The 288,358-nt window shown below is 42.8% G+C and overlaps 2 protein-coding genes across 2 annotated transcripts; one reads left to right on the top strand and one right to left on the bottom strand.

Annotated features, from left to right (window-relative positions):
- The first annotated feature begins 33,158 nt into the window (after nucleotides 1–33,158).
- C4H11orf91 (chromosome 4 C11orf91 homolog) lies at nucleotides 33,159–35,281 on the top strand. The gene is made up of 2 exons (XM_065403328.1): nucleotides 33,159–33,549; nucleotides 35,193–35,281. Exons 1-2 carry the CDS (start codon nucleotides 33,159–33,161, stop codon nucleotides 35,279–35,281), a joined length of 480 nt encoding a protein of 159 aa, XP_065259400.1.
- Nucleotides 35,282–52,844: 17,563 nt separating this feature from the next.
- KIAA1549L (KIAA1549 like) lies at nucleotides 52,845–272,015 on the bottom strand. Its single transcript, XM_065404300.1, has 20 exons — nucleotides 271,799–272,015; nucleotides 150,642–154,508; nucleotides 148,334–148,446; nucleotides 145,389–145,608; nucleotides 143,585–143,718; nucleotides 140,684–140,846; nucleotides 135,873–135,932; nucleotides 134,913–135,064; nucleotides 133,171–133,342; nucleotides 130,063–130,226; nucleotides 124,058–124,248; nucleotides 114,268–114,395; nucleotides 98,553–98,731; nucleotides 96,509–96,726; nucleotides 86,378–86,507; nucleotides 74,249–74,596; nucleotides 67,295–67,392; nucleotides 65,991–66,139; nucleotides 58,636–58,787; nucleotides 52,845–53,126 (listed from the first exon to the last, which is right to left on the bottom strand). The coding sequence occupies exons 1-20, from the start codon at nucleotides 272,013–272,015 to the stop codon at nucleotides 52,845–52,847; spliced, it is 7,137 nt and encodes a 2,378-aa protein (XP_065260372.1).
- Nucleotides 272,016–288,358: the final 16,343 nt, after the last annotated feature.

The raw sequence follows: 288,358 nt of genomic DNA, 5'->3' as shown, positions 1-288,358 counted from the left end.
GAAAATATTGTGCAACACCAAGTCGTGGAGCTCCCACTCATGGTCGACTGCAAAATATCTGCAGAGTGAATCTGCAAGCACATTTTGCTTCCTGGAAAGGTAGGCTGCTGATAGGGGGATTCGATTGCTGACATGCCAGTTCCACAGGTTGACGGCTTCTGCACACAGAAAGATGGATATCACTCCTCCCTGCTTGTTGATGTAGAAGACAGTTGTGATGTTGTCTGACATTATAAGGACATGGTGAGCATGTCTGAACTGAAGAAAGGCCTTGCACGCCTTCTGAATAGCTAACAACTCCAGGACATGGATATGCACCCTGGACTCTCAAGACATGTAGGTACCTTGTGCTGTGTGGCTGTTCATGTGGGATGTGTCAGTAATAATGGCCCTGTCCGGAGAGGAAGGAAGAAAAGCAGTTCCCACGCATACCTGACTGGGATTTGTCCATCGTATCAGGGAAGACACTAGCTTGATGGTAACTATTTCCAGGAGGTTCATGGAATGGCAGTTCAGAGAGCATACTGACTTCAGCCATGTTTGAAGGCAACAAAGGTGGAGTCTTGCAAACAGGATGAACAGACAGCTGCAGCGGCACAGGAGCCAGCAAACAGCTGTAAACAGGGGAGTTTGAGTGGGAGTTTGCAAGGGGAGTTTGGGGGAAGACTAGGAGAACCAGGCAGAGGAACAGACAGGCTATTGAAGGGAGTGTGTGGTGTTCTGGCAGTGTTGTGGTGCTCGATGGGGGTTTGTTTTGCTGTGGGTGGTGGTTTGGTTTGTGTTTCCTGGACTAATAAGACTTAGGTGGGAAGGCTATGACAGATACAGAGGCAGTGGGTAGTGACCCAAGCAGTGGAAGACACAATGAAGATGACTGGATGTGGAAGCTGTGGTATGTACATGATCCTGGAGGGGGTACCTGAAAAGAGTTTCATCTGCATGAAGTGCCGCCTGATAGAGCTGATGGAAGAAAAGATCCGAGGATTGGAGATGCAGGTGGAAACTCTGGTTGAGTTTAGAAGGCAGGTCGAGCAGATGATGGAGCAAAGACATGAGGAGGCTGAAAGGAAAAGCTCAGACTTGCAGATGGAAGCAGGACCAAAGAACTCTGAGGGGAGACTGCTGGGTAAGGAAAGTGGACAGTGGAAGCATGTGACTAAGAGAACCAGGCAGAGGAAATGACGGGCTAGTGAAGGAGAAATAGAGATCAGGAACAGGTTTGCGGAGTTGGAAAATGAAGAAGGGGCACAGCAGGTGGTCACTGAAGATGGGAGGGCAAGGAAGAAGAGAAGAGTAGCTAGTCCTATAGGAAGAGGGGAAGAGTCAATGGAGATATCACCACCAAATATGAACCCCAAGAGGATACAGGATGGGTTGCAGAGGATTGCAAGGGAGAATAGGAATCTAGAGGACTTGCAGCCAGAGGGAAGAGGGGATAGACCGGAGAATCATACCATCACCAGGAAAAGGCAGGTCGGTCTACGTGATTGGGGACTCCTTACTGAGAAGAATAGACAGGCCTGTAACCAGAGCTGATCCAGTGAACAGAAGGGTGTGCTGTCTGCCGGGTGCTAAGATACGGGATGTGGACCTGAGGTTGAAGAGGATCCTAACGGGAGCAGGAAAGAATCCACTGATTGTCCTTCATGTGGGAACAAATGATACGGCTAGATTCTTGCTGGAACGTATCAAGGGAGACTATGCCAGGCTGGGGAAGACGCTTAAGGAAATTGAGGCTCGGGTGATCTTCAGTGGATTTCTGCCTGTTCCTGGAGAAGAGAAACAAAGGTGAGACAAGATTATAATGATCAACAGATGGCCCAGGCAGTGGTGCTATAAGGAGGGATTTGGGATGTATAGCCACTGGGAGGCATTCATGGACAGAGAACTGTTCTCTCAGGATGGACTTCACTTGAGTAGGGAGGGAAATAGACTTCTAGGATGGAGGCTGGCACAACTGATTAAGAGAGCTTTAAACTAGGAATTTGAGGAAGATGGTTGGGAGATGTCCAGGTAATCTCCACGCCGGATTTTTAACATTGAGAGGGAAGAAAACGAACTAAGAAAGGATATAGGTGTGGGTAGGAGAATGGACATAAGGAGGAAGGGTAGTGTAGATACCAGTCTAATAGGTGATACTGGGGGCAGAATGTCTGTGCCTAATCAGGTCAAGAATGTGAGCGAAGCCAAACAGCAAAAATTAAGATGTTTTTACACCAATGCGAGGAGCCTAGGTAACAAAATGGAGGAACTAGAGTTACTGGTGCAGGAAGTGAAACCTGATATTATAGGGATAACAGAAACATGGTGGAATAGTAGTCATGACTGGAGTACAGATATTGAAGGGTATGTGCTGTTTAGGAAAGACAGAAATAAAGGCAAAGGTGGTGGAGTAGCATCGTATATCAATGATGAGGTAGACTGTAAAGAAATAAGAAGTCTGTCTGGGCAAAAATCACACTGGGGAAGAAAGCTACTAGAGCCTCCCCTGGGATAGTGCTTGGGGTGTGCTATAGATCACCGGGATCTGATTTGGATATGGATAGAGACCTCTTTAATGTTTTTAAATGAAGTAAATACTAATGGGAATTGTGTGATCATGGGAGACTAACTTCCCAAATATAGACTGGAGGACAAATGCTAGTAATAATAATAGGGCTCAGATTTTCCTGGATGCGATAGCTGATGGATTCCTTCACCAAGTAGTTGCTGAACCAACAAGAGGGGATGCCATTTTAGATTTGGTTTTGGTGAGTAGTGAAGACCTCATAGAAGAAATGGTTGTAGGGGACAACCTTGGTTCGAGTGATCATGAGCTAATTCAGTTCAAACTAAACGGAAGAATAAACAAAAATAGATCTGTGACTAGGGTTTTTGATTTCAAAAGGGCTAACTTTAAAAAATTAAGGAAACTAGTTAGGGAAGTGGATTGGACTGAAGAACTTGTGGATCTAAAGGCAGAGAAGGCCTGGAATTATTTCAAGTCAAGGTTGCAGAAACTATCAGAAGCCTGCATTCCAAGGGGAAAAAAGTCATAGGCAGGAGTTGTAGACCAAGCTGGATGAGCAAGCATCTCAGAGAGATGATTAAGAAAAAGCAGAAAGCCTACAAGGAGTGGAAGATGGGAGGGATCAGCAAGGAAAGCTACCTTATTGAGGTCAGAATATGTAGGGATAAAGTGAGAAAGGCCAAAAGCCATGTAGAGTTGGACCTTGCAAAGGGAATTAAAACCAATAGTAAAAGGTTCTATAGCCATATAAATAAGAAGAAAACAAAGAAAGAAGAAGTGGGACCGCTAAACACTGAGAATGGAGTGGAGGTTAAGGATAATCTAGGCATGGCCCAATATCTAAACAAATACTTTGCCTCAGTCTTTAATGAGGCTAATGAGGAGCTTAGGGATAATGGTAGGATGACAAATGGGAATGAGGATATGGGAGGTAGATATTACCACATCCGAGGTAGAAGCCAAACTCAAACAGCTTAATAGGACTAAATCAGGGGGCCCAGATAATCTTCATCCAAGAATATTAAAGGAACTGGCACATGAAATTGCAAGCCCATTAGCAAGAATTTTTAGTGAATCTGTAAACTCAGGGGTTGTACCGTATGACTAGAGAATTGCTAACATAGTTCCTATTTTTAAGAAAGGGGAAAAAAGTGATGCAGGTAACTACAGGCCTGTTAGTTTGACATCAATATGCAAGGTCTTGGAAAAAAATTTGAAGGAGAAAGTAGTTAAGGACATTGAGGTCAATGGTAATTGGGACAAAATACAACATGGTTTTACAAAAGGTAGATCGTGCCAAACCAACCTGATCTCCTTCTTTGAGAAGGTAATAGATTTTTTTAGACAAAGGAAACGCAGTGGATCTAATTTACCTCAATTTCAGTAAGGCATTTGATACAGTTCTACATGGGGAATTATTAGTTAAATTGGAAAAGATGGGGATCAATATGAAAATTGAAAGGTGGATAAGGAACTGGTTAAAGGGGAGACTACAACAGGTCATACTGAAAGATGAACTGTCAGGCTGGAGGGAGGTTACTAGTGGAGTTACTCAGGGATAGGTTTTGGGACCAATCTTATTTAATCTTTTTATTACTGACCTTGGCACAAAAAGTGGGAGTGTGCTAATAAAGTTTGCGGATGACACAAAGCTGGGAGGTATTGCCAATACAGAGAAGGACCGGGATATCATACAGGAAGAGCTGGATGACCTTGTAAACTGGAGTAATAGTAATAGGATGAAATTTAATAGTGAAAAGTGCAAGGTCATGCATTTAGGGATTAATAACAAGAACTTTGGTTATAAGCTGGGGACTCATCAGTTGGAAGTAACAGGAGGAGAAGGACCTCGGAGTATTGGTTGATCACAGGAGGACTATGAGCCGCTAATGTGATATGGCCGTGAAAAAAGCTAATGCGGTCTTGGGATGCATCAGGTGAGGTATTTCTATACAAGGCACTGGTGAGACCTCATCTGGAATACTGTGTGCAGTTCTGGTCTCCCATGTTTAAGAAGGATGAATTCAAACTGGAACAGGTACAGAGAAGGGCTACTAGGATGATCCGAGGAATAGAAAACCTGTCTTATGAAAGGAGACTCCAAGAGCTTGGCTTGTTTAGCCTAACCAAAAGAAGGCTGAGGGGAGATACGATTGCTCTCTACAAATACATCAGAGGGATAAATACCAGGGAGGGAGAGGAACTATTTAAGCTCAGTACCAATGTGGACACAAGAACAAATGGATATAAACTGGCCATCAGGAAGTTTAGACTTGAAATTAGACAAAGGTTTCTAACCATCAGAGGAGTGAAGTTCTGGAACAGCCTTCCAAGGGGAGCAGTGGGGGCAAAAGACATACCTGGCTTCAAGACTAAGCTTGATAAGTTTATGGAGGGGATGGTATGATGGGATAGCCTAATTTTGGCAATTAATTGATCTTTGACTATTAGCGGTAAATATGCCCAATGGCCTGTGATGGAATGTTAGATGGGGTGGGATCTGAGTTACTACAGAGAATTCTTTCCTGGCTCTCTGGCTGGTGAGTCTTGCCCACATTTTCAGGGTTTAGCTGATTGCCATATTTGGGGTTGGGAAGGAATTTTCCTCCAGGGCAGATTGGCAGAGGCCCTGGGGGTTTTTTTGCCTTCCTCTGCAGCGTGGGGCACGGGTCACTTGCTGGAGGATTCTCTGCACCTTGAAGTCTTTAAACCATGGTTTGAACACACACACACACACACACACACACACACACACACACACACACTGCAGGATAAGCGAGCATCCAAGGCTATGTCTACTCTACAAACTTATGTTGATGCAAGTTATGGTGGCATAAAGCCACAGCTGTTAGTACATCACTTGCGTGTGTGTGCGCACATAATTGGCTTCTTGTGGCGGTAGTTCGCATACACACCAGGAGTGCTTGTATCAATGCACAGTGCAGTACACCAGAGGTAGGTATCCCAGTGTGCAGCCCACCACTTTTGGGAAGTTTGGCAATGCATGATAGGGACAAAATGAGTTTCACAAAGGTGACTGGGAGCATGGGGTCAACTTTCCAGTGTGCAACTGCCTCCATCTCAGAGTGTCATATTTTTCATGCCTTTTTTCAAAATCCCCCAAAGCCATGTGGCCCACCTCATGGACCATAATCTCCAGTAGAAGCATGGAGCCTGTGCAGAGCTGCACTATTGTCATGAGTGTTGCAACCAGAAGGCGCACAATCCTGCAATCTTTGCAGAGCTGCAAGAAGAGCCAAATCAGTGGGAATCGGACAGTTTTTTAGACAACAGATTGCTGTGGGACACAGTCAGAACCAATTCAGGGTTGTTGGTCACATTCATGGAACAGCTGTAGATGGTGGAACACCACTTCTGGGCCAGAGAAACAAGAACAGACTGATGGGATGGCATCGTAATGCAGACTTGGGATGATGAGCAGTGGCTGCAGAACTTTTGGATGTGCAAGGCAATATCAGATAACTGGACCTATACCCTGAGCTCACTCCAGCCCTCCAGTGCAGGGACACTAAAATGAGAGCTGCACTGACAGTGGAGAAGCAAGGGGCAATCGCACTGTGGAAACTTACAATTCCAGATTGCTACTGGTCAGTCGGAAGTCAATTTAGAGTTGGGAAACCCACCCCAAGCTGTTGTCATGCAAGTGTGCAGAGCTATTAATTACCTCCTGCTATACAGGACTGTGACTGGCAATGTGCAGAGTCTAGTGGATGGATCTGCAGCAATGGAATTCCAGACTGCGGTGGAGTGACAGATCGCATGCATATCCTTATTTTGGCACCAGACCACCACTGAGTACATCAACAGAAAGGGCTACTTTTCTATGGTTATCCCAGCATTGGTGCTGGGATGCTTCACTGATGTCAGCATGGGCTGGTCAGGGAAGATGCAGGACACACATCTTTAAGAACACAGAACTTTTCAGAAAGCTGCAAGCAGGGACTTTCCCCCCGCCCCCAACCAGTGGATTACCATTGGGAATGTTGAAATGCCAATAGTGATCCTGGGCAACCCAGCTTACGCATTGCTCTCCTGACTCATGAAGCCATCTTGACAACGCTGAGGAACTATTTAATTACTAGCTTAGCAGGTGCAGAATGACAGTTAAATGTGCTTTTGGTTGACTGAAGGGACACCGGCATTGTTTACTCACAAGATTGGACCTCAATGAGAAAGATATCCCAGTGGTTAGAGCTGCCTGCTGTGTACTGCATAATATATGTGAAGCAAAAGGGGGAACCTTTCTGCCAGAGTGGAGGTGGAGCAGCTGAGTTTGAACAGCCATACACAAGGGCTGTTAGAAGAGCTCAACAGCTCAGGGAGGCTTTGAAAGACCATTTTAACAGTGAGCCACTGTAACAGACTGTTATACTGTGTTCTACTTGGCTCTGCTCTTTTATGGCCTGCTAGGAATTGTCTGGCGATTGCTGTACGGGTAGGAATATAAAATTGTCAATACATCTATTAATTTTGTTTGTGGCTTATCTTAGGAGTTGTGTCATGCTATCAGTAACAAGTAATTGGCTGTTTTCAGACTCACTAAGCACTCAGTAGCATATGTTGCAAACTAATTTAGAGGAGTTATGTTTTAAATATGACATTTATTTTGTAACAGAATTAAGTGAAAAAAACCAAGAAATTGTAAAACAAATATATTTTAAAAAAATTACTAGAACTTAATAAATGTAAGAGAACAAAACATATGAAGGGGAAAGAACATTCGTGGCCATTTCAGCTACACCTACACCAACTGTGGCTTTCATAGGTCAGTGTATGTGAAGCTCTGATAGTCTTTAATGTCCAGTGGAGTGGTAAGGGTAATGCAACGGCCCCGGATGACACGTGGAAGGTTGTTGGGCGGTATAGATATTGAGTTCTCAGCATGCTGCAAAGGGAGGCAAGTCCAGTATTGTTGAACCTGCAGATCCACCAGAGTATGCAGCATCTGTGTTTGCTACCTGAGAAGTCCCATTAGGTCCTGGTACATCCCCCTCTCCTTTTCCTGCACCCTTCTCCTTTTCACTCTTTCCTTCTCCATGCTGTCCCCAGTGTTCATCCTCCACCCCCTGTGCTTACAGTCCCAGGCAGCACTGGCTTGCAGGATCTCACTGAACATGTCAGCCAGAGTCGTTCTCTTTTTCCTCCTTGTCTGGGTCAGATGTTCCACAGGTATGGAAGGGAGACCATCGAGGCCACAACAGCAGCAGTTGCAGATAAAACACAGTGGTACCATTGTTGGTATACTCACTACAGAAAGGAAGACTTAAGATGCAGAATTTGCTCCAGTTGCTCCCCTAAAATGTTAAACACAGGCTCATTCTTGCTTCTGCTTGGGATTCCTTGTGCATGGCCCCAGTCACAGCGTCAGCCATGGTGAATATGGCCCTGTGGGGGTTAGGAAAACAAGAAGGGAATTGCTCAGTTGCATGAAACTAGTAGCACAGGGCTTTGGCCTTGAATACTGGCACCATTTGCCACTGGCAGTGGTGATTTTATCTGATATCTCACTCCTGAGGGTAACAAAGGCAGAGAGCACAGCTGCTGGCATCCCGAAGCCCACTAGAGCTCTATGCTGCTGATCTGTAATGGTGCCTGCCAAAATTATCACTGAGTGGTGTGGGAAAGTGTCCTACTGTGGAGGAATTAATAAAGCTGCCATCGCTAGAAACCTTTGGCAGATGATTGCAGAGCACCTATAGGAAAATTTAATCGAGATCTCTCAGGAGGATTCCATGGACATCCCTGTGTACACCAAACAAACAGCTCCACATGCTCCCCTGCCCCCACCTAACTCTAGAGGAAACTGGAAAGCAGATAGTAACTACCTTTTCTAGCAAGAGTAAAGTAATGAAAAATCAAAAGCTGTGTCATGCTATTTTGGGAGTAGGGGGGCATCCCTATAATGGAAAACTTACGTACACGCTTACATGAGGTTCCTTCCCCTGCATCACGCTCACCCATGCTCGACTAGTGGGACTGGCTGGAGTCAAAAACAAGTCCTGGCTCATTGCCTGACTGGACCCTGCAGTCACCTGTCCACCATCCTCCTCCTCGCCCATGGCAGGGACCCATGATTCTGGTTCTTTGGAGGTATCAACAGTGTTATGCGTAGTGATGGTGGGTCTCCACCAAGTATGGCATGCAGCTCATTGTAAAAACGGCAGGTCCATGGCTGGGCACCAGATAATTGTTGGCCTCCTGGTATGCCTGCTGCAGCTCCTTGGCTTTCACACAGCACTGCTGCTGGTTTCTAACGTACCCCTTCTCCTGCATTCCCTGAGCACCCTGCTCATAGATGTCCACATTTCTATGGCTAGTTCGGAACTGTGCCTGCACAGCCTCTTCTCCCCACAGGCTCAAGAGATCCAATATCTCCTGTCTACTCCAGGCCAGAATGCACCTGGAGTGTGGAGCCGGCATGGTAATCTGGGAAGCTGCACACAACAATGGAGAACTGTTAGGTGTGTTCACCAAGCTGGGCAATCAGGAAAAGGCATTTCAAAAATTCACAGGGCTTTAAAGGGGAGTGGGGGCTTCCAGTCTACTTGACCCTGGGCGGTGGCGTTCACAGTGATGACCACAGTAGTTAGTGTGGGGCATTGTGGGACAGCTGCTGAAGGACTGTTACTGTCAACATGAGTAACAGTGTCTACACACATACTGCACTGTCCTCTGTACATGGACTTTGGCTCAATACCACTTGGGGCAGTGGTGTTACTATGTCAGCATAACTGACCACTTGCATTGGCAGGAGACAAAGTATAGACGCATGCACAACTAGGTCGACACAAGGCAGCTTACGTTGGCATAAGCCTGGTCTACACTATAAAGTTAATGAGATTTCCAGAAAGGAGGGTGACCATCAATCCTAACGGTTTCAAGACAGAAACAGTCATCCTAAAGATATACGTAGTGCCAGAAAGTCCTGTTTTACAGATGTCCTTGCTTTAAGCACAAGCAGCCATCTATAATTCAAAGACAAATCAAGGTAAACAATATACTGAACCATTGAACTATTGTGTAGATATTATTTTGATACAGCAAAGTAATCTCTTTCCTCTTCTTCCACCCTAGACATAAAACTTATAGGCAGGCTATGATAGATAAAACACAGGCAGTTTCAAAGGAGCCTTACAGGAAGCACAAAAAATAGAACAGCTTTCATGCTGCTGCTATCCTCTTTATTTATGTGCCTGGCACGACCTTTGATATCATCCAATACTGAATACCTAAATCCTTCTGAAGACATCAGGTCATTGTTCTTAGTATTCTACAGAACAATATGACATGACAGCACAAGGAAACAACAGAAGCTTTAGAACCAAACCCCAGAGCCAAAGAAACAACTTCAGCTGTGGAGTTTGAAATTGCCTAGAAGATTTTAGGTTGGTTCAAGGTCGGCTCACATTTGAAAGTTGAGATCCAGATTTCAGTCTAGTGTTTCCTGCCTCCTTCGCAATCCCTGCCACCAGAGCAGTAGTGTCCAACTCTGTAGCACGGAGTAATCAGAGGCACAGAGGGTCCAGTTTTCAAAAGTGGCCTGACAGGATCTCCAAATCCTAGGTTTGAATGCACCAACCAGCACTTCGGCATGTAAAATGAGCATGTACACACCCTGATGCGACTCTCCCCTACTACAGGAGCAGCCTATTAAGGTAACCTTATTTAAAAATCTGGCTGCGTTACCTATTTCAATATTACTTTATTTCATTTCTACCTCACAATGGAAGTAAGACACAAAGTCGGCAACTCAATCATAAAGATCAAGGTACAGCTGGGATGCAGAAGAACTCTTGAATCCAGATGCATTATAGGCACTTCCCTCTGAATGCCCATTACCTCTGGAAAAAGAAGCAAGCCACTAGCAGTCTTCTCTTAGGGCAAGACCCTATCCCTCCCCAGTAGGGTGCTAATAACCTCCCACCAGAAACCCAGCTGCTTCCCCTGCGAGGCAGAACAGATCTCTAGCAACTTCCTCTTCTCTCTATCACCCCCCCACTCCCATCTTTCTGGCTCCTGCTGCAACAGTCTGGAAGTGGCAAGTTACATCCTATGTGTATCCAGTTACTCTATTTATCTATTTCCATACTGATACGGAGATACTGACTTGATGTATACAAGATTTCCCCATGAGCTGGTGCACAATTAGATAATGCTGTACATCTCTTCCTGATCCTCAAATAGAGACTTATTTAAAGTAAAAAAACACAGTCTCAGATCTTATATATCTAGAGCTTTATTTTACTCATTTAGTCCCAATTTCCATTTGTATCTTAGACTCTCTGACTACTTTTACACTTCAATTAAAGACTCGTTTTTTTAAACTGCTTTTAATTAGCTTTGCTTTTAACTAGTATAATTTTTAATTAGTTCTTTGCTGTTGATTTTAAGTTCACTGGCACTGTGCTTTGAGAATCCAAACAGCTGCATGCACACTGGTTTGCATTGTTAGCACGCGTGCACACCCACACACACCCCTTGGTGGGGGAAGGACTAGGCCTGTTTTTAAAATCAATTTCACGTACAAATCCATGTGTCCATAAACCAAAAAGTCAGTATTTACTCAAAAGAGATGCAAAGTCTGCCTTATGCCATAGTCCTATGTAAATTGGTATATTGTGCAGGAGGCAGAAACAGCACATTGTTATTCCTACTAAGCATTCATATTATGGTACTGCCCAAAGGCCCCAGTGAGGACTAAGTCCCATAGGGCTAGGTGCTGTATATACACAGAACCTGAGAATCCCTGCCTGCGAGGGCTTACAATCTTAAAGACACAAACAAATGGAGGGTTGGAGACGAGGATATAAACACAAAGGTGCCGATGGGCACAGTTTAGTTAGTTACATGTATGGCTGGGTTTTATTTTTAATTAGAGGTAGAGACAGGATGGGAATGGCAGGAACATGGGAGTTAGTAAAATTGAGGAGTAGGAAAAGGAAGGGAGGGAAAGTCACACAGCTCTTTACCTGCCTACCCTTGGTCAGCAGGCAAAGTTTTGCAGGCACCAGCGCAGAGGTAAGGCTTACAGTGGGATCTGAGAGAGAGTAAGGCAGTGGTATAGATTTTTTTTTAGGAGCTTTTCCTATGCATAAGGGGGTGCATAGGAGGCAGCACAAGAACACTTGAAGACGACTCTGACTGATGGGCAGTGAGCACTAGGAACTTTGGCACAGCAAAGGCAGAGATTGACATGAGTGTAAATTACTAGATGAGCTGGAAGGGTTAGTGATAAGTTACTAAGTCAGATAGGTATTTTGATACAGCAAAGTAATCTCTTTCCTCTTCTTCCACCCTAGACATAAAACTTATAGGCAGGCTATGATAGATAAAACACAGGCAGTTTCAAAGGAGCCTTACAGGAAGCACAAAAAATAGAACAGCTTTCATGCTGCTGCTATCCTCTTTATTTATGTGCCTGGCACGACCTTTGATATCATCCAATACTGAATACCTAAATCCTTCTGAAGACATCAGGTCATTGTTCTTAGTATTCTACAGAACAAGGCAAGGTTAAGTTGTGAATGGCCTGAATGGAAAAAGACAAGTTTGTATTGGACGCAGAAGTGAAGGGGGAGCTGGTAGTGGTTGACGTGGTCAGCGCAGCGAGACAGAAAGATGATCTTAGCAGGAGCATTTTGAATTAATTGGAGGAAGGGCGAGGGTGCAGTAGTCAAGAGGTAAAATTAGGGCTTGGGTGAGATTTTTGGTGGTGTGGACAGAGAAGAGGCTTGACATTATGTAGGAAGCAGCAGCAAAACAAGACCCTGGCTAGATGTGCAAGTGTAGAAAGAGGACCTAGCCAATTGTACCAGTCAGGTTATGGGCATGAGTGATTTTGAGAATGGTGGTTTGTCCATGGTGATGAAGAAAAGGAAAGAAAAAGGGAGGGCCTCTGAAAGAAAGATCAAAAGCCCAGCTTTGGCCATGAATGATGAATTTAAGGTGACAACTGCAGATGTCAGAATGTCTATGAGGAGATTGATGACAGACCAGACAGAGATGCAGGGTTGAACAGAAAGAAACAGGTCTTGAGCAGAGAGAGAGATTTTTGAGTCATCAGTATATGTTTCAAATTATATGTTCCATAGAATCATTGCCTGAATTTTATTGACACATGGGTCTTCAGGCTAACATATACTTAAGAGAAGTGTGGGATTTCTGTTATAATCCTTTACACCTCCACGCTAGATTTTAGTGCAACTATCTATATGCGCATGCGCACACACACATACACACGCGCACACCTTGCCTTTTTGATTACTGATTATTTAATCGGGGGGGACTGTAATTTTCAACCTATAAAATCAGATTTTCTCCCCATCTAGCAATTAAAAATATCAGTGTTGGTGCTACTCTGTGGGAGATGCATCTCTTGTAATCTGCAATTAGCTTTATACAGTGGGTCCTTATAGAAAGGACATAATAAAAAGTCAGCGTAGATTAGATCCTGAGGCTGATAGTATTTACCAGTCCTACAAGCAATTGCTTATTTCAAATATCAGCAGTCCTACTGAGGCTGTGGGCCAGATTCTCAGCTACATCTCAAGTGTACATCGCACAAGTGAGAAGTAGGCAGGGATGTATGCATGCATGTGCAGCGATGCCTTATAGTTCACCTATACCCTCATCTGCTATTGGTACAGTTGGTCCTTCTATGCTGTATTGGGGTAGTTAGAAAGCTGCTCTCATATTGGAGTTCTAGAGCACTTTTTCTGCCAGTGATTGTGATGCTTGGTCACAATGTAATTTTTTTTTGTTCTGTGTGGATATAGCCTATAGCAGCGATTCTCAAACTGTGGGTCAGTATCCCATTTTAATGGGGTTCCCAATGCTGGTGTTAGACTTGCTGGGGTCCGGGGCTGAAGCCAAAGCCCCACCGTCCGTGGCCGAAATGTGAGACTGTCTTAACTACACAAGTCAGCTCCACAACTTGCAGATAATGGACCTGTTCCCTTTGAAATTGATGAGAGTTTTGCCATGGAGCAGAATTGGGTTCAATCAATTTATTGTGTCAATATAGTAGAACTAGATAAAAAAAATTGGCTGAAACTTTTCAGTGGAAAAAAAAAATGTAAAATTTGGCAACACAAACATTTCACAAATTCATGTAAATTTCAACAAATTGTTCATGTAAAAAATCTGAAAGTCAGAACATTTTGATTTTCAGTTTGAAATGACTTGTTTGAAAATTTCTCATTTTAGAAAATTTAAAAATTAATATGCAAAATCCAAGTGAAACATTTTACTTTGAGATGAACAAAAAAAGTTCTTCAACCTGAAACGCTTTTTAAACTTTTTGATTCGCTAAACATTTCAAACAACAAAAAAAAGTGGTTTTGCTTCAACCCAATATAAATTTTTGTGTTTCAGTTTTTTGGAATTGCCAGTGAAGCAAAACAAGTCAAGTATCAGAGGGGTAGCCATGTTAGTCTGAATCTGTAAAAAGCAACAGAGGGTCCTGTGGCACCTTTAAGACTAACAGAAGTATTGGGAGCATAAACTTTCGTGGGTGAATGCCCACTTCATCAGACGCAAGACGTCTGATGAAGTGGGCATTCACCCACGAAAGCTTATGCTGCAATACTTCTGTTAGTCTTAAAGGTGCCACAGGACCATCTGTTGCTCAAAACAAGTCATTTATTCTCATAGCTCTATATGAAGCACCCTCTAATTAAGGAGATACACCAACAAAAAACTGAAATACAGGTGGATGCTAAGAAATGCAGAGTTCTGTATGGGTTTAAAATAACATAGCTAAGTGTTGGGAATGATACTAGGTAATGGGATAACTACAGAATCAGAGAGTCAAAGTAGAAACAGAAGGAAAAGGTCTGTTAGGTCATACTGCCCATCACCCTGCCTGTGAAAGATTGTCTTTGAAGTATATTTTCTAATGATTTGTGCAGTCCAGCATTTTAGCTCTCAAGAAGCCATTGGTTGGAGTCAAACAATTTGATTGATCAATAAACCAAGCCAGATTCTTTCCCCAGAAATGTTCACAATTTATAATGTTAAGATACTTCCTTTGTTGCATTATTTCCCGCATATTATTTAAAAATATTTGTCACCTTTAGACATAAGTCTGAATCCAGACGTGGCAGGTTTCCAATGTCTTGGATGTTTGAAACCAAGTCTCGAAAGTGAAAGGCAACTATATTAAGTCACTGCATCACCCTCACCAATAGAAAATCCAATTTAATGAGGAAACTGACAATAGTCAAATGGTAGAATTTCTTGGTCATCAACAATAATCTTGAACCCCTGTGTTGCCATTTATTCGGACAATTAGAGAAGCTACATACCAAACAGGGGAAACATATTCCATATGATCACACAGCATGCAGATTGTGTAAGCAGGCACTATTTTGTTTCATAATGGCAATATATCTAACCACCTTCCTTCTAACTGCATTGATTTGGCCTTTCCACTTCAGGTTGGCAGAAATTGCCACTCCAAGGAGTGTGATTAAAGTAACATGCTAAATGTCTGTTAAAAACAGAGGCAGATGACCAGAAAAGCCATCATAAAGTCTTGATATATGATTATTACATTTATCTTGACAGCATTAAAAAAGTATGCCTAAGTATAGGCATTTCACTTTATACCAAGTAAAATTTATGAGTTCCTAAGTAAAGTCCATTTAATGGGGATATTTCATCATTAATTTCTAATTAACGGAAAAACTTTGCAGAAATCACAAGATATTTTATAGACATTGATATTGGATATAGTCCTAGAATAATGCAAGCAGCCATAAATGATTTATAGGAAGAGAAAAGTGCTGGTATCCAACACTTTGACAAGTTCCCTTTTAAAAGGAGCAATGTAGAAGAAAAAAATATAACAGGGGAACTCCAAATTAAGAAACAGGATATTTTAAAGGTCCACAAAAAAGTGGGCAACAAATCATCATATATGCTCCAATAGAAACAATTAACTTCATCAAGGAGCAAGGAAAACATTTTAAAAAGAGATAAAAGTAAAAAAGATGTATAAATCACAATCTATAAGGAGAAAAATTGCAAACATATGAATGTCCAAGTGTCATAATATTTGTTCCTGAACAAGATATGTATTTAAGGATAGATCCTCAGCTGGTGTAATCAATACAGCTCTCTTGATGCTGGTTTATACCTGCTGAGGAACTGGCTACAAATATATACAAAATATGAAGAAATAGATGACCCTGGGGACATATATTGGGATATGACATGTCTGACAAAATATGAGGGTTCTCTTTAATAGTTAAGACTGTATCTTGGCCGGCCACCGGCTATGGTGTTTTCAGAACCATAGAAAGGACTGGATATTTCACTTAGGAAAAGAGGAGCTGGCAGGAGAGGGCTCCTGCCGACAACGCACTGTCCACACTGGTGCTTGTTGCAGCAGAACTTTTGTCTTTCAGGGGGAGGGGGAGGTTAACACCTCTGAAAGACAAAAGTTGTCGTTCCATTGTCAGTGTAGACATTGTAAACAGCCAAACAGTAGCTTAACACTTAAGGGTCATTAACACACAATGCCAGAGCAAATAGCCTTAACTGCTGTAGCCTCCTCTTGTGGGGAGCACTAAAACTACTTTAAATGGCAGAAGGTCAGACTGAGGCTCTGTCTACACCGGCAAGTGAAAGACAAAAGTTTTGTCCTTCAGAGGTGTTAAAAAAGCACACACACACACACACACACACACCAAAAGTTTTGTCAACGACAACCACTGGTGAGAACAGTGCTTTGTCGGCAGGAAAGCTCTCTCCTGCCGACAAACAGCAGCTATGCTGCATGCCTTTTAGAGACACAGCTGTAACGGCACAGCCGTGTCACTAAAAGATGCGTAGTGTAGACATAGCCTGAGACGGTCTTCAAAGATTGGGGTTTTGTTTATTTGTTTTTTAAAAGCAAGGAAACAAAAAGCAATAATTATCTCACTGTGAAATCCCAAGCCACTTGTACTGTTTACCAAGAGGTAGATAGCAGAGGTCAGCACTATACCACCTACTAGTAGTTCACCTTGTAGTTTGCACTGTTGTCGCTGTGTTGGTCCCAGGGTATGAGACACAAAGGTGGGTGAGGTAATATTTTTTTATTGGACCAACTTCTATTGGTGAAAGACAAACTTTCTAGCTATATAGACCCGAAGAGCTCAGAAGTTGGTCCAATAAAAGATATCACCTCATCCACCTGCTCTCTCTAGTTTACCTTGTAGCAAAGCTGAAGTGCCTTGTCTCTATTATGTTTTTACTGGAATACACTGTGACGGTGCCCCCCACAAGGCTTTATGGAATATACTTATGAAAGTATATGCGACATAACTGGAATATGTTTTGGGCTAGATATGCCATGTAACGTATCTATGTAAAGATTATGATCTACTGAATGTATCCATCCTATTTGTATGCGTGTATCATTTTTGTATTCAAAGTTATGAATATTGGCTGTGTACTGGTTTGATTTTAACTAGCCTAGTAGAGCATTTGGTCAGCTTCTTGACAAAAGTGCAAATTAAGTGCCCAATCAAAAACCACTTAAACCAACAATGAACTTGAAGACGCCAATCCACGTCTGAGTCTTTCCAGGAATGTGGCTTGGCTGGTAAAAACTGAGTCTTGCATGGACATGTGGCTTGCCCATGTGACTCCAAAACTCCATCTTGGAGCTGGACTTTGCATAGGAGTGAGGAGAGGGTCTCGACCCACAAGAGAAAGTCTATTTAAACCCCTGGAAGACCCCTCCTTTTGTTTTCAGCTGGCTAAAGAGATAGCCTCCCCACCCCCAAAGGATACCTGAAAGAAACTGGAACAAAGGACAGTAACAAAAGGGTGTGAGTGATTGCTATACCCAGACTAGAAAGAGACTAGTCTGTAAAAGGAAACTTACTGGAACTGGTGAGGTTTTTCTGTATTCAGTTTTCTTAGACATAGACTTGTGTGTTCTATTTTGTTTTATTTGGTAATTCACTTTGTTCTGTCTGCTATTACTTGGAACCACTTAAATCCTACATTCTGTGTTTAATAAAATCACTGTTTACTTATTATTTAACTCAGAGTATGTATTAATAACCTGGGGGGCAAACAGCTGTGCATCTCTCTCTATCAGTGTTATATAGGGCAAACAATTTATGAGTTTACCCTGTAAAAGTTTAATACAGGGTAAAACGGATTTATTTGGGGTTTAGACCCCATTGGGAGTTGGGCATCTGAGTGTTAAAGACAGGAACACTTCTGTAAGCTGCTTTCAGTTAAGTCTGCAGCTTTGGGGCACATGGTTCAGACCCTGGGTCTGTGTTTGAGCAAACTGGCGTGTCTGGCTCAACAAGACAGGGGGCTGGAGTCCTAAGCTGCCAGAACAGGAAAGCAGGGTCAGAAGTAGTCTTGGCACATCAGTTGGCAGTTCCCAATGGGGTTTCTGTGATCCAACCCATCACATAAACCACACACGTTAGTTATCCCACAGTAAAAACACATTTTGTCGATGAAGACACAGCCTGAGAGAACCAGATTAAGAATCACAGACATAGAAGGAGCTGGGCTTGCTAGGAGAATATACGGTTCTCTTCTGTTCCCAAAATTTAAGAGGAAAGTCTGTCTAACTTAGCTTGTAGTGAAGCATAAGATTGGATCAGACTAAATATGCATGTAGTCTGTTTATTGTTTTAAAATCCTTTTTCTCTAGTGGTATGTTCCAATTGCTAAATAAAAAGAATATTTTAAGAAGACTGTTGATCAAGATCATTGGTCCTGAAAGGAGGAAAAACAGATTCCTGAAACCTACTCAGGCCTGCAGGGCAATAAGCAGTTGGTATTGACAGGTTAGCATACCTGGCTCCTGCTCTAAGAGTGGAAGAATTGCAAGAATTCACCCCGAGCCAGGTAAGGGTAAGAGGCCCAAGACTAGAGGTGGGTGCACTCTGAGGGTAGGTCTACACTGCAACTAGACACCCAACCCACTACTTCTGGGGGGATTCTGAGCCACTGCGCATATGCAGAATTCATGTCCCCCTGCAGATTTCTTTGCTTCCCTGCAGAAAATGATAGGAAGAAAAGGGAAGCCGCAAGAGCGGTCACGTGCCCCTCCCCAGCAGTGAGGGTGCATTGTTTCAGGTGCCCGGAGCAGCCAGCGGAGAGGTAAGTCACTACGGGGGAGGACGGGGCTGGGGATGCCCTAGCTGGTGGCTCCTACCCTGCGCTGAGCTCAGTTGCTAGTCCCAGCTGGCCTGGGGAGGACAGAACTTCCTCTTCCCCTGCAAGGAGCAGATGGGGATGGGTCAGACCCACCCCCAGATACCTCCCCCGGCTGCAGGAAGCGCCGCACCCCCACACTACTTCTTGCCTCCATCACTCCTTAGAGGGAGGGAACACCATACAGGGAGCTGCTCCCTAGTCTGCCCAGCCCCCATGTATCCAGACCCTCCCAGCCAAGCCTCCCATACCCAAACCCCCACCCTTCTGCACCACTGCGTATGCGCAGAATTAATGTCCCCCACATATTTCTTTGCTTCCCCACAGAAAAATGACTTTCTGACAGGGAAGCAAAGGGAAGTTGCAAGAGCAGTCACGCACTACTCCCTAGCTGTGCAGGTACATTGTTTCAGGAACCTGGAGCAGCCAGCAGAGAGGTAAATGACCACAGGGCTGGGGACACCCCACCCAGTGGTTCCTACCTTGAGCCAGAATCAGCAGCTAGTCTCGGCTGGGTTGGAGGTGGAAGAAGATGGGACTTCCTCTTCCCCTACAAGGAGTGGCTGGGGCTGTGTCAGACCCACCCCCAGAAACGTTCCCCAGGTGCAGGAAGCTCAGCATCCTCCCCTGCTTCCTGCCCCCATTGCTCCTCAGCTGCAGTGGGAGGGGTCACTGTACACCCCACCCCCGTGCATCTGAACCTCCCATACCCAGACACCCCCAACAAGCCTCACCCCATAAACTCAGAACCCCCCTTGCCCTCCATACCCAAACCCCATCTCATTGAACTTTTACCCCTGCATCTGGAGCTCCCTGCCCCCAGACCTCTGCCTCCATACCCCCACCCCTGCACCCAGACCACTCCCCACTGAGCTCCCTGCACTCAAACCCCCACCATGACAAGCCCCACCCCCTGCACCACCCTGAGCCCTCACATCCAGACCCCCCATGCCACTGATCCCCAATTAGCTTCACCCAGACCTCCCATCCCACTAAGCCCCACTCCCCCAGCACCCTGCCCCCCTGCTGAGACCCCCACGCCCAGACCCTTCCACTGAGCCTCAACCACTTTCACCTAGAAGCCCCTGCAGAGTCCCATTGTCCCTGCACCTGGAAACACCCCCCCTCCCCCCCCCCCACACACACACCAAGCCTCTGTGCATCCAGATCCCCCCCACACCTTTATCCCCCACTGAGCTGCCTGCACCCAGATTGTCCCACACAGAATCCTCTCACCCCACACTTGGATCCCACCCACACTGAGCCCCTCCACACTTGGATCCTGCCTGGTTGAGCCTGCCTGCCCCACACCTGGAGCGCCTGGCGCAGAGGGCAGAGCACCTGGCGCAGAGGGCAGAGTCCCAGGGTGTTTTTGGGGCAGGCCCAGGCCTTGTGCTGTGTCAGGTGCAGCCCCCACGATGAGTCTGTGTCCCCAGGGTGGGGAGGCTGCAGGGTGATCTCCCACCTTTGTGCAGCCAGTAGCCTGTGCTCCCCACTGCCATGCTGGAGCCCCTGCATTTATTTATTGACAAATAAAATGTGCAGAATTTTAAAATATTATGCACAGAATTTTTAATTGTTTGGCGCAGAATGCCCTCAGAAGTAGCATTTGTAATGTAGGCCAGGAGTTTAGGCCAGAATTGAGGCACAATAGTGGGGTGTTCTCAAGATGTTTGCACTGCTGCTGTCTGTACTGTTTCTGTTCGGTACATAATAGGAGGCTTTTCTCTCCAAAACCAACAATCCAGCATTTTCCACAAGCACTATATTTAAAAAAAAAAAAAAAAAGAATATGGATACAGATGCATTTTGATAAGCTTACATTCTGTGTAACATACTATCAAGTGTATCACTCCCTCTGCTGGATGAAAGCAGACCTCCTACAGTCAGTATGGCTATTCTACATTACCATTGCTAGCCTACAGTAGTATATAAACTTGTTTTTTGTAGCAAGAGTTATGATCCCCCAGTTTATCTACAAATTTTGGATGTCTGTATGTTTTTTGAACACAGATTTATTACCAAATCCATACATAAGCTATGCCAGTTTTAAAACAATTGTTTAACTCCAAAGGTGGTATTTGCTTGCCCATATCTACAGTCCAACCCCATTGACAAGACAACCCTTGAGGTTAATAGGGCCAATCCATCTATTATCTCCTTGAATGTTCACCATTTTTTCCTCATGACTCAGAATCTTTATAATGTCATCTCAGTCATTTTTCACCCTTGACATGGCCCGTTATTTAAGACAGGATGATTAAGGATTAGCAAGATCAACCCCCTAACTTCTGTACCTCAGTCTACTCAGCTGTCAATGAGTACCTACCCCCAATGCTGTATAATTACTTATCTATTTAATGTTTGCAAATGAATTTGAGAGGCTACTGTTAGTATATGTGAAAAGTGTAATTGTCTTCTTTTCTCTTCATTTCCAGTTTCCTTCTCACGTTGCAATATTTACTGGGTGGACCATAAGAACTCTCAAGTAGCTGGTATGTCACACGTAATGAGCTATAAAGTGCAAGACAAAAATATATTAGAAATTAAAATGTTATCAACAGTCTCTAGACTATGTGAAGTTGAATGGACACATGCTAGAAAATACTATGCTCACTGCTTGTAGACAATTGCTTACCTGCTTAAATCTATTTAAGGCTGTTTCTAAACAAAGGATTTCTAGCAACAATTCCCCTCCATTGCTAACACCAGTAATAGCCCTATCAAAGGTAGCAACAAGGGGACCCTAGTGTAGACAAGGCTCTTGCTGCTTCCATTGTTTAATACGGTGTCGTTTAGGCCTGTGCAAGGTTAGGTGAAAATGCTAAGAACATCAGGACCTCTGTCTATGCTAGGCCTCTCACTGTTGCTACCACCAGTGGAGCTACATCACTTTTAGAAAGAGTAGGAATTTTTTGCCCCTATTATGGAAAAAGTCTAACACCGCTAAAAATATAACTCAAGACATATGTAATATCACTTAAGTAGCCCTTTTAACCCAAAGATCTCCAAGTGCTTTACGAAGGTGGGAAAGTATTACTATCCCCATTTTACAAATGAGGAAACCAAAGTTTAACTGTTTTGCCTTAAGTCACACAGGGAGTCAGTGACAGGCAGAAATACAGCTTAAAGTAGTCTCCTCACTCACAGGCTTGTGCTTAGTAGTAGACCAGCTACCTTTCAAAACTGAATGCTGGAATGATCGCTGTATGGGTTCAGGTTCATTGCAGCCACCACCAAAACAGTGTTCCCAGTTCTACAATTGGTTAAGATCTGCCCACATGGTGCATGACTTGTCTTTCAGTGCACTCCACTGGATAGCCATTAATGGCTCTCAAGTTTTATTCCCACTCATACGCTTTTACAGGTGTTTACATAATAGTTTAGAGCTAGATTGTGCCTTTAGACACAGCATGGAGTACAACACAATGGACCGTGCAGCTTCAGACACATCCCTGGAGGCAGAATGCAATTAGAATTTACTGTCACAGTTTCAGAGTAACCCCACCTGTTATCCCCCTTAAGGGGGCACCCACTTAGTTTCTGGCTCCCAACTATCACATCTCTCTCTTCTTCCAGACCAGGGATTTTAAGGCTGCACGGCTCCCTGTCTTACACTGTGATACCCAAGCAAGCCAGGCTGCCTGAAGGCCAGCACCTGTGTTTTGTTTTCTCTCCAAGGGCTAGGAACAGTGTGTTGCCAGCAATTACAAGTTACCACACAGCTCTTTCTAATACAGCACATTTATTGTTAAGATAAACATTACAGAGAAAATATAACAAATGGATTTAAACACATATTAAACATTAGGGTTACCATATTTAAAAGATTAAAAAAAAGAGGACACTCCACAGGGCCCTAGCCCCGCCCCTTTCCCACCCCCGGCCCCGCCCATTCCCCAAAGTCCCCGCCCTAACTCCCCCTCCTCCCTCCCAGCCATGCAAGAAGGGCTGCCCAAGCGCTACCGGCTTCACGGTTTGCCGGGCAGCCCCCAGACCCTGCGCCCCCGGCCGGCGCTTCCCCAGCGCAGCTGGAGCCCGGGAGGGGAAGCGCCCAGCCAGGGGCGCAGGGTGTGGAGGCTGCCCGGCAAACCTGTGAAGCCGGTAGCGCTCGGGCTTCGGGGAGCCCCCGGGCTTCGGGCAGCCCCCGTGCCTCCGGACCCCAGCTGCCGGCCGGGCACTTCTCCTCCCCGGCTCCAGCTGCTCTGCTCCTCCCCTGACTCAGACTTCGGCTCTGTTTAAGAGCCAAGCTGCCCGAGCCAGCGCTATGGGCAGCCCCCGTGCCTCCGGACCCCAGCCGCCGGCCGGGCACTTCCCTTCCCTTCCCGGGCTCCAGCTGCTCTGCTCCGGTGGCGTAGGGTCCGGAGGCACGGGGGCTGCCCAAAGCCCGTAGTGCTACAGTCTCTCCAAACTGTCTGCCAGGGCTGGGCCATGTACTGTCCATTTCTTGGATCAGAAAAGAGGCCCTGTGTCAGTCCAGCCTAAAGAGGCGGTGATGCTGTGCGGCTTGCCCTGAGGAATAATGAGACTACCCCTAGGTGGTCTGGCTCAATGAAGGGGGTCCTCCCAGAGACTGATCCTAAGCTGGGGCCATAGCACCCGCTCTGTAGATCCATAACTACTCCTGAGGGCATTCTGTGCCAAATAATTAAAAATTCTGCACACAATATTTTAAAATTCTGCAAAATTCTACAAATTTTATTTGTCAAATAGATGTGGAGGCTCCAGCATGGCACTGAGGAGCACAGGCCACTGGCTGCACAGAGATGGGAGATCATTGTGCAGCCCCCCGGACACTGACTCAGTGGTGAGGCTGCACGCAACCCTGACACAGCACAAGGACTGGGCCTGCCCAAGAAACACCCCAGGGCCCTGCCCCTCCGTGCCAGGTGCACCAGGTGTGGGCAGGCAGGCTCAGCAAGGCAGGATCCAAGTGTGGGTTGAGCAGGTTCTGTGTGGGGCAATCTGGGTGAGGGCAGCTCAGAGGGGGATTCAGATGCAGGGGGGATCTGGATGCACAGGGGCTTGTTGGGGGGTTCTGGGTGTAACGGTAATGGGACTCTACAAGGGGGTTCAGATGAAGGTGGTTGGGGCTCAGCAGGGGAGTCTTGGGGTGGGGGGGATAGAGCTCGGCAGGGGGGTCAGAGTGTGTGGGGGGGGTCCAGATGCTGGGGAAGTGGAGCTCGGTGGGGTCAGGATCCGGGTGGCTTGTCAGGGTGGTCCAGGTGCAGGGGGAGTGGGGCTCGGGATGGTCCAGGTTCAGGGGGAGAGGGGCTCAGCAGCGGGGGTTCTGAGTGTGTGGGGCAAGGCTTGGCAGGAGGGTCTGGGTATGAGGGGGATCTGGATGTATGCGGGAGCAGCTTCCTGTACAGTGATCCCTCTCTCTGCAGCTGAGGAGCGATGGGTGCAGGAAGCACAGTGGGGAGGGGGGGCAGTTCGCAGAGCTTCCTGCAGCCAGGAGAGAAAGCTGGGGGTGGGTGTGACCCGACCCCAGATGCCATGCAGGGGAAGAGGACGTCTCGTCCTTCCCAGACCAGCTGAGACTAGCAGATGAGCCCAGCACAGGGTAAGAGCCACCAGCTGGGTCTTTCCCAATCCCGCCCCACAGTGATTTACCTCTCTGCCAGCTGCCCTGGGAAACTGAAACATACTCCTGGGGAGGGTCTCATGACCTCTCTTGTGGCTTCCCTTTGCTTTCCTGTCAGAAAGTCATTTTTCTGTGGGGAAGCAAAGAAATCAGCAGGGGACATAAACTCTGCACATGTGCAGTGGCGCAGAATTCTCCCCGGAATATATCATAACACAGACCTATTAGGACAAAGATATTCATTTATCCAATATAAAACTCTCTTTAGCTAGCAACTCTGGCTAACACAGATAAGATTCATGGATTTCTTGACCAGGCCTCCCAGAGAGTTTAAGAACAATAAAAGATTAATATTTTCCACCAGCATACTTTTTCTCTAGGTCTGGGTCACCACCATATATTGACTGCTCTCCATGTTTACCCCTGCCTCCTCAGGTTGGTCTTTGGAGGCACTTGTCTAATCTCCAATTTTTTCTTGCCCTTTGTCATCATCACCCCATCAGCCTGCTCTACTACAGCCAGGCCCCCTCTGTGATCCACTAACCCTTTCTTCCAGCCCTTAATCAGGACCTCACCCTTCCCCGGGCAACAGTTCTGTTCCTTGTGAGGGCAATGCCTCCTCGTATGCCCTGATTCCCCACAGGAAAAACAGGTGCCTCCCCTTCCTGCTCTCTCTTCATGTAAAACGTCACCTTCCCACCTTCAGGCTTCCTGTCTCTATCCCAGTAGTGGTGTTCTCTTTTTGTGAGTCCCTTCTGCTCACATGCATGGCACTATCGTCTTCTGGCCTCCTGATGCCAGAATTTTTTTCATTTCCCACCTCTCTGGCCCCTGCTCACTTCCCAGAGGGGTCTAAGTAAATATTACTATTCAGCTAACTTTGCCAAATAACCATGTAGGTATACCCCATTGTCTCTGCTGGTCTCCCAGGATCTGCATAAGTAGGGCATGGATCTCTTTTTGTTGTCTGTCAGCCTCCTTCAGTAGGAGTGGCAACTCTGGGGCCAGCTCAGGAGGCTATATCTGCCTTCTGCAAAGAAGGAATCTATACACAGCAGATCTATAGTCCCCTTTCCCTACTATGGGCCTTCACACTCCCCTTGTCAGGGGTGACGGTCATGCTCACATTCTCCACCAAATTGTCACAGGGTTTCACTCACCACTGGGGCACCTTCTTGAGGCTGTATCTGGGGAATGGTTCTGATTCTCTCTTCCATCATTCACACCACAATCTCTTTTGTCTCTCAGTGCTTCTTCTTTATGGCTTGGCTCTTTGCCCAGGTCACTATACAGTTTTCCCTGTTCCAGGGCACCAAAGTCTTACCAGACCTGCTATCTGCATGTCATTCCAGGCAGTCTTCTGATTCAAGCCTCTGCCATTTCCCCAGTGGCTGATAGGGGAACCCAAGGCCTGGGACCTGAAAATCAGCAGCCAAAGTCTGCACCATCTCAATCCTTAGTGCCATTTCCCTAGGCTTCTTACTACTATGCACACTTTTTTCTCCACATGCCCCCCCTTTCCCTCAGGGAAAGAATCCCAAGGCTTCTGCTCTCCACCTGGGCTTGCTCCTTTCCTTACTAGGCCCAGAGAGTGATGGCAAACCTCCACACTACAGCCCTCCACTCCTGTTCAGATGGGTTCCATCTTCAATTAGTGCTTGTCAGTCAAGCCTAAGTCTCCCCCCAGGTGCATCTTACTGGGTTAATTAGACCCCTCTGAGCCACCTTAGCCCCTTCAGGGGTGGTGTGGGGTAAACCCCTCCATAGATACTTTATGAGATTGCAATATCTGTCACACTTACCTTTTCTGCGGGGATCGAGTGTGTTACATTACCCCATTACAAGACACTGCCTATCCTCCCCGTTATGTTCAGCCAGCTCGGCTGGCCGACATGCAGGAGATGTGCCTATTCCCCACCTATCGCACTTGGTCACAGAAGGGAGGGTCCAAAGCATATCTCTGCTCAACCCACACACCAAGCCACAATCCACATACGTTGCCACATGTGAAGGTTTTACTCCCCTGTGCAGCTGCGTAGGACAAGAACACCACACAGACCTTAATGAACTTCTAGAAAGCTTACTTTTGTTCCTGTTAGTTATACCAAACAGCAGTGCTTTTTCTCTGATACAAAATATAATAAAGGACATTGGTATAAGAACGGCCACACTGGGTCAGACCAAAGATCCATCTAGCCCAGTATCCTGTCTTCCGACAGTGGCCAATGCCAGGTGCCCCAGAGGGAATGCACAGAACAGGTAATAATCAAATGATCCATCCCCTGTCGCCCATTCCCAGCTTCTGGCAAACAGAGGCTAGGGACACCATCCCTGCCCATCCTGGCTAATAGCCATAGATGGACCTATCCTCCATGTATATTTGGTTTTCTGAATGCTCTGCTCCAGAAGACATAAAAATAACAATGTATCCAACTTAATAACCTCCTATAAAAGTAATCTCAGCATTTCTGCCATTTAAATTGACCCCTAGACATGACTATTAACATACATTAATAGTCACACATTAACCCAGGATGTCTGTAACAAACTACAGAAATACCAAATTACACCGAAAGCATCTTGACTAATAGCCACAGTCCCAAGAAATGACTAGATAGCAATTTGAATGCTGTTATCCTCATTTCAGAATATCAGGACTAGCAGCTTTTACTTACCATCCAGGCAAGCTTGCTGTCAGTGATTACACATGAAATCAAGGAGAGACTCATAACTTGTGTGATTATCAGGAGAGCTTTAAAACCCATGGTATGCCATAGTGAATTATATCTGACAGCCTTTCAGCGTTACAGCTGTCCTGTGCTCAGTGTCACTCTTCTGCCCTGTATCTGATCCCTAATTCTTTTTATAGGCTTCAAAACTAAAGACATGTTATCAGCATATTGACTGTCACATGGAAATTAAGCACCCTTTAATACAATGCCGGGAAAAAAAAAAAACGCTAGATGGCACTAAAGACAGCAAAATCCATTTTACTAGCACTAGTAGCATATGCTCCCCATTTATTTTGTCATGAAGATAAAAAGTACTTTCAGTATTGTTTTTAAGGTCCTGGTTTCAGCACCCAGCATATAGAATCTTGTACCACAAGAATTTTCTTAAGTATGTAGAACCCATTTATTTTGGGAAAATGCAACTAATCACTTTTATATTGCCTATCTTTGTAGTATCTAATCATGGGAAAAGGAGACTAGCAAAGGAAAAACTGTGCTATAATTACCTGTACTATGTTCTCTTCTCTCAAACTTCCCTCTTCAATGGTTCCTCATACCTTCCTCCTACTCTTGCCTTCACATCTTCTTCCATGTTGCCTCTTATAGTTGAAATTCCCTCATGTTACAAGAGTTCCTTCTTCCCTTTTCTCTCTCCTAGGAGCACAGGATTTGCAACACTGCATCAGTGCCAACGTCCATCTCATCCAGTGTCCTGCCCCCTGACAGTGGCCAGTACCAGATGCTTTAGGGAAAGGTGTAAGAACCACACAGTATGCAGATGAGAGATATCTGCCCCCATATTATTTCTCACCCTGATCCCTAATACTTGGAGACTGGCTTAAGCCCTGAAGCACAAGATTAATATCCCTTCCAAAAAATTATCAGTAATTATGATAGCTCTGGATGTTCTTAATACCCATATAAATATCCTTAAATTATATTAAAACATATTTCTTCCATGAGGGCTTTTGATAATACTACTTCAGAGACAGAGGAATTTTTTTAAAAAAAAATCTCTATCATATGTACATGTATCCTCTCTGTCAGATTTACAGTAAATTCCTTAGAATATTTTTATGATGTACAGTGCCAAACACATGAATAATGATCAAATAAAAGGGACCTTCTTTTATTTAATTTCATCATCATCATGAAACCCGGTAAGTGTATTGAGGACCACTGCACCACCCAGAGTGACCACAGTTGATGGCTTCACCCCAGGCATTGTGAAGTTCCCAAATCTGGTACAATCCTGCAAATCCACATATCTCAGGGGCTGCCTCATGGATGGCATCAGGTAGGCTCAACGTACACCCTTCCATGCACTGACAGAGAGATTGAGAGCATGGTGTGCTGGGGTGTTTTTGTCCAACCTAGCAAGGTGGATGAAATGCACATAATGCCGCTTTTGAATATAATGAGTGAATGAAGGAAGGCCAGATGTCTGATAGATTGACATTTTGTTTAAAATCAAACCATTTTATGCTCAGGATTTGTCGCTGTGTATACGAAATGCCTCTAGCCACTCCAAGTCTGCCTGTAAGAGATTTCATGTTTCTGACCCATTTAGCAAAAGAGGTCGTATACAGATTTGATAGATCCTCAACTTTGTCTCCAATGTTCCTCCAATCTAACTGGGAATGACCCTCCCTAGAGAAAAGGGCAGTTTTCACTCTATGTCCATTCAATGCTTAGCATCTCTACTGACATTGCCAATCGGTGACAACTGATGTGGTGGTTCCCGAGATGCTCATACCTGCCCAATAGGAAATGGCCTAAAACTGATGACTCATTTCACATAAGCCACTCAAGAACCAACGTACAGAAATGATTTTTGGTCACTACTAACATGAACTGCACTGAAATCTGTAAAGACTATCTCATTACTGAAACTTCTGAACCATCCAGTACCCTTCTAAAAATCGAGTTGTGAACATGTGTTCAGTTCCTCAAGAACACGAGTGGTGTTTATTCTTCCCCAAGTGTGACTATAAAATATTAAGAGTTTTACTAGCTGAAGCATCTTTCACTTATCACCATAATAAATCTGTTCTGATTATCCATTTAAATTAAATATATTCCATAAATAATGCATAGGGAAATAAAGTATTGGATGAACCCAGCCTTTTATCTTTCAGCTTCTATCATATTCAAAGGCACGGTCAGTTGCTTTTATATTTACTGTCTGTATCTGCAAAATTTCAAAAGCAGCACCCACTCATATATTAGCCAGCAGCACAGAACATTACAACTAGAATAAGAAAGCTGCCTGTTTCTAGCAACAGATAATACCAAAATATTTATTTTTAGTGCCCTGCAAATCTGTGGATATCCACTTCATATGTGCGGATAGCCGCGCGGATGCGGATACAAATTTTGTATCCGCGCAGGGCTCTGACGGTAAGAGCCCGGCAGGCAGCTGTGAGGAACCATGGTACGGATCCTCCACCTGCCCTGGGAGGGAGGTCTAGGGGGGCAGAGACACTGGGCGGGGGGCGGCTAGGGCCCCACGCCCAGGGTAGGTAGAGGATCTGCCACGGCTCCCCACAGCTGCCCACCTGGCTCTTACCATGGCTTGGCTGTGGCCCACACACACACAGCAGAGCCGCGTCAGGGAAAGCCACACTGGCAGCTGTGGGGAGCCTGGGTCCCTCCACTTGCCCCGGGCGGAGGGGTTGCAGGCCAGGGACACTGAGCGGGGAGGCTGGGACACTGGGCGGGGGCTGCTCGGGCCCCCTGTCCAGGGCAGATAGAGGGTCCGCCGTAGCTCCACCCAGCTGCCCACCTGGTTCTTATCATTGCTGGCTGTGGCTCCAAGTCGCCCCCCCTTCCCGGCCAGAGCGGAGTCCGGGAGAGCTGTTTTGGCAGCTGCGGAGAGCCTGGGCCTCTCCACCTGTCCTGGGCGGGGGTCTGGGACACTGCTCGGGGGCTGCTCAGGCCCCTGCCCAGGGCTGGTGTAGGTTCCACCCCAGCTCCCCACAGCTGCCAGCGTGGCTCTCCCTGACCCTGCTACGGCCAGAGTGGGGGTGGGGGGGCTCGGAGCCACAGTCCAGCAATGATAAGAGCCAGGCGGGCAACTGTGGGGAGCCACATTGGACCCTCCACCTGCCCTGGGCAGGGAGCCCGAGCAACCCCCCGGGGCAGCCACCCAGGTCTTCCCTCTCCCACCGGCCAGGCCAGCATGGAGCCCAGCCGGAGAGCCGAGGCAGACCCTCCACCTGCCAGCTGTGCGTGGTGAGAGGAGGGGCTGAGAGCAGCCCCCGGCCGTGTCCCCGACCCCCAGGATTCCTGGCCAGCTGAGGGCAGGAAGAGGGTCCGCGACTCTGCGTGGGCTCCCCACAGCTGCCTCTGGCTCTCCCTGACCGGGCTCCAGTGGGGGAGATGCCTTGGCGCCTCAGCCCGGCCCCTAGTTTAGAGCCCTGCAAATCTGTGGCTATGTGCAGATATCCGCATCCGCAGATAAATTTTTGCAGATAGCGGATCGGATGCGGATACACATTTGTGTATCCATGCAGGGCTCTATTCATTTTATTCAAGAGAAGACTTTAAAAATATGATGGGTTGAATTCACCTCAATGCATGGGGTCCATGCAACACTTAAGCCTACATCAGCAGTTCAATGTGGCTTGTGCAAGCTCAATGCACTGTGGTTAACTTCACCCTATGTGAATTTACTAATTGTGAGAATATGGCCACAAGCCCTAAAGACCTTTCACCCACAGAACAGATTGTATTAAATTGCAATCATCCCTAAAAGGCCCTGTCAATGTGCTTCAAACCTGCCCTGAAGAAACTAAAGTACCAGTAAGGCTGAGAATTTTCAGGCTCCCTATCCCATGGAAAAGGTTGGCCTCTCAGTCTAGATTATCACCAAGACTGCCAATTAGTGCCACACAAAATGGGGAGTTTTGTTATGGGAACACCTGTTCACTGAGTTCAGGATTGAGATCACCAGACTGATTTCACACAGACCACCAACTAGCCATCTAATGTTAATGACATAGGGTCAGATCTTGGAGTCCCTGAACTCCCAAAATTCCCATTGAAATCAATGGGAAATTTACGTGCAGAAGAAATGCAATCTTAGGCCCACAGACGCTTTCAACCTGGGCTCAATTTGAGTAAGCAATCTAAAAGTGAAAGCCACTATGTCATTACTAACTCCCTCCTGCTCCTCCCCCACCCCCAAAAATCCACTTTCCCCTATTCATAAGTGGGCCTAGGGATAGACAGCTAAAAGACTCTTCTTTTAAGGTACTATACTGTCTAATCAGTACTTGCAAAAATGCTGCTTTCAGAGTCTAATCATGCATCCTTGACAGGCAACATCACATTTTCAATAAAGGAAGTTGTGCAGAAGATCCCTTGTCTCACTACATGCACAGTTCTCAGGAGGCATGGAAGTTGTAGCAGGATTTGCTCCATAGGCATTTGAGTGATTTTTAGTAAATTTAGGCGCTACTGGCAATGATAAAGGATACAAAAAGTTTTGACAGAAAGGTAATTTTCAAGTTCAGTGTCCCTTTAAAGTGCAGTTTGACTAGGCATCCAGATTTTCTTGGGACCCTTGGTTGGCTGCTTAAAGACAAAAATAGGTCTCTTCTACTGACTAATTTCTTTAACTTATTTCTGACACAAAGTGGTCTGTAACAGTACTGACTATCTATGGCCATTCCCTTCCAGAATTTATTTAATCAATAGATACCAGAATTGTTTCTGTGAGCATTATCCTTTCCAAGTTACTCTCCTCAGCATCAGGCTGTGGCCTTGGAGAGAGACGCATGTCTCTGTGGGGAAGTGATATTGGATGAAACACAGAATCTCATACCATTAAATCTCTGTCAATATCGTTTATACTCATTTGTTGTAGAAGGACATTTATCGCTATCTGTAACTAAGTGCCATGGGTATAGGGGCATCAGCAGGTAGGGCTGCCAACTTTCTAACAGCAGAAAACTGAACACCCTTGCCTCGCCCCATCTCCGAGGCGCCCCCCCTCGCTCACTCCATCCCCCACCCTTGCTCACTCACTCATTTTCACCAGGCTGGGACAGGGGGATTGGGGTGCGGGAGGGGGTGAGGGCACTAGCTGGTGGTGAGGGCTCTGGGGGTGGAGCCAGGGATGAGGGGTTTGGGGTGCAGGAGAGGGCTCCAGGCTGGGGCAGGGAGTTGGGGTGCAAGAGGGGGTGAGGGTTCTGGGCTGGGAGTGCAGGCACCAGGGTGGGCCCAAAATGAGGGGTTCCGGGTGCGGGAGAGAGCTCCGGACTGGGGCAGGTGTTGGGGCACGGGCTCCTGGTGGCGCTTACCTCAGGGGGCTCCCGGAAGCGGCCGGCACATCCTTCCAGCTTCTAGGCAAAGGAGCGGCTACAGGGCCCAACATGCTGCCTCCACCCTGAGCACCGGCTCCGCAGCTCAGATTGGCTGCAGTTCCTAGCCCATGGGAGTTGTGGACCCGGCGTTTGGGGCGGAGGTAGCACGCATCGCCCCCATGGCTGCCCCCGAGCCGGAGGGACATGCCAGCCACTTCCAGGAGCTGCATGGGGCAGGGAGCCTTCCAGCCCCACTATGCCACCAACCGGACTTTGAATGGTCCGGCCAGTGAGCCGCCAGGGTCCCTTTTCAACCGGGCGTTCCGGTCATAGACGGACACCTGGCAACCCTAGCAGCAGGTCACTGAGAAAGCGGCGCTCTTGGCACCTGCTCCTTGACACAGAGTTAGACTTGGGTCAACAAAAAAGGCCTGTGCCATGCTGAGCTTTGGGGTTTTGCCCAGGAACAGTGTCAATGTCCCACGTGGAATGGAATGAATCCCCCCCCCCGCACAGTCACAAAGGGGCTCCACTCCGTCCCACGCAGGTGCCGCTGGCACCGCTGTGTCCAGTGCCTTTCTCCCAGCACTTGCCTCCACCACCTGGTGCCCCTTCCCCTCCCTCCCACCAAGGGTTACCAATTTTGGTTGGACGTATGTTCCTGGAGATATCATCACATGAATTCCTGGAGACTCCAGGCCAATCCTGGAGGGTTGGGAACCCTACTCCCACCTGACACCCCCTCCCCCCCTCCCCCCCGCTCTGCCGCAGTTCCGCCGTCTCCAGGGCAGCGGCGGTTGGCTGGGGCCGGGGCCGGCGGCGACATGAGCCAGCAGCAGCGGGCGCCGCGGCCTCTGTACTTCCCGTCCCTCTACGACCGCGCGGTGCCCAGCGCCGCCCCGCTGGCAGACTGCGGCCTCTGGCAGAAGCTCTTTGTGCCCCTGCGGGGGGGCGCGGCCGGGCCCCATCGGCCCCCTCCCGGCCTGGGCCCCGCTCCTGCCGCCGCCGTCCGCAGCTGCCCGCGCCCCTGGCCGGCCGGGCTGGCCCCCATCCCCTACGAACCGCTGCGCTTCTTCTGCCCCGCGGCCGACAGCGGCACCGCCCCGCGGGGCCCCGGGCAGCAGCAACCGGACGGGGAGCTCTGCGAGCTGGGCATCCGCCTCAAGGAGCTGGAGCTGCTGGAGCTGACCGGGGACGGCTCCGACCCGCAGCAGTGTGCGTGTGCGGGCATGGCCGGCCCGGAGCGGGGCTGCTACCCCGGCCCGGCCCCGCTAACCCCCTCACCCGCCCACAAGCTTCCCACGTCTCCTGCCAGCCATGGGGGCCACTCCGGCCCAGAGTCCTGGCACACGCCAACCCTCTGCAGGCCAGGGCCCCTCGCTCACAGTGCCCTAAACAAATCCTCTGGATCAGCTTTCCTGGGCTGTAGCTCTCCCTATCCACTAACTGAGGCATGGGCACTGCCCCCCAGCAGTCAGGCCTCTGCAGGCCTGTCCCCAGCCGTAAGCACCCCTCACTCTCTTAGTCCCCACATGAGGGCCCCCAGCGCAGGGGCATGGACCTCATCCCCCATCCTCTGGGCAGGAGCATTCGTACCCCACTCCCTGGCCATGCACATCACTGCATCCAGAGCTGTCTCCCTGGGGGCTACCACTATGCCCTTAACCAGGACAGCACCTATTGAACAGACTGCATGCAACTTCACATCCTCACAGCATTAGATGTTTTGAGAAGTGCTCAGGACTGCTCCCACCTCTGAAAATGCTCACGCTGGCCAGAAAAAACAGTGTTTTTTCCCCCTCCTGTGAAAACGGCATTTCCCTTTATTGAATGTAGAGGTACAGATGGAAGGAAACTTACCTTGCTCTTACAGGTTTCAGCTCTGGCCTGGTCTACACTGGGGGTGGAAAATCAATCTAAGTTACGCAACTTCAGCTACATGAATAACATAGCTGAAGTCGACATACTTATATCTACTTACCGCGGTGTCTTCACTGCGGTAAGTCGACGGCTGACACTTCCCCGTCGACTCCGCCTGTGCCTCTCGCTCCAGTGGAGTACCAGAGTCAATGGGAGAGCGCTCAGTGGTCGATTTATCACGTCTAGACTAAATGTGATAAATCAACCCCCACTGGATCGATTGCTGCCCCTCGATCCAGCGGGTAATGTAGACAAGCCCAGAGTGGTAGCCGTGTTAGTCTGTATCAGGAGTCCTTGGGGCACCTTAGAGACTAACAAATTTGTTTGGGCATGAAGAACTGACCAGGCCCTAGCATTAGTATTGGGATATAGGAGCACTCAGGAGCAGATCACTACTGAAACCAGCATAGGTCAGTAGTGACCTGATGTTCAAAGCTAGTGGTGAAATGCTTTTGGTGTTTTCATTTCAGTTCCAAGTGAGCAAAATGTCCACAGGAAAGGAATAAAAAAGAAGCATGGCTGATAACCATTTTTGGCAGTCTCAGCAGAGAAGCCAATCATTGACTGGACATGAAGATTCTCATCTCTTCCCCCAAGCAGAATCACATTGGCAGGAAAATCTGAAATCTTTCAGGAGAGCTGAAGTCACACAAAAATTAAAAAGAAATTTTAAATCCATAACATACAAAACCTCTAAAATATCTAAAAGAAATTGATATGTAGCTTTAATTCAATTACTTTACCTAAGAATAAATTAATGGATATTCTGTGTGTCAAAATAGTGGATACCTTTTTCCACTTTAATATCTGATTATCTTCAGTGAGTTGTAGTGGTTTACTGAGTTTCACATGAAAGTGTGAGTTTTTTATGAAAACATTTTATATTTACATTTTTAAGTACTAGAGACAAATTAATGTTATGTTCCATTCCTTTCTAGATAAGCTTTTGAAGGCACTAAAAGATGAAAAAGTTCAAGGCATAAAGACAAGACAGAATCTGAAAAAACAGACACCTACATCATCATAAGGATTATTTCAGTTAGCTGTTCTATCATTATGTTACCTTACAGCATTGTAATGGACTCTTCTGTGTGATATATTATTTTACTGATTATATGCTATTCAGTTATACTGCCAAGTTAGAAATTTACAGTATATATTCTCTACTCGGTTTTTTGTACTTTATTTATCCAATACTGAATATTTCAAATACAAAAAATAATCGTTTTGGGGTATTAATCTTTATACGATAACTTGAATATTAATATGTGTTTGGTTTACCATAATAGCAGTGAGAAAAAGAGAAAGTGACATCTTATCTTGCTTATGTTTCAGGATGAGTGTTGATGTCGATCACCTGGTTACAGCTTTACAAAATTGACGAGGTATATTACTGAAGACAAAAGGCATGGATATTGCCTTCCTCAGAAATATCAGGAATTTAACACTGCTGGAGGCAGGATACTAGTCCAGTGACCCAGCATGGTAAAATCCTATGTTCTTATGACAGAAAGCACAATAATTCTAAGATACCATGCAGGTCCCCAAAATACACTAAAATACATACTAAGAACAAGAACACTTTTCCCCAGTCTCTCTCTGATGTACAATATTATGCAATACCTGAGCTTATCACCTCCTGCCATCCTAGCCTGTCTTGCTCCCCAGCATGACCCATTTCCCACTAACTGGTTCATGGGCCTAGGAACAACAGACAGCAATGTAAGGATTTCAGGGTGCAGGTAGATGGGGGTTCCCATTAGAAGGAAGACAGCACCCATTTTCCACACAGTGATCACCCTAAAGCCTAGGAATGTGGTTAATTCCTAGATAGCTTACAATAGCAGGTTTTTCTTGTCCTGAAAAGCCAGTCCTCTTGGATCTAATATCTGACAGGGCTTTTTATATTGATTTCAGTCTTGCATTCCATCTGCACTCAAAATATATCTTTCATATTATGCTCCACACTATGTTATCCATAAGGGGAGGAAGAAGAAAATAAATCTATGACTACTTTGTTCTAGCTCAGGGGTTCTCAACCTGGGGGTCGGGACCCCTCAGGGGGTCGCGAGGTTATTACATGAGGGGTCGCAAGCTGTCAACCTCCACCCCAAACCTCGCTTTGCCTCCAGCATTTATAATGGTGTTAAATATATAAAAAAGTGTTTTTAAATTTATAAGGGGGGGGGTCGCACTCAGACTTGCTATGTGAAAGGGGACACCAGTAAAAAAGTTTGAGAGCCACTGTTCTAGCTGCTTTGAATCATTAGATTTGTAGTGGTAGAGCACAGAACAGATGTAATCTATACACAATAGATCATGTGTCCAAAAATCATTTAAAAATAACATGATGTAGTGAATGGGACAATGGAAAAGAGGATATCGGGGAACTAAGAATATTACCCTGACTGCAGTTTAGATGACAATGATTCATGGGTGCCTGGCTACTCAAGCTGCTATTGCCTCAGAAAAATAGAAATGAGTTTCATCAAAAGGAAGAACGGGATTTACTATAGGCATTGTTGACCATGCAGCTGTACCACAGACCGCAGGCGTTATGACTTGAGATTTTGTTTTGGTAAAAACAAAAATATACTTCAGGAGCTGCACTTAAACTGCTTGGATAAAGAATGCACTTCTCTCTGACCCTTTCATCATGCCACATACATGACTGACTACAATGGTGGGAGACTTAAGAAAAAGCTCATCATAGATAAGGCCAGTTTGATAATTATATTGCAGCAGAGGAAGGATGGTCTTGTAATTAAAGCATAGGACCGAGTCAGGAGACCTGAATGTTATTCCTAACTCTGCCACAGACTTCCTGTTTGATCTTGGTCAAGTCACATTTTCAAAAGTGGATCTCTACTGTTGAGTGCCTGCCTTTTTGGGTGCCCAACTTCAGTCTCCTAATATCTGCACACCTGCAGTTGCATTAGAAGTCAATGGGAGTTGTGGCTGCTCAGCATCTGAAAGTCAGGCCATAGTTGTCTAAAGCCAGGCACCCAAAATTGGAGGCCATTAACTGAAGATTTTGGCGAGGATCTCTGCCTGTGTCCTCATCTGTAAAATGGGGACAATATCTACCTCAGGTAACTGCAAGGCTCAGTTAATGTAGAACATAGAGCTTCTCACATAAAAGAGTCTATATAAATACAAAGTATTATAGGGATTTTTTTCTTAATAAATTATTTGATGAAGTTCATGTTTTGACTTTTTGTGTTTGATTGGGTTTTTTGTATTGCCGGGGCCATAATAGATTTTATTGTCCTTTAGAGGCATGTAGCATTTTTGGAGGGATAATGTCCTGGTGCACCTGAGAGGATAAACAGTCAATTGAAAACAGTATTCAAAAGGAATGTCATTTCACGAGCAAAAACAGAGGCAAGAATGGTAGGAGATTGAAAGCCAATAGATTGTAGAATAGCTACAATAAGTGCATAGAACTGCTGACTGTGAATCCAAGAAGAGCATAAGAAAGGAAGCAAGAAGGAAACATGATTATCTGGAATTGTATGACTTCTTGTAGGAAATAACTGATTTTTTTTTTACCCTGGTGCATGTCCACTAGATGGCGGTATGAACCAATATTTACAGCAGCTCACAGAGGGACTTTAAGGCAATTAATACATCAAAACCAATCCCATCATCATTTCACCCTGGGACTAACAAAGTGAACAAACTATTCAACCTAGTTTTGGGATAGGAGACTATCTGAACTCTGGGATGGACGCAAACAGCATATTAACACCACCTTGTTTCCGGTCATCCCTTAGATTTAAGCTGCACCATCTGTCTGGTCAGCACCAACTGTGCCAAAACAAATTCTGCTGTATTGTCTAGTCAGGTTTCAGTGATCCATGCAATGGCAAGAGTTTCATCCTTCATAAAATATGAAGTTGAACTTTAGTAACCAGGAACTTGTATTAATCAGTATGAGCCAAAGGTTAGGATTTTTATCCCCCAAGAAATGATTACAGGTGAAACCAATGGAATCAAGATTAAGCATAATTCAGGTTTACGCTTTACACAGTCCTTCCTGTCACAACCATTACCACAAAATTCAAGGGACCTAGGTCCTAACAACCAAATCCTCCAGGTTTCCATATGCCTGGACATATGGTCCAGTAGTTGAGACACTAGCCTGCAACTTGGAAGAAAACTCCTTGCTTCACCAGTCTTCCTGTGTGACCTTGGACAATACAGTTAGGCCCACATTGTTAACGATATTTAGGCATTGTTCTGCTCAGTGTTGCAAAGCCAAAGTGATTTGGATGGCTAACTCCCATTTTCAAAAGTGACTTAAGCCCTCAGGAGTCCCACTGACTCAGTGAGGATTAGGCTACTTCTCCTTAGTGTATGTTCAACAGGCCTCAAGTGGCATGTGACCAGGATTCATCACCGAATTGGGTTCGCCTGTGGGATCATTAACTTCCCTGGTTTGGGCCGAATACTGATAAGGAGTGCAATGTAAATGCTGATCCATGCCCCCCATTAGGTTACTAAGTGCCTTGCAATGATGAGCAGAGCAATACCTAAACACGTTTACAAATCTGGACCTTAGTTTCTCTGGGCCTTAGTTCCCCATTTAAAGACTAGATATGAGTACTTTTCAGAGGTGTGCTAAGGATAAAGACATAAATTTAAAGAAGCATTATGGGCACAGGTGCCAACTTTTCAAAGGATTAGGTTACTCTGTCAACCTTCCTTCCCTCAAAGGCCTGAGCGCTCCTACGAGACTATGAAAGTTACAACTTTATTAAACATAGCAGTACACATTGCTGTAGAGCAATGACTTCTATGGAGTCTATGTTGTTCACTAAAAGGCAAACTTGGCCCAGTATATGTACACATTATCAATTACAAATATCAAGCAACTACATAAGGGAAATGGGGGATATTTAATAAAATATCTGTCACTGGGTTCAGGATGCAATCCAGCCCAGAGAGGGGTTGTGTCACCACTTGTCCTGCAACCCTGGGTACCTTACAATGCTTTGCTACTGTAGCTCCCAGCCTGGGATGCTCACAACCAGCCTGCAAGTCACATGCTGAAATGTCTGTGTACTAGATACAGCCCCTCTGGTTCAGCCACTCTAACCCCAGCAGCCTCTCTACAGCATCACAGCCTCACTCTGGCTTCCAACCAGCAAGGTGACCCCAACATATGTCCCATTCCAAGTTCCCCCAAAATGGTGTGCTCCACAGTGTCCAACCCTCTCTAGGACAGCTCAGAGAAATAATAAGGTTCATTTGTTCCTCTGAAGACACAAAAGCATATCACAGCTTATTAACTCAGCTGGGGTGAATACACCCTTCCATTTAAACTCCAGCATTGAGAGTTGGTTTATAGTCCAAATAAAACAAGTTTATTAAGAGGACATAATGATAGGTAAATGATACCAAGTAAAAGGAATAAAGTTAGAAAGGGTTACATGCAAATAAAAGTGAAAACATATCTAAAAGACTAAAACTTAATCTAGCAAAATACAGTCTTTGTTCAAGATGGTTTCTTACCTATATTCAGTTTTCAGGAACTTCAAACACCCCCACCTTGGTTGAAAGACCAATCTTTCTCAGCTAACAAGAGCTCTGTTCCCTTATGTCTGTGTAGTGAGGGCTTGTATATTCCAAAGGTCAATGACTTTGTTTCAAGAGCCAGGATGTGGGTGTCCTATCACCCTGTATGTAAATGAGGCTTCCATTGTTCTATTTCCACCATTGTTAATTTACATAGAAGACAGGTAAAGAGCTACCTTCTCTCCTATCTGGGAGCGTGAAGAGGTAAGCGCCCCACGCTAGCCCAGCAAGACCTGGATTAGGCCAGGTGGGCCCAATCTACTAATTAGGCTGCAAGCAGGGAGCTTTAGGCTGGAGGCAACTAATTAGAAACAGGATCACCTGTGCAAAGCCAAGTAGCTGGCTGTAGTAGGGGCAGCTGGGGAAGGCTTCAGGAAAACAGGCAGCAGTCACTCCCTGGGAAAAGGGAGGTGGGTTGTGGTGAGAGAGAGAGAGAGAGAGAGAGAAAGAAAGAAAGAAAGAAAGAAAACAAACCAAGCATGTTAGGAAGCAGTCCAGGGAAGAAGTAGTGAGCAGAGAGGAAAGCCCACAACTGCTGAATTGAGGGTCCCTGGACTGGAACCCAGAGTAGAGGGTGGGCCTGGGCTCCCCTACCAGCCACTGGGGAGTGGCAAGGGTGTTGTAGCTGCCAGCCAGCAGGTCTGGAAAGACTGGATTTCCCTGGAAGGGCAGGATTTTAGTGACCTGGCCAGTGGGCCAAGCCACAGAGAGGAAGCTGCAGACCCAGGAGTGAGCAGGGGAAGACAAAAGGGGCGAGACCTTCCTGGAGAGAATGCAAGCTGGCAGAGCTAATCCCCAGAACAGTCAGCAGGAGGTGCTGCTCATGGTGAGTGGACCCTGTGATAGGGAGGGAATGTGTTTCTCCCTGTTTGGCCACAGACCTTAAAGCATACCTGCACTGTGTCCATATTTCCTTATGGTGTTAATCACCAGTGTGTCATTGGCTTTCAAAAAAAGAGATCTCATTATACACACTTCTATAATGCAGTAATATTGCATACAATCAGTTGATTCAACTGCTTATCACTTGAAGTTCAGGTCCTTCAGCTGCCCCCCCGTCTTTATAGATCAGTAAACCTTTACAATGTATTCTTTGAAAAGTAAGTCAGACCAAGTTTCTCTCTCATGCTTTTGTCTCCTCCCCCACTTGTTGGGTTGAATTGTTTACCTAATATGTAAAAATGGACTTTCATTGTTGTTGCCTGAAGACTGGGTGGTCAGAGACTCAAATACACATCACCTTGTCTAAGACAGAGTGTGCTTATGCCTTGCTTACCAAATGCATTTTAAAAATATAATTCTAGCACATTCGTAAGTTGTTGGTTTTTTTGTACACCCCCGGTGCATATATCATGCAAGAATATTAATGGTTAGCAAGTTATTGATACAGATACATATTACAATGATACAGATTATAACCATAGTAAATTGAGGTACACTGAACCTCTCAGACCAGCTGAAACTCATTACCTGATAACAGTGAGCCTCTGGCATTTGGATGCTCTTGGGGTCACACCTCTGTCCCTTGCAGGAAGGTTAGCCACTGGCTGACATGAAGGCAGCGGATCAGAGCCCTCTTTCCTGCAGGGGCAGCTGCCACCATATTTTCTTTCCCCTTCATGTGGAAGAAGCCTGGTTTGTCACCTTTGTCTGTTTACAATCTTCAGGACATAATGTCAAAGTATCCATAATTTCACCTACCAAGCTGTTAGAAACATTTCTTAGTGACATGAATGACCAGTGTGGTGGTAGATTTTTAAATGATATATTACGTCACCCTTTAAATAAATATCATGACACCAATGTGTGAGGTGTAAAGAGCATGCCAGGCCTGACAAGAGTTGCTGGATATGGAGCAGTGAATCACAAATGGGCCTCTGCCACAATCTCCCACTGAAATGAAGCATGGTTAATAATCTCACTTGGAAATATATGCACGTTTGTAGAACTGTGGGCATGCGCTTGCCTGCAATGCGTGTGCGCATAAACTGCACATGCTATTCCTACAGTTTGAATACAATTGAATTAATGACCCATGGAAACGAAACAACCAACATTAATGACATCAAAATGTTTATTTATACATGCAAAATTTGTTACTATTTTTCTTTCCTGTTTTCCTTGGATTTTGTTACAAATAATTTGTTCTCAACTATGGTGGCATATAGTGCACTTTTTATACTAGTTAGTGCGTCTGCAAACCTTATATGTTTATTGATTTCCTTTATAGATATTAAAATATACAAACTAGAAAGAGAATATCAACATACTATTCACATTGTTTGCATGAGACAAAAACAATGTAGATGCTAGTTAGGAAAAGGTAACTAGACAGTTCAAGGTTTGTGCCTCTCAGACCAATTTTGTAAAGCACTCTGGTGAATCAACCAATCCATCTGCACTGCACTCAGGAAAGTAACAATTTGGACCAGGATTTTGATTCACAGGCAAAGTTTTCAAAATGTCAGCAAGGTGTCCCCTTTCATTTCCAGCTTTTTAACAAGGAAAGCTTCTCAAAGAGCAGCTTGTGACATCTCCACAGCCAACATCAGGGTTGAGCAATGATACCCATCGCTCTGAAAGCAGTGAGTGTCCATAGTGATACCCATTGTTTCCTCCATGGAATGCAGTTAATTATTTCACTTCAGAAATCTGAAGCGGCTTTGGCTGCTTTGTGGTGGGAACAGTTAGATACTAAGACTTCATAGACAAGAAAACATTTGAGCTGTATTTTAAAGTACTTTGCAACAAGCAACCAGGTCCACCCGCTTTCAAATCTCTTCCTCTTCTGAGCTCACTATGACAAAATGTTCCAAACATAGGCCTGACCTCACCATAAGGGATCATTAGAGAGTAACATAGTCTTAAACTAGAGCTATTTTAATTTACCCTGGTACAGCTGATATATGAAATCCAAAAATAATATGTTACAATACCAGTACCTCTTCTATTTTCAAAGAGGTGTGCAGAATTTTAGTCACCTGACTTTTGAAAATTTAGGGCTAAGGGCCTAGCATCCATACTTAAAAGCAAGGAAATAAGAGCTATCCCTTAACTCTAGGAAAACTGGCCATTTTGTAGGTGGTTGATAACTGGAGACTGGGCTTGATAGCAAATAGGAGTAGATCAATAGATCAAGCAGGATTTCTAGGAGATGATACATAGGACAGGTTGAGATCTTGAAGCAAGTAATTAACAAGACTAGTCAGTTGTTTAGTACCACAGATTTACATAAGGAGATATATGCTACACCACTAAGTGGGCTGAAAAAAAACCCAGCATAAAAACAGAGCAACCCCAGGGGTCATTTAATTTTTTACAGCAGCCTCCCAAAGTCTGACCTACAGTCCAGAACCACTGTAGTGGTGTCCACTACCAGGACTCCCTTAATGGCCCTATTCTGTGTCTGTCCTGAGGGGAAATTCCTTCCTGGCACAGTTCCAGCCTCTTTATGCCGCCAAGGTATGAATGGTCCCTTGAAATGTGTTAATTGCTTGTACTAAGCAGTGACACTTTGAGTTAGTTTCCCAAACCCGAAGCTCAAAAGCTTCTCTCTCTCTAATAGAAGTTGGTCCAATAAAAACAATTATCAGCCCCCCCTTGTCTCTCTAATATTCTGGGACAACATGGCTACAACACGTGCATAGAACAACGTCAAGAGTCCCAGAAAAGGAGTGGGAAGGGAATATTATCAGGCAACAGCCCCTCTTTACTACATACTCCCTTCAAGAAAAAAAATCCAGGCAAGAGTAAATGACTTTCCTCTGCAGCTTCTGCCCCTGTCTGAAAGGCGTAATGTGCACAGATATAAGGGAAGTAGCCAGTTGCAACAAAGATCCCAAGTTGAGAGGGAAACTCCAGATAGGAGACTTGGGATCTACGAGCTATCCTTAAATTCTGTGATGCTTGCTGGTCAGGGCCGCCCGGGGGTTGGGGGGGCAAGTGGGGCAATTTGCCCCGGGCCCTGCGAGCCCTGGCTGAGAATCCCTTTCCTGGCTAGAGGCGCCTTTTTAATTTTTACTCACCCAGCAGTGGTCTGGGACTTCGGCAGCGGGGCCTTCACCCGCTCCGGGACTTGCACGGCACTTCGGCGGCGGGTCCTTCAGTGCCGCCAAAGTCCCGGAGCGGGTGAAGGCCCCGCCGCCGAAGTGCTGCCAAAGACTCAGAGCGCCGCCCGGTGAGTACAAGCGCCGCAGTGGGTGGTGCCTCTTTTTATGTCCGCTCCCCCAAAATTGCTTTGCCCCAGGTCCCCTGAATCCTCTGGGTGACCCTGTTGCTGGTTGTGCTCCTGCCCCACACCTCAAGGCTGCACACACCTTCCCCTTGGAGGGAAGAGCAAATCTCCAACATGTGGCTCTTTTAGCCTTATTTTCTCCCTCGCTCAAGTTTTTACATGTGAGGGGAGCATCAGGGCCTCAGGAGGTCACTCCGCACCCTTGGAAGCTCTAGTGATTCCAAGAGAGCTGTATGATCACCATTAAACTGTAGGGCAGCATATTTCTAAAGATCATATCAAATGCTGCAAATAACTGTTTGTTACATGCTTTACTGTGGGGGTGAGACAGAAAGGAAAATAGTAATCAAAAGGAGAAAAGTGAGGCATGCTCCACTATAATGATGGTAATATACAATCTCCAGCAAGCAGCCAGAGCAGCTCGTCTATTGGAAAGGACACATCAGGAACAACCACCAGTTAGCAAAGCATGTTTTAAGATGTTTTATTTAATTTGCCAAAATTGCCAAGAAAGAACATATACAACTTCAACTAAGCAAAATCAACTAACATTAAAAACAAATTCTATGAAAGCATATGCTTCTATTCTGTAATCACGCTACAATTCAGAATGAAAACAAATCCATTTGTAATGACCCAAACATGTTAACTGGTTATTTGTCAATGATATGTATAATTGTAGCATTAGTACGTCATGTTTTTAATCAAAAAGGATACAATTCCTGGATATTTCATTGTAATTGCATAGTATAGTATTAATATTCATTATTCTCTTTCAATTTAGTCTCCAGACTTTGTCTTACAAATTGCTGCTGAAACTCTTAATTATGCAACTTTTCTTGATTTCAGAAATCTCTAATTTGCCCATTTTGAAAATGGGCAAATATGCTTGAGAAGTCATGAACAATTTTCATTTACACAACTTGTTACAGTGAAGAGGAATCATGCTGTGAACAAAGATAAAATGACTATTTTCATCCTATGCAGGGCTAGTCCTTTTGATAATTCAAAGATGCAAAAATACATTTTAATTGAAAAGGGAGCTGATTTGCATGGAACAGGAAGCAATTTATGTAGTTAATATTCTATTTTAGGAAAATCTTCTAAAATTTAGAAGCTAATACTGGAAAGACTTCTTAGCAAATATGAGAACAGCCTCAGGTGGAGTTTTTCCCTTTAAATAACTGCATTTTCCAATGTTTTTAAAACATCTGGTAATTTGGAGACTCCTGTACAGTTGAAAAAAACCACAACAATAAACATTCTGTACTAGTATAACAGCTTCCACCCAGGGATCTCAAAATACCTAACCAATATTAGTGAATTACACCTCACAACACACCTGAGAGGCAAGGCAATATTATTACCCCCCATTTCACAGATAGAGAAGCTGATGCTTAGCAAGGGTAAATGATTTATTCACTGTCACACAGGAAGGCTGTAGAAAAGACAGGAACAGACCTCGGGTCTCCCAACTCCCAAACCTGTGTTTTAACCACAGGACCATCCATTCTCTCTTTAAACAACAATATGATACTTGTGCAACTTAATAAATGGATGGAAACAAGGTTCACTCCTGCTCCCTTGAAAAATCTAGGGGAATTTTGACAATGGCTTCAATGGAAGAAGGGAAATATATTTTTGTCTTTTAATGCATTTTCTACCACATCATCAGCAAGCTTCAGCAAACAAGACACTGACCTATGGAATATCACAGCAGTTAATTAATATATACATTACCTTTGGGGCCTGATTCTCCTGTTACACCAGTTTTATACCAGTGTTCTAAATGAAGTTACTTTTGATTTACACTGGTGTGAAAGCAGAATCATAAAATATATGTATACAGCAGGTAAAGTGTTAAATCAAGCAAAACGTTGAAGAACCTTTGATGCTGTATCCATTTTGGTTTTTTAGGAGACCAATACAACCATAGCAAAAATGTTACTTGAAGTTGGGCTAACGGTGCTGCGTTGTTGAATTCTGACCTATCATTCACATCCAAAGGCTAGCTCCATCTTGTTTTTGAGTTTTTGGACACTACTGTTATTCTCAATGATGCTACTGTATTTCTGGTACTATACTAGCTAAGGGCTGAATGCACAAGTCAGAGGAAAAAAACTAAGTATTTGCAGTCTTTGTGGCATGCAAAGTTCTATGGAAACTAATTTTGGGTGGTTTCTTGCACTTTGCACAGTTCATAATGTAGACAAGGCCAAAGACAGCGTGTACACCCAGAAATTACCTACACTCAGATTTTTCCTGTTTCTGAGGGGGTTTTTGTTTTGTTTTTGTTTTTAAAAAGAAGAAAGGAACAAATTCTCCACTAAAAAAAGTACATAAAACTGATTTTAAACAGCTCCATTCAAACCAATAGTGCTGCCACTTTTCAATGTATGGTTAACCCACATTTCCTGTGAGCCCATGCACTACAGGAATCAAGAGATCCTTGCCACTCGACAGGCTTCTTAGGTCCTGGTCAATCAGCTGGCATAAGTTGCATTATTTTGCTGGTCCATGTGATCTACACTAAAATATCCATTTTTGAAAATTTAAGTCATTTAATTGAGCCTAAGAGCATATGTCAGAAGGAGCTGTTTAAAAAAAATCATGTACACAGGCACTCTTCATGTGGTCCCACTGGAGTCTGCTAAAGCCAGTGCTCCATGCCACAGGTGTGTGACTTTAAATGATGACATTGTATGCCATGGTGTTTTGAGAATAGTTTACAGGGCATAGAAATGCATTCAGCCAAAGCAAACTAAGGCATATCCTTGAATATTTGATCTGCTTTGTAAATGTGTCACTCAGTGGAGACAATTTTCTGTACCATTTACACTCCTTTGGAGCCTTTATTGTCTACTATGTAAATGCATATTTATACAGTTATTAATTATTTACAGACTATAATAGATTGAAACTGCTCCTTGGGAACTGACAGTTGAGTGTTGAAAACTATATTCAGGCACTTTTTAAAACAAGCATTATTTTGACCCAATGTAAGGTTTCATACAATATCTCTGTATTGTATTTAAACCATAGTCAAACCAGATATTATTATACTTGATAAACTAGCAGCTCTGGGCCTGATTCTTTCACCAGCTTTACCCAACTGCTTGGGGCTAAAGCCTCTGCCGGGCCTGCAGAGAGCTTGATGTAGCAAAGATGGCTCTAAGGGTCAGACTTTTAAAGGTATTTAGGGGCCTAACGCTGCAGATAGACACCTAGTGGGATTTTAAAAATAGGTGCTTCAATGGGGATTAGGCACCTACTGACTTTTGAAAATCCCACTGGGCACCTATTTTCTTCTAAATACTAAATTTAGGTGCCTAAATACTTCTAAAAATCTGGTGCTAAACTACATTTCTGCCCCATGATTATGAGGCAGGCTGGCTGGCTGGTAGCCTAAGGGTTGCTTTAATTCACATCTGCTTGTAATGGCTAATGATAAGCAGCCCTAACAGAGCACACTCTAGTCCACCTAGTCCAGGCCCCATCAATACCTGTCCCACCACCAACAAGGCATCTATGCTACACCGGCTTTATGCCGTATGAGGATTCCCTGTACAAGGGACCTCACCAGCTGCGTCTTTAGGGTAGTTTTCTAACTGCTTGGCACTGCCTCAGCAGTACAAAGCCACTATACTGGGGCAGGAGAGAAGGATCTGACCTGTTAATTTCTGTGGAGTTACTCCAGATTTTCCCTGGTGCAAGTGAGAACAAAATTAAGCCCAGAATTAGTTTCATGTCATTTCCCAGCAGAGCCATTGCAGTGGTAGCTAGGGATGATTTTCAAAAACCAATTACTTGGTCATCTTTGTTAAAATTCATTTTTTAAAATAGCAAATGAGCACCCAGTACATACGGTGAGCTAAAGATTTATAAATCTCATTTCACAAGCAAGGCTTTTGTATTTTTTGGTCAGATTAGATATGTAGTGTTCCAAAAAGCATTCAAATCAAGGAAATCTGTTGTTCTGTTTTTGCACTCCTACAATTTAAAAAAAATGGAAAAACATAATCTCGTCCTTACATAAATTGGCAAAACAAATATCTCCCTCTTGGGCTCACAGTTCAAGAATGAAGCTGCTGCCCAGAGCAAAAGTTTATTTTGACCAAGGATTAAACCCCTGAAAGAGAGTTTGGCAGATAAATTGTGATTGACCATTAGCTATATTGGCACTGTTTGGCAGTGCTATGACATTTACACACAAAATACTATCTGTAAATAACATTATGCTCCTAACACAAATGCTGATATACATTTCACCTTGAACTCTCACCCATTTGATAAAATCGCTCAACACGCCAATAATTTTCTTTGGAGCCATTGCAGAGGATTGGTTACAAAGGATCTGGTTCCAGACATACGTTGAACAATGTGTATTATTTACTCTAAAGGCTGTATTTTGGCATGAACATGTTAAAAAAAGAAAAGGCATGCGGGGTAGTGGGAATAGTATTTGATCCAACAGACTGGAGATGGGGTAGTATACTGTGTACAAATATATTTGAATGCTTAGAATACATGGTATTTCTGTGTGAGAGATTTTCCCCCCCCTTTGTATTTCGGACCCATTGCACTCTACTGCAACAGTTCTTCAGGCCCAGAAATGCAGTCCCTATCAAGGCAAAAATCCTGGTGCAGTCAATGTGCCTGATTCCTCCTACAGTTTTATCCATGCAGCCCTAGGGATTCTTTAGGGTTCCATGGTGTACATTAAGGCTGTTACCCTGCGAATACTTAGACGAGCCATCAACACTGAACTCAATGAGCCTACCCCGCCACTGCCTTGTGCTTTTGCAGGCATTTAGACCAACGCAGTGTGACTACAATGAGTGTGAAATGCCACCATCCCTATAATAAGGCTACAGTATATCAGTGCACAAGTGGGTTAAAATCCATTTGATTGCTACCGTATTATAACAAGTGCCTTGTATGACACTGCTTTTTTAATTTTACATTAGGATACATTCAAAATATATTAGAGTGACATGTAACATGCTGGTACACATTATACATGTCATGTCAAGCACACTCTTGGTAACTAGAAGCCATTCTGCCAAACAGAAGCCTGATGTAATTCCATTGCCTCACATGGAGTTGTTCCAAGAATAAATATGGCTTATTGTGGCCATAGAAAATAGCAGTAATTGGAGGCTTTAATTCGTAGGCTATTTTGGGATAGTATGGGGTATAATGGATATCATTGCCCTCTGTTAATTGGATATTCAGTGATCCTCAGCAATGAAAAGCAGTGAAGCTGCTGTAACCCCAGAATTTTCTGATCTACAGGAATCACCATGCCCGAAGGGGCCTATAGCTCTCAGACTACATAGATACTCTTATTTTTTATATTATATTGAACACATTCTCTCCCTAACCATTTTGTGGCCACGGCTACTCTGAAGCTATTTTACATGCACAAGGACACTCCGGTTCTTTAGGATCCATTCCCCATTTTTACAGAGTAGATAGGATTGCCATGCAATGCTACAGAGACATGACAAGACACCAATACTGTTCACATTTCTACTGTGTTCAGACTTCTCACAAAACCCAGATAAATTGGTTCCTTCAGAAAAAAAAAAGACTATTTAACAAATCACTCCCCCTTATCCACCTCAAGTTACTGTTCTACAGTTAATTACAAAGAACACATATTAGATTATTGAGTGTTATAGCTCACATACTGAAATGTAGTTCAGCATTATTTTTCAATTTGAAGAGATTTTTTTTTTTACTAATGATTTACACATCTGAAGACAAGACATTGATCAGGATATCATCATTTCTTAAAAACAAAATCCTAAAATGTTAACATGGAAATGCTATTTAACAGAATGTTAAAGATTCGTGGGCAGATCTGAGAAGTCACTTTCAGGCTAGGTCTTTTCCAGTAAAAATGGCTTCTGATGAGACTGCAACTCTAATTGGTAGGTACGGTCTATTTCCTTCTTTTAAATCACTGTTGAAAAACTATATTGAAACTGCTGGCATACAAAATGTTTATTATATTATAAATTATTTGTACACTGTATTTTAACTGTGTCATTGCATTGTGCTCAGAGAGCATAATTATAACACGATTTCTCTTTCCAGGAATGTCCTTACTGTCTTCATATAACCTTTTTCTGTAGTTCTTTTAAAAACTGCAAAATGATGTTATAAACAAGATAAAAAGCCATTACAAATGAAGAGATTAAAATGCATCTGTGAATAAAGTGCACCACAGTGTTTTTCTAAGTAAACCAGGGAATTTTTCAATAGATAGCACATCTTCAATATAATCCCAAACAGAATTAACTTTGGATATCTAACAGTTCTTCCCCAGGTGCGGGGGGTGGGGGGAGGAGTTGATTTAACTTTGCCATCATAGTTTTGTCTCTCTAGGAGGATGCTAAGCTAAAATTTAAATGAAAATTATACTGGTGAAACTTGGTGTAGATAAGGCCTAACAGACAAATTCAGCCCTGGTGTGAGAGGGTGCAGTTCCTACTGAAGCCAATGGGAATTAGTCCTGCTTACAGCAAACTGAATTTGGCCCAGTATCTATAAGCCTTCACTTTCAAATGCAATATTTTCAGGGAGACAGAAATTAACACAAAAAGACATTTGGATTCATTGTGTTACACTCATGAGATTACTATTAGTTGGTTGATAGGGAACTGAGACACCAGTCTGTCTTCATTAGACTCATATTTATATGAAAGGCTGAGTTTCTTTGGTGCTTTGTTCATTCAAGTTATCCAACTGCCTATTTGTGCACTCTAGGCATCAGGTATCAATCTTCACCAATAAGTTGCTCAAGATTTTTCCCTTTTTTGCAATTGGTTTATGGTAATTTTCTGTCCATAATAGATTGGTCACGTGTATAAATATACAGCATATATTTACATAAAGATTACAAAAATACATTTCATTTATATCTAATTAAGTAACAAAAATGAAATTTCACATTTGTTTAAAGATCAACTAGCATTCCAAAATCTTTGAATAGGTAAGGTCTTTAGAGCAAGAGACATCTGTTTCTTCCAGGGTAGCTATGCATCACTATCTGGAATGAGTTTTTTTTTATTTTAATTTTTTGAAAAAATAGCTCTGTTTTAAAAGTTTGTGCTTCAACAATTTCAACATCTCATTCCAATCTTTTCTTTTCTTTTCCTGTCCAGTCAGTTTTTTTTCAAATGGCCATAAAGCTAAACCAAGCTCCCATTCTCACCTCAGTAAAGACCAAAGAAACTCATTACGAAAATGGAATAACCAGATAAAATAGCATATGCATCTGAAGCTGAATAAATTAACAGGATGAACAACATTACCTTTAACTTCATTAGCCAAACATGCCCAGAACACAGCATCCCATAAGCAACTTCAGTTCCCAAAGCTAAATTATTACTGAAGGAACTGGAAGTATTTTGCATAATCTCCTAACTATTTTCTGTGAGATTGCAAAAGATGAATACTGTCAAATTCAGCTGTTTAGGTTTTTGTGGAGGTCGCATTCATATAACAGTGCAGTATAACCTTTATCTTGAGCAGTCTACAGTCATTGTAGGTTCAGCAAATACCCCTCTTTTTCACAGAACAATAATATTTTGTTAAATCCACATACTTGTTTACTTATTTACACTTTAATGTAATCAGCAGGTCCTCTACATTCAGAATTTCCTACAGAGACTGAGAATTCTAGAGTTCGTGTATTCATTGCTCCAGTGTAATCAAAGTCAATCACAGCTTCAGGTAGCATTCTCTGGCATCACTTTACTAGATGTCATTGTTCAAGAAAGAGTACAAAGCACTATGTTAAATAGAGGTCTTCTTGTCAAAGCAGGTGTATTCATTATTCCAGGTTGGATAGATTTGCTCAAGGTTCTCAAATTTACCAGCTTCACAATGCATTCAGAATGAATACCTCTTGAATGTAGGACAAAACTCAAATAACCATTTTTCATTTGTGGGTTTCTGAAAGCTTTTAGCACCCACTTCCTTTGTTAATCTTCCTTCCCATCATGCAGCACAGGCTCTCTTAATATTGCAAACACATTCTCTGTAACTCAACAGTGGCATTAGTGAACACTGAAGCCACCAATTACCCCAATACAATTAACTCTCTTCACAGTCTTCTCTTCTTTCTGGCCTTTGTACTCTTAATAGGATGAGAGCTGGAACTATTTACAGGGTACATTGTTTATATTACTTATTCACATCAAATTCTTGTGGGTTGAATGTGGTCTCTAGAAGGAAAGGACTGACATTACTTTGCTGCATTCAGCCCTGATTATATTGTAATGAACTATTAATATGATCTCTACCATAGAAGATTTATGGCCTTTAGTTTACTCAGTACTACTGTATTTTCTTCTTTAATCACAGAAATAAAATTGACATGCAGAAGTTATTTTAGACGGTTCTACTTTTGTGCCCCTGATTCTTAATAGACTGTAGTATTACACAGACATATGTTTAATAGCATCCTAGTGACAAAGGGCTCATAGGACAAGAGCTAAGTGACAAACAATTGCATATCATAAATAGAACTTATCAGTATTAAAGAGTTGCCTGGCAGCATCTCCTTATCCAGCAAACAAACAGAGTCTGTATCTTCAAGTCCTCTTGTTCTATTTCATTCCATTTCACAATAACCTAGTGTTAATCTTTCAGGAGAAAAATGCCATCACTTTGGCACAAGTTGGAGCAAGTTTTTAACTGAAAATTAAGACTTACTTCCTTGGCTACAACAAGGTATGTGATACAAACACTGTGCACAAAGGTATTAGACCTGGAACTCAAACATGTCTGTTTGTTTCTTGGCCAGTTTAGCAACCTCCTCTCTTATTGCCTTCACTAGAGCAGCTGTAGAAATGTTGGTAAGAGGTGTGTCGGAAGGGTCGTTTTCTGAGAGGCTATGCTGAGAAGCTGCAGTAGAAGGCAACGGAGCCTGTTCCAGACTAGGATGCATGTTTGCTGGCTGACTGTACTGGCGGGGAAGTCTTGAAGGAGAGTTATGTTGGTAGCGTGATCGTGGATAAGCCTCTATGTAACCAGGGAGTGGAACCTATAGAAGAGAGCAATCACACAAAATAGCTGGCCTTCAGGTCACCTATTACGTAATCTAACACTTCAGAGAACTCCATGCAGTCGGATCCAAATGAACATATGCCTCTTGGGGCCACATTAACAGAAAGCAGACTTCATACTCATAGTGCCACTTCACTGTGTACATTTTTGTATGTGCTGTTTGTAAGCAACAATCAGTGTTAAGTTCCCAACTATCCAAATTGTGTGAACAAATTCTCTTTGCAGAGGAAAAAAAACACTGTACATGCTAAACTGGTCACCACTACAAGGGCAGATAGATGCCTTGTTGAAAGAGCGTCCCTTTATTATTTTGTATGATTCTTTGCTTTCCTATAGCTGATTTCAATACGTAGATTTATCACAGTATCCTGAAAAATATCTAAGGCATAAATTATACTTAAAAAGCCAAGGGAAAAAGAAAGGAGTTTGCTGGCTTGAAGCACCACTGTCTAATCCACATGAAGCAAGCAGCCAGGTTCTGAGTCTTAACGCTCCCAATAAAAACTGACAGTGGACATAGCATTAGAGACAGGCTATCTGGGTCACTTGCAGGTTTAAACTAGTATAAATGGTGGATTCTCTGTAACTTGAAGTCTTTAAATCATAATTTGAGGACTTCAGTAACTCAACCAGAGGTTATGGGTCTATTACAGGAGTGGGTGGGTGAGATTCTGTGGCCTGCAATGTGCAGGAGGTCAGACTAGATGATCATGATGGTCCCTTCTGACCTTAAAGACTGAGAGTTTATGAGTTCAGCACTAAGGAGCTGCCTCACCATTTACTAAAGGGAAAAACGAAGTGTTCAACCTGTCTGCTAAAATTGGGAAGAAAGTCCTTTCTCTATATATCCTCTATACCAGGAGTGGCCAACCTGAGCCTGGTAAGGAGCCAGAATTTACCAATGTACACTGCCAAAGAGCCACAGAAATACGTCAGCAGCTCCCCCACCCCGCTCCCAGCGCCTCCCACCCACCAGCAGCCCTGCCGATCAGCACCTCTCTCTCCCTCCCTCCCCGCACCTCCCGATCAGCTGTTTCGTGGCGTGCAGGAGGCTTGAGGGCAGGGGGGAGGAGCAAGGGCACTGCAGGCTCAAGGGAGGGGGCGGAGTGGTGACAGGACCTGGGGCGGAGTAGGGGGTTGAGCAGCGAGCACCCCCCAGCGCATTGGAAAGTTGGCGCCTGTAGCTCCAGCCCTGGAGTCGGTGCCTATACAAGGAGCCGCATATTAACTTCTGAAGAGCCGCATGCAGCTCCGGAGCCACAGGTTGGCCACCCCTGCTCTATACCCATCATTGCACAGCTGGCTATGTGCTTTATTGGACAAGGAGCTTTGACTTCTCTGAAACATCAGGTTTTATGGCCAAATTCAACCCCGGTGCAACTCTTAACTCAAATGCAATTATACCAGAGATGAATATGGTCCATTGTGTCAATCAGAAATAAAGGTAATTGGAAGATTTTATTCCCACATTGGACCAGATATGCCACAGTTACACTTCAGTTTTACTTTGCCCTAACTCCATTGATTTCAGTGGAGTTTCAATGGCTTAAATTAGAGTATCAGTGAGGAATCAGGCCCTTCATCCCTACGGGATACTAAATGTTGCTGGTGCAACATTCTGATCCTCAATGGCAAGCTCTAAATTCTTATCAAAAACTGAATTTGAGGAAGTTTTAGAACTCAGCTTCTAACTAATTTTACTTGTTTTGCAAACTGCCTAGCAAATTGGTAAAGAAACAACAGCATTTAATTTTAAGGGATGTTTTAAGCCACTGTATTTAAAGTTGTGGTTCATTTTCTTAATTAGACAAAGTAATTTTACCCGAGAAAGAGTTTACTGATACAGAGTAACCATTTTAAATCCAATTAGAAAAAATGAAAAGAAATCTCACTGATTTACAGATTTGAAGTGATTTTCACAGAATCCTACAGTCATCATAAATCAATAGAAAAGCCATTAAAATGCATACGCATAGAAAAGATAGCCTGATAATTCTTTTAGTTTTAATTAGAAAAGGACATGGGGCCAGATTTTCAAATGAATTTAGTTCCCATTTAGGCATCTAAATGAAGTCGCCAGATTTTCCAGTGTTCAGCACTCAGCAGCTTCCACGGAGAACAATCAGAGCTGTTGGGTAAACCGTTGATAGCTGAGCACCTTTGGAAATTTGGCCGTTTTATTTAGGTGATAAATGGGAGCTCTTGGGCACTGAACTTCTGAAAATCTGCTCACTAAGGGATTGATTTTCAAAGATATTAGGTGTCTAAAGTTGCAAATAGGCGCCCAGTGGGATTTTGAAAAGCACCTAAACATGTGGGGAGGGGGGACAAACTCCTATTGAAATCAATAGGAGTTAGGCGCCTAACTGCTTAGGGCCTTTTGAAAATCCCATCAGATACCTATTTGCATCTTTAGGCACCTATCTTTGAAAATCCGTTCCTTCATATTACATATGCTCCGCAAGATTCAGGGTATTTCCGTCCACTTGATGCACAAAATATAAAATCCGCCAGGCATAGTATTTGCCTGAGTACTAGATGGAAGTGGTATTTAAATACAGCCAAGAGGCTGCACCCCTTTTTAGTACAGAATTGGACTGATCACATAGCAAACATTCATACTGAACAATATATAAAAACCACTAGAGGTCACTATTTTACTGCTTTTACTCAGCAGCAACTGAAGATTTGTTTGGACGATTATAGCCCCACGAGATACATTTCCCTTCCTCCACCAAATATAAAGCTTCAAATCTTTGCTTCTCTTTGAGAAAGTAGTGCATTAAAGTAAATGAAGCTTAAAGTAAATTCTCACAATTTCACCAATATTTGGTGTTTTTTAAAGCCCCAGCTCCAGGAGGCATGTGATTAGTGGAGAATCTGTTTTCATTTTTTAAAAAGTAAGGTTCTAGCCCTCGTGGTTTCAGAAAGAAAGCATGAAAACAAGTCCCCAAATGCATTCTAAAGGCTCACAAACCAGAAGACAGAGAAAAACCTCCAAATATTTTCTTTTTAATTTCATGATTTTGAGGACCAATTCATGATTTTTTTTAACATATTGAATTGGCAATATTGTGATTCTATTCCATAGTGACACTTTTCAGATTCAGGAGGTCCCTGGGCATGATATAAAGCATTTGGGGGCAGGATCTTGGTTAAAAAAAAAAAGGGGGGGGATATTTTTCCACATTTTTTCTTTTCTTTCCCTTGCCTAGTAAGTAACCCTACTTCCTGGCTGTGGGCTCATAAGGAGATGCCAGCCCCCTGTTTACCAGGAGGTAGGGGCTAAAAGCTCTGAAGGGTAAATGTAGCTGAAGGAAATCTGCTGCCTTCTCCTTTAGGAGAGGGATTCATACCCCCTCCTGCCAGAATGATATTTTGGGAGCCCCCCCCCCCCCAATTCTTCCTCTCTGCCTCCTCATATACAAAGATGGGAACTACTGCATGTAGCAGCTGCCCCAATACCGGTCCTGTGACCCTTCCCCTCCCACCCCCTCGCAGGCCTCTCTGGCCTTACCAGAATGTATCTCCTTCCAAAGGAAGGGCTAGCAGGCTGGAGTGTCCCTCCAGCTCCATTCACCCTCTTCAGAGCCGTCAGTCCCCATTTCTTGGCAAATATGATCTGGCCATCACTTCCTTGGGCTATAGACAGAAAGTAGGACCATATGGAGCAAAGAGGTAAAAATTAAATTAAATACTTATGTGTTTCAAAGTAGAAGTCTAAACTTATTGGTATAGTTCCAAGGGGCCTACTGAATTTGAAAGAGCCAGTAGGGTTACAAACCAGGTTTACCACAATTTAACAACTAACATTCTCCTCTGAAAAGGGACTCTAAAAATGACACCACAGGGCACCATATCCCAAGGACTCCTTTTCAGAAGATACTTTTTCGAATGGTCCGTGCTACAAATTCAAGCTGGAAATTTGTAAGCAGAGTCCAGCTGGGTTCTTTCCTTCTCATGCAGCATTAATAAAGGTCTGATAGGCCAAATGGGGTCCTAAGCAATACCTCTTTGTTTCCAGTAGAGTTGCATGGGGTAACTTATTGGCCCTGCACTGGCAATTAATTAAACAATTCTATTGATATACAAGAAGAAACTGAATCCATCTCCCTCTCTGTTATAGCTGAGTTGGTTCTGCAGTAACAGGAGTAAACTGAATTCACAAAGGGAGCAGATTTGTTGAGGAAGAAGTTACCATTTTTAAATGGTCACTTTACAGGAAAGTGGGAAAACAAAGTCTAACTGTGAGAAATGGTTTCAAATATGAAAAACTACTCAAGTTCACCTTCAGATCTTTGTATTTCTTTGGAATATAGCTGTGTCTTGTACTGTACTACAAAGCTACTTAAACTATGGACTGTCACACTAAATATTATAATAAAATTTTGCTCACATATCTAGAGCATGAGTTAACCCTATAATGACCATAGCCTACAGTACAAACAGCTAATAATAAAACAATTTATTTTACTTTTACTGAACACTATCAGTTCTGATTTTAAGTATCCTTCAGCTACTTACTCTCAGGCTCATCTGGGCTTAACTGAGCAACAGAAAGCCTAGTCTTTTTTTAGTCTTTTTTATAAAAACGTTCTACTTTTTACCAGTAAGGGAAATTAAAACTTCTCTCATGCTCCATTTTTGTATCCTCCTCCCAGTCTCATCTTCACACTCTCACCCATGCTAGTGAAACATTCCCATCTTTTCATGAGCTGACCTCTTGCTCCTCTTCAAATCTCTCCCCAAAATACAATTCTTCCACGAAGCTTTTTTAAAAATGTGAGATTCTTATACCACATCTGTCTCACGATAGTATAAATGCCTTCAATCCCAGGCAATGCCCTGGCTGTTTTGTGCCATTCCCCTTGCCTGGGGGGATACTAAGGGAGTAAGGATCCACCATAGCAGCTCCTATGCCACATCCTGTGGCTGTGACTGGGACAAAGGGCATGGGCATGGCCAAGGTTCCCTTGAACCTTTGCAATACACATCTCGTGTAAAAAGCCCTTTGGTGCAGGTTACTCCACGTAAATGGACTGGTGGCTTTTTGCTGACTTGATCCCAATACAGTTTGATGTAAGACAGTTAGCTATTTGCATGTTATATGTAAAGTTAACAGTCACAGTTCTCCACTGCCTCTGAGCTACAGACACAGTGGAGAATGGTGGCTGTAGGGAGCCAGTTGTGGCTTCCCAATCCCTCAGCTGCCCTATTCAAGCAGAAGTTAGAGCCCCCAGTGAGGGATCAGGTGCAGTGGAGCTAGGCTCCCCTTCCCACCCTGTCTCTGGCATTTCCCCAGCCTGTTCCCTCTTTCCCATTCCTATGACATCTCTACTAGCTTTACATTGCTGAAGATTCTCCTTACACAGGGAGAATTCTCCTGTCCAAATTTCCAGCCTCTTTACGCTCACTTTGTGCCACTTATGCCCTCTATGTGTAAACCATATAACATATTATTATAGAGGAAAAACAAGAACACTTACCGAGTCTGCCCATTGCCCTGGTAATTCATTATCTCCAGCATAGGGCATCCAGGCTTGGTTCCTGTATGCTGTGGGTGGTGTTGGGATGAAATAGCCTGTGAATCCAGGTCGGTTTGCTGCTGGTATGGCAAACACTGCTGGTACTGTATTTCCTATCAAGCAATAGGGCAGAGATGATTAATAGTTGATAATCTTAGCTATAAACCTAGAGGATCATTACAAAGTGTACCTGAAGCAGCCTGAGGAGACACAACGAGTCTGTGTGAGAATGTTGATAACATCAAACTAGAATATGATCGCTCCTATCAGCTGCACAGAGCCCTTTTCTAAAAAGGCAGAGCATATTAGAGAAGCTAAGGACTGTATGTTGCAGATCAGGAGTGAGGTGTATTTGTAAAGTCATCTCAGGAAGTATGCACCATAGTTGGTTCAGAAGGAGGGGAGCTCAAGGATACGTAGTGGATATGGCTAGCTTCTCCCTTCCTAGATGGGTTGGTGGTCATGCCCCTAGTACATTCATTATCTCATGACCTACCTCCAATATCTATCTACAACATTCATAGAATCATAGAATTGTAGAACAGGAAGGGACCTCGAAAGGTCATCTAGTCCAATCCCCTGCACTCATGGCAGGACTAAGTATTCATGAGGGAGCAGAGGTCTCTTTGTGCTGGATTTTTCACTACTTTTGCCCCTTCTCCCAACTGACACACATATTTTGCCTTCGTAGGCCCAAAGAAGACACCTTAGGATCAGACCCATTCTCAAATAACTGATTTCTATTAAAGCTAAAAGTCATTACAAAAGACTAGTGTAACAGGGCACACAAGCCTCCACACAAGACAGGAAATTACCAGCTAAAAATAAGACACCTGGAGCTGGAAGCAGGCTTACAGCGAGAGGTTTAAGAAGAAGAGCCCTGCTAAGCTGGAGAGGAGCAGGCAAAGGTAGCAAATGTAGAGTTCTTTCTGTGGGAGAGAAACTGGCCAAGGCCAAGATGGTGCTTAGCACATCTCCCAGAGGAAAATACACTTCACCTAGTGTATTGTTTTTTTAGAGAATAACTGGCAGCAGCTAGTCCCACCTATTTTGTTGGCATAAAAAAACCAGTCTTCCAGAGTGTCGTTCACAACGATGGCATACAATCTCTTCTAATGCCCCACCTCAGCCTCTGTTTTTAAACAGACTTGTAAAGAATGTTATGCTGCCAGGGCTGACAGATGCTTGGAGTATTGCGGAGGTGGTATGCTCAGAAATGGGAAGACTCAGCCAGTGCACTACAGCCTCTAGGGGAGTGCCCTAGGGGGCACTCAACACAACTCTTCAACCCAATTAAGGAGAGGAATTAAGCTTGGAGTGGAGCTTCATGCAGCCCTAGGCTGGAAGGATTGTGAATGCAATTCAGGGCTCATAAAGAGGTGAAAGATATGTTTTACAGCTAACTTCCCTCACTAGGACCATTATTGTTAGGAAAGATTTATAGGGAGCTGTACCTTTACCCTGCTCTTTATAGTCACAGGGCTAGATTGTGGCAGTTAGACACAAGCCCCGAGCAGAGGGTGGTGTGGAACTGCACCACCGCAGGAATAGCATTGGGGATACTGTCTTAGGCAAGTACAGTCACCTTGGTGCTGCTCCCTGAACAAGGTAGTGTGCAATTTATAGCAGTCATTGTGACTGGCACAGAATGCTACCTGCAGTTTGCCAGCCCATTTCCAGGAGCAAATAGTGAAGTGTTGGACCATTATCCCACCTCTTCCCCACTCCCTTTTCAGAGTACCTGCTCCAGGAGTTGCCAGGGTGGAGGGAGGAAGAGGGGTGAGTGCCTCTGTGCATCCCAGAGCACACAGGGACTGGTATTGTAAGACGATGTGCATGGCTGGGGGAGAAGCTTCTTGCTCAACCATGCACAGACAAGGGGCGGGGCCATCCTGCACTAAAACATGTCTTCTGCCCCAAAAGCTTACCATCTAATTAAGGCAAGGCAAACAAACATACATACTAAGTGTACAATGATATTCCCGTGTGATACTGCAATATAATCTGTAGTTTCAAATTAATTAGATTACCATATATCAATCCTGCAAAAAGAGGACACTCCACAGGGCCCCGGCCCCACCCCAACTCCGCCCCGGCCCCGCCCCTTCCCCAAAGTCCCCGCCCCAACTCCACCCCCACGGTGACCAGAGCAAAAAAAAAAAAAAAACGGCGGCAGAGGGAGGCCCGGGAGACGCAGGGGAGCACGGGGCAGGGGTGAGTGAGTCCGGCCTGGCCCCAAGCGCAGGCAGGACTCGGGCACGGTACCTGGAGGGAGAGTAGGGGGGCAGCCCGTGGGGCCAGGCAGCGGCTGTTCCTTCTCCCCACCTGGGCAGCCGGACTCGGGAGCAGCCGCTGCTGCAGCTCCCACTGCCGCGAGGGGAGGAAGCGGCCAAGCACGTGGCGCTCGGCGGCTGCGGCTCTGGCACCCGGGCCCGAGCCCGGGCCTGCTGTGGGGACCCAGCAGCGTGCACGCTGCGCCCAGCCCCTGGCCAGTCGTGTCTGGGCTGGCTGCCCAGCTGGTGCAATCCCGCGGGCGGCCCCGGGGTGGAGGCATCAGCAGCCCCGTTCGTTCCCCTGCGGGACCCGAGTGGGACGGGGGGGCTGGGGCCTGCTGCCCCCACTCCGGGGCCGTCCACAGGATTGCACCAGCTGGGTCCCCGCAGCAGGCCCGGGCTCAGAGGGTTCACGACCCGGGCGCCAGAGCCGCAGCCGCCGAGCGCCACATGCTTGGCTGCTTCCCCCCGCGGCAGTGGGAGCTGCAGCAGCGGCTGCTCCCGAGTCCAGCTGCCCAGGTGGGGAGAATGAACAGCTGCCGCCTGGCCCCGGAAAGTTGGAGCCCGGGGAGGAGGCGGTCCCCTTACCATGCCTCCCTATTTTCCCGGACATGTCCTGCTTTTTGTAAATTCCTCCCGGACGGGGATTTGAGGACCAAAAAGCTGGACATGTCTGGGAAAATCCGGACGTATGGTAACCCTAAATTAATGGGCAGGATTTTCATCTGAATTATGGCAACTTTGTGCTGCCCCAGGCAGAATCAGGATCTGGGACAATATATAGATATATTTAAAGCTGGTGCTTATCTAATCAGAGCAATAGAATCTCTTTGTCCCTAAATCATTCTGAAGTCGACTACTCTCACACTGAAAGACAAGGCTAGGACAACTCAAGCATTCTCAGCTGTTCCAACTACTTATAATACCTTAATATTTCATCCAAGGAGCCCATTTCATACAAACTTAAACCAAATATACACAGATCATTTTATCCTCTACTGAAGTGCAGCATCTCTGAGAAAAAAACCATGTCATTTTCCTTTTAATACGGCACAGCAATAAATCTCCAGAGTACAGGAAAAGAAGTGAAGAATGTTACTCAGTTGAAACTGCAGGACACATATCCTGCTGAAGGCAGAATATATAAAAGGGGCACTCTAAAGTGTGGGATATTGTATACTTCAAAATGTTTTAAAATTATTGAGCCTCAGTGCTTGCTTCCTTTTAGATCCATATGTTCCACAGAAGTTACAGGCAACACATTACAGTTTAGGGTATCCACATTTTTATACTCGGTAGTACATGGTGAATATGATGCAGATAACTAATACTTCTGAGGAGGCTGCGAGACAAACTGTTCAGAAACATTAAAGGAGCAATGTCTAATAAGCCTGTCAATTTCAAAACCCAAAGTCTCAGTCTTTAGAATTTAGAAAGCCAAATTTTCTTAGCTTTTCATTAATAGTTATATTTTGTCAATGGGAAGCCATTTTCCCAGGCAGATGTTAGCCAGCTAAATAGTGTCAAAACAATATGGCCCCTTGGTCTCTGCACTATTGTGCCTCGGTCGGGCACTATGCCCCAAAACACACAGAGGGAGCAAAGCTGTTGCATTACCCACTGACTGCATGCAATCTGGTGTGTTGGGGAGTGGGGATGGGACCACTTTTTCCTATTCCTTCTGGGAGGCTCTTGGCTCATGGGTTCAGATTTCTGAAGCCAACTAGGGGATTTAGCTCTCTCAATTAGAGTTGTGTGGTTAAATCTTAGTCAACCTTGAAAATGTCAACCATGTGCTCCGGTGTGTGCAAGGACTGTCATTGTGCCCAGATCCTTGCACCCTTCTCTTCCCCTACCTTAGAAACCTGTTCAGGGCCAAGCACCGTAAAGCCTACAATGGAGATGTTTCTGTGGTGCTACCTATGGCCTTGATCCAGCAAAACACTTAAGCACATGCTTATCTCTATGCACTTGGGTAGTGTCAATGCAACTATCCACATGCTTAAAGTCACAATGGGAGTATCCATGTGATTAAAGTTAAGTGTAGTGTAAATGTCTTGCTGGGTCAGGGCCTGGCCTGGCCTACACTAGACTGGATTTGCTGGTTTTCCCAGATCAGCAAATCCCCTATTGGAGATGCAAATTATACCTGTAAATGATCTCCCCCCCCCCCCTTTTTTTGGTATAGCTTACACCAGTTCCTTGAATGTAGTTAGCTATACTGCCAAAAGGTCTTTTGTATTGGTATAACTACATCTACACTAGGGCTTTTGCAGGCACAGCCATGTCAAATGGGGTGGAAAAAAATCAGCTCTATTGCTCACGGGTGTATGTCAGCAAAACTTTTAAGGGTAGACCTAGGGCTAAAAGAACTTAAGTGAAGTGCAGAGGAGCCCTTCTTGTTGGGCACAGTACAGCTATTTATTTGTTAGTCATTCTTTTGTGAGTAGGCTTGTTAATATCAACATACTATCCCATACCAGCATGTAATAAGGGTTGCTAGTGATTTATCAGAGAACAGACCAACAACCTACCACCCTGAAGATTGGTGATTCAAAACCTCTTGATTTCAGATCCTCACAGCTAGACTCAGGCTTAGTGCAAGCAGCAAACAAAATTAACTACTAAAGTATTTTATTTCAAAGATTGGAAGTTTTTATAGTACCAAATTCAGAGAAATCCCCACCCTAACTAAAGTCTATCTTCTGATGATGTCTTCACTCATGGTGTGGTAGAGTGTAAGTGTGTGTGTGTAGATGGGGGGGGGGGATTAGTGAGGTCAACACACAAGTGGAGAAGGTGTTCAGATTTGTTTTATTAAACACAGACAGCTAGGCTGGCTGACTGACTGACTGATGTTACAATATTATGTGGGGGGGGAATTCTCAGACTTTGCTTGAAGGCAGCAAAGAGCCGCAACTCTCAATGTGAGGGGAGTGAGCAGAGCTAGTGAGTCGACCACAGGAATTGCATTAAACTAGTGAGAACATGGGAGTAAAATAAATGCAATGAGTGCTGGAGAAGAGAGAGAAAGAAAGTCTCTCTTTGGGGCCTGATTTCCTCAAACATATTTCACCCTTTTATTCATTGTTTTCTTTTCCTCTTTTTCCAAGTGGAACAATAAGAAACTTTGTGTTTTGTTTTGCAAGCAGCGCCTTTCTGGGGTCAAAGTGCAAAAAACTCAAGCTCCCATTGACTCGTGTTTGTTTTGACCACTACAGACAAGGTAGCTTGTACTCTGCTGCACTCTATACCTACATTATGTGGCAAGGTCCCCCCAGTTTATGATGGAACAGGGCTAAATTATGCAGCAAGGTTAACTGATTACTGAGTCATTCAAGAATCTTCTCTCTTAGTGCATCACACAGCGAAACAATAATTAATCCAGGCTCTGACTTGCACTGTAGCAGAGGATACGAACAGTTTTGGTATTTCCACAATGGCTTTGGAAACAGAAACAAACAAACAAACAAAAAGACATTTTAAGCCACTTTTTCTTCCCGTCCTGCTACGTGTGAAGTTAATCAGGAATAGCTGGTGCAGACTCTGACATGAGAGTTCTGTGAGGATGTGGGGAAATGTTATCACAATAGAACCTATAGGTCCCAGCTGAGATTGGAGCCCCGTTGCAGTGGGCACTGTACAAACACATCATAAGAAACAGTCACTTCCCCAAGGAGTTCACAATCTAAATAAAAGAGCCAGATAAAGTGTAGCAGGGGAAACAGAGGCAGAGAGGGGAAGTGACTCATTCAAGATCACCCAGCAGGTTAGTAGTGGATCTAGGAACAGAACCCTGGTCTCCTAGTCCTGTGCCCTCTCTACTGGACCACACTACCTCCCTTGAACAGGACTCCAGCTGCTCTAGTCTCTACTGTCAGAAGTTAATTCATCTGACTTCATAAAGTCATAGTTCATTCCAGTGAATAGGGGGAAGGGGCAGTTGATATTTGCTGCTGCTGGGGATTTGAAACAGGACAGTGAGCTCTCACCACACAAGCCAGGGAGGAAGGGCAGCTCTTGCTATACTTTTAGCAGCACTGGACAGGGAGGCAGGCGAGCTCTGTGTTTAGGAGAGGGCTAGGAGCTGCATTTCCCCCTGCTCTCCCCTTATTTTAACCCTGGGTTGCTGCTATTGTTTGTTCAGAGACAGCATTCAATCATGCAAGGCTGGGAGAGTGGTAGGCAGATTGTAGTTCCTGCAGGTTTCAGAAGCTTTGCATGGCAACTGCCGCCTACAAACCAGGACTCAACAAGTAGTGTGGCCATACTTGCTCTTGATGAGCTCCCAGGCCCTTGACCAAGCCACACAATCTCCACTGATAAATTCCACTGGTTTCCTGGTAAATACAATTATTTGACTTGGGCTTCAATAATTCAGAGCCTTGTTTAGGATTCCCCAGAGCAGTCAGAAGATATCAGATCACAGTTACAACCTGACTTGGAAGATGAGTCACAAAGATAACATCCAGACAAAGTTTAGAGGTGTCCAGATCCAGTTTTTAAGAGAAATGGAATCTGCAGTTATTCTTGTGATACAGATATTGCAGTGGATATAAAGGGGATTCTTTGCTAAAGTTTCTGTCACTGACAAAATCCTCTCACTCTCTAGTTTCCAGTCCAATTAAACACAGTCTGTTATTTTGATGTCACCACATGGGATCTCCCTAGCCCCAACCTAATTAGTTGCAGGATGGACTGCTGAATACAGTACAGGAGCCAGAAATCTGCCATATTGGAACATAGATCATTTGGTTCACTTACTCCAGCGTCCTGCCTATAGAAGTGGCTAGTACCTGGTATGTTTAAAAAAAAAAAAAAAAAAAGCATAACTTCCATCACATTACACCTGTAATGATGCATGTGACAAGTGGGGCAAGACAGGGTATACCCTATGTTGACCCTCAAGCCACCAAGAAAAGCATTTAATAAATCCTTCTCCATAACCATAAATAACAATCTGTGCTTGCAATATCCCATACACTCATCTGTATACAACCCAGATTGTGGAGGTGATTTCTGTTTGTACCACACTGTTTTCACCTGAGTAGTTCAATGCTGACTGATCCAATGGACCCACAGATACTGGAGCTCTTGAACCTGGGGCAAAGGATGCAGGATCATGCTGTAGGGCCTGCTCAGTCCCACTGGATTCAGATATTCTTGTCTTGCTGCCAATATCTGATGTCGACCTGCACATTAAAAAAAACAGCAAGAACCTTTGGTAATTCTGACTGATAGGCAATATCCTCAACAAGGGTGCAGGAGTTGCAAACAGAAAACAGAAGGAAACTATTTGCTTTTTCTGTGGCATCCCTGGTTGCATGAACATCAATAGAAAGCAACTTCCTTTGTCCTTTGCCACTATCTTCTATAGTATATTTTTTACAGTTCTACAGCCCATTCACTCAACACTCCAAAATAGATCCCAGTGACATAGGACACAAAAAATACAGTTACATGGTATTTCAATAATAAGATACAACAGACAATGCTGGATAATTACCACCTGGTGTGGTGTTATAAAGCAGAAGGCTGAGTGATTTTAGCTATGTGTAGAGCACTCTTGTCCCTAAGAAATGCCGTGCGTCAATTGTCTCCCAACATGAAATTTAACTGACAAAAATAAGCCAAGCAATGAGAATTATGCATTTCCTGAGGTCATTATATCATTGGCAGCCAATCAGAAGAGCTCCATTAGTGTTTGGCATTCTAACGGCATTTCATAGTAACAGCCAGCAGGCATACAGTCCTTTAGGATCATAGTATGCCCCAGGTGGTGTTATACAGCACATGGCTGAAGGCCAAGTGACTTCATCCACCTGAAAAGGGCAATAATTGCTCAGAAATGCCTTATTGCTATGGTGAAGCAAAATGTATAGATTAAAAGTAAAGAAAACAGACATGCATTTATTAGGCCTGAGAAACATGAGAAAGAAATATCCGACAGTCAGTCAGCAATCCCTGACTGAGTCCAGAGTTCCAAAAAAAAGCGGAGAGGAAGTGAGTGTGAAATTTCCACTACTTTATGCAATATATGCCATTACGTCTTTTTAAAGTAGAGTCAAACCATGGCTTAAGAGATATCAGAGCATAGATTTGTTACATTTATTAGGCAACTGACTAGCTAATAGTGGAATATGGGATCCTTTGTTGTTTATTTTCTTCCACCATGTTGAAATTTAAGCACCGGAAATGAAAACAGATAGTTCTTAATTTCATTAATGTCTCTTCATTACGAGGAAGATGGCTATTAAATGCCACTAGAAGTTATAGTTATGGAGTCATTCTCATTAGAGCAATAGAGATTTACAGTTCTTGGCTATAACAAAATAACAATGAATTACCTCCTGAGAGATGCCACAGCCACAGGACCTGTTCTGGGAGGAACCGGGGGCGGGGGAGAGCCCATTACCATTTCAGGAAGCTGAGAAAACCTATACGCCTGTGAAAGAGAAAAATGAATATTTTCTAGAATATCAATTAACCGTATTTTAAAACACAACATCATGAGAACCTAAAAACTGAAGATATTTAAGTTCATTCCAACAGCCCTTAAAATTGTATGTACAGTTCTATAATCGCTGGCTGCTAGGAAGTTAACTTTTGGTGTTGCCTATAGTAGTAGGTATTTTATTTCAGATTTTACAACAGGCTGAGTGATTTCAGAATAATGCAGAAAGCATACACACAGATGGTATCACAGAGCTACAGCTGAGTAATTCAGAAAGAAGAAATAAGAAAATAATACCTCAGATACCATAACCCAACCTGAGAGGTAGATCCTTCACAATTTTGGAAGACTTATCTCTTCCTGAAAACCCCCAGAGAGAGAGATCACAGTACTTTTTGCCTCTCTGAAAGTCAAGTGTTTTTAAGTCCGTATATCTGGAAGCATCCTCGAAGCAACCTATATTGAAATGAAACTGCCTGCAAGCAATTACTTGATATTTCAACTTCTTTTTTCTGGCCTTTCAGGTGTTTCCCCTCCCCCCCCCCCCATTTTCTCCTAGGCAAGAAAACTAAGGTTCTTAGACCACAACACTCTAAAGCAATGAAAGTCCCAAATAAATCCACAAAGCAAGGTAATTCAGAGAAACCCAGGATCAGACTGTTGGGTCATGAAATCTAGCATTCTGCCTCCAGCAAGGCTGGATTTCATCTCTAGTACAGCTAGAGACTGTGCGATGCTTACTATTTGGCCATCAACTCTTGGTCCAAAGAATGGCATATCACCTTTATCCATACTGTTGCTACAAATATTAGAACTTCATCTAGTCTGCTTGGAAATACAAGTGATTGTATATAATTCTGCTTAGCAGTAGATTGAACCTCTTCTCAGACACTCCCTGATTTACTTTCCTAGACAAGTCTAGGTATTGAAGACACCTTAGAGCAATGTGTGGCGTTACAGTTAATGCAACTGAACCACAACTAAAATGATACAACATGACAAGGTATTAGAAGACTGTCTAATGTCCTCAAACCTATGAATTGTGGTAAAACCAGAGGCTGAAGTCCAAATGTCTTCAGCCAGCAGCACCCTACAGTGATTATCAATAAAAACGTAATCTTTTTGGTTCCACGCAGTTATTTTCTGTTTTAAATATCTGCAAAAATGTGGTATCACAGATACTTTGTGAAAAACTGACTTCTGATGCAGATACTAGCATTAAAAACTAGTATGTCTTGCATTCTCCCTCTAATCTACTGTTCAGGTCTCTGAGTAGAAATGTCCATGGCACTCACTTTGGTATTTAATCTAAGCTAATTCAGACTGGAAATAAGGTGGAACTTTTTAACAATGAGAATAGTTAACCACTGGAACAATTTAAAGGGTTGTGGTGGATTCTCCATCACTGGAAAGTCTTACATTACGATTGGATGTTTGTCTAAGAGATACGCTAGTTCAAGCAGGAATTTATTCAGGGAAATCCTGATTATATGTTTTTGTTTCTTAATCTTACTTTTGTGTCTTAACTGATTGCATCTATTTTCCTTTATCATGTCAATTCCAAAAATGAGTTGCAAAGATGAAAGACTCTTGCACTTGTGACAGATTTGTCTATATCTGTATTGAACTATAAAGCTCATGGTGTTCACTAGCAAAATTTTGATCGGAAACAGTAAGGTGCCTTCACTGTTGCTTTAACACCCATATTGAACTGGGATTCCTGTATGTCTTAGAGCAGTGGTTCTCAAACTAGGGCTGCCGCTTGTAGAGGGAAAGCCCCTGGCAGGCCGGGCCGGGTTGTTTACCTGCAACGTCCGCAGGTTCAGCCGATCGCGGCTCCCACTGGCCGCAGTTTGCCGCTCCAGGCCAATGGGGGCTGCAGGAAGCGGCGCGGGCCAAGGGACGTGCTGGCCGCCCTTCCTGCAGCCCCCATTGGCCTGGAGCGGCAAACTGCGGCCAGTGGGAGCCACGATCGGCCGAACCTGCGGACGCGGCAGATAAACAAACCAGCCTGGCCCGCCAGGGACTTTCCCTGAACAGGCGGCGGCCCTAGTTTAAGAACCACTGTGTTAGAAGGCAATCAAGTGTTGTTGACTGGAAGACCATTCAGGTTAAATGGAAACACCCCAGAACAATGAACTGACTGCAGGCCAGAGGAACCAGTTCTCCCAGGTGGGTTCTTAACCAAGCAATGAATCATTTGATGAGGCACTTGAAGCCACTCAGAGGAGTCACCTGACAGAGGGTACTGAAACCTTATAAAAGGACTCTGCTCTCTCCACCAAATTGGGGGGAGACCAGAATAAGAACACAGACCCGGGCAGGTGGAAAAGAGGAATCCTGACTCCCCTGGAAGGACATTAAAATCCAAAGGACCCTCAGGCAGGATGAAGAAACTGAGGCATGGATTTATATGCAGGTTTTGTTATTTTTCTATAGATATGTATATCTCTTGTGCTGTGTCTAGGAATAAAGCTGGTTCAGAAATTTCTTTGCGAAGTCTGTTACTGCTTTGACTCTCACAAAGCCCCAAAGAGGGGAAACCAGTCATTCAGAGAGTCCCCAGCTGTGGTGGGACTCTGGGGAGCGTGCAAGAATGAGTGGGGAGGCTGAGTACAGCTGGCACTAAAGAGGAAGGCTTGTAATTGGCTCTGACGTGGTTCAGACATTAGATAATTTGATTTCAGTATTAATATTTAATCAGCTCCAAGTTATCGATTTAATTGAGCTGGGGGGCCATTTTTGAGTTGAGGGTTATAACCCAGTTAGTAGCTGAAAACCTGTGTTATTGCATGGCTACAGTTCATAAGCCCGCGTGCTTTAAAGAAAAAGGCCAAAAATGGCTGAGAACTAAAAAATTGGCCAGTAACAAACTGCGCATCTCAGTAATGATCGAACCTGTGATATTCCAAACAAAACCCTCTCAACCATGCTTGTAGCTGTTTCTTTCACTTCACGCTGACCCCGACATTCTAGGCTTCAGAGTGATGTTTGGAGTTATTCTGCACGTGGGGTGAGGTGTGCTGTGCTGGGAAAGCTGGGTGGATTTGTGAAGGTGGCAAATGAGGTATGTGCTGCAGAGAGGGCTTATGAGTTTGGGGTTATTGTGTGTGCTGGTGATTGTGTTGATTTGTGACTAAGGGCATTTGTGCTGGGATATTTGTGTTGATTTGTGAGAGTGGCAGTTAGGCATATGGGTTTGGAAGTTGGGTCAAGTAATGCAGTCTCCCTCTTATAACCAATGAAATTGTTGCATGCAGATAAGCTGCAGAGTAAGGGCAGTGATTGGCTGAGTTACCTCTGATATTATCGTCATCTAGGGTTCTTGGCATGGTATACATAGATGCCTTATTATAGCATGGGTGTAATTCATAAAGTCAAAATAGCTGAAACTTAAATTGGATGGTAACAGACCGCAAAACCCAGTGATGTTTCAACCTGGTGATATTCTGAACAAAGAGAAGGTCTCAACCATGCTTATAGCTGCTTTCATCACTTTGCACTGCCTCAGATATCTTAGGCTTCAGAGTGACAATCCTAGAATCTTATATACCGGTATATATGAACAGCCACCTCTTTATATTCCTTCTTAGGGTTTACTATTGCATTAATCTGCTATTTAACTAAATTGATGTCAATCTAATATTGATACTAACTTGTTGATTTGATCTTGATTTGATTTTGGTTTAATATTCAGTTTAATATTATTATTAATGGTAGCTTAGTTTTGGGGATGTTTCCTTGATTTTAATTTTAATAGTTGTAAAAGTTTACAAAACCGATATTGAGTCACATTTGCTTCAATAAGCAGCATGGGTCTAGAATCTTTGAGACACTGGCTGAATATCAGCTAGTCAGAGCCGGACCATTTCCCCCGATTAGTCTTATTTCTCACATCAGAATCAGGCCCCCTTTATCATTATCTTCCCTCTTTGCAGAGCACTAAAGAGGAGAGAGAGATGGTAGCTTGCCCAGAGTCCTAACTAACAAGGCTCTGTTATTCTGTGGTTTTCAGTTCTGGTCTCCAGGAAAATAATTGCCATTTTTCAGACTACAGTTCTCAGTGTGGTTCAGTCAGCTCTCAGGATTTCTAAAGTAGCAACTACAATGTTAGTATCCTTAAACGAATGCTTGAAGGGGTCTTAACAAAAATAAAATAAACCACCAACTCAAACTACAGATGTTGGCCCCATAGCCAAACACTTAAAGATAGGCTCCAGCTGACCCTTGCAGCTGCCTGAAAAACCTTATAAAGCCCCTACCGTGGTTCTTATTGGAGTCATGCAGCTAAACACTACAATCTACTTTGAAAAACAAAAATGGCATTTTAATGTCATTTTCCCAGTTCTTATTTAGAGATACATTGGAGACATTTCATCATGAAAATCCTTAGTGAAAATCCTGTAGATCCCCTTTATAAAGCATTAACGTTAAGATGCAGAGAACAGTATGACTAGTCTCTCTTCAAAAATATGTAGCCATATAACTTCTTTTATTTCACTTTAGAAAGATCTGCTTAACTATAAAAGTAATTTGACTGGACACCTAATGACCAGCACAACTGCTAATCAGATTCCAACCATAAAAAATGATCAAATGCAGTATGAACTGCAGTAGAGAAATTTCAAAGTGCCAGGAGTACTTTTATTGTGATTTAAATAGCATTTCCCTGAAAGTGAGCATTTAATACCACTGGCTTCAAGTTATCCATGAAGGATAGTTCAGAAAAAGTATCCCTTATTGTACACTCTTCTTACCATGGAAGGTAAACATAGCAATGATGATTCTGAGTTGTAACAATTTCTCTCTAACAATAACAGACTACTCAAATATAGACAGAGTCAAGAATCTTCATTTCTATTATAACTCTCGAAATGCCTTCTTTCAGAAAAATATGTACTCCTGGCAAAAAACTGTCATAAGAACAACAACAACTTTATCTTTTGATTTTTCTCTTTCTGAAGCAAATTCCCAGGTGTTTTCAGTAATTTCACATTCTTACAGAGCCTAATTTTTCAGTTTCATTGCCAGTAGTGGGGCTGCTGTTTTATTTACTTCACCAGACAAAACTAATCCCAGGTTTAGCTTTGCCTATGATACTTGTGAAAGAAAATGTTTGTTTTGTGATGTTCAGATACAATACAGTAGAACCTCAGAGTTACAAACACCAGAGTTACGAACTGACCGAACAACCACACACCTCATTTGGAACTGGAAGTACACAGTCAGGCAGCAGCAGATATAAACAAAAAAAGCAAATATAGTACAGTACTGTGTTAAACTACTAAAAAATGAGAAAGCAGCATTTTTCTTCTGCATAGTAAAGTTTCAAAGCTGTACTAAGTCAATATTCAATTGTACACTTTTGAAAGAACATCCATAATGTTTTGTTTGAAGTTACAAACATTGTAGAGTTACGAACAACCTCCATTCCCAAGGTGTTCATAACTTGGAGTTTAAAACAGTGCATGGACAGCAGTTCTGATACTGCTATCTACATGCTTTTCAAAATCCATCATTGCAGTGTCTGAGCACTCCAGTCATTCATCAATTTATCCTCTCAATACTTGAGAGGCAGGAAATATCTACATGTTACAGATGAGAAAAATGAGGCATCGATTGACTTGCCCAAGGTCGCACAGGAAATCTGTGGCAGAGACCGGAAATAAACACAGCTCTTAGGTCCCAAACCAGTGGCTTAAGCACAAGCCTATCCTTTCTAACCACACTTTGCGGTCCTTGCAACTGGCACACTAGGCCCTCCTGCCAAGATAACCCTCAGTGTATCCTAAGTATAGCTACTGTCAGCTCCCTGTTCAGCTGTGTATTCTCCAACCATCTATGAACATGAGCTTCTCCAAATCTGACTTTCCTAGTCATTAACTGGTGTGCTACTGTGTGAACAATGAATAAGAAAAAGCAGGTAAATGAGGCCTTGGTCTGATAAACTGCTACAGATGCCCCCATAATGTTGAGAACCACTGTTTTAAAAAACAAGAAGCCACTTACTGTACTTGTGTTGAATGTGTGGGATGAAATTCAATGTTGATAAATGCAAAGTAATGCTCAGTGGAAAACATAATCCTAACTATACATACAAAATGTTGAGGTCTAAATTAGCTGTTACCACACAAAGAGATTGTGGAGTCATCATGGATAGTTCTCAGAAAACATGCACTCAGTGTGCAGCAGCAGTCAAAAGAAAGCTAACAGAACATTAGGAACCATTAGGAAAGGGATAGATAAGACAAAAAATGTCATAATGCCACTGTATATATTCATGGTACAACCACACCTTGAATACTGCGTGCAGTTCTGGTCACCCCCCATCTCAAAAAAAAATTATTAGAATTGGAAAAGGTACAGAGAAGAGCAACAAAAATGATTAGGGGTATGGAACGACTTCCGTACAAGGAGAGATTAAAAAGACTAGACTGTTCAGTTTATAAAAGAGACTCAGGGGGGTACAATAAAGGTCTATAAAATCACAAATGATGGGGAGAAAGTGACTAGGGAAGTGTTATTTTACCTCTTCACATAACAAAAGAACCAGGGGTCACCCAATGAAATTATTAGGCAGCAGGTTTAAAACAAACGTAAGGAAGTACTGCTTCACACTATTATGTAAACAGCCCAGATGAGGGGCCCATTATTAAAACTGGAAATTAGGAGTCTTCTTTTAAGTGTGTGTGCACACACACACCTACAAATGTGCTTATAGTTACCAGAAGTACAAGTACATATGTGTTTCATGCACATGTACATGGGGCTCTCGGTTTTAAAAACATAGCCCAGAACACAAGTATCCCCATGACAGTACAGTATAGTAAGTAATATTTTAACTTACTGGTCTTGGTAAGCTATACTGATACATTTCTGGTCTATATGTTGGCACCCACTGTACTCCCCCTCTGGGTCGGGTCATGGTACCAGGAGCACTGGTCACCACTTCAGAGTATGGTAAGTGTTGTGCTGAACTGTGAGCATCTTGTCTGTTCTGCCCTCCATGGCCTGCAGATGCCAGACTAAATGCCTCTTCCAATAGCATGTGCATCTGTTGTCTAACTTCATCAATGGAAGGCTGAGAACTTAAAGTTGATGTCTCAGAATGGCCTTTAGCCTGACGGGATCTGGTATAACTTCGAGGTTCGTTGACACGGTCAACATTTGTTTCTTCTATCATTTCAGGTTCTGTCTGTTGGATAAAATAAAAGCATTTTATATTCACACATGCTTATAAGAACAGTGGTCTGTGTTGCTTTTTAACATATTTTCTTCAACACAGATACATCAGAAGTTTCTCATGCCCAGGCACAAAATGGTATAATTCATGAGACCATATAAACTATATATTACAATTTTTACGTCAGTTGCAGCTGTGAGTGCCCAGAATTTCTGCATATCAGACCCGGGGTCTCAAGTTAGGCAACCAAAAGAATGAGGAACACATAATTAGTGACCACCTGTAAAAAGTTTGGTTTAAGTGATATGCCCAGCATGATACAGGAACGCTGGCAAAAGCAGGGATAGAATTCAGTTCTCTAGGACAGCTTTCAACTGCCTTAACCATGAGACCATCCTTTCCCTTCCTGCAATTCTCTGCCTTATTCTCTACAGCCTTCCAGCTTCTGCAACAAATGAGGCAGGGGTCCAAGAGACAGTCTCTTTCACTACACAGTTCTGATTCATCTCCAGAGCATGTCCATTCTGTGCACCAAATAAGGTGGCGGGGGGGGGGTCTTGTGGAAAAAATAGTATGACCATATAACTAAAGACTATCATAATGCACATGACAAGAGGCCCTATTTCTGGCATGTCCTAACTTTTGAGTGCTTGACTTTGCAACCATAAAAGCTTTATTTTAAAATGTGTGTGTGTGTGTGTGTGTGTGTGTGTGTGTGTGTGTGTGTGTGTGTGTGTGTGTGTGTGTGTGTGTGTGTGATTATTGTGAAAGCTTTAATTCTTCCTCTCTTTCACATTTAAAGGGACATCATTAACTTTAAAAAAAACACAGCTATTGGAATGTTTTTTTCCATCTAATGTAAGAAGGAACACCTAAGACAGAAATACTGCTATTTTCATCTTTCTCATTTCATTTACTTTGTGCATTCATGGGACATCATTTTCTCCCTTTATGGTTAGTCAGTTTCCTTTGTTTGTGTGGGTCTTCCACACACCACACATGAAGGAGAAAATCTTTTTTAAAAATAGGTAAATATAATTGTAAACCCAAGAAAACTGCCAGGGAGACTCAGAGGCAGGTGAAATTATTTAACTAATTTTTAAAAATTAGAGTTCAAGTTGACAATGTCCCTTTAATTCTTAGTATTAATGAGTCCAATGTGTATCAAAAGAGAGACTAGACCCACAAATGTTACAAAAACCATATATGATCACTTGCAACGGGCCCCTCGGCTCCATGTACTAAGTCTTCTTGTTCATTCTTGAGAACAGGTGTTGAATGCTTGACTTTGCAACCATAAAAGCTTAGGACGTGCCAGAAATATTTAAAAATGTGTGTGTGTGTGTGTGTGTGTGTGTGAATAGCTGGCCAATCGTGTGCATTCCCTGGCTCTCTCAGTCTTTAAAACTCTCTGGTTTGTGATTTGGGATAAGATCTGAATTATTTGCAATGGGTGTCAGTGGTGAGCGGAAAAAAACGATCTTCTCTAGTTCTATTCTAAATCCATAGAGTAGCCTTTGCGAAAGGATGTGTATACATTTATAGAGGCGGGTTTTTTTAATCCATCCATGGTGTTATGGACTAGGATGTAATCGGTCGGGCCTATTAGAGCAGGAGTCAGGTCTTGTGGGTGGAGCAGGTGTCCAGTTTAGAGAACAATGCCAAGGGTCAGCACCAGAGTCAATTGCCAATTGCCAGAGCCAGGGGTCAAGCCAGAGTCAGAACCAGGAGTTGAAGCTGAGGGTCAGAGCCAAGGTCAGATACCAAATGCCAGAGCCAAGGGTCAAGCCAGACTCAGGGTCAGAAGTCTGAGGCCAGGGTTGGAGCCAGGACTGGTAACTGATGATTGGAAGCAAGGTGTAACTGGCAGGAACTGGAGGAGAGGCAAGGATCAAGCACAGAACAGGAGCACAGTATAGGGGTGAAGGGAGGGGTGATGCAGAAGCCAGGAGTGGAGCAGGAATCAGGAACAGGGTTGGGTGCAGGAGACAGGCACAGAATGCAATGGTGAAAAGACAGGACCTACAGTTGTTTCTAAGAAGTTCCAAATTCCAGCCTTGCTTTGCCATAGCTTATTTTTCAGAAAAAAAGTCAATGCACTTTGGAATTAAACAAATCGCTACATAGAATCAATTCTCACAAACATTAAAAATCAAAAGTCTGATTTCTATATTAACTGCCTACAGTTAATGTGACACTGCACCAGAAATCATTTGTACAAATATATTTCCTCCATGATTTTTCTATTTATGTAGAGGATGAACAAACAAGGAAATTCCAGTACAGTAACTATAAAATATGGAGGGTTTTTGGGTATACACACACAGCTAATAAAGCTTTGGAGGTCACAGTGCTCCCTCTTTCAAGATTAATAGGTATAATCATGGCCTATTTCCACAAGCCTGTAAAAGTGTCAGTGACTAGAAACCCACAAGAGCACTATTAATACCTAATGCTGAAATAAATCAGGTGCCCAACTACAGCCCTGTAATTAAGCCATTACACTTCTAGAGTCTTTGATCCTTTCTTGAAAATGAAGAAAAGAGTGCTAAAATATACCATAAGAATAATGAACAGGAGTACTTGTGGCACCTTACAGACTAACAAATGAAACCTGTCATAAGAATAATGATTCCTTACCAGAACTTCATGCTACAACCTGACTCAATACTAATATTAGGATGACCAGGCAGATTTTGGAGGAGGCTGTTGTGAAGGATGAACATTTACTCAAGTTTTAAAATCTAGTTGCATTAATTCATCATATATGCTTGGCTTGTATTATTTACTGTTTATTTTCATTTCACACTGAAAAACATCAGAATTATAAATATTCAGGAATAAGTGTGAATGTTAAATTGTGAGGGACCTGAAGAAAAGCTCTGTTTAAGCCCAAAAACTTATCTTTCACCAACAGAAGTTGGTCCAATAAAAGATATTACCTCACCCACCTTGTCTTTTTAATATCCTGGGAATAACAACATAAGAACGGCCATACTGGGTCAGACCAAAGGTCCATCTAGCCCAGTATCCTGTCTTCCGACAGTGGTCAATGCCAGGTGCCCCAGATGGAATGAACAGAACAGGTAATCATCAAGTAATCCATAACATAGGTACAATATCATGGGACAACTACTGAAGATATTACAATGCCATTATATAAATCAATGATATGCCCTCACCTGAAAAACTGTATTCAGTTCCAGTCACCCAGTTTTAAGAAGAAGGAGATAGCAAACACAGCAGTCCAGAGAAATCCACGGAAAATGGTTATAAGGAAAGAAAGACTTCCATACAGGCCAAAGTCAAAAATTTTGGACTGTTTAGTTAAGAGAGCAAAAAGATAAGAGGGGATGTGATAGAGGAATAAAAAATGTTACTTAGGGTTACCATACGTCCGGATTTCCCCGGACATGTCCGGCTTTTTGGTGAAATTTGGTGAATTTCCAAAGAGCCGGACATGTCCGGGGAAATAGGGAGGCATAAGCCAGGGTCCGCCCAGCACGATCCGCCGGGTCCGCAGCGCAACCCAGCTGCCCCGGCTACAATGCTCGGGTGGGGAACGGGGGGGGGGTCGGGCTTCCCTCGCGGGCGGGGACCCCCCGGCCACTGGGGGACCATTCCTGTGGCCCCGTTGCCCCGCGCAACTCGGAACCCGGCACCGTGGGAGCTGTTTCTGGCGGGGACAGACAGGCCGGGGAACGTGCTCGGTGGCAGGAAGGAAGCTGTGGCCAGGGCGGCAGGGACCCACGCCGCCGAGCGTCTGAAGCCCCCAGCAGGCAGAGGCTGCCGGGGGAGCAGGGCAGGTGGGGGGCATAGAAGCTGCAGGGGCAGGGGGGTGCAGGGGCTGCAGGGCGAGGAGGAGCAGGGCAGGCAGGGGCATAGAGGCTGCAGGGGCAGGGGGTGCAGGGGCTGCAGGATGAGTGGGGAGCAGGGGCCTCAGAGGCTGCAGGGGTGGGGGGATGCAGGGGCTGCAGGGCAAGTGAGGAGTAGGGGTCACAAAGGCTGCAGGGGCGGGGGGGTGCAGGAGCTGCAGGGCGAGTGAGGAGCAGGGGTCACAGAGGCTGCAGGGGCGGGGGGGGTGCAGGAGCTGCAGGGCGAGTGAGGAGCAGGGGTCACAGAGGCTGCAGGGGCAGGGGGGTGCAGGGGCTGCAGGGCGAGTGAGGAGCAGGGGTCACAGAGGCTGCAGGGGCGGGGGGGGTGCAGGGACAGGGCAGGCGGGGGGCGCAGAGGGTGCAGGGGCTGCAGGGCGAGTGGGGAGCAGGGGTCACAGAGGTTGCAGGGGCGGGGAGGCTGCAGGGCGAGTGGGGAGCAGGGAAGCACTTAGCAACCCCCAACCAAGATCAGAGCGGGAGGGAGGAGAGGGAATGCAGGGTACTCAGAGGAGGGGGCAGAATTGGGGCAGGGACTTTTGGGGAAGGGGCGGGGTTGGGGTGGGGCGGGGCCGGGGCGGAGTTGGGGCGGGGCCGGGGGTGGGGAAGGGGCGGAGTTGGGGCAGGGCCAGGGCCCCCTTGGAGTGTCCTCTTTTTTCAGTGTTGAAATATGGTAACCCTATGTTACTGATACAGAGAAGGTAGATTGGATGATCCTATTTGCCTTTTCTCACAATACAAGAACAAGGCAAGACAATGTATTGCCAACTCATGATTTTATCACGTCTTGCAATATTTTTAATTATTTTATTAAATCTGCTGATTCATTATTTTGAATTATGGCGGTTGGTAATACTGCATACACATACCTAATAATTAATCTGTGGAATTCATTGTCACAAGAAGTGGATTCTAAAAAAGAAGGATTAGACATTTATTGCTCTGAAAACTCTGGCAGTTACATCAGAGAGGATCCACTTGAGGTCTTCAGGCAGAACTAATTTTATGCAAATTACCACTACATAGCCATAGCCAACTATAACATGAAGGGAAGAGGAACAGCAAAGGCATGCTTGATGTACATAAAACATGGAGTTTGAGATTAGGGCCTTTTGGAATATGAATGAATTAGTTACATTACTTACAGCTTTTTTAAAGACTCGCACTACCCCTCCTCCTCTTCCCCCCCCCCCCCAATAGCTTAAATTCAGCACCATAAAATCCTTATTCTTGTATTTTTGAGTTAATGACAGGAATCCATGTATGCCTACAGAAAGTTTTCAACTACTAATATTCCAGAGCCATGTTACCTACAACCCTACCCAAATCCATTAAGAAATAGCACATAATACAGATCTGCTTTTCTTGGGTCATTCAATCTTTTGATTACCTAGGGAGGCTGGACTTGAAAATTTTTGCTACCTAAATGTTTCTTTTTACAGAAGATTGCATAAGTAGAAGATACTGAAAATACTTTTTTCTTTTCACAAAACCTTTAGAGTTTGTTTAACTACAGATTTTGACAGAATAGCCTATTTAAGTGTGTGTAATCTCAAAAAGTATTCCAGTTAATTAGACTATGCTGTATCAGTCATCCTCATTACTTGACATATTGATGATTTACACAATCCAATAGGAAGTGTCACCATGCAAGAAACATTTAAGAAATCTGATGAATATAACATGTTTAGATCAGGGTGGATAAAAATTGACTTTTAAATCAAGTTCCTGCTTCTCCACGTGGGAACCAATGATACTGCCAAGAATGACCTTGAGCAGATCACTGCAGACTACGTGGCTCTGGGAAGAAGGATAAAGGAGTTTGAGGCGCAAGTGGTGTTCTCGTCCATCCTCCCTGTGCAAGGAAAAGGCCTGGGTAGAGACCGTCGAATCGTGGAAGTCAACGAATGGCTACGCAGGTGGTGTCGGAGAGAAGGCTTTGGATTCTTCGACTATGGGATGGTGTTCCAAGAAGGAGGAGTGCTAAGCAGAGACGGGCTCCACCTAACGAAGAGAGGGAAGAGCATCTTCGCAAGCAGGCTGGCTAACCTAGTGAGGAGGGCTTTAAACTAGGTTCACCGGGGGAAGGAGACCAAAGCCCTGAGGTAAGTGGGGAAATGGGATCCTGGGAGGAAGCAAGAGCAGGAGAGCGCAAGAGGGGAGGACTCCTGTCTCATACTGAGAAAGAGGGACGATCGATGAGTTATCTTAAGTGCCTATACACAAATGCAAGAAGCCTGGGAAACAAGCAGGGAGAACTGGAAGTCCTGGCACAGTCAGGGAACTATGATGCGATTGGAATAACAGAGACTTGGTGGGATAACTCAGATGACTGGAGTACTGTCATGGATGGATATAAACTGTTCAGGAAGGACAGACAGGGCAGAAAAGGTGGGGGAGTTGCATTGTATGTAAGAGAGGAGTATGACTGCTCAGAGCTCCGGTATGAAACTGCAGAAAAACCTGAGAGTCTCTGGATAAAGTTTAGAAGTGTGAGCAACAAGGGTGATGTCGTGGTCGGAGTCTGCTATAGACCACCAGACCAGGGGAATGAGGTGGACGAGGCTTTCTTCCAGCAACTAACAGAAGTTGCTAGATCGCAGGCCCTGGTTCTCATGGGAGACTTTAATCACCCTGATATCTGCTGGGAGAGCAATACAGCGGTGCACAGAAAATCCAGGAAGTTTTTGGAAAGTGTCGGGGACAATTTCCTGGTGCAAGTGCTGGACGAACCAACTAGAGGCAGAGCTTTTCTTGACCTGCTGCTCACAAACCAGGAAGAATTAGTAGGGGAAGCAAAAGTGGATGGGAACCTGGGAGGCAGTGACCATGAGATGGTCGAGTTCAGGATCCTGACACAAGGAAGAAAGGAGAGCAGCAGAATACGGACCCTGGACTTCAGAAAAGCAGACTTTGACTCCCTCAGGGAACAGATGGGCAGGATCCCCTGGGAGAATAACATGAAGGGCAATGGGGTCCAGGAGAGCTGGCTGTATTTTAAAGAATCCTTATTGAGGTTGCAGGAACAAACCATCCCGACGTGTAGAAAGAATAGTAAATATGGCAGGCGACCAGCTTGGCCTAACAGTGAAATCCTTGCTGACCTTAAACGCAAAAAAGAAGCTTACAAGAAGTGGAAGATTGGACAAATGACCAGGGAGGAGTATAAAAATATCGCTCAGGCATGCAAGAGTGAAATCAGGAAGGCCAAATCGCACTTGGAGTTGCAGCTAGCAAGAGATGTTAAGAGTAACAAGAAGGGTTTCTTCAGGTATGTTAGCAACAAGAAGAAACTCAAGGAAAGTGTGGGCCCCTTACTGAATGAGGGAGGCAACCTAGTGACAGAGGATGTGGCAAAAGTTAATGTACTCAATGCTTTTTTTGCCTCTGTCTTCACAAACAAGGTCAGCTCCCAGACTGCTGCACTGGGCAGCACAGTATGGGGAGGAGGTGACCAGCCCTCCGTGGAGAAAGAAGTGGTTCGGGACTATTTAGAAAATCTGGATGAGCACAAATCCATGGGGCCGGATGCGCTGCATCCGAGGGTGCTAAAGGAGTTGGCGGATGTGATCGCGGAGCCATTGGCCATCATCTTTGAAAACTCATGGCGATCGGGGGAGGTCCCGGATGACTGGAAAAAGGCTAATGTAGTGCCCATCTTTAAAAAAGGGAAGAAGGAGGATCCGGGGAACTACAGGCCAGTCAGCCTCACCTCAGTCCCTGGAAAAATCATGGAGCAGGTCCTCAAGGAATCAATTCTGAAGCGCTTAGAGGAGAGGAAAGTGATCAGGAACAGTCAGCATGGATTCACCAAGGGGAAGTCGTGCCTGACTAACCTAATTGCCTTCTATGATGAGATAACTGGCTCTGTGGATGAGGGAAAAGCAGTGGATGTCTTATTCCTTGACTTTAGCAAAGCTTTTGATACGGTCTCCCACAGTATTCTTGCCGCCAAGTTAAAGAAGTATGGGCTGGATGAATGGACTGTAAGGTGGATAGAAAGCTGGCTAGATCGTCGGGCTCAACGGGTAGTGATCAACGGCTCCATGTCTAGTTGGCAGCCGGTTTCGAGCGGAGTGCCCCAAGGGTCGGTCCTGGGGCCAGTTTTGTTTAATATCTTTATTAATGATCTGGAGGATGGTGTGGACTGCACTCTCAGCAAGTTTGCAGATGACACTAAACTGGGAGGCGTGGTAGATACGCTGGAGGGTAGGGATCAGATACAGAGGGACCTAGACAAATTAGAGGATTGGGCCAAAAAAAACCTGATGAGGTTCAACAAGGACAAGTACAGAGTCCTGCACTTAGGACGGAAGAATCCTATGCACTGCTACAGACTAGGGACCGAATGGCTAGGTAGCAGTTCTGCAGAAAAGGACCTAGGGGTCTCAGTGGACAAGAAGCTGGATATGAGTCAACAGTGTGCTCTTGTTGCCAAGAAGGCTAATGGCATTTTGGGCTGTATAAGTAGGGGCATTGCCAGCAGATCGAGGGACGTGATCATTCCCCTTTATTCGACATTGGTGAGGCCTCATCTGGAGTACTGTGTCCAGTTTTGGGCCCCACACTACAAGAAGGATGTGGAAATATTGGAAAGAGTCCAGCGGAGGGCAACAAAAATGATATGTGTCTGGAGCACATGACTTATGAGGAGAGGCTGAGGGAACTGGGATTGTTTAGTCTGCAGAAGAGAAGACTGAGGGGGGATTTGATAGCTGCTTTCAACTACCTGAGGGGGGGTTCCAAAGAGGATGGAGCTCGGCTATTCTCAGTGGTGGCAGATGACAGAACAAGGAGCAATGGTCTCAAGTTGCAGTGGGGGAGGTCTAGGTTGGATATTAGGAAACACTATTTCACTAGGAGGGTGGTGAAGCACTGGAATGCTTTACCTAGGGAGGTGGTGGAATCTCCTTCCTTAGAGGTTTTTAAGGCCCGGCTTGACAAAGCCCTGGCTGGGATGATTTAGTTGGGAATTGGTCCTGCTTTGAGCAGGGGGTTGGACTAGATGACCTCCTGAGGTCCCTTCCAACCCTGATATTCTATGATTCTATGATTTTGTAAATTTAAATTAAATACTTTTTTATCTATGAAACTATTTAGAATTAAATTTGAAATAATGACAACTTATGTGGAGGCCTAAACTGAGTATCATCTATTAAAATAAATGTAATTTAAATAAAAAATATTAAAACAATATGTTTGCTACCAAAGTTTTAAAGAAAGTTAGGCCACCAAACTGGTGGAAGTCACTGGCTAAGCACCTGGAGCCTGAGTTTATTGATGTGCTAAACCAGCTTTTAGCTGTATTAGTCTCTGTTGCAGAAAGTGCAGAAAGTGTATTTTCTTCATTTCAGTTTATTTATCTACCTCAATTTAAAGAATAGTTCATTCAAAATTAAGAAACAGATTAGAGTTAAAAGCAGGAAAGTTATTTTCCTCTTCCAATCTAACTAAAACTAAGCATGAGAAGATAAAGTCTACTAGTTCTAAAATCATAAAGGACACGGTGACTAGAAACAATTTGTTCAGTTCACTAACTACAGATAATGCTTTCTTTGTTTAATAAATCTGTTAGTTTTAAATGCAAAACATGTTTTGATATACTTACTTTGGCATTTAAATTAGGTTTATTTAAGTAATTGAAAACAATTTTAAAATGTTGTTTTTGTGCCTTCTTAATTCCAATATCCATCCAGCGTGACACAAATAATGAGTAAAACAATTGTATAGTAAGTAAAAAATACATCTGTCACAGTTACTGGGCTAGCTGCACCACTGTACCTTCTCAGGTCTCTCCAAGTGCACCCCACACAGGTGTCAGGACTTGGACGTTTACATCTTCTGGGGTGGAATTCCACACTTCATCCACTCCCACACCAGGACCTAGATTACAGCCGCTTGGGTATCATGCATGACTAATTCAATAGGTCCAACTCTGGACCCTCATTAGGATCCTCTGACAGCATGTTTACAATGATACACAGAAGCACTTTCTCAGAACAAAGAATGACTTATTTTGCCCCAAAGATACACAGTGCTTGGAGAAATAGATTTAAAATAGACAAAGAGGCCTATATGAGTATTCAGTTACCTAAACTTAATCTTTCTATCTGCAGCTCAGACAGGTCTGGCTCATTCAGCATCTGATCTGAACAGCCTAGATTGCTTGAAGCCTCCTCCCTGCCTCTGTGACTCAGTCTGTCAGCCTTTTCACTGCCACATCCTGGCCAGCCTCTCAGCTCACCCCAAGCCAAACACCCTCTTTCTTTTATAAGGTCATTGAGGGGTTAGGTCTCCTTTTAATCCCAAGTTTAGACTTGGGAAGAGTAAAAACATTTTAGGCCTGTATGGAGCCAGGTAGGTCAATTCTCTCACCAATTGTTGGCCCAGCCACTGTTATCTTAATGCCTTTGAAGCTGTGTACCTGAGGCTGACCTCTGTCATTTTTTGCCTTTCCATTAGGTTCCATAACAAGCCTTTTACAGCCTCCTTTGATTTAACTATAGGCATTCAGCTAATAGTACCAAACTGAACAGCAATCGGAGTCACACAATATCCATAAAAATACAGACATGTTCCCAGTTTGGCAAAGTGTCACTCACCATTTTCTAACATAATAAAAAAGTAAAATTAAGAATCTGAATAAACATATGCTAAACTGTATACATGCTTAAATAAATATATACACATATAATGTATCCTCCTGGGAAGAAAAACAAGTACCAAATTGAGTGTAAAGGCTATACTGGGTTGCAAATCCGCATGTTTTAATGGCTACCAACGAATGAGCATTAACTTTTGTTTAGGAAAATAAGTTTAAAGTATAAATACAAAACAAGATTAAAATGATTATTTAAATCAAGGTTTCTGTCTTGCTGATTTAAATTATTATTAAAATTGGTGATTTAAATTACTGATTTAAATCAGTTCACCCTGGTTTAGATTTTCCTGAACATATTCCCTCACATTGCCAAATTCCTTCACTTATCTAAAAACCAGTGCTTGACAGTTGGAGTTAATTATTTAGTCCCATGCAAAATGTCAGTCTCTCCAGAGGTTAAAGGATACCCCATACCCAGAAGCACTCCCTTATTTTGCCAAATCTTTTACTTCATCTCTAGGACCAGATCCTCTGGTATGGCTGAGCTGCAGGATTTGAGATGAGGTTGCAAATATTGCAAGATGACACTGTTTTACTCTTTTGCTTCCTTGATTCAGGAGGCCTGCAGGGTTTGTTTGGCCTCAGCATATGTGAGGACAGCATAGAGGCTATACTTAATGCAACTAATGATGGCTAAAATAGTCTTTTGGGGCCATTCACCAGTCCAGGATTAATGGAGCACAACTTGCTCTGAATATGCAGCCTCTTGCCCCTGAAACAAGAATGTAGTCAAGATCTGACTACGTTGGCTTTGTACCAGCTGGGGATTCCTTTACCCAAGTGGAATCCCTCAATGGCTTTGTAACCCAGTTTTCCACCTCTTTTGCACCACCCAGGTTGTGGAGCAGGGTTGAGGATCTGAATCCTAATTTCAGGCAAAGAAACAATGGGGAAAAAATAAAATTGCCAGTAGGTTATAAATGGTTGTATACTCAGTGCAATTATTAAAATAAAATAAGATTTAGAAATCAATGCTTTAATTTAGTACTGATTTTCAAGGAGGAAGTTTTGTTAACTATTCTTACACTGCAAAACTATTTTTACATTGCAAAACAAGCTGCAGTTAGAAAGTACATTAAATGTTCTGCATTTGCTTTCAGTAATTTGGGACATTGAGGAGATATAATGTACCTTAAGGTTAAACTCATAAATGCACTCTGGTTAGCTTACCCTATGCTTTTTCTCTTTTTTTTCCTTTTTTTAAAGACTGAATTAAGGATTTACTGAGCAAACTTCACTGAATGCATCTGATAAACTTACATCATATCCACTGTTGCGGATCCCACGCCTTGGTCTCTCCTGGGTAACTAGAAGATCCATCTCGGTTTCTCCTGGGCTAGGGCTGTTCAGAGACTGTCTGCTTCTGTACACAGAGTTCTTTGTCTGCTGCCTGGAGAAAATCCAATGAGAAAATATTAAAATGAAGGCAAAGCACAAAAATAAACGACAGACAGTATTCTGCAATTATAACCTTTATTCTAACATTATCTTAGTTATTACAAAAGAGCCACTTTAATAGGATACCCTTTCTATACACACAAGTGCTGGAAGAAGGCAAAATTACAGAAGAGATCATTATATATTTTGTTTTCTGTTATTAAAACACCAGAGCAAAGGGCTAAAGGGCACAGGAACCATAAACTGGAGCTGCCCAGAGGAGCTAAGTTCCAAGTGAATACCAGGATCCTTTGTGGTTTATAGCTGATAGGATTTAAAATAATTACTTGTAACTAACATTAGTTTGTCAGTTCAATGGGTGCTGCAGGTGCTGAGAAACTTTGAAAATCATTTTATTTAGATGCCCAAGTATGGGTTTAGGTGCTTAGCTTTAAACACCTACATCTGAAAACTGTGACTGTGGGCAAGTAATTTAGGAACAAAGAATACCATCAGCAAAACCAGGATTAGAACTCAAGAGAAGTGAATTATCATTGGGCCTGATCCTCAGCCCTTCCTCCCTTTCCAGATGCTTGCTGCACTAGCAGGACATCTTGAGGATTTCCCTGAGTAGAGGAATCTATATGTGGAGGAAAGCCCATGCACCACTTCTATGTCACCTGCTCCCAGCCCACCAGGCATAGATGGGAAGAGATGAAGTTTAAGCAGCTTTTTCTGCAATTTCTGTGGTCTAACTGGGTAGCTACATCCACTTTACACCACCCCATTCTCAACCCCTCAGGCTGGAGAGAGCAGGGGGCTCCGCACTCAAGCTGATCCCTGACTGGGTCAGTCCCTTAGGTGCTATTATGATATGAGGCTGCTCCAAATTGCACTGGGGACCAAGCCAACCCCAGGATCAGTATAGTGCAAAGCTCCCCGCCCTCAGACAATGAATAACCAAGTACACAAACTATTGTGTAATCACAGAGTTTAGGGCAGAAGTAACCCCCAGATCATCTAGTCTGACCTTCTGTATATCACAGGCCACCAACATCATCCAGCACCCACACACTTAACCCAACAACTGACACTAGACCAACAGAGGGAGTTTGTCTGGGATCTGTCCAAGAGGAGGTACGCTAAGTGCTGCATTGGGGGGCTGTGTTGGTGAGTATCTGAGTGTCTGTTGCGGGGACAGTTTGTCAGTTTGACCATGTGCTTGATTGTTTGTTTGAAAAGTGTGAATTGGGAGTGCTTTGTTCCAGGTGGGCCTTGAGTGGGCCTGACTGTTATAAAAAGGCAGTCAGCAGCGAAGCAGCTGAGCGGCGAACAACGGAGGCTAACAGAGGGAGTTTGGCTGGGAGTTCGCCTAGGGAGAGCCCACTGAGGCTTTTATCTTGCGGGCTTCTGTGAGTTGCTGCAACAGCTGAGGAAGCTCTTAGAAGGAAGAAATTATGGAAGGTGAGCATTCAGTTGTTGTAACCTGCACAGGTTGTGCCATGTTTGTCTTTCTTCCACAGGACAGAAGTGACTTTGTCTGTACAAAGTGCAAGCTGGTCTCCATATTGGAAGAGAAGGTTCGAGGTCTGGAGAAACAAGTATCGACCCTGCGTTGCATACGAGAAAATGAAGATTTCCTGGACAGACGTCAGGATATGCTTCTACGGGCACAACGTTCTGAAGAATAAGAGCAGGCTGCGCAGAGGGGACAGAGGGATGGTGCAGAAATTTGGCAGCATGTGACCTCCAGAAGAAGAAAGAGGAGCATCCATGTACCAGCAATGGAGATACAGGTGAGCAACCGTTTTCATGTTCTCTCCACAGGTACTAATGCGGACAGTGGAGTAGATGATACATCTGAGAGAAGGGAGCAGAAGGAGACTCCTCCGATTGGAAGGCATGAGATGCACTGTCCTAGGGATGGGGGTTCCACGGCCACCGCTCCCAAGAGAAGGAGGCAGGTGGTGGTGGTCGGGGACTCCCTCCTCAGGGGGACTGAGTCATCTATCTGCCGCCCCGACTGAGAAGTCTGCTGCTTGCCAGGAGCTAGGATTCACGATGTGACGGAGAGACTGCCGAGACTCATCAAGCCCTTGGATCGCTACCCCTTCCTGCTTCTCCATGTGGGCACCAATGATACTGCCAAGAATGACCTTGAGCGGATCACTGCAGACTAAGTGGCTCTGGGAAGAAGGATAAAGGAGTTTGAGGCACAAGTGGTGTTCTCATCCATCCTCCCTGTGCAGGGAAAAGGCCTGGGTAGAGACTGTCGAATTGTGGAAGTCAATGAATGGCTACGCAGGTGGTGTCAGAGAGAAGGCTTTGGATTCTTCGACCATGGGATGGTGTTCCAAGGAGGAGGAGTGCTAGGCAGAGACGGGCTCCACCTAACGAAGAGAGGGAAGAGCATCTTCGCAATCAGGCTGGCTAACCTAGTGAGGAGGGCTTTAAACTAGGTTCACCGGGGGAAGGAGACCAAAGCCCTGAGGTAAGTGGGGAAATGGGATACCGGGAAGAAGCACGAGCAGGAGAGTGCAAGAGAGGAGGACTCCTGTCTCAGACTGAGAAAGCAGGACAATCAGCGAGTTATCTTAAGTGCCTATACACAAATGCAAGAAGCCTGGGAAACAAGCAGGGAGAACTGGAAGTCCTGGCACACTCAAGGAACTATGATGTGATTGGAATAACAGAGACTTGGTGGGATAACTCAGATGACTGGAGTACTGTCATGGATGGATATAAACTGTTCAGGAAGGACAGACAGGGCAGAAAAGGTGGGGGAGTTGCACTGTATGTAAGAGAGGAGTATGACTGCTCAGAGCACCGGTATGAAACTGCAGAAAAACCTGAGAGTCTCTGGATAAAGTTTAGAAGTGTGAGCAACAAGGGGGATGTTGTGGTGGGAGTCTGCTATAGACCACCAGACCAGGGGAATGAGGTGGACGAGGCTTTCTTCCGGCAACTAGCAGAAGTTACTAGATCGCAGGCCCTGGTTCTCATGGGAGACTTTAATCACCCTTATATCCGCTGGGAGAGCAATACAGCGGAGCACAGACAATCCAGGAAGTTTTTGGAAAATGTAGGGGACAATTTCCTGGTGCTGGAGGAACCAACTAGGGGCAGATCTCTTCTTGACCTGCTGCTCACAAACCAGGAAGAATTAGTAGGGGAAGCAAAAGTGGATGGGAACCTGGGAGGAAGTGACCATGAGATGGTTGAGTTCAGGATCCTGACACAAGGAAGAAAGGAGAGCAGCAGAATACTGACCCTGGACTTCAGAAAAGCAAACTTTGACTCCCTCGGGGAACTGATGGGCAGGATCCCCTGGGAGAATAACATGAGGGGCAAAGGAGTCCAAGAGAGCTGGCTGTATTTTAAAGAATCCTTATTGAGGTTGCAGGAAAAAACCTTCCCGATGTGTAGAAAGAATAGTAAATATGGCAGGCGACCAGCTTGGCTTAACAGTGAAATCCTTGCTGACCTTAAATGCAAAAAAAAAAGCCTACAAGAAGTGGAAGATTGGACAAATGACCAGGGAGGAGTACAAAAATATTGCTCAAGCATGCAGGAGTGAAATCAGGAAGGCCAAATCACACTTGGAGTTGCAGCTAGCAAGAGATGTTAAGAGTAACAAGAAGGGTTTCTTCAGGTATGTTAACAACAAGAAGCAACTCAAGGAAAGTGTGGGCCCCTTAATGAATGAGGGAGGCAACCTAGTGACAGAGGTTGTGGAACAAGCTAATGTACTCAGTGCTTTTTTTGCCTCTGTCTTCACAAACAAGGTCAGCTCCCAGACTGCTGCACTGGGCAGCACAGTATGGGGAGGAGGTGACCAGCCCTCTGTGGAGAAAGAAGTGGTTCTGGACTATTTAGAGAAACTGGGCGAGCACAAGTCCATGGGGCCGGATGCGCTGCATCCGAGGGTGCTAAAGGAGTTGGTGGATGTGATTGCAGAGCCATTGGCCATTATCTTTGAAAACTCATGGCAATCGGGGGAGGTCCCGGATGACTGGAAAAAGGCTAATGTAGTGTCCATCTTTAAAAAGGGGAAGGAGGAGGATCTGGGGAACTACAGGCCAGTCAGCCTCACCTCAATTCCTGGAAAAATCATGGAGCAGGTCCTCAAGGAATCAATTCTGAAGCACTTAGAGGAGAGGAAAGTGATCAGGAACAGTCAGCATGGATTCACCAAGGGCAAGTCATGCCTGACTAACCTAATTGCCTTCTATGAGGAGATAACTGGGTCTGTAGATGGGGGGAAAGCAGTGGATGTGTTATTCCTTGACTTTAGCAAAGCTTTTGATACGGTCTCCCACGGTATTCTTGCCAGCAAGTTAAAGAAGTATGGGCTGGATGAATGGACTATAAGGTGGATAGAAAGCTGGCTAGATCGTCGGGCTGAACGGGTAGTGATCAACGGCTCCATGTCTAGTTGGCAGCCGGTTTCAAGCGGAGTGCCCCAAGGGTCGGTCCTGGGGCCGGTTTTGTTCAATATCTTCATTAGTGATCTGGAGGATGGCGTGGACTGCACTCTCAGCAAGTTTGCAGATGACACTAAACTGGGAGGAGTGGTAGATACGCTGGAGGGTAGGGATAGCACACAGAGGGACCTAGACATATTAGAGGATTGGGCCAAAAGAAACCTGATGAGGTTCAACAAAGACAAGTGCAGAGTCCTGCACTTAGGATGGAAGAATCCCATTCACTGTTACAGACTAGGGACCGAATGGCTAGGAAGCAGTTCTGCAGAAAAGGCCTAGGGGTTACAGTGGACGAGAAGCTGGATATGAGTCAACAGTGTGCCCTTGTTGCCAAGAAGGCTAACGGCATTTTGGGCTGTATAAGTAGGGGCATTGCCAGCAGATCGAGGGACGTGATCATTCCCCTCTATTCGACATTGGTGAGGCCTCATCTGGAGTACTGTGTCCAGTTTTGGGCCCCATACTACAAGAAGGATGTGGAAAAATTGGAAAGAGTCCAGCAGAGGGCAACAAAAATGATTAGGGGTCTGGAGCACATGTCTTATGAGGAGAGGCTGAGGGAACTGGGATTGTTTAGTCTGCAGAAGAGAAGACTGAGGGGGGATTTGATAGCTGCTTTCAACTACCGGAAAGGGGGTTCCAAAGAAGATGGATCTAGACTGTTCTCAGTGGTAGCAGATGACAGAACAAGGAGTAATGGTCTCAAGTTGCAGTGGGGGAGGTTTAGGTTGGATATTAGGAAAAACTTTTTCACTAGGAGGGTGGTGAAGCACTGGAATGGGTTACCTAGGGAGGTGGTGGAATCTCCTTCCTTAGAGGTTTTTAAGGTCAGGCTTGACAAAGCCCTGGCTGGGATGATTTAGTTGGTGTTGGTCCTGCTTTGAGCAGGGGGTTGGACTAGATGACCTCCTGAGGTCCCTTCCAACCCTGATATTCTATGATTCTATAATTCTATGATTACATCCCACAGGAGCCTAAATTATTATTTGCCACAGGGAGAGAACAGGAGGGACCAAGGTGCAACAATGCCTGAGGCCCCTGCAATGGTAGGGAACTGATTGAGATATATTCAGATAATCTCAGCAAATGACCCACTCCCACACACTGTAGAGGAAGGTGAAAAAACCCCAAGGTCACTGCCAATCAGACCTGGGGGGAAATTCTTCCTGACCCGTATGACAATCAGTTAGACTTTGAGCACATGAGCAAGAACTAGCCAGCCACGCACCTGAGAAAGAGAGAGAATGCTCAGTCCCACCTCAGAACCCTGGCCCACCCCATCCAGCGAGAGAGAGAGACAGACACAATTATAAATGTAATAAGCAGCAGTTAAAGCACTCCAGCTGCCTAGCCATTGTCAAGTGTTTCGAGGGCATCAGAGGAGACGTGAGTTTTGACAGATCTGAAGGAGGTTACTGGAATAATTGGTTACTGGGGATCTCCTCCCAGTAAATAAGGGACGGCATGGTAGAAAGTGTGAAGGTTTTTGTGGTGAGATTTGACTAAAGGGCAAAAAAGGCTGGCATCATAGATGGAGCTGAGGGCTTTATGGCAGACAACAGTTTTTAGTACGGTAAAGATAAACCATGAATGACCTTAAACGTTTTGTCTTAAAAGTAACTGTCTTGACTTGAAAATAGCCATATATGAAAAAAATCAACAAAAATTAGAGGCATGGAAAGACCTCAATATTAGAGAGATTGAAAAGATCAGAACTACAGAGCCACACAGGAGAGAGATGTGAAATAGAGAGTGGCACAGAGTCCAATCAAGTACTGCTATTTACCCTTTTATATGCTACAAGAACAAGGGGACAGTCAATGAAACTAAGAGACAACACATTTAAAGGACATACTTGATAAAAGGAAACTCTCATTTACACGATGAGGAATTAGTCCATGGAACTTACCACCACAATGTATACTTGAATCAAATAGATTAGGAGAATTCAAAAAGCACTGGGCATTTGCCTGAGTAGTAAGACTATCACCCAGTTACACTAGCTAGGATAAAATATTTAAAAGTATATTAACCATTAAGCCTAAGGCCCTGATTCAACAAAGCGCTGAAACACATGCTTCAGTGTAAGGGTGGGATTTTCAAATGCACCTATAACTTAGGAGAAGTTTCTTCCTAACCCACTGTTGCGTCCTGATTCCGCAAAGCTCTTGGAATTTTCAGAAGTGCCTAAGGGATTTAGGAGCACACGTCCCACTGAAAGTCACTTGTGCTCTTAAATTGCTCAGGCACTTCTGAAAATTCCAAGTCCCTTGCTGAATCAGGGCTCAATAGTGGATTATGAAAAAACTTTCCCAATAGAGATATTATTAGACAGTTGTTTATTATGGGGGTTTATCCACCTTCTTCTGAAGGCTCTGGTGCTGGCTGCGGCCAGAGACAGGATATGGGACCAGATGGACCATGGATCTGATCTAATATGGCAATTCTTGTGTTCCTAAATTAAAGACATTTAGAATTACATGTGTTTCTTTCAGAAGGACAACAAATATTTCCTCCTGCTTATATAGTTAGGGACACATTTTCTAAAAGATTCACACATTTAGTGCTCTAATAAATGCACACCCTTGACCAGATTACACACCACACAGGGAAAAACTGAGAACCATGCATGCGATCAGCAAGGTTTTTAAAAATTGCCCTGAGATTGCCAATTAGCTGATTTAAGGAAGATTCACTAATGAGAAGGGAGGTATCAACATTAACAACTGGCAATCACATGGTGTGTGTCTTCTGGGAACACAACTGCAGCATTTTGAAGCATGAATTAGATGCACAGAATGTTCAAAGCAACTGAAAGCATGGGGTGTTGGTTCTTGTACAAACGAAATTATTTAGTGATGGTGTTTTGTAAACAATTTTTAAAATGCTGTTTTCCACAAATCTGAATATATAAAGGTCAGCCTGAAGAATGCATTTAATTTATTTTTTCCTCCCATAACATTTTGGAAGTGACATACATACAATTAATATTAATGGTAGCTATACCAGTGGAACAAGAGGGAAACATGCCATTTTTTCCAGGAACTCTGAAATCTTTATTCTTTTACCTACTTCTACAGTATCTTATCTTTAAAAATGTGAACTATTTTAAGATATAGGTTTTTAATTGCATATCAATATCTGGACAATGATACAAAGCAAGCTGTATTAGTCTTATGCTAAACTAGACTGCTGTAAGAGTGATTGTTTTTATTATAAAAATTCTATTATATCAGTTCATCTCTCAGAGAGTTGCACTACGTTGCAATATCACGTTACTGTATTCATCCAATAATGTGTCACTTTGGCTATCTTAGGGCTAGTCTACACTTACCCGGTAGTTCGACGGCTGCGGATCGAAGTTCCGAGTTCGATTTATCGCGTCTGGTGTGGACGCGATAAATCGAACCAGGAAGTGATCCCCGTCGACTGCGGTACTCCAGCTCGGCGAGAGGAGTACCGCGAAGTCGACGGGGGAGCCTGCCTGCCGCGTGTGGACCGCGTCTGAACCGCGGTAAGTTCGAAGTAAGGTATGTCGAATTCAGCTACGTTATTCACGTAGCTGAATTTGCGTACCTTACTTCGACTTGGGGGGTAAGTGTAGACCAGGCCTTATATTCTGTTAAAAAAAATGCCTGAAGCTGGAAAATGTCCTGCAGCATATCAAGTTAGGTATCTACAGCAAATCTGTCATTCTAGATGTTGGTGTGGAGACCATAAAACTGGTTGTTTGCAAGAAACAGTACGTTTTTCTGACAGGCAACAAAAACTCCCAAATTTTGAAAATGCCTGACATCTTTACAGAAAGTGCATCAGGGAATGATCCCTTTGTTTTTAGTTCCCATAGCCCAGCTCTACTCAGCAAGTATCTCTAGTGTTTGTACAATTAACATTTAATGGCTCAGCCCCAGAAGGCAGAGAGATCATTCCTTGACAGTTCAGAGTACTTGCCTTGATGCAGTTTTTCGTAACAATGAACTTTGTCTAAAATAGCTTACCCATTGGTTTACACAATTCATTAGAAAGCATACTTAGAAAAACAAAAATATTCCAGGATCTGTCAGCAAAGAGCAGATGGTTAATATTAAAGCTTCATATATAATGTTCTAAACGTTTCCCCACACCACTTAGGGTACATCATAAATATCCAAAATATGGCTTCAGTACTGCATTGTTTGTATTGTTCACATTAATATTCATGTTTCTACAGACCTCATTTATATTCTCAGGACAGATTGTGCTAATAAAAATAGGATTACTGGAAAATGCTAATATTCACATTCAATATCTTACCTTTTCTATGCATATGTAACAATGTATTCCTCCCTCACTGAATTCCTGTTCAAGGAACTGATGCCCCAGACCCTTCAGCAAGGACACTAGATACAATTTAATCAGAATCTTTTTTCTTCATTGACCTCCCAGTAAACCCCTGGGACAAGGGTTCTCAAACTTCACTTCCCACTCTCTCAGGGCCCTCACATAAACAAGCTCATTTGTCTACAGCTATTGCTTATATTCCAAGACAAGCTCTTTTAGAATCCTTGCTACAATCTCTCTCACCTGTGCAATGTGGGAGCATGCCGACTGTGCTGCCACTCTCAACAAGGCCAGCTCTACTAGTTGGTGAGGGGTGGGCTTGGCATGACCTCCTCACTTTGTAAGGCAACTTGTGCTCCAGGGACACTAATGGAGGAACTTAGTGCAGTCCAGAGCCTGCAAGTATGGCCAGCCGCTGTGCAATGCGTATAGATGGGGCTCTTTGCACTCTCCTCCACTAGTACATCTCTGTGTCCAAGAATGAACGCTCTCCATTTATATATTGCCTCCAAGGGCCATAAAGTGCCACACAAATATTGATGATGTCTCACAATATCCTTACTCATTTTAGAGATGAGTAAATTATGTCAAAGATTAAATGACCTACCCAAGATCACAGAGCAATGAAGTGAAGATAGCACCGTAGAAAGTGGTCACCATTAACTGCTGAAGGAGATACTGAAATCAACAGACATAACGGTGACATGTTCTAGTTTGCTGGGTCTAAGTTACCTGTATCTTAGATCCAGCTCTGGAAATAATTACAGGTGTGCCTAGAACAAAATGATAGATTGGATCACTCCTGCACTTTGCAGAAGATCGGAGTCAAATGCAAATTTCTGGCTCAAGTCCATTTCTAGAATAATCAGTCTTTTGAATAATAACCTTAGCACATTTTCAGCTTGGATCACTTTAAAAATGGCTCACAAAAGACCTGGAACCATGCAGCCTTCAAGTAATTTTGTTCTCTTTCCACTTATTCTTCTGTAACCATGTTATGGTTTTACTAAATGTGAAATATTCAGAAATAATCTTGGGCAACATCAATTTTCTTCATGAAATAGGAAGCACTGAACAGATTAAACATTAGTATGTAATACACATTTTCATCATCAGTGATGGATGTTTGCACTTCAGATGAGTCTTCTGCCCTTCAGCCGTGGGGGAATACCTACTTTCTAGATGTATATAAAAAACAAAAACATCTCACCTGTTCTTAGGCTCTGCAAATGGAGAAGATACATCTGCTTCTGGTTCCAAAACATGGTCTATTTCCTTTTGTGCTTTCTCATATATCTTTTTTCTTTCTGTCAGCCCTTTGTTGTTGTCAATCTGGGGGAAATCATAGTATCCTTTTCTCTTGGCTTTCAAGCGCAGCTTGTTCCGATAGTGCTCTATATCGGACTTCTGCTTCAAGGCTTTGTTTACCTAATGGAAGGTGAATGAATTTCAGATATCTGTGCTATGCTGATGATTTCTCAATTACATTTTAAAAGTGTATTTGATGTGCAGCGCTTTGCTTTGCAGAGTGCCTCTTGCACCACACCATGCCATCTGTCAGCACCAGGGAAGTGCAAGTGACAGAGTCATTGTATTTTGTATGACTTGCAGATGATTACATACATTTTAGTCCCCTGGAACTAAGTACATCATAATAGTGACTCAATTCACAGCCACAGAAGAAGAGAGCTGATGTCAGCCAACCATCTTCTTGACCCAAACAATGTTTATTTTTAGGGAGGCCTGGGGGCAGTATTCTGTATATTTGAACAAATTTCACTTCTGCCCCAAAGTTGACTGTGTAAAAAAATGTCTACTTTATATACGGTTTGTAGCTAAAAAGTCAAATTCTATGATCTCCTTAAGAACTCCATCATATCTGTGAGTATGTAAGGAAATAGCATTTGTATGTTCCTAGGTCTTACTCTGATGATACACAGCTCACAGTTCTTGGAAGAAAAATAGGCATTGAATACTGTGCATGCCATGACTCTGGATATAAAGTGACAATTGTGACGCGTTAGGGCTTAAAATACAAGCATAAAACCAGAACATGATATAATGCCCTAATCTGGTCTCACACGGGTAGCTTGACTACGCTGTCTTTTACCGTGTTTCTAACTGGCTAGCAGTTTAAAGTGTTGATTTTGTCCAATAAAGAGTCCAGGGCAATATCCTGGTTAGCCTTTACATAAGTGTGCAGCATGGAGGAGCAAATAAGAAGCCTTCCCTCCACATTCGGTATATAAATTCCCCCATTCCCCTTATAAAGCACTTTGTTCTAGAACAAAATCTAAATAAAAAATATTTGTAAAATAATATACCGGGTAAGTCTCAGAGCCAAGATGCGGCATTTGGTCAATGGCCCCATTAGATCCCAGTGCAGACCCACATCATTCTATGGGGACCTCGGGAGCAGTTGTGCCTAATGTGCAAGCCAGCACACGAACAGCGCAAAGGCATGGACCTGCTTTCTCCCCATCCCACTGTGAGCAGGAAGGATAGTCTAGTTAGCAACAGGGCACTAAGATGGGACTTCTGAGATCTAGGTTCAACTCCCAGCTCAGACTCGAACTTCCTGTGTGAACCTGAAAAAGTATGTCTTAGGCTAGGTCCACACTACCCGCCTGATTCGGCGGGTAGAGATCGATCTTCTGGGATCGATTTATCGCGTCTCATCTGGACACGATAAATCAATCCCAGAAGCGCTCCCCCGTCAACTGCGGAACTCCTGCTCACCAAGAGGAGGAAGCGCTGTCGACAGGGGAGCTTGCCTGCGCCACGTGGACCCGCAGTAAGTAAACTTAGTTCGATCTAGGAAACGTCGACTTCAGCTATGCTATTCTCGTAGCTGAAGTTGCGTTTCCTAGATTGATCCCCCGCCCCAGTGTGGACCAAGCCTAAATCTACCCTTTGCCTCAGTTCCCTATTTTCTAAAATGTGGTGCTGGGAAGATAAAATCCCTTAATGATTGTCAGGTGTTCAAATATAACAGGGATGAGGGCTATAAAAGTACCTAGATAGGTTGCCTCCTTCAGAGCACCATGCATCTACAGGTATGTTAGGAAAGAGTGGGTCCTGAGCACAGAGATGGCATTTGTGACAGGATTTTACATAGGCCACACAAAGGGTGAAAGGCTTCTAACATTTCTCCTCTCTCTCTTCAATGCACCAACCTCAGGTCCTATCACAAATATGTGCCTCCACATATAATCAAGAAACCAGCAGGTGAAACACTGTCTGATTACTCTTACCTCTCCATTAATGATAGCAGATTCCTGGCTCCTGTCTGATGCCGGGTGAGCGGGAGGCAATGCTATAGGTTTGATAGCAATCAGCTGTACAGATCCAGAAGATGTGTCAAAGGGATCAAGGGCAGACTTGGCGATGTTCTCAAAGAGAATGCCTCCCTCCTCTTCATCACTAAGGGGCACTAAAGCATATTACGTTTATTGAGCATATGTTCTCAATAGGTTTACTACAGGTTCACGTGACAACTAAGTGAACACATGCAATAGATTAATACTGAGGTGCTCAATACACTAGAGGAGTAGACCCTGAAGACTTCCATACTGGAAGAACTCCAGTTAGATTTTAGATGGATGAGAAACTTTCTTCTAAGGGATTGTTTCTGAACATACTCTCCTAGAAGATTGATTTTCACCTATAACATGGAAGGAAAATTAGAAAAAAGATTGATGTAGAACAAATTGTAGGAAAATGATAATGGAGGACAAAAAGCACATCCTTCCATATACTTTATACAAAAGAAGATTGCGTGTGAGTTTTCAAATGCCATGACATGTGTAGAAGTATCCAGCAGAATCCCACATTAGCACTTTGTGTCAATCTGAAAATAAAACCACTGATTTTAGCAAGGACTGTAAAGTCTATTACTAAGAAAGCTGTTAAAATGAAGCACAGTGTTGAGTGTGCAAGTGTGCACAAGTAACTGCTAGTTCCCCAGCTGATGTAATCTTTTGCTTTAGAAAAGTAGCACCTCCAGTCATTTCATAAAGTTTGTCAAAATTTGTGACCAGAAAGGAAAAGACTACTAATGTAAAACAACTCTGAATGTTTACAATTAAAAGGCACAGTCAATCCTCTATTTGTAAATCTCTGCTTAAAAGGGGAGCCTTCAAAAAAACCAAATTAGCCATTCCCCCCTAATTTATGTTGGAAAGAGGGCATCCCATTATCAGTTTTTGAAGCCTACTTTATCTTTGTTTTGAAAAAGTTTCCTGTAAGGCATGAGGGCAAATTCTGCAGAGATCCCTCCTTAAATAATTGTGCTATGAAAGAAAAAAAATGTATTCCATCCATTTGTGACAGGAGTAGAAATCAGCTTCCATTAAAGAGCAGAGTGGTATGCTCTATATTACTTCCTCTGAAAATATATTCTGTTTAATCTTTAATCACTGCAAGAATTATAATGCACTGAAGGCAGCTCAGCAAGAGATAGATTAGCCCTGTTTAAACAACTAAGATAGATAGTTTGGTAAAAATGTTTGATAGAAGTTACATAAAATATGAACCCACTGTATAAGCTTATTCATCTTTCTCTGTGTATTCACAGTAGGCTGAGTTGACATGATTTGAACTGTTGAAAAATACAGGTTATATCATGCTGTCACTAAATAATGTCCCTCAGGATTTGTGAAATTGCTCAGATAAAATGGTCTTTATTTTAGTCTACTGGGAACTCCTCTCAGACTTTTACAGAGGGTAGTAAAGCACAGTGCTATGAATTCCGAAGACTCTTATTAGTAAATGGGGTAAAAACCTGGCTCAGTGATGCCAATGGTAAAATTCCCACTGGTTTCAATAGGGACAGAATTTTATGGTAGGAGTATTAGATGAACAATTTAAAGCTTCGATATCATACAGTACTACCTAATAGGAGAACATTTTAAAATGATTATTAAGTCCAGACACTTTTTCCCCCCAGGTATTTTTAATTGCTTAATGCTTGTGAAAGGCATGTGATTAAACAGCTTTGGAATATGGATTTTTTAGCTAAATAGCAATATAAACTGCTGTTTAGTCAAAGAACAGTTACAATACTACTCAAGTGCAAGCTTCCTACATGCTGCCATAACAAGGTACTTCAACTGTGGAGGGACTGCCTCTAAGGGAGAAAAATGAGTTCATTAGCTTTTTGACGGTGGTTTTTGTGAAATGGATAGCGGTACCAAATATTGTACCAAGACCAGAGTTTTATTTTACATACACAATTGAAAGGCTGTCAAGATGGTCATGACTGACCTAAACTTGGATAGTATCCCAGTAACCTACACATAAAAAGATACAAAATATGGTAGTAACTCCCTCACCTGCATCATATAGGCCTTGTCTGCACTGGGCCATGAACAGAGATTGAAAACAAGTTTGAACTTTATTTAAACACTATTCCAGCTAAACAAGTTTTAGACGTGGGTTGACTGGCCAGCATTGACTGGACCAAACTGTTTTGAAACCATTTTCAAAAGTTAGTTCCAACCACGCTCAAATATGGTTTTGTAATGGCTGCTTTTTAACAGTTTGATACAGTCTACACTGTTCAGGCCAATAACACAGGAAAATGTCTTAGCTTGAAGTGTTGTACTTGTTAATTAAGGTCTCAATCCTGCAATGAAGTCCATGCGGACAAAATCCAGCACCCACACAGACTACAACTGGCTTCAAAATGGCTCAGCATCGGCATTCATCTGGCTGCACAGAACTCATTGCAGGATCTGGACTTATTTATCCACTATTTGTTTGGGTATTGGACACATTTATTCAATGAAAAAAGAAAGGATGAGTACAGAGAATCAAAGGACAGCTACTTTTGTTGTTTTGTATTAGCACAAAGCAAAAATACCATCATCATCTCTAAGAGTAGTAAAGTCCATCTTCAGCATCTAGCATAGTGCTATTAGTATGGATAAATTAACTCTAGGGCTGTTAAGCGATACAAAAATTAATCGTGATTAATTGTGCAATTAAAAAAATTAATCGTACAATTAATTGCATTGTTAAACAATAATAGAATACCATTTATTTAAATATTTTTTGATGTTTTCTACATTTTCAAATACATTTATTTCAATTACATCACAGAACACAAAGTGTACAGTGCTCACTCTATATTTATTTTTGATTACAAATATTTGCACTGTAAAAAACAAAAGAAATAGTATTTTTCAATTCACCTAATACAAGTACCATAGTGCAATCTCTTTATCATGAAAGTTGAACGTACACATGTAGAATTATGCACAAAAAATAACTGCATTCAAAAATAAAACAATGTAAAACTTTAGAGCCTACAAAGTCCAATCAGTCCTACTTCTTTTTCAGCCAATCGCTCAGACAAACAAGTTTGTTTACATTTGCAGGAGATAATGCTGCCCACTTCTTGTTCACATCACCTAAAAGTGAGAACAGGTGTTCTTATGGCACTGTTGTAGCCGGCGTCGCAAGATATTTACATGCCAGATACACTAAAGATTCATATGTCCCTTCATGCTTCAACCACCATTCCAGAGGACATGTATCCATGCTGATGATGGGTTCTGATCGATAACAATCCAAAGCAGTGAGGATCGACGCATGTTCATTTTCATTATCTGAGCCAGATGCCACCAGCAGAAAGTAGATTTTCTTTTTTGGTGGTTCGGGTTCTATAGTTTCTGCAGCAGAGTGTTGTTCTTTTAAGACATCTGAAAGCATGCTCCACACCTCGTCCCTCTCAGATTTTGGAAGGCAGTTCAGATTCTCAAACCTTGGGTCGAGTGCTGTAGCTATTTTTAGAAATTTCACATTGGTACCTTCTTTACGGTTTGTCAAATCTGCAGTGAAAGTGTTCTTAAAATGAACAACATGTGCAAGGTCATCATCCGAGACTGCTATAACATGAAATATATGGCAGAATGCGGGTAAAACAGAGTAGGCGACATACAATTCTCCCATTGGTTTTTTTGTTTGTGTTTTTTTTTTTTGAGTGCAGCTATGTAACAAAAAAACCCTACATTGGTAAATTGCACTTTCACAATAAAGAGATTGCACTACAATACTTGTAAAAGGTTAATTGAAAAATACTGTTTCTTTTATCATTTTTACAGTGCAAATATTTGTAATAAAAAATAATAATACACAGTGAGCAGTGTACACTTTGTATTCTGTGTTGTAATTGAAATCAATATATTTGAAAATGTAGAAAAAAATCCAAAAATATTTAATAAATTTCAATTGGTATTCTATTGTTTAACAATGTGATTAAAACTGCGATTAATCATGATTACCGTAATTTTTTTGATCGTGATTAATTTTTTTCAGTTAATCACATGAGTTAAATGCGATTAATCGACAGCCCTAATTAACTCTAATCAAATTGGACCAGAAACTGAATGTTTTTTCCACCCTAACTTAACATTTGTCTATTAAGTGTCATTTGAATCATGAATGTGGCTTTTTCTGTTGCATTTCTTTTCATTGCCGGTTAAGTGATAAAATAGGGATGAGATCTATAGATTTTAGCAATCTGGTGTAATTTAGATAGGCAGTGAACTGCAAGCAAGCACTGTGGGCACTTTCACATTTCCTCTCTTTTGTCTTTCCCAGTGAATTCAAGAAGAGTGCTCAGAATCTGATTAATCACAACTCACCATGCGACTATCAGTAAACCAACCAATGGAAGATCACATGGAAAACTACAAGTCTTTGAGGGCTACTTCATCTGCATGTATACAACATGGTTCAGCACATTCATTTTGTCTCTGAACATGTGGTTGAGGGGAAAGGATGTGAGGATTACAGAACACAAAGAACATTTGGATTATATTTTAATCTTAATAGTCACTCAAAAGGGGGACTTTAATTATAATTAGTGCCTGAAAGGGGGGAAACTTGCAACAACCCACATCTAAAGCAATACTTTTAGTTTGTTGTTTTTAACCAATTGAACATGAATTTAAAAAAATGATATTGATTATTCCATCCCTCTTTCTGGATTAAAACAAATACCGACCAGTGTAAATTTGTGGGGGCAGAAAGAAAGGTTACATATACTTACCTACCTGTAATTTTTCCTTCTCTGAAGTTGGCACCTAGTGCTCCATGATCCATTACAACTGGGTTCTTCCTTCTCATCTTCCAAGCATGGAAGCTCTCTTTTTTTAAAAACCCTTTCACTCTAGTTTCAAAATGCAGCAACAGCAGGTGGAGCTAACCCATCAGCTCTGTAGTAGAGCTGAGAGAGTCTGACCCCACCCCATGAATAGTTGATTCCTCCCGCATTTTTGGTCAAACTGAATTGTTTGCAAACTTGGGTCAAATCTGGCAAATAGTTTCAGGTGAATAAAAATGAAGGAAGACAAATTCCAAAGAGTCAAAACACTTGATTTTGGTATTTTCAAAATGAAATTGCTATATTTTTAAAACCCAACATGAAAAAAGAGTAAAAGCCACCGCAAAGTGAAACAAAATGAGATTTTCATTTCACCAAGAAAAATAAAATAATTGTTGTCTTCAGCTCAACCCAAAGCTATGGGTTTTTTTTAATATTTTTCTGGCTCAGCCACCAAACCCAAAAAAATCAGTTAGTTGCCTAGTTCTACTCACTAGTTCCCCAAGCAGCTACCCAAGCTGAGAAGACAAATTGTAGATTTCTGACTAATGAACATGATGAAAGATTAGTATCCAAGCAGGATACTTTGTTTTCTCTCTTCTTAACACAAAAAGGGGAAATGAACACTTAGGCCAGCACAAGATCCCAATGTGAGGGAATCCCAAGATCTCTCTTTTCCCCTGCAAGAATGCTGCATAAACTGGGGGGAAAGGAAGGATTGAAATATTTCCCATACAATTAGAACAGAAACTTAGAACAAAAAGAAAACTGAGAGGTAAACAGTTCTTATTTGAGGACTGTTACATGTTTTGTTTGGTTGGGGTGATTTGTTTTTCTTCTTCCCACACCATGTGAAGAGTTCTAATGAAGAAAAACCCAGGGAAAGAGAGGAGAAACTTTCTTCCAAAAGTCATGTCAGTCAAAGATAACATCTGTTTTAGAGTGATGGATAAAAGAATGCACTGAAAACCAGGTAGCCATGTGGCAAATTGCTTGAATGAAGCCCTGTGCTGATCTGCCCACAAAGTGGCCACATGCCTGACTGAATGAGTTCTCAGAAAAGTAGGGGGCTCTTCTGTGACCATCTGTAGTCCTGACAAACTCCTGAATTTATCCATCTGGAAATAATGGATATGATGCTTTGAACCCTTTCATAGATCACCAGACTAATCCTAAAATTTTCTTCAAGGGTTAGTTTATGTAAACACAATTTGAATGCTTCAACCACTTCTGCAGTGTGCAACAATTCTCCTAGTTATGGAAAGCAAGTAAATAGATTATATCAAGTGAAAAACATGGTGGATAGAAAATTCTGGGGCAAGCCTGATAATTACCTCATCTGGCAACTGCACATAAGGATTCTAGATGGACAGCCCCCCAAATTTACTAATTCTCCAGACAATATAATTGCTAACAGGAAAAGAATTAACAGAAAGCACAGAGAAGACTCCTCTATATATTCAAAAGAGAAGGTTCAGAGGTCACCTGAAGCATCAAATCATTCTACCAGTTTCCTGGCAATGTCTCTGAAAAGAGACACAGCTTTAAGAAATTGGGAAATTGCCAAAAAGAGCTGGAAGTGGAAGAAATGCGCTAACAGACTTGGACCTTCAGGAAGCTAGGATTCAGACACAATCAAAAGCCCATCTAGAAAGAACTTCAGTATACTGTATTCAGTAACTCCAATATCCTCCCTGATTGAGAGGCAAAAAATTGGATCCTTGTCTTTTTCAAAAGCACCAAGAATTCCAGGATCTCCATATCCCCTGAAATGCCCAGATTATCAGACAGTTTATAGAGCTGAGCAGGAAGTCCATGAGTCCTCCTGAATATTCATGCTCTAGAAAGCAAAGCCTCTCATGGTGCATCTACACATCCCACAGCAGTAAGTCTCAGAGCCTGGGTCGAGAGACTTGCGCGCGGGCTACAGCACTAAAAATAGCTGTGTAGACGTTATGGCTCGGGCTCTGAAGCCGACCCCCTCCCTAGACTTCAGAGCCTGAGCTTCAGCCCAAGCCACAACATCTCCACAGCTATTTTTAGCACAGTATTGCAAGCTCATGTCTGTCAACCTGGGCTCTGAGACTCACTGCCATGGGCTGTCACTCACTGTGAAGACATACCCTCAGGGTCCAGGCCAAGAGCCTCAGGGGCTGTTAATCAGGGAGTCTGAAGGGGTTCAGGAATGCTGCACTGACATCTGTAGTAATCAGAGATTGTGGGTATCTGGACCACTACGTTTCTATTAATTGTTTGAGGTCTCAGTGATTTAGTTCTCATTCTGTTGTGCCATTATATATAGAAGCAGGAACTGAAAAGATGTGGGGAGGAGAGGAGAGCCAGCCACGAGCAGTCATCCTTGAAGCTTGTGAGCTTTAAACGCTTGCTGAAGTGATTTTGCAGCTGGGCAACAAAATGGTGCATTCTCCTCCCTTACTGATTTTAGTGCAGGATCACAGCCATTTGGATTACCCTTTGGCAGACCTAAACTGTGAGTAACCAGATACTCTCAGCTTTGTCACTTAGCTGAAAGCTGCAGTCATGCTCAATAAAATGGCAGATTAGGGCAATCTGGGAACAAACAGAAACTGGAAGGAGAAAAGCTTAATCACACCTCAGTCTGCAGATTTCAGCTATGTTGGTAGAATATAGGTAGGCTGGCTGTAAAGGATAGGGTCCTTCGCTGCATTGGGAAGAAAAGCAATCAGCAGGAGTAGTAAAAAATGCAGCCTGGGTCAAGCTCACACTAACCCAACAGAGTCTAAACAGAAGATCCATTGACACTGACAAGCAGGGCCGGCTCCAGGCACCAGCTTGGCAAGCAGGTGCTTGGGGCGGCCACTCCGGAGAGGGGCGGCACGTCCAGCTATTCGGCAGCAATTTGGCGGACGGTCCCTCACTCCCACTCAGAGCGAAGGACCTCCCGCCAAATTGCCGCCGCAGATCGCGATCACGGCTTTTTTTTTTTTTTTACGCCGCTTCGGGGGGCAAAAACCCTGGAGCCGGCCCTGCTGACAAGCTAGTTGAAAGAGCTAGATTGCTCTGCTGCATCCTGGGGGGAAAAAAACAGAGAAAGCAGTGGTAAAATGGAAGACTGGGTTGTCTCACCCTTGAGAGAGGAGCAAGGGGAAGAGCAGGCTGGTTGTACAGCCAGACTGCTCTGCTGACTCCTTGAGGAAAAGGCAGTGGAAGGAGTAGTAAAAGAATGGGGAAATGGCAGACTATGACATGTTTCACAAACCCACATCTACAGGAACTAAGAGGAAAACAGGATCAATGAACAGAATCTTCTGCCTGCCCAGATGTAATAGTAACTGCTACCAAATACGGGGAATTTGAGCCACCTGGATTTTTTTTTTTAAATGTGTTTTTTGTTTCAAAACTTGTGGGAGTCAGAGAACCAAAGAGCAAAAACAGCCAAGGAGATCTGGTTTGTTGCTTCCAAAAATGTCATCTCCTGCAACTAAATTTCTACCCCAAGCAGCTTAAGGCTTGCCTGACACATCTGTGCTGTTGGACTGAAACCTTGCTGCCATGTTTCACCTCTGTCTGGAGCATTCAGCCAGAGATCTGGCTTGGAGATTCTGCAAAGCCAGCTCAGGTTACTGAATTTTTGCCTCAGACAGCTTAAAACTTGGCAGCCACATTGGGAGGCAGTGAGTTTTGTGCAGCTGGGCCATGTGCAGGAGCCCCTTTGGGCCTTCTACATTTCCAGGTTTTTTCCTCCAGCACTACATCTTGCACACTCCTGTTCTCCATTGATCCTCTCCCTACCAGGGGGGCACCAAAGAGGAGTGGGAAATATTATGGAAAAATCTCCTCCCCCAAGATAGAGGAGAGATGCAGAGGAACCTCCTGATTCTTCAAGTGGAGGTGAGACACTAGGGAGTTGGGGATAGAATCGGTTCTCCCAGCTGCTCTGCCTGCTGGCAGTACACTGTGAAGCTAGAGAGAGACTAGTTCTTTTAAAAGAAAGAGGAGCCTCTGTGCTTGGAAGATGAGGCGCTCATAATGGATCATGGAACATCAAATGCCCATGAGGGAGAAAGAAAGCTTACTTACAGTAGTAAATATGGCTCTTTAAGAACGTTCCCTCTGCATATTCACACTTGTGGGATGTGGCCCTGGTACTGCTGAGCTTCAGGAATCTGCCAGAAATACAGTGCCCATTGGGACTATACAAGAACCCACAGTTTATGGTACCAAGCGTTTGGCGGTCTGTGTGGTTCCCAGCCACACCCAGTTCCTTCTGGTGAGCCCAAGAGAGGAATGCAGAAGCAAAGACGACGACAGGCTGGTAGTATGAATATTCTGAGGCAACACTTCCAGCAACTGAAAAATAACCTTTCTTTCTACATCAAGATGGCCTCCGCATATTGCCACTTGTGGGACTTTCACGTGCAATACAACACTCAGGAAAGTGGGCAGAGAAGTTTTACAAAGGATGTCCCCTCCCCACTTAGCCATTGGTCAGACAGCAGATAGTCTGTGTACAGAGCTCTCAATGCTCCCTTTGCTGGAACCCAGGCAGCATAACTCAAGCACGGAGGTAACAAGAGCTGAAATGGATGGGGGAGACAGCAGAGGGAGTAGGTTGGGGTCAGGAGCCTGGAGGCGTGCAGCAGGAGACTAACTGGGAGTAGGGTGACCAGAGAGCAAGTGTGAAAAATCGGGACAGGGGGTGGAGGGTAATCGGCACCCATAGAAGACAAAGCCTCAAATATCGGGACTGTCCCTATAAAATTGGGACATCTGATCATCCTAACTGGGAGTCAGGGAGACAGACTGGATGAGAAATTTGGGGGGAAGGAGTAGAAACCTGAACTGGCTGAGCATGGAGTTTGGGACAAGGAGCCACTGGGAAAAGGGGGAAATGGACAAGGGACACAGATCAGATGAGAAGCCTGGGGATGGGGCAAATAGCCTGTGGGTGGGAAGAAAGAAGACTGGCACGAGAGGAAGAGAAAGGAGGCTGGTAAACAGCAGGGGGAAGATTGGGACTTAGACAGGAAATCCACGGTAGGAGATTGGGACTGGCTATGCAAGGAGACTGCAACTGGGATGAGAAGCTGGGGGAGGAGAAGAGAGGGCTGGGACAGGGCAGAAAGGAAAGGATGAGGGGGTGGGAACAGGGGCAGAAGGGTCTGTGCCTAGTGTCTCATTCCACTCTAATGCTGGTCCACATGGAGAATGATAACCTACTACTTCTGTTTTGCTCCATTAGCTCAACTGGCAGGTAATCTAAAGGTTGCAACCCTGCTGGTGTTCTATGTTGGTGTAAACATTATTCCACATGATGGAATTTCTATTTTTTCAATTTGCTTTTTTTTAAAACTAGGAAGTTACACACAAGGAAACCTATATTATATGAGCACTACAATTGCAAAAATCAAGCACTTATAAGTTAGGAAAATGCCAGAATTAAGGTTCTCCATGAAACCTTAATTGGCTGGTGTATGAAGAGCCAGAGAACAGCTCAGCTGATCTGGATGTGAGTATAGGGATTCACTCCCCACCCTCCCAAACCATAGCTGGTCTCTCTGGTAGAGAAGACTGGGGAGTACTACCATTCCCATGTCTTCTCCTGCACTCCTGCCCCTCCTCCTATGAAAATATATAGGCACTTTTTCTTAAGTATCCTGATCTGTATGGAGTGTCACATTTACTAATTCAGCTGTGACAAATTAGAGCAAAGGCTATTAAATGTTATTTCCAGTCCCAATAGCTAGACTACGTCCAAGAGATTGTAAAGATGATTTGCTGGGTGAAGTCTGAAGCCTGTGCTACTTTTTTTTTTTACGTGAGAAGAACTCAAAGTAAATAAAGTTCAAAATTTCAAAAACGGTCATTTTAAAAATAATTCTTCACCAAAGAGTGACTGAAAAAAATTCAGCTTTCCTACAAAAAGTTGAGTTTGATCATTAAAGTCCAAAATAAGAGGGATTTTAGCCCAGTTTTCTGTAGAAACTGCAACACCACCTCGGCTATTGAGTCCCTGCTGAAGCCTCCGTAATATCAGTTCCTTCAATCAAGACTTTTTATATATCCTGATTTCATATTTGCTGTTTGTTCACTTGCAGTGCTGAAATACTGTGAGCATGAATTATGGGTAGGTTTTGAAAGAAGACAAATAGAGTTTATCTATTAAATAAACACCCAGTGCTGTCATTTTCCTGTATAACTGAGTTTCAGTGAGGAACAGAATCTAAAATTGGTTTGTAACTATGGCAACTAATGAGCCAATCTAACTGGAGTTCCCAAATCAACCATGTGACTAGCAAGGGATTCATTCCAATTTTAAGATGCTGATTTTCAGGGGAGAAAATATGCTGCTCCTTTTCCTAACATGGACATTAGGGGTGTCAGGCTACAATCATGCTGCATAGCTGGAGCAGTCTAAAAGAAAAACAGCCCCTTTGTTAAACTGGAAGGACAACTAGCTGACACATTATCCCTATGCTAATTTTCTTGGATAAAGATAAAGTCCTGCAATAAAAACACTACTACAGATGACAGCAATGTCTGAAATCATAGCACAGGGAAATACGACAAACATTACATGAAGAATGCGATGGCTTATTGCTTTGCTTTTTTAAATTGAAAAAATAATATGCCTGTAATATCAATAACCCAAACCTGGCATTTTAGAGCATGATCTTCCCCTTCTGAGGGGCTAAATAGGAAGGAATCTTCATGGATATCTGTCTCCAATTGTTCTATCAGAAGGTCAAGATTCCCCCCCCACACACACACACAAAAAAGCACTGTAGGGCTGGCCCCCAAACTCTGCAGGATTGCAGGTGATGAGTGGGAGGCCCAGCACCTCCCATACCTGACCTATGACCCCCAACATCTTCCCTCTGTGGAACTGTGTTATTAGGGTGGCATCAGGGAGCCCTATTAAAAGGGTATGCCCACCACAGAGCTGGTGGGGGAATGATGTGTATACCTCTGACTGCCCACTCCCCACCTCCTCCTCCCCCAATGTGTGCATCCTGGAGACCCCTGGAATACTTTCTGCAGGGTCCAGGGAAGTGGGGGAGATCATCCTTTGAAGATTGCTGAAGCCCTTTTCCATTCCAGAAGGGTGTGATGTGAGCACTGACAGAGCGGGGGATATGATCTGGTTCTTCATTAATAATTTATAATTTCTGATCAACAGAATTATTTTACTTAGGGGAAAATCATGCCCCTGCTCCCCAAATACAGACTGCCTAAGACACAGTGGAAGTAGTTCAATACCAGCATGCAAGGGCCTGCACGCCATGTGGTTTCCCTGTGCCAAGAGAGTTGTTAGGGCAGTTACAGGCAATAGATCCTCTGCTACATAGATCCACTAGCCAATGGCCTCTCAGTGGAGGGTTCAGGGGCATACAAGCAGCAATGGCTATTGCAACTTTTGCATTGCAGTAATAGTGGCTATAAATTAGCTCCATTGCTACGCTGCACCCTAATGGAAAAAGATTCAGCCCTAGACAGTTCCCTTGCATCAACTTAGCTAGCTGAGCTTGGTGTTGGAAGGACAGGAGAAAGGAGTGTCAAATACACAAGAGAATACAGCAGCTATTAGTTTTCCAGTACAGTTTGAAAAGCACAAAGTCACTGTTTGCTAATAATGGTTAAGCTAAAATTCACCCAAATGGAAATTTTAAATAAAAGGCATGTATTGTCTTATACAGTATTGTAGGTTTCCTTTAGACAGCTATTCTGCCTATTCTGCTGATAACATAATCTCTACTGATCAGAATTCTAGTGTAAGTATTAGTCAAATGTTTAAGAAAGAACTGAAAATTCTTACCGATTTTCTTTAATGATTTAAAACCTGACATTCTAAAGAAAACCAAAATATAATACCCCCACTACAATATTTTTGACTAGATAAATGAACAATAAATGAAGCTGTATTTGACTGAATGGTCTCTCATATAGAAAAAAATCATAGCCTGGAAATACAATATTTAACTCTGGAAACCACCAACATTTTTGTACTATAAAACAAGCAATATTTGAAACATTAGGAAAATGATTAGGACATTAAGAAAAATGGATAGATTGTTGTCTAACACAGCTTGTTTTATATGGGCTGTAAAATATTTTGGCACTGGTCCTGCAAGTTACTCCTGGGGGAAATCTATGTAACACTGCACATGCAGAATTCATGTCCCCTCTAGATTTTTTTTTTCTTCACAGAATATAGATTCTGCTGGAGAGGCTCTGCAATTACACCTTTTGCCCACCAGGGGCTGCCTTGGCATCAGAAGAGAGGGCAGCCAGCTGGCAGAGGGGAAGGAGGGAAGAGACTGCGTTCCTCACAGCAGGAGAAGGTGAGGAGCCATGGCACGGATAGAGCGGAGCACATGGAGCTGTTGGGTGGGGGTCACAGACTGAGGTTCAGAAAGGCTAGTGGGGGGACAGACTGCAGCACGGGCACAGGAGATAGTGAGGTAACAGCATTGAGCCAGGGTCTCAATGGGAGGGGAGAATGCAGGGCCACATGGGAAGGGGTGTGCAGGGACACATGGGGACGGGGGCTGCAGGGACACATGGGGACAAGGGGTAGGGGGCTGCAGGGACACGTGGGGACAAGGGCAGACATGCCTCACTGAATGGGAGAGGCTAGGGGTCAACCAGGGTCTGCATGGGGAGGCTCCCCAACTCTCAAACAATCCTTCCCCTGCCATCAAAAAAACTTGTTCCACACTTCTCCCACCCAACAACCATCCAGGCTCACTTCCAGGCTCCTTCCCTCTCCCTCAGCTCCTCCATTACCCCTAACTCCCATAATCCTTCGCACTGCTTCTGAGGGGTGCAGGAAATACATTTCTGTATTGTAGTTTAAATGAATTACTCAATGTTCTGTATTAATATGCCTAGTAGGGAATCTATTTGTCAAAAAAATCATTTCCTGAATCTTTTTGTTTTGTCTATATTGTTATAGACATACTTGCTAACAGATATTTTGAAATAAAATTACCAAAATTATTGAAACTGGCATGATTATATTGTTATTTTTACAAATAAAATATGCAGAATTTTAAAATATTGTGCACAGAATTTTTAATTTTTTGGCTCAGAATTGCCCTAGGAGTATGCAAGTGGAGGACCTCATTGCCTTTAATGGAGCAACATACAGGTGTAGGAGTCCATCAGAATGGGTGTGTAACTGGGTTTACAAATCCCATACTGAGCATGGACAGAAGGGAGAGGAGAGTCTTCTCTGCTTGCAGGCTAACCACACCCTCACGCAACTGCAGTCATGAAGACATGCACCCACAGCTGTGACCAATAAAGAAAACAAGCCCAGCTATAAAAGAGGGATAACAGAGAGGGAAGGGGAGGCAGAAAGGCCTTGGATAGCAGAGGGGCAACAGCCCCATTCCAGGCTGCCTCTGAGAAACTGACAGGAAGACAAAAGAAGACTGCAAGCCCTGGAGTTTAAGGGCTGATAGGCTCAGTTTAAGTTAAGAGGTTACAGAGTGGTCTAATCTTGATGAATTGAAGGGGGACCAGTTAGGAGAAAGGTGGGACCCCTAGAGAGCCTTCCCCAAGTGCAGTTGATAGGGTGTCATTGCTGGATAGGGGATCTTATTAGTAAAGTCACAGCTTTGTCAGCAGAAAATAATACAAACCGTATGAGCATGCAACACAAAGAAAAGCAATGTGTTCTATACATTGATTTCTGACATGCATAATAAAGTCATTTTAAAAGGGAACATTTCAATTGAATCAATACTATAGTCCCTGTAGAATGCACTGCTACTAAATATACAGAAACTGCAGAAGGAATAAAAAATGCAGTACAGTTTTGCCATACAGAACATAGAGTTTGTCTATTGTTCTATGTATCTGTGTATATGGTATTATGTTTTTGTTAAACAGGTGATATTTAAGCCACACCGCATTTTGTATCCCATGTAAGGATCACCACAGGGAGATGTTATAATTGTATGCCATTTGTATCATAAGCACCAAAGAGATTACACAACTGATTTACTGAAGTAGGAAGGGGTTAGAGATTTGTATTAAGATTTTCTGTTTGCTTCAGCTTCCCATTCCCTCTCTGCAATATCTTGAACAAAGCAGGAATTATCTTCTTGTGCCTGTGACAAAACCTTAGCAGGTCACGTGTATTTTAATTCTCTCCCTCTAGAAGCAATCGTTATGTCTCACCCAGAGTCTGGCTTCACAAGGCTATGAACACAGGGCTAAAACTGAAGAGGAAGAAGCACAAAAGCAAAAAGAGTAGGGAATTAAAATCCAAAACGTATTAAAATCCAACACCTGATACACTTTAAATCACAAGATCAGCATCATCACAAAGGACTGGTAAAAAGTCTAGTGCAGCATCAGACTCTTAGTACCAGGAAGAGCTGTCACTGAGCCCATTAGCAAAGAGACAGCCAAAAGGAGGGGGATAATAGAGAGCTTCGAAGCCTCATACCTTTTCACAAAAAACGGTTACCTGATGAATGTACTTTATCAGATCTGGGCCAGCTGAGAGGCAGCAGCAATTGAAATGAGTGTCCTAGAGCATACACAGAGAAACACCAAACCCAGTTTATCCTACCAAAAAGCACTACATTTCATTTCATTGGTTTGCTGCTAAAATCAGTAAAGGCTTATGAAGGCCCATAGAACTGTGCAAACATCAAATGGTTCCATGTCACATTTAGGGAAGGCACAGCATATTACAGCACAGAAGAAAAAGAGAAGCTATAAACAAGAACAGATGCATGAAGGACTAGTAAGTGTACGACAAAGGGGGAGGAGAATTTCAACATGGCATGTCTCTGTGTTGGTATCTCTGTGGAAGTAACTGCAGGCATACAGTAGGCTTTTCATCAGGAAATACTTCTCACCATTTCTCTTTCTTCCCTCATCTTTTGTCATTTTCTGCTGTACCATTACTTTCTGTGAAGAGCTTCTGCCTGAACTGGGCTTTTCTGATTCGTTGCTGATGACAGAACCATTCTGACTAGGCGACCTGCTGTAAGTAACCATAGCAACAAGGAAGACTGTAAGTTTCATCTGTATAAACCTCATTTCAAGGTTATTTCATTTGCACAGTTTGCATCATTGGCTTTTCAAGTCTGATTTTGTACACAAAAGAGAAAGGAAATAAGCCACACAACAGAAACACAATGAAAGCAGAGATGCACTTACAATTATTAAAAAATTACTTTTATGTAGGCTCAGTCCTGAACAGGATTTCAGTGAAATCAGAATTGATTATTTCTCCTGCACAAGCCCAAAAAGACACAGGAAAATAATGCAAAAGGTAAAAGAAGACATCATTTGTTTGGCATCCATTAAGCAGTTCAAATAAAGCAGATAGTTTTTAATGCCAATTATATCATGAACATGGCTAAACAGATTCATTGCAAGCACTTTTCCCCAATTTAGTCTGCATCTGGGTTCACGGGTTTTGTCAGACAAGGCTGAAATTGGTTCCTTATTCCCAGTTCCTTAATCATGGTACCAGCTCTTTAGTCGTGGCTCCCCGTTCCTTATTCAAAGGGCAAAATTATTTAAAAATAAATCAATGTAAGATTAGATGTTTAGAAAATTCATCATATTAATTTTTTTATCATATTCAATCATATTACTAATTACTTAATTCTTTATTAAAGAAATGCTCAAATAAGGAACTGGGGTTGGACTGGTTGCTGTCACATCTCCACTTCCATACAGTACACAGGGCTTGATTAAGAAGTTGGGTTTTGATTGGTTGTTTGTACCAAAGTGCATCTTGGGTCACCCCAAGTGATACAGCCCTGTGACTGTCAGCTTGTTCTGAATGATCTGAAATAAGTCTCTCCTCCAACGAAAGCTTTTGTTCCTGCATGTTGTGCTGCCAAATGGCACCCCTCTCTCCCCTCTTCCATTTTGAATATGGAGTTTGAATAAGGAGCTGGGGTTTGGTAGGCTACATGTGATAAAGTAAGTCTCAGATCATCCCAAGTGACCTGTCCCAACAACCATTAAGCTGTGATGTACCTGAGGCATGGAACTTCCTGACTTAAAACTTATTCTTTGTGAAAAATTGTGGCCCATGTCACCAGCCCTTCTCCCTCCCTCTCTCCATAGATCCCACCCACCCACCCCAGACACCCTTTAGCAGAGTAACAGGAGTGGCAAACGGGTGTTTTGGAGTGTGAAGCTATGGGTCTATGCTTGCAGATAGAAGAACTTGGTGGCAGGTGTTGTATTTGTACCATCTGTTGTTTGGTTGTTCTGCATGAGTGTTGTGTGGCTGAGTTTTGGACTCCTGAACTGGCCAGCTGAGAAAGGTCTGTTTGTCTCTCAGTGAGGGCCTTGTTGGTTGGACCCTTGCGGCTTTGAACCAAACCAGTGTTTGAAGTCTGAGTAGTAATTCCCTCCCTGTTTGTGAGGGAAGAGACTGAGCAGTGATATTAGTCAACTGCCAGGCGAACAGGATCAGCAGCAAACTGGATCAGTTTCAATGAGCCTTTAGAGAGGGAATCTGACTCCTGTTTTAAGTATGGCTCTACACTACACAAGGTAGCAGGTATGGATGGTGAAAGAACAATTGCTGTGACCTGTCTTGGATGTACTATGTTTTCCTTTCTGCAGGAAGGCCGAATAGATTTCTCATGTATGAAATGCAAGCTGGTGGTGGAGAAGCATTGACTGGAAGCACAAGCTGCAACATTGTGCAGCATCTAAGAACCGAAAGACTTCTTGGACTACCAGATTCGGAAATTATTCTCACAGATGCCACAAGGGGACAGATCATCAATAAGAGAACTGGAGAGAGTAGAAACCAAAGAAATGGACAGGCAATTTGTAACCAAGAGGGGAAAGAGAGGCAAGTTGCATTCAACTCAAATTGAAGTATCAAAACATTTTCAGATACTGAGCAAGTCAACTACATAACAGCTGTCTCTGTAGGACTGAAACAGAAAGCTATACAGGACATACCTGAGGGGGACCCTTGCAGTATGAAATAAGCAGCAATTAAGAGAGGTTCTTCAAACCTTCTAAGAATGCAAACAATCATCACTGGTGGCTCCATATTAAGAAGAGCCAATAGAGTTCAGTAAGGGACACAAAGACAATAGGATGATGTGCCATCTCCCTGGAGTGAGGATATGATTTATAACCGTGGGACTAGACAGAATTATGAAGTTGTTTGGCAAGTCTCCACTGATGATGATGATATGGCATTATAAATTGAACTGATGTGGCAAAGAATGAGCAAAGAATAAATTTGTCAACTGCTTATATACCAATGCAAGAATTCTGGATAGCAAGTAAGAAGAATTAGAAATGTTCCTTGATGAAGAAAAAAACGTACATAACTGGCCTACTGAAACCTAGTGGCACAAGTCACATAATTAGTAATAACCTGTTTAGGAAGAATAGAGGGGGTAAAAATGTGAGGGGGGGGGAAAGGAGACACTCTACAGTATAGACACCTGTTTTCCAGTTATTGATAACTCAGAACCACAAGACCTTGAATGCATCTGGATCAATGTGCTAACTAACAAAGCACAGGACAGGGTCTGGTGGGGTCAGGTATACAGTCCACTGAATCAAACCAGATAACAGGTTGAGTTATTCCTTAAGAACTGTAATATGTGTGACAGACCCAGACCAATGGGGTACAGGAGTCTGGTAGAGGGCAAATACACTGGTCACTGGATGAGTAGTTTTCTGTTCCCCGAGTGACCAGAGCAGGGGCTGCACTAGAGTAATCAGGAACCTGCTAGAACCAGTTAAGGCAGGCAGGCTAATTAGGATACCTGGAGCCAATTAAAAAGAAGCTGCTAGAATCAATTAAGGCAGGCTAATCAGGGCACCTGGGTTTTAAAAGGAGCTCACTTCAGTTTGTGGTGAGAGTGTGAGGAGCTGGGAGCAAGAGGCGCAAGGAGCTGAGAGTGAGAGGGTGTGCTGCTGGAGGACTGAGGAGCACAAGCATTATCAGACACCAGGAGGAAGGTCCTGTGGTGAGAATAAGGAAGGTGTTTGGAGGAGGCCATGGGGAAGTAGCCCAGGGAGTTGTAGCTGTCATGCAGCTGTTACAGGAGGCACTATAGACAGCTGCAGTCCACAGGGCCCTGGGCTGGAGTAGAGGGCAGGCCTGGGTTCCCCCCAAACCTCCCAACTGACCTGGACTGTGGGTTCTTCCAGAGGGGAAGGTCTCTGGGCTGTTCCCCAACCCACATGGTGAATCTCTGAGGCAAGAAAATCCGCCATTAAGTGCAGGACCCACCAAGATAGAGGAGGAACTTTTTTCACATATGTTGACAGAAACGTTGCTGTTATAAGGGAGTTCAATTTGGAAGACATACGCTTGAGGTCTATTGTAACCAGTAATAAAAGCATCATTCCACTTATTACAAGTTATAGATGATAATATTCTAACACTGAAGGCACTGCACCCAACATAACCATTTTGGTCCTCATTATGACAAAGATGAATTAATCACTGGATTGGATGTTGGTGGCTGGCCTAGGAACAAGCAATCATGACCTGATTACAAACTCTGGGCAAACAGAGGACAGGCCCAACCAGTAACTACATACTTGGTGCTTCAAGAGGGCTGATTTCTCAAAAGTGAGGAAAATTATCAATGATATTGACTGGGTGAAAAAGATTTAGATAGGAAAAAGTGAATGAAAATAAGGAGTTCTTAAAGAAGAGAATTTATGAGCTGAACAAAAAGGCACAGTTCCACAATCGAGAAAAACATCAATGTTGGGTAAGAGTCCATCCTAGTTCAGTGGGGAAACGGAAGCAGCAATTAGAAATAAACAGCTAATATATGGGAAACAAGGGGAATAGTCAGCAATCAATATAAATTACAAGTTATGAAGTGTAGAAAATTGCTATGGGTAGCTAAAGACAAAGCATGGCTGGCAAGGCTAAGGAGAATAAGGAATTTTTAAAGAATAGTAAGAACTAAAGAAATCCTAGCAACAGCACAAGGATATAGGCATGTTACTAGATGGAGATGGTAAAATTGTTAATATTGATGCAGAAATTGTTCAATAAATATTTCTGTTCTCTATTTGTATCATATGAGGCTGCCAAACTACTTTCTAGCCCATCAGCTAGCCCTAATAACATGCACCCACGTGTACTCAGAGTTGGCTAAGGATGTCAGGCATCAGGGCCTGCAGCAGAGGTAGTCTCCAGGCAACCTAACAAGCACAGCTGGCCTGTAGTAGTCAACCTAATTGGCTGCACCACTTGATTGGTTGGCATAGACCAACTCTTACAGCCAGCAGCAGCAGCAGTTCAGCCGCTGCTTAAAGCATTTGCCCATGGCTGCCATAGCTTCTGCACCTGCTTGTTCCCGTGCCTGAATTGGACTCAGCCTTGCTCCTGCCTTGCCTCACTCCTGGAAACCTGGTTTTGACCCTCAGCTCCAGTTCCTGACTTCTCCTCTGACCCTTGTCTCTGGCGTCTGGCCTCTGACTCCGCTTCTGATCCTGGACTCTGACTCTGGGCGATTGATGCCTACTCCAAACACTAGGCACAACTGCCCACACCCCAGTCACCGACAAAGGAGAGCTGTGGCCCACCACGCTTAATTTTTAATAAATTTTTGAATCCCAGGAAATTCCAAAAGACTGGAAGAGAACTGATCTTGTGCCAGTATTCAAAATGTGGAAGTGGTATGACCTAGCTATCTGAAGTCCAGTTAGCCTGACATCAATCCCAGGCAAAATAATGGAAAAGCTGTTGGATTCAGTTACTAATGAGTTAAAGATAGGAATATAATAAATTCCTGTCAAAATGGTTTGATGGAAAACAGGTCTTATCAAGCAAACTTAATTTCTCTCTTTGACACTGCAAGTTTGGTTGATAAAGATAAAGCGTTCGCATCCACTGTGCAGTCTCCTGTGTTGAAGGTACAGATCTGCAATTGGCCAATTAAGAGTCATAGCCTAAGAGTGCTCTACAGATTCCTCACTGACACTAAGCTCTCACATAGCAACAGATGCAAATAATGCTTTCTGCCATCTTTGGTTGGCTAAAAGACTCTGTCCCATCCAAGTGGAAAATGACATGGTCTTAGTTATTCATGCTTTGTCACCTCTTGTCTGGACTATAATCATGTGATATACCTAGGCATGAAGCCTTCAGCAATTAGAAAACTCCAACTAATATAGAATACCGCAGGACATCTCCTCAGCCATGCAGGCTTCCATTGACACGTCGCTCCTGTCTTCCACTCCCTACCCTGGCTTCCCATAGAATTTTGCATTGAGTTCAAGGTTTCAGTCCCTATCTGGAATGTGCTCAGTGGCCTGGGCCCAGGATATCTAAAAGATTTCCTAAGCTCCAGAACAAAGACTGTGTGTAGTTGTGAACTCTGCTCCTCAGGCACAATGGAATTCTCTACAAAAAGGATAAAGCTTGCCTGTGCAGCATAAAGAACTTTCTTGGGGCCAGTCTAGAATGAATTGCCCCATCACAAACCTCACCACCTTCTGCTCCAAGGCGCTTTTCTTTGACCTTGCCTTCTAACACATAGCAACTTGTGGTTTTTATTATTTAAATATAAATTTTAAACCCTGCAAAAACAAGACACTCCACTGCATATGCTTCTATCCCTGGGGAGAGGATGAGAGAACAAACGACATATGACAGATGTGTAGTCATGCTGTTTAATGCACTACTGGAAAGCAGTATACTGCAGATACTGTGGTGATGAGCATGATAAAAGAACCGTTACAGAATAGATATAATATACTTAGACTTGAGTACCACATGACATTTAAAAATACATCAATGCAAGGTTAGTTTTAGAAATGTCATCACATTAATGACTGAATGTGATAAAAATTTAAATTACTAATTTATCTATAAAATAATCAAATGGGGGTGAATACTGATTTTTGGTTGATTTTTACATGCATATTGTATGTTTACTTTAAAAAAAAACCACACAAAATAAGAGTTGGCTAATATATTTGTCAGACCAGAAATAAGAGTTCACCTCTGGGAATGGCATATCCTTATCTCTTCATAAATTATCAGTCACAGGCATGTGTCACTTGGGATGACCCAATATATATTTTGTCACTCACAGCCAATCACACCCCAACTCTTTATCTGGACTCCATGTACAATATGGAAGTGGGGTGGTGGGGTGATGTGGCAGAATATTGGGCAAGAACAAAGCTTTGCGCTATTTCAGCTCCTTCAGAACAGTAGGACGGTCACAGGGATGTGTCACAGGGGGTAACTTATTTTGTCATGTATAGCCAGTCAAAACCCAGCTCCTTATTTGACTATTTAATTAAAGAACTAAGTAATTAGTAATTTGTTAACACATTCAGTAATTTTAATCTGACAAAGTTTAATCTCACATTAATGCATTTTAAAATAATATTAGCCTTTCAATAAGGAACCAGGAATAAGGAACCCACTTCAGCCTTGCTTTCGACAGCCATAATTCACAAACACACAGACTCCTTTTCTCCCTCTGAACACTACACTATCAAGCCAGTGCCACTTTTTGCTGACACTCCCAGTGAAACATCATTTACATAAGCCATCTTCTTTGGCACTGTTTGCATTGCTTAATGCACTGAAGCTGCTACTGCCACAACCATGGACATGGGTGCAAGGGTGCTGGAACAATTTGTATAGGGAGGTGCTGAGAGCCACTGAATCAAACTGTTAACCCTGTATATGATGGAGACCACTTCAAGCCAGGGGTGCTGCCGTACCCCCAGCACCCCTAGTTCCAGCACCTATGCATGGGTGGGGTCAGAAGTGTTGAGAAGGGGCATTCTCAGAAAGCATTCTCCCTACAGAGGGCACAAGAAGGCAGAATTACTCTGGGGCACTCTGACAATTTGGGTATCTGCCCTCACACAGAATTAATAAATTGTGCAATTATAAACTCTCTGTATCTTTACCAAGCTGCAAACTTCATTTTGAAGGTGGGGGCTTGTTGCCTTCTCTATGGTCTCTGCCCGCAGGCTGGACCACGATTTCAAAGTGTAGAGATACAGCACTGGCAACAGCTGATTGTTCAAGACTATCAGCACCCATAGAGGCCTTACCTGCGGAGAACAAAAGAGTAACTGCATCCTAAGGAAAAACTGTTCTTTTCAACTTCCCTCAACAGGGAGCTGGTGGATTTAGAGAGTGGAAATTCCCCAAGAAGCACATAGCATGTCTACACTGCGGACCTCACAGTGACACAGCTGTGCTGCTGTAAGGTCTTCTGTGTAGCCACTCTATGCGAGTGGGAGAGAACTCTCCCACCGGCATAATTAAACCACCTCCAATGAGCAGCGGTAGCTATGTTGGCAGGAGACTGTCTCCCACTGACATAACTGCGCTGTCCACACCGGCACTTTTGCCAGTGAAACTTTTGTTGGTCAGAGGGGTGTTTTTTTCACACCCCTAAGCAACAAAAGTTTTACCGACAAAACTGCTAGTGCAGACATAGCCTAAGCAGGAGGTTTTAAAGAGGACTCATAGGGGGAAGACAGGAAGGAAACATACAGGAAGTTAGGACAGGAGAAGGGAAGGGTACAGGCCAGCCAAGGTTTGAAGGAACCATGCTGCCAGTGGGAAGGGGGTAGGATCCAGACAAACAAATAAAGGGCAACTGTCCTTGCAGGGTCACTTCTGCCACCACAGAGCTTCTAAGACTCCCCTTTAAAAAAGAAACTCATGTTTATTAAGCCGAAATTTCAAAGTTTCTTTCAAAGTTCAATTATAACAACAAAATGTCTGTTCTGACCAGATAACAGCCACTTCATGAAAATCTGATACATGACCTTTCCAGGTTGTGAACTGGCCTGGAATGAAATTGCAAGTATCTCAGATGGTCATGTAATATTTTTCATTTTCAAAAGCCACTAAACAAAGTTCCCCTGTCACCTATCAGAGATAACAAAGAGCCAAATCCTGCTCACCTTACTTATACAAGTAACCCCACTGGAGTCAATAGGCCTACCTGTGTAAGACGAGCTACATTTGCCCAGAAAGGCATTACAGCAGTACTGTACTGTATATTCAACCCACCTGACAGTGGGTTTTCCAGTGAATTCCTGAATCAGTAAAAGCTTACTGATCAGAATTGGTTTAGGAATGCAGAGATTTAGGGTGAGTGAGGGAATACCTTCTATTGGGCCACCATCTGTTGCTGATAGAGACAAGCTTTGAGCTTACACAGAGCTCTGCTTCAAGTGGATTTTGCATATACCCAAAGCAATTAATGGATTTTTTTTTTTGTATTAATGGGGAGAGTTAAACTCTGTGTGTGTGTTTACACAAGGGTGAGAGTCAGGAATCAAAGAGGCTTGAAAAACATCTTTAAAGAACAACTCCTGATGAGACTTATCTTTTAGGAGCATAGCACCAGCACCTACAGCTGGTACAGTGATAATCTCCTGTGTGGCATTGTGTCAGAGAATTGAAGACTTTAAAAAGGACAAGTACCATTGAGTTCATATGAACTGGATAACCTGACTCCTGTGCTCTGCAACAAACACAATGATCTGTACATAGCGTACCTCATACATCACTGACTCTAAAATCCAGAAGGATTTTAGATGAGAAGAGCAAACTAATCCCTAGGAACCAAGAAAGGCTTTTTAAACTAGTTTTTTCTGTTTCCTATGTATAGTATCTCTGAGTAGCCTCCTCCCAGCTAATCTATTATATAGGAGACAATTACCAAAGCGAACATGTTAACATACCTTTTTCTCTGTATGTAAAAGACAGAAACTTCTAAGTTTTCTAAGTCATGCTAAGTTTTCTAGGTGTTTTTGACTAAGCAAATCTGGTAGAGTGCATTGGCAAGTATAAAATAAGATGAATAAACTGAGATTTACTTTCCTACAAAGCTGCTCTGCACAAACCAAATAACCTCCCTTTAAGCAAAGACTAAAAAGCAAGGATTTTATAACTCCAGTGAAATTGATATTAACTCTAGCCTTTATTGTCACTGCTAAAATAACAGATCTATATTTACTCTATTTCCTTCAGTAGAAAATTTCAACATCAAAAATTCTCATATTCTTCACTTGTAACATGAATTTAAGTGACCCCACTCATTCACTGTGAAGGAATATGAGAAATATCTAATTTTACATAGTTTTTCAAGCACCCCAATCCATTGGATTGGAGCACTGGATACTCACTGTGTGGTTGTTGCATGTGCTCTGGACTCTGACATATAATATTATTTAAGCGTTGTTTGGGGTTCTGTTCAGCCTTTAATAAAGATATGGGAGCAGATCCCTATGTGGTATAAATTGTCAATGTAGCTATGCCAATTTACATCAACTGAGTATCTGTCCTATTGTCCATTTGTAAAATTCAGATCCAGGTTCAGATTGAGCTTTTCCAAACTTCAGATCCAGGGTTTTGGTTCAGACCCATCACTAGCTAATATGTTGTTCATTTTCCACTCATCTCTTTAACTAGTTACACATATGAAAATGTCTGCTAAAGCTTCACTTCATATTATCCTACTTTCTTTAGCAATCTCACATATATGGTGCAAAACATTATCATATGCCAGGCACTTTTGCAGAGGAACTAGATGCTTCGGGCACTGCATGGGTGCCAACCCCACTGTTGTTTCATCAACAGCCAGCAGCATCCAACCCATTCCAGCCTTCAGCTGAAGTTTGTTCAGTGCATACCTTTTTCTTGTTTCATTGGACTTGGCAGTTTTAATGGTGCTCCCATCCTGAGCAATTTCTCTCTCCTGGGAGGCAGGAGCATCTCTAACTGGAAGTGGTAGCACTACAGTCTCCTGAGTCACAGGTAAAACCTCATCTTCAGCTCCCTGCTGACCTAAATGCTGCTTGGCATAGTCAAAACCTTGTACTGGCTGCAGAGAAGGAAAAAACAAAATCCGTGGGATTCCAACATGCATTATATGTCAATACAATATCTTTTGCTATTACCTATTAGCATGCTGCATCACTGCCACTTATCTATATTACGGTTATGGTTGCAACTTTTAAATGTAGCACATACACTTAATTATATCCGCTACAATTAAAAGTTGCAACCATAATCGTAATTTAGATAATTGGCAGTGATGCAGCATGCTAATCAGACTTTTATTCAATGTGTTTTAAACCATTAATGGATATTAAATTGTCCTTGTTTTTAGTAAGATAATTGAGAAGTCAGAACTGAATGTAAAAAAGAAAGCGGAAAAGAGGAACAAATATAATAGAGGTTTCATATCCATTATAGATTGAGTTAAGTTACCAAAATAAAGATGTCGTTTTTTCTTGGATACATGTGGTTGACAGAATGCTATAAACATATATGAAAGCACATTGAATGATGAGATGATGGTGCTTTTTTTGTTCCCTGAGCAATTCAATTTTACCCTCACTGTACCCCTAAAACATTCCCAGTAACATTCCAGTAAATAACATGTCAAAATTATAAGCCTAGTGCTTGAAAAGGCTCCTTCAGGCTCTTCTGATGTTACTGAACATTTGAGTTATTCTGGAAAAATATCCATCCAGATTTGAACTTTACAGCTGGGCCAAAATAGTGAGTTATCCACAGTATCTTCTGCTTTGTATATACATTTGTTCCACTTCTGTCCCTTATGGCAATAAACCAGAGACATATTTTGTAGGTATCTAAGTCTGAAAATGTTGCCATCTCTAAGAAAAGATCACTTTCATTCTGTTGAAGGTGGTTCGTCACATTTTCAGTCTCCTACTTAACACTAACGCTGATTTTTTTAAGATGCATTGACGGTGATATTCATCTGATAAGCAGCTCCAGCAGAAGTCCACTAAGGAGATACTAAATGGACTAGCATTGATTTGGACCAACAAAGTCTCAGCCCATTATAGCAGTGAAGCGTACACCATATCAGCAATGCTGGCCCCATTAACAACCATTGCTGGAAAAGGACAATGCTATCTCCCCCGTTGGGAGCTTTATATCTTCCCAATACTCTGAAGGGAAAGTACCAAAAAAGATGCCATTAGATCAACTTCAAGGGGGGAGGAATGAAAAAAAGGGCAAGAAAGTCATATGAAGGACAGCTAGGGAGAAATACCATAAGCCATCCTAGACTCTAATAAACTGAATAAAATTAATGGTTTAAAGTATTCATTATATATGTTAATTGTTAGCAGAGACCATCCTATTATTCTGTAAAAGGGGTAATAAAACAGAAAAGCTGTTACCAGACTGGTTAACGGACATTACCATCCCCCCTTAAAAATGGATCAATATGTTACAAAGTATACTTTAGTCTTTAAAAAAAGGCAAGAATCAGCAAACAAATATTTTGACATAACTCAAGAGTGGCGTAACCATAATCTGATTCCAACAATGCTATATCTAATTATTTTGAGTTTTTACTTATCCCTCTCCCCCAATGACAAAGGAAGAGCTGGAGAAACCATTCTCATTAGCTGATATACTGTACTAAACAACAACATTTGATCTTGGAACTCTGCTTTGTAAAAGCTCCCATGAGCAGATGGCTTTAGCACCCCAAACTAAATTGGCAAGACTAAGACCCGTTATAATGATTTACTCTGCACTGCAAGGAAAAAGATATTTTCCTGGCAAGATTTCTGAGAAAAATCTAATGGGTGGAATTTGGGTAACGCTGTTGAAATGATATTTGAACACAACTGCTCAAGAAATTTCTTATATTGGCTGGATGAGACTAGAACGAATGGTATGGGTTGCTGCTGACATTTGTTTCTTTGGAATTAGAGCTGGCTGGAAAATGGAAATCCCTTCCTGTGAAAAAATTTCACATTTTTGAATATTTTTATACTGAATCAGTACAAAAATAATTAAGAATTTGAAATGTTTCCCACTGGAAAGGATTTTCAGAAAGATTCCATTTGGGGAGAATTGAAACCGAATTTTTCAGCTTGCCAGCTGCCCACCTGAAGGCTCTTGTAAATTTCACTTTCTCCTGCTGGAGGCTGTGTCTAAGCTCTCTGCCTTCCCCCTAGCCCAGCTGAAGCTCCCCAGATGCATATACATAAGTCATCATTTCAATTTTCCCAGTGAAAAAAACAAATTTTATAGCAAAATTGAAGTTTTCTCATAGAAAAATTTGTTTTTGTGAAAAGGACATTTTTGGTCAGAAAATCATTGTTAGAAGATTCCTGGCCAGCTCTATTTGGAATGGTGATGTAAAAGCTGATAAATACCAGAATGACCACGTATACTCTGCTTCAGCAGATTTTATTTTTTTTCTTGTATGCGCTCTACAAATGAATGGTGGCTCTCTCTGAGGGCCTGCAGTATTTGCTTTTGCTTGAGAGACTTAGACTGTGGATTTTATCTATATTTATCTACTAGCTTATTCTTCCTTTAAAAAAAAAAAGAAAAAAAAAGGTGACAGACTATACAATAAGATTATGGCTTTTAAAGGCATGCTATGAATTAGAACTGAAGAGATGCAGAAAAAGAAGTTAATATCTGCCCAAAAAAACCCTTCACTAGGGTACAATAAATGTGCTTCCTATATTACCATGCCGAAGTAAGAATCCTGCTTTTACAGCGAATACCAGTGTTAACAGGCTGGCTGCCAGACAAATGTCTCCTCATGGCCGGGGGGGCTCTGCAGGCAAACTGCCGTACTTTTCCTCTCATGGGACTCCTCAATAGCTCACACAGTCGTATTATTTTAAAGCATTCCCCTTCCAAAGGGGATCCAGTTTATTCAGTCCATACACACATGAATACTCCATGCCAACTTCGCCCAGCTGCCCATTGGTTCCACAGTTCAAACAAACAGTTTTCTCCCCTTGCACCAGTAATCCCCAAGCTCTCCTTCCTGGAGTTGGGTTATAATCCCAATGGTCTCGCTCTCTGGGAACCAAGAATCCTCAGGCCTCGTTCCCACAGCTGGGTTCAGTTCAGTCTCTCTCACTCCCTACAGGAACCAGTCTTGCTTCCGGGAGCTGCTTCCTCAAACCAGCTACAGCTTCCCAGACTTCTGTCCTGCCAGGGCCTCCCAGCACCCTAACTTGAGCGTCACCAGCTCTCACTTGAGCGCCCTCAGCCCTCTCCTTTATAAGAGGCCTGACTAAAGATCACATGACCAGTGAGTCAGGTGACTCATTCTCGCCTCCTGAAGAGGTGGGTTTAGCTTGTCATAGGTCGACAGAATACTATCTCCCCTTAAAGGGGCAACCACCCAGTAACACCAAGCCTATAGAATGATATTTAAATGCTAAAGGTTTTATTATCCTTCTACCCTTTGTTCACTAATTTAATTCCATTCACACAGGAAGGATTCTGTGAAATGACGTAATAGGCAGCTCTATCTGAAGAACTGCAGTGCCCCCATTAACAGTAGCAATAGGATTGCAGCAATGAATAGGCAGCGCCACTCTGCTAGTTTTCCTTGACATAAGGCTTCTGAAATCAGATCACATAAAACTGCACAGCTAAAAAACTAAATAAGATGAATACGAAGGAGGGCTCTCCTCACAGAATTTTAATTTCCTTTATTTTAACGCAGAACAGCCAAAAAGTACCAGAAACCCTGACTCTGATAAACAGCTTTCAAACACAAAATATACAGAAGTGAGATTTCAAAACTGTTTCTTAAACTGGAAATATCTACTGCAACTCCATTTTTTAAACAGATTTTGGCCTGGAAGGTTTGCAATAATCTAGTGGTTTCAAGCACTTTTGTAATGAATGAAATTGTACATGTTTACTTTCAAATATATTATACATGTTACCATCAATCATTTGTATTGCAAGTTTTACATTTAAGATTCTGTAGTAATTATAGCACTGGTAATTATTTTTATGCCTAATAGGCTCAAACTCCAAGTAGGTTAAGATGAAAATATATAGTTCTTCTTGAGATATTCTTATTTCATTATCTGCCAAAAATATATATATTTCTCAGCACCATTTTAAGCAGAAACATCAACATCAGAGATGGGAAAGACTATTTAACCGTCCGGTCCATCTCCCTGCCAGTGCATCTGTCCAATCTACACCTTCCAACTGGAGCTGACGGAAACGTTTCTGACAAAAGAGTTTTCCATCAGAAAATTTTGTCAAGAACGTGTCATTTAGATAAAATGTCCTTTTGAAAAAAATCAAAATGAAGCACTTTGATAAGGTTGAAACATTCATTTTTGACCTTATCAGAACGCTCAGACAGCAAGCAGGGTTTTTAATCATTTCAGTCCCCTATCTGCGAAAAGAGGGAAGCCAACAAGGAGAGTGAAGGGACAGTGATGTGCACACATGCTCATTAGCCTAAAAACACCTCACACAATCCTGGCTTTGGTGGGTTGCCGAGCCTAGAAGCTGAGATTTTAGTGATGCTGTAGCCCATCTGGGTAGGTTGGCAGCTTTTTCCACTATGGGGAGATACAGTACTTTAAAACAGAATATGTACTTTATAGAAGGAGATTCAAATGGGGGACTTATCTGTCAGTGCCCCTATAATTTACTTGGCTCATTAAGTAAAGAGGAAGTATAATTTCCTTAATTCCCTGTAAACTATATTTGCAAGTGGATTAGAAGTACGAAAAAAAATAAAAGAAAAGAGTGGGGGGGGGGGAATGGTTGCCATTTCTGCATTACTAATTGGCTGGAACAGTTCTAATTTAGGACTAGATTCTCAGCTTCTGTCAAAGCAAAGAACTTTCACTAGTCAACTCTTATTAGTGCTAATGGGAACTGCTTAGCGGAAATTCTGTGCATAGAATTGAGAACATCTCTGTCACAGGGCAGGGCTTCTCCCCACTTCTAAACACTCACTGCCAGGCCCAGTCTCCTGTAAGAAGGTTTATTCTCTTAACAGAGGCAGGTAAACAAACAGAAAACAGTCTTTTACCTCACTCCTTTCTCTGCACAGCAACTAGACACCCATGTCTGGCCCATGCCAGCCAACTCGGGCTCGAGGGACTTGGGCTGTGTCATTGCTACGTAGACTTCCCGGCTCAGGCTGGGGCCCAGGCTCTAGGACCCTATGATGTGGGAAGGTTCCAGGGCTCTGCACAGAAGTTCGCTTCACTCCACTCCACTCCACCATGGCTTGGCTTGGCTTCCCCAGAGACAGCCTGTCCCAATCACTCTATCTTCCATCTCACATTTCCTGCCCTATGGCAGCCCAAGGGTAGCCCACCCCCTTTATTGGCTAGATTGGGCTCACCTCTTCTTCCACAGGGAGCTGGGCTCAGTTCTACTCACAGGGACCAGCTACACTGTGACAATCTACCTTAGAAACAGATCAAGGTTTGATTTTCCATTTTTATCTTTTGCTCCCCAATTGATAGAAGAGACAAATGCCATGGGTGAAGCATGCTTAGTCCTGTGGGAGGGAATAACCATCTTCTGTATGGTTAGACAGAAGTTGTTATGGGGTCCAAGGAGAGTCCTATATCTAGCCCTTCTAGGGAGGAAGGGTGATTGCTTTGGCAGAAGGTCTCAAGTGGGGGGGCAGAAGCAAAAAGCCAAGGGAAACTGAGGCATAGGTCTTTCATCTCACTCCAGGAAAAAGCAAACAGGTTCTGTAACAGCTGAGAAAGTCCTAGCCTGAGTGTACTGACCACTTAAAGTCTCAAATGTCCTTTAAACATGTTTAGGAAAGGATCTGAAGAATGAACACTGGGAAAATTAATGAATGTGCTGAGACTAGACATCTCCTGCTTGAACAGACACTTACTTTAGCTCTCTGAGGCAGGTTCATCATGGTGTCTGGTTTGAAATCATTCTTGTTCTTCCTGCACAGAACTGCTGTGATGATGATGATGATAACCGTAACCACAGCAATGGGAGCCAGCACTGCTGCAATGATCCACAGGTTGTTTGGTGGGTTTTTCACCACAGCTGCATAAATTGCAAGCCAGAGAGAGTCAGTGTTCCACCATCAGTTGCTATGTAAAAGCAACAGAAGAACTAGCTGGATTCTTCCTTAAATGGTCTTCACATAACAATTAGTACAAAAGATTTATTATTTATTCATTTATTTATAATAATTTGTTGGAATTTCTACAATACAAATAGATCAATCCCTGAGCTCTCTTCTCTCAAATTCCATGTTCCTAGTGATAGACAGCTGCAGAGCACTCCTCTGATTCCTGAGATCAAGAAGTTGGATGAGGTCTCACTCAAATGGCTCTTTCAAAATTTAAGTAAAATAATGTTGAATGAAACAAGCCATAGATGTTTTCCTAAAATAAAAAGCCAGCAGAGCTTGGACTCAGATAGTTTGTGTGTTAAAAATTTGCACATTGCGCCCAGTCCGGCTCCTACAGAAGACATTGGTGCAGACTCACAGCTGCTATAAATTTGCATAGCTCCTTTGAAGCCAATGAATTTAAGACAACTCACACCAGCTAAGGATCTGGTTCATTGAGAGTTTTGCCATTGACATCGGCAGAACTGGTCCCTTTGTAGTGCTGCTGTTGTGCTATACATTTTTTGGCAGTCACAGGACGGGCATCGCAAAGAGGACAAAATTCGGCACTTGGGGGGAGTGGAATATAGGGGCTGGGGAAAATCATTTTCAGAAATATTGATAATTGCACCAGAATATGAATTATTTCCATGTATTACCATAGTGCCTAGAACAAACCCCACTATGCTAGATGCTGTACATCACAGCACTAATGCATATCTCAACTTATATTACTTGTTAGAACATGTTTACCTAGAGGGCACTCTAAAATTCTAGATTCCATTTTATTTGAGTAAATTGCCACTTAAATCTCTCAGCATATACAGTACATTTAATTAGTGTATATATTAAATATCCTGCTGTGAAATAAATGCACTTTTTCTCATTTAATTTCTTTTTGCAAATGCTTATGCTAATCACCACATTTTGTTTCTTAATTTTGTTTGACTATTAAATTATTAGGCTTAACCTGTATTCTGTATTTATCTTCCTATCTCACTGGCTCCTGGCATGGAAAAGGCGATTATGAAAATACTAGTGTGACATTTCTAACAGACTTACTCCACTTTCTATTTGACTTAACAGACTATACCAAGGACCAGATTCTGCAAAGTGATGCATGCCCTCAACTGCCACTGACTCCACTAGCTGTCAAAGGCACTTTGCACCTGGTAGCACCAAGCCCTAAATGTATAGCATCTGGCTACCAGTAATTACCATAGTATAACTAGCTAAAAGCCTGTCTGCGGCTTGATCCTGTCATCCTTGGACACTGAGACCTCCTTGGAAGTCTGTTGTAATTTTAATATGCTGGAATAACGCAATCAGGTGCTCAAAGGCATATTTTTGCACAGACTCTAAACTGGAATAGTATGTTTAATTAGATCTCAAAAAAGGCAGTGCAGACTCTGAATTTTAACCAACAGTGTCCCTCTTAATAAGCAATGTTCACTACTTAATGACCTTAGGTCATTAAATTAATATCTTACTATGGGCTATTTTTTGGTTTGGGGTGTTTAAAACAAAGTCTTCAGTCCAAATTTTACCTGACAACATCCACTTTAATAACCAACTACCCAAGCAATTGTAGAAGAGGTTTATATTATGAGCACTGGAAAATGTGCAGTTATTTCAGAAGAGTGTAGAGAGAAAGGGATGATCTTGTGGTTCATACAAAGGACTGAGACTCAAGAGATTTGGGTAAGTCACTTGCGAATCAATGCCCAATCAACAGGAGTCTTTCCACTGACTTCAATGGGCTTTGTCTCAGGCCCTTAATCTCTCTGTCTCAGTCCCTCATCTGTAAAACCAGGACAATAATATTTTTTCCCACCCTTGGTCTGTCTTGTCTACTCAGATTGTAAACTCTTTAGGACAGGGACTATCTCTCGCTATGTATCAGTGCAGCACCTATCACAATGGGGCTCCTCCAGGCACTACTATAAAACAAACAACAATGCATCAAAACGAAGAATTTGTAAAATATATTTCTTGTAATTACAAGGAAATACTTGTACTGTGTTCAAAATGAGGCAATGGGAATATTTTATTTTACTAGCAAGGTACTGGGATGCTTTGTCTCTTCCACTCAAATCGTCCAATCTGAGAGTCTTAGCTATCCAAGCTCATGATTTAATTTAATGATACTCTGTAAACTCTTGACTTCACCTGGTACAGAAATGGAATACGTACACCTACAGATGAGCAAGGCCTCCTTATAACACCATGCAAGTACAAGGTCAGGTCAGCTCAAATCTTGCAAATAACATATAGTCATTCAAACATCCATTTCAAGAGTTTAAAAGCATATACAGAAGAGAAGAGGACAGTATGTTCTTCTAATTTACAGCCATTTTAGCAGGAAAGGCACTCTGAAGCATTTTTATGGGAAACAATGTAATTTAGAATTTGAGGGAATGTAATTTATGCAAACAGGGGTCAAAAATCTCCATTGTCTGCTGAACAAAGACTGAAAATCAGTAATACAGCGTGATCAAATCTAGGACCAAACACAGGATGCATCGTACTCACTGGAATTGATATTGCACCGTTTGAGCCATTTTTCTGACTTCCTCTCATGCTTATAGCCAATATTTTAATCATTTGTTAAAATTATTTCTCCTTTTTCTATCAATGTTCTTTGTAGCTTCTCTAATGTCAGTGCTTCATCCAAACAGATGGAATGGCTATTCTCTTGTACGCAGCAAGTGCCACCTGACTGAAGATTTTACTAAAACAAGTGCATTTGAAATTAGAGTGTGTGGGTTAATGAGCACATCCCATAATTAATGTTGTATTTGAATATTCGTTGTGAGAAATAACAATAAATGTGATTAAAACTGGGGATTGAAAAATTAAGAAAAGGATTCTTACGATCAGCTTGTACTTGGATGACATAACCTAACGTCAAGGCCATCCTTTGAGAATCAACAGTACTCAACATTTTGGCAGCTGCAGTTCCCAGCAGAGGTTTCCTGTTGTATAATGTATAGTAAGTCAGTTCAGCGGGCTCCTTGGGTCCTGGAATACGCTGCATTTTTACCATCTTATAATAAAAGGAGAGAGAAAGAGACAGAAGCCATGTTTATATTGTACCATCACTTAGATCCTGATTCTGCACAGAGCCACCTCCAGGCAGACCTCTGCATCTGTCAAGAATCCCATTAACATGCCACACAAGTGCAACTCAATGCAAAACTTCTCATAGGATTTCAGGTCCTTACATAGTTTCATAGCACTGCTTTGTTTACCAAGCATACAGCAGTCCTTCCTGACAACCTTTATATGAATCTTTTAAAAATATTTCTAATTTGAAATCCCTAGACTAGAAAACAAAGGCAGTGAAAAAAGAAAGTAAAATAGCAAACAAAATGTCAACTCTTTTTGGGGTCTCTACAGTGTAGTCCTGTTGTCAACTTGCTTCTGCGCCATGAAAAAAAGCAATTAAACGGAGAGAAATTTAAATGTGCTTTTATTTAAAATTACACTTTGCTGGTATTCTGTGGGTAACAAATCCTTGCACCCACCACAGGCAAACAAAAAGACCCTTTTGGTTTTGTTCTGTCATATTGGCAGAGGTTTGAAAGTGCACCTCTTTATCTTTCCTATGTTAAGTGGAGTTTTGCTAAATGTTTATAATCACATGAAAAAGAAAGGGACTTTTCTTTTTTGCTTTTGTTATGGACTCAATGTTTTCATGTAACATTTTCCTAAGATTCACAATTTTATCAAATAAAAATGTCCCCCCCTTTTAATTGTTTCATATTGGGAACACAGAGAATTGTGGGGAAGATGTCTGCAATGCAAATACTAGAAAATAGTCATTTTAAAAAATATTTCACAGTAAATGAAGTTTGGAGAAAGGTGCAGAAAACTGACAACTTAGCTTTTGAAATTTTGCAGTCTGAAAATTTTGAATTACATGAAAGTAGGGTAGCTGGATAACTTTGGTGTAGAAACAAAATAAGCTCTCGTGGAAAATACTGACTGGGAATTTAAATCTCACCAAAGAAAAGACAAAGGTCATTTCACAATGCAGTAGGCTGTCTGATTCATTAGTAAAATGTTCAGGTTTGAGACCCTCATTTCAGAATGTGATCTGTGTCCCTGCACAGAACAAGGCCATATTAAAAAACAAATAAAATGTAATTTTAAAAAATCCCTGACTGCTTTGCACAGGATCTCATCACAATGCATAAATCAGATACAACTTTTACTTATTGTGTCAGCCATATGAAAGAAGACCTATAGAAATTCTCTTCACTTTTGAGAATATAGCAAAGCTCTTACTGAAGTTAATTTAACTACTAGACTCTTTCTACTAAAGTTTGCATGCTACATAAACATATATAGTAAGCAGAGAGCAAAATATTTCCTACTGCAGAGCAACCACTGTCTATTTCCAAAGAGAAAAGAAACATGAAAACATGCCTGACTTTGGAAACAGAAACTCCTTTGAGATGACCTGCACAACTCTCACGCTGGTTTGGTATTCATGAATAAGGATGTCCAAACTCATTCCAATTAACTATTTTGCACAACAATCCACGCAGTATCTATGCACCCAAAGCCTTTTTGAAATAGTATCTGGATACAACTTGTATCCTATTGATCACCTGCACAGTGTAGCTGCCCACAGTAGTAGCGCGTTTAAATCGCCTTCCTTGTTGATGGGACATCACGAACAGTGGGGCCAGCCGCTGCTCCATTAGTCTTGCAAAGCTTTGGTTGTTAAGTCCCAGTAATGTAATGTCGACCCCTTGTATAACTGTGGCAATGGAGAAAATCTCATATCAGCAGATTGTGCATGGATGGATTAAATAATACATGGCTGCAATGGTGTATTTGACAAAGATGTACAAGCTAGCTTAGAAGAAAAACAACTTGATAACAAATTTACACACACTAAATAATTTCCATTGTGGGTATAACATGACTTTCTGTTTCCAGCCACTATACTGTTTTTCTCAGATAATCCGTCAGCTACATTTCTACACACAGAGAATAAAATCCTTCAACAGTGTTCTCAGCTTTTCGGTTTACGAAAATGTCTTTGAGTATCTCTACATCTACACCAAGCTTCAATGCAAAATAAAAGCAAACCCTTAAATGAAAAGCATAAGAACAGACAAGCCTCAAGAAGGTTATCAAAGGACAATTATATGCATTTGTGAGGTAAAGGGACAGTTTTTCATCCAAGAGTCTGTAAATCTGAAATTGAAATTCTACAGGATTCAGTTTGACAAAACATTCTGTGTTCTAGGGCACTGAATGATTTGTGAATACAGATGGTTGATTTAATAAAGTCCAGTAAATTGTAAAGAATATACAATATACTTTACATAATTCATACATGTTCACTGTGTTTTTGAAGTCATTTCAAAACTTTAAAGGGCTTACCCTGTCAGTTGGAGTTATGTTTTCAAAAACTAGAATATCTATAGTATCCCACTGAAGTCAATGGGAATTTTGTGTCTGCAAGAACTGGAGCATCAGGCTCATTGAATCTGATCCAAAGCCCCCTAAGGTCAGTGGGAGTCTTTCCATTGATTTCAATGGGCGACAGAAAAAAGTACCTGTAATCACCCAGTAGTCTCTAGTAGTTTCTGAGACATCGAGGTTTGGATACTCCAAAGCTTAAAAAAAAATTAAAAATTACTTCATAATATTCCAACATTCAACACATTATACGTCTCAAAAAATATAAATTAACCAAGCACTAGGAAATAAGGCTAAAGTGTGGCTTTGCCACAAGCCCCACGTATGGGGCAAAACATTAGTGTGCTGCCCAGGAGAAGACCTGGGGAAACACCATGACTCCAAGGGTCACAATCTACTTCCCGATTTGTCCCTTGCTTTGTGGGAGTGGGGCAGCAGTCAAAAGTACACTGTGCCGAATCTACTCCTAGCACAACACACATGCCCCGGTGCAGCTGTGCCAGCTGGCATATTGGGAGGCGATGGAACCAAGGTACCTTCCATTCCAGAGACACCATTCTTGCTCTGAGACTTCTAGGGACATTTATGAAAAAATTAGGGAGGAATTATGGAGATTGCTTGGAGCAGCAGCAAGTGCCAAAGGTATGAGGGCAAATATACACAGGTGGCCTGGGGTAGCGGCTTGAACACTTGTGGTGCATTTTAGATGCATGGTAGAGTAATAACAGCGGTACGCTGGAGTAACATTTAGTAACATCAACTTCTGTGACCAGGAGTGACCACGATATTGGCCGTATACTCATTCCTTTGCAAGCACTTCTGACACCATTTTGCGTGGGTTTGGGTTTTTTTTGTGGCGGTTTTGGCTGATTTTGTCCCTGGGTTGGGGCACTGGCAAGCTGTGACAAGTTTGAATGGGTTGGGGCACGGGTTTCACTGCCCAAGCCACAGGCTGCATGTTGCGCTCTAACTACCCCGTGTGGACCTGCTGACATGCTCTAGATACCTATAGCGTGTTAACGTAGTCCAACAGGTCCACACGATTACGGAAAACTAGGGTGGGCTGGCACCTCTGCCATTCCCTACCTCTTCCCGCTCACAACTGCAGGGTGGAGAAATGCAGACGCTTTACATAGCCTGCTCTTCCCACATGGGGAGCCTGTGTAAGGGAATAAGGGGACATTTAGTGCCTCCTTATTCCCCTGTGCAGCTTTACAAGCCAGGGCATAATTTGGTGCTAAATAAATAATAAAATAAATAAGGGTCTGATTCTACTAGCCCTACTCAAATACACATTGAATAGAGCCCCACTCATCACATAGTCCCATTGAAACCAATGATTTCAGTAGGACTGCTCATGGAGTAAGGTACTATTTAATGTAAGGCTAGCAGAATCTGGTCATAAATAAACAATATATAAAAAGAATGTATTTAATATATGTATCAAATATATCTGTTTGTGTGTGAATTATAGATGAAACAAACAAAATGACCCTATTTCACATTGCCAAACTATATGGCATCCAACATTCAGAGTATGATGTTAATATACCACCATTCATAGTATTATGCTGAAATTTACTAGATGGCTGTGAGAAACTCATGTTTTACATTTTGACCCTCTTGTACTTTTACATCTCAAATGTGCCTTATAACGTGAAATTCATTAGCAATTAATTCACAATCTAGATCTGCAGCTTTTTCATTACAAGGGAAAATGTGGAAAGGGTTTAATCTATGGCATATAGCAGCTTTAGTTACCATAGAATTTTAGAAAACAAAATAAAGTGATTTGAAATATTAAACTTTGCAGAGCATTGTATCACCGCTTATTTTAACTGTCTTTTTCTTCTTCGTATGGCTGATGTAAACGTATAATTTTACATTCAGATGGCTGATCCAGATAATTGCATCAGGAGTAGTGGAGTGTATCGCTGTAATGCCTCCTTCGTATTTGTGAATCAGGCATTGAGTTGTTATATGTTCCATGGTCTGTTCTGGGTGACCACATTCGCACATCGGAGAGTTTTTATTTTTTCATTTGTGCAGCAAGTATCCACATCTGCCATGATTTGTGCAGATGCCGTTCAGGGTTACTTGAACTGTGCATATATATGATAACTCCTGAAGGCTCTGAAGGAACCATTACAGCCTTCTGGGAAATAATGAGTTCTCACAATGATAGGAATAGTTACCTGGTAGACTGATACCATTACGGTGTCAGGTTAATAAGCACAAACTAATTTCCTAAGTAAATATTTACACAACGGTCAGTATCAGTCTGAGGCTATATATTTTGCACGCACAGCAGGTTCATCAGTCAGCTGCATACCTGCTGTGGGGGGAATTTAACCAAAACCTGCAACTTCTCTTTGAAGCCATTACATGCTGTGCTACAGCAGCACTAGCTAAGGACTTGATCATGCCTACTAGGCACAGACCTGTGCTGGGGGCAGTGAGGAACTGCATTACCTCATGGGGAGCTCTGGCAGCAGGGCCAGCTCTACCATTTTTGCCGCCCCAAGCAAAAAAAAAAAAAGCCGCCCGAACTGCCGAAGCAGAAAAAAAAAAAAAAAGCCACCCGAACTGCCGTGCTTCCTCTGCTGGTGCCTGGAGCCGGTCCTGTCTGGCAGGGATTCTGCCTCAGTGAGAGAATGCCTTCCAGAGGTCCCTTGCACATGAGGAGCATGCCTGCTGCTATACTGCCTTTATGGAGGGCAGCATACTCCTCTCCCTTGCACACCAGTCCTGCTGTGGAGGCTGGTTTGGAGAGTGGGCCAGGGCCTTCGTCCCAACCTCTCTGGGATCTCTCTGTGCACCAGAAGTAGCCCTGAATCTGCAACAAGCACATGGAGTTGCGTCGGCCATGCAAAGAGAAAAGGCTCTTTGTGCATGACTCCCCTTTCACCTGCATAAAGTTCACAATCTGAAACTGATAAACATGGGCTTAAATGGGCTTAAACTGCAGCAAGGGAGGTCTAGGTTGGACATTAGGAAAAAGTTCCTAACTGTCAGGGTGGTTAAACACTGGAATAAATTGCCTAGGGAGGTTGTGGAATCTCCATCGCTGGAGATATTTAAAAGTAGGTTAGATAAATGTCTATCAGGGATGGTCTAGACAGTATTTGGTCCTGCCATGCGGGCAGGGGACTGGACTCGATGACCTCTCGAGGTCCCTTCCAGTCCTAGAATCTATGAATCTATGAATCTATGAAAACATGTGAGCAGGCTGATGCTGTGAAACTGTCCCAAGATGGAATTGTCTCAGGCAGTCCAAGATGCAGTACAGTTAGTGATGCAAAACTGTACAGTTTCAACCACAGTAATTCAGTTCCCTGCATTGCGATTGGTTGTGATGCGCTGATTTGTACAATCATAGTATGGTTATTTCTCAATGGCAATCCACTATGTGAATCCCTGTACTCTGAGTGACAGATGGCCATTCTACAAAGGCAGGGTTAGGCTGCGACTCCTGGCCTACTCGCATTGATGAGTGAGCAGTTACTCATGCAAATGACTTCAAGGGGACTATTTGGAAGAGTACCTCATCATCAGTGTGAGAAAGGGGGTCAAAATATGGCTCTATATGGTTATTTCTAAATAAGGAAGAAAGGACCAAAAGGGTGATTTAACATTTCCCCGACTTCTCAAGTGTGACAACACTGTTTCATTAGGCCAGGAAATGTATTACAGTTTCTAAGGATTTTCTCTTAAGATACAAACTCCAATAATTCAGAGGTAGGAGCAAAAAGCTGTGCTTAGCCCTACCCTGTTAGGACTAGTTATTGCAACACATACAGAATGGAAAATAACACACTGAGAATCCCATGAAATGGATAGGTCTGATAGGCTGGGTCGAAGACAGTGTTTGAGCCTTATCATTGAATTTCTTGGCTACTGTAGGCTTAAACCAGACCTTTATTGTTATTCCAACACATTCTTTAATATTTGAGAAGTGTATCAAGAAGACTTATGCATAGTAAGATCAATTGGAACCTGCCCTCTTTTAACTCAAGACCACTATTACATATTAATGTTCCCCCATTGTGTCTTTGTCTCCATTTACACTGATCTTTTCCTGTGAATAGCAAACTCGTAATTATACTGAGCCTAATTTCACAGGCCGAATTTAAATGATCAAGCAAAAATCCTCATAGCCACCAATATTCTTGTGTCTTCACTCATTTTATGGAAATCAGAATATTACATGGGTCAAAGAGAATACATTCTGTGCGTACTGCCCTGAGGCATGATTTTCACTGATTCACAGCATCCTTGCCTCATAACACAGGGAAATAAGAGGCTTCATAGCGTGAAATGAAAACTTCATCCTGAAATATTTAAACCTTGTTTGTGATTTAAAGAAATGTCTTGCAAAGTTAGCATAAGACACTCAGAAAAGGCAACAAAGAGTTGTTTCAAACAGGTTTTTTAACACAGTTCTTCCGCTCTTCACTTCAAGGCCTTCACCCATTCCCCACTCTAATGGTTTCAAAAGAACCTGAATCTGTTGACATTCAGAGCACTACAAAGTCCATCTATTTCAACAGGCATTTGGGCTCTAATTCTGCTCCTGCTGAAGTTAATGTCAAAACTCCCATTAATATAATGGTGCAGAATCAGGCCATTGGTGAGGGTGATGCTTGCGGGGTAGAGAGAGAGAGAGAGGGATGTTTTGTTATGTTTTTTTGATTCAGTGCTGGCTTTATAGTTGTGTGAGATCTGCCACTGTTTTGCCGCTGGGAGAGGGATGGGGGGAGGAAGAAGTTTTATGCATTCTTAAATATTTACCAGGGTTCCTAGAGGCTCGGATAGGTGTCTATTTAATATGTTAAATTGAAATAAATAAATAAAATAAAATGCATTTTAAATTTCCATTTGTTACATTTCAAAGTACTTCAAGCAGAGTCAGCAAATCTTTACAGAACACTATAATGTAAGAGCTTACATTCTGCAATGGTCAGTGGCGGATAGGTAAGATAGAATCCCACCAGCTCAGCTGAAAGCTGATTAAGAAGGTAGCTGGAGATGGTGCCATTTAGGGCTGTACTTTGATTGCTCACCACATAAAACAAAGTGACAGCTTGGGAGACATTTGATGTGTTCAAAATCTGAAACAAAACAAAAGTAAAGAAACAGTGGGAGGCTACATTTCAACTCGTTAGTTCGCACATTTTATATAATCAGTCCGAATAACAAATCAGAGAAATGTTAACTGTGATCATCATTTTCTGCAAAAAGGATGTGCTCTGTTTAGCACATGTAGCTTCATTACTGAACAGAGGCAGGTGGAACAGGAGTAGCAGGGCCGGCTCCAGGTTTTCTGCCGCCCCAAGCGGCAAAAAAAAAAAAAAAGCCGATCGGCGGCACTCCGGCGGCAGCTCAATCGCACCACTCCATGCTTCGGCAGCAGTTCAGTGTGGGGTCCTTCACTCCCTCTCTTCCTCTTCGGCGGCACTTTGGCGGCAGATCAAAGAGGAAGAGAGGGACTGAGGGACCCACCGCCGAATTTCCACCAAAGACCCGGACGTACCGCCCCGATACCGGACAGAGTGCCGCCCCTTTGTATTGGCCACCCCAAGCACCTGCTTCCTTAGCTGGTGCCTGGAGCCGGCCCTGAGGACTGTAGCCCCGAGTGAGGACCAGAAATTCTATTCCTGATTTTCAATGGAAAAATGGCAAAAATACAAGGAGGGTGAGACTGATTATTTGATAGATAAAATATTAAAAGCCTTTACTATGGGGAAGTGGCAGCCCCCTCCCCCCCCCATGTACTCCTCAAGGGGCATCAGTCCCTTCTCTATCATCCTACTGAGGTGGCATAAATCTCCTCCTCTCTCTTCCATCTTCATGGGAAAAGGTCCTCCCCTTTCTTTCTGATCTTGCTGCTGTGTTGAATGGCTGTCTGCTCTCTTCCTCACCCCCATCTTGGAGCCTGCCTGTACCCATACTGTGTCTGGCATCTGCGAGGAGTACAGGAAGGGAAGAGGGGTGCTGAGAGAAGCTCTGTTGTACCTCCCTTCTCCTCCTATATTGCCACACATACCAGCCACAGACTAGGAGATTATTGAGGTATAAAAGAAAAAAAGGTTAACTTTACTGCTTTTATGTAGGTTTTGCTTTATGCTTATTCATATAAATCATCATTTGATTTAACTGCCTCTTTTTAGGGTTACAGTCAACACACAAAATGTGTCACAGTATAGTCACTCGATAGAATTCTCTGCTCTGATTATCACTGGTTATTCTACAGGATATCAAAAACACACAGGACTGTAATCAATAAACCCAATGTTTAATGTATTTATCACTAACACAGGCTTTATAAGGATATGAGTACACTTCAACATAAACCTGGGCTTGAGCTCAGCTTAAGCCTAACTCCCCCATGCATCTACATTGCAATTGCTCAGACCTGAAGGCTGGAGGGTCGGAGCTCGAGTTAAGCCAGGACCCAAGGTCCAAACCCTATTGTTTGGCAGCATAGATGCAGCCCTGCTTGACTCGGGTCTCGGGAGTCAGTCGGAAGTATCCCACAGTTCCTTGGGACAATTTCCATAGTTCTTTCTATCCCAACAATCTGCAATCCACTCTATTGAAAACAGAAGAAAGCACACACACCTCGCCCCTTTGCGAATGGCAGTAGCTCAAGTCAGAGTTAACCCATTCTTCTCTGATTACCAATCTGCAAGCATACTATCAGAGAGCCTCCTGGGTTTGCAATGGAAAGTGAACCGATCAAGCCTTTTGTAAAGCTAACTGCTTCCTGGTCACAGGAGGACAGCCAGATTTTGGTGACTCTCTGGTGCAAGGCCAGTAAAACTGTGGACTTAAGCACCAGGAATGACCAAGCATACCAGCAGACAGCTAAAAAACTGGCAGCTCTGAAAGGTTTTCTAGACAGGTGATCATTGTAGGGAGCATATTTAGAGGCCAAAGAACAAATATGAGAAGACCAGGGACAAGAACTGAACTTCAGGCAACCTGCCAATAACATGCCCATTTTATGATTACTTTGACTAGATCCTGGGCACTGTGCCCAGTATACAGCCATCCATGTTTCATGAGGACCTAGTGAGCTGGGATGGTGCCCTGCTGGCCCTTGAAATCAGCATAGGAACAGATGGGAGCAAGCACCAGGCTCCCAGTCAGGAGCATGAAGTGACTCTTTTAACAGAACTAATCCCAGAGCAGTAACTACATGAGTAACTTTAGGCATGTGAGGCCTCTCCACTCCCATAAATCTTTGTACGATCTTTGCAGGATCAAGCCCATGGTGCACAGCACAGATTTACAAACACGGAGCATTTAGGACATAAAGAAAGGCGATTCATTCCCTTGGTTCTGATCCTGCAAACACTTGCACATCTTTAACTTTACACACATGAATAGACCCACTGGTTCTTAGTCAGAGTGCCAGAAATGACATGTTCTACACTTCAAAGTTCAGTAACAATATAGAGAAAAGTATCTTACACTTTATTGTCAGAAGGAGTTTTGTTGGAGCTGACGTGTAATAAATACAAATAGTATTAGAATGATGACTCTACGTCAACCTGAAACTCAGTAAATTTTCAATTCAGAAAAGTGACATGAATAATGGTTTTTCAAATAATAAAACAGCTTTTTATGCAACTGTGCTTCATCATCTTTTTTCACAAATGTTGCATCCATAAGATCTTAGTAAAATGTAAAACAGCATACCTAATTTAATATCAAAATATAAAAACATTTCCAAAGTGACTATCAAGTTTATTATGTTGACATTAACATAATGTCTACAAGCACTCTTAACAGCAGGGAATAATCATATGTGACTTAAAGATTGGCTAAAGAGGTTAAATTTTACCTGAACTGTTAAATTGTTGCTAGTGTTTAAGACCTTTCTTTCAGCATCCTCGAATGCTTTTCGTAACCGTTGCTCCATGGTCTGAACAAACTTGCATGACTGTATGTTGTCTGCTTGACCAACAAACTGCAGCTCTACAACAGGAATAGTATGTGTGAGTTTTAGTGAAAATATATTCCTAGTCTGCAGACACAAGGTAAGTATGGACCAATTCCCCCACATTCTCCTATTACTCTGCACTGAGTACTGCAGTAGTGTTACAGAGAGGTTAAAATGATAACCCAGGTTTAGGATGTTTGGAATCCAAGACCCCAGTTGGTCCAGCAAAACCCTATATGCATATATGGGGCTCCCAGCATCATAGGAAATACATAATATGCTTCAGAATACATTTCACACATTTAGTTCAAGGTCTGAGGATTTCAAATATTTAAATGTATTGGGTCCAATTCATCCCAGGTGTAACTCCACTGTTTTCAGTGGAGTTGCACCCAGGATAAAGATGTCCCACCATTCTCACATTTAAAGAGATAGGGCACGGACAATGGGTACTCCTGGAGGAATTCTGTGCCACTGCGCATTGCAGAATTTTGCACAAATTAACGTTGTGCATGCAGAATTTCCTTTTCCCCCATAGAAATGGGCTGCAGTGCTGCTAGCCGCCACTAGGGGCCACTGGTCCCGGCAGAGCCCAACTTGCATATAGAAGGCACTGCTGGGGGGAGGGAGCTAGAGGGTTTCTGGCAACTGCAGTTCCCAGCATGCTTTGAGAGAAGGAGAGGGCGGCACGCAGGAAACTCCATGTAAGCCTGGGACCGAGCATCAGGCTGTTTCTCCCTCTGTATCCCTGGGCTCTGGGAGGGAGGGGGATGGGTGTCTGGGCAAGGGGCCCTGCAGCTGAGCTCTGGGGAGGAGAGGGTTCGGGTGCATTGGCTGCGGGGCGGGGAGGTGGTGGCACAGGTGGTCTCTGAGGGAGAGGGGTTGTGGGTGTCTGGCCCCCTGGCTGGGCTGGGGGGGCGGGAAGAGGGCAGAGAAACAGGAACTGGATTGTCATAGGGGTTTCTTTAACTCTCTACTCCTGGGAGGAAATTTGTGTGTGTCCGTATTGTTACAGACATACTTGCTGACCGGTATTTTGAAATAAATTAACAAAATAATTGAAACTGGTGTGATTATGTAGTGTTATTTTGACAAATAAAATTTGGAGAATTTTAAAATACACCTCTACCCCGATATAACGCGACCCGATATAATACGAATTTGGATATAACGCTCACAGAATCTGGCAAGAACAGGGCTGATATTGCAGAAATACACATTCCTAAGAAGTGCTAAGTACAGAGTACTCACGCAAACACATCCCAATATCAAGGATGGTACAAAAACATTCCCCAAGGATAACAGAAACACACTGACCCCTCCTAAAAGATAAGGTCAGGATGACAGTACATAACTTTTGTATTGGTATATAAAGATGTATCTCAGAGGGAGTGTCTTTGGTCAGCCTAGGGGACAGTGGAAAGTCCCGCCACTGACTGAGCTGTGTCCACTGTTACGGGCATACATGTCTTAGTCTCCTCAGAGAGTTCCAGGTGCTATTACCATGCTTCGTCGACAATAAATCTGGCTGGGCGCCTTCGTACGTTAAAAGATCTTGTGGTCATTGGGCGGTTCGCTCGAGGTTTGCTGTGCCAACAGTCTGTGCAGAGCTGGGACAGCACACAGGGAGAACACACACACGCAGCCAACTATCTAACCACAAATTGTGCAACTGTTACACCAGATATGTGATTTTGTTACTTGCCTGTTTTCAGCTGGAAGTGGTATGCAGGTAATGGATTCCATGGTAAGGCCAGTACAGCAACAGACTGAAGATTTGGCACATGCTGCTTTATGTCCGCTGTGGTGTTGCTAATACCATAAGCAATGAGCATTTCAATAACAACAGCAGGTATAAAAACCAACCTCCCCTTCGTAACGTAGTAACCAACTGTCACATTGTTTGATTGTTCCAGAATTTCAACCTAAAACACACAGGGAAAATGTCTTTTTTTAATTTCCATTTTAATTACTACGCTATTGGATTTTTTTCATTCTGAATGGGATTTCCTAGAGGTTTTGCATGTAATCTCCTTTAGGGCAGGAGGTGCAATATACAGTAATTTTAATTTTGAATCTAAAATCTAAAGTTCCCATCCTGAAAACCCTGATACACGAGTAACTTCACACACAAGAAGTTTCACTAAGTTCTCATGGGTGTGTTGATGTTTTCAGGCTCAGGACCAAAAGAGTGTAAGGATAAAATTCTTTACTGTCTGACCCCCTAACTTCACTTGGGGCTCTGTTCTATGTACTCAGCGCTCTCTCGACAGGCAAACCTATCATTGCCATCAGCAGAAGTTCTGGGCACAGACCAACTGCAAAATGAGCACAATAGTGAGCCACAGCAAAGAACAGGAATAGAGAAAAAAAATTTGCCCCAAGAACGTACAATTTCTTGGGTTGTTAGGCTCAAAACTTGTCCCTAGCACTACATCAAGTTGGGCTCCTCCATTAAAGGGGAGAGGAACAAAACCCAGAAGGAAAGGAGTGACAGTACAGCTACTTTGCAGCCTGTATAGCCATCATTGGGTACAAGCTCTCTAAGCTCACTACTGCCATCTTCCCCTGCCTACTTAGCATGCGAAAGGGAAAGGAGAAATTTGTAGAGTTATAGCTCAACAACCAAACCGGACTTTCCACAATTTACTCAAATAGGATGATTTTTGTCCTTCCTCCATCATTTTTATCAATGTTCCCTTTTTGTGTCTTTACTTACAGCCAATATGCTGTAAGCAGAGCTGTGCAAAGAACCCCCTGTTTATAGTAATGGGAGCTCCGTCCCTCACTTTATACAGAATATGGCTCTAACAATCTATTTAATTCTGGGCTTACATTCCAGATAACCCAGAATTTCATGTCATTTAGATGGAAAGTAATGAACATGCCACTCTCATTTATTTTAGTAGAAATTGTTTTCTCCCAACTGCAGGGTTTTTTTGTCACTGTAGAAGCAAATGTATCAGGTACTAGGCTTCCAAAGTGGAGGATGGATTGACAGCAGTGACAACCCATTTACTGGCCATGCTGTTGCAGCTGATCCGTATTAATCTGTGGAAGCACTTGGCTCTCTACATGGCTGTACTCATTCCTGGCCTTCAGGAGGAAGAAGCTGCTGCTGTCAGTAGCCATCTCCCACAATGTGCAAAAGAGACAACTGCCTCTCTTCCCCCTTTTTACCTTTTAAAATAAAATGACAGCCACCATAAAAGTAACCCTAAAACTGTTAGAGCCCACGTAGTGTTTGGGCCACCCCTTCCTTTCTTCCCTGGGAAAGTTACCAAAAGCCACGCACTTTTCTCCAAAACAGATTCCCACGTCTGCAATGCACCCAATTCTGCAAATAAAATTCCCCACCTTGACTTGCCCACAAAGCAGCCCAATAAAGTTGCAGTCAATTTTTAAAAAATAAAAAAATCTGGGGCTTTTGTAGAAAAGACCATTTTATTTCTGGTTTAAAGAAGATTAATAGAAATGCTGTATCTTCAGAACAACAAAAACCTGACTGCAAATGACAAAGAAATACTGTATACGCTCGTAATTACAGTTAGCCTGCTAAACTCAGCTACAGAGAGTTATACAACAAACCATTACATCAGAACTTATAGAAAAACAAGTTAAATAAAATCTAACCATAAAAAGGAGAAACGCGAGCTAAAGTAAATCTTTGTCCCTTGAAATGCTGAATTGCCATTTGGACTTAATCATATCAGTGAAGTTCTCAGATGCATAGAGAACTGTATTATTTAAAAACCAAAGAAAACTCTCCAAAACATATCAGTTTGCCATTAATTGGACGCACAATCAAAACAGTCTGTTGTTATTAAACAGTAATGATGTTATGAAAGTTTTTTTGGGGGAAATGGTTTCTTCCTTATCTGTCACTGGCAATAAAATTTGAAAGCCTCAGAATGTGTCATTCTAAATCCTTTTTTTTTAAGCTCCAAACACCAGTTTTCTGATTTTTTGTTTTTGTTTTTGGGCGGGGGCAGGCCTTGATGAGGTGAAAGAGAAGGAAAAAAATTGGGTAAACTATGGGGTTAAATATGCTAACTATTGTATAGCCAAAAACAAGCCTGCCATGTGCCATGCATCTTGTCTCTCACACATTTGGCAGCCCTGAGATCTCTCACATCCAGCAGGGCTGCAGGAAGGGCCTGCTGGCCATCAAGGGCCATTGCAGCACCTGCTGAGCAACCAGCCAGGCAGCCTCTGCTTCTCATAACACTGCTCCCTCTGCTAGAGCCAAGTGGATAAGGAACAGTTGGGAAGAGAAGACGATGACTCCCTCAACCTCCCAGTAGTTAATACCATCCTTAGAATATCTAGCACCACTTCATGGACTGAATTGCATTCAGTACTCAATTCCATCAAAGGGTACCTGGTTCTGCATATCACAAACGCAAACTACTGAGTTTTGTGGGTCTTGGAGGCCTTATGCCTTTTTGTTTGAATTGGGTCTAAGGGATATGAGATGAGATACAGGAGTTAGAAACTAACTAGGATGCCCTTAATTCATATGATTAAAAACACACACACACACAAAAATCTTTCACAGACTACTAATATTCAGTACAAAAGTCCTTTTCTGGGGGGTGGGGTGGGGGGAAGAAACTTATTTTACCATATAAGCTAACTAAACTTGCTTACTTGAGCGTTGACATTTTGGTTGAAAGCTTGTCTCAATGCTTGGGTGAGTCCTTTTGTCACATTCTCTTTTAAGGAATTGCTGATCAGCAGCCTTCTTGTGTTCAGGAACAGAACTGTTGAACAACACCAAGTTACACATTCGTTTGAAACATCAATATGCTGTTTGCTTGAGGGTTGGTTTATTTTTTTTTTCTAATTTTGATCACAGTCATTCGGTCATAACTCAAAGAAGATCCAGTAAGAAGCCATGCTGTGCATCAGGTACACGGAAGTTAAATACTGCAAGAGCTAGCCAAGGCCCAGAGTTCTCCAGTCCTCAGTGTACAAGGCCTATTTTGGGGGATCATGGACTAACAGTTGCAGTATTTTTTTAAAAAACACTGAGTTACCAACACGCTGCTGTTTTGAGGAGAGTACACTATAACCAGACTATCTGAAGACAGACTGATGGAGCATTCTAACACAACTGCTGTGGCATTGCCTCACAGGGCTCATGGTACAGGAAGGTTCAGGGAGGACTGTGTGGAAGAATATGCACTGCACATTTTCATAAAAAGAGAGCAAATTAATATTTCTACTTCTCAAAAGTGGAAACAAACAAATAAAAATGGCATTTCATATCCACTGTTACTTTCATTATAGAAATTGTCCAAATTTTTGTTGATTAGTTGATTGCTCTGGGGCAAAGACTGGATCATTTACTCGTGGCATTTTTGTAGAATACTTTGCAGACAGACTAAGGGCTAGTCTACACTAGAAGTGCTACATCGACGCAGCTACTCCAATGCAGCTGTGCCACTCTAGCGCATCTGGTGAAGACGCTCTATGACGAGAGAGTATATGCATATCTTTAGAGAGGAGATGGCATTAAAGGCTGATAACAGGGGACGTTCATTAGCATCCCCACTCCCTCCTAGAGAAGGTACATACAATGCTGCAACAGCACATACACAATTGTATTTTAATACAATATGCCCCAAAAGTATTAAACCTATTTCAATAAGGTTTATCTTAATTCAGTAAAGTTTATCTTAATTCCATAAGGTTGTTCAAGATATTACAGGATATTGTCAGTCTGTCACAGCTGCTGCACATGTTGTGTTAGTGCTGCAGATATTTAGGATCCTCAGACATAGGAATAAGGATATAATATATCCAAGAGATGATCATTTCCAGATTTCACTCTCCCGAGCCCCTCCCATGCCTGTATAAATTGGCATACCCTTTTATCTAGACCTCCCCCTTTCTTCTGTAACTCTCAAAGCTAAGTATCTAATGTGGTGATACACTATGCCAGTGGTTCTCAATCAGCAGTACACAGAGGTCTTCTGGGGGTACATCAACTCATCTAGATATTTGTCTAGTTTTACAACAGGTTACATAAAAAGTACTAGCCAAGTCAGTACAAACTAAAATTTTATACAATGACTTTTTTATACTGCTCTATATACTATACACTGAAATGTAAGTACAATATTTATATTCCAATTGATTTATTTTATAATTATATGGAAAAAATGAGAAAGCAAGCAATTTTTCAGTAATAGACACTTTTGTATTTTTATGTCTGCGTTAATAAGCAAGTAGTTTTTAAGTGAGGTGAAACTTGGGGTATGCAAGACAAATCAGAGTCCTGAAACAGGTACAGTAGTCTGGAAAGGTTGAGAACTATTGCACTACACCACCAACTTAAGTCCCTTATACTGGCAAAAAATGATTTCTGAGGACCCATTCAATTTACTATTTTTAGGAGTGGCCTTACCTTAACTTTAAGAAACCAAGATTAGAGCCATGACAAGTGGTGCTATTATCAGAAATTTAGTACAGTATGTCAACATGTGACAATAAAATATTTTGAAAATGTATGATATGAAATGCTAAACATTGCTTTGAAATTTTTCTGTACGTAGGAGTTTACAAAATGACATACCATTCCATATCAGAACAAAAGTCTATCTAGTATATTAACCTGCCTCAATCTGTTACCTCTGCCCGTCACTGCAGAGGAAGGAACAAACTATCATAATGTGCTTCACCACCGTGCAGCTTACCTCCTTTAAGCATATATACGGTTGAATGTAAAAGTATATACATAAATCTATTATCTATATTTACTAGCCTCACCATCACCTATTTAGCTTGTTAGTGTAGTCATCACCATTGTATCTAATCCCCACATTAATCATCATAGCCCTTAAGTTATTTAGTAAACTAACCAGTATTTAAACAACTTTTCTATTTATGATGAACTATACTTCATCTAAAACTAATGTATTTCTAATCAAACAAGCTGAGTATAGAGCCATACCTGATTTAACCATAAGGTTACTGGACAGCTGGCATTCCGGAGGGGGAACTGTTGTCACATTCGCGAAAGTTGCAATTGCAGTTGTAGGAGCAGCAGAATTGTTTTCCACTGGAGCAGGGGGGAGCCTAGTTGTTTTCGCTGATGCTGTAATAGATGTCAAAGCTGCTGTAATTGTCAGTGGATATGCAGTTGATGTTTTGGTGATTTCTGAGCTTGTGAATTTCTTGGTGTCAGGTACTGTGGTTTCTATCTGTCTTTGTGTGTGTGTTGTGGATGTCAGTGTGGAAGCTGTGACTGTGCTAACTTTATTGGTTAGAAACATAACAGTGGTGTGGGGGGGTGATGTCGGTGTGTGTCTTGGTGCAAACGGAAAGTTTGTATGTGCTGGTACTGTCGATGTCATTTTTGAGGCACTGTTATTTTTTGCTAGTGTTGATATCAATGTGCTTAATGCTGTCACAGACAGCAAGGGTGCATTTTCAGTGCCTAGAGAAAAAAAGGACGAAGTTGGCGCAGATTTTCCTGTTACTGATTTTGCTTCTGAAGTTGCTACTGTAGGTATTGCACCCGCCGACACTGAAGGTAGCACTGTAATGACAGAATGGGTAAAGTTGGTTGTTGGCAAAAAAGCAGAGGTTATTTGTGTTGGTGATGCATGGACAGAAGTTATGATGACTGACTGCAAAGCATTGGTGGTATGTGTTTGCGATGGGGTGCCATTGGTAGATTCATTAGGTACAGCAACTGTAATTAGAATATCACCTGTACCATTTGCATGCCACGTCTCTGTACTAAACGTAGCTTGTTTTTGAATAACGCTAGTCAAGTGACTAGGTGGTTCTGAAACAGAGCTGTTTGTAAAGTCTGTCAAATTTCCAGAAGTCATGTATTTTTTTGTAGTTAGAATAGATATCGGTGTTGAACTTGAAGATTGTTTGGCTACTGGAAAGGAAGAAATTGTTGGTTGTGTACCACTGATAGAACTAATTTCATTATTAGCTGAGACAATCAAATTGTCAGTGAATTGAGAAGCCAATGGTATCTCAGATTGTGTTGCGTATAAGGCTTTTGTTGATGAAGAGACATTTTCACCATGGGTTGTCTGAGATTTCAGAGTGTTAGAAGCAGTACTTGTATCATCAGCTGCAAAATCCTTCACTGTCGGCAAATACAGATGGGGGGATATTTCAAAGTTTTCAGTGAAGTTAGTGTCCCTGAGAGTGAAGAATTCAGTAACATTTTGAGTTGTGTCAGTATCTTTTTTTGACTGTGCTGCAGGTAGTGCTGTAGTGGTAGCATGGGACGAATACTGAACACTAGACATTTCCAGGGCAGATGAACGTATGTTAAATTGTGTGAAATTAGGAGACTTAATTTCAATCAAAGGTGAAGTTGAAACCTTTTGATTAGATGTTGCAGATGTAGATGTTTCTAAAGTTACAGAGATAGAAGCAGTTTGTTTGTTTGTAACATCATTTATTTGCGGTTGCAGACCTGAAATTGTTGAATATGGGGTGTGATACCCAGTTTCTAATGAAGAAGTGCTTGGAGAAACTTCTATTATTGGAATGTTGGTTGTTTCTTTTACTGACAGAACACTAACACCAGCTGAAGTAAGCACGGCTGTAGTACTCCATTCAGAAGCTGAAGCAGTAATTATAGGTATCTTTGTAGTATCTAAACTGCTTTCAGAGGCAGCATTTGAAATACTAGAGAAAGCTGATGCTGGGCTGTATGGGGCTTCTGTTGCTGGAACAAATGATGGAAATGCATATAATTCTGAAGGCACAATAGTGGTCCATGGTTTTGTATCATCTGTGATTGAAACTTGATCAGTGGAAAAATCAGGTTTATTTAAAGCTGGTAGAGGGACATATTCTATATGTGGAGTGACAATGGTGAATGCTCCTGTATTTGTTTCTTCATTTTCTGTAAAGTCTACAGTTGGACTTTCTCCATTAATAGCTGAAAGCTGTGAAGTTGTAGAATTATGAATAGCAGGTGTATCTTTAATAGTGAACACAGATTTTGAAAGGCCTGTATTGGCAGTGGGTAATGATACTGCAGATGTAGTAACAGAACCGATGATTTCTGTTTTCAAAATACTTTCACGCAGCATTGTTCCTGTTGTGTGTTTCCTGGCTCGAGTTTCTGGAAAAACTCTGGAACGTTGAGATCCATAAGAAAGGACATTGTTAGCGTGTATGTTAGTGTACACTTTGGCTGTACTACCTGTTTCGAAAGACTGATGGGATGCCTCTCTAACTGAAGAGCCATCAAAAGGTTGCAAAGTATGTTCAAAATCACTTGATAATATCACTGTGTTGGCTTCATAAACTGTATCAGTTACCTCTTTTCCAAAAACTTGACTGATTGACACTGTTGAGCGAAGGGACGAAATATTTATTAGAGGGAATGTAGAAGTGTTCTCATAGGCTGGTGTTGAGTTTGTTGCATTGCTAGTATGTGCTATAATATTAAAAGTATGATTTGTCACAGTTATTAAGGAAGATTCTTTATCTGTTGAATAAGGAAGTGTGGTTTTTCTGAAAAGAAAGTCTGATATACTTGTAGGTGCTGGTGGTGGAACTACTGCATTGCTAGTGCTTATTGCATCTGGAATAAATGTTCTTGGCACAGTAAAGGAAGACCTATTTTCTGTTGAATGGGAGACTCCCATTGGGCTATTAGAAGCTGGTGATAAAAATATTGCCTTGGTAGAACCCGACATGTCATTAGTTGCTGTGGAAGACTGATGACTTGTCACTTTTGGTAATGCAGATATAGTGCCCACGGTATGAAAGAATGAAGTACTAACCATTGGAATCTCTGATTTACTATTAAAAGCTGGTGATGATGCAGCTGGGCTGATGACATTCTCTCTGTCAGTCACCACTGCCTTGAATGGCAGATTGGTGGGTATTGCTCCAGAAGAAGACACATTATCTGTTGAGTGAGACAATGAAGTTCTTTCAGTAGGAAGCCATGACGCCGTTTCAGAAGCTATTGGTAGGAAAGACTGAGAGGATATTACTGACAGAGAAGTAGGAGAGTGTGCAGATAGTAGGGACGTACTTTCTGAGGGTGACACTCTTCCCATTGTCTTTGTGGAATGTATCATTGTTGATCCAAAGCTATTAAGTGATGTGGTACCTGTGACCTCTTTGGGACCCCTTCTGGATAATGTGTGATTCACTATACTGGAATTTACAGCAGTGACTGTGCTTGGTGGATTATCTCTGCTTGCACTAAAATGAGAGTCAGTTGAATCTATGTGGAAGGAACTTTCAGTATCTGTGGATAAAGGCACTTTGGTGGGTAGTACAGTCAACTTAGAAAAGATAATGGTATGAGGTGATTGTATTACCAATGAAGAAAATGATGGTGATGGAACAGTTGCAAGAATGTCTGATCCTGATGTGCTTTCTTTTGAAATGGAGGGTGTTGCTAATGATGTTAGCTGAGATGGCACAGCAGTACTTGAATGTGTCATTGATGGTTTTGTGGACAATGTGGAAAACATACTGATTTGAGGCAAACCTGATACAATAGCTGTTTCATCTACATCTTGAGATGATGACCTCACTGGTGATTCAGCTGAAACTTCGGGAGGCTCCTGGGATGCACTATTTCCACTGCCTTGGTAAAGGGTGGGCGAAAAATTAGTTTGATCCATAGTTCTGGCACCAGTCAGTGTTGTTTTTATTATCTGAAGCAAGTTTGCATTCTCCAATGTTTGTCTCATTGACATGTCAGCCATTGAGGAAGACTTAATTTCTGTTGAAGGCCATGTTGGTGAAAATATAGATCTCCAGTTAGCAAGAGACTCTGTAGAGGGGGCAACATTTGTTTGGTGTTGTTTGGTACCTGTAAAACAATAATTAAAATGAATATTTTGCAAAAAAAAGTGTTATCTTGATACACTACACCAGTGAATCTGAACAGGAAATGTTTAATCCTAGGTAAATGACTTATTTCTCTGTGTTGGAAGGACATAATGAATAAACAATCAAAGCTAAAAAATATGAACATGAAAAGTGCAATGTGAGTAAACATAATTGTCTCATTGTTTCATTATACAGAAAAATAAAAGATAATGCCAAGCTTTACTTACAGTGATAATACAAAATAATTACTGATATTGCTCATAAACTAGGATGGCTTAACCTACTAGGAAGCTAACTTGTTGTGCTTGAGACGACTTCGGATGTTATCATCTTCATACTGTGTCAAAATATTATATGCAGTGTAGTTGTAACCATATTGGTCCCAGGATATTAGGGACAAAAGGTGGGTGAGATAATATCTTTTATTGGACCGGCTTCTGCTCGTGAGAGAGAAGCTCAAATGCTCGTCTCTCCCACCAACAAAAGCTGGTCTAATAAAAAATATTACCTCACCCACCTTGCCTCTCAAAATATTATGTAAGATGTTAGAGTTTAGAAGCAGCTATACAGAGGGAATGGATTCTGACAACCAAACATCACTGACTTAGCATAGTGTACATTATGGGAATAGAGTCAAAATTGGTTGGGTTCCTCTATGAAGCATCTGTACGTGGTCATCTTGCCAGCTCTAATAACGTGTGTAATTATAGGCAGAAAGGCAAGAAAATATAACAGGGATGAAATTGATTAGGGGGGGAATTAAAAACAAATGAGGAAATTAAACTCCTTATTTGATATGTGCAGATGTATAAAACATCTCTAGCACCAATTTATTTAGCATTCTACACCATATTGTTCCTACGCTTTGTTTTCTTAAAATGATTACACAGTAAGCTTAAAAATCACAATTTGGAAAACCTTACATTCTTTTTATTTTAATTATGACTCAATCAAGATCAAAATTAACATTTTGTTGTTGTTTTTCATGAGATAATCGATCAACTAAAGCTTATCATTGTCCTTTTCCATTTCACTGTCAGCCAGATTGTGGCCCAGCCTATGTACCCAGGCCATAAGAGGGAGCAGACCCCTCCCCTGTAATGGGCATGGGTAATGATACTACAGATGTAACAAAACTGGTCCTTTCCTCGCACATACATACACATTGCTATGTGACTTCAACCAATGTTGGAGTAGATGCTACAGACCTCCTACTCCCCCTTGAAACCACTTATAAACTTGAAGTGATAGCTTGTAATTTTAACAGTTTTCAATACATTGCACCCCTCAGTCAAGTGGATAAGAAGTAGGCAGGGCATTGGCTCAGCCCCCCAATAAGCCTGTCAGTGCAGCTGAGCCAGCCCAGGAGGAGGTAATCTACTACCAGTAGGGGCCAGTGCAGATCATGACACTGCTGGAATAAGCAAGGAACATGGAAGATATCATGCCTGTCTGAGGCCACTTACTGGGAATTGATGCTGCTGCAATCAATGCAGCAGGGGGTCGATTTAGCAGGTCTAGCGAAGACACGCTAAATCGACCTCAGAGTGCTCTCTGGTCAATTCCAATACTCCACCAGAACAAGAAGAGTAAGGTAAGTCAACAGGAGAGCATCTCCCGTCGATGCAGTGCAGTGTGAACACTGCAGTAAGTTAACCTAAGCTACAGTGACTCCAACTACGTTATTCACGTAACTGGAGTAGCGTAACTTAGGTCGACTTACCCTGGTAATGTAGACAAGGCCTTAGGCTCAATTCCTTCTCTGTGCAGCATCTGTGCTACACATTGTTCTGTACACATATAGACAGGTCAGAATAGATGATCAAAGTTGTTCCTACTGGTCTTAAATCTGTGATTCTATTACTCTAGTCCTGTATTTGGGCTCCAACCCACCATATATACAGATTTTCCATTCAAAACATTTTAACTACAGATACGCACAAGTGGCCGCCAAAGTACTGCAGAGTGAAAGGTAATTCAGATTAGTTTATTACTAACTCAATATTATTGTTTACCATATAGCAAACATCTTAATTTGAAAATTAAATGCAGAGACCAAACTATTTTGAAACAAGTATTTCCATTTAGCATTAACACACTAGTTAAGCTAAGTAATATCATGTCCAACTTAGCATTTTCACATTACAGGGATTAAAGACCTTTCCTCTTATCATATTGTTTAAGAACTGTATTGGATCATGATGAGAAATGGCTTTGTTGCAACATATGTTGAGAATAAGGCATCCAGATACAAATTATTTTAGGGAAGCAGCATACTTAATTGGAATGAGAGAAAGAAGAGAATATTATGCACCAATATGAAATCCTCAGATATTTCCTAAATATAGGCAGCAAAATATTATATAGGGGGAAATTAGTTTAAATTATTGTACTTACAAAGAGCTAGATTTTGCTCTTCAGTACAGTCCCGTGTCGGAGGTATTACATAAACCACACAATCCCAGGGGGAGCCCTGCAAGGCAATGTGACTCACACAACCCTATGTCTACAATACAGATGTTACACCTATTGTTCTTCCCTCAATTGATTGAAAAATACCTTGCATCCACACACAAAAGGGCTTCCACCAATTTTCGGGGAAGCAACAATCACAAGCCACAAGACTGAAATGCCTGTAAGCTGCATGGAAACTTTTTAAAAACACCATAATAGAGGCTCAAATTAAATGTATACCTCAAATTAAAGAGAATAATAAGAGGACCAAAAAATTGGCACCATGGCTAAACAGAGTAAAAGAAGTGGTTAGAGGCAAAAAGACATCCTTTAAAAAAAAAAGCATGAACTCTTGCAAGTCAAGTGTAGGAGTCCAATTAGGCAGGCCAAAAAAGAATTTGAAGAGCAAATACCAAAAGACTCAAAAACTAACAGAAAAAATATGTTTAAGTATATCAGAAGAAGGAAGCCTGCCAAACAATCAGTGGGACTCCTCGATGATTGAGGTGCTAAAGGAGCACTCAAGGAAGACAAGGCCATTTCAGAGAAGCTAAGGGCTTGTCTACACTGGCACTTTACAGCGCTGCAACTTTCTCGCTATGGGGTGTGAAAAAACACCCCCCTGAGCTCTGCAAGTTTCAGCGCTGTAAAGTGCCAGTATAGACAGTGCACCAGCACTGGTAGCTATGCCCCTCATGGAGCCAAAGCCTTCTGCATGATTTACATCAGGGGTGGGCAACCTTTCAGAAGTGGTGTGCCGAGTCTTCATTTATTCACTCTAATTTAAGGTTTTGCGTGCCAGTAATACATTTTAACGTTTTTAGAAGGTCTCTTTCTATAAGTCTATAATATATAACTAAACTATTGTTGTATGTAAAGTAAATAAGGTTTTTAAAATGTTTAAGAAGCTTCATTTAAAATTAAATTAAAATGCAGAGCCCCGGACTGGTGGCCAGGACCAGGGCAGTGTGAGTGCCACTGAAAATCGGCACGCGTGCCTTAGCTTGGCTCCCCTGGTTTACATTATACAAGACTCACCTACTGCTTTCTGAAGATGACTCCTAGAGGGAAACACCGAGAGATAGATTTTTTTTCTGAAAGCTTTGCTTTCTAGAACATCAGAATACATCAACATCAATCCATGTATGATCTGTAACATTCTCTCTTCCTCTGTTCCTTCACACTTGAAGGTTATCATTCTCATCAGCACCATACAAGAGATACTGTAGACTTGAGAGAGTGTCAAACTTACATTATCACAGTTTGACACGTAGAGGAAAGTATGGCATAACTTAGAGTAGCAAAAAACAAATAAGAATATCATCTGCTATGGAGTCATCTGCTGTTTCTCTTCCACAACTTACAGCTACCCAGCTCCAGTCCTTTTCTCCTCACTTTAAAGTAAAGTATTTTTCTATGCCAGCTGGTAATTTTTCTTTTACATCCTTTGGTGAATAAAATCCCCCAGGCATCCGCACTCATTCTGTTGAATGACTGGGGGTTTACAGAACTACTTACCAGGTGTTCTTTAGGCAGATTCAAAAGGCTGTCACACTGCTGGTGTGAAATTTCTTATGATTCCATCTGGCTACCAGTGCATTTCTAGAAACATCTCCAACTCTTACATAACTCGCCATCTTCCATTAGCGAGTAGTGAGAGAATCCTCCCAATGTGTGGAGTTTAATCTCAAGTGCATGTACATTAGGGCAACCCCTTTCCTAGTTGAGCATGGATGGATTAACATAAGCACCTACCATTCTGAAATCAAGTAATATGCAAACAGAGACTCAAGTAATAAAAAATATATATAAAATGTGTATGTGAGTGGTAGGCAGAACACACCAAAATGGGACAGAAAGAAACAGCTGCAAAGACAAGGAAGGAGAAACAAAGAAGCAAAAATGAGGTGAGACCAACAAATAAAAATGCATGCCAGGATCCTTCATACAATGTTGCGGCAACACTTCCTTTGGAGGCCCCTGCGGTATGTTTAGTAGCAATTGGAGAGGAGAGGACCAAATCCCATCTTTGTCTATGACATAACTACACCTATAACTTGCTTTGGGGGAACCTGGAATACTTGTTATCACGGCAGATATAAAAGGAGCATAAATGACTATACTTGTTGAAATATAGTACGACGCATATATCAAAGCTGTATGAGAAGTTTGGAAGACTTATGTGTAAGGGGTCAGAGTTATGGAAGGCTAAGAAAGCATGCAGGAAAAGCTTGAACTTAATACTCAGGAGATCAGTGCACAAATTTGAAGACAGAGCTCTGAGAAAGAAAGATAACCTTAGCTGTAGTCTTTTTTAATGGAGAAGATTTGGAAAAAATAGGAGACCAGGGGACCAATAAAAATGCAGTTCCAGGAGAGCAGACAGGAAATTACTGGAGCATGGCTAAGAGTTTGGCAGTGGGGACAAACAGGAAAGGAAGAATTGTGGAGAAACAACGTGGCAGGAGTTGGCAAGGGCCTAGATGTGAGGGAAATGGAGTGGAAAAGTGTCAGCAACGGCAGAGAAAGTGGGAGAGTAGAGGATTTGGAGGTGGAGTTGTAGCCATGTAGAATTCAATGCGGTGAGAAGACATCCAGGCAGAGATATAAGAGGTGGGTGGAGAAGTGGGACTAGACAGAGGGTGAAAGTTCAGGAAGAGGAGAGGTAAAGTAGAGAGTGTAATGCAGCTGAACCCTTAGGTGGTCTTGCTCTCTCCTAGAAGGAGACTAGAGAAAGAGTGGAGAGGGCTAAGGAATAAATTCCTGCAGCACAACAGCAGACAAAGAGAGGGGGAAAGAGATGGAGCTATTGGAACAAATGTTCAAAGATTGGCTAAAAAGCAAACAGGAGAACCAAGAAAAAATAGCACCTCAGAAGCTCAAGGAAGACATTTTGAATAGGAGTGAATATTCAACACTATCAAAGAGAAGCAGAGAAATAAAAGAATATTAATTAAGGGCAGAATGTATTTAGCTGCAAGGTGAGAGCAGGCATAATGACTATCAACATGCATTTGATATTAAAATGCAGATAAATAACAGCCAGAAAAGTATAAGTACATGGTGAGGTTTGAGAAAGATCCTAACGAGGCAAAGACATTGAGTTGTAGCATTTACACACAAGTTGTGGTGTGCTGCCTTCTGGAACATGAAATCTTTCACAGGCTGTCCCAGGAAGCAAGGAGACCAGAACCAAGACACACGAAGGAACAGAGATGGCCTGATGGGACATGCGTGCATGAGTTGCAGTGGTAGCAACTGGAGACAGCTTTAGTAAATCCACTGAAACTAAAATTCCTTCCACATTTACAACTTCTGTTTCAGATTAACAGCCTCTGAAAATGCAGATTAGCATAGTTAATTACAGCGGTAAAGTGTCTGCCCAGGAGAAAATGTGACCTTTACAATCTACCAGCAACTCTAGCACTTGGCAAAAGCAGCTAAAGAGCAAATTGAACTGACTATGAAATTAAAAACTCTGTCCCGAGAACTCTGTACTCACTTAAATTACACACCGAGCCATAATTTGTACATTTCATTAATTATTTATCCTATTTAGGATGACCTTTTGTTCTATCATACTTCAGGCTATTGACTTACTGTCTTCTTCTTAGGGCTAAAACCCACTTAGCAGTGAACTCATTAAAACAACCATTATTGATTAATAAACTTTTTCATTTTCAGTAACAGGAAATATTTCAAAATGTGCCAAGGCAGGAAAGAGAGAAACCAATCAATTCCAGAGAAAGTTATGAATTTTCACCTATACAAACAAACACAGGGCTCAATCATGAGCTCTCCTGTGACCTGCATAGAGAAGTAAGAGTGCATAAGGAGCCTCCTTACCTTAGGACCCCACCCAGACAATGAGTGGCCACTCTCTCTTCTGCACAGGGGTGGGAAGTGTGTGAAGCTTTGGCTCTGCCCCCCAGTGCACCAGCTCCTATACAACAGCTGATGCAGACAGGAAAGTAACCTGTGCCATCAAAAAGGATGTTGAGATTATGTCTCCCTGGAAAAAGGGGGAAGCCCCAGGACCATAGTCTGGTTCCTGCCCCGCTCCTGAGGCAGTGCATATAAGCACTGCTCCTTATACAGGCTGGATTCTAAGGTTTCAGCCCAACCTACAGTAAAGTTGACTATATTGAAAAAAGGTTACAATCAACAAAAATGCATGTGTCTGCCATGTCCATAAAACCTTGCATTTCTGTACAACGATTAGATCAGGCCACCGCATATGCAAATTGCACACTTATAGAGCTGAGATTTGAAAACTTGGCCCTATTTGCTGCATGGTGTTAGAAGCCAGGGAATATGAAAAAAACTAGTTGCGGTGTACATGTTCTACACTAGATCAGGTAAGGAATGGCTTAAGTCCCTGCTCCATGCTAGAGAACCTACCTATTCAGTCTGTCAATTAGAGAGAGACTCCGTCTCCCATAAACTCATCAGGGCAGGCCTTTAAGCAAGAGGAGGAAATAGCTTGGGGTCTCTCATAAAGAACATTTTCTCTTTTCTTCCAGTCTAGGACAGAACTGAGCCTGGAGACTCTCAGAACCAGCCAGACTGAGAGGTCAGGAGAAACTGGGGAATAGACTGCTTCATTCCTGCCAGAGTACTGCACCCCTCAGAAAAGACTGTTTGAATTTTCTATTGATTTACAATGACTGAAAGGATCCTGCCAGGGTCCTTGCCAGTAGATTCTACACAGTGATCCAGTTCTGAGGAAAGCCTGTGTTTTACCACTCTGGAAACCAAATGGAGCAGAGAGGCTCCAGGTTGGGAGGCTGCTGCACAAAATAGTGTTATAGTTTTTCTTTTGTGCCATTTTTTCCTTTTATTCTATGGCTCAACGCCACAGCCCCAGGATGGCCTTTTACAAGTCCCTGTAAGAAAACTACCAAATACAGTATGCAAGTTCAATATCTGACACCCCATTTTTCAAATTTAAAAAACCCCAAAACCCCAATTCTTCATTGGGTAGACACATCTATTAATAAGACAAGAAACAGTTCAATGTTTCAGTCATTTGGAGTCTGGACTTATTCAGGGGATGTGATAATCCTGGAATAAACTTAAATGACTTAAACCAGATTTCCACTTTTATTGGACTGAGTTACTTTTCAATGTATATTCAGGTCATCAAGATTTATTTATTCAGCTTTACTAACTATATCTACTTGAAGCTCTAAGTGTAATACAAAATATATTTAAAGTAGTTTTTAATAAAATATCAATAATAAATATCAAAATAAGGCACTAAAATAAAGACTTTCACCCACAGATCATAAAAGAAAAAAACCTCAGCTCTCCTACAATATCTTCCCAACCTAAGACAACTTCCCTATGCAAGCCTCTTCCATCCACTAATCAGCCCTTCTCTTCCCTTTCCCAAGAAAAGCCTAGGAGATCAAGTAGGTGTTCCAGCATGTCCTGAAGGTCACCATATCCCAGCTCTGGTTAACTATGGAAGGAAGTGAACTCCAAACCAAGGACCCCTTTCAGAGAATGCCAGTTCTGTCCTGTTTATACGAGGAGAGACCTGTTTGCTTGAATGCCTCAGATGATCTCAACTGTCATGGTAACACACAAAACCAATCAGCCTCTCAGATAGCTAAGACCCAAACCATAGAGTGCTCTAAAGGTCTACATCAACACCACACACTGTCTGGAAATCAGTTGGTAACCCGTGCAGACCATGGAGCAGATGTAATGTGGCCTCTTTAAACTGTTTTACAAGGTAAGCACTGCATTCTGCACAAGCTGTAATATCTGAATGGTTTGAAGATACAATCCCCATGCAGAGCACATTGCAATGATCTAATTTTGAATTGACAAAGGCATAGATAATGGTGTGGGGCTCTCTGCATCTGAAGGGAAGAGATACAACCTCTTTTGACACATGGCACCTATAGGAAGTGCTCTTGACAACTGCTGCTTACCTGGGAGTCCAGCAAGATGCCCAGGCAATGAATTATGGAAACAGAGGATGGACACATCCTGTTAATCATGAGTGCCGATATAATTTCAGCTATTTTCTCCATTTGCTTCAATCCTACAAGTTTATCTCAGTCATGTTTAGGTACAGCCTCTGCCAGATAGCCAATTCAATTAAATTTTATTAACTTGCATATGACATATGTCTTTTGCTAATACAAAAAAAAAAACATACACAATCTAAAACAGCAGCAACATCCATATAATACTCAGAATGTCACTCAGAACCTAATAAATTCTCTTTTCTTCGGCACAACGCAGAAAAGGGCAAAAATTGCCACCAATTTGCTTATTACCAAGGATTGAGAAAAAACTAAAAACCTTATTATTTTGTATAAAAAAAGAGGTAAAATCTAGCATGCTCTCAGAAGCTGGAAAATTCTACAATCCAAATGATAATGAGGTAGATCTTCCAATGCTCCAGATTTACATGGGCAAAGATGAAGATGTGAAGGAACTTTTCCATATCTACCTTTAAGGATAGCAGTTTCCATGATTTGGAGTCTTAACTGAGTATATGCCTGACATAAAAAAATGATTTGATAACTCATTCAAATGTGGTTCAAAAACATGAGCCCTCTTCAAAGTAGAAAACCAAAAGGCAAACGTAAAATCATGAATCATAGCTAGATGTTCTTGTTGGATAGTATCAGTCACTCTATGTTTGAGTAATTGGTTATGTTGATTAGACGATATTAACAATGAGTAATAGAAAAATCTATTCTAGCTATAACAAACAGAAAGGTCTTATACAATGGAAATAAGGAGTACATGGGTTGTTCCTCCATCTCCTGGAGGTAAAGAGGGGGCAATGTATAATCTGGAAGAGTACAGATCTTACACCAAAACTTAAGAAAAGCACTACAAGCTCTGCTACTTACAGAAGAAAGACCCACCTTTGCATGTAAAAATGAGGCTGGGGGCGAATTTGGAAGAATTAAAAGTCCCCTCAAATATTATTTTAAACAATCTCTTAGGCTAAAATTTGGCCACTAAACCAAACTTCAGCTCCATAGAGTGTCTACACTATTATTTTAGCATTAATAACTCTTAGCACTTGGGCAACTCTGTCCCCACCATAGGAGTGGGTAAAATAGGACACCCCTGGAGCAGAGCTAAGGCCCTTTCCTAGAAGCAGGAAAACCTTAGTACATTTTCCATTGTCTTTACTTCTTACCCTAGCCATATTACCCTGGTGTAGAGCCTCCAAAATGTACAAGTCTTAGATCAATACCATCCTTCTTGATTTCACCCAAAGTTTATCTCAGTTAATAGAATCAAATGCTATCTTTAGATCTACGAAAGAAGCATACAATCTAGTACCCTTAACCACAATATATTTATAAATCATATAGAATAAAATAAAACAAGTATCAGTTGTGACTCTACCAGCCTAAAGCTGGATTGTTCTTTATATAACAAATTAGCTTCTGAAGCCCGTATTTCAAGTTTAGAAACCGGGAATAAATTTTCCCTGCCACATCTAACAGACTAATAGGTCTATATGATGCAAGATTCTTTCTATCCACCTTTTTAAAAATAGGAACTATTATACTGGATTTCCAGCCAGATGGAATCCATCCAATATGATTAATTACTGTAAATAATTAAGGCCAAGATTAAGATACTTCTGCAAAACTTCAGTGGGGAGAACATCTTCCTCTGGAGGTTTTTTCCTTCATTGGGCTAAAATAAAGGACTGTACGTCATTGTCTGTTACTGAAGGTCAGAGCGGTAAATCAAAGAGAGGCTTCCTGATTGCATCAACTATGGTAGAATTCGATTTTAAAAAACTGTTTGGGGGAAATCACTAATACCTGGCCAAAATGTACTATTCCAGGCTTCATTAATATGGGGTTCCTCAACTGGAGTATATCTACCAGAGCAGAAGGCAACCATCTTCCAAAACATTGAAGAATTTTTAGCCTTAGCTGCTACTTCAAAATCCTTCCACAAGGATCTAAGATATTCTTGTGATATAATAAACCTTTATATCTTTTTCTGACAGCTACTAAATTCTGAAGAAAATTAGGAGAGGGATTGAATTTTACCCTAATAGCTATATACACTAGAGCAGACTTCTCCTTCACACTGTCCACATCAAATTGTCAGATAATTCTCACCATGTCCCAGTCGCCATCAGACACTGGAAAATTATTCTGCAACACTTTAAAGATCAGAGGAGACTGAAATATACAGCTGGGTGACATTTTTCAAACACTGCAGCTCCTACTTCCTCACCAACCCCCATTAGCAATACCAAATACAAAGTGAAGAAGACGAGGCAAGATGGAATCCTGTGGAACCCCTAGTTAGGAATACCTTCAGAACTGAGGAGTATCTGCTCACTCCCACCCTTTTCAGATTTCTGAGGAAAGGAACAGACAATCAAAAGTGATCCCTATATTCATAACTAGTTTCTGTGGTTGTGTCAAAAATATGTCTATAGTAATGGCATCAAGATGCTGACAGGTCTAAAAAGAATTAGCAGAGATACCTGATCTTCATCCATCATCAGGCTGAAATCATCAACGCCAGCGATGTAGTTTCTGTAGAACATTCAGGTCTAAAACCTAACTGGCTGGAATGAAACCATCTTCATAATCTTCACCAAATTTATTACAGGGTAAAGACTGCATATGTTGAGCAAGGTTTTAACAATTGCTTTTTTATGAGAACCTGGAACCTCGCCTTTGCTTAGGAAGGCACTGACAATCACTTCCATCAATGACCCAAATTACTTCCCATTGGCTGTTATCAGCTGCTTCATATATCCCCAGCAAATACCTTGGGCTAAAACTCAGAGAAGGCTGCATTTGTGCTCCCAGAAATGAACTCCACTTCTACTGAAGCAGTAAGTACAGTCCGGTTCTAAGTTATCTTACCCACAAAATAGTTAGAAAACTCATCACTGTGAGAATCTCAACAGCATACCAGGTTTAGACAGTCACAGTTAATCGAGTTGTCTATCACAGGAGACAGCTCCACTGATCAGAACTTTGTAGATGCTATGGTGGATGCACAGGAACACTTCTTGGCCTCCTGCAGAGCCATGGCATAAGATTCTAATATTGTTTAAGACCTAGTCAATCCAATTCAGACTTGCGCCACAAGTACTCTGGCTGTTTTCCCACTCACTTCATTAGTCACAGATTATCTGGATATACAAGTGGCACAAGTGTGAAGCCGAAAAAGAAAATATTTAGGAGCTGCTATATCAATGGCCAGGACATCTGTCCATTGAAAGAGTCTTCTAATAGATACTGCTGTCAGAGATGTACTATATGACTTCAGGAATTTTAACCCACATTCTTCAACCAAGTTTCTATTTTCAAGTGTGGTTGATTAAATCATTAACATAACTTCTAAGGAGCACCAACACATGAATGAAAAATATTAATTACGTTAATGTTAACTGCTGTGAAGGCTCAAATTTACTTCCAAATGTACTTTAACGTACAGCATACTAAATTACACACAGACATGCAGACCATATAATGGTGACATCCACATGATAAATAGCATTATCATGCATCTTTGACCACCTCATCTTGATTCTGCCCTTCTAATCATATTACTCTAGGACTACTGCTAACATTCCAAACCTGTGAAATGATCCAAAGAGCCACTAGTTAAAAATAAAAACATCCATAAAGCTGTTTCTCTCCCTCCCCCAGCCCCCATATGAAATTTTCTCCCTGATTTCCAGTAGTATAAGGTGCAGGCTGATCAATATTCACTCCTGGGCTAGTGATAATATAACATCTAATATATCATCAGCAGTCAGAATTAGAAAAAGAAAGTTCATACAAGTGGAAGGAAGAGATTCCCTGCTTTCCAAAGGAATGCACAGAACTTGCGTCTAGCTTTGAAATGTCCTGAGATATTGAACCTTAACATCGTGACATTATTATAAATGTACAAGCTATTTGAGGTCATCTTAGAGGTTGCTAAAATGCATTAGTTATAATTTTTTATCCCAGTACAGTTGTATTCATGGTATTAAGGGAACACAGACTTTGTGGATGGAGGGATATGAAAAATGCTATCAACAGAAACCATAAATATTCTCAAAGGCATTTTAAAAATAGGTTTCCTGCAAAAATATGTGGCATATCCAGAATACATAACAATGTGATACAAAGATTTTAGTGGCACTTGCTTTGGTGAGCTGCATAACTTACTTATTGGCTTCACCACTTGTGAGTAATGCTGCCATTCCAGATGCATGTTGATGACCATTACACATCTCTCTGTGGTCTGTCTGGCAGAGACTTATGCATAAGCTTGTGCATACAGCTAAACACATGCATGGGGGGGAGGGGATTTTGGGGGTTTTTTTGGGGGGGGGTGTTGCAGGATCAGGGCCTACTTATCCCAAATAAATACACAAAACGCACACCATATGCTCACATCCTCAGCTGATATAAATCCACAGTTCTGTGTTAACTTGAGCACGAACAGATAGTGGAAGGTTTGAAAAACTGACTTCATTAGAGCCAAACCAATTTACACTAGCTCAAAATCTAGCCCAGCGTGAGTGAGTGAGAGAGAGATCTAAAGGAGCTATCAAAATATATCCCATTGTGTAGTTTTCTTAATATAATTTATTTGTTGGAACGATTAATTCAAGGTACTGAATTACGTATTTTAGGGCAAGTTAAAAAACAAAATAATTAGATTTTGGTCTCCTGAAAGCAGAATTCAGGTGCAGTCTATTAAAATGTGATTACAATTGTCATTAGTTACAGAAGCTACTGGAAAATAGGGTTTCCCCCCTATGAAAAATGTTGATTTTTCATTGAAAAGATGAAAACCTGAAAACTAACAATTCTTTTGTTCTCACTAACCAAAAATCTAAAAATTATGGCCATAAATTACCAAAAATCAAAATATTTTTGACCAAAACCTACCAAAATCTGGAAAAGGTTCTGGCTGAAAAAAATCTGTTTTCTGACCCAAAAAATCAAATTACTGAGGAAAGCAGACACTTTCTGCAAAAATTTTCATTTAGTCAAAAACCCAATTTTCCATGGAAAAAATGTTTTGATGGAAAATGTTCAACCAATCTTATTAATTATGTTGCACTGTCACATTTTTCTGCATGCAATAATCAGTGCGGTGTTATAGTGTGTTATGAATATTTTTACTTTTCTTCTCTCACACAAAGTTTTCCAACCAGGAACAGCCAATGAGACTACATTTGCCGCCAAATACGCATTATCAGCAGTATTTCATTTAAATTTTCATCTGTAGCACTGGCCACCTATTAGTTGTGGATGACAGAAGCGTCAATTGAAACCAGCAAACAGTTCTCTTCAGGTTTTCCTTCACCCTGTCATCATCTCCTATCTACCTCAGACACAAGGTGGATAATATTCAGGAGAGCACAACATGCAAATCCTTCAGGGCTGTCATCAATGACACTTCGGGAACTGACAGGCTCGTGTGGGTTATACAAAATGCCATCCTTCCCTGGGGGCTAAATATGTTTATTTTGTGACACACTGAGTTCCAGTAGGATCCTACAATAGTATCCAGCAACTGGGTGTGGAGGGAAAGATAGAGGATAAACCAGAGGATAAAAGACAATACACATAGCCAGAGTGAAACTCCATACCCTTGTAGTTGAGGAAATAGTTTTGCCACTAGTAATTACAGCTGCATCATCTGCATAAATGAGTGTTATGTTCAGAGAACAGATGTTCAGTGGGATCATTAGTAAATATAGGAAGTAAATGTGGGTTGAAAGCAGAGCTTCATTCAACATAATATTTTAGGGTAATAGCAGCTAATCATATTGAATACAGAATCTTCAATAATGGCTATTATCTTTGCTCTCTCTAAATATACATGTTTATTTCTACTGCCCGATTTTCTACTTGGGTGTCAAATTATTCTGAGAAGTTAAGGGAAATGGCTGACTTCAAAAGTGTGATTGATTGATTGATTTTTGCTTCTCTAAAGTGCAGCATTTTTTAGGGGCAATGCTCCTCTGACCCAGATATTTTGCCTCAGCATTTTACTTACCCATTAACATTTGTAACCAAATATTTACATGGACTTTTTAAAAACATGTTGTACTAACCTTTGGTAAATAAACATCAGTTCAGGAATCAAAAGGATACATAAAGAGGCTTCATTTGTACAATTTTGAGTGTTGCTAATTCTCACGATTTTATCCCAAATCTTGTCTTTGGTGTTTTTCATGAAGATCCATTTCTGAATTCAGCTGATTTTATGAGAATCTCAGATTATTTTTAAGGTAAATTTCTAACTTTTGTGGTTGTGGAAAAAAGAACTCCAAATATATATATATTTAATCTCATATGCAACTCTCAAGTTTTGGAGGCCTGACTCTTGTTTTTTTGAATGTTTGGGGTTGGTAAGACTAAAAGTGGCCCCAAAATGTGAATGTACATTAAAGGATTTTTTTGTTGCTACCTACAATAAGTACTTAGACACCTTAGGAACTGAAAATGTGGCATCTACTTGATTTTTCACAAGTAGTTTCAAGTCCCACATGGTGCATCCTTTAATTTATATGCAGAGAAGAAATGGGTTTTCTTCAACAAAGGCTCCTGTAGCATCATACTGTTTGCATAAAGCAGGCACAGTTAACACACAGCAATCAAATACAAGCCCAGGCAGAAGCCACTAAAATAATCCTAAAATCACACACATTATCCTTGTACTGAACCAAAATAAAATTGTGCTCTCTTTTGAGCTTATTAAAACAACTTTCAAAAGGATGAACCAGCTGTAAAATCAGTTTTAATTTCAATCATGTTTTCCAACAAACTCCTACATAAAAATTTGACTAAAAAAAGTCACTTCCGACTATTTAAACTAAATGAGTTTTATTTAAAATTCCAAAAAAGAAGCAAAAAGGTTTAGAATTGACTAGCCCTTCCAAGTTCTGTTGAATATTTTTAAGACTATGTAACCCAAATGCATGGTTTGGTTTCTTTTACACAGCTACATTAAATAAGGTTTTGAGATAACCAAGAGAGCGGTTAATTCTCCCTTTGGAAAGGGCATGATTGCAGAGCTATCGTGTAATATACACAGTGGTGGTACGTGTATGGGGGACACCTCTCCTGTGGCCTTTAGGTGTATATGTGACACCTTTTCCAGCATATTATGCAAATGATGAAATGAGGCACAAATTTTCACACGAGGATGAGCCTGTCCCACACTCAGCAGCGGTGGCTACTGTCCCACAGGGCTGGGCCCCGTTCCCCACTCCAGGCGTTGTATGGCACTGCAACTCCATGCATCATGGTCGCAACACCACTCACTCAAATTTGGCCTGGCCACTGCTTCATGACAGAGGGGAGGCCAGGCCAAACCTGAATGGTGCTGCAACCGTGTGCACCAGGTCACAACACCTGGAGAGGGGAGCTGAGTGAGTGCAAGGTGGGCTTGCTCTCCAGCCCATCACCAATAACTCATCTCCCCACTGGTTGCAAAACCTGGCTCCACTTCTGAATGCGCATAGTGAATATTTCACCTCTGTAATAAAGTCCATCTGTCACATGTACAGTATCTATACATGGAAAATGGATTTCCCCATGCCTTATGCCATCCTGTGTTCTTTACAGAGAACTTCCACATTATGTAGATTCTATCTGCAATCAAGGACAAAAAGGTGAAGACTGAAGGAAAACATTGTTTATTCTGTACAGTGCTTCCTGCCATGTGTTCTAGTAGTGCCCTACTGGTAATGCTTTGTAAGCATAAAAGCCACACTTCTACAAAATCAAAGGCATCTTAGATTATCTCATTAATAGAAAACTTGTTCTTCTGGAGAAAATGTCAGCACACTCTACATAATTTATTTTATTTCCTATTTGGGGTAAAAGTAGCACTGCCTCTGTAAGGGTGAATTTCAAATAAAGACGACTAAGTTACAATCTGAATTGAATCTAATTCAGTCTGGAATCCTATTCTGGGGTTCAGCTTTGTGTTATGGTACTTATCTTTAACCATCTTGGACTCAGGAGTCAGAATTTACTAAATCTAAAGAAATCTGCTGCTTAACTCCAAAATACATTAAGATTAAGGTAACAGATTCATAGGTCTGCCAGCATCAAAGAGGTAACAAACATATAATAAACACAAATGTGGCACACGGTTCTTTATGATGGAACTCTTTCCACATGAATGAATGGGTCTAAATACATGAGCTCTCTTTAAAAAAAGAATCCTTGAAACTGGTGTGATTCTTAGGTTACAAAGATTCTTTTCCTGAGCTTGCTTGATAGGACAAGTGGGTAAGTAATGGTACAGTTCAAGGAGCTGCTTTTTCATTTCCTGATTTTTTTTATTATTATTATTTTAGGGCAGAAATCATAAACTGAATGGAAGAAAGGCTGATATGCTGTTTTAGCTTCTTCTCTAATTCATATGTACCAACTTGTGACAAGCTGCCATTTTAAATCACATCTTTTCCAAAAATCTTTTTGTTTATTTAATCCTACCCTTTGAATTCTGCCCCTTACACATACTGAAGCAAAGAAGTGAATCCTCAAGAGAAAAGAAATGCTACGAGGGGCAACTCCAATTTCAGAGGACAACAAAAGATATTACTGAGGTCAAACCAGTGTGACAAAGCAATGACTAAATTCTTCCTGAGCACAAATCAAACTGCAGCTTTGCTATAACCTGCAGTAGCCATTTAAGATGAAGTGGAATATATTCTACAATTAAAAATGGCATCTTAATGAACTACGCATATTAACTAGGCTAATTGCAAAGCTCATTGTCTGCATCATTGCAGCAATAACTATGGATCAAGCTAGAAAGTGGTGTGCAAATGTTTGGAAATGTTTTTCATTTCCTTTGACTTTCACTGTGCTTTGCATGGCAGTGAAATAGATTATTAACCTTCACTTTTAGGGCTTCTCTCAGCAGCACAAACGAGGTAATGGCTCGCCTTTATAGTAGTGTGTCAGCTCTTTCACCTTCTCACTTCTTGAAAACTCACTGTAAATGCTATTTGACATGACACCGTTACCATCAGAAATAAAATCAGCCATCCCTATTGACAGAGCAAGAGAGGCTAAAAGCAAACAGGGGAAATCCGGTCAATGTAAGTTAAATAACTGCCCAGTCAAATGGAAATTAACATATTAGCAGCCTCCAATTAAAACCTGCGTGGAAAAGATGAACATATGCAAATATATGACATATGTTTCTATACATGTGAAAGAAATGGTAAGCACTGGTGGACTAGGTAGCTCAGAAGGTTGGTAATGAGTTATGAAGCTTGTGACTTTATCATTAACAGTCTGAATCCAGCCTGGGTTAATAGTGACTAAAATTAATTATCTGATGAGTATTTAGAGACCTACATGGAAGGTGGACTCAGTCCATGCCCAGCAAGCTGGTGTCTAGATTGCAAAAATCACTACATAAATCACTGCATGACACCCTCATTGGCAGTCTCAGGAAATAGGTCAAGACTGAATGGACATGGGGATTAACCTACTTCACATCACTAGAGGTCTTCCATTTCACTTTTGGGGCATTTTATGATGAAAGGGAGACATGGCAGGCAAGTTAATGCTATGTTAAGGAGAGATTTTAGAGGAAAGACCTATTTCCCCAAATATTACTACAGTACAAGGACAAGACACTAGAATTCAAACAAGTGTACAAGCATTTTCTAGGAGACCAATTGGTATTGTTTAGCATCTCATTGTACAAAAATACAGTTTGTAACATATGTATGTAAGCAACTGAACAATTCCGAATATAAACACTTTCCCATGTATTTATAAACCAGGCATTTCCCTTCTTTGGTTGCATTTCTCATGCTTTGGGAATATCACCTTGACAAAGAAATTGGGCTTGAAGCTGAAGATCCATACAACATACTCCTGCAGTCATAGACTTTAAATGTTGTGTATACACCAAGGTGCACAAAGGATATAAAGTGAGAGACCAAATTTAAGCTAATATTCCCCTAACTGTTATAGACTAAAGAAAAATCATTTGTGACTGCAAAAGAAAGAATATAAACAAGTGGATCTGAACTGCTAACTGGACTTGTCAACACTTGTAAAAACTGTGGCGTAGGCCAAACCCCAGTGAAAGGAGAGGGATGGGGAATGAAGGAAGCTTACTGAGATCTGGAGATGGAGCTCAAATAATTGTTTCTGCTTTATTGTTCTTGTTCTATTTTGCGGGTTTGCCTCCGCTTTCACCTTCAAATTACTTATTGTGGTGAATGATCTGAGGGACACTAACTAAGGGGGCTTTGGATCAGGCCCGAAACTGAGAAAGTTTGCACCCATGTATTTCTAAGATCCCTGTCCAAGCAAGGAAATTAAGGCAGCATTTTTGAACTAGGTGGCCTAAAGTTTGGTACCTAAATCCATATGTGTGCTCCTAAATAAAAGTGGCACTATTTTCACATGTGCTGAGTAAGGATAAGATTTTGTCATGGTTATTTTTAGTAAAAGTCACAGACAGGTCACGGGCAATAAACAAAAATTAATGGAAGCCATGACCTGTCTGTGACTTTTGCTGCTGTAGCTCCATGGTTTCCCCCACCACCGTGGTGGCTGTGAGAGAGGTCCCCCCTCCGCCCATGGCAGCTGGAAGCTGCAGGGGGGTCCCCCCTCCGCCCACGGCAGCTGGGAGCTGCAGGGTGACCATAGTTCCAAAAGAGAAAATGGGACACCCCCAGCTACTTGCCCAAGCCCCCCTCCCCTGCCCCCGTGCGAGGCTGTCGCCCGTCACTGGAACCCTGAGGAGGGCCCCCTGCGAAGGCTGTCGACCTCCGCTGAAACCCTGACGGGGCCCTGGTGACTGCCTGCTCCAGTCCCACAGCCCCTGGGGTTGAAGCAGAAAATGTCATGGAGGTCTCTTGAAGTCACGGATTCCGGATTCTGTGACTTCCTTGGCCTCCGTGACATAAACGCAGCCCTAGTGCTGAGCATCTGCAACTCTGTCTGACTTCAATGAAGGCTGCGGGTCCTCAACACATGAAAAATCAGGCTACTTTGATTTTGGTATCTAAACAGGGTGCCTAACTATAGGTAACCAAGTTTAACTATTTTGGTGTGACACTTTTAACATTAAGGAGAGACAATAAGTGTAGACCAGTAGTGTTTCCAAATATCTATTTACTAGGTGTATCTGAGAAAAGGAGCATTCTATTTGGGAGAGGAGTGCCTCTTTTGACTATTAATAAGTTCAGGGTTGGCACCCACATAAAGACTCCTTCATAACACATTAGTAAACTAGAGAAATAGAATTTTTCTGGTGACAACAGGACATTTTCCTATGCACTGGGTGAAAGTTATGCTCTTGTTTGTGGTCAGATGTTGTCCTTTGTGCCTACCTGAAATAATGGTATATGCTAGGACATGGATGGGAGTAAAATCTGATATTTATAATGCGACCTTAAAAGAGCAATTTTATTATAGTGAATTTCACATGCATTGATAGTAGCATTTTATTTTAAACATACAGTGGGTATTAATTATGCAGAATAATATACCCGAACCAAAAATAAATAAGTGTAAGTAAATAATTAAAGAGTTACAATAATAGAGACAGGTGGAAATAAAGATTTAGATCAACATAGACGTTATTCTTGTAGTTCACTGGTCTCATCCCAGCTGTATCACTACATGAAAGAGAAGCCATAAAACAACGTATCTAGTCTCAATAACAGGACTATTATCAGTAATAAAAATAACTGTCCATTCTGAGATTTGGCTTGTATCAGGTAAAGCAATCCATAAAATCAGTCCACAAAAGTCAGAGATACAGCATATTCAATATTCATATTATGGGCAAACTCAAAACTATCTGTAACACAGAGTATTCTATTTTAGATTATTTAGATTTCATAATTTACTCTGACACCTGGGGATATAAATTGCTCCAGAAGATGAACCAGCAGGAGAGAAATATTAAACAGGTTGGACTACCAGACAACTTAACACAAGGCTTATGAAGACTTCATTGCTATCCAGTAAAAATTTACCTAGAAATCAAAGCAAGAATATAAATTAGACTTCAAATTTAGCAACCTCTAAACTCACAAAGACCTACACTCAGAGATAAAATGTAGAGATGTAATTTTAGATTGCCGTGCTATCACAACCACCAGCTTGAATATTGAAAAAAAATCTGCAAAACATCAGCTTTGAGTTGGAAGAGACAGTTCCAGTGACATACCGTAGTATGAATGAATCAGTTGATTTCCCCACCCCATTGCGAAGGTACAGACAGTCCCTGTTTTGAGAGAGGCAACAGTAGGCATGTGACACGAGCAAATGAAGAGGAGTCTTCAGTCACAGAAGATAGTTAATAATGACAACAGTCTGGCTACACGGAACCATTGCTTATGAAAGCAAGCTGAAGTCATTCTTGAATGTAAGCTCAGTAAATCGTTAATGGTTACTAAAGAGAGCAGCTGGTTTCACAAAAATCCCACAAAAATAAGATTCACTGCCAAGAGCAAGGGGCAGCATCACAACAAAAAGATGGTGCTATTTCCAGATGGTGTTGTGAACAGCACTACTCAACTTAGTGACTTTCCAAATTAAAGCTTCTGATTCCTGCAGAAATTACTAGGATCCTTGACAGAAAACCAAATCAAATACTCCCTAAAAAGGCTTTAAAAACATGCAACAGGCCAAAAAGGACACATTTTTCCTTTACAGGAACTACCTTTTTTTCAGTACAGTAATTCAATGTAGAGGATGTATTTCTGACTGCTAACATGCTCTCTCTCATATCTATAACAGAAAGATAGAAATGAATCTAATCAAAAACTAATCCAAAACGCCTCTCACCCCAAATCCCAAGCTTAAATCTGGCCTTGAGTGCAGGTCAGATCTAAAAAGCCAGAAAGAGCCTGGCTTTTTGATCCAGTTTAGATGCAGCCCATGTCAACTAATTTCACATGATTTCTGCCATTTTGGCTAAAATGTCATGAGCTTTTAGTGCTCTCTGAACAATCCTGAAGCTTACAACAGGCTGAGCATCAAACCTAAAGTCCAAACATGAGTCAAATCCTGTTCCAGTCACTGCCTTCTGATTCCATCTCTAGACACACCTATGGGCTATATATTCACATATGAAAGAAAGAGAACAGGGATAGAGAGAATTTACGCCTTGTCTAAATAGGCCTTTTCTTTGTCTATAGACTCTGTGAATGTGTTTGTGTTTTTATGGATATAACCAAGGACTTGATTGTTTCATATCTGTCCCAATTATCGGGTTAAACAGAACCCAAGGAGCACCTTTACCTCATAAGGTATTTCTACTGAGATAAGACCTCTTAGGAAATTTAGAGCTGAGGTAGGAATTACTTGGGAGAAAATTAAGGCAATATTTTTAAAACGTTAAAGAGTCTTAAAAGGAGGAAAGACATAAAAGCAAAGTGTATTAAGACTGCCAGGTCACCTGAAAATTCACAACTCATACAACTAAATAACAGTTGCCTCAAAGCACAAATGATTTGAAGTTGAAAGGAAAGATCTCCTGTGATTATATCATATTGTTAAACAGAATCCTAAGGAGGTCAGAGGTTCTTCTCCTGACGCAAGCAATATCATAAGCTGAAGGCATTTTCTCTGTGGACTGGAATTGGGTATATAGTGCACAAAAAGGTTTGTGACCATTCAGTTGAGTTTTTAAATGAATTTGCTTATGTCAGATACCTGCCTTTTCTGGATTTGTTTTTTTGTTTGTTGTGTTGTTGTTGTTTTTTACCAACATCCATGCTGTTAAGTTTTACTAGCATGAATGTTCACAGAATGTGTATCTCAGAGTCATAGGCACAAACATAATCAGAGACACCAAAGTTCACATTTGCATGCAGGAATATTTGCTCTAGGCGTGCTCCTGTGTTCCTCCATCAAACAGAAAAAGACCATTGTGACTTCTCTGACCAATCGCTATTAACCAACATAACTGGGATAGCGAGTAATACTCATAGAAAACTATTCCTGGTCAAGCCATAAAATAAAAAAAATAATGGTGCAAAAACTGCGTTGAACAATTCTGAACAAATACATATGAGGAAAACTCAATCTGCTCATAGATCTTCCACAAGCAGGAAGAGGCTGCCTATTGTCAAATAATTTATTGTTCCTATTATTCACATAGCTCGGCAGTATCTAAACCATGACCCTCAAGGCTCTAAACTGTAGCCCTGGAGCATGACTGGGTGACAATGAAAATGGTCTGTTTGTCTGTGAATTGAAACTTTGTCCCGGGGCCTGTAAGTTTTACACTAGTGTTTGAATCAGCACCACAGTTATGGGGAGGATGTGGAGTAGGGTTACCATATTTCCACAATCAAAAAAGAGGACACTGGGGGGGGAGGAGCCCTGCCCTAGCCCTGCCCCCGCCCCACCCCCATCCACTCCCTCCCACTTCCCACCCCCTGACTGCCTCCCTCAGAACCCCAACCCCCCCCTGCTTCTTGTCCCCTGACTGCCCCCTGCTGAGAACCCCCCACCCTAACTGCCCCCCCTAGGATCCTACCTGTCCTCTGACTGCCCCGACCCTTATCCACTCGCACGGGTGGCAGGGTTGTAGAAATTTTGGTGGTGCCCAGAACCCCCCCCCCCACCTGCCTAAGGCTCTGGGGGGGGGGTTGGGGGGGGAGGAGGTCTGGGGTGCAGGTCCTGGGCTGGGGATTAGGGTGCAGGAGGGGTGCAGGGTGCAGGTTCTGGGATAGAGTTTGGGTGCTGGGTGCAGGCTCTGGGCTGGGGCAGGGGGTGGGTGTGCAGGAGGGGGTGAGGGGTGCAAGCTCTGGGATGGAGTTTGGGGGTGGGAGGGGTGTGTGGAAAGGGGGGAGGGGTTTGGGAGGGAGTTTGGGGATAGGAGGGGATGCAGGGGTGAGGGCTGTGGGTCTGAGGATGAGGGGTTCATGATGCAGGAGGGGGCTCAGGGCTGGGGCAGAGGATTAGGGTGCGGGGGGATGAGGGTTGGGGCTGAGGATGAGGGGTTCATGATGCAGGAGGGGGCTCAGGGCTGGGGCAGAGGATTAGGGTGCGGGGGGATGAGGGCTGGGGCTGAGGGGTTTGGGGCGTTGGAGAGGCTCGGGGCTAGGGTGGAAGGGCAAGGTAAGGGCAGCCTGTCTTCCCATTAGTGGGTGGGGGACACTAGGACCCGGGGGCAGCAGACAGCAGTTGCTGCTGGCTCTAGCAGTACAAGCAGGCAAGGGAGAGGTGGGGAGGGTCCACGGGGGGGGAGGGACGCGCGGAGGGGGGGTGGCAGGTGGAGGCCGGGGACCCATCCAACACTCCCCCGCTCCCTGACTGCCCCCCCCCCAGACTCCCCTTACCATTCTGGCTCCACGTGTTTGCAAAACACGCTGCCTGGTGGGTCGGTTTGTGTGTTACACAGGGCTGCAGACAGAGGGAGGGGGGAGCAGGGGAGAGCTCTGGCTGCTGGAGGCCAATGGGAGCGGCTCAATCAGCCCAGCCGCCGAATCAGCAGCCGCACTCTGCATGGAAGGGAGGGAGGGAGGCGAGGGAGAAAAAAAACCCGGACATTTTAACCTTGTTACCAATTCCTCCCGGACGGCTATTTAGAGACGCAAAAGCCGGACATGTCCGGGGAAATACGGACGGATGGTAACCCTAATGTGGAGGGCACTGCCTCCCCAAATGATACCCACTGATTCCCTTGCAGCCTCAGGAGCAGCTATGGTGTGAGCTGGGAGCCCAAGTTCCTTCCCTGCTGCAGTTGATCAGCAGCTTCCCCCACTATCCAGCTGCTCTGTTGCAGGGAAGGCTGGCGAGTAGCTTTGACCGCTCCATTGCCTGCTTCCCTGCTGGGCTGAGGGAGCCCCTGGGAGGCTTATGTGGGCACCTCTCCTCCACACAGCCAACCAGCACAACTCAGAAGAGGAGGGGAAAAGAGGAGAGCTGAGAACCAGCCAGAAGTTGTGGCTCCATGATTAGGGTTACCATATTTCCACAATCAAAAAAAGAGGACACTGGGGGGGGGGGGAGGAGCCCCGCTCTAGCCCCACCCGTGCCCTGCCCCACCCCCATCCACTCCTTCCCACTTCCCAACCCCTGACTGCCCCCCTCAGAACCTCCAACCCCCCCTGCTCCTTGTCCCCTGACTGCCCCCTCCTGGGACCCCTGCCACTAACCCCACCCCCTATCTAAGCCGCCCTGCTTCTTGTCCCCTGACTGCCCCCGCCTGAGAACCCCCCACCCTAACTGCCGCCCTAGGACCCTACCTGTCCCCTGACTGCCCTGACCCTTCTCCACACCCCCGCCCCCAGACAGACCCCCGGGACTCCCATGCCTTATTCAACTGCTCCCCGCCCCCTGACAGGACCCCCAGAACTCCCGAACCATCCAACCCCCTCTGCTCCCTGACTGCCTCAACCCCTCTCCACGCCCCTGCCCCATATCCACACCCCCTCCCCCAGACAGACTCCCGGGACTCCCATGCCCTATCCAACTGCTCCCCGCCCCCTGACAGACCCCCGGGACTCCCATGCCCTATCCAACTTCTCCCCGCCCCCTGACAGGACCCCCAGAACTCCCGACCCATCCAACCCCCTCTGCTCCCTGCCTGCCTCGACCCCTCTCCACACCCCTGCCCCCCTGACAGCCCCCCCAGAACCCCCGACCCATCTAACCCCCCCTGCTCCCTGTCCCTGACTGTCCCAACCCCTCTCCACACCCCTGCCCCCCTGACAGCCTCCCCCGAACTCCCGACCCATCCAACCCCCGCTCCCTGTCCCCTGACCAGGGCCGGCTTTAGCAAGAGCCCAAGAATCGGGCTGTGCTCCGGCCGGGGTCGCGGGGCTTGGGGCCGGGCCGGAGGTGCTCGGCCGGAACCGGGGCTGGCACCCCAGGGCCCGAGCTGAGCCGGGCCGGAGCTGCTGGGGCCAGGGCCGGAGCCGCTGGGGCCAGGGCCGGGGGTGCTCGGCCAGTGCCGCTCGGCCGGGGCCGGGCCGGCGCGCTCAGCCGGAACCGGGGCCGGTGCCCCGGGGCCCGAGCCAAGCCGGGCCGGAGCCGTTGGGGCCAGGGCCGGAGCCGCTGGGGCCGGGGCCGGGGGTGCTCGGCTGAAACCGGGGCCGGGGCCCCGGGGCCCAAGCCGGGCCGGAGCCGCTGGGGCCGGAGGGAACCGCTCGGCCAGGGCCGGACTGGGCCGCGCCGCATCTCGCCTCCCCGGAGCCCTCCTCCTCGCGCCCCCACCCCAGCTTACCTGCTGCTGCCCGCCTGCCCCTGCTTGTTTTCAGACTTCCCGCGAACATCTGATTCGCGGGAAGCAGGGGAGGGGGAGGAGCAGGGGGGTGGAGCATTCAGGGGAGGGGAGGAGGGGGTAAGACAGCTGCGGGGCCGGGCAGCGTGCTAAGGCTGCAGGAGATGGGGGGAGCCGGGAAGGGGCTTTGGCTGCCACTTTTCGATCTATAAATAGCCGACCGGGGGGAAATCCTGGACATTTTTAGATTTTTAGAAATCCCTCCCGGACGGCTATTTATAGACCGAAAAGCCAGACATGTCCGGGGAAATCCGGACGTATGGTAGCCCTATCCATGATTCTCTGCCCCAGCCCTAGAGCAGATTAGAGCGCTCTAAAGTGCACCAATAGGCTATGGTCTCCAAGGGACCATGAAGTAGCTGGGATAGCCAGAGCACAGTCCACTCCAGCCACACCCCTGCCCTGCAGCTGTGGATAGAGAAAGGGAGAGATGTAGGGGCTGGTGATTCCTGTTCTTTACCCCCTAGGGATTTCTCTGCAAGGGATCTGTGGGTGATTTATGCTCCCTCTGCCCCACTCATGCAGTGCAAAGAAAGCACAACAGAGTAGAGACTCCACCCCTTAACTTTTTGAAATACTACATCTGGCCCTGACACTGCAAGTATTGGACACCACTGATCCAGTAATACTGAGGATTACATTTCTCATTCCCTGGAGGAAGGCTATACCAGCTGAAAGGCAGGTTTCATTTTCACTTGACTTGAAATGAAGACAAATGATATAAATATTTGAAGCTTTTTACTTGTAAGAATGCAGAGTGGAGATGTCTATTTAATACTGGATAAGATATACAGATTTTGCCTCACTGACTTTAACATTTATTTCATTTTCACATTTGATCAAAATTAAAACTATATAATCTAAAGAAAGATTAATTACTTTCTTCATTCCTCACTGAACAATGCTGTATTCATTGACATGTGATACTTAATACTGTCCATCGGATGTATTCAGAAATGTGATGAAAAATCTAAATGACCACAATTTTCAGTAAGAATTAAAGGATATAAAACATCTTTTAATCTCAAAAATTAAAACTTTAAAGTGAAATTTTTTCTTCGGTCATTTTTCATTTCTTATGAACCATCCAGCTTTACAATTCCCAACAGTGAGTTTCTTTTACTCGAATAAATATTTCAAACAATATATATACACATAAAAATGTTGATAATGACAAAAATCTATTTAGGTGACGGCACACAATGCACTAACAAAATCATTTAATAACATCAGCCATGGGATCTAAGCATTCTAAAGTGATATAATGAGACTGTGTTGCTATAAAGGATAATTTACAGGTAATAACACTTAGCTAGAAGCCAAATTACTTTTAATATCACATATGCATATGTGATATTAAAAGTAAGAAAGAGAATGTTACTGGAATTAAAAAGAAAGGCATTAGTACTGCCAGAACAATCCGGGCTTTATTGAAATTCTCTTCAATTGGGTGGGGGGGAGAGTTGTGTTCTTTCTTGGCAGTATAATTTTCTTGTCATCTATGTATGGTTTTGCACATCATGGGTGCAAAGACACTAGTTGACCTAAGCAGACAATTCAATTAGTTTAGTGAAAGCTGTTTCACTTGATAGATGACCTGCTTTCTTCTTGCTCAACCTTTTTTTAAAAAAATAAATGAATACATAAGCACATGCCAACCTGTTGTAAACACTGCAAACATAATTCCTTGCTTAAATGCCTTGCACCACGTGATATCATTTACACCTATATGAAGTGAATGTAACATACAACAAGCCTGGTTCTAGGTTGACCAGATGTCCCGATTTTATAGGCACAGTCCCGATTTTGGGGTCTTTTTCTTATATAGGCTCCTATTAACCCCCACCCCCGTCCCGATTTTTCACACTTGCTGTCTGGTCACCCTACCTGGTTCTCATTTACATTCAGGCCATTTTACACCAGTCTAGTCATGTGAAGGGGCTTTAAAGTGAGTGACTCCCACTTCAGAGCCCTTTTATAATGCCAGAGCCACTTAAAGTGGCCCTTGTGTAAATGAGAATTGGACTCTGCCATTCTGATCGGGTAGCCTTTTAAACTCACTTTGCACAGGTGTAAATGACTACATAAGGAGCAAGAGTGGAGAATCAAGCTCACTGTGAGTGATCAGAGTGGAGCCCAGTAGTTGCACATTTCTCTGCAATTTCACTGCAACCTAGCTAATATTAGAGGGATTTGACATTATATTTAAAAAACTCAGACACTACCACCAGCAGACACAAAACTCATTTGTTCTGCCTGCCAACCATCTAATGAAAGCAGGCAAACCCCCTCAACCCCGTTGTTGAAGTAGACAAGTGGGCAACATACATACTCCCTTTATCATGACAGAAACTAACATTCTCATGAATTTCCCCAGTCACTGACCTAGATCTTCAAAAGTGGCTAGTGATTTTGTGAGCCTCAATATTTGAGGGCACAACTCCAGGTGCCTTAAAAGGGAATGATTTTCAGGAACTCCTGAGCACTTACACTCTGGAAATCAGGCCCCTTTAAGGTATCTCAGGTTGGGCACCCAAAATCACTAGCCACTTTTGAACATTTTGGCCATCAGCTTTCCACAGTAGAATAAATCTAAATGAGAATTCTATGGAGGTTCAAAGAAACCCAGCTGGTACCATCTGCAAGAGCTATGAAAGAAAGTCTCTTGAGTACCAGCAAAGACATAACTTAGATTTCTGGATTGAGGGAGGGTAAAAGTAATTTTAAAAAATCTAATTTGGAAGTTCTGGTCCTGACTGCAAGCTTTTTCTTACTCCTGTTAGCTAGTAGGAGGGTCACCTCCACCCTCCATTTGTGACTGTCAAGTGGAAAGGGATACGCAAAAGCTATTAACGAAAAATATTACAAGCACATATTCACAGATTGCCGAGACTAGAAAAATCCATGATGGAGATTTTGTATTCATCAGATGAAAGTACTGCAGATGGACAAAGTAATGAATAGATTACGCAGGACAGTTTTCTGATGGGAAACATTGTACCAATGCCTAGCACAACACAATAAATCCAATCTCAGTAAGAAGGCAGAACTAACACTGTAGTTACAATGACTGTGACTGTCAACATCAGAATGTCTGAGATAACTCAGTGCAATTACACAAAGTGCCAAGGAACTCCTTCAGAAATGTTAATTAGTTGTACAGGCACACCATATATTCAGGCAGACTATGTTCAGTACTGCACAGCATAGGCACAAACATAGAGACATTGGTTATGATGAGCTAGAACCAGAACCAGCCTTATGGTTGCTATGAAGCTCAACGATATAGGTCCCCTGATTAGTGGGTAACTGGAACTGTAAATAAGAATCTTAGTTTGTTTGCTTTTCTTTAAAGGTAAGTTTTTAGTTCCTTCCCCTCTGAATATATTGTATCTTCGAAAGCATAAACCAATATAAACCCATTGCTACAGATTGCTACTCATTTTTCAAAATGATCTCAGGTTATTCACTCTTTCCCCAATAGTCCCTCACGCCTGCCCTTTGCAATATATGAAAAACCTGTTTTTCTGGAAGCATCTCAGATAAGTTTGCAGTATGGCCTACCTCAACTATTCAAAAACCATGCTTCCAGTCCCCAACAATCCAGAGATTGGCTTAAAAATGAGAATTAAAAAATGAGTGTTTTATTTGCCTTCTGTTTTGTAGAACTTTTAGAGTTCATGTTTTCAAGCTTTCCTTCACAACCATGAGGGCTAGAAACTTTTTTTTTAATTAATTAAATTTGCGATTTTCCCCATGATCACTCAACTCCAGGAGCTGAGTTTTAAGTAAAAATATCCAACATACTGAGACTTGCAATAATATTCTGAGAGCTGGCAACAACGAATTTGTGACTGTAGGGAGGCTATGCACTAAGGACACTTTTTCAGTGGGCTAAGGAAGGGGCAGGGAAATGTCACAGACCCATGCCTGCTCTGCCAACATGCATACACTTTTCATGTAAAATGAGTCAATATAGGTTGGGATATAGCCACAGAATCATCTTGCTCCCCTTCCCCCCCCCCACCCACTGCCCTCAAACCTAGAAAGGTGCATAGCATAGCAGTGTGATCATGGGAGACAGGAATCAATTATGTTTGGTTGTGGGGGTGAAGTGAAAAATTGTTTCACAAGCCTATGCAAAATGGCTAAGGAGAACTCTGAGACATAGCAGCTACTTCAACACCTCACATCAGTTGTGAGGCACAGGAAAGGTGGCTTTCAACCACTCTGGAACAATGGACACTCATTATAAATGTGACTGTACTCTTTGGTTCTACAGTGACCACCAACCTCTCATTGGATGAAGAACTAAATGTTCGCATTAGGAAGGCTGCCACCACCTTTAGCAGATTAACTAAAAGAGCATGGTACAACTCAAAGCTTACCATCAAGACCAAAATGCTAGTGTACCAAGCTTGCGTCCTCAGCACTCTCATGTATGGTGGGGAACTTATGCTCATCAGGCGAAAAGGTTAAATGGTTACCACCTATGCTGTTTACGCCGCATACACAACACCAAATGGCAAGATAAAGTCACCAACGCAGAGGTTCTTCAAAGGGCAAATTTACCAAGTGCGACAGCCCTGCTCAAGCAAAGATGGCTGCACTGGCTGGGCCATCTGAGTAAGTTGGAAGACGGACGCATACCCAAGGACACGCTATACGGGGAGCTATCAGCGGGAACAAGGACAACAGTACGTCCCAAGGTTCGCTATAAAGCCTTTTCCCAACCATGAGACAAATTCTAATCCCCTCACTACATGTGAGGGTCTGGAGGTCCCTCGTGGGAATGGAATTGACAGCAGGATTCCAGGATCTAATACAGGACTTCTGGCATAAGCACTTTCATAGGCAGGCTACAGGAAAAAAGGGAGAAGCCCAAAGATACATTACCACTATGATGTGAATTTTTCCACTTAGAAAGGATGTGCAACCCTGATGCCTGGCCATATGTAACATTCACCAAGCAGAAACCTATCCACTGTAAGGGTTTTCCTTGCAGGGGAGGAGGGTAGTTTACAAAAGACGGTAAGAAAGAAAGCAAAATCACCCACACAACACTGTGTTTTATGCTCAAACAAAACTCATTCTATAGTTATTGGTATTTCCGGTACAAATATGAACCAGGCTAGAAGCAGAATCAATACTGCATTATAGTATGCCAGGATAAAATTGTGCTATGCCAGAAATAATATTATTTATGTAGGCCAACATTTTGCAAACTTGGTGGCCTAACTTTAGGCTCCAAATTACACATTTAAACATCTAAACAGAAGTGTCCTGCTTTTCAGTGGTGATGAGCTGTGCTCCCTCCAAGATGTGCACCTGCGCGGCTTCACAGGAGCCCATCAAGGGCCGTGCACCTGATGAGGAGAGCCACACAGGCGCGTAGCCATGGGGCCTGCAGATGAGAGAGGTGTAAGGTGAGGTGGGGAATAGGGGGTGGGCATGCAGGGTGTGCTTGGGGCATGCAAGGCTGCAGCCAGGGGAGAAGCAGCTGCTGCGGCAGGGAGAGGGCTGGGGGAGTCCTCTCTCCCCACTGCAGTCCAGGTAGCCCAAACCCCTCATCTCCAGCCCCATCCCAGAGCCCGCACCCCCAGATGGAGCCCTCACCCCACACACACACACCCCAACCCTCTGCCCCAGCCCTGAGCCCCCTCCCACACTCCAAACCCCTCGGGCCCACCCCTGCCACACATCACCTCCATATTGGTGCACATAACAAAGTTCATTCCGCACCTGGATGAAAAAATTAGAGGGAACATTGGTGGTGTGCTCTTGCAGCTCTCACTGATTTCACTGTGAGCTGTGGCTGCTCAGTGCTTCTTAAAGGAAAGCAACTTCCATTTAAGTGGCTGACAATGAAATCTGCAGTATAAAGTTAAAGTGCCATGTTTGTAAATTTTGGTCATATTGCCCAAAAGTTTACTGGTTGCTTTAAATGTGTATACATCTAAATAACTGAAAACGTCAACAGCAGAAGCCCAGAACTTAGTATGTTGCATCCCTGTGCAAACCCCTAGAAAATATTTAGGTCAGCAGACTGTGATTTCAACTTTTTTGTATGTATGAGGTATTAAAGATTTATCAAGTACCTTGCTCTTTGACTTCTGAAACATACACATTCTCAAAGGAAAAGTTTAGTTCTGTAAGCTACTTGGAGGATAATTTTATAAACATCTAATAAATCCTTGGCATTTACAAGCTGTTAGACATGCAACCAGGAGTCTTTTCCATACAAGTATGGATTATTTGTCCTTTGTGAGCCAACCTAGAAGAAAAAAAGACAGCTCTGGATTTGATATATTATGCAGCTTTTGTCAAAGATTGACCTGTATGTTTTCCATAAAACAGCCCTGAACATTTTGCTATTTATCTTTGAGCCAAGTAAAATTAAGCATAGAAGTATCATTGATATTTGGAGGAAATACAAAAGTGAAAACCCACGCAACCCTACTGAATAAAGATAGTACCATCTTAACAGATCTGCTTTCTGTGTGTACTGAAAGTCATATCTGTCTTCCATAGTAATAAAAAGGTTTTACTACCTTTATTTTTACTCTTGTTTGGCCCTACAGATTCAACACAGCTGTGGAAGAGGGAGATGGAGTCTATTTTTGCTGGTGCAAGGTCAACCAAATTCTTAATGAAATTCTAACTAAAGGGCCAAATTCTGCCTCATGGAAAGGGATTTAAAAACAAATACTTCTTGATAAATATAGACTAAATATAACTAGTGGGGCAGGAGAACTGGTAAAAAAAAATTGTGAACTAGATCCCTATTAGAATGTCAAGATTTTGAGCAGTGCACGGTTTTGTCTATAACCCTCTTTGCACGAAGATAGAGAACGCATCAGTCTTTACATTAATGCTCTAAATGGATTTACTGCCAGCTGAAGCATTAATAAAAGCACACACATTGAAAAATGTAGCTGGTTTTCAACATACATAGTGTTAAGAGTTGTTTCTAGTACTTCTTCCTACAATGGAGTCTTACAACAAACTCACAAAAATATCTCTGCACTATTGTACTAGTCAAGTCATGATTCAGATCAAACAAGGCAACCACTGAGTTGAGAAGAGCATTAAGAAAATCAAAAGCTCCTCAATTCCCACCAAGCCCATTATTGAAAAAGTTCCTCCTCACTCCCCTGGCTGTGTGTTTATTATTTGTGAGTGTCTTCATACAGTGCCAACCACGGCCCTGACCTTCCCACAGCCACTACTGCAGAATGTCAGCATTTCTTCTTCTTACTGGTACATAGCTGCATCACTGGGAGACAGCAGAACATTACTTTTAAATTCCTTTTTTGTTCCCAAACCAAATCACTTCAAAACTCCAAACATGTGAAGATCACATCACGTCCATGGACGCATGATTCATAATAACTGTAAAACTTCTGCCTGTGATTTTCTAACTAAAACATTGACATGAACAGTTTTTAGGCAGCTTCCAATGTTCCCCCACAGAAAGCACATACCACACAGTATCATAGCTGTTAAATGCAACCTCCACAAACAAACCTATGTCTTTGTTCCCTGTCAGAGTGGCAACTTCTAGCAAACAATACACTAATGTCCTATTTTTTGTAATTGCAATTTCTAGACAGGTGGTAGACACCTCTCTTTTCAATGCTGTGGTTGCTCTATTCAGCAAATTCTTCCATTTTCCTCAGCAGAACAGAATTAAATAGGGTAATTTATCATCATACTTCAATGTAAAACATCTCCAATTTGTATGGTCATTTCAGATACAATGTAATGAAATGTTCTCTGGTAGCAGTTATAAAAACACAAGCTACCAAAATATATGTTTGCACAGTATCAAAGAAAAAGAATTATTCTCAGAAAAAGGGATGGGTAGAGGGAAGAGAAATATTGGTTCTGCCACTAATGAAACCAAGTCATTGCATTTCTAAAGAGACCAAGAGATCACCTTTCTCTGACACAGAGGCATGATTTTACAAGGCACTCACATAAAATTTATGTTATAGCACTAAATCCCAGTGGCTATATATTAAAATGTTGCACAGCATGGAAAACAAGGTATAAAATACACATTTTTAAATGCCCTAAATCCTGATAAATGAGGAAGCACTTACAGGATCCCACACAATAGACAAGAGGAAGAACTCAGGAGTAGTAAACATAAGAGAGATTCTTTATTCAAAATGCTGGACACACACAAACTCTGCATCTCTCTAGCTGTCTAGCTTGCAGCTTGTGTTGCTCATTGTTACGACATGGAGTCCTGGGCTGGATTAAATAATAATGCACTGGAATGCTGATGAAGTTTGCAAATGACATAAAGACTTCTTCGTAAATAATGAAGACAACAGGTCACTGACACAGAGCGGTCTGGATCACTTGGTAAACTGGATGCAAGAAAACAATATAAATTTCAATATGGCCAAATGTAAAGTTATATAGCTAAAAACTAAGAATGTCGGCGATACTTACGTGGTGGGGGACTGCAACCTGGAAAGCAGTGACTCTGAAAAGGACTTGGGGGTCACAGTGGATAATCAGCTGAACATGAGCTTCCAGTGTGACTCTGTGGCCAAAAGAGTTAATGTGATCCTTGGATGCATACACAGGCAATCTCGAGCAGGAGCAGAGAGGATGTTTTACCTCTGTATTTGGCACTGGTGAGACTGCTGTTGGAATACTGTGTCCCGTTCAAGAAGGATGTTGATAAACAGGAGAGGGTTCAGCAAAGAGCCATGAGAATGATTAAAGGATGGGAAAACATGCCTCATAGTGAAAGACTGATACTTTTGGTCAACTTTCTGCCCACAGGAGCCTATGCCCGGGGATATGCTGGCTGATTGGGGTCCACTACACCAGTTCTCTCTCCCTCCCTTCATCCAACTTTGTCTTATTAGGGTTTCCTTTCACATGTGAGTTGGCACCTGATAAATAATCCCCCCACCCACTTCCATGCTTACTAATAATACGAAGATAACATTTGTTGTGCTGGTTTTCTTGGCATGATTTTATTCATCTATTCTCTGCTGAAAATTTTCTGTTGGTGTTAAAATCAATAGTATGTCATCAATGAAATCAAGGTCAGGCAATTTGCATGGCTCTAGAGACAAAACATTTTAGTCTTCTTTTCATCTACACCTGCTCTCATTAATCAATCAGTTTCCACACACAGCAAGCAGCTTACTCCCTCACAACTTTCATTTCACACACATTTCTCACTCTCTCTGAACAGCTCACACTGCACAACAAATTTCTACTCTGAACCGGGTATTTCTCTAGCCTGAAATGCCATGGCAGTAACTCCAAGTGCAGGCTATCAAATGCCCTTTAAAAGTCTGGGGGCCAGATCCCCAATTGGTGTAAAACACAGCTCCACTCAAGTTGATGGGGCTACAACTATTTTTACAAGCTAAAGGTCTGGCTCTATGGTGCCAAGATCAACTACCCCTACCTGCTATCCTCCCAAACTTACTCAAATGCCTGCAGTGGCTTCAAATTTCCTTGGCACCAAGTTCAAGGTACTTATACTCATTTTCAAGACTCTATGCACCATAACCCTTGTCCTGCTCTCTAGGCTGCACAACTTCATTCCTTTTTCATGCCATCCCCACATCATTGGGGCAGCTTACCAATTATTGTCTGCTAAGGGTCTGATCTAATTTCCATTGACTCTGATGGACTTTGGGTTGGGCCCTAAGTGCCCTCCTTCAAATACTTCGCAAAATAGTTGTTCCAGGAAATAGTCCACCTCTAAAGATTGCACCCCACATTATGTGCTCTGTATTACTTCATACTATATTGGACCCCTGTAGTGCCTTTACACTGACAAGTCAAGGATAAGGCAAGGAATTTATTTCTACACGTCCCATAGGGCCGTGCACATCACTATAAGCAATACAGAGGACTAAAAATCCAGATTATCTTGAATATGTTCATGTTGCATTGCATAGCAAATGAAAAATGCATCCTCATATAACCTTTTGGAAATCAGGTTAAATGTCTGTGAGGTGGTGTTGGGGTTTTGTTTATGTTTTTATCTGCCATTTGTTCCCTTGCAACGAGCATAAAGATAAGGGATCCCTTTGTGAAAGAGTGTCACACCTTGCTGGGATTTACAGTACATTAACTCCACTGCCCCTCTTAGCAGTTCTACCCACATACACCTCTACCTCGATATAACGCTGTCCTCTGGAACCAAAAAATCTTACCACGTTATAGGTGAAACCGCGTTATATTGAACTTGCTTTGATCCACCAGAGTGCGCAGCCCCGCCCCCCCGGAGCACTGCTTTACTGCGTTATATCCGAATTCGTATTATATCGGTCGTGTTATATCGAGGTAGAGGTGTACTAATGTTTGCAAAGGGAAGGCAAAGCCCTCATCAGTGAAAACAGTGAATGCATGGCTAAAACTGCTATCCTGAGCTTTTCTTGCCAGTCAGTAGGTAGCATCCACCATTCAGTCTCTTACTGCCCTTACTTAGCAATTCAGTCACTTCAGAAAGTCAAGCAAGTCTTTCACTCTCGTGATTTCTCTATAACCAGTGGATGGAAATAACATGTGCACGTACCAGAAAGCTTGATGAACCAGACTGTTGCACAAAGCTGGATCTGGTATAATCAAACTTAGTCCAAAATGCTCAGTTTCCATATGCTTCACTTGCACTTTTATTAAGTTGCCCTCCTCATCTTTTATAAAAATGTTTGAGTTGAAACAATACTGACAACCTCAAAAAGTACAAAACTCATTAATCAGACCCATCCTACCCCCAAATCATGAACATTCCAAAACGTAAGATTTAAAACATAAAAGATTAAAACTTCTTTTTGTCTTTCTGAGTTTTTAACTCCTCATGCCTACCTGAATGTACAGTATTTGTGATAAGCAAGTGTGAGGAGAACCAGGCAGCTTCTAGCAGCTAGAGTACTAGACTGACTCCAAAGACCTGGGATCTATTTGTGGCTCGACCACTGGTCATCTGTGTGATCCTGAGCATAGGACTTCACTTCTGAATGCCTCTGTGTCCCTATTTGTAAAATGGATATAATGATACCACCCTCCTTTATAAAGTGCTCTGCGATGTATTGATGAAAGGCACTAGATGCAAGCCAGGTATTAGCTGCAATTGGAACTCAAAGTCATCTCATATAGGGGCCACCAAACTTCCCATGTGAACAATTTTAATTCTTGCTGAGTTTGGCTAAATTCATACTGGTGACCTATAGATGAAAAAATATTAGCAATATCCTGAAGCATCCAGTCTTCAGTAAGTGTTAATTTGTACACCTTTGAGAATGAGGCTTGCTTTCTGGAAGATATGCTCATTAAAAATGTTCTGACCTTTTCATAGCTTAACAGGCAGGGTCTTCCACACTCTGACCACAGGAAAAATCTCCTACACGCTGCTCTCAGCCACAAACACTATCTACAATAGAGTGCCCTGCACTGTTCTCAAAAAGGACAGCTTCTAGAGTCACACTCTGTTAGTGTGGATTACACAAACACATAATTTGGGCTACTTCTTCTGAAATGTGGCGTGGCAAAGTTCAAATACTGCAGTTTGTTGTTTTAAAGACCTGGGTCCTAGTCCCAGGTCCGTCTTAAGTGATTTTATGCAAGTTACCTTATCTGTAAATTATAGTTACTTTTCCTAAAGTCACAGTAGAAGGTATTAATAAGGGTTGTGAAAGGTACAGCAATATTAAGAGCAATCAGTGGAATTTCCCACTAATCTATTGGGTATCATGTGGTGAAGATCTTGATCTTTCTCCTTTTCCTTCACATCACATGATGGCAGAAGCTTTTCATGTTTTCACAAGAGCTCTTGCAGTAGGGGCTACAATTGCGTTGCTTGTCAGCATTAGCAAAGCTGTAAAAGAGGCAATAGATTCATTCTTTCTCATCTTTCCTTCCTTTTGTTTATATCCTTCTGTATTGACTGATGTGCACCATAATCTTTCATTGTCTAACTTCCTTCTCATTCAATAATTTATTAAACTGACTCTGATAATATCCACATTGCAGTACTGAAAGAACATACATTCAAATGCAGAGGATATTTGTGAATTTAGTGCTGATGAAAGATATTATATGGACTCACGCTAGAGAATGAAGTCTCTTATTTATGCAACAAGAGTGGCATGGGATACTACTCCAACAATGCACCTCAGCCTTTATATGGAAGGTCCACTTCAAAGGGTGAAAAGTTACTTTATTTTCTATGATTGTAGACATCTCTACCAAGGTTGTTATTTTTCAAGTCCTAACCATGTGGTTAATACTACACAAGACACAAATGGAGACTGTCCCCAAAGAGTTACAATATGGAAGACAGATAAAAGTAAGATAAGACTCAGAGAAAGCTGTTAGTTTAGACTCTAAACTTTAGAGTAAAACAGGGCAATTGACTGATTGACTAATGCCTGTGAGCCTCTTCAGAGAAATGAGTCTTGAAGAGCTAAATAAATGAATAGAAGGGGCCTGGCCCATTGGGTTTAGGAAGTCATTCCAAGTGCAAGGAGCAGCCTGGAACTACCCAAAAGTGTGTCAAATAATGTGCTTGACATTGCCAGCTGCTGGAATTATCTATCTGTTAATCTAAATGAAATAAGAATGCAAAGCAACGACAGTTCAAAGCATGTTTCTCCATCACGTCTCTTCTTATTTCAACATCCCTTTAAATTGAAAGTTTCCTATATGTTTTCCTTTTTATACTGCCTAGAATGAACCAACAACTAACACAATAAAAAATACCAGATCCTAATCAACAGTTAAAGGGGCATGACAGGAGCACTGCTGCAATCAGAATAACCTGTTGGAAGCTGCTGAAGCTACGTTCAAGTAACAGCAGTCCTGATGCTGCTCTAAGTTGCACCAAGGGCAAACCAGCCTTCACAAATAGGCGTCAGTCACCTTTCTCCTCTCTCATCAGGTTTCATCAAGCACAATTCAGTAGACCTAATGACTGGGCCCACTCTCACATGTGAATGTATGCAGGTTTGAGTCTTAAATAATCTACAGGAATCTAGGGATGGGGGGGGGGGGAGAAAGAATATTCATGACCTTAAATTCGTCTTGATATTTTCATTAAATTGATAATTGTGAGGCCCTTCTTAATACAAGGGTAGTTAATTATTCTAGACATTCTTTATGCAGTAGCTGCCTGTAGTTTTCCCACATCAGGTCTAAAATTTGGATGAGCAGAACCCAGGAAAATTAGCAGGCACATGCCCGTATCATAGGTCAACTGTAAAATCACAGATGAACATATTTCCTCATCAGATTGATTCTCTCTCCGGCGGATAGTAAAAGTGAAGCAGAAACATGTACACCCAGTCCTAAGTGAAGGGCTGTGATTGACCTTATATGATCAAGCATCAAAAGTTACTGATTGATTCTGACAGAGATGCACTGTAGAGACATCTGTGGAAGAGACCCAGCCCTTCACAAGTAGTGAGCATCATAATAGCTGCTGATGTAGTGAAGTTACCAAGACTGGGGTGGTGGGGGGGAGTGGGGAATAGGTTTTAAAAAAGAAAAAGAAAATAAGAGAAAAATCATGTAAAACTAATAAAATTAACACTTGCTCTCCAAACCCTCAGAGATCTCAAATATACAACCTACAGTCCTCAATGGAACAGAATGTAGCTATTAATAAAAACAAACCCTGCATGATGTGGGTGGTTGAAATGTAGTATCTGTTCTGACTTTGAGTAACCATACAGATCCATTTCCTTGAGCAGTCTTCAGAGACCATCACTATTACACCAATGACTGCCTGCCACCAGCGGCAGACACAGCAGGTGTTATTTACTGGACGCTAGCAGTACAGCTGTAACCTTGACATGGACATTTGCAGAATGGAGCTACTGCTTCTCCATCAGCTCTTGATTAGAAGCCATGCCCTTGTGTATTCAGTAGTGCATGTTTGCCAAAAGGAAGCTAATAGGAAAAAAAAATCAGTCCTCATGGGCCAATTGACTTTCTTGCCTTGATGAAATTTACTAGTAGATTTAGTGGGTTATTATTAAACATTTTGTGAGAGAGATTTCCCTTATAAGCCATGTTCAGTCATGTGGTACAAAAATGTACTTTTTCCAATCAGGGAATATTTATCATTTTGTTTTTTAATCTGTGTAAGTGGTTACACTACAGTAAAATACACATTAAACAATCAATTTTTATTAATGATAATATAAATACTACTATTAACTATACAGATGGCAACTATACAGATGCCATACAGAATTAAGATGCTAAAATTACATAATTGATGATTTCATGGAATTAGGAAAGATCATGGAGGCCCAATCCTGCTCTCACTGAAGTCAATACAAGTTTATGGACCGAACCTGTAAGCATTTACACAGGTGAGTTTCTTTACCCACATGAATAGTCCCATCAAAGTAAATGGGGTCACTCTCATGAGTACAGTTATTCACAGAGGGTCGGATCCAAAGACCATTCAAGTCCATGGGTGGCTCTCCATTGACTTTAGTGAGAAATGGCCCATAGTTACAAACATATAATTAACAAATCTGTTGCCAATCAGCACCTTAATCACTGACTTGTGTATTACAGTCCCCACCCAGACACTTTTTTATGTCTTTTAAATTGTACGTTCTTCAGAGCAGTGACTGTCTAAGTCTGTACAGCTCCCAGCACAACTGAGCCCCAATCTAGCACAGAACTTTCTGCACACAGTTTACCAGTCATTCTCACAGATGTCCCTAAAGGTGGATGTGATGTAGACGTTAAAGGTCACAGTGTAAGATGATAAAATGCACATTGACTATATTTTCTCTCAAATAAAAACAGTTATTTTTATAATTCAACTTTTAAAAATATATGATATTTCATGCATATACCAGTACAGGTTCATTCACAGACATTTTACAGATTGTTAGACCTTGGGACAAAGCCCTCTTAGCAAACCCCTTAGATGAACTAGGAAATATAACAGACAGGGAAAAAAAGAACTTGTTACAAGTGAAAAACTACGAGTCAAAATCCATGGATCCTTCCCCTAAACCAATCAAGCATACTAAATGGTGATGGGCTATTCTCTATACCAGGGGTTCTCAAACTGTGGGTCAGGACCCCAAAGTGGGTCGTGACTCCATTTTAATGCGGTTGCCAGGGCTGGTGTTAGACATGCTGGGTCCGGGACCAAAGCCCGAGCCTCACTGCCCGGAATCAAAGCCCAACAGCTTCAGCTCTGGGTGGCGGGGCTCAGATTACAGGCCCCCCTCCTAGGGCTGAAGCCCTGGGGCTTTGGGACCCCCTCATTTGGGTCGATGCAGCTCAGGCTTTGGCCCTCCCCACCAGGGTGGTGGGACTCGGATTTTGGCCCCCCCAGCCCGAGGCGGTGGGGCTCCGGTGGGCTCAGGCTTTGGTCCCCCTTCCTGGGGTCGTGTAGTAATTTTTGTTGTCAAAAGGGGATCAAGGTGCAACGAAGTTTGAGAACCCTTGCTCAATACCACACTAAACTGCCTGGTATTGTTTTGGTGTGTGCAAGATGACTTGGAAAAATAAAATGGACTAAAAACTACCTACAATTTATTTTGTCTCAGGAATGCCAGGAAATATTAAATATTTTGTCGATGGAAACTGTGCTTTTCTAGGGGGGAAAAAACACCATTTGGGCAATGTGATTGATTATTGTGCATCTGTGAAAGCCCAACACATTTCTCTGTGAAGCCACAAAGATGCGTTGACAATGTTTTCTCTCCTTAAAATTCTGAGAAACTCAAGGACAAACTAACCTAGATAGCACAGACTTAACTGTTCCTATCATGATGTCACTGCATTTGTCTATTGCACACTGAACTAAAAAACAGTAGCAATTACCAAGTAGAAAATCCATTAGGATAGTTAAGGAGTAGGGATGCATTTTTTTACAATGCTGTCTAGATATGGCACTCTTAATGCTAGATATCAGAACAAAGGGGAATGTGGACATTTATGTTCTTTACTTAGGCAGGGGTGGGAGTGCAGTGACTCGCAAGCTTCACTAGTCCAAACAGTCCTGAAATGGTCCACATTTCATTAATGAGATGACCAAAGCTCCCCTTCATCACTGCATCATACAGCTACCTTTCTGGAGAGATGGCATTGCAGCTACATCTCCCTTTAAAGGGGGGAGGGGTCCCTATCACAGATGGAGTTCCATGGGAAAAGCACAAAAGGGAAGGAAAAGCATCTCAGTGGGACCGATGAGGGGACAATGAGCATCTCCACCCAATATGAGGCCAATCACTCCCAATGTCCAAGCCTGCCCTATCTGCACATTGACTGTGTGGGGTGGGTGAAGGAGTGTGGGGACAATGCCATGGAGGCAACTGAGACCTTATTCCATATGGATTTTGGGAACACACTCTGGGCCATATGATAGATAATTAGACACTAATTTCAGCCAAGCTATTTTCTCAAGTGGCCAAGTCCTGGAGTCCCTACTTAATCCTTATTCAGGCCATAGTCCCACAGATGTTAAGAAAGATTTTACCTGAGTGTGACCCAGTTAATGATTTAGGGATTTGGCCCATTGTATTTAGTCCAGAATGTACTGTAGTCTATGACAGTGGTTCTCAACCTTTCCAGACTACTGTACCCCTTGTAGGAGTCTGATTTGTCTTGCATATCACCAAGTTTCACCTCAATTAAAAACTACTTACTTACCAAATCAGACATAAAAATACAAAAGTGTTACAGCACACTATTACTGAAAAATTGCTTACTTTCTCATTTTTACCATATAATTATAAACCAATTGGAATATAAATATTGTACTGACATTTCAGTGTATAGTATCCAGAGCAGTATAAACAAGTCATTGTATGAAATTTTAGTTTGTACTGACTTCGCTAGTGCTTTTTATGTAGCCTGTTGTAAAACTAGGCAAATGACTAGATGAGTTGATGCACCCCCAGAGGTATACATACGGCTGGTTGAGAACCATCTATGAGAAGGAAGGCAGCCCGTGAAAGAATCTGAATCCTAAGAAGTGTTCCACAACGTGAAAAAGATTATGAACCTGAGAAACAGGCCACAGGCATTAAAGGGTTTGTAATGACTGTGCAAAGCTTAATCAAAACAGAAACCAATGTGAGCGAACTTGAGCCAGCATTGCCACAGTTTCACTAGGCTTTAAAACATTCTGACAAAGGGAAAGGTCGTGGCATACAGGAGTAAATGTTAAAAATATACACTGCACAGGAAATCTGATTTGTATCCACTCTTGATATCCTGCCAATTGTTTTAAATACTTTCCCTTCCTACACCCATCTCGCCCCTGGTCATTAATTCCCTTCAGGAAAGATGCTTTTACTACGCACAGACCTAAGGTATATTATATTTCTATTGTACCTGTCATCTGATGATCTGGAAGTTTTTCAAATATTAGTTATCCTAACAAAAAACCCAGAAGGTAATATACTATTATTAGCCCTTTTTTAAAGATGAGGAAGGAAACTGTGACACAGAAGATAAATGACTTGCCCAAGGACACACAGCAAGACAGTAGCAGAGCTGAGAGCGGAAGTCAGAACTCTTGATTCACAGTCCTGTGCTTGAGCAACTACACAGTGCTTTCTCCCTTTCATGTGTTCATACACTTACATATACAGGTGTTTTGCTCATTATTATTTAATAGATCATATTTTTAAGAAACTATATTAAAATGCTATTGAAAAATTAACTCCTCTAAAGTTAGGAAATGGACCATTGGCATATGCATTATAATACAATCTTTAATTACATGATCATGTACTATTTTTCCCCAGATCCCGTGCCACATTCAGTGCACAGGATGGACAGTAATCAGGAAATGAGGTAGCTGTTCAATTTCTTTTTTATCATCCTCATTCAATGTGTGACCCCATTTACTGCACACTATTAGTATTTATTAATGAATTTTTGTCTTGTGCTCGTCACTAGTATCTGAGACTAACATATATTAATGAATTTGTCTTCACACACCTGTGTGAGGAAAGGAGCGTTTTCACAAACAGGCAGCTAAGGCACAACGAAATTAAGGCCAAAATTTGCAAAAGTCTCCACTAATTTTGGATACTGAACGTGAGTCTCCGCTGGCCTGATTTTTCAGAGTACATAACATTATATAGCACTTTATATGTTCTAAGCTCTGTATACATGGAGATTAACCAATTTTTACAACACCCCTGTGAAACAGATGGGTAAGTATTATGACCCCATTTTATAGATGGAAAAACTGAAACAGGAAGGGAAAATGTCTTGCCCAAAGCGACAGGATTCAAATATAGGACCAACACTGTACTCATTCCTCCTGACAGGTCTTCACGGCCAGATCAGCGGGTAGAGATCAACCTATTGGAGATCGATTTATTGCGTCTCGTCTAGACGCGGATAAATCGATCCCCGAACGCACTCCCCGTCGACTCTGGAACTCCAGCTCATGAGAGGCGGAAGTGGAGTCGACGGGGGAGCGGCAGCGGTCGACTCGCCGCCGTCCTCACGGCCAGGTAAATCGATCTAAGATACGCCGATTTCAGCTACGCTATTCGTCCCCCACTTCCCCCCAGTGTAGACCAGGGCTTAGTTGCAGAGGTATTGAGCATCCACAGAGCCCAGTGAATTAGCTGGACTCCTGCATATCAACCCCTCGGTGTCTGAAGTCGGGCACTGAGAAAATTAGGAAGACACAGTTAGTGGCTACCTATAAACATTTTGGTTTAAATGACTTGCTCATCATCACATAAGAACTCTATGGTGGAACCAGGAATGAAATCCACTTCTCCGGGGAAGCATTCTATTGCATGAAACCATGAGACCATAGTTTCTCTTCCTGCAGTCCCTGCCTCATTCACTACATGGCTTCCAAATTCTGCAACAAATGAGGCAGGGGTCCTGTGGGGAAAAAATAGTATAATCATGTAATTAAAGACTATCACAATACATATGCACAAGGGATCAATTTAAGGCTGCACAGGCAATCTTAATTATGTTATTTCCTAACTTTTCAGTGCTTGATTTTTCAAGCTAAGTAATATATTTTAATGTACATTTCTATATGCAATTTCCTAAGCTTAAAAAAAAATGCTATGATGTGCAACTGTAATACCACCTTCTGCCCCATTGTCTGCAGGGTTTGAATCCTGGACTTTCAGCATGGTAGCTCAGACCTCTACCACTTGATCTAAACAATTAATTAGAATAGCCAATTCTAGGAACAGGCTCTTGACAGCCATTAGCAGAGGATCTCTAACATACTGTCTAAAGGAGCTTCATTTTAAAGGGAGCATAGCTGAGTATTTAGATGAGGCCTGTTCTTCCCAAGAAGCAGTGTAACAAGTGGTGGAAAGCGGGATCTGCCATATTAGAGAGCTGGGTTCTATTCCCAGCTTTTGTAAATTTTCAGTGGCGCAAGAGGGCCTGCTCAGCCATAAAGGATGATGGAAAGGCATAATTATTAACAACAGTCAGCACAGCAGAAGAAGTGAGTCTCACATACATGGCCTCCTGGTTCCCAAAAGGGATACATTTGGTCTTTTCCCATCCACAGGTACCGGGGGGGGAGAGGCGGGGCGGGCGCACTAACAGAATGTCAAGGGTTTTGGCAACAATCCAATAACTAATGAGCAAGACCCACATGAGAAATAATAATTTTCAATAGCTCACAATTTAGTCAAATCTAAATGGACTTCCATGGAGCTGTGACCCTCAGACAATCTCCCTGCCAAATTTTAAATTCCTACTGAAAATCATGGAGGTGATAGAGTTCTTCCAAAAAAAGTCTGAAGAATTACTATCATGGAAAGTGTTAGGCACCCTAAATATGGGGGTTGCTGCCACTCCCCTATAATTAAAATTGCTAATACTATTTTCCCCCTGTCTTACCGTTAGAATGGGTAGAGGCAATCCTTTATTTTCTGTAACAGCAGTTATTGATTGGCCCTGAATAACTGAAACAAATCCATTTAAAAAAATCAGAATTTGTGTTTTCCTTTGTTCTTATTCAATGACATAAATCTGTTGTTGAGCAAAGATCTAAACAGCTAAGAGAGGATTTTAGTCCAGAGGAAAATCAGACAAATAGTATTTCGGGGTTTTTAACAGATTGGTAGGCTTTAACTCTCAAAAATGAGCTTTAATGCGCCTCAGATAATCTGTTTCTAGTCTGGTCCCAGTTACAGAAAAATCAGAGCTTTCTAAAGAAGCTTGGTTTGATATGCAGACTTCAGACTTTATTATATCAAATTAGGAGGTGTGGTTGTAATTCTTCACTTCCAAGACCATATTCTGTCCTTGGATGCAAGTGCAGAGTTTCCAATGCAATACTAGAGTACAAAGTAAATATTATACAACTTGTTTATAAAGCACCACTGGGACCTGAAAAACTATGATGGCTCCTATGCTGCAAATCCATTATGTAATTGGTACAGCTAAATTCTAATTTAGATCTCACACTGGTTTTACACTGCTATAACTAACACCTTCGATTTCAGTGGAGTTACTCCTGGTTTTCATGGTGAAAACAAGACCAGAGTTTATGGGAGAAGAAATTCTGCTTTCACATACATGAGCATGGTTCTCATTGTATTCAAATGAGTCAGATTCTCAGATGGAGTAAATCAGTGTGGCAATTTAAGTCAATTGAAGTCAATGCCAATTTACACCACGTGAAGGATCTCGATTTACGCATTTGATTCTATTCCAAGAAGAATTAGAAAATGATGTCTCTTTCCCAACAAACTGGGCACAAGTAACAAAATCATTAAAGTGCTAAATAGCAAGTGACCATTAAGCATTTTGGTTCTGTTATGGTACTTCATGCACTGAGGACAGCTACTACATTATGAAGTGACTGTTAAACAGTATTAATGGCTAATTTGCAAATTCTCCTTGGAATAGAATCAAATGTTTAAATCAAGGACAGTAAGCCACTAGGATTAAGTACTAATGGTAACATTTAAGTGATACAGCTTGGTGTCCAGTCATGGTCACTTACCGCTAAGAAGAATGGAAAAGAATAATTTCCACAAAAAAGGAGGCAGCTCATTTGCACAGGAGGCGGAAGCAGTTATGGGCTGGAACAGAGGGAGAGGAGGCAGAACAGAAGGAGATGGATGGAACGTAGGTGGTTTGTAACAGCAGGATTTTTTTAAAGTGATTTATTGCGATTACTAGGAGTCAGAACTATGTAGCCACACATTTCATGTAAGTTGTTTCTCGTTTTTTAAAGTAACAAGTTGAAGTATTCCCAACATGACAGATAGTTCCCTAAAACAAATCTTATTAGATAGATGACAGTAAAATATGGGGAAAGTTCTGGACTTAGATTAATAAGCTGACAAAAGGGCCATATTGTTAGCTGACATCTGATGACAGATCTAATAGCTGAAAGGCTCAAAATGAATGTCACTTGAAAAGAAGTTGACACATGATGGTTGAAAAAGACCAGAGATACCAGGAATATATTTTTAAGGGTATCTCAGAGATACTCCATAAAATCTCTAAACATATGTGAAAATATTGCTTATAAAACTATTAAAATATTTACCATAAAATTGTAAATGTAATGAGCAAAATCTAATTTTGAAGGAGCCATTAACCTGGCCTCTAAAATCAAGGTTCCAGTTTTGCATGTGCAGTTTTTTATGGCTACAAAGTGGGTTGCATTTGTGTATGCAGAGTGGGTAGATATTTACCTGATTTTTTGCCTGATAAAATTATATAAACCTGAGATCACATAAACCTGAGATTCAATCATAAAAATGCTGTCAACTTCTTGACTACAAAGGCAAGGACAGCATCACAATCATCATTGCTTGATTCCAAATAATATCAATTTAAGCATGTAATGGTTGTCTGAGGGCTTGTCTACATGGTGATGGGTTTTGGGTTTTTTTTGTTTTTTGTGGTTTTTTTGGCCCTATGCTATTTAACATCTTAATGATCTGGAAGAAAACATAAAATAATCACTAATACAGTTTGAAGATGACACAAAAATTGGGGGGGAGGGTGAATAATAAAGAGGACAAGTCATTGATATAGAACAATTTAGATCACTTATAAATTGGGCACAAGCAAATACTGTAATACGTGTTTTAATACCGCTAAACGTAAATGTATACATGTGGGGGAAAAGAATGTAGGCCATACTTACAGGATGGGGGCCTCAATCCTGGGAAGCAGTATCTCTGAAAGAGATCTGGAAATCGTGGTGGATAATTTGCTGAACATGAGCCCCCAGTGTGATGCTGTGGCCAAAAGAGCTACTGTTTTCCTGGAATGCATAAACAGGAGAATCTCAAATAGAACTACAGGGGTTATTTTACCTCTATATTTGGCACTGGTGTGACTGCTGCTGGAATATTGTATCCAGTTCTGGTGCCCATAATTCAAGAAGGATGTTGATGAATTTGAGAGGGTTCTGAGAAGAGCCATGAGAATCATTAGAAAACATGCCCTATAGTAATAGACTCAAGAAGTTCAATCTATTTGGCTTAACAAAGAGAGGGTTAAGGGGTGACCCGATTACAGTCTATAACTATTTACATGGGGAACAAATATTTAATAATGGGATCTTCAATCTAGCAGAGAAATGTATAACATGATCCAATGGCTAGAAGTTGAAGCTAGACAAATTCAGACTAGAAATAAGGTATAAATAGTTAATGGTGAGGGTAACTAATCATTGGAACAATTTACCAAGGGTTATAGTGGATTCTCCATCACTGACCATTTTAAATCAAGACTGGATGTTTTTCTAAAAGATCTGCTCTAGGAATTATTTTGGGGAAATTCTAGGGCCTGTGTTATAGAAGGCAAACAGAGTAGATTATCACAATGGTCCCTTCTGGCATTTGAATTTCTGAACCTACAAAACAGGATCAAATTGATTTAATCAGTTTTGAAAATGCTTGCATACACATGATGCTTGGGAGCTCTGGAGTCTTCCAAAGTGGACCAGGTTTGCTTCGAATTCAGTTAGTTTGGTCTTCTACTTGTGTGCACACAATTGCTGTGCACTAATTTTTGCATGCTACCAAAAGCTATCCCACAGTGCTTTGCAGGCTGACCTTTACTGACCTGTCCATTTACTTGTGTGCCCTCCCTGCCCTGTTATCAATTTTTCAGGATGACCCTTCTCCCTTTTAAAGGTGGCACAGAGCCAGATTTTTGCCCCTGTGCTCCTGGCTCCCAGTGTATCATTATTCTGGTGATATAACTGCGATAACACTTCAGAAGCCCCACAACGTGCCTCACACAGCTGCTTGGAAATGCACTGCCACCCTGGATCTCTTGCCATCTGAGGAAAAGCATCAGTTCAGGAAACTCTTGTGGCTAGTCACAGGAGTAAGGACCTTTCTGTAGACAAAGCAGGGCCAGATAAAGCACAAACAGTTCAGGAGAAAGTACATTGAAATGAGGGACAAAAGGAGACAATCTGATAGGGGACATTCATGGGTATACTGATCATAAGACCAGAGGGACCATTGTGACCATCTAGTCTGACCTCCTACTGTAACACAGTAGACGACAGAACTTTCCCAAAATAATTCCTAGAGCACATCTTTTAGAAAAACAGTCAAATCTTGTTTTTAAAATTGTCAGTGAACTGGAAAGGATTCTCCAGAACTATAGTATGACCCGTCCCAAACACCATTCAGAGCCTGCTGCCCCACACTCTCCAAACCACCAATGACCGGCGAGATCCCTGGAGGATGAGCAGGAGGATGCCTGAGAGGAGCTGTCCTCTAACAGCCAGGATCTTATTGGGACTTGGGAATGTGGCTACAGCCAACTGGAAAACCAGCCCCAGTCCTGCCTTGCTATAATGGACCCCAATTCTTACGCTGGACTGGATAAGCTTGAGTCCCAGCCAGAAACCCAATCTCGGACTGAAGAGTCAGATCATCTGGAGAGAACTCAGGAATGTAAGGACCTATCTTTACAATTTATTATTTATTATTATTGTTGGCAGATGTGAGCTCCCCACGCCACTTCATGCAGCTTCAAAAATGGTGCCCATGAGCATGGCAAAGTCACAGTCTGAACCCTGCCCACTTCTGCTCCAGATTCAAATAATGAAAGCATTCATCTGTGCTAAATTCAACAGTTTGAGACAGTGCTTACAGGATAATAAACACTAGTTTTCATAGTTTGCAAGATATAAGGGCACACTGAATGCCCAGTCAAGGCACAAACAATACTGCTCCCTGCTGAGGTACAAATGCCCTGTAACATGTATTGTAGCTGACAATCATTATAGGACACTATTTGTTTTTCTCTGTACTTTCTCCATGCCTGCCGGGGAGATATAGCAGAAAATAAGCCTAAGAAATAGCTCGATTTTGTTTTGCACCTTATAAGAATAGCTGCACGCCCGGTATTGCATCCCCTTCTGCTCCTGCAGCACTTCTTGTGGAGGAACATCCTGATGAATAACTTCACAGCCTATCTAGCTGATATGCCTTTTGCCTTTTTGAATAACACCATTCTCTTCCTCCTAGTCACTTGCCTCAACATAACGTCATTGAGAGTGAGGACAGCGTCAATGGGATGTAGCGGGGATTACTATCCAGCTGGCATCCCATACCACTCATAACCTCCAATACCATAGAAATGCCTCCAGCACACAAACAAAACTGCAAAAACAAACCTGGAACATAGGGGTGGTGTGGTTGGAGCTAACAGCATGAAAGCAGACACAGTAGACTGAAATCCAAATGCACCCAGGACTATCTCTGGGATATGAACAATAAACAACTACCTTTCTCCCTTACTCCCATAGCCACAGCACTTGCAACAGCCAAATCATCAAGGACAGGGCCTGTATCTACTGAAGACAGGCTGGTCAACCATATGGGGAGAAAAACGAAGACTCAGGACAAGATGTTTGCAGAACTCAATTTCAACCACCCCCATACAATACCTCCGTGCTCCCAATATCTGCATCCCAGTGCCTAACCTGCTCCCATGGGCTAACGTGTTCAGGCATGAGGCTCAACATTCAAACAACAGGCATCCCTGACAGCAGTCCCCTAGTATTTGCTTTCTCTATGGGGAGTCTTGCGGGCTGTTCGAACCACCAAACAAGTCTCCACATTCCAGCCTCCCACCCATCAGTAAGGTTTTACCCCCCTCGCTCTCACAAATATTGCACAAAACACAACGTGCAGTTATAACAGTTGGAACATTTTTTTCCTGCTACTTCCAACCTATTCCATAAGCAGCAGCATCTGCCTTTCAAACAGCCCAATGCACACTTGACTATCATTCTGCAACTACTCAGACGATAGCTCAAATGTTCCTTCTTTCTGTCCATGCCTTCATTAGCCAGGGCATCAGTGGATAAGCCAGATCTCCCAGAGTAACCAGACCAACCTTCACACCAATAATGTCTACAGTGCTCCTGGTGCAAACAGTCCTTTCTCCATTAACTTAAACAATACTGAGTTCAGAAAGATCCCAACATCAGGGACCCTTCCAGCGTGTATGTCCGTAAACCTGCCGCAGCAACCCGCCAGTCCTTGTAGCGCCATGGAGAAATCTTCCTTCTTGTTTATAAATTCTGCACCCTGGCCAGGTGGGGGGGAAAAAAGGGAAATCATAGGCACATGGGTTCCACCAACAGCCCCAGTACAGTTTGGGAACCCCATGCATGCAAAGCCATCAATAATCTCCTGAGCATGACCCAGTTAGACAGCACTTTATCAATGGCATAGCAGACTTGCATGAAAATGGCCTCAACCGTTGATCTCCCCACACCAAATTGGTTGGCTACAGACCAGTAACATTCTGGGGTGGCCAGCTACCAGATGGCAATGGCAACTCATTTCTCCACAGGTATGGGTTAGTTACTATTTGTTGGCACGCTGTCGCTGAAGTTCCAGGGTCAGTTCTGCACAGATCTTAAAAAAAGGTAGCCTTATCCATCCTGAAGCACTCTCACCATTGCTGGCTATCCCAGCTCTGCAGCGCGATCCTCTCCTATCAATCCATGCTGGTTTCCTGGGCCCAGAAACAGTGCTGAATGCTGCTCCGATCCAGGAACTGTTTGTCTTGTTACAACAGCTCGGCGTCCTTCACCTCATCCTGCTGCCACTGCTGCAGAGTATGCTCCTGCTACCAGAGGAGCAGCTGCTGCTGCCATAGACTATTCTCCTGTTTCCATGTCATCTGCTTGGTGGTGACAAAATCCAATGCCAAATTCATCCAGCTATGAGTGCCGTAATACATCCCAAGCAGCCTATGCATATTCGCACTTGTCACCATAGCAATGCGGAGCATTGTTGGGTTCATGCTGGCCAACAGCATTTGGAAAATGGCATGAGCCAGCCCCAAAATGGGTGAGGAAACATGGGTTTTTTTAAGAAAATTGAACCCACCTGGTTTCCCACAATTCACAGTAAAAACAATCGCAGGATGCATGCTGCTCAGCAGCAAAAGACCATGGGATACCCCTGGAGACCGCAACACCCTCAGCAAACTGCCTTCACATATTCACAGCATGTGAACTGAAAATGGAACAGGCATCTGTGTGCATGTTATTGGGCGACTCACATATTATGAGTTACCTGACACATCAAAAAACTTCAGATTAAAACCCTTTCAGACATCAATGACATTGGGTGGGATCCACAAAGGGATTTAGGCATTGCAATGGTGAGCATCTGGCCTCTAACTTTTAGGCACCTACAAAATCAAACAAACAACACAGCAAACTACAAAGGCTGAGGTGGTGGTGGTGGTGCCCACCTTATAACTTTTAGGCCAGTGGCTAGAGCACCCAGCTGGGATGTAAAAGACCCAAGTTCAATTCCGCCTCTGCTTGATGAGGAGAAAGATGGGAGACCCCTGTTCAAATTCTCTCATGACAGTACTCTAACCACTGAGCTATGGGATATTCTGATGGGGGTGAGGGGGTTTTCTCAGTCTCTCCAGTTGAAGCTGTTCCACTATGAATAAATAATGAAACCATGATTGGAGAAGGGGAACTGGACTAGACTCAGGGTCTACCAATTTCCAGGTGGATACCCTAACCAAAGAACTACACAGTTATTCTCGCACTCTTTCTCTCCGTGCCAGTGATGGTTCCACTGTGGACAAATGCTTAAACAGTCATTGGGCTGGTAAGAGACAGCAAGAGAGAAAAATTGACTCTGTAGTCAGTGGTTGGGTCACCGGGCTAAAAGCAATAAGATGGGCACCACTACCACCATCACCTACTCCTTCTGGATTTTGAATGGGACGTGATCTCATAGATGGCCTCTGAGTACGCCTACCAAATCAGGGCCTGCATGCAATTTAGTCAGCCAAACGCCTGGTTTATGAATTGCTGTGGGGTTTAGGTGGGAGACAGGTGTCCGGACACCTAGAGGGAGGCAGCAGTGCACATGCCCAAAGGCTGAAATATAGGTACCCAGTGAACTTTTACTTTGAAAACTTAGGCGCCAAGTGAGTTTAGTGTTCAGCACGAGTTTTGTGGATCACAGTGGAGCCAAAATTGGGACTTAGGCGCCTAAGTACCTTTACAGCTCTGGGCCTTTAATAATGTCAGTCTCTCTTACTAACGTTTTGTATTTCGTTAGTTTCTAAGGGTATCTACTGATTGATTTTTGCAACTCTGAAATTCCTGGTTTCAGCTCTTGGCTATGTGATTTTCATAAAGTCAGTTAGGCTCAGATCCACTAAAGGACTTAGGTGCCTAACTCACACTTTAAATGCCACTGAGATCCTCAAACCCCTTGTTAAACTGTTGCCAAACCCTGGAGGCACCTAAAATCTCTCAGGGCCTAAATTTCTATTGCTACAGTAACATAAGAACATAAGAACATAAGAAAGGCCGTACTGGGTCAGACCAAAGGTCCATCTAGCCCAGTATCTGTCTACCGACAGTGGCCAATGCCAGGTGCCCCAGAGGGAGTGAACCTAACAGGCAATGATCAAGTGATCTCTCTCCTGCCATCCATCTCCATCCTCTGACGAACAGAGGCTAGGGACACCATTCTTACCCATCCTGGCTAATAGCCATTTATGGACTTAGCCACCATGAATTTATCCAGTCCCCTTTTAAACATTGTTATAGTCCTAGCCTTCACAACCGCCTCAGGTAAGGAGTTCCACAAGTTGACTGTGCGCTGCGTGAAGAAGAACTTCCTTTTATTTGTTTTAAACCTGCTGCCTATTAATTTCTTTTGGTGACCCCTAGTTCTTGTATTATGGGAATAAGTAAATAACTTTTCCTTATCCACTTTCTCAACATCACTCATGATTTTATATACCTCTATCATGTCCCCCCTTAGTCTTCTCTTTTCCAAACTGAAGAGTCCTAGCCTCTTTAATCTTTCCTCATATGGGACCCTCTCTAAACCCTTAATCATTTTAGTTGCTCTTTTCTGAACCTTTTCTAGTGCTAGAATATCTTTTTTGAGGTGAGGAGACCACATCTGTACACAGTATTCGAGATGTGGGCGAACCATGGATTTATATAAGGGCAATAATATATTCTCAGTCTTATTCTCTATCCCCTTTTTAATGATTCCTAACATCCTGTTTGCTTTTTTGACCGCCTCTGCACACTGCGTGGACATCTTTAGAGAACTATCCACGATGACGCCAAGATCTTTTTCCTGACTCGTTGTAGCTAAATTAGCCCCCATCATGTTGTATGTATAGTTGGGGTTATTTTTTCCAATGTGCATTACTTTACATTTATCCACATTAAATTTCATTTGCCATTTTGTTGCCCAATCACTTAGTTTTGTGAGATCTTTTTGAAGTTCTTCACAATCTGCTTTGGTCTTAACTATCTTGAGTAGTTTAGTATCATCTGCAAACTTTGCCACCTCACTGTTTACCCCTTTCTCCAGATCATTTATGAATAAATTAAATAGGATAGGTCCTAGGACTGACCCTTGGGGAACACCACTAGTTACCCCTCTCCATTCTGAGAATTTACCATTAATTCCTACCCTTTGTTCCCTGTCCTTTAACCAGTTCTCAATCCATGAAAGGACCTTCCCTTTTATCCAATGACAGCTTAATTTACGTAAGAGCCTTTGGTGAGGGACCTTGTCAAAGGCTTTCTGGAAATCTAAGTACACTATGTCCACCGGATCCCCCTTGTCCACATGTTTGTTGACCCCTTCAAAGAACTCTAATAGATTAGTAAGACACGATTTCCCTTTACAGAAACCATGTTGACTATTGCTCAAGAGTTTATGTTTTTCTATGTGTCTGACAATTTTGTTCTTTACTATTGTTTCAACTAATTTGCCCGGTACCGACGTTAGACTTACCGGTCTGTAATTGCCGGGATCACCCCTAGAGCCCTTTTTAAATATTGGCGTTACATTAGCTAACTTCCAGTCATTGGGTACCGAAGCCGATTTAAAGGACAGGTTACAAACCTTAGTTAATAGTTCCGCAACTTCACATTTGAGTTCTTTCAGAACTCTTGGGTGAATGCCATCTGGTCCCGGTGACTTGTTAATGTTGAGTTTATCAATTAATTCCAAAACCTCCTCTAGTGATACTTCAATCTGTGACAGTTCCTCAGATTTGTCACCTACAAAAGCCAGCTCAGGTTTGGGAATCTCCCTAACATCCTCAGCCGTGAAGACTGAAGCAAAGAATCCATTTAGTTTCTCCGCAATGACTTTATCATCTTTAAGCGCTCCTTTTGTATTTTCATCGTCAAGGGGCCCCACTGGTTGTTTAGCAGGCTTCCTGCTTCTGATGTACTTAAAAAACATTTTGTTATTACCTTTGGAGTTTTTGGCTAGCCGTTCTTCAAACTCCTCTTTGGCTTTTCTTATTACACTCTTGCACTTAAGTTGGCAGTGTTTGTGCTCCTTTCTATTTGCCTCACTAGGATTTGACTTCCACTTTTTAAAGGAAGTCTTTTTATCTCTCACTGCTTCTTTTACATGGTTGTTAAGCCACGGTGGCTCTTTTTTAGTTCTTTTACTGTTTTTCTTAATTTGGGGTATACATTGAAGTTGAGCCTCTATTATGGTGTCTTTAAAAAGGGCCCACGCAACTTGCAGGGATTTCACTTTAGTCACTGAACCTTTTAACTTTTGTCTAACTAACCCCCTCATTTTTGTATAGTTCCCCCTTTTGAAATTAAAGGCCACAGTGTTGGGCAGTTGAGGTGTTCTTCCCACCACAGGGATGTTGAATGCTATTGTAATGCAGTCTCTTAGGCCATGAAGTTTCTGCCTCTGGGTCTCTGCACTGCTGCCTCAAGTCCTGATGGCCAATGCCTATCTCATGCCTAAACCCGCCAAGGATCCTCAAATCAGGTGAAATTAGGCATTCCCCCACCTATCTCACCTGCAGGTCCCAATCTGGTAGGTGTGCTCAGAGCATATCTAATGCCACACAAAACAATTTAGGGGTGGAGAGGCTTCTCTAACAACTGGAGTACACATCCATTCCCATGCTTTCTCTGGCCCAATACATATGTAATTGTTCATACACAGTGGAATAGCTTCAACAAGAAAGACTAAGGTAACTCCACATCAGAATCTCCCATAGTCCAGTGGCTGGACACTCACATGAGCAGTAGGGAATCCCTTCTTATCAGGCATAGGACGGGATTGAACGGTGATTTCTCACATCCTGGGTGAGTTCTCTCTGAGCTAAAATTAATAAGGAAGGCCTTTGTATACTGGTGCTTTAATCTCTGTGCCTCTGTTGTCACATTTGTAAAATGGGTATAATAATGCTCATTTACCATGCAGGGGTCTTGTTAGAATTAATTTAATGTTTGTAGAGGTTCATTGAGTTCCTTGGATGAAAGGTACATATGATCTACATGTGTCCCTGAGAAAGCTCTGCTAGAATAGGTAGAAGAGTTAAATATTTCACATATAAAAAATAATGCAGCCGTTGGTTATTAAAGACAGTTTGTCAAATAGGTCGGCTGCCCTATGAATTTGAAGACCTTCCCTGGGTTTGTTAATAATAAAATACACATAGTGACAGAGAAAAAAGAAAAATCTACATCTGAAGGATATTCAGCTTGGGATTTGATCACAGAAAAAGCTGACTTAAAATTTTACCAGCATAAAATTCAGTTAAATCATGATTTAATTTTCCTAGAAGGGTTTTTGTACATCTCCCTGGCCCAGGTGACTAATTAATCAGTGAATGCTTCCATACAGTTTCCTGGTAAACAGTTTAAGGCAATGAGTAAGCCAATAAACAAACACATCCTTTAGAAAATTCAGTTGCATGACATACAGTTTTACAGCTGCTACTAAAAGTCTGATCCAAACAATCAAAGCTCCTGTCAGCCTATGAGACAAAAAAAAAAAAAATCTAGACTGTGCAGGAGGGCTATGGGGGATCTCTAGTGCTGCTGGTCACCTGGGGTTAACAAGCAGGATCTTTCCTTTGGGATTTTTACACATGACCATCTGTATACTCAAAAAACAAGCCTATATGTAAATCAGCTCTTTGAAGTGCCTTATTACAACTAACCTCACTGGTTTTTAACCAAAGGCTGTAGAAACCATCAACCAAGTGAAGCTTTTTAAACATCAGTTTTCATTGCTTTGGGTTAAAAAAAAAGCAAAAATTTTATCGTGAAAGGCACAGAATAATTCACTTCACAGCATTTGGGACATATCTAAGCCAAGCTGTAGTAATTTGTTTTAAGAACTGAAATCATTACTAAATAAAAGCATAGGTTGAAATTGAATTTTCAAAGCAGTTTTGAAATGGAAATGTTTTCCTTCCCCCGTAACGGAATTTTCTTGGTAAGAGCTGCTATGCGACGGACCCCTCTCATCAGGAGGAGCAGGCTCACGGCACAGATTAAGCAGCAGGGAATATGACTCCCATTAAAGTAAGTAACTGAAAGGCGATGTTCTGTTTCTATGTACCAGGAGAGCTGGGAAATCTCCACCATCACTGCAGAAAGCTCCCTATGCTTCCAGGGATCCGCTGAAAGCTGCTGCCTGCCCTCTATCCTCAGTAGCTGTGGCTGCACTAGCGGCTGCTGACTTTAGGAGCATGGGGGAGGGTGGGGAGGGAGACACCCACCTGCCCTGCCAGAGGTAGAGCAGGCAGAAGTGGTATCTTTTGCCAGCCATCAGCATGCTTGATAAATGGACACAGGCACTGGAAAAGGGGGAGTAGGGGGAGGGCAAGCGACACCAGGGTATTGATGGGGAAACAGGATGCAACAACAGTGACTTGGGAGGCATGAGGAGAAGGGCAGGGACACAAGAGACTCAGGAGTAGAAGTAAGTGAAATTCAGAATTTCCATCCCATGGGAAGCTCAGATATTTCAACATTTGCATTTGTCCCAATTAGGGACAAAAAGCTGAAATACAGTACTGAACTCTTTTGCGGAATGAAATAATCAAAAAATGTCAATTTGGAAATGTCAAAATGAAATGTTTTGAATAAGTTCAACATTAAACTGCATTTTTCTATCGTGGAATATTGTAGCATAGGAGTTGTAGTTTGGGAGTCTGATGCCCCCATTCTCTCTTATGGGCCAGACACCCTAGCCCGACTACATCTCCAGTCATATGATTCCCACGATGCACCACACAAAGTGGTCAGAGAGAGTCCACGTTGCATCATAGGAGATGTAGTCCTCCAGAGGCCATATTGCATCATAAATATAGTCCTCCAGGGTCCCAGCCCAGGGGAATGGGGCTCTGAACCACAGCTCCCATGATGGCATCACATTAGGGAAATGCCATTTAATGTTGAACTGACTCAAAACGCTTTGGGTCAGTTTAACAATCTGAGATAGTCCAATTCAGGTCAAACCCACGTGAAACAAAATATTTCAATTTGATTTTCCCAACAGAAAACTGAAAATTTTAGGCAAAATTGACATTCTCCTGAAAATTTTCAATTTTGCAGAAACTGTATTTTCTGTCAAAATAATTCCAATGGAAAAATTCCCAACCAGCTCTTCTTGGGAGTAAGTAGGAGTAAAGAAAGAATGGGTGTGGGTTAGGGTCGTCATTTTGGGTGGGTGGCAAAAGCAGCAACATATGGGAATTTGTGTGTGAGGACTCATCCAAAGATTGTTAAACTCCTGGGCAATGCTGGACATCAGCATGGAGAGGTGCTCAATCACTCAGCTGCCTTCTCAGCAATGCAACCTGTTTACCTGAATCAGTCTCACAATAATTTCCTGAATCCCTTTAACCACAATGTCATATGCTTTTAAACAAGCTCAAACAGAACAAATATCAATAGTGGCACAATAACATAATTATACTGACTCCGAATAAGAGTAGAATGGCAGAAAGACCCTACTTCAAAATACAGCTTAAAGAAACCCCTCCCCTTTAAAAAAAAAAATAATAATAACTCAAGTACCAACATGATGCCAAAAGGAACAGGAAAACAAACAGGTATGAAATATACTTATAAACATTTACTGAAAGACAAATCCCAAAAGTGTTCCCCTAAAATAAAAGTAAATAATTTAAGAACTGGGAACCAATACATTGCTGTATATTAAAATATGAAAAGATCACATCTTTAGTTGAAACAATGGTGGTTTTAGCTAAAATCCTAGTTTATATTCAGCGCTCAGAATGAAATAATATACTTCTTTCAATAGTCTTTTTTAAAATGTCCTCAGAATGGTCAAATGGAAATAATGCAGCTTTAATTTCTATGATAGTAACATATGAAGCAGAACTAAAAAAGCAACTATTTACATAAAAACTTCTCTTGGAATTGTGCAGAATTGAAACTCCCATCTGTTTCTAATAGTTTATGTTATGTCTTTCTATTTTGTACTGCTCTGTTATCGAGGTTTGCCAAGGCCAGTGATAGCAACGTTATTAAAATGTGTCAGTAAATGTTAACGAGCAGTACAGTTTTAATAAAATGGTCTTTATCTGGGGGAGGTATGCAATTTCTTGTTTGGGAAGAATAGCCACAGTCAATATGCTGCCAAGGATATCTTTCTTGTTTCAAAATCATTCTGTGATTATCCCAGATAAAACCCTAGCAGGAGTACAGAGGATGTTGTTAGAATTTATATGAAATAGGAATAGACCGAGAGTGAGAACAGATACTTTGTACAGACCAATTAAATAGGGTGGACTAGCTGTTCCAAATATTCTAGTACTATCAAGCCAGCCAGCTCAAAGCAGTAGTGGATTGGGATTCCTCTAATCCACTGGCTCTCAAACTTTTTTAATGGTGACCCCTTTCACATAGCAAGTCTCTGAATGCGACCCCCCTTATAAATTAAAAACACTTTTTAATATATTTAACACCATTATAAATGTTTGAAGCAAAGCGAAGTTTGGGGTGGAGGTTGACAGCTCGCGACCCCTCATGTAATAACCTCGCGACCTCCTGAGAGGTCCGACCCCCTGAGAGGTCCAACCCCCAGTTTGAAAACCCCTGCTCTAACCCCGTGGCTCTCAACCTTTCCAGACTACTGTACTCCTTTCAGGAGTCAATTTGTCTTCTGTGCCCCCAAGTTTCACCTCACTGAAAAACTACTTGCTTACAAAATCAGACATAAAAATACAGAAGTGTCACAGAACACTATTACTGAAAAATTGCTTACTTTCTCATACTTACCATATAATTATAAAATAAATAAACTGAAATATAAATATTGTACTTACATTTCAGTATATAGTATACAGAGCAGTATAAACAAGTCATTGTATGACATTTTAGTTTGTACTGACTTCCCTAGTGCTTTTCATGTAGCCTGTTGTAAAACTAGGCAAATATCTAGATGAGTTGATGTACCCCCCTGGAAGACCTCTGCATACCACCAGTGGTTCACATATCCCTGGTTGAGAACCACTGCACCAACCCAGCCAAACACTGGGTCTTTATTGAACAAGAAAATTGTGTCAGCATAAACATCACTAGGCTACCATAGATTAATTTTTTTTTAAATCACGCCCTCCAGAAATTTACAAACATCCTTTAGCAAAGACTACTGTGTGGGTTTGGAATTTAACTAGAGATAAGATCAACTCTTTTCCCCCTTACCAATGACATCCATTGCAAATAATCCAGATATTAACTCAAATCACAAACCAGAGATCTTCAAAGATTGTGAAAGCCATAGAATAAACACGGTTGGCCAGCAATTCAGCAGAGAAATTTTCTAACTCATTTAGAGATTTAAACTAACCTTAACAGGCCCACTCTTCCCTAGTATCAAGACTTCCAAGTCAGGAATTATGTTTCTCAACTTTCTAGAAAAATTTATAAAGAAAGCTACCATTTTAATAGACACAATGACATCTGGTCAATTAGGAAATAATAAAATTATAAATAATTTATATCAATCTTTGCAGACAGCTTTCCTAATAAAAAAGCATCCATATATAACACACTGGGAAAAGGATGTGAATAGACAAATTACCCCAATGGATTGGGGTTTGATTTAGAAAAGAGAACCAGCAACCTCAGTCTGTAGCATGACAGAAGAAAATTTATTTAAGATACTATTTCAATGAACCTCACACAAAGTCAGGTTATATTTTATAATGTTTGAAAAACTGGTGAAAGAGATTTTATATATATATGGTGGACATGTCCAATCATTAAAGTATTGGGATAAATCCATACCCAGATATCACAAATTATTGGATATAATGATCATTTGGTAATCCTTCTGGGGCTTCCTAGTGGGAATGGTCACGCAAAAGGAAATGAAGAATTAATATCTGATTTGCTAGTCACTGCTAGCCTCCCACTGGAAAAAGAAAAATACCTTAGAGGAACGGTTAAAAAAATATGGGAGATTGTGGGGTTGTGGAAAAATTAACACACCAATTATGTACTCAGCCTAATAGACAGAGGGCAGAGAGATATTTAGATATGTGGTTACCTTTTATTCAATACTCAGAAAAAATACATTTACCTTAAAAAAAAAAAAAAAGCACATCAATCCAATTTTTTTTTATAATACTGATAGCCATGCCTGGTCTGTTAAATAGGTGTGTAACTGTGCCTCAGTAGGTCACAACTGAGGATGCCAAATTCAGGACGAACTGCTGAGAAATAGGGCAGATACACCCCCCAACACTGGTGGCTAATCCCCCAGAGGCTATATCAAATCAGCAACAAAAGTAAACTTCTGTTTCACCACGCTGGCTAACAAGAAGTTATAAAAGCAGTTTCCTTGGACATCCCAGTCCTTGTATTACCACCGAAAACACTGGAGTTAAAGGTGAGTGGTTCTTTACAACCAGTCTCATCAATAAACGGTTCTTCTGATCCCAAAGGACCAGCCACACACCCAGGTCAATATATAACTTACATCTTACCCAAAAATCAGGCTGATGCCAATCCTCTAGTATCTAAAATCTAAAGGTTTATTCATAAAAAGAAAGAAAGAAAGGTGAGAGTTAAAATTGGTTAAAGGAATCAAATACATACAGTAATTGCAAAGTTCTTGGTTCAGGCTTGTAGCAGTGATGGAATAAACTGCTGGCTTAATAAGTCTCTGGTTGCTTCGAAATCATTAGAAGGTCCTCAATTCCTTGGTTAGAAAGCTCCCATTAGTATAAGTTCATAGTCCAGAGATTTGAGCAGGACAGAGGCCAAATGGAGGGGTTTCCAGGGCCATTTATATCCTCTGCCATCTGGAGGGAAACCCATTGTTTCAGACAAAAAAACTCTGCACCGGTAGTGGAGAATCACAGGTGACCAGATAGTGTTTGTAGTGACATGGGCAAGTCACATGTTCATGCCCAATTTCACTCAGTCAATGCAGGAAGCCATTACCTATATTCCAGACAGCACATTTATAGGACAGTCCACTCAGTGTAGATGGGTGTCTCCCATGGTCCATTGTGAGTTAAGTGTCCTTTTGATCGGCCATTCAATTTGAATAGTCCCTCCAAGATGTGCTGGCTAACTACTTTGTGGGCGTTGCCCCAGGAGCAAACATTTGAAATCCAGGTATAAAGCCAATATTCATAATTTCAAATACAAAAATGACACATGCATACAGATAGCATAACCATAACCAGCAAATCATAACCTTTTCATAGACACCTCACTTGACAATCTTTGTACAAGATTTGTTGCAAATATATAACAGTGGTTGCAATAATGATCTATATGGTCATATTTTAATCAGATAACGTCACCAGGTGTATATAGAGATTTCACTCAATTTAATAAAATCACTAGAAACAGCATAGGTGTGGTATTGATGCTCACTCTGTAATATAGTAACACCCTATTAAATGAAAGATCTGATGGGGGAAGCTTATTTCCTACACTCATTTCACTACCAATCTAAATAATTGAATTAGCAGCCAAAACATCCAGATAGAATCCCCATTCTAAATTATAACTTCCCCATGCTGGGGATTTTGAGGGCCCTACTCCCCTCCTGTGTCTTGGGCTCCATCCCTTCTTGTTCTTCCTTACATGCCCCCGTGTTGCTCTTCTCCCTCTGTTTCTTCCCCCTTTTCTCCAGTGATCCTCCCCCATTCCTCATCCTCGTCTCACACAGACAAGCTAGAGTAGGTTTTCTTCTCCTGCGGGAAGGAAGTAGGTCCCCAAAGCCAGTGCCCTGAATGTACGGAAAGCCATTCACCATCATCTCACCCCTCATATTGCTGCAGGCCATGCATGGGGGAAAGTTACTCCCATCAAGTCTGAAGTCACTCCTCCCTCAGCCCCATTCCTTCAGCATATGAATTGATCAGGGGTGGAGCTGATGTGCCTGTCTGGAAGATTCAGCTCCGCTGCACCTCTTCCGGTGGCTGAGAAAGGCTTTGAAGCTGCTCCCTTCTCCAGACATAAACAGGTTCCAGAAGTGGCAAAAAACCACTGGGTTGGGGTCTGGGCCTCCACTCAGCTGTGATCACAGCTACACCAAAGGATTCTCCCACTTGCTCAGAGCAGGAAGTGAGGAGATGGCTTCCAAGCATCACCATTCCAGTAGCGCATGGCTATTTTACATACACTATTTCACCAGCCCACCTCATGGAGTTCAGAGATAGCGCTCACGCTAGGGTGACCATATGTCCCATTTTGGCCAGGAGAGTCCCTTTTTAAAGCCCTGTGCCAGCCGTCCTGATTTTTTTTTCAAAAAGAGGCATTTGTCCTGTTTGCCCTTGCTGACTTGATCGGTTGGCAAGAGCAAATGGGACAAATGCCCACTTTTGTCAAAAAAGTAAGGTGCGGTGCAGAGGAACGTATGTGTGTGGAAGGGGAGTGGAGATGCCAGCCCCTCTCAGAGGATGAGGGAGAGCTGGGGCAGGGGGGAGCCTATAAAAAACCTGCAGCCTGCAATTGATGGAAACAGCTGTTTAATACTGAGCCTCGTTTCCTCTTTCCTTTTTAGCTATAACCCTAATCTAATGCTGGTTTGAAAATTACAGAATGTTCCTCCATTATTGAGATGACTTAAGTACCATAATGAAACAGTGGTATGTTAAAGGGTCAATTAGATTTCTATTCATCTTCCTAGCAGGAAAAAAACCTGCAGAAATAAAAGCCTTATATAAATATGCTTTTCCATCCCCCAGGTGGGACAGAGGATGAAGATAATGACCAAATGTAGCAGTTCAATGGGATGTTATTACAAGCAGAAGGGTATAAGAAACAAAAATGAAGTATTTTTTTGCCAAGAGCAGGGACTGGTCATAGTAAGTCACACTGGTGCCCAGCAGTAACTTTATGTTTAAAGGTCAGTTGGTGGTTACATTATGCCACTGTATTAGGTAGTACACCACACTGGCTAACAACAAGATAAGAACCGTACCTAATATTTACTACCTAATAAGTTCAAAGCATTTTCTAGATGTTAAAGAAGTGATTTTCAAAAATGCCTAAATGAGTTAGGATCCCAACTCCGATTGAAAACCAATAGGAGTTGGGTGTCTAGTTCTGCAAGGCAATTGAAAATCAGACCATAAGTAAATAATCCTCATAACACCCCTGACAGGGAGGTGGGTAAGCATTATTACCCCACTTTACAGATGGAGGAAAGAGTGGCAGAAAGGTTAAGTGACTTCTCAAAGCTACACAGCGAGTTAATGGCAGAGCCAAGGTTAGAACTCAGTTCTTCCTAACCCTTCCCAACACTCTAAATCACCCTGCTTCAAGAGACAATTGCAGGGAACTAATACAAAGAAATACGATACCTATATATGTAACATAACAAAGTTAAGATGGTGCTGTCTTTCTCTATATGAATTAGCGAGGAGAGAACCTCAAAAGTTCAGTTCAAAGAAGCAGCCAAAAATGTGGATATCAAATTTTGTATCCACAATTTAAATGTCTCCCTTCTCCTTTTGTACTCCACTTCTCTCTCCTCTACTTCCTTCACAAGCAAACATATTCTTCCTTTTCCTACTTCCCTCATCCCACTATTCCACATCCTCAATCACAGGTGATGATGGTAGGGTGTCCTCAGGTCTGAGGTTGTGTACTGAGCTCTGGTGACCACTTTATTTAAACATTGTGCTTTCTGGAGGTTCTTCTGAGTCAGAGACACCACAGAATGCATTGCCTCCCCTCTGACACCTGGAAAACCATGCAAGTCATAAGCTATGACAGCAGCCAGCCCAGCAGATATTTCTTCAGATCCCATGATGGATTTTAGCAAAGCTGATTCCAACAGAGACTATGGATGTGGTGAAGTAATTATATTTTTGTACCCAAAACATAACGAAGTTCAGGGAGGGATTTGGGCGAAGGTCTCAATTTTTCCATCCTGGTTCTGGCATCCTTAATGTCAATAAGACAATAGAGGAAATAAATACAAACATCTGTGTAAAATAATACTGAGAGCATGACAGACCGACAAAGGCAAAAAAAAAAAAATCACTAACAGCACTCCGCACTCTAGATAGTGCAACCATATGTTATATAAAAGAAAAAGCCCATGCTGAGATCCGTGTAGTCTGAATTAACAGGAGGAATCCAAGAGGAGTATGGTTCAGCTTCATGTGTGAATTTTCAGCTTCCCCTTTTCCCCACCCCTGATCTTTCCAACATTGGATTTTATGCAGTAAATGTGCAAAGGAGAATCTTTTGGGTTTCCCAAGCTCTTCTAGAAATGCATTGCAATTTCGGGCTGTGCTGTTCCATTGCTCATTTGAATGCATCAGACTTCCTTAGGTAATTATTATTCAAATTCATAACAAAAATGAAAGAATTTTGCATATTGGAACACAAATGTACCTAAGATGACTGGAAAGGTTTCCCTAAAGGCTTTAAAATGGTACTGTATAGTTAATATTTAGGATTCACTTTGCTGATAGGTATCTTCAGTGTTATCTGCAACTTATCCTAATGTGCCCTGACAGAACAGACATTGAAAAAGACTCCTGGGCACAGTAAATTTCATTAAAGCAAAGAGAGAATCAATTATTTCTGTTTCTCCTTTTTTTGTTAGATGGGGGAGGAAAAATTATAGGATTCCCAATTCTATACAAAGGAAATCAATTAATTCAGAAGGGAGTGTGAGCAGAATGTTGTTTTTGTATTCCCTCTGGTCAACAAAATCACTTCAGTTGTATTAAAAATATAAATGATAAAAGAAGAATCAGCCATGTGTTAAACAAATGATATTAGTGAAATAAGCATCCAGATTCATGCATATACAAAATAACTATAGCAAGCCAGGGTTGGGGTTCATTTTATTTATGGGACGTCTTTCTGACAAATGGGAGGTAGGGAACAGAGGACAGAAACATTAACCTACTGAGTGGGATTACCTCCAGTTCTGAGCTAAGGGTGGATAAATCCTTTCAGAGCTTATATAGGATGAACTGGAACATGGTAGGTTGCAGCATTTGTGTTTCCTAAATCTCCTCACAAATTGCTGCAAAGGAAAGTTTGACCCTCTTTACTGATCTACATTCAACTCATCTGAATATTCACAATTCCAATTACGAAAGATTTTGCACCAGAGGTGAGGGCGGTGCCAACTCTAGGGTTTCTAATGCTTTAGGAAAGCTGGAAAATGTACACCCCTCATAGCTACTCTCATAGTAAACAATCCCCAAGTATTTTGCTGACCTAAGCAAATGCCTGTTCTGCTGATATGGAAGAGGGGCAGCTCTGACTCCAGTGTGTCAAATGCTGTGCAGATAGATATCATTGCATGTTTCCGTTTTTACAATGATGCATTTTGTAAATGCTGACAAACAGCTCTTATTTAATTGTTGATAATATCTATTACACAACAGAACTTCCAAATAAGGGGTCTATTGGAATTTTGCCACTGATTTCACAGGTAGCAAGAGTAGGCCCTAAAACCAGTAATTCAAAGGACAAGATCTTGAACAAGAGTGAACAAGTGAGTGAACAAGAACTTATGTCACTTGATCCAGAACAGCATCCTGGGAAGAATGGGATTCAGACATTACTCAAAAGTTGTCAAGGAATTCCTCTAGTTCTGTAGCACTACATTTATCGGACACCACAAGTGGACTAATTACCTCTCCTTCACGACGGCATCTTCTGGCAGGAAAATGCTCCACAAATAAATTAACTCTAGTCTAGGTCGACTTACTTCCACGGGGAAGGGCCAAATTAGCTTCTGATCTGAATTACTTCTCTTCCCTCTCCCTGCTCTGTGCTGTACCCCTCACTACTTCCATCAGTCACAGATTGGGCCTGAAGTTGTGTAGTTGATTTCTTATATTACTTTCTTTCTGGGATTATCATCTCCCCAATCTGACCCAGTAGTTTCGCAATTTGGAAGCAGGGCATGATTTTATTTCTCATTATCTACCGCGATGGGAGAGAGGTGAAGTACTGAAACAACAAATACATACAGCTTGGGATTTTTCATCTAAGAATTGTACACTTTTGAAAGAACTCCTTTGGTGGATGAAAGTGAAGGGTGTGGCTTGGCCCTCGAGTTCCTCAAACCACCTCCAGTATTGACACGAACCAAAGCAGCAGTTACAGATTGAAGGGAGATTTTAAGAAATTAAAGTTAGTGTAATGGTCTCAGCATAGTTTCTAGGGAATGTCTATCCCAATCAAAGAGCCACTATTTGGCTCAGTTATGTCTAATTAGACTATTTGGCACAGTTATGTCTAATTCAGGATTGGACCTAGAGCAGCAAGCAGCATTGTTTGTGGGGGACTAAGTGGAAATGACTACAGTATGTGGAAACGTCTTTACTGTGCATGGCTGTATTATACTCAGTTCTGGCCAGTGATAATTCCATCAACTCTCACTTTTCTTTTAAACCTACATAAAATTAGAAACCCTTCAGAGGCCTATTTAAGGAGAAGCCTATATTGGAACTGAAAGAGGCGAAAGATTAATTTTAAGCGACAGGAGAGTCTAGAGTATTCTGTCCTCGTGACAAAATACATCTAGTTTGAGAGACTTTGGGTGCAAATAAGAAGGCATCTGGATTGGATTCCAGGATTTTATGTGCATGGTCAGCATCAGCTGAAATTTTCTCTATTAATGCCTAGAGTTGTTCTGACACATAGTACATGTAATTTTGATGCAGCGAACAAACTCAACCAGCACTTCAGTTGGCATTAAGTGTTACGTTGGCATAATTTGTAAAGAGCTGCTACCTCCTGAGGAAAGAAAAAAACTGGAAGCATGAGACTAGAGGGAGACTATTTCAGTGTGTTTGGATCAATATCTGGCAAGGAAGTCTGCAGGGTACAAATCCATTGCTACAAGTGGATGTCTTTATGGACACTAGCGTTTCTGCACTAATAGAAAAGAGAAAAAGAGAAGAATGCAGAAGCCGGGAGAAGTAATCCTAATGAAAGAGCAGATCTTAAATTAGCCTGAATGTACAGTATCAATAAAGAACAACATTTAGCACCAAAGCAGATGCTATAGTTATAACAGGGTTAATATTCAGTGGTACTGAGAGACAACATAAAATGTCACTTCCTGCTGCCAATGGAAATAATGGCTTCAGGTTACTATAGCATGCCAACAAAATCATATGCCATGCCCACAGGGAAGATTATCCATGTTAACACTATAATAAGAAAGCATGATTAAATCATCAAGGAACAAATACATGAGGGATATTATGGAGAAAGTTTATGCCAGTGATTGCAGTGGTCTTGAATATATTTTAACATCACAGTAACTCACATACTAATGATTAAATTGCACTAGAGGGAGAAATCAGTAGGTGCTTTGACAGAAAGGTTAGAGAAGCAACTCTGCTGGCAGCAGTAGTTAGTGTATTAATCATAATTCTTTACATCAGCCCTCAGATAAACCAGAGTTTGACTTTATACACAGGTGGTTATGACGACATCAGCCAAGGGCCATATAGTGCTCACACACATATTGCAGAGACAGCCTTGCACAATTTAAACCATCACACAAGCCAACGGCAACTATCTGAAGAGTGAAGTCAGGGGTGGAAGCAAAACCTGTCTTCTCCAGATGAGGGACCAGACAGACAGCAAAGCTAAAAGAGCAACTCTGCTAACTCCAGCTACCAAAGATTATTGAAACACAGGGCAAGTCGACACGACGGCGCTACATTGGCGCAGCTGCACTGCTGTAGTGCGTCTGGTGAAGACGCACTATGCCAACAGGAGAGCGTTCTCCTGTTGACATAATTATGTCACCTCCGGGAGAGGGGGAAGCTATGTCGGCAGGAGAGCGTCTCCCACTGACATAGCACCGGTGTGGATTTAAGTCAATGTAACTTGCGTCACTCAGGGGGGGTGGTCTTTTTCACACCCCTGAATGATGTAAGTTACATCGATTTAAGTGGCAGTGTAGACCTACCCACAAACTGAGTCCTCTAGGTCCTAGACTTGGTTTTGTATTGTAATTACAAGATTAAAACTGTGTCCTTCATTTATTATCCAAATCTAAGATTAAATCCTGACTGGTACTGATCAGCAGGGCTAGATAAGGTGTAGATACCAGATCCACGCCTAGAGCTCTGGTTCCTGGACTCCTGTTTCAGGTTTCAATAAAAAAAAAATTATAAAAATAATTCTAGCCCTCATGCTGGCAAAGAAAAGCTTGAAAACATGAAGCGAGAGTAATCACTGCAGCAATCATATGCCTGAGTCAGCAGATTGTCTGAAACAATAGCTCTGAGATGGGTGAACTGCTCTATTCATCTCTATGAGGTACTGACTCCAGACCCATTGGTCTGGAATCCCAAGAAGAGAACTCTCTGAGTGACAGGAGAAGAGTGTGATTGGGTAAAGAGGAAAGGAGTTCCTGTTGCTGCCAGTTGCCAGCACCTCTTCTGGATTGGGCGTGGGGGCTGTATTTAAGCATGAGGCCACAGGGGCAGAGCCATAAGGGGCTGTGAGTTGTGGCATATTTAGGGCTCCAGATTGCCTTAATCCATTCCTGCTAAACACCTGCAACTTCTATTGGCAACTGCTCAGAACCTCTCAGGGTTTGGCCTGTAGCCTTCAAGAAGGTCCCAGAAGCTCCTTAGTTTTTAGAATATATCTGAACGCTTTTCTCAGTGAGCTCTTCGCTATATTTAAATCTAAACTGTTACAGTCTGTAGAATGAAGGCTTCAAACAGAGGTGGAAAGAATCTTCTGTGACCAGTGTAACAAAGTGCTCCAGCCATCTCTCAGGCAGCATGGATCTACTGCTGAGAAACGTGTTGCAAGATAGCAATAACTTGTTTCCCCCCCCCCCCCACTCTTGATTTTGCTGATAGTGGTTTTTATGTGCTCTTGGTTCATTTTATGTAACGACCCATGCCGAAAATCATTAGGGAACAATTCAGTTGTGCTACATTAATGACTGACGTGATAAACAATGTCTTATTTTATTGCTCCACTACAATAGCTTATAAACATAACCTTCTAGAGTTAAATTGCCTTCCCCTTTAGTAACCCTAGCCAAATCAGGAAGTGCTGCCTTCCTCCAGTATAATAAAAGTTTAATGGTTGATGCTGTGCAATGATACTTAAATGCACAAGGGACTAAGACTCTGCAGATACAGGGCCAAATTCTATCCTAGTGCACCTGCTGAGGGATTATGAACATTCCAATTAAATTAATGGGAGCTGTGCACATGCAATTAAGCGCTGAATTTGTGTGTTTCCCCTATTCATTAATTTGGCTGGCAGTCTAGAAAAAGCTATCCTTCTCAGGGCTAATCATCGATAACAGCTGTGTCCACTAGAGTATCATGGCACATTAGTATATGTGAGCCAGTGTTGCCATCCCCTCTCTCCCCTTCTCTACAACTCCCCTCTTTACCTCCATGCACAAAATATACCATCCAGGGAAGTTTGTGCTCATAGTTCAGCAGCTGAATGTACTGTCTGGCAAGTTTCAGCACTGCCAGGCATGCTAGGTTGGGAGGGGGTGGGGAGATGAGAAACTGTTGGGGGCATCACTGGTAACAATGGACAAGCTCACCCCTCCCACAGTAAGCCATATGGGAGAGGGGTTAAAGTGGAATCTCTTCAAGGGTCCCCCCTCTTATACAATCCCTCACCAGTTATTCCATTGGGGGCAGGCCTGGACACCCACACACAACAAATCACAGGGCTTCCCCAAAACGTAGTGTATCCACAGGGAAATCTGTGGGACCTTCGGCAAGCCATCCATGCCAGCTCTGTGCCCTATGTAGCCCCCCGCTTCCCACTTTCTCCCTTGCAGTGTGCCTTCAATGGAGCTCCACTACCAAGGACTCCTACTGTCCACAGGTGCACGAGGGATCCCCCCTTATACACACTCATAAAGGGGATCCCCACCTACAGAATAGGCAATACAGACCCAGGCCCTACATTGTATGTTTTTTTCCAAGGAGTCCTCATGCGGTCCTGGGGGTGGGTTGGTGTGGAACCTCAGGCTTGGCCCCACAAATCATAGGGCTGCCCATTCCCCATCCCAGCCTGCTCCCGTGAGAACCTACATGCAGATCTCCCTCCTGCAGAGTGGGGTCCTAGGAAGGGGTAATGATGCCATGGTCTGATGGGAAAGTTCTACATGTGGAGGATTCGATCTGCAGGTAGATCTTGGGGGTGCAATCCGGTTCAATATACATTTTGTGATTAGTGGGTGACATGCTATATAAATGAGAGAGGTACTATAATTGTATTGTAATTCTTACTCATAAGGGAGCAGCATTAAGGCTGTGCATGCAACCCAAATTGTAGCAGTGTGTGACTCCAGAGTGCTTAGCCATACTAATGTAATGTTCTCTGAACACAGTTTTAGTATGGAACAGAAATTCAAGTGGAGCTACACTGTTATATGTTTTCTTCCAACTGCCTCAGATTTTCCACTTCACTGTAATTCTGTGCTGTCACCCTGCAGAGAATCTGAAGTAGAAATGTACAAAACTCCTTCAAATAATTTTCACACAAGTGTTTTTCTGCTTGTTTTTTATCTATTTCTAGCCAAAGCAACCATTACACTTCCATCTGGATTTAAGGAAGAAGAGACAATGCTTAAAAATAGAGAAAAAGAGGAAGGAAGGGGAGAAAAAATAGGAACTTTCAACTATGACATATTAATAATACTAGTTTTTATCTAGAGTTTTGTTTACAGAAGGCTGCATCTGCCAGCAAAGGAACAATGTCGCTAGCAATATTTCAGGAATATATGGACCATGTTTCTGATTTAATATTTATCTCCTTTTCTCCCAGGATCTGGCCTCTGCCTTATACAAGTAAGCTCTGGACCTTTTGGAAGTCAGGCACCAGCTGCCATAGATGTTGTTGAACAGAAGCAAATCCATCTCTAGCTGAAGACCTGAAATTTCTAAGTACTCTTTTTCTAAGTGCCAGGCTCCAACCTTTCCAGAGGAGGCTCAAGAAAATCCAGGGAGAAATGGGGATAATAAAAAGGAAGAGTTCACCAGTGACAGAAGGGAACTGTAGGAGAGCCAGGTTTGGCATCAGTGATTTAGTGTGACAGAGCCAAAATGTGCAGATTCTTTTTTTTACAGTAATATCAAATGTGGTTCAGGATTGAATGTCTGTTTACAGCATGGACAGCCATCATTCTTGGGATGGGAAAAAGGTGAAGTATTAAATGATTTCATTAAATTTTAGAGACATACTAATTAAGAGCGTTGGCTCATTTCAGACCTGGATTTACAATTACGTCCCTTTAAAAGCATGGCAGACTTGCTGGTCACTGACAAAGTCCCACGTAATACATGAGGACTGCCACCACAACATTTCTACAGTGAGAGCAAGTAGTCTCCTTTAGCTACTGACATTATCCTAAAATGGCTGCTTAGGGATTACCTTATTACCAGAAAGTAGTCTTCCGTCCTTGCATCAATGCAAAGAATGTCTGTAGCTGATTTTATAGTGTCAAATGTTTATCTGGTTGTTTTAAAATCACTAGGAGGGAGAGACTACAAATAAATGGTCACAATGTGGAGAGTCCCATGGGAGACTGCTGCAGTTTCCCCACTACGGAAAGGAGTGGACAAACTGGGGAGAGTCCAACGGAGGGCAACGAAAATGATCAGGGGGCTGGGGCACATGACTTACGAGGAGAGGCTGAAGGAACTGGGCTTGTTTATTCTGAAGAAGAGAAGAGTGAGGGGGGATTTGATACTAGCCTTCAACTACCTGAAGGGGGGTTCAAAAGAGGATGGAGCTCGTGGTGGCAGATGACAGAACAAGGAGCAATGGTCTCAAGTTGCAGTGGGGGAGATCTAGGCTGGATATTAGGAAATACTATTTCACTAGGAGGGTGGTGAAGCACTGGAATGGGTTACCTAGGGAGGTGGTGGAATCTCCATCCTTAGAGGTTTTTAAGGCCCGGCTTGACAAAGACCTGGCTGGGATAATTTAGCTGGTGTCGGTCCTGCTTTGAGCAGGGGGTTGGTCTAGATGACTTCCTGAGGTCTCTTCCAACCCTAATCTTCTATGACCCACTTCCTCAATTTCCTTAGACCTGCCATTCCCTCACTACATAGCCCTGTAAATTGTCATGAACCAGAGGCAATAGAAAAATTGTTTACATTAAAAGAAATTGATCCCATATCAAACAATGTACACCTGAACAGGCTTCACCTCTCCACACGACTCAGAAGGGTGTTTCTGATTGCTGAGCCCCGTCTGTGGATGTTACAGCTGTGCATTCACTGGAACAAGGCAAGGAATATTCTGAGGCATAATTATGAGCAGTCAGACTGTGTGAGATGGCTATTTAGGCATTATAAGCCATGCTTGGATGGTTTCAGTAATCTGTCCAGAGGCCAAGAATCATCATTAACCCATGACGGAAAAGACACATGAGAGCAAGATGCAAAATTTAGCCTATCAATATCCACAAAACAACAAATACAACTGCATTACTTCACCTGTAAAACAACTATCAGTCACAATCAATCAAATTATCCCACATTTCTTTCCTTTGGTGACTTCTGCTAAGAGGCACTGACAGGAATAGCTGCCTACATCCAAATTAACAGCATGCATTTTCACCACTCCCTGAGGCCAGCTGTCCTCCTCACCAGCATCCAGATCAGGACTTGAACTCCTAGCACTGAAGTACAGAAGGTCAGTGGACTAACAGCCAGAACATTAGTGTCCTAAGTTAGCCAACCAGCTGCAGTTCTGTTTCTTACTGAAGAAGCTAAGGAAAGGAAAATTAGATAAAATTAGATAATTCGTTGAGAATTTGAAAGTAGAAGGCAGCTTGGGTGAAAGTGATCATGAAATCATAGAGTTTGCAATTCTAAGGAAGGGTAGAAGGGAGAACAGCAAAATAGAGACAATGGATTTCAGGAAGGCGGATTTTGGTAAGCTCAGAGAGCTGATAGGTAAGGTCCCATGGGAATCAAGACTGAGGGGAAAAACAACTGAGGAGAGTTGGCAGTTTTTCAAAGGGACACTATTAAGGGCCCAAAAGCAAGCTATTCTGCTGGTTAGGAAAGATAGAAAATGTGGCAAAAGACCACCTTGGCTTAACCACGAGATCTTGCATGATCTAAAAAATAAAAAGGAGTCATATAAAAAATGGAAACTAGGACAGATTACAAAGGATGAATATAGGCAAACAACACAGGAATGCAGGGGCAAGATTAGAAAGGCAAAGGCACAAAATGAGCTCAAACTAGCTACAGGAATAAAGGGAAACAAGAAGACTTTTTATCAATACATTAGAAGCAAGAGGAAGACCAAAGACAGGGTAGGCCCACTGCTCAGTGAAGAGGGAGAAACAGTAACAGGAAACTTGGAAATGGCAGAGATGCTTAATGACTTCTTTGTTTCGGTCTTCACCGAGAAGTCTGAAGGAATGCCTAACATAGTGAATGCTAATAGGAAGGGGGTAGATTTAGCAGATAAAATAAAAAAAGAACAAGTTAAAAATCACTTAGAAAAGTTAGATGCCTGCAAGTCACCAGGGCCTGATGAAATGCATCCTAGAATACTCAAGGAGCTAATAGAGGAGGTATCTGAGCCTCTAGCTATTATCTTTGGAAAATCATGGGAGACGGGAGAGATTCCAGAAGACTGGAAAAGGGCAAATATAGTCCCCATCTATAAAAGGGGAAATAAAAACAACCCAGGAAACTACAGACCAGTTAGTTTAACTTCTGTGCCAGGAAAGATAATGGAGCAAGTAATTAAGGAAATCATCTGCAAACACTTGGAAGGTGGTAAGGTGATAGGGAATAGCCAGCATGGATTTGTAAAGAACAAATCGTGTCAAACCAATCTGATAGCTTTCTTTGATAGGATAACGAGTCTTGTGAATAAGGGAGAAGCTGTGGATGTGGTATACCTAGACTTTAGTAAGGCATTTGATACGGTCTCGCATGATATTCTTATCGATAAACTAGGCAAATACAATTTAGATGGGGCTACTATAAGGTGGGTGCATAACTGGCTGGATAACTGTACTCAGAGAGTTGTTATTAATGGTTCCCAATCCTGCTGGAAAGGCATAACAAGTGGAGTTCCGTAGGGGTCTGTTTTGGGACCGGCTCTGTTCAATATCTTCATTAACGACTTAGATATATGGCTTATTAAGTTTGTGGATGATACCAAAATGGGAGGGATTGCAACTGCTTTGGAGGACAGGGTCATAATTCAAAATGATCTGGACAAATTGGAGAAATGATCTGAGTTAAACAGGATGAAGTTTTACAAAGACAAATGCAAAGTGCTCCACTTAGGAAGAAAAAATCAATTTCACACATACAGAATGGGAAGAGACTGTCTAGGAAGGAGTACGGCAGAAAGGGATCTAGGGGTTATAGTGGACCACAAGCTAAATATGAGTCAACAGTGTGATGCCATTGCAAAAAAAGCAAACATGATTCTGGGACGTATTAACAGGTGTGTTGTGAGCAAGACACGAGAAGTCATTCTTCCGCTCTACTCTGCTCTGGTTAGGCCTCAGCTGGAGTATTGTGTCCAGTTCTGGGCACCGCATTTCAAGAAAGATGTGGAGAAACTGGAGAGGGTCCAGAGAAGAGCAACAAGAATGATTAAAGGTCTTGAGAACATGACCTATGAAGGAAGGCTGAAAGAATTGGGTTTGTTTAATTTGGAAAAGAGAAGTCTGAGAGGGGACATGATAGCAGTTTTCAGGTATCTAAAAGGGTGTCATAAGGAGGAGGGAGAAAACTTGTTCACCTTAGCCTCTAAGGATAGAACAAGAAGCAATGGGCTTAAACTGCAGCAAGGGAGGTCTAGGTTGGACATTAGGAAAAAGTTCCTAACTGTCAGGGTGGTTAAACCCTGGAATAAATTGCCTAGGGAGGTTGTGGAATCTCCATCGCTGGAGATATTTAAGAGTAGCTTAGATAAATGTCTATCAGAGATGGTCTAGACAGTATTTGGTCCTGCCATGCGGGCAGGGGACTGGACTTGATGACTTCTCGAGGTCCCTTCCAGTCCTAGAAGCTATGAATCTATGAATAAACATAAAATAATAATAGCTATAAATAAAAAATACCATACATTCCTGCTACTGACTGTAAAATCTTATAAAGTATGCAAAATTCATTAACCTAAAATCCTACAGTTCTCAAAGCATTTGCTCCTGCAGGTGAGACTAATGGAACTTCTCATTCTCACATTCCTGAGAAATAAAATGGATACAATGATTTACCATAACATTCTGTTGTCCCTTCATCTCTTAAAAGTCAGTCATAGACTACACATAAATCTGTCCTTCCAACTAAAGTAATGAATACATTACCTTATGTCCATTTGGTTTTAATAAAAAGGTTTGGCACTTAAAAAAGTTAAGCAACAGTCTACTTGCAAAAAGTTGATGATGTAGGATATTTTTGTCTAGTTTAATTTTTAAGGAAAGGCGCTCTCTAGGGATCTATATGATGCCTTGGTGCAGCAGAATTTCAATGACTGTTCTTAACTTGAAAGGATTTCAATTTAGAATTTCAACAGGACTGCATAAGATGAGACAATTCTTGTAATATGATGGACTTGGATAGACATTTCATATTGAAACAAGTTATAATTGTACATTTAAATCACTTGCACAATATCAGTTATACAATTATTTGAGTGTGATACACTCTATTTAGAGCTCATGTGGTTTGTAGAGATGAAGCATAATATCCCATGAGTAGTCACTACCGACAGTAGAAACACGAGTTACAACACGAAGGGAAAAAATTATCCTAGAATGACATCTTGGATAGTAGTCCATGTTCAGAGGCTAGTGGAAAGTGTGTTGATTCACTCACCAAAACTACACAACAATTATGTTTAAATTCAAGAATTGTTTTGCCTATTTGGGAAGAGCACTATATAATAATGAGCCAAATCCATGTATATTCTCACTCCATTGACTGTAGAATCATAGAATCATAGAATATCAGGGTTGGAAGGGGCCTCAGGAGGTCATCTAGTCCAACCCCTTACTCAAAGCAGGACCAATTCCCAACTAAATCATACCAGCCAGGGCTTTGTCAGGCCTGACCTTAAAAACCTCTAAGGAAGGAGATTCCACCACCTCCCTAGGTAACCCATTCTAGTGCTTCACCACCCCGCGAGTGAAAAAGTTTTTCCTAATATCCAACCTAAACCTCCCGCACTGCAACTTGAGACCATTACTCCTTGTTCTGTCATCTGCTACCACTGAGAACAGTCTAGATCCATCCTCTTTGGAACCCCCTTTCAGGTAGTTGAAAGCAGCTATCAAATCCCCCCTCATTCTTCTCTTCTGCAGACTAAACAATCCCAGTTCTCTCAGCAGGGCCGGTGCAAGGAAGTTTCCCGCCCTAGGCGAAACTTCCACCTTGCGCCCCCCCCAGCCCTGCAGCAGCTCCCCGCCCCCCACCCTCCGCCCTGAGGTGCCCCCCCCCCGCGGCAGCTTCACCCCCCCCCCCAGTGTGAGCCCCCCCCAACGGCAGCTCCCCACCCCCCCGGCCCGGGGAGCCGTGCGGCAGCTCCCCACCCCAGCTCACCTCTGCTCCGCCTCCTCCCCGAGCACACTGCCCCCACTCTAATTCTCCTCCCCTCCCAGGCTTGCGGCGCCAAACAGCTGTTTGGCGCCACAAGCCTGGGAGGCGGGAGAAGTGGAGCGGTCGCTGCGCTGGGAGAGGGAGTCTGAGCCGCACGTGTCAGCGCGCTGCTGGCAGCCCAGCACAGGAACGCTGTAAAAAAAAAATTGGGGGCACCGCTTTTGGGCGCCCCCAAATCTTGGCGCTCTAGGCAACTGCCTAGTTTGCCTTAATGGTAGCACCGGCCCTGTCTCTCAGCCTCTCCTCATAAGTCATGTGCTCCAGCCCCCTAATCATTTTTGTTGCCCTCCGCTGGACTCTTTCCAATTTTTCCATATCCTTCTTGTAGTGTGGGGCCCAAAACTGGCCACATTACTCCAGATGAGGCCTCACCAATGTCAAATAGAGGGGAATGATCACGTCCCTCGATCTGCTGGCAATGCCCCTACTTATACAGCCCAAAATGCCATTAGCCTTCTTGGCAACAAGGGCACACTGTCGACTCATATCCAGCTTCTCGTCCACTATAACCCCTAGGTCCATTTCTGAAGAACTGCTGCCTAGCCATTCGGTCCCTAGTCTGTAGCGGTGCATGGGATTCTTCCATCCTAAGTGCAGGACTCTGCACTTGTCCTTGTTGAACCTCATCAGATTTCTTTTGGCCCAATCCTCCAATTGTCTAGGTCCCTCTGTATGCTATCCCTACCCTCCAGCATATCTACCACTCCTCCCAGTTTAGTGTCATCTGCAAACTTGCTGAGGGTGCAGTCCACGCCATCCTCCAGATCATTAATGAAGATATTGAACAAAACCGGCCCCAGGACCGACCCTTGGGGCACTCCGCCTGATATCGGCTGCCAATTAGACATGGAGCCAGTGATCACTACCCGTTGAGCCCGACGATCTAGCCAGCTTTCTATCCACCTTATAGTCCATTCATCCAGCCCATACTTCTTTAACTTGCTGGCAAGAATGCTCTGGGAGACCGTATCAAAAGCTTTGCTAAAGTCAAGGAATAACACGTCCACTGCTTTCCCCTCATCCACAGAGCCAGTTATCTCATCATAGAAGGCAATTAGGTTAGTCAGGCATGACTTGCCCTTGGTGAATCCATGCTGACTGTTCCTGATCACTTTCCTCTTCTATAAGTGCTTCAGAATTGATTCTTTGAGGACCTGCTCCATGATTTTTCCAGGGACTGAGGTGAGGCTGACTGGCCTGTAGTTCCCTGGATCCTCCTTCTTCCCTTTTTTAAAGATGGGCACTACATTAGCCTTTTCCAGTCAACCGGAACCTCCCCTGATCGCCATGAGTTTTCAACGATAATGGCCAATGGCTCTGCAATCACGTCCGCCACTCGTTTAGCACCCTCGGATGCAGCACACAGGAGTGACACAGGGATGAACTTGGTCCAAAAAACTAGATTGCAAGTCAATGTTCTTTTGATCTCTTTTCTATAGAATTCCTAAACTAATCTGTAGAATTCTATAGCTGGGGTATAATTCTCTATTAAATTCTATGAGGTTTTAAGATCAATTTCTATATAACACCTTTGAATTTCTATAGAACCCCAGTGCTTTTATTCTTCGAAAATTCTATAGGACTGCTCCCATAAGGGCTGAATTTTTTCCCAACATTTTAGCTCAAAAGCAGCAGTTTCCTATTACTGACATTAAACATTAAAATTAAGTGCATTATTTTATCTATGTTTAGTGTTAACTAATTCCAGTCTTCTACACTGACTGCCCTGCTGTTGAGCATACCTTCTGGTCTGCATTAGCATTAGTACAAACTATAAGAAAATGTAGATGCCATTCAGATCAACATAACATTATGTTTTGTTTAAATTATTATCCTAAACAATCTGAGCATACACGTACAGTCAAGATTTGTTAACAGTATTACTAGTTACATACTAGACATTTTCAACCTAAAACTAAATATCTATTAGACTATTAATATGCAATAAAAAATTCTTCTTAATGGCTGATCAGAGCTTGTGCTTTGCTTTTGACACACTGACAAGCTTGATCAGTCAGGAACAATCAAGATCACAGCTGCAATTGCAGTGCTAACTCAGTAAAGACACAAAACCTCAGGAGAAGCATTCCCCTAACAAGGAAGGAGAGTGGTTTTATTGCAATGTTCATTATACCAGAGGCTCAGTCAATACCTCCTCATCACATATTCTTTAGTTATAAGTCATTGACATTAACAAAGCCAGAGATCTCTAACGAGAGACACAGCTGTAAATATTTATTAACATTTCAGTTTTAACTGTTTTTTGCCACATTCTCCTTTGACATGGTTTTCCTGCTCAGCAATTTTTATTCCCCTCTAAAAGGGCAGCTCATAGTGTAAAGCTGTTTTTGTAAATCCATATTACTTGCCTATAATCTAAACTTTAAAATTAAAGAAAGAGGAAGGATAGTCTTGCAGTTAAGCTACTGGACTGGGACTCAGAAGATCTGGGTTGAATTCCTAGATCGTCTGGGAATATATAAGCCTCTGAAATATGACAATTTGCACATGTTCAGTAAAGGCAGGTTAGAGTTTGGCAGCATTATTCTCCTAAGATTCTGTCTCTGAAAATGCTGATCTTTCTGTAAATCTGGTCCCAGGAGTCTCCAGTAAGGTATCCAAAAAAACCAAGGAACATGCCATTAGTGCCCATCTGTGAAAAGTTTGGTTTAAATGATTTACCTATGCCTTGCGTAGGAAATATTTGGCAGAGGCAGGGATAGAATCCAGTTTTCCAGGGCAGCATTCAACAGCCTTAACCATGAGACCATTCTTTCTTTGTCTGCAATCCCTGGCCCACACCTCATTCCACCTCTACACACCTTCCAACTTCTTCAATAAATGAAGTAGGGGTCATACAGACAATAGACTCCTTCCCTATGCAACCCTGATTTATCCCCAGAGCAGGTTCATCCTCTACACTAAATGAGGCAGGGTTCCCATAGAAAAAACAGTATGTGATCATGTAATTAAAGACTGTGTATTCATAATGAAGGCACACAAGGTGGCCCAATTAAGGCTGCACAGGCAATCTTTATTATGGCATTTCCTAACTTTTGAATATTTGACTTTGCAAGCTCAGTAATATATTTTAATGTATCGTTATATTTCTAAACGTAATATCCTAGGTTTCTTAAAAAAGACAAAACATTTCTATGATGTGCAACTATAATACCACCCTCTTCCCCATTGTCTACAGGGTTTGAGTCCTGGACTTTCAGCACTGTAGCTCAGACCTCTACCAATTGAGCTAAAGGATTAATTACAACAGCTGCTATTAGTTGACAGCCATAATACATAATACACAATGTAAAGTAGCCCCTTGCAGAGGATTCATAATACACAGTCTAAAGTAGCCCCGTTTTAAAAGCAGCACAGCTAAGTTCTTAAATTTGGCATATTCTTTCTAAGAGGTAGTGCAACAAACTGGTGGAGAGTTAGGTTTGCCATATTAGAGTGCTAAATTCTATTCCCAGCATTTGTACTGTATTGAATTTCAGCCCCAATCTTATTCCTTGCATGCCCTAAATTCTTATAAAATACTAATTTCTAACATACAAGAAATGAAAAACTAGAAAACAGTTCTGTTAAAATAATATTTCTGTGCTACAAAGGTATTCACTTGAAATGGTTTCTGATAACACAGTTATGAAACAGGTGAGAGAAAATGATTGATCTGATTGACTAATAAGATTTCTAAACCATGAGTGCAATCAGTGCAATTTACTACCAGCAGTAAATTGCACTGCATATATTTATGGCTCAAAATTCAATAACCTCCTCACTTAATTACCAACATAAATAATTTTAAAATATTTTATAATTTTCACTTCTATAATGGAGAGTTCTATTTAAACAACACAACAGAGTGTAAATAGTGCTGTATTGATGTAATGTTAGGTATGTAAGACCAAGATGGAGTACCACAACCAGCATTCTAGACATGAAATAATAAAATATAATACATGTACTGGATTATTTTATTGTAATTAACTGTATTAATAGAAGGTTTAATAATTGCAGTGAGACCAGCACAAGAATTGTATTCTATTCATTCATGCCTAATGGTGTTGGTAGCATCCAACCTTGGGCCTCATTCCAAACATGTTAAGCTTTAATATAAAATCATTCCATCCTGGTTGTCACACACAAACTCTACATTATGCATGTATTTTACCTGGCGTGGGGGTTCTAGGCAAGGCTCTTCATTAATCTTAAGCCCTACATTCACTCTCTACGGGGGAGAAAGCTGTGATTGGATTACTAAGGGACAGCTCTGCTGCAGGCCAGTGCAAAAGTTGTTGTCATTGAGGATAAGGCAGGGAGGAGTCCCTGGGTCCATGATTAAACAGATCCAGTGCCCTAACACATCATGTATTCCATCCTGTAAACATCAACAAAGGCTTTTAAAGATTAATGAAATAGAGGCTACCACTGTATTCTTTGAGTCATGAGTGTAACCAATACGTATTGCAATTTACATTAATACTACGCTGAATACAGCGAAGATTAGAAAAAGCAGCACCACAAATAAATTAGGAAAAGTGCTCACACTGACACATTTGATAGTTACGTCATTGAGCCCAAAGGGAATGCAACCACTTTACAACAGACATGACTTGCGCAGTGCTGCGTATAATCTTCCATTTTGATTTGGAATGTTAATCATTATCAGCTTATTACACAAGGCTTAAACTATTCACACACCAATCTTAAAGTCCAAATCTTCAAACAGCAGTTTGATATAATGTTGAGTATAGCTTTTTTCCCTCTGTTAGTTTAATTAAATTGTACAGTCTTGAAAGGTAAATAGAAATATAGGACTAAAGCATTTTCCAAATCACCATATTATTGATGATACTCTTCAAATATGTTTTGGAACCCCTACTTCTGACAGAAACTGAATTATTTTTAAACGTAGCTGTCTAAAACCGTGACCTTAAAAGTATGTATTCCACAGCTTAAAAGCACTGAAAGAAACAACCCAGCAGAAGTGACTATGCTCCTTCATGATAAATCCGCAACCATCTGCCCTTTACTATGTTTGCAATCTCTGTTCAGAATTCAGAAAGATCCCAAGAACTAGGTACACCGGAAAAAAAAAATTGAATACAATTCTAATAAACCTGATAGAAGTTATTAGCTTGGTAGAACACAGCCCCTTAAGGTACATTGGATCTGCCTACCCCGTGTAAGGTGTGAGGTCTGTTTCTAAAGAACCTCTCTTTAGGATGTTCCTATTATGCATAATAATTAGAGAAGGGTCCAAAGTCACCAGTTTGGATCCAATGGCCCCAATAATGTGATGCAAAAATTTTAACTAGAAGTTCAATGGTCCTGTTTAACAATGTTCCTGCTTAAAACCAGGAGTGTCTACACTTGCAGAAAGGAAGGGGCGAGGAACTGAGAAATATATTTATTTCCTTACTTAAAGAACATTGCTCTAACAACAAAGGAAGGAGGCAACACTGCTTAGAAAACAAACTGGTGTTATGGTAAGTGCACTCGCTGGATACAATGTAATTTTAAAAAACAAAATATAAATATGTGAATATATTAACCCTGTAGCACATTGTTCCAGTACAGTCATTTGGAAAGCTGAAGTGGAGACACGGAGGCTATTCCAAATGGTAGGCAATGCAATGGAGAAGATTTTTGCATGAACAGCGGCAGATAGAATGAAAGGACAGAGACATTAATTGTAAGCTCTTTGGGCAAGGACTGTCTTTTTGTTCTCTGTTTGTACAGCATATAGCACAATGGATCCCAGTCCACGATTAGAGCTCCAAGGCACTACAAGGAAATATATAATCATCATCATATGCTAGGTTACTATATACAGAGGTAGAGAGAAACAGGGAGGCTGCAGAAATCCAAAACTTCTTGTGCTTGGTTTTGTGTTTGTAATGTACAGTGGCCCTGTATAATGTATGAGCAAATAGGAGGATAAATGGAGGCTGTTGGGTACAAACACAAACTCCTTCAACCATTACCAACACAACCAACCAAGGAATCTGTTTGAAAAAAACCCACAACGCCACATATAAGAAACCTTAACTATGAATTATTGGGACATTCCCCCTAGTATGAAAGGCACTTATCAAGCAGGGAACCATGAGTCACAGCGCCAACGTGCCCTGAAGAATTTTGTAAGGAAGATTCAAATAATACCTTGACAAGTAGAAGTCGGCCTTTGGCTCACCCATCCATTCCACAAAAACAACCAAACACAGAAATGAACACTGCATTACACCCTACCAGAAGGGACACAATTGCTTTGATAGTGAAGTGTTTAAAAAGCTCCACAGGCCCTTTGCCACACACACATTGCACAAAATGCACTGACACTTCCAGTAGCCAGGTTTGAGTTCAGCAGCAAGACACCCACATTTTCAAACTGGCAAGACACGATGGTGACACTGTAAGACTTTAGTGTACAGCACCATTACCTCCTCAGTGATATGTCAGATCACTGAGCCATGAGATTCATGAAATGAATTAGATGCTACTGGTGCATATTTTTCCAACTGTTTCAAATTTTACTAAATCATTTTTTGCAGGGGCAGAATGAGGTGGTGGAATCCTCTGGGGCCTCCCAATCTCCTTCAAAGGTTCCACAATGCACTTGAAATCTTTAAGGAGCAGATGCTGAACAGGTACCTCATGGAGGTGTATATGTGAAGTAAATCAGTGGCAATGTGACTGTGAGACAAAGATGGGAGAAATGAAGGGGCAATATAGTGGAAATGCACTTGAAGTAGATGGAAACCCTACAGCTCCATCAGTTCAATCTAATATCCTGAATCACCTCCTTGAGGTGATGTAACCCCTTGGCCATACATTTCCAACTGAGGGGTGGGAGGATAATCTTCCCTGGAAGCCCCTCGGTGAGAGATAAAACGCTTACACGCAGGGGAAAAAAAGAAGGAAAATTATGTTCTACAGCATGGTTTCTACACATTCATCCTGATTTACAAAGACAATCAGCGGTAACACTAACCTGCCTGTAGCGGCGTGGGTGGCTTTGAAGTTGCATTCAAATTAGGAATGAATATATTTTTGTGGGAAAGGAAGGAGGAAAGGGGAGGAAGAGGGAGATTTGGTATTAGTTTCTCCCATGTATTCTGAACTTACAGTAATTGTTAATCAATAAACACATAAATGATGGAACAAGGAATCTTGTATATGATAAAATATTCATAAAAACAGCAGACTGAAAGCTACTACCTTCAGATAAACATCTGCCAGCCTTGCAGAACCACATGAAAGAGAAGGGGGAGAAATTACTTCTTCAAAAATATATATTTACTTAATCCACTGGGGCCTACAGCAATTATAATAGCATTCAATTCTATATGTACAAGCAGAAAACATGCATGAGCATGTGAAAGGATTCTTCTTAACCATAAAAGATCATTTAGGCTGCCATCTGGAATTCATGCATGGCTTAGGTCCGAGATACAGAAATAAGCAATAGTCTTTTTGCTCACGGGCAGTGCTGAATGAGTCAAACATATTAGGTCAGCATTGTTAAACTAATGCAAAATGAAAGTGGTGTCATGTCGGCTATTTTTCATTTTTTTGTATTAGCATCATAATGTGTTAGTAAATTTGGTGTTTAGATATAGAAGACAAATATTGATTTGATGTGAGCAAAAACTACTAGGATAACCTAAACTATGTTATCATTCAAACAGGATCACAGAGGTTAGTGCCTGAATAGATCACATATGAAATATTAAACAGATACAACACTTGGGGTGAGCGTTGCAACATCTGACTTTTAGGTGCTCAGAAAAAATCACTGGAATCCACAAAGCCTGAGTTAGGCACCTAGCCTCCCTGTGCATGCATAGGTGCCTCAGAATGTGATCCACAAAAGCCAGCACACTAGGAAATGAGCCAACTAAGCTAACCAATGGGAGAAGCTGATGAGAGGGGCATGTCCTAAGCTCCACACCTCTCACGTAGTTCAGCGCCTATCTCAGCTTACAGTTCACAGAAGGAACCCTCTCCTGCAGTCAGGTAGCTAAGCAGCTCTCGCAACTCCGCACAAAATGGCTGAGGAAGGGAGACTCTGAGCACAACCTACCAGATTGGACCTTCCAGGTGAGATAGGCAAGGAGAGGCCCATCTTCCCCTGGCTTGAGGGTCACACTGGGGCTTAGGCAGGAGATAGCTGTCCTTGCACCTACCTGAGGCAGCAGTGCACATGCTAAGAAGCAGAAACTTAGGCGCCTAGGGAATTTTTACAGCAAAAATTTAGGCACAGAGTGAGCTTAGGTCCCTACAGGGTTAAGCAGCATCTGAGGAGGGGTTTTGTGGATTGCAGTGGTGCCTAAAAATCTGGGGGATTGTCCCTTTGTGGATCTGGCCCTAAGTATCTAAATCACTTTTGAAAATGGGACTTGGGCACTTTTGACAATTTTATTCTTGACCTTTAGCCAAAAGGCTAAGAAGAAGAAAAGGGGATAGGAATAGGAAGGTGTAAAACTTCATCCAATGGACCATAAAAGCCTGATTCAAGTCTCAGCTGTAATAGCATGCAACTCATGCACACACACAGTGCCCAGTGGTAGTGTACCGCCATTGATTAAATCCCTCTAATGTCTGGCACAACAGTACCACAGTGGCATAATGTAATAGTCAATCACCCCAGATAACTAGAGTTAAATCCTAGTTTAGCTCAGAAGGGAATGAGCTTATAGGCATCTTCTTACTTCTCACTTGTACCATAAGAAAACCAGCACACAGTCTGAATGACTGCCAGTTTCTGATGAGTAGAAGCCTACGAGGGAAATAAAAAGGGGACATGGGCAGAGAGGGATGAAGAAGTTTGTAAAGTACCTGCCCTATTGTTCTATGAGTCTGATACAACTCCCATTGATGTCATCTCATGGACTTCTAGGACAGCTGCCGAGTGCTCAGCACTTCTGAAAATCAAGTCACTTGTTTAGGTGCCTAAATGTGGATTTATGAGCTTAACTCTAGACCTCCAGCTTATAAAATCTTATTTTAATAAATGGCATAGACAAGCTGCACCATCATCTATTTCTTCACAACTCTCAAATTTTTCTAGCAGATTTTTCTGACTCAGCCCTGCCTATTTTTTCCTAGTTGCTATTGCCTTACAGCTATCAAATTAAAACCCATTGTATAACCTTATAAAAGTCCAGAAGTACCAAAACAACAGAGAAGCTGCTATCCTGCCAATCTGCTGACACAGAGCCTGCTCCTAAAGTCCTTTTGCAGGCAAAATGCCTAATAAATGCCTAATAAATTAGTGGAAATTGAGTGTGGATTGCAGGACTGTGTTCACAGAACCCAGTCCTGAAAATGGATCCAGCGACAGACCCTTCCATCCAATCAGTGAGGCTCCAATGGGCACAGGGGTCCACCTGGGTGGATTCAATTGCAGATTAAGCCCATGGTTTATGAACATTATAGGGTTGCCAACCCTCCAAGATTGTCCTGGAGTCTCCCGGAATAAAAGATTAATCTTTAATTAAAGATCATGTCATGTGATGAAATGTCCAGGAACTCGTCCAACAAAAGTTGGCAACCCTAATGAACAAGGAAGTGCTACTCAGCACGGGAAGGTATGAGAAAGTCAGGAGAATTTCACAGTTAGTCTTCTGCTAAACATTTTTAAGTATATTTGTTTAATTTCACATTGCTTTAATATAACTATTTAAATATCGTCCTAGTCACACCCTTCACCATAATAGAAATTATTTACCTTAAAGTTAGACTATATTAGGCCATGTTTACACTACAAAATTATGTCGACCTAACTTATGTCGGCATACAGCCACCACAGTTATTAAATCACTAGTGTGTGCGCCCACTTGGCTCCTAGTGTCAGCGATGTGCGTCCTCACCAGGAGCGTTTGTATTGCTTGTATTATCAGTGTGGGGCACTGTGGAACGGCTCCTGGAAGCCAGTAACAGTCAATGTAAGCAATGCAGTGTCTTCATGATACTGCATCAACATAATTACATGAGTTGTGACTCTACGCACTCAGAGAGATGGTGTTACTAAATCAGCATAGAGAGGTACTTATGTCAGCGGGAACCAAATTTAAGTGAAGACACTTTCACAGCTAGGTTGACGCAAGGCAGCTTGAATGACCTAATCCTGCAGTGTAGACCAGGCCTTAGCCTATTCTCTCTTTCTTCTGATAAAGAAAAAAATATATACAGCTGGATGGAGCTACATCACTTTACACCAAGCGAGGGTCTGACAAGTAAAACTGATATTGCTTAATAATTTTTGAATTATCCTATCCAGAAAACTATTCTTCTCCGTTTTTCTGAAGTGCTTCTCAGCACTGCAAAAATGCAACATATTAGATCACCTGGAATTCACCTCTGGACCTTCTTCACAAATGTACATGGAGAATTTTCTAAGATGTCAATAGCACTGTGGAAAATTGCCTGGAAAGTTTCAAACATCATCACTGTGACAAACAAAAGGACACAGCCCGGCAAAGACTTACTTCACGTGAGTCGTCCCATTGAGTTCAGAAGGACTATTACATGCATGTACATGTTTGTATGATTCAGACTAAAGCAGAGGGTCTGCTCACAGGATTTTAGTTTGAAATAGGAAAGGCCTAGGATATTAGGCAATCTTCGAAGAAGGGCTGTAGATTACTCGCAATTAATTCACGTGATTAAAAAAAAATCACTATTAAAAAAATTAATCACGATTAATCGCACTATTAAACAATAGAATACTAATTGAAATTTATTAAATATTTTGGATGTTTTTCTACATTTTCAAATATATCAATTTCAATTACAACACAGAATACAAAGTGTACAGTGCTCACTTTATATTATTTTTTACTACAAATATTTGCACTGTAAAAATGATAAACAAAAGAAATACCGTATATAGTCGTTCATTAGCCTGTTCGTTTATAAGCCAACCCCCCAAAATGGATAGGTAAAAATAGCAAAAACTGTATGAGCCTTTCATAAGCCGACCTTATTTTTTCAAGGGTTGGAAAACTTTGGCTCCCGGCCTGTCAGGGTAAGCTGCTGGCGGGTCGGGACATTTTGTTTACTTGGAGCGTCTGCAGGCAGTTCGCCGTTCCCAGCCAATGGGAACTGCAGGAAGTGGTGCGCCACAGGGAGCTGAGGGGCTCCATGCCTGCAGGCACTCCAGGTAACAAAACTACAATGTATTAGATCAGGGATCGGCAACCTTTGGCATGCGGGTAAGCACCCTGGCGGACCGGGCTGGTTTGTTTACCTGCCGCATCCGCAGGTTTGGCCGATCGCGGCTCCCACTGGCTGCGGTTCGCCGCTCCATGCCAGTGGGGGTGGTGGGAAGTGGCGCAGGCTGAGGGATGTGCTGTTCACCGCTTCCTGCTGCCCCCATTGGCCTGGAGCAGCGAACCGCGGCCAGTGGGAGCCGCAATCAGCCGAACCTGCGGACACGGCAAGTAAACAAACCGGCCCGGCTGCGTCCCAAAATATGCTGAGCCCTGTATTAGATATTCAATTAAATTATTCCATAGAGTTTAAAATCATCAAATTTTGGTGTAGACCCGTTTATAAGCCGACCCCCGCTCTTTGATGCGTCACTTTTTTACCAAAAATATTCAGCTAATGAACGAGTATATACGGTAGTATTTTTCAATTCACCTCATACAAGTACTGTAGTGCAATCTCTTTATCATGAAAGTGCAACTTAAAATGTAGGTTTTTTGTTACATAACTTCACCCAAAACCAAAACAATGTAAAACTGTAGAGCCTCAAGTCCACTTCAGCCAATCGCTAAGAGAAACAAGTTTGTTTACATTTATGGGAGATAATGCTGCCCACTTCTTAATTACAATGTCACCTGCAAGTGAGAACAGGCATTCGCATGGCACTGTTGTAACTAGCGTCGCAAGATATTTACGTGCCAGATTCATGTGTCTTCATGCTTTGGGCATCATTCCAGAGGACATGCTTCCATGCTGATGACGCTCATTAAAAAAATAATGTGGTAATTAAATTTGTGACGGAACTCCTTGGGGAAGAATTGTATGTCTCCTGCTCTGTTTTAACTGCATTCTGCCAAATATTTCATGTTATAACAGTCTCAGATGATGACCCAGCACATATTGTTCATTTTAAGAACACTTTCACTGTAGATTTGACAAAATGCAAAGAAAATACAAATGTGAAATTTCTAAAGATAGCTACAGCATTCGACCCAAGATTTAAGAATCTGAAGTGCCTTCCAAAATCTGAGAGGGGTGAGGTGTGGAGCATGCTTTCAGAAGTCTTAAAAGAGCAACACTCTGAAGCAGTAACTACAGAACCCAAACCACCAAAAAAAAACAAAACCTTCTGCTGGTGGCATCTGACTCAGGTGATGAAAAGGAACATGCATCGGTCTGCACTGCTTTGGATTATTATTGAGCAGAACCCGTCATCAGCATGAATGCAATGTGCTCTGGAATGGTGGTTGAAGCATCCAGGGACATATGAATCTTTCATACATCTGGCATGTAAATATCTTGTGACGCCGGCTACAACAGTGCCATGAGAATGCCTGTTCTCACTTTCAGGTGACATTGTAAACAAGAAGCAGGCAACATTATCTTCTGAAAATGTAAACAACGTTGTTTGAGCGATTGGCTGAACAAGAAGTAGGACTTAGTGGACTTGTAGGCTCTACAGTTTTACATTGTTTTATTTTTGAATGCAGGGGGGGGTTGTACATAATTCGACATTTGTAAGTTCAACTGTCATGATAAAGAGATTGCACTACAGTACTTGTATTAGGTGAATTGAAAAATACTATTTCTTTTGTTTTTTACAGTGCAAATATTTGTAATAAAAATAATCTAAAGTGAGCACCATACACTTTGTATTCTGTGTCATAATTGAAATCAATATATTTGAAACTGTAAGAAACATCCAAAAATATTTAAATAAATGGTATTCTATTATTAACAGCGCAATTAATTTTTGTAATCACTTGACAGCCCTACTTTGAAGAAATAACCAGTCCCTGCAGATATGCTATGTTTGTAGAGATTATCAGAATTGAATTCATAACCATGATTTTACTATAACTAACATATCAAAAAGATATTAACTAATGTTTCTACTACAGTAATTTGAAACTTTTGTTGTGCATTGATAAATTACTTACTTAAGGCCAGTAATATTAAGATTCGGTACTTATGAAGAGCCAGTTTTCTATAAAGATTATTGTTATGATCATTTCATAAAGAGACTGATTAAGGGAAGATACACATAACTTGTATTAGATCACTTTAAAGAGCTTCTGGGATTCACCACTGCTACAGGAGATAGAAGCTTTTGGATAGTACATCCAGGATGGTTTGGATTGTTCTGAATATCCCTCCCATAGGCTCTAAACTCCATGCTCAAAACTCCCACTGATTTCAAATGGAATTTTGGCTTCATAAGGACCAGAGAGGCTGGCCCCAAATGTACTCCTTATCTCTGGGTAATCTCATCTGCAAACACAAATTCAACTACCATCTTTATGCTGATGACCCACAGTTCTCTACTCCAGGTCCATCTCCTGTTCAAATTAAAATCACAGCCTCTCTCCGACAACTCCCCTTCAATATCTAGCCAACGATCAGCGCAAGCTCAGTAAGGCTAAAACAGAACTCTTAATCCTCTCTCTCTCCATCCCCAACCCTCTCCACTACCTCCTTTCTTGATCAGTGTGGACAAACCACTATCCTGCCTGACCTGCAGGCCTGTAGCCATTGTCTTTGACTTGGACCTCTCTCTAGCGCCTCACTTCCAACCTATGTCTAAATATTGCCAATTCTTTCTGCATAACATCTCTAAGATATGGCCTTTCCTATCCATTCACACAGCTAAAACTCTTGTCCAGGCTCTCATCATCTTCCATCTTGATTACTGCAACATCCTTCTCTGCGGCTTTAACAAATACAATCTTGCCCCGCTCAGATATATTCAGAATGATATTGCAAAAATCATTTCCCTAGCCCAGTGGTTCTCAGCCAGGGGTATGTGTACCCCTGGGGATATTCAGAAGTCTTCCAAGGAGTACATCAACTCATCTAGATATTTGCCTAGTTTTACAACAGGCTACATAAAAAGCACTAGCGAAGTGAGTGCAAACTAAAATTTCATACAGACAATGGCTTGTTTATACTGCTCTATATACTTTACGCTGAAATGTAAGTATGATATTTATAATTCAATTGATTTATTTTATAATTAGATGGTTAAAAATGAGAAAATAAGCAATTTTTCAGTAATAGTGTGCTGTGACAGTTTTGTATTTTTATGTCTGATTTGGTAAGCAAGTGGTTTTTAAGTGAGGTGAAATTTGGGGGTACGTATGACAAATCAGACTCCTGAAAGGGGTACAGTAGTCTGGAAAGGTTGAGAGCCACTGCCCTTGCCCATTGCTTTGACCATGTCAACCCTCTCTTTGAATCCCTCCACTGGCTCCCCCTTCTCCCATTGCATCAAACACAAACTGCTTATTTTCACTTTCAAGACCCTTCACATTCAGTCCCCACCCTATCTATCATCTCTCATTTCCTACAGAGCTGTCAATGAACAGTACTTGTTGGCCTATGATGCCAGCCTCCATTAGCCACTTGTTAAGTTTTCAAACAAGCACCTTCATGCTGTCTGCCATGCTGCCCTTCACTTGGAAGGCAATCCCCATAAACACCTGCAAAGCTACCTCATTATCCACCTTCAAATCCCTCCTTTTCTGTCCTGCCTACAAAATCTTGACAATGGTTAGACTGCAGATGTGCTGTGGCCACTGCCTATCATGCTGACCAATAGTGTCTCATTGTATCTCTGTACACACCCATCAGTCGGTATCCATCTGATGTCTCCTGTCTTCTACTTAGGCTATGTCTACACTGCACACCTTACCATGGCGCGGCTGTGCCACTGCAGCTGCGCCATTGTAAGTGCACAGTGTAGCTGCTCTTTGTCACCGGGAGACAGCTCTCCCGGCTACAAAATAAAACCACCCCCAACCAAGGGCGGTAGTTTCATCTATGGGACAGCGTCTCCCAACGACAAAGCGCTGTCTACACTGGCGCTTTTCGGCGTTAAAACTTTTGTCGTTCAGGGGGTATTTTTTCACACCCCTGAGCGACAAAAATTTTAACGTTGAAAGTGCCAGTGTAGACAAAGCCTTCGATTGTAAGCTTCGGGAGGCAAAGATGATCTATTTGTTATCTGTTTGAACAGTATCTAGCACAATGTGGGTCCTGATCCATGACTAGGGCTCCTAAGTGCTAATAAATAATAATCCAATAAAATGCTTCATTTATGCTGATTGTATTAAATTCAGAATGAGTTATTAAAATAACTTGTAACAGATGACTAAACCCTGATAGGCCGCAGGCACTGAATTCACATGGCAATTTTGTTTCATAACTTGAGTCCTACTTACTATTTACCATGGCTATTCTAGTTATTCCCTGATACAAAACTAACGCAAAACTCAAATTAATGTTCTGAAAACTGTGACTCAACCAGCCTAAAAGAGAACTATTAACTACTATTAGATAAACCTGTCAATTTATAAAGCCTTTCAAACAAGTAATATACAGCAAATTAGGTAAATGTATAAACAGGAAGCCATCGTAATGTGAATCCTTGACACTACAAAAAACAGCAGCTTCTTAGGGCCATAGTAGTCTATATTGTTGCACCTTTTCGACCCAGTGGATAGTCTAAGTTTGGGGCCCCGGGAATGATCCAATTGGGAGTAGAAACTGATGATAAAGAAAATACCAGACTCTGATGAATTCTTGTTTATTTACAAGGAATGTTTATTTACAAAGTTCTGCTTCTCCAAATATGCAGGAGGAACCAAAAACAGAGGCTAGATTCTCTGCTTACACCTTCAAGCATTTTAGCCAGCATCAGAGCCAAAAGCTCTCTCTAGGCTTCTCACAGGGTCACACTGTGCTTACAGTCTTCTGCTTGGCTTTCTTTCTCTGCTTCTCTCTTTCTCTGCCAGTTTTTTGTCTGTCCCCACTCCCCATCAGATTCTTTCACACCCACAGAGAGATACCCACTCACCTGGTCAGAACAATACCCAGTGGAACCCTCCACCACCTGAACATAGTTTCCGGTCAGACTCCATTGTGCCTCGTTTTAGGTGTGTCCCCTTAACTATCCCTTACAGCAATCTTAAATGAAGGGCACATTCACACATCAGTTTCAACAAGGTTTTAACTCAATGCATAATAAGTTTTAACCCAGCTCATTACAATATTAATATCCTTATAGAAACTTCTCAATGAAACAGTGCCTTGATAGAACATAACTGTTTCAGACCAGATCACTGTTTACTTAATGGATTTCAGAACTATTGGGCATTTCTTCAAAACAAGAAAAGGTGCATATTCACATTCAAATACCTAACTAGATGTAAAATCCTAATGGGCACAAAGCACACAAGGCGAGGTGTACAATGCCAAATTCGCCTAGCTACCTCGTGATAAACTGTACAAGTGCCTGGTCTCCACTTCAGATTTTACAGCAAAATAACTATCTTGTGTAACTTATCTCACTGCAAAAAAATAACAACCACCTTTGTGTTAGTTAAAACAATTGAGAACTGTAGTGTTGTGAGTCTTTGACCAAACAGATTGTAAAGGTGTATTACTTGGTGGACCAATTCTGTGTACCATAAATCATTATGAAATTTTACAGGCAAAGTGTGCAATAATGTGGCTTTTAAAGCTCTAGTTTATTGAGTATAAATATTGCTTTCAACCCAGTGGGGATAAATGTTTATTAAAATACATTAATTCTTTATCATTAAAGCTATGGATAAGCAAATCTATTTTTATCTCATAAACAGAAGCCATGTATTGAGACACCATCAGATAAGAGAAAATAAGAGCAACGCTTCTCATATACTTACATGGCCCAGTAAGCATAACAATGCATTTGATTACACACTATGGTATTAGAACAATAAATAGACAGTCAACATAGCAACCAAACTCTAAGCAATAACATCCCACAAATATATACCCATAGCGTATGTGGCATACTTTCAGACACAGAAATATTACCAGCCAGCCAAAAGGCCTTGAATATATCAACGATTTGCTAGATATGAATAATACATTTCCACTAGATGCACATTTCCTCCTCAATTGTACAGCTCAGGGCCGGCTCCAGGCAACAGCCCACCAAGCTTGTGCTTGGGGCGGCACCTGGAGGGGGGCGGCGCGGCGCTCCGGCCCCCGGGGAGAGTGGGGCCACGGCCGGGCTCACCGCCCTCCCCCCGGCGCTCTGGCCGCCCTCCCCCCTGGCGCCCTCCCCCCGGCGGCCGGGGGGAGAGCAGCAAGCCCCAGCCGGGGCTCGCCGCCCTCTCGCCCCCCTGCCCCCTGCGCTCTGGCCGCCGGGGGGAGAGCGGAGCCCCGGCCGCCCGCAGGGGGGGGCGGCCGGAGGCTTTTTTGCCTGGGGCGGCAAAAAAGCCAGAGCCGGCCCTGGTACAGCTCACTGGTGAACAGTCACCACTCACATTTCCTTCAATGGGAGCAGAGGACCTTGGAAAAATCAGGACACTAAACTTCTGTATGACTCAGTATTAAAATGGTAAGAATGTTTATGTAGGCTTCATTAGTGTTTGCAAAGTACTTTGAGATCCTCAGATGGAAAGTATTATAGAAGTGCAAATTACCATTATTACCATTGAACCAGATGATTATTTCTACAAGCACTCAACATGAACGCTGCCATAGCTTCCTTATATAGTCAGTTTACACTCACTTTACAGGGGGTACACTCAGAGACACAAGGACATAAATTCTCTGTCTGCTAATTTGCATAAGCCACTATAAATGTTTAACTGTGGTTTGTTGACTTACTCCAGCTCTCATTGCAACCATGCTTGCTTGGTTACATATCTATATAGTTAGTGCCGTGCAAAAAGAAAATCTGAGAATTCAAGCATTAATGGCAGCTTTAAATGTGACTCCCAACATCAAAATGAGATGTCACCCTGACAGTTTTGCATGTACTAACTTCATTTACTGTAAAATATTAATAGCAACCAAATCTCAAGGAAGCTAAAGACAATGCATGGTCTCATTGCTAAGAGAACATGTAGTCCTTCAGCAGAGCGCTGACGAGGATTCCTGCAAGGCCATTGCTAAAATCCCACCACCAAAGTGAAGGGGCACGTGATTTCTCTACATCTGATGGAATTCAACTCCCTTCTTGGATATTGCTAAATTTTTCCTGCCGGAGATGTCTTATCCGTGGAGCTCATAAAAGTACTTCTAAGAGCAATTTTTTGCCTTTATAATGGACCACAATGCACATATTCTTAAAAAAAATCCCCAAGGGATGTTCTCCTCCCCCTACACCATGTCCCACTTAGGGTTGCCAACTTTCTACTCGCACAAAACTGAACATCCTTGCCCCCCCCCCGCACCCTGCCCCTCCTCAGAGGCCCTGCCCATACGTCGCCACTTCTCCAAGTCCCTCCCCCCGCTCACTTCATCTCCCCCACCCTCACTCACTTGCTGGCTCAGGGGGCTGAGGTGCAGGAGGGGGTGAGGGCTCTGGCTGGGAGTATGGGCTCTGGGGTGGGGCCAGGGATGAGGGGTTTGGAGTGCGGGAGGGGGCTCCGGGCTGGGGCAAAGGGTTGGGGCGTGGGGGGCGGGTCAGGGGTGCAGGCTCCGGACGGCACTTACCTCAAGCACCTCCCAGAAGCAGTGGCATGTCCCCCCTCTGGCTCCTATGCGGAGAAGTGGCCAGGTAGCTCTGCGTGCTGCCCCGTCTGCAGGTGCCGCCTCAGTAGCTCCCACTGCCCACGGTTTCTGACCAATGGGAGCTGCGGGGGCAGCGCTTGGGGCGGGAGTAGCATACAGAGCCCCCTGGCTGCCCCTACATGTAGGAGCTGGAGGGGGGACATAACGGCTTTTTCCTGCGCGGCGCTGCCAACTGGACAGTCAACGACCCCCAGTGCTGACCGGAGCTGCCAGGATCCCTTTTCTATCAGGTATTCCGGTTAAAAACTGGACACCCGGTGACCCTAGTACACACATGCACACACACCATTTCAAGTGATACACATTCATGTGCTACACTATCAATATTCTCAGTATGTATTTCCAGAATCAAGTATAAACAATTCCAGTCAAGTGCACTTAATATATGTTCTGCATGATATTTCTCCTACCTTGGTTATAAGAATCCAGTTTTGTTTAAATGGGGAAGCAAATTAATACATTCTCCTGTCACTCACCCATTCCTCTGGGTGCATGTGCTCCCTGAGAGACAGAGTTTATCACAGGTGAAGTGGGACCATTTTTGTGAGAGCCCATGCTAAAATATTGACAGCACATCACTGCCTTTCTTCATTTCAAATAATCACCTTAGCTGAAGATTGTGCTACTATGATGCCAGCAAAGAAATGGCAAACCTGGTACAGGCCTCTTATAATGCACACATTATTATAAATCAGAGTATCAGTACATTATGACCACAGGAACAATGACATTCCTATTAAGATGTTACTTAATATGGGACTAGGATAATGAAAGTGCATTTATTTTTCTTTATATGATTTCTGGGTTGTTTTTTCTTCCTTTTTTTTTTTTTTTTTTTAGATCACATAATAGCATTGCAGAGAACCAACCCACAGAGTGAAAGAAGGAAATTTTCCTGTCTAAGTAGACATCAAATGAGGAAGTTGGCAAATAACGGATAAATCATTATTTTTAAAGCATTAACCTTGTGTTTAAAAGACAATATAGCAGCATTAATACTTAACACACATGGGAATGCTCAGGCATATACACCACTAGGAGCAGAAGTTAAGTTTAACTTCTTCAGCAGGTCAAATTTTACTGTTCAGGGTAAGGTTCAGACACCAGGAGAAATTAAAGCAATCTAACCACAAGCCACACCAAAGGACCAATAGTAAAAAGTAGACAGACTTGAAAAAGGAGAGATGTAGTGAAAAGAAAGTGGCTTCATGTGACCAAAACTATCAGCCAAACTTTGGTTTGCTACTGGATGAAGGAAAATGAGATAAGAAGCATGCTTTTTACACCAATTATTTTGAAGACCACAGGAAAAGTGGTTACAGACAGACCACCAGTCAGAATTTTCATTAAAGAAGAAGCATGAATCATTTTATTTGATTCTCTTCACTTTGAGTCAAAGAGCATCTGGATGGAAGATCTAAGAGATATGAGTCTAAAGAAGTGACCCCTTGAAGACCCATCAAACACAGGCACTTATTCATGGTATTTTTCTTTCTTCTAGTAAGAAAAGTCCATGACATTAAAATTGTAATTACATAGCACTTTGACTGAAAAAGTTCCAGCTACTCCTCAAGATGACAGCTCCAACCAGGGCAGAGACATGGACATCTGAACAACACATCAGTAAGTGTTATGTAATATATATAATGATAAATACTAATGCACCTGCCTCAGCTTCCCCTTTCTCTAGTACTGACCCAACCGACAGTCAATAGCAGCACTGTGTTCTCAGTTCCTTTGGATACTGACCACCGCCCCACTCTCCAGGCCTCCCTACCTGAGCGTGACCAGTCTTCCCACAGCTTTTCACTCAGGTCTTTGACCAAAGGACTCACCCTTTTGCAGTGTCCCACCCCTCCTGACCTCCCTGCCTGGGTGTCCTACCTCTGCTCAGTGGATCCACTGTCCAACAACAACCCTCTTGCTGTGGGCTTAACTTCCCCTGTCCAAGCTGCACCATCTCCTTTGTCATAGGGGCCCTGCCTGAGCCTTCCATTCATCAGGGGTCCCCTGCTTTGGTCAATTCTCAACAACAGCTTGTTCCAGCTCTCCTGAGAACTCAGCTCTCCCTACTGGGTCTCCAGAAGTTGTCTCCCAAGCAACTCCTGTCCACTCTTCCTTGATGCTTCCTGTCCCTCTCCAAGTCTCAGGGAGCTCTCACCGACACCTATTGTGTTGGACTCCTCTCAGGCTCTGTCTCTGCCACTCTCCCCCTCTAAACCCCAGATGCCCCTTTTAAGCCTAACTGGAGGTCAGTCACAGGTGCACTGGCCTCTTCCCTCTTAAAGGGCCAATATTGCCCCAGAACAGGACTGCTTTCTATACCGTGCATAAAGATACATCCATGAAAGCATTCATAAATGTATAAAGTTACTCAAAGCTGGAAATTACTTAAATACCACATGAAAATTGATTTTAAATGCGTGGGACCAAATCCTGAGTTCTGTACTCAGTTTTTAATATAGAGTTTACTTAGGCAAACTCCCAATTAAAACAAACACCTTAAAAATTGTTGAAATTAAGGATGGCAGTGACATGCCTAGCTAGGTTTGAACGCTTCGGGCCCAGCCCAACTCCCACTGAAGTCAGTCAGATTCTGACAGTTTGATCGGACCACTATTGATATAAAAGTTAAGATTATTACATATCTGTGATTAAGCCTAAGCAATATAGAAATATTTAAAAATGAATCAAGGGAATTTGGAGTTGATAGTTGAATATTGAGAAATCTTAATGTTACTCACATGCACAACAGAAGATCGATTTTAGCAATAATTGTCTAAGACAAAAGACAAATTCAGGACCAAATTAGCATAATACTTTAAATAACTACAGATATTTTATAGGAAAAAAGACAGATTGGACTGCTATAATGACAGGCATAGAAGTTTACTATATATTTATAATATCATATAATAAAGTGACCTATTGTTAATATTGATACAAACAAAACTGAATTCCCAAAATACATTTAGATAAGATTATCATTCAGTGATAATAGTGATATTGTAGCCGTGTTGGTCCCAGGATATTAGAGAGACAAAGGTGCGTGACTGATCTCTCACTAACAGAAGCAGTTTCAATAAAAGACATTACTTCACCCACCTTGTCTCTCAAAATTCAGTGATAATATTGATTTGCATTATGTTCATAATACCGTATGTATTAACACATTTGATCAATTTTGAATATTCTGTTTTATTCAAGGAAAATTCAGTTCCTTTACTGTTATCCAACTATCTTTATTTTTTCTTTTTTTTTTTTTTACAAATTTCTTTGTCTACACTAACACTTTTGTCGGCAAAATTTTGTCGGTCAGGGGTGTGAAAAACACACACCCTTGTCTGACATAAGTTTCACTGATGAAAGTGCCGCTGTGGACAGTGCTAGGTCGGTGGGAGACGCTCTCCTGCCAACATAGCTACCGCCGCTCGTTGGGGGTGGTTTAATTATGCCGGCGGGAGAGCTTTCTCTATGCTGGCAGGAGACCTTACAGGAGTGCAGCTACAGCGGTACAGCTGTGCCACTGTAAGGTCCATAGTGTAGACATACCCTTAGTTAATTTTATTTTGCTAAGTAAAATGTATAACAGCAGAGATGTACTGTTGACTTCTTAGGAAAGCATATAACACCCAATAGGTTTGATTAATATAGGGATCGATCGTGCAAGGTGATGAGCACTCTTGCCTCCATCCAACAAAGCACTTAAACGTGTGCTTAATTTTAGGCATGCGAGTAGTTCCATTAACTTCTGTGATTCACTTGTGGCCTTATGGAGGAACTACAATTAAACAGTAATATTCCTAATTAAGTACTCCACATAGAACACTGAGGTCTATACTCCAAAAACCAGCCATGGATGCAATAGTCCTATCCCACAGTGGGTAAAATACTGGCCCCATGGATGGCAGAGCTACCACTGACTTCAAGGGGGCCAGGATTTCACCCAGTATGTTTTTAACTGAATGTGTCCCTAATGCAGCACTCTAAACCCTATATTCATCCAAAATGATAATACTTTGCATTTAGAGTAAAGTTAATCCCCATGCAACGACTGCATCAATTTCACTCCAGTGCTGTTCTTGCTGGAAGGGGCACTGTGGTTAGGAACGGATGCAAAAGTGTGAGCATCCCTGGAGGATGGTCTTGGGAAAGAATTTTTAAAATGCAAGTGAAGTGAGGGTGGAGGAAGAAGTGGGAGAGTACTGAGGCCTGGTCTACACTACAAAGTTAGGTAAATGTAAGCCACCTTGCATCAACCTAGTTGTGCATGCGTCTACCCTTAAAATCGTCTCCCCCCACTTTCAGCACCCTGTTACAGCAACACAGTAACACCACCTCCAAAGTGGCACTGAGCCATGGTCCACGCACGGAGATTGACACAATGCGAGTATAGACACTTTGTGACCTATATCAAGCCTAACAGTCCGCCAGCAGCTGTCCCACAATGCCTGACACTGATTGCTCTGGTCACAATTGTGAATTCCACTGCCCCAGGTCACAGAGACAGGAAGCCACACACCCCCTTTAAAAACCCTGCAAATTTTTGAAATGCCTTTTCCCTGATTGGCCAGTGTGGCGAGTACACCCAGCAACACTCCCTTGTTGTGTGCAACTGCCCAACAGACCATGCTGGCAATATGCTCCAGAGGCACTCCAGCCTGGAGTAGACAGGAGATATTGGATCTCCTGGGCATGTGGGGGGAAGTGACTGTGCAGGCACAGCTATGGACCAGCTGTAGAAACATTGACATGTATGAGCAGATTGCACTAGGGGATGCAGGAAAAGGGTTACAATAGGAATCAGCAGCAGTACCACTTGAAAGCGAAGGAACTGCTCCAGGCACAGGGTCAAGGAGACCAACAGTCAATCTGGTGCTGAGCCACAGACCTGCCACTTTTACAACCAGCTGCATGTCACACTTGGCGGAGACACCACCAGCGCCCTGCTGCCCACCATGGATACCTCCAGAGGGCCCAAGACACAGACCCCTGCCATGAACAGCAAGGGGGAAGAGGAAAAGGAGTAGGCTAGGGGACTATGTAACGGGGGTTCAGCTATGCCACAAGCCATGACCTATCTGAGACTCCACCACAGCCCTATCAGTCCCAGCAGTTAAACTCGGGGGAGCCCAATACAGGGGGAAGAACCTTGGGTAAGTGTGTGAACACCTTTCCCATTACAATGTTTAAATTTAGTGATGGCGCCCAACCCCAGCATAGCAGGACACAGCTATCAACTTTTCATTAATTTACTCATAGTAGAAGACGTAGCGGCACAACAAGGAGAGGCAGGGCTGTTTGCTTTTCATTCCCATGTAGAGTTGGGGGGGGGGGGGCAAGCAGAGCAGTTTGTTGATGTACACAGGGAAGTCCCCTGAATCCTCCTGAGAGATCTCAATGAAATTTTCATGGAAACACTGCAATCCTCTCCCGAAGGTTTCTAGGGATGGCTGCCTTATTTCTTCTTTCACAGTAGGGCACTTTTCTATACCACTCAGCGGCAGGCACCATTGCAGTACCCAGGCTAGCAGCATACGGGCCCGGGTGGCTTTGGGACACCAGCAGCAGCAGTGCTTTCCTGTGCCTTTGTTACCTTCAGCAGCAGCAAGATACCAGCTAAAATCACCACTGCCTGTGGAAAACAGTATCAGGGCTCAGTGCCACTATCCAGCACTCAGACCCATGGAAACAGAGGCCAAAATTGTATTGTTTCATGCAATTCCCACTTCATTTCCCTTCCACCTAAGCCCCTTTTGGGTAATACTCACCATGGCTGGGGCTGGAGAGTGGGGCTGTGCACAAGTGCTCCAAGGCTGCAGTGTCAATAAGCGTGTCTTGTTTAAAACTTTAGGGAAGCAAAGGAAGGGAGTTTTGAATCTTAACTTTCACTTTCCATTGTGACTATACTTACAATGATGCCTATGTATATTTTATCTGTAGCTGCTGCTGTGGCCTTGATGAGTTCCTCCCCTCCACACTTGCAGAACACCTGACCAGATAAGGAGGAAAAAGATGAGGATTCAAGATGACATGTTCAGCGAGATCTGGAAAGCCAGCACCGCAATAGACCACGAACAGAGGGCCTGGAGGGTAAATATTTCAGAGAGAATGGAGAAGGAAAGAGCGGACAGATGAAAGGCCCAGGAGTTCCAGCAGGCAAAAGAGAGGGAGATGCACCAGGACATAATGGGGCTTCTCTGGCAGTAAACACAAATGCTGCAGACTCTTGTGGACTTACAGGTTCAACAAGCATGGACTTGTCTCCCTTTTCAGTCAATGGAGAACTCCATTCTAGCACCTCCCTACGCCCCCACAACATCCCATGTGGCGTCAGGGGCTGCATCCCTTCCCCTACCAATCCACCCCGGGGGGGGGGGGGGTAGTATGGACAACCACAGCTTCACATACACTGACCTGTGAGAGCCACAGTTGCTGTATGTGCAGACAAAATGGACTGAAATGGACAGGAATGTTCTTTCCCCTTGTTTAGTTCTGTTCCATTAACTATTTCAGAAGTTCTTATTGTATTTGGTTTGTTAATTGCACATAGTTTCTATGCACTGGTTTTGGTATGCAATAAAAATCTATTTTTGGGAACATAGTTTATCTTTATTATTTCACAACATGTGATACAGAATGCCTAGCACTTCTGAAAGCACACACAACTTGTTCTTGTACAGGGCAACAGAACTCATGAGATCAGTGACAAACTGTAATAATTATGAAGGTACAGCAAGCACCACATAACTGATAGGTGCATTAACAAACAGTGTTATATTCATACACGTCCAGCAAGCATCATACAATTCCTAACAGCCCCCCAAACTTAAGAGCAGGTTCAGTATAGTTCACCAAACTGGGTGGCTGACTGGTAAAGTGAACCTTTCAAGGCTTCCCTGAGTTGTATAGCTCTGTGATGAGCTTTTCTAATAGTCCTGGTGTCTGGCTATTCAAACTCAGCAGACAGCCGCTCCACCTGGTGACAAGTTGTGTCCCTTTGCCTCACAGATATTATGCAGTACACAACAAGCAGCTATAACAATTGGAATATTTTTTCACTGAGATCCAATCTCATGAGTAAACAATGCCATCATGCCTTCGGTCTGCCAAAAACACATTCAGCTGTCATTCTGCACCTCCTGAGCTGGTGGGTGAATCTTTCTTTGGTGGCATTGAGGTGGCCGGTGTAAGGCTTCATGAGCCAGGAAAACAACAGCTAGGCTGGGTCGCCCAGGATCACTACTGGCATTTCACAACTTCACCAATTGTAGTCTGCCAGTTGGTAAAGAATATCCCTGCTTGTAGCGATATGCTAACTGTGGCAGCTTTATGCCAACATAACTTGCATTAACCAAAGTTTGTTGTATAGATACAGCCTTAATGGCATCTACAGAACGAACCCACAGGTTCATAGAAAGGGTATCAACTTTCCCACTCTTGCTATAAGGAGGATGACAGGTACCTGCTCTGAATGCAAGGATTTGCAGTGTAGAAGGGCTAGGTCATTGTGGGAAATTAGTTAATTTCCACAGCACACCATAAAGAGTGATGTGTTGTGGGGAGACAGGAATCAAATCTGGCAGAACGTGTCAAGAAAATACTCTCCAGAAAGAGGACTGGGGCTGAAGGCAGAACATGGTGGGGTTCTCTCTTCCTTTCTGGAGTCTGGCTGATGTGAGCCATCCCTTTACCTTGGGTTAAAGAAGCTCTGCAGTATTTGTGTTTGGCCCTGAAAGGAGCAGGATACTTTTTACATCTACCTGATTAGGAATTGCCATACTGGATCAGACCAATGGCCCATCTAGTCCAGTACCCTGCCAGTGACCATGTTCAGAAGCAGATGTTTCAGAGTACGATGGAAGAAACCCTGCATTAGGCAGTTATGAGATAATCTGCCTCCAGGGAAAGACTGGCTTATGCCCTGACAATGAGGGTTTATATCCCTCATATATCTTATATCCCTTTTAGTATTTATTCTGGTTATCCATATAGGAATGTAGAAATTGCCAGACTGGATCAGACCTGAAGGTAGGGTTGCCAACCTTCTACTTGCACAAAACCGAACACCCTTGCCCTGACCCCTGCCCCGCCCTGCCTCCAAGGCCCCGCCCTGCTCACTCCATCCCCTCCTCCCCCCACCCTCCCTCACTTGCTTAGGGGGTTGGGGTGTGGGAGGGGGTCGGGGTGTGGGAGGTGGTCAGGGCTCCAGCTGGGGGTGCGGGCTCTGGGGTGGGGCCAGGGATGAGGGGTTTGGGGTACAGGAGGGCACTCCAGACTGGGGGGATGAAGCTGAGGGGTTCGGAGTATGGGAGGGAGCTCCGGGCTGAGGGAGGGGGTTGGGATGTGGAAGGGGGTATGGGGTATGGGCTCTGGGCTGGGGCCAGAAATGAGGGGTTCAGGATGAGGGAGGGGACTCTGGGCTGGGGCAGAGGGTTGAGGTGCGGGGAGGGTGAGGGCTCCGGCTATGGATGAGATGTTTGGGGCATAGGAGGATGCTCTGGGCAGGGAACAAGGGGTTCGGAGGGAAGGAGGTGATCAGGGCTGGGGCAAGGGGTTGGGATGCGGAGGGGAGGGCTCCAGGGTGGGACTGGGGATGAGGGATTTGAGGTTCAGGGTGGTGCTCTGGGTCAGGGCTGAGGGATTCAGAGGACAGGAGGGGTTCAGGGCTGGGGCAGGAGCTGCGACCTCTGGGGTAGGGCTGGGGATGAGGGGTTTAGGGTGCAGGAGGGTGCTCCGGGCTGGGATTGAGGGGTTCGGAGGGCAGGAAGGGGATCAGGGCTGGAGCAGGGGGTTGGGCTGCAGGAGGGGGTCAGGGGTGTAGGCTCTGGGAGGCACTTACCTTAAGCAGCTCCCAGAAGCAGCAGCATGTCCCCTCTCTGGCTCCTATGCAGAGATATGGCCAGGCGGCTCTGCACACTGCCCTGTCTGCAGGCACCGCCCCCGCAGCTCCCATTGGCTGTGGTTCCCGGCCAATGGGAGTTGCGAAGCCAGCACATGGGGCAGCGGCAGCGTGCGGAGCCCCCTGGCTGCCCCTATGCGTAGGAGCCAGAGTGGGGATATGCCGCTGCTTCCAGGAGCCACAAGGAGCCACAGCAAGCAGGGAGTCTGCCTTAGCCCAGCTGCGTCACCAACCGGACTTTTAATAGCCCGGTCAGCATTTCAGTCAAAAACCGGACACCTGGCAACTCTACCTGAGGTCTGTCTAGCCCAGTGATTCTCAACCAGGAGTCTGGGGCCCCCTGGGGGGCCACGAGCAAGTTTCAAGGGGTCCACCAAGCATGGCTGGCATTAGATTCACTAGGGCCCAGGGCATAAAGCCCAAGTCCCCCCATGCAGGACTGCAGCCTGGGGCCCTGAGCCCTGCCACCTGGGGCTGAAGCCGAAGCCTGAGCAACTTAGCTTCGTGTTGCCCCCTATGGTGTGGGGCCCCGGGCAATTGCCCTCCCTGATAGCCCCTAACACCAGCCCTTGCTTTTATATGCAGAAAACAGTTGTTGTGGCACAGCTGGGCCATGGAATTTTTATAGCATATTGGAGGGGCCTCAAAAGAAAAAGGTTGAGAACCCCTGGTCTAGCCCACTTTCCTGTCTCTGACAATGGCCAGTACCAGAAGCTGCAGAGGAAGGTGTAAAAACTCCGCAGTAGCCAGATCTAAACCCTCCCACCCCCTCCAATAAATCTCATCCCGATCTATAATAGCTAGAGACTGGTTTAAGCACTGAAGCATGAGATTTAATATCCCCCAAAATTTTATCATTAATTATGGGAACACTGGATGTGCTTGTTCTCCAGATAAATGTCTAATACCTTTCTCAATCTTGTTATATACATTGTTTGACAGAGTTTTTGAAGAAGGCTTCCCAAAATGATGAGAGCATGGAACAGAGCTTTTCTTTTTTTCAAGTAGGTGGCAGGCTGGCAGAATAATATCAGAATAATTATTTAATGCTGCTGGGGGGTTGTTTTGATGTAATATTAATTATGTATTCAAGCACCTATGGCTTTGTATAGGCGCATTTTTTATTTTTCAATAAAAATAAATTAGGGCAATTATTATTATTAATATTGCAGCAGCCCCCAAATGCCCCAATGAGAATCATTGTACAGATATGGAGGTAAGCACTGTACAAATATGTACAAGGATGCAATCCCTGCCCCCAAAGAACTTGCCTTCTGTTTTCCAATATAGCATCCCATACTATGTATACTCTCCACTGAGTAATGCCAAATCTCTTCTTTTTCCAACTGGTGTGTCAGAGATAACCCTATCCCACACTCTTTGTAAAACCCCACGTGTCTACCTGGTTCCCACTCTCTGTGCTGAAGAGGAAGGCTGATACAAAATTTTAAACTATTTTCTCTGAGTACATTTTTGTTTCTAAAACAGCAATGAGTTTAGTTCTTTCTAGTAAGTAGTTAATGGGTTCATGAATAATATTTGTACTGAGGTACTTATGCAGTGTGGCGATTCAATGATGCAGCCATTACAGCCAGAATAAGAGTTTCTGGGTCATTGAGATTTAGTTACATTTACATTTTTTTGGACATTTGAACCCTGAATAGATTCCCTGTGTGTAATGGTATTATTAGCTGAGCTGGCTCCAGCTTTGAAAACACCTCTGCTGGTACTTATTTTGTAACAAACCTGTACCTACCCTGATTTATGCAAGCCTGTATATTGATGGTCTCTCATTAGTGTTTTTAAAGTCTATTACTGATATTAAGGTCATAACATAGGGAGGGATAGCTCAGTGGTTTGAACATTGGCCTGCTAAACCCAGGATTGTGAGTTCAATCCTTGAGGGGGCCACTTAGGGATCTGGGGCAAAATCAGTACTTGGTTCTGATAGTGAAGGCAGGGGGCTGGACTTGATGACCTTTCAGGGTCCCTTCCAGCTCTATGAGATAGGTATATCTCCATATATATATATATATATATACTTCAGATATAATTGGGAAAAAGACGGTTTGATTTTCAGAGGTGCTGGGCATCTATAACTCTAGCTAAAATCTGCTGTGGACTCTCAACAGCTCTAAAATCAGCCTTTAAACATTTATCGCAAGCAGAAAAACCTTTCATCCAAAATGTTTTTGATACTGGATCAAAGAAATTTAAACCTACAGTACCACAGAAGCATAATCAGACTGCAGTATGCTAAATTAAATTTAATGTAAACAGACCACTGTTTGCTAAAAAACAAAAATGAAAAGGAGAGTTTTGAGGGTTCCCTCATACCGCCTCTGGAATCTCCAGTTTAAAGACCAGAGTTCTTAGAACATCCTGCAATCATGGAAAGTGATAAAGCTGTGCATCGTTCCATTTTCTAACTAGCCATGACTCTTATAAAAATTCAGTCCTTTACTAGCAATACACCCATCTGCCCCAGCAGTTCATCAGATTAAAAGAAAGGACCAGTTAAGTCTGTAATGGTTTCTTTTAAATCAGCTTCTCAGCACTTCAGTGACACACAAAATAACAATCTAGCTCCTTTTGTTCTTTTCAAAACAAAGAACTACTATTTGATAATTAACTGTTCAAGGGTAAACTTCAGTTTTTCCAGCTCTTTTCTTACCATTTTTGCTTTAGCAGCCTCTACATTTATTTTAGCAGACCCTGTTCAAAAAAGTACTTTAAAGAAACGGTGAGAAAAGTAATACATCTTATTTTTCCATTACTTTGCTAGAAACATCAACATTTTTCATTTTAATTTCATATATTTAAAAATATAAACTAATTTGTAACGAGCCTCTGACTCACTGCCTTTTAAAAATTTGTTCTACACCATTCACAATTTATACTTCATTACAAAACAACTTCCCTGTGTTACTCTTAGCAAGTGACCATCAAAGGGTTTCATTTTATGAATACAGATCCTTTGAAGTCATTTAAACTAGCTAGCTAAAGATTCTTCATTTATTTGCATACAAACAAGTATGTAATGAAAGTATAGGTTCTCTAGAAGGTGGAATAACACAGAATAATCCTGCTAGATTTTGCTAACTGACCTTCAGATGGATTTTTTTTTGTTTTAGAAATTTTACATTTCATTGTACAGATACATGGTTTCCAGTTGTGTTGCCTGTAAATAAAGTGTCAGGCAATCTTACATCCAATTCTGAAAGAAAATGCACATGTGAGAGGAAGGTAGTGAAGATTTTCAGCAGCAAGTCTAATCAATGCATCATAACCCAGTCTCCAAACTACAAATACACCTCTACCCCGATATAACGCTGTCCTCGGGAGCCAAAAAATCTTACCGCGTTATAGGTGAAACCGCGTTATATCGAACTTGCTTTGATCCATCGGAGTGCACAGCCCCGCCCCCCCGGAGCACTGCTTTACCGTGTTATATCTGAATTCGTGTTATATCGGGTCGCGTTATATCGGAGTAGAGGTGTATCAGCACACATGAACAGGCCAGACACTGGATCGCCACTGAAAATTTATACTGTGACAACGAATACACTTTTCCCACCATATTCACAGATACAGAAATAGGATACATGGTGTGACAGAAACCCTCTTGGGAGCTGCCCCTGATGTGCCAAGACTACTTCTACCCCTGCCTTCCCTGCCAGCTCGGGGCCCCAGCACCCTGTCTTGCTGAGCCAGACACTCCCGTCTGCTCCAACAAAGACCCAGAGTCTGAATTACTTGACCCAAAGCTGCAGGTTTACCTGAAAGCAGCTAACAGAAGTGTTCCTGTCTTTAACACTCAGATGCCCAACTTCCAATGGGGTCTAAACCCAAATAAATCCGTTTTACCCTGTATAAAGCTTATACAGGGTAAACTCATAAATTGTTCGCCCTCTATAACACTGATAGAGAGATATGCACAGTTGTTTGCTCCCCAGGTATTAATACATACTCTGAGTTAATTAATAAGTAAAAAGTTATTTTATTAAATACAGAAAGTAGGATTTAAGTGGTTCCAAGTAGTAACAGACAGAACAAAGTAAGTCACCAAGCAAAATAAAATAAAATGCGCAAATCTATGTCTAATCAAACTGCATACAGATAATCTCACCCCTCAGAGATGCTTCAGTAAGTTTTTTCCTCAGACTGGACACCTTCCAGGCCTGGGCACAATTCTTTCCCCTGGTACAGCTCTTGTTCCAGCTCAGGTGGTAGCTAGGGGATTCCTCATGATGACTCCTCTCCTCTCTTTGTTCTGTTCCACCCCTTTATATATCTTTTGCATAAGGCGGGAACCCTTTGTCCCTCTCTGGGTTTCCACCCCCCCTCACTGGAAAAGCACCAGATTAAAGATGGATTCCAGTTCAGGTGACATGATCACATGTCACTGCAAGACTTCATTGCCCACTTGCCAGCACACACGTATACAGGAAGACTTACAGGTAAAACACACCCATCTGCAGACAATTGTCCTGGTTAATGGGAGTCATCAAGATTCCAAACCACCATTAATGGCCCACACTTTGCATAATTACAATAGGTCCTCAGAGTTATATTTCATATTTCTAGTTTCAGATACAAGAGTGGTACATTTATACAAACAGGATGATCACACTCAGTAGATTATAAGCTTTATAATGATACCTTACAAGAGACCTTTTGCATGAAGCATATTCCAGTTACATTATATTCACTCATTAGCATATTTTTATAAAATTATATAGACTGCAATGTCACACATGGGTTAAAAAGTAATGGAGAAATGCAGCACCTCTGTAAAAACATTCACTGAATAGGGTTGCCAGGCGTCATTTTCAACCAGAATGCCCGGCGGCGCCGGTCAGCATTGCTGACTGGGCTGCTAAAAGTCCGGTCAGCGGTGCAGCGGGGCTGGCAGACTCCCTGCTTGTCCCGGCTCTGCACGGCTCCCAGAAGCGGCGGCATGTCCGGCTTCTAGGTGCAGGGGTGGGCACAAGGGCTCTGTGTGCTGTCCCCGCCCCGAGCACTAGCTCTGCAGCTCCCATTGGCCGGGAACTGTGGATTAAAGGGATTAATACCAAGGAGGGAGAGGAATTATTTCAGCTGAGTAGTAATGTGGACACGAGAACGAATGGATATAAACTGGCCGTGGGGAAGTTTAGGCTTGAAATTAGAAGAAGGTTTCTAACCGTCAGAGGGGTGAAATTTTGGAACAGCCTTCCGAGGGAAACGGTGGGGGCGAAAGACCTTTCTGGCTTCAAGATTAGGCTTGATAAGTTTATGGAGGGAATGGTTTGAAGGGATTATGTGATTTTAGTCAATTAGTCATTAACGTGCCATCGCGGGTAAAATGAGGGTCCGGCTGTAGATTCTTGCCTGTATGCTCGGGGTACTGCTGATCGCCATATTTGGGGTCGGGAAGGAATTTTCCTCCAGGGTAGATTGGCAGAGGCCCTGGAGGTTTTTCGCCTTCCTCCGCAGCATAGGGCAGGAGTCGCAGGCTGGAAGATTCTGTTGTGGGTGGGTCAGCTTTTGTGGCCTGCATCATGCGGGAGGTCAGACTAGATGACCATATTGGTCCCTTCTGACCTTAAAGTCTATGAGTCTATGAGTCTATAAGTGGGTGATATTACTTCGGTAGAATCCTACTACTTCTGTCCTAGCCACCTCTATTTAACACAGACTGTTTGGTTAAGTGGAAATTAGTTTGGAGTTCTTTTGTACTTCTTCCTCCTCTGAGAAAACGCCTGCAAAAACTTCTACTCAAGTATGAAAATATTATTTATTCAACTTTTTGAAAAACTATTTATGGAAGAACCAGCTGTCTTGTCCTTGGAAAGCGCCCCTTAATAATTCCAGAGACATTCTGTAAGACCCATTGTTCCAAGAACACAACCTCTTAACACACAGGAACCAAGAACACTAACCACTGCTTTAGACTACAGAAATTGCTCTTTCTATCTCCCATACATCTATTGCCTTAATGAATATCTGAATATGGAATTTTTCCTCTGAGTTTTATTAGCTGAGGAGACCTAGATGTATGTCCATCCACAGCCTGTCAGAGATGCTCCTTCCTCTTGCCGGAGAGCAAGTGTCAACGAGAGCAATGTGGAGTGTTACCAGTGTGTGGTCAAACTGAGGTTTAGGTGCTTATGACTGCAAGCAAAATGTGGATCAGTCCAACCATTGCAGTGTTTCCTCCCTGAGTCAGTCTAAAACAACAGCTCTCAGAAGATTGCAATGTCCCCACTCATTTCAGTGATATGTTGACTCTGAAGCCTAACATAGAATTATAGAGTTTAAGGCCAGACAATAAGGTAAATGTCAGCACTTTTAACTGTTTCAGTCCCCATCATTTCAGCAGAAACATCCAGCTACTGAGGGAATAGAATGAGTAGGCAGCATTCTCTGCCACCATCAGTCTGACCCCAAGCATAAGTTGATGGGGGCTTTCAAAACGCAGCACTGTGAAAAATTAAGAGAATTCATGATACTAAGTTGAGCATATTACTGGAGGTTCCAAAAAAGCACTACCCCAAAGTCAGTCAGAAGTAGAGGCATTAATAATGTAAACATGGACATACTTTTAACATGTAACCCTAGTTTACAATATAATTCACTTGTCCTTCCCTACATAGGATGTGGTATCATACAACCTATTTAGATATTAATTTATTTGAGATATCTCAAATCCTCCATCCCCACACAAACACCAAGAGTAACCTAGCTTTGCACCAATTAATGTGTGTTCATTTCGGACTCGCAATCTACAAGGACCAGGTTTATGTAATACGTATATATCAATCGTGCCCTCTAACGCACCCACATAAAGAAGCACAATTCCCAGAGATGTATAGACCCCCCTGCATGCTCTCCATGGCCTACTTCCTCCATCCCGTGCAGAAGAACCACAGTGGTTCTACTGTGTTTTGGCTAAAATGAGCCAAGATTTGAGACTTTGCAAATAACATTTCATTGGTTAATTTCCAACTCTGCTATTCATTTGTCTCGTTTATTTTCCTAGGGCAAGCATTTACATACATTTTGTTCTATTTGAATTATCAAAACCATTAAACATAATCTATCAGGAAAATAAATTAGTAGTTTAATGCTCATGAAAAACGCTGGATTGATTCGTCTAACCAAAAGAAGGCTGAGGGGGGATATGATTGCTCTCTTTAAATATATCAAAGGGACTAATACCAAGGAGGGAGAGGAATTATTTAAGCTCAGTAGTAATGTGGACACGAGAACGAATGGATATAAACTGGCCGTGGGGAAGTTTAGGCTTGAAATTAGACGAAGGTTTCTAACCGTCAGAGGGGTGAAATTTTGGAACAGCCTTCCGAAGGAAACGGTGGGGGCAAAAGACCTCTCTGGCTTCAAGATCAGGCTGGATAAATTTATGGAGGGAATGGTTTGATGGGATAACGTGATTTTAGTCAATTAGGCATTAACGTGCCATCGCGGGTAAAATGAGGGTCCGGCTGTAGAATCTTGCCTGTATGCTCGGGGTTCTGCTGATCGCCATATTTGGGGTCGGGAAGGAATTTTCCTCCAGGGTTGATTGGCAAAGGCCCTGGAGGTTTTTCGCCTTCCTCCGCAGCATAGGGCAGGAGTCGCAGGCTGGAAGATTCTGTTGTGGGTGGGTCAGCTTTTGTGGCCTGCATCATGCGGGAGGTCAGACTAGATGACCATATTGGTCCCTTCTGACCTTAAAGTCTATGAGTCTATGACTCTATGAGTCTACAGAATGAAAAAAAAAAGGATAGTATGGCCAGTGACACTGCAAGCTTTCCACAGTACCTCATTAATGTGTGTCAGCTCTGCACTGGAGGAACCACCTTAGCATTTAGAAAGTAGTTCGTTCACCATGCACGTGAAATCCTTGGCATGCTCACTGAGGCTAGCAGCAAAGGTGCCATTTTTGATGGCAGTTTTTGTGATGTGAACAGCTATCTACCAGAACTTTGACTGAGGTATACTTACAAATATGCCACTTTGGGCAGTGATCTCATTCGTTCTCAGAAGCTACTCAGTACTCAGACAGGAGACATGCACAGAAAACCCCAGATCTATGGAGAATAGTGCTGGCAATTCACCAGGTGACACTGTGCTCTCTGAGTCATTGAACCAAAGCTCCAGGTAGTATTAGGGGGCACTGCACTGAATGTGCCATTAATTATTATTACTTATGGTAGGGACCCATTGGGCTAATGCTCTGCAAACACATGGGAAGATATGGCCTTTCCCATGACAAGCTCACCATCTAAACTGAACAGACTAACTATCAGCAAAATGAAAAAGGCAACTCTTCTTAGTTACCATTTTTTTCCATGTCCCCCGCGCTCACCAGCTGCAACCCCTCTATCCAAATGCTTCAGCCAATGTGCTCCACCACTGCAGACCAATGGGTCCTTCTTCCAGCCTAGATAGCTCCAGCTGCTCTTCCTTGCCACCTCACACTGCAGAGTAGGTGGGAAAGCCCCTTCCCTCCAGTGGGCGCCCTGGGTTGGAAGCAGGCCTGTGGTCTCTCCTGTCCTTCTGCAGTCCTTGCAAACAGCTCCAGATGCTCTCCCAACTGGACAGAGCTTACCTACACACAAGAGAGTTTTGGATCTGCTGCTTTCTCTAAGGCTTTGTTCAACACTGGGGCCCTGTTGTGTTTGGCTCAGTACAAGCACAGAGGTAGAAAGACTGATCCTGTAAGGAGTTCCTTGCAGGGGAATTAATTCATGTCACATTTTCTACCAAGTTCAGTGTATACACATATTTCTGGTAGCTATAATCCCCCATCACCAACCCTCAGGACATAACCACTATTTAAAAATCAACTCTACTTTCACAAAACTAAAGTTCTTCTTTATGAATTGTTCAGGACCTCAGAGCAACCATAGACCACATTCTCTTTCCCCTCCATGAACAAAACACACTTCTTTGCCTTCATACACAAACCATACACTAAAACAACAACAAAAACCATGTGCAAATTTCCCCCCCTGCGGAGAAGCCTGGAGAAGGAATAACACATGACAAATAATAGTTACATTGCTTACTGCACCATTGGAAGTCACTCATATAACAGTGATGGGCCTAGTATAAGAACTGGTACAACCACTGAAGTCAATGGAGCTGAGCCAATTTACACCAGCAGATAATTTGGCTGCACATATTTACATTAGATTCAATCTGTTATTCAAGTGCAAAGCTACATATGCATTAGCATCTAATTGGTTGAATTTTATAAACTAACAAGAAGAAAAATGTTTCAAGAATCCTCATGAGAAAAAAAATAGTATTCTGGGGTGAAATCCTGGCCCTATTGAAGGCAGTGGGAGTTTTTCCATTGATTTCAGTGAGACCAAGATTTCATACCCTATATCTAAATGGAAGGCAGAAGCTTTTATGCTGATGAAAATTCAAGTTCAACTAATTATTCAAATGACAATAAAATAAAATAATCATAAGTCCATATAAATATAAGGCTGTTGTATTTGTAACTTCACTCAAAGCGCTACATGAATGTTACTAACTACAATAGGTTTAATTATGTTCCAACTGCTTCATTTCAAAATTATGTATCATCCCTATTTACACTGGATAAAAAAATGTATTTAGCTATTACAAGCTAAAGTGTAGTTTCTTTTTTATTAATGACCCCCGATCCTGTCCTATTTCCAGTTTAGGTAATTATATTCTATGACCTATCTAAAATTCCCCTGTAGTTTCAATTGGTCAGTATTTTTCACTTCCTGTATTATGCTGCTGTTAGGTAGTTTTGCTGTATGCTATTTAGCAAATTATCAGCTTTTTATTTCACTATTGACAATGTGATTCATATATAGTTTTGCAAATGCTTTGGGATTCTTCTGAATTAAATATTATACATAAAGGTAAGCTCATTATCATTTCACAAAGGTGATCAAGGAGCAATCATATTGTAAATACTTTTGTTGACTACTAACCAGACTAAATGATGTAGGGACCTTAAGAAGAAAAATGCATCATATCCCATTGCCTTCCCCAAATTAAAAATTCAGTCATGAAAGATGGGATGTATTAAAGTGGATATATTTCATTTTTTAATTTAGACTTAATGTGAGAGTTAATATGAAATGTAGACTGAGTTGTCAAGTACGATGCTTATAGATGAAAAGAAAAATGTCTAGTCCCCCGATCCTGTGCCACAAAGAATAATTTATCTTATATGAATAAATCAAACTACAGTATTTATAAATTCAGAGCAAGTAATGAAGTATGAAGCATTGGTTCTTTTTAAATTCACAATTTGTAAATTAGAACCTGCGTTACATTATAGCCATACCCTACCTCAATTGCACACAATTACTGTACATTCATTCTAAAAGCATGTAGATATGGGAGCGCTATATCAAAGAAACTGAATTACACCAACTACAGTATTCATTTTACCATTTAAACATGAAACAGCAATAGAAATACAATAAGCAATAAGAGATTTGTCAAAAATAGGGCAGTGTATACATTGGTGTTATTTTTTAAAGCCAGGGCACTAATTTAGCCTTATATTGGTACTAGTCTATTTCTATTGTATTAGCATAGCCTTAGATTTACACTTCTTGGCATCTAAAATGTTAGTATAATACATCTAATTACCACTCAATAAACATGCCCACTGGCCTTTCCAAACAGTAACTATTCTTGCATTGAGGTCAACCAGTAAAATTATTACTATCAAAACTAAAGACAATACAGAATGGACTTCCAAAACAGTCAAGGAAATCAGAAAAATATAACCTAGACATACTTAGAATTCTAAATTGCATTTGAGATTTGTTTTACACTCAGAACTCATAAGAACCTGCCCCCCCCCTCAAAAAACGCCCACAAAGGAAACGATCCTGTAGTTTAACAAAAGCCTCTTGCAGTCTCTCTTTCCCTGCCAGGTACAAGAGCTAATAGAAGCAGACTGTCCCATAGGAAAAGAGGATGATATTAGTCTTGTACTGGCCAAAAAGGACCAGAGAGCTCCTTATGCTGTAGGACTTCTACAAAAAAAGAAGAAAAACAGCTAGAATGCCTCTCTTCCATTATATGTAACCTCTGCTGGAAAGGGGAGGAAGACTGGATTACATTTTACAAAGCATATTTTAGACTTCAGTTATCCGTTTATCTCACCCTTAACAAACAAAGTATTATAGACATATACCAAATATAATAGACCCCTTTTCCATTGCAGTGAAGTGCGGCTAATATGCAGGTAGCTGTAACTTTTATTTACTCAAACCCCAACCGCCCTGCAAACCCATCCTCCCAATGAATGGTACTGTCTTCCGAAGGCAGGTTTCTGACACTGCAATAGCTTGTAACAAAAATATGGATATGCACCCTGCAGCCATCTCCGTGTAAGAAACCAGCCCCCCGGCCCCCTGGAAAGAGCGGTCCCTGCTCAGTGCACCGCTCCGGGGAGGACTCAAAGATCAAGGCGTGTTCCTTACCCTGTTCAGCCTGGACACTCTGGAAAAGGGCTAGGATCACCCCAATCAGCATGACAGCCCTGGAGATGGCCCCTTGGCTGGTAGGTGGCTGGGAGCTCCGCCGATCAGGGCATCCTAGGGCTCTGCCAGCTGCCCAAGGCAGAGAGGCGGCAAACAGGTCCCCCAGCTGCCCGGGATGCTCACACCTCTGATCGGCCCCCTCCTCACCGAGAGCCATTTGTGGGGCTCACACATCAATGCCGCTCCCTGCTTCCAGAAGCGCCCGGGAGTCCCACGGCTCACGGAGCTCCGCTGGCCATGGCCCCCCGGCCCCGGGGGAGGGTGCAGGAGAGGGCGCCGCGCCGCCGCCTTACAGCCGGTGCAGGGACTGCGAGGAGCGGCTGAGGCTGGGGGACCCCATGGCGCCCGCGCCTCTCCCCGGCAGGCGCAGGGGGACGCGCTGCCGCTGGCTGCCCACGCTGGGCTCAGGGGGACGCGGTGCCGGTGCCCCTCGCTGGCTGCTCCGCTCCGGCTCGCGCTCTGGGGCTGAGCCGCGCGTGCAGCTGAGCCGGGCAAGGGCGCCGCAGCGACAAAGGAATCACGTAGCAACCAGCCGCCTCCCCCCTCTCTCCCTCCCTCCCTCCATCCGATCCATTCCAGCCCAGCTCCTGAGCGCCGGGAGCTGAGCAGCGGAGGCGGCGCTACCGGGGCGAGGGGGACCGCTTCTGGGCTCTTCAGGCACCGGGAACCCCGCCTCGGGGGTGTCTCCTGCCCAGCTCCTTGCCCAGCCTTGCTGTACAGCGCGGAGCACAAGGCTCCGGCCCTGGCAAGGATTAGTCGGACACAGCTCGCTCTTGCCCACCAGTGTTTTTCCCCTAAGGCCCAGGACCAGTTCCCTCAGAACAGGTTCCCCTTTCTCTGTGCGGCCTCGGAGCCCTTGCCCAATGGAGGGGGGGGGGGGCACAGCACCCTATGGTGAATCAGACAAGTGCCTCCCCATAGCCTCTCCTCCACCTTACTGGCACTGTTGTGCTGCGACTACCCCCTCCCTCCTCACTGGTTTTTTAGTATTGCCCTACCGCCAGCAGTACCACTTCAGCCTTTCTCTTCAATAAGTGACCATTTTCAATTAAAACAGCACAAAGAAATGAGTCAGAGATTGCTAGTCTATTTGCAACCGTACCCTGCTCTATAACTTAAGGGAGACATAAGGAAGAGGTTACAGCTGCCTGTCTCATCAAAGCCCTCAGCCTGTTAAAGCCCAAATGTGAGAGTCTAACCTTTAATACAACAAAAAATATACAAGAACCTGAAAATGATGTGGGTACAAGCACAGGGCCAGCGGAATGAATGGGGCACCTACCCCAACTTCTTTTTATCCTATTGACATCCCACTCATTGCAGTTTCAATACATATGCCTGGTCTTTCTTATAACCTTTATTATTATGTGCAGGCACCAGGATGCAGGTTTCTTTTATTTTTTAACATATGAATTAAGCTATATTAATTCAAATGCCATTCCTTTGGCAGTGATATAAAGTTGGTAGGAATCTAAAGTTACTACAATTGGATGGGAGTTCATTGGCCTCTGTGGAACTAATTGATGGCTTCACGTGTCTAAAGCACAAATACAACCACCACCAATATCAGTCTTTGAACAAGTAATGAAAAGGGATAGACACTGATCTGTAAACTCACCTCTTAAAGGGTCTCTCTCCAAGTCACTGATGTCATTAAATGGAATAATGGTGTTCTACTGCTGTTCTGTAGACAGAGGGCTTCAGAAATGCTGGCTTTTATTAAAAGCAATGTGAGTTTTGCCATTCACTTCAATAGGGCCAGGATTTCACTCAATCTTTCACCAGAACAAAATTCACATACAAATACAAAATACCTGTGAGGGACTAGAAGTCAGCCAGGGACTGTAATCACCTAAGGAGCCTTGTACTTCAGACTACAAAATCTGATATGATCTCCGTCCAGGCCAGGAAGAACAGGGTGTGCTGAAAAGTCAGGACTCAAAACCTGAAGGTGAGAGAGCACCTCAAATCACTATGACACACACCAACTTAGCTGAAGCAAGAGGAAGAAGCATAAAAATAAGAGAAGTGTAAGGAAGCAAACATATATAGCAGGGCTGACTTACAGCGCAGCATGGCAGACACATTCACCCCCTCCCTCCAGCACTGCTGTAAACAAAGGGCTGGTCTACACTGTGGGGGGGATCGATCCAAGATACGCACCTTCAGCTACGTGAATAGCGTAGCTGAAGTCGAAGTACCTTGGATCGAATTACCTGGGGTCCACACGGCGCGGGATCGACGGCCGCGACTCCCCAGTCGACTGCACTACCGCCGCTCGCTCTGGTGGAGTTCCGGAGTCGACGGTGAGCCCATTCAGGGATCGATATATCGCCTCTTAACGAGACGCGATATATCGATCCCGGATAAATCAATTGCTACCCGCCGATACGGACAACTCCTGGTTCTACAGCCCTTTGCTCTGTGAGGCTAGGGAATTCCTTTCTCCCCACCCCCAATCACAAGCCCCTTTCCCTCAGCCACCTGCCAAGCCTCCTCCCCCAGAGCATTTTCTCCCCACTCAGTGGCACACCAGTCTAAAGTTGGAAATTGAAAAGCCTAGGTTCTTAGGGTTTAAGTTTTCTCTTTATCGCATGACCAAAAAAACAACAACAACAAAAAACCCTAATAAATGTTTTTCTTGAAATCAGTAAAATAATATATTCCTGGACAGAAGTGACTCCAGACAACAGTGGGGTGCAGAAATTCCAGAACCATCTCCTTGCAGCCTAACTAAACAGAACCACTCATTATTCCTCCTCTACTTAGTTCCACTTCACCCCAGGACTGAGCATGGAGCATCCCACAAGCACTAGAGCAGCGTTACTCAGACTGAGGCTCAGGAACCACAAGTGGCTCTTTAATGTGTCTCCTGCGCTCTTTGCAGCAAATATTAAAACACTGTGATTTAATTATTAACCAGTCTAAGTTATTAAACAGTCAGGATGCTTTTACTATGTTATTAACCAAATGTAGTTGATAAAATAATAATACTTGGTCAGTCATTTTGCTGTGAGAATTATATGTATACAGTAAATGAAACTATGAATTCACACTACCGTGGCTCTTTTGGGTAATGCTGATTGCTAATTTGGCTCCTGAACTACTGAGGTTTGAGTATCAGTGCACTGGAGTCTCAGACCAAAAGCCTGCGGTTATGAAAGCATGCTCCCTGGCCATTGGGAGGAAGCACAGATGTTCCTCCCACAGATGTTCCTGAAGGGGGCCCTCTGGTCAGGGGTGCAGGATAATCCTGCCTTTTGTCCCTGGACCCACAACATGTAGCGGGAAGGAGGGCCCAAGAGACCCAGCAGATGGGGACAGGGCAGAGCACCCCACTGGGAGGGTATGGGGAGAGCGAGAGCAGCAATACTAGTACAATATGTGAGATGAGACCCTCAGTAGAGACAGGGGAATTTTCTGCGCTCAGTCCAGGTTGTACTATTTGTAGTACTGGGGGCAGGCGAGTCTAGGCCTGCCCATAACTAAAAGCCTGCCCTCTCAGCTAAGGGGGAGGAACAACTAAGCTCAGGCTACAATTGAATGTTTGGGACAACAAATGAAAAAACAGCAGTAGGAGGGAGGTCAAAGGGTGAAAATCAGGGACCTGAGGATGACACCAAGCAGAGAACCCCCGACAGTGCCCACTGCTCTTCAAACACATGGAGGGAGTCAGTGGAAACTGCCCAGAGGTGTGATTGGATTAGTGACCAGAATTAGGCCCCACAGTCACAGAACATGCCACAGCAAGAGGAAGCATCAAGCCTCCCCCAAGGAGTAGTGGACCCAGTACAAGGCGCCCTGGTAGGGAACCAGGAAGGACCCCTCCAAGCTCCCCTGGCCATGCACCACTGCCACCAGCTGAATGGTGGAACAAGAGGACGTGGCGGAGGGTGGGGTCACTAAACATAAGAACATAAGAACATAAGAAAGGCCGTACTAGGTCAGACCAAAGGTCCATCTAGCCCAGTATCTGTCTACCGACAGTGGCCAATGCCAGGTGCCCCAGAGGGAGTGAACCTAACAGGCAATGATCAAGTGATCTCTCTCCTGCCATCCATCTCCATCCTCTGACGAACAGAGGCTAGGGACACCATTCTTACCCATCCTGGCTAATAGCCATTTATGGACTTAGCCACCATGAATTTATCCAGTCCCCTTTTAAACATTGTTATAGTCCTAGCCTTCACAACCTCCTCAGGTAAGGAGTTCCACAAGTTGACTGTGCGCTGCGTGAAGAAGAACTTCCTTTTATTTGTTTTAAACCTGCTGCCTATTAATTTCTTTTGGTGACCCCTAGTTCTTGTATTATGGGAATAAGTAAATAACTTTTCCTTATCCACTTTCTCAACATCACTCATGATTTTATATACCTCTGTCATGTCCCCCCTTAGTCTTCTCTTTTCCAAACTGAAGAGTCCTAGCCTCTTTAATCTTTCCTCATATGGGACCCTCTCTAAACCCTTAATCATTTTAGTTGCTCTTTTCTGAACCTTTTCTAGTGCTAGAATATCTTTTTTGAGGTGAGGAGACCACATCTGTACACAGTATTCGAGATGTGGGCGAACCATGGATTTATATAAGGGCAATAATATATTCTCAGTCTTATTCTCTATCCCCTTTTTAATGATTCCTAACATCCTGTTTGCTTTTTTGACCGCCTCTACACACTGCGTGGACATCTTTAGAGAACTATCCACGATGACGCCAAGATCTTTTTCCTGACTCGTTGTAGCTAAATTAGCCCCCATCATGTTGTATGTATAGTTGGGGTTATTTTTTCCAATGTGCATTACTTTACATTTATCCACATTAAATTTCATTTGCCATTTTGTTGCCCAATCACTTAGTTTTGTGAGATCTTTTTGAAGTTCTTCACAATCTGCTTTGGTCTTAACTATCTTGAGTAGTTTAGTATCATCTGCAAACTTTGCCACCTCACTGTTTACCCCTTTCTCCAGATCATTTATGAATAAATTGAATAGGATAGGTCCTAGGACTGACCCTTGGGGAACACCACTAGTTACCCCTCTCCATTCTGAGAATTTACCATTAATTCCTACCCTTTGTTCCCTGTCCTTTAACCAGTTCTCAATCCATGAAAGGACCTTCCCTTTTATCCCATGACAGCTTAATTTACGTAAGAGCCTTTGGTGAGGGACCTTGTCAAAGGCTTTCTGGAAATCTAAGTACACTATGTCCACTGGATCCCCCTTGTCCACATGTTTGTTGACAAGCCCTGTGGGAGAGGATTTTGGATACCAGCTTCTACAAGTTGGAAAGAGGAAGCAGAAGGGCAGCATTGCAGAGGAAGGGCGGGATGGAGGTAAGGACCACCCATAAACCCAGGTCCTCCAGCAGTTCAAGGGGGACAAAGTAGTACCCACCCCCCAAGAGATGCCTTTCTCCACTGCCTCCTGAGCGGTGGCCTCCAATGCCAGAAGACGACGACTTTTACATACATCTTGGAGGCCACCATTCTGGCCAGGGCCCCTACACCTGTGCCAATGTCCGCACATCAGTTTTGATGTGGGGCAAGGTGACCACCAGGTAGGGTGACCAGATGTCCCAGTTTTATAGGGACAGTCCCAATATTTGGGGCTTTTTCTTATATAGGCACCTATTACCTCACACCCCTTGTCCTGATTTTTCACACTTTCTATCTGGTCACCCTACCACTAGAAGGCAACAGACACAGTACTTCCTGGTCAGGTTGGTGAAGGGACCCTGGCCACCACTGATATTGGAAGAGGAGGCAGCAGCAGTAGGGGGAGGGGCTGTGGCAGATAGCGATGAGGCAGTAGGTGAGGCCGTGACCACCTGGGCGTAAGCTCTAGGGGCTGAAGAGTGAGCACCGCCAGAAGGGAAGGGTGCTCACTGGTGGAAAAGACATCAGTGGGAGGGGGAGCTGCAGTGGTAGCAGCTGTCACTACAAAAGGAGCCTTCTGGGCAGAGCACTAGCCCTTTTTTCTGCCCTGACCCTTTCTGCCAGCCAGTGGGGCGCCCTTGCTGATGACAGGAGTTTTGGCAGCATAGTCCCACCCTGTGCCTGCTGTGCCAGCCCACTGGGGGTGCTGGTAGTTCTAGAAGTGGTGTTAGTGGTGGTAGCCGCAGGGGCGGATGGGGGAGAAAGCCGAAGTAGCAACAATGGCAGGGATCCCCCTCCTTCAGTCTCCCCCTGTTCTTCCCCACAAACAAAGCTGTGGGAGTGGAAGGCTCACGTGGTGTGGCCAACTCAGGGTCTGCCACCGAGGGGAGGTGATGGGACCAGCCCCCGGAGGGGAGGGTAGAAATGTTAAAGGGAAGGGTGAAGGTAGGGAAAAGGGAGGCTGATCCCTCCTCCCTACTAGGCTATATATGGGGGAGAAAGGGGCAAACAAAATAAAGCAAGGACGGTGTGTGGCACAATAGTGTTCAGGGGGGCACTGACTCCTCTGGCTGCCCTTGGTGAGAGGCAGCTGGAAGTGTGAGAGAGGTGCAGGGAATAGAGAATGATACAAAATGGTGAGGGGAAATCACAAGTGCTGGGAAGCTCAGGTGAATGGAGGAAACCCAACAGGACTGGGAACAGCAGGGAACAAACAGCGGGGGGGGGGGGGGGGGGGCAGGGGAGAAACAAACAACAAAAAGCGGGAGGGGGAGGTGCTGGGGGAAAAAGTTTACAAAACGATGAGGGGAGAGTCTGGGAAGGGCAGATACTAGACAGCAAGAGACAGAGCAAGTAACCAAATATTAAGGGGAGAGGGGGCTCAGGCAGGGCCAGTATCAAACAGCACATGGAGAAGGTGGCCCAGGCGGGGCAGGTAACAATGTGGCAAGGGGAGGGCTGCCCCCCGGGGCCAGAGAGGCAGGTAACAATAAGGAGGAAGTCCTGGGTGAGGCAAGGGAAGCAGCTAACAACAAAGAGAGGGCAGCAGAGACAGGCAGCCAATTGGGGAGAAGACACATGAAAGTGAGGGAGGATAGCAAACAGCAAGGGGTGGGCACTTGGGCAGAGGCCCACCAGCTCACTGCAAACTAGGAGGAAGGGAACAGGAGGGAAAGCCCAAGCTTGAGTACATTCACCCATGTATGCTTGCAATCGCATCTCTGTTGCAAGAGTTCCAGGGTAGGCAGGTGGAGGCAAGCAGGCTGGCTAACAGGCTAGCAAGCAGATGGTCTCAGGGGCAGGTGCTGTGGGGGAGTAGGTGGAATGGGCCTCATTCCATTGGGGGAGGGATCCACATCACTCCCCCTTGCCCCAGCAACAGTAACAGCAGTAGGGGTAGCTCAGCCGGTAGCAGCCACAGCAGCAATGGCCAGTCCTCTCCTTCAGGCTGTGTGGAGGGGAATGCAGTTTCCTGGGTGCCAGCCTGCTTCTTTGGCTAGTGTAGACCAGCTCTCTCCTCAGCTTATTGGCCCACTGGGCCTGATAATTAAATCCGTCCCTGACACAGAGGGGAAGAAGCAGTGCTGTCAGCAGGTAGTGAGAGTGAATGGTAAGGAGGCTAGAGCAGTGATTCTCAACAGGGGCACGCAGAGGTCTTCCATGGGGTATGGCAATGCATCTTTATTTGCCTAGTTTTACAACAGGCTACATAAAAAGCACTAGTGCAGTCAGTACAAACTAAAATTTCATACAAGGACTTGTTTATACTGTTCTATACACTATACACCAAAATGTAAATACAATATTTATATTCCAATTGATTTTATAATTATATGATAAAAAAATGAGAGTAAGCAATTTTTCAGTAATAATGTGCTGTGAAATTTTTATATTTTTTGTCTGATGTTGTAAGCAAGTAGTTTTTAAGTGAGGTGAAACTTGAGGTACACAAGGCAAAGCAGCTTCTTGAAAGGGTAATAGTTTGGAAAGGTTGAGAGCCACTGGGCTACAGGGGTCAAGAGGCCTCCCCTAAATAGTGGTAGCTACGGTGAGTGTGGAACAAGATGAAAGATGCTTTTGGGGGAAATAGTGACAATTCTTATTCCAAGGTCTTGGAAGTAGAATTGCTTCCTAAATGGGGAAAACAGTACTTGAAGTAAAGGAAAGTACTATTTTCTCCTTGTTACAATAATATGTTTTAAAAGCAGAAGGAAAGAGGAGTTCTCTTTATTAAATGTTTACAAATCAAGTCTGAAGGGAAAACAGACCCCAGCTTTGGGAACCTGCAGCTGCAAATCCCCAGATCCTTGCAATACTGATAAGTGAAATTACATATTTGTTTTACTAATTTGGTACAGTTGAAGTGTTAGTTGTATGATTATGCAATAGCTAATTTGTCCCCTTTGTGCTATTTTACTCAGTTTTTCCACAAATCACTAATTCATCTTATCCAGAATTAGCTTCCACCTCGTGAATATTAGTAATTATCCACACAGAAAAGATGAAAGTTGAATGGTTCTTACAGTTATGATATTGTAATGGCTAGTTCACTCATCACTGCAGGGGTTAGCTCTAGCAGATGTATTTAGTGCAGAGCCCTCTAGTGGTACTCTGTGTATAGTGCCTTCTACTTGAGATCTAGTTTGCTCTTGTGTTGTTTTGATTATTTCTAACTTTTGCTAATGAAAATCTGCAATAAAAGGTAGAAGAGGCACACGTGCACCTGAAGTGGAGCACCCATAGAGACACCTCAAGAAGAAGAGTTAGTACCATACAGTAGAACCTCACAGTTATGAACACCTCGCGAATGGAGGTTGTTCATAACTCTGAAATGTTCATTAACTCTGAACAAAACGTTATGGTTGTTCTTTCAAAAGTTTACAACTGAACATTGACTTAATACAGCATTGAAACTTTACTATGCAGAAGAAAAATGCTGTTTTTAATCCTCTTCCTGTGGAAGGAAAAGGCCCGGGTAGAGACCGTCGAATCGTGGAAGTCAACGAATGGCTATGCTGGTGGTGTCGGAGGGAAGGCTTTGGATTCTTTGACCATGGGATGGTGTTCCAAGAAGGAGGAGTGCTAGGCAGAGACAGGCTCCACCTAATGAAGAGAGTGAAGAGCATCTTCGCAAGCAGGCTGGCTAATCTAGTGAGGAGGGCTTTAAACTAGGTTCATCAAGGGAAGGAGACCAAAGCTCTGAGGTAAGTGGGAAAGTGGGATACCGGGAGGAAGCATGAGCAGGACAGCGCAAGAGGTGAGGACTCCTGCCTCATACTGAGAAAGCAGGACGATCAGTACGTTATCTTAAGTGCCTATACACAAATGCAAGAAGCCTGGGAAACAAGCAGGGAGAACTGGAAGTCCTGGCACAGTCAAGGAATTATGATGTGATTGGAATAACAGAGACTTGGTGGGATTACTCACATGACTGGAGTACTGTCATGGATGGATATAAACTGTTCAGAAAGGACAGGCAGGGCAGAAAAGGTGGAGGAGTTGCACTGTATGTAAGAGAGCAGTATGACTGCTTAGAGCTCCAGTATGAAACTGCAGAAAACCCTGAGAGTCTCTGGATTAAGTTTAGAAATGTGAGCAACAAGGGTGATGTCATGGTGGGAGTCTGCTATAGACCACCAGACCAGGGGGATGAGGTGGACGAGGCTTTCTTCCAGCAACTAACAGAAGTTACTAGATCACAGGCCCTGGTTCTCATGGGAGACTTCAATCACCCTGATATCTGCTGGGAGAGCAATACAGCGGTGCACAGACAATCCAGGAAGTTTTTGGAAAGTGTAGGGGACAATTTCCTGGTGCAAGTGCTGGAGGAACCAACTAGGGCCAGAGCTCTTCTTGACTTGTTGTTCACAAACAGGGAAGAATTAGTAGGGGAAGCAAAAGTGGATAGGAACCTGGGAGGCAGTGACCATGAGATGGTCGAATTCAGGATCCTGACACAAGGAAGAAAGGAGAGCAGCAGAATATGGACCCTGGACTTCAGAAAAGAAGACTTTGACTCCCTCAGGGAACTGATGGGCAGGATCCCCTGGGAGAATAACATGAGCAGGAAAGGAGTCCAGGAGAGCTGGCTGTATTTTAAAGAATCCTTATTGAGGTTGCAGGAACAAACTATCCCGATGTGTAGAAAGAATAGTAAATATGGCAGGCGACCAGCTTGGCTTAACAGTGAAATCCTTGCTGACCTTAAATGCAAATAAGAAGCTTATAAGAAGTGGAAGATTGGACAAATGACCAGGGAGGAGTATAGAAATATTGCTCAGGCATGCAGGAGTGAAATCAGGAAGGCCAAATCACACTTGGAGTTGCAGCTAGCAAGAGATGTTAAGAGTAACAAGAAGGATTTCTTCAGGTATGTTAGCAACAAGAAGAAAGTCAAGGAAAGTGTGGGCCCCTTAATGAATGAGGGAGGCAACCTAATGACAGAGGATGTGGAAAAAGCTAATGTACTCAATGCTTTTTTTGCCTCTGTCTTCACGAACAAGGTCAGCTCCCAGACTACTGCACTGGGCAGCACAGCATGGGGAGGAGGTGATCAGCCCTCTGTGGAGAAAGAAGTGGTTCAGGACTATTTAGAAAAGCTGGACAAGCACAAGTCCATGAGGCCGGATGCACTGCATCCGAGGGTGCTAAAGGAGTTGGCGGATGTGATTGCAGAGCCATTGGCCATTATCTTTGAAAACTCATGGCGATTGGGGGAAGTCCTGGATGACTGGAAAAAGGCTAATGTAGTGCCCATGTTTAAAAAAGGGAAGGAGGAGGATCCGGGGACCTACAGGCCAGTCAGCCTCACCTCAGTCCCTGGAAAAATCATGGAGCAGGTCCTCAAGGAATCAATTCTGAAGCACTTATAGGAGAGGAAAGTGATCAGGAACAGTCAGCATGGATTCACCAAGGGCAAGTCATGCCTGACTAACCTAATTGCCTTCTATGAGGAGATAACTGGCTCTATGGATGAGGGGAAAGCAATGGACATGTTATTCCTTGACTTTAGCAAAGCTTTTGATACGGTTTCCCACAGTATTCTTGCCAGCAAGTTAAAGTTGTATGGGCTGGATGAATCGACTATAAGGTGGATAGAAAGCTGGCTAGATCATTGGGATCAACGGGTAGTGATCAATGGCTCCATGTCTGGTTGGCAGCCGGTATCAAGCGGAGTGCCCCAAGGGTCGGTCCTGGGGCCGGTTTTGTTCAATATCTTCATTAATGATCTGGAGGATGGCGTGGACTGCACTCTCAGCAAGTTTGCAGATGACACTAAACTGGGAGGAGTGGTAGATACGCTGGAGGGTAGGGATAGCATACAGAGGGTCCTAGACAAATTAGAGGATTGGGCCAAAAGAAATCTGATGAGGTTCAACAAGGACAAGTGCAGAGTCCTGCACTTAGGACGGAAGAATCCCATGCACAGCTACAGACTAGGGACCGAGTGGCTAGGCAGCAGTTCTGCAGAAATGGACCTAGGGGTTATAGTGGATGAGAAGCTGGATATGAGTCGACAGCGTGCCCTTGTTTCCAAGAAGGCTAACAGCATTTTGGGCTGTATAAGTAGGGGCATTGCCAGCAGATTGAGGGACATGATCATTCCCCTCTATTCGGCATTGGTGAGGCCCCATCTGGAGTACTGTGTCCAGTTTTGGGCCCCACACTACAAGAAGGATGTGGAAAAATTGGAAAGAGTCCAGCGGAGGGCAACAAAAATGATTAGGGGGCTGGAGCACATGACTTATGAAGCGAGGCTGAGGGAACTGGGATTGTTTAGTCTGCAGAAGAGAAGAATGAGGGGGGATTTGATAGCTGCTTTCAACTACCTGAAAGGGGGTTCCAAAGAGGATGGATCTAGACTGTTCTCAGTGGTAGCAGATGACAGAACAAGGAGTATGGTCTCAAGTTGCAGTGGGGGAGGTTTAGGTTGGATATTAGGGGGAAAAAATTCACTAGGAGACTACCATATGCAACACCTTCTTATCAAAGGATATATTTGCAGAGGACAGGAATTCTAATTTGTAGTGTTTGGCTACTCTACAAATTTCTTGTGTTGTAGCTGCTGAATTTTCCATGCCTTGCCCTGGATTACTTATTCCTTTTGGGGTTGGTTTGTTAGGCCTGGTTTACACTAGGAAATTAGGTAGGTATAACTGTCGCTCAGGTATGTAAAAAATCCACACCCCTTGAATGATGCAGTTAAACCGACCTAACCTCCGGTGTAGACAACACTAGGTAGACAGGAGAATTCTCCCATCAACCTGGCTACTGCCTCTGGGGGAGGTGGATTACCAATGCTGATGGGAGAAGCCCATCCATTGTCAGAGGTAATGTCTTCACTGAAGCACTACAGCAGCACCACTGCAGCATTTTAAGCGTAGACAAGCCTTCAGATTCCTTTTATGCTTCAGTCACATGGCACTTCATCTAGCCAAGGATGATGTAGATATCCTAGGACCTGAACACTTCAGGTGACAGGATACAAACTTGGAAGTTAAATATTTCATTGATTGCATTCATTTGAGGTATATTTTCAGTGTGCTGCATCTATCCAGATTGTGCCACGGCTTCTCTTTAGGGAGGTGAGAATGACTACCTAAAATGAATGGGTGGAGGCAGAGAGCTGCTCTTCACAATGATTACAAAGCTGTGGGACTGCAGCATGTCCAGACTTTGTTTCATAGATTCTAGGACTGGAAGGGACCTCGAGAGGTCATCGAGCCCAGTCCCCTGCCCGCATGGCAGGACCAAATACTGTCTAGACCATCCCTGATAGACATTTATCTAAGCTACTCTTAAATATCTCCAGAGATGGAGATTCCACAACCTCCCTAGGCAATTTATTCCAGTGTTTAACCACCCTGACAGTTAGGAACTTTTTCCTAATGTCCAACCTAGACATCCCTTGCTGCAGTTTAAGCCCATTGCTTCTTGTTCTATCCTTAGAGGCTAAGGTGAACAAGTTTTCTCTCTCCTCCTCATGACACCCTTTTAGATACCTGAAAACTGCTATCATGTCCCCTCTCAGTCTTCTCTTTTCCAAACTAAACAAACCCAATTCTTTCAGCCTTCCTTCATAGGTCATGTTCTCAAGACCTTTAATCATTCTTGTTGCTCTTCTCTGGACCCTCTCCAATTTCTCCACATCTTTATTGAAATGCGGTGCCCAGAACTGGACACAATACTCCAGCTGAGGCCTAACCAGAGCAGAGTAGAGCGGAAGAATGACTTCTCGTGTCTTGCTCACAACACACCTGTTAATACATCCCAGAATCATGTTTGCTTTTTTTGCAACGGCATCACACTGTTGACTCATATTTAGCTTGTGGTCCACTATAACCCCTAGATCCCTTTCTGCCGTACTCCTTCCTAGACAGTCTCTTCCCATTCTGTATGTGTGAAACTGATTTTTCCTTCCTAAGTGGATCTTGTTGTTTCTCAGGACGATGTCCCTATGGGAGTTTTATCAGGAAAGGGATATAGGTGTGCTGCCAGGAATATGAACCTTATACTACTACATGTTTATGAAAACCCTGAGATCTTGTACTGGAAATGGGAGTTCCCATATACAGACTTCAGCAGACAGTGGCGATATGGGCATATGGAAATATGACAATAAGCATCTGGTAGGTCCAAAATATCAGCAAGTACCTCTGGAGATATCACTGCTACAAATTTATACTATATCTTTTATCCTGAATTTTGTTTCCTCATCCAGCTGTTTAATCATTTGAACTCTAGTACTTCTTAGTCCTGCAGTTCCTTTCTGTATGATGAATAATATAAAATACAGATCCTGAGAATCTTTCTTCTCAAGGACTGAGTTCTGTTATCTGGAAGGATAAAAGATGTACAGTTGCCAGCATGATGACTTCATGATAAGATCCCTCACCCTTGGGGAGGAGCACCAAGTTCCAGCAAGTAACTGTAAAGGACTGTTTCCTGAACCCACTTGTCTTGGGTCTATTTGACTTCATTGTTAGGAAAAAGAGATTCAGCCTCCTAGATATCTCTGTTGTTGCAGGCACATTTGTCTATTCTTTGGTTCCATGGCCTCTCTTTGGAATCTCTGGCTGGTATCGGACTGAAAAAGCCCTTGTGTTGTAGGTGATAGCTTATCTCTTCTGGAGTCCTTGGAAGGGGATGGGAGGGATTGTTATAACTTAGGCAGACACACTAAGAGCTGCTTTGAGTGGCAGACTGCCATCAGAGGTCTGAGCCAAAGCTGATGATGTTCTATCAAATTTGAGGTCATGGTCCTAGTACCAAAGCACCTGGAGTCCCACAAATGAATCATATATGAAAACCATAGCAAGAGACATTTTCTTTAAAATTGGAAGGAATTCCTTATTTTTGGGAGGAGAGGAGGTAGACGCTGTCCTGTGGTTTTAGATTGTCATACCATCGGGGCGGCTCCAGGCACCAGCACAGCAAGCGCGTGCCTGGGGCGGCAAGCCGCAGGGAGCAGCCCGCCGGTCACTGTGAGGGCGACAGGCAGGCGGCTTTCGGCAGCATGCCTGCGGTAGGTCCGCCGGTCCCGCGGCTTCGGCGGCGGGGACACTGCTGACGCGGCACCGGCAGACCTCCCACAGGCATGCTGCCGAATCTGCGTGACCAGCGGACCGCCCGCAGGCGCGCCGCCGAAAGCCGCCTGCCTGCCGTGCTTGGGGTAGCAAAAAACATAGAGCCGCCCCTGCATACCAGGATAGTCATCCTGGCCAAAAAAAAGGTGGGGGGTCTTTAAGGATGCTTTTAGGATTGAAATCTTTTAAGTCTCTCCTAATGATTCCCTCCAGTTTTCGGTCTACAAGATCTTGGGATAAGACGTCCCTTTCAGAGAGAATCACCCACATCTTTGGTGAGAACAGCAACTACTGCATCATCTTTATTTACAGCAACATATACCATTCTTAAGTTTCCTAAAAATTTGTGGCCTGTTTACAGAAGCATTTATCCATGTCAGGATTTTCCCAGGTTGGTGACAGGTTTTGGCCCTTTGACTTTTTTCTGTCCTTGGCTGGGAGAGTCTCCCCTTTCCTCTCCTTCAGAACAAGGTTGGAGAGAAATAGTGTGAGTTAATTCAAATAGTTTGCAACTCCCCTCTCTCTTTAGGATAGTGTTTCCCTATGGGGACTATTACAGTTTGGTGATGCCACAGCTTCTCTTAGCCAATACCTCTAGCCAGGCCCTTAGTCAAGTAGTGTGGGCATTGTACATCTGCCCTCAGCTTTCAACTACTAAGAGAAACTACTGTGCCAAAGCAGGTTGGCAAATGAAGTCTCCCCATTCCATTCTCAGTTGAATGGAATGAAGTTGAAGAGGAATAGTCCAGGAACGTCCTTAAAATATCGTGGGCCTTATCTGGAGAGAACAGAGAGCTGAATAGGATGCCAATGTTTCCTTGCCTATGGGGAATATAATTCCTGTAAGGATGTGTGGTGGGATTCTGCAGCCCTTTCTGAATGCAGAAATAGGTTCACAAGGTGGATAGGAAGCTGAGAGATTTTCCTCCTGAGCAGGGTTACAGTGTCCAGATCATCACTGTGATTGGGTATACCACCCCTTTGAGTCCTGAAAGGAGTTACTTGTTGGGTGGCCACAGCAGGAAGCAAAGGACCTCCTCCCTGAGTGGACAAGACTTAGCAGACAGGGCTGGGAAACACTTGAAGCCAATTAGCCTCCTGTACCTACTGAAAATAAAAGAAATCAGGTAGGAGAGGGGAGGAACTCTGTGAACAGATTTCACACCAGCAACTAGAACAGATGTTTTTAGTTGCTGTATTTGAATTCTGATTTCAAAGAGGAGGGATATCCATACTTCTTGTTTCATCCTGGAAAGGGCTTTGCAAGCCCACCCTGAGGGAGGAGAGGGTTTGGAGTCTTAGTTGTCTTAACAGGCAAAATAACCAAATAAGCCCGCTGGGCTGATACATGGCAACTCTTAGGCTGATAGCCTTTGTGCATATTGTCAAGCTCTAACTACAATTAGTTACATGTGGCTGAAGATTATTATAGTAAAATAAATGTTTTTCATGGAAATTAGCACATAGGATCTAATGCAAGGCTGGATTAGGACTATCTGGAGCCCTAGCACACCATAACATGGGCGTGGGGATCCTGTGGCTCCAGCCCTGTGGCACCGACTCCTCCCCTTTGGTGATGGCTGGGGATCCACTCTTCTCCCAGAGAGGCAGGGGTAGTGGCATGAAGCTGCATTCTGCCTCTCATGAGCAGCCCCATTCTTCCTCTCATGCAGCAGGAGAAGTATGCTTTCCCCCTTGGGGGGGCAGAAAGGAAACTTAGTACTTACCCCAGTAGGTGGAGTATATCTGCCTGAGTAGGAGGGCCAGGCTCAATGCACTCTTCTGCTGCCACAGACAGAAATCTCTGTTGGGGTGATAGTGGTGGGCTACCCCCTAAACAATGGATCTTGAAGTTAATACTCTCTGGAGATGCATGGAAGTGCCCACATCTCTCATAGCTAATGTCTCTGGCTGTCTGCAGATTCAGGCATTGGTTACATTTGGTTCACATTTTCAGACTTTCCCCTGAGAACCACAAGAGTCAGAAACATACTGTTTTTAAATAAAGCAAAGCTTTGTGAATATATCAGAATCTAAGAGCTGGAG

The sequence above is a fragment of the Emys orbicularis genome, chromosome 4 (genome assembly GCF_028017835.1).
Source record: "Emys orbicularis isolate rEmyOrb1 chromosome 4, rEmyOrb1.hap1, whole genome shotgun sequence".
Lineage (NCBI taxonomy): Eukaryota > Metazoa > Chordata > Testudines > Emydidae > Emys > Emys orbicularis.
This window is presented reverse-complemented; position numbering and strand designations above follow the sequence as displayed.

What these genes read in the sequence shown, in the direction of transcription:
- C4H11orf91 (XM_065403328.1), top strand. Translation starts at nt 33,159, where the DNA reads ATGAGCCAGCAGCAGCGGGCGCCGCGGCCTCTGTACTTCCCGTCCCTC. An exon ending in CGGCTCCGACCCGCAGCAGT is followed by an intron (nt 33,550 to 35,192) that starts GTGCGTGTGCGG and finishes ATTCCTTTCTAG; the next exon opens with ATAAGCTTTTGAAGGCACTA.
- KIAA1549L (XM_065404300.1), bottom strand. Translation starts at nt 272,015, where the DNA reads ATGGCTCTCGGTGAGGAGGGGGCCGATCAGAGGTGTGAGCATCCCGGG. An exon ending in TCCGCAACAGTGGATATGAT is followed by an intron (nt 74,597 to 86,377) that starts GTAAGTTTATCA and finishes TTTATCCAACAG; the next exon opens with ACAGAACCTGAAATGATAGA. An exon ending in CAGGGCAATGGGCAGACTCG is followed by an intron (nt 53,127 to 58,635) that starts GTAAGTGTTCTT and finishes TCTCTTCTATAG; the next exon opens with GTTCCACTCCCTGGTTACAT.